General features: G+C 42.1%; 4 protein-coding genes and 1 long non-coding RNA gene across 7 annotated transcripts; 1 reads left to right on the forward strand and 4 right to left on the reverse strand.

Moving 5' to 3' along the window:
* Positions 1-52346: 52346 nt before the first annotated feature.
* Positions 52347-57016, reverse strand: TRIB1 (tribbles pseudokinase 1). Its single transcript, XM_042808936.1, has 3 exons — positions 56660-57016; positions 56075-56367; positions 52347-54562 (listed from the first exon to the last, which is right to left on the reverse strand). The coding sequence occupies exons 1-3, from the start codon at positions 57014-57016 to the stop codon at positions 54094-54096; spliced, it is 1119 nt and encodes a 372-aa protein (XP_042664870.1). The 3' UTR covers positions 52347-54093.
* Positions 57017-64880: 7864 nt separating this feature from the next.
* On the reverse strand, positions 64881-192921 carry NSMCE2 (NSE2 (MMS21) homolog, SMC5-SMC6 complex SUMO ligase). Of its 2 annotated transcripts, none has more exons than XM_042834077.1 (7): positions 192838-192921; positions 189070-189217; positions 164234-164340; positions 132418-132571; positions 69593-69696; positions 69179-69285; positions 64881-65251 (listed from the first exon to the last, which is right to left on the reverse strand). In XM_042834077.1, exons 2-7 carry the CDS (start codon positions 189200-189202, stop codon positions 65137-65139), a joined length of 720 nt encoding a protein of 239 aa, XP_042690011.1. In that variant the 5' UTR covers positions 189203-189217; positions 192838-192921; the 3' UTR covers positions 64881-65136. The 2 variants fall into 2 exon arrangements, with proteins under 2 accessions (XP_042690011.1, XP_042690020.1); XM_042834086.1 differs by lacking the exon at positions 192838-192921 and adding an exon at positions 190946-191712.
* Positions 192922-192980: 59 nt separating this feature from the next.
* WASHC5 (WASH complex subunit 5) lies at positions 192981-216686 on the forward strand. Its single transcript, XM_042840093.1, has 29 exons — positions 192981-193052; positions 193542-193844; positions 195815-195960; positions 196769-196853; positions 197106-197206; positions 197547-197739; positions 198033-198185; positions 199316-199429; positions 199977-200148; positions 200676-200803; positions 201472-201601; positions 202610-202722; positions 203251-203417; positions 204029-204104; positions 204752-204862; positions 204964-205104; positions 206451-206531; positions 207180-207281; positions 207882-208061; positions 208729-208853; positions 209190-209352; positions 210028-210130; positions 210230-210309; positions 210849-210952; positions 212177-212306; positions 213331-213427; positions 214370-214523; positions 214816-214903; positions 216288-216686. The coding sequence occupies exons 2-29, from the start codon at positions 193659-193661 to the stop codon at positions 216342-216344; spliced, it is 3480 nt and encodes a 1159-aa protein (XP_042696027.1). The 5' UTR covers positions 192981-193052; positions 193542-193658; the 3' UTR covers positions 216345-216686.
* Positions 216687-221188: 4502 nt separating this feature from the next.
* On the reverse strand, positions 221189-235106 carry SQLE (squalene epoxidase). 2 transcript variants are annotated; one of them, XM_042839770.1, is made up of 11 exons: positions 234591-235106; positions 232328-232580; positions 231634-231814; positions 229267-229363; positions 227277-227390; positions 224635-224806; positions 224320-224415; positions 223658-223800; positions 223197-223293; positions 222644-222731; positions 221189-221724 (listed from the first exon to the last, which is right to left on the reverse strand). In XM_042839770.1, exons 1-11 carry the CDS (start codon positions 234876-234878, stop codon positions 221532-221534), a joined length of 1722 nt encoding a protein of 573 aa, XP_042695704.1. In that variant the 5' UTR covers positions 234879-235106; the 3' UTR covers positions 221189-221531. The 2 variants fall into 2 exon arrangements, with proteins under 2 accessions (XP_042695704.1, XP_042695705.1); XM_042839771.1 differs by lacking the exon at positions 234591-235106 and adding an exon at positions 232852-232933.
* Positions 235107-267926: 32820 nt separating this feature from the next.
* LOC122155293 lies at positions 267927-269556 on the reverse strand. The gene is made up of 3 exons (XR_006167224.1): positions 269399-269556; positions 268245-268488; positions 267927-268152 (listed from the first exon to the last, which is right to left on the reverse strand). It is a non-coding gene; the product is annotated as an uncharacterized LOC122155293 (long non-coding RNA).
* Between the last annotated feature and the right edge of the window lie 18802 nt (positions 269557-288358).

A 288358-nucleotide genomic window follows, 5' to 3' on the forward strand; every position in this document is an offset into this window, starting at 1 on the left:
GTTTGAGGAACTTTAGTCAGGTGTGTATTCGTCTGATTAAAAATAATAATAACACTCCCACAACCCCCGGGTTCCTTACTGCTTTTCTTTGCTTTTCCAGCTTTACCAGGTGTAAGTTATTTGCATTTTATTATTATTTTTAAGAGTAATAATTAGGGAGGGTGTGAACACAGAAGTACACTGCATCTGGCTACAACCTTTGCCAAACTTTGAGTCTTCCTTGCATTCCAGGACTAGGATCAGGGAATTAAGGACTCTTGTGGTACCACGGAATGTGGTACCACGGAAATACATATTTCTCAACCAGAGCCTGATTCTTTACTCATTCATATGGATGTAAATCAGGACTAACTGCATCAAATCAGCTGAATGCTGCAGTTAGCATTGCAAGAAGCAGAAACTTTCTTTTTTTAGGAAAAATAAAAAGGAAACAGAATGAGAGATTTTTGTGGACAGTTTGAATTTGCATATTCATTCCCACAAGCGTGGAGTTTTCTTTGTGTGGTTAAAGGAAAAGGTATATCCATTGGACAAGAATATAGGCATGAAATGATGACCAGCAGTTTCCCCAGCATATCCTAGTGCTTCCTGCAGTAAAAGGGCTTGGGTAATCAAACACAATTTTGGTTAAGTTTTATTCTGTCAGATTAAAAATGGCTGGACTCCTTGCTGGAAAAACATTTCCAGCTTCTCCATGACCCCAGCCTCCGTGGGCCAGATTAGAGCAGACATCACCAGGTTGTCTCTCAGAAGTATCGGCTCTGAGTACTATAAATCTTAATTAGTGAAAAGTCCTAAACAATACCTAGCTCAGCAGCATTTCTGCATGTATAGTCTCAGAGGCTGTGCTCTTACTGCTTTTTGACTAACATCACACCTAGTGGGACAGGAGCTCCTTCCATAAAGGGACTGCCTCCACTATGTTTGCAAACCCCTTGTTGTATCTCAGCAGTTTGACATTTCTATTTATTGAATCAGTAGAGACACTGGTTTCTAGGCTCTTGAATTCACACAGGACCATAAACTAATATTATTCTACAATAGCAGAGGCATGAGACAACACCTTGGCTAGAACATCACTCCACTTTGCAGAACTGTTCACCTGTAGGGTACATGGGTCATTAACCTCTTCAAAGACTGCATTCCTCTACTCGCTCCCTTTCTATTACACCCTACATTTTATTAGTAACTCTCTATGGAGGGTAATCACTTCTTCAACTTCATTTCACTCCACATGGGTTGTGGAGTGAACTTGCCAGTGCCCTGGACCAGGTTCTACTGTTTATAACATGGAACCACAGAGCTAAGGTATTGTGTAAATCCCTTCTGCTACAACTGCAAAGAACTGTGCAAAGCAGAGAGCAATGGAAAGACAACTGCCTGCCTGTGCCCCTGAAGGGCAACTGCACACATTATATTTCTATACACACATCAGCTTTCTTGCCCTAAAAGGAAGAAGACAGTGCTCATGCATTTTACTGATCTCTGTAGCGCATAGACATACATTACACTTCTGAAGCAAACAAAGTTAAGGGAACTTCTCAGTCCAGCCTATTTCTGTGATGTGAAAAGAAATAGATCTCAATGCAGAGAACACAGCTGTCCTGCCATATGCACGACTACTTTTCTCTATTAGAAGAGCATTGTGATATAACTAGCAAGTCAGGCTTTGAAATACGGTTTTAGCTTTCAGCTAACATCATAGAAAAAAGAAAAAGTTAGAGAAAAAATCTAGCTTTTTAAACTTCCTATTATGACATTAACGTTCTGTCTCTCAGGGTGTGCTAGTACTGAAAGAGACCTTTACCACCATTTAGTAATGTAAAGGTGAACTAAAACAGTGGCAGTACTAGACAAGGAGAGTGTGACTCAAAAGAAGACCAACTTTCAGAAGAACTTAAGCATCTTAATATTGCTAAGACTGTCAAAATCCCTGCTCAGATGACATTTAAAGCTGAAGACATCAAAGTTCATGCCTGTACAACCTGATCTAGTAGATCACAACTCTGCCCACAGCAGAGTTGGAACTAAATGAAGTAGGTGATCTTTGAAGGTCCCTTCCAAACCAAGCCATTCTATGAATCTCTGATTCAGAAGCAATCTCTTGCTTCTGACACTTTCAAACATTTTGATACCATCTTAATTAACACCAAAATCCTGTATGGGCAGCATTGAACCTAGATATTCTCCCCTTTGTCTCCAAGGTCCCAAACCAATAAATATATTCTAAGTATACTCTACACATGCCCATCTGTATGTGGTTTCATGGCCAGGCCTCACACAGAAGAGCACTGGTGAGAACTGATTTATGCTTACGCTTATCCCATTTTAAGCTACGCTAAGATCATCGCCCCAGCAAGGGGAATATCTACATTCAGTCCTTTTTTCCAGCAACTCAGGAGGTGGAGGAATCTGAAAACAGATGTTTGACTCCCAAATGATACACCTAACTATGCTACCAGTGAGATGACATGTTCCTCTCTACAGTGGGAAAGAACTGTGCTGACATGTCCTATCAATAGAAGTGATTGCCATCACTTACAGTCTACATCAGAACTATCTGGAGAAAGATATCCGTTTAAGGGATCTCACTGTCATGTTTCCCTACCAGACAAATGAGAGCACCCTGCTCAGTTTGTGGGTTTCTATAAATCCTGTGTTAGTTAGCACTCCTGAGCTTTCCCTGAGAAGGAAGTCTGGGTGCATAATGCAGGGCTGAGGATGACACGAGACATCAGGGTGCCTGAAAGTTGGGTAATATGATGTCCAAGATCACACAAGGAGTTAGCCCAAAGGACCTCAGAGGTATTTCACAGAGAAATGAAACAGCCTCGGACCATTGCAACACTTTTGCCATCAGAAACTGCGAAGTCTGCTGATTTTCAGAGCAAATAGCTGGTGAGCAGAAGCATTGCCATCTTCTGCTCTTCTGCTGATTTACACATACTTTGAAACTGTAATATTCTCAACACCACGCTAAAAAAATTGTAAATGCTTTGTTTTTCCTTTTTTCCTTACAAATGAAGGAAGTACTTTACTATTTAGAGAAAAACTCTCAAGAATCACTGCTGGTGGCTTTAGTGAAAGAGATGAGTGCTCTTTTCTTCATTTCATGGACTTTTTTGAACTCTCCTTTCCATCCTGCTATTTGCCACAAAAAGCCGAGAGTGGTCTGGTCCAGCACACCAAGCAGTTTGATTCTGGTCCTGGCTCAGAAACTGATTCACTGCATGACCTTTATCTTCATGGGGCTCCATTTTTTCTCCAGCCCTGTCATCTCTTGCTCTTGTTAGATTTAATTCAAATGAAAGACTGCTTCTTATTAGCATGAACTCTTTTGCTTAGTACAGAAGAAGCCTGATATAAACTGGAGAGTTTAAATGCTTCAATGATGCAACTGTTCACTTAGTGGAGTTTAAAGGAGCCAGCTACCTATGGTAGGCTAAAACATGATCCTCAGGCTGAAGCTTCTTTCTGCTTCAATATCAAGAGACTGAAAATCATTCCTATCATTTTGTTTGCATGTCTTGATTCTGTGATTCTTTTATGAATGCAGCTGGCAGGAGCTGGATTTCAAGAAGCAGTCCTGCATACTGCCAAGACAGATCAATTTGTGAAGTCCCCATCATTCATTTACATGAGATGCCAAGAAGTCAAGAAATTACTGAGCCTTCTAACATTCACTGGGCTACAAGAGAGGCTTCCTGGGTGCATGGGAAGTCTGCACTGTCTCAACTTTGAATGCATTTTCTGTTAGAAGTGGATTGCACAAGGTCACATTTCCTCAGAAAACAGCAGTTTGTTACTGTAGGCTGCAATAAGTTACTACAGCTCCGAGAAACATTCCAGATAAGCAAAATGCTCAGAATTCATTACAGCATCTTTGCTTTCAGCATATGTGACATTACTGGTCACCTTGCTACATTTCTGGGTCAAGTCTGCATGACGGGCAGCCAGCCCTCATGGGTGGGACTCCTTCACCTTCACTTCCACCTCACTACTCAAAAGTCAAATGCTGAGGACTTCTCTAATCACCTCAGGTTCATTCTGTGGAGAGTTAAAAACAATTTCACCCCAAGTCCTTCTTCTCATAGATCTAATACAAAAAATTCACTGTTGATTAGATGTCTACCCTATGTTACATTTATGCATTTTCAATCACACAAGCAGCAATGGCTTAGTCACAAATCCCCAAGACTAAATCCTGCAATTGGAATCAAGGACATCTCATGCTTGTGCTTATATTCCTCAGCTTAAGTGCTTTCATGCAGGGTCATCAGCCTGCATACACTGAGGTGCCTCCCTTCGTACACAGCATGGATGATGCTCTCAAGAGCTAAGCTTCAATGAGAGATTCAGATTAATACTGAACAATGTTTGTAAATGATAACAGTAGTCCTGAAATGTCCACACAGGCAAAGAGAAAACAAACAAACAACAAAACAAAGCAAAAAAAGTTCCCTTTGTGTGTCTCTCCTGGAGTAGCTACACTGCAGTGCAATATGCACAACTGAAAAATAATAAACAAATTTAATGTAGAACCTAGAGTTTTGTGACCAGTAAGCAAAGCAGTGACAAGGCAGACCACCACTCTGTGAATCTAATCTCAGTAGCAATGAATGTGTCTTAGTTACAGGACCTGTATACTGCAAAATAGATTGCTGGTGATATCTCTTTTTTTTACTGGTAAGTCTTGATTTTTAAACATGCAGCAGAAGATGGGGCAACTTGCTGTGAATTTCAAGCATTCAAAAAATAGATCACCAAAAATGCTGAGACATACATCTGTTTGTGTGCATTGCTTGTACCAATAAAGTCTGAGCTGGCATCAAATTCAGGTACATATTGAAATCTCTGGTGTGCACACTAAAATATTTGTTATACTGAATTTCTGAGCCATGGATCATCAAAGACACACAGATTTTTCAATGGGGAGGAATAAATCTCACAATGTGGCATGATACTTTTCTTTGGTCATCACTATGGACTGTACTTTCATTTTCATGGCAAAAGTTCTTTTGATTCAAGCAGCAGATCTGTTAGAAAATTAAGTGGAGTTTACATACAAAACCATAGTTCAGTTTGGAAAAAACCTCTAGAATCATCAACTCCAACCATCTACCCATCCTCACCATGCCCATTAACCACGTCCCTATGTGCCACATCCACACATTTCTTAACACCTCAATGGATAATGACTCCACAACCTCTCTAGGCAGCCTCTGCCAACGCCTCACCTCTATTTCTGAGTGCCAAATACAGAGGGACAATCATTCCCCAGTGATGCTGACTACACTGCTTCTGATACAAGCCAGGATGCTGATGGCCTTCTTGGACACCTGGGCACACTGCTGGCTCGTGTTCAGCAGAGCATCCACAAACACCCCCAGATCCTCTGCACAGTCTTCCAGCTTCTCCAGGAGAATACTGCGGGAGACAGAATCAATGCTTTACTAAAGTCTAGGTAGATTACATCCATTGCCTTTCCCTCATCCACCAGGCGAGTCATTCAATCATAGAAGGAGATCAGGTTGGTCAAGTAGGATCTGCCTTTTATAAACTCATGCTGGCTGGGCCTGATCCTCTGGTTGTCCCATGCATGTTGTGTGATCACACTCGAGATGATCTACTCCACATGTGAATAACATGCAAGTAATTTTGGAACTATAGTATGAGATACACAAGGGAAACACTTAGAAGCAATAGTAGTCAGATCAACAAATGAGATTGCTGCTCATTTGAACATGGGTAGAAAAAAAAATCTATATTTAAATGTATTTATAAATGATTTGTGGTTTTGAAGGATGAATTAATTAGCACGATTTATCTATAAACAGTAGAAAATAGGCATATAATCCACCAAGTCTTTGTCCTGACCAAAAACAGTAACCTTCTCAGCAAACAATGACTGAAATCTTTGTGGTCATCTACTCCAAGTTACCCTTCCATTCCAAATTCACCTGTTTCCTGCAAATACTTCCTGATATGCTTTCTTCTGGATTCAGTTAAGGCAAAGTCCAGTGATAACTGGAGTGTTTCATTTGCTTTCTGTGGGCTTTACAGTAAGGATGGGGCACAGAGACCTGGGCAGAGAAGCCATAGAAAGTAAAGAACAATTGAAAGAGTTTATTTAAAGGACTTAGGTTAGAAAATGAAAAAGTATCTTCCTTGTTTTTTCTCTTACCAAGAGAGTCAGTCCTGTTGACTGTAGGCATTAAGGAACTGAAAAGACATTCACATACAGTTGAGCACGGCCATGTCGGATTACACAAAGGAGAATTCTTCAGCCGAATTAATTAGTAAGTTAAACAACGTGACCCATTTCAAGAAGCCAGATGAGATCTTCTGTGTGACCTTTCTTACCCTAAATAATATAAAACATGCCCTACCTTCCAGAAAAAAAAGAAAAAAAAAAACCCAAAACATTAGGATCAGCATCTCTGAAAGCCAAGGAACTTGTAACATTTCAAAATTTAGGCAACATCTCTTAAAATACATTCTTAAGCTTCTTAGGCCAAATATCTGCTTCTTTATAACCTCACTGTGAGTGTAGGGAGAGAATATACCACTGACATTCTTATCTGGCTCTTCATTCCCTACCGATGTCAGGATTTTTCAGACTATAGCATGGTTTCCTGCTTTATAATTTTGCAAAGCTTGATACTGGCTACTAATATTCATTATAAGACACATTCTTATTTAGAACTGTTTGAATAAAGTTTTTCTTCCCTTAACATTTTTAATCTGTACATTTTTAAACTTCAGGGATTGGTAGAGGAAGCAGCAGAAACCTCCTAGCTTTGACCCTGGGCTGTATGTGCTGGTGGTAATCCTGCAAGGCACTTAAACACATGCTCAACTCAGCACGAAGGTATGTCTTCACTGACCTTGCTAGGACAGGTATGCTGGGTATGCAATATCTTACAGGACAAAGCCCTTCACACAGCAGTTCTTGAGCACTTCCCTGTTATAAAGCAGGGAAGTGACATTCTCCTGTTCTAAATATTAAACCAAACAGTTCAGTATCTACTGAGTCATGATGCTACTCATAACTGACTTGGGGCATGATTTCTAAGCCTAGAAGAACAGTCTAAGAGTCCTGCAAGCACATGGCGAGTTTCTGTTGTGATTATATGTCAGTATGTGACCACTACACAAGCAAGGAAAACTTCCCCTCTCTCATTAAGAAGGCTTGTTTAGGCACTGGTCCAGCCCAGCCAAGTCCTTTATCTTCCCATGTAGTCAGTAATCAGTTCGTTTTTACCTCACCCATATTTACTCTGGTAGTTGAGCACCATCTCAATAAGCTGAGCAGCTCATTTTGTATTCCCCTTCCTAATTAGAGCCTTTAGGCATCAGATCACGTTTGTGATCTGATCACCGTAAAACAGCTTAAAAAATTCAAGTTCTAGTTGATTCAGACAGTAGAGAGCCTTCATATCATCTGCTACATCTAAGATAAATTTGTTACTGCAAACCTGACATGTTCCCCAGCATTTCAGATGATTTTTCAGTACCATTTTAGCTAACTGGGCCACAACCTCTAAGTACCTCATACAGTTCCAGTTCAGTCTGTGACTCTGTATGATCATAATACTAACAAAGATGTTGGGTGCTTTTCAATTTTTGTCATTCTTTGTCTCTTGTGTTATGTTTACTAGACCTTTGCAATAGAGTCTGTACAGCACTTATCAGCTTTTTGTTGTGTTTGTACATCTTCTGGTCTGAAACTACAGTTTTCTCTGTAATGGAAATACTTATACCTGCTGTGAGTGAGTGAGCCAATAATCAGACATCTCATACTAGGAGGCTAATAGCAGGAAATTAACACAATGGAAAAAGTCATCTTAAGTAGCTATATAGTGATAGAAGAAGGCTGCTGAAATCAGCAAAGAATGATGCTCAAACATTATAAATTAGTCCACAAAGGAAATTTTGACCCTGCATTCATGAAACTAGCAGCTGGAAAAAGAAATCTTAATGATTTCAAACATGTTCCATCTCTTATTTTTACCCTCATTTTCCATTTGAATAAGTACTGCTTTAAAAAAAAAAAAAAAAAAAAAAAAGAAAAGTAAAAAAATGAGGGATTCAATTGCATAAGTGCCTAGAAGCTGCACCCTCCTCAGCGCAGTCCTTGAGGCTCCCTCCACACTGGGTGGTGAGACAGATTGCTCAAATGCTACTCAATCCTAACCTAAGCAAAGTGGGTTTTGTCACCTGATACTTTTTGCTTCCCCTTTAATTGAATGTTGCCTTGTTCTTTTATAGCTCAAGAGGGTAAACAGGAACACCCCCCTGACTTTCCCTATCCCATTCATTAATTTGTATAGCTCTTAGTCATCTGCTCTCTAACAAAGTAATCCTATTCTTTTCAGTTTCTTCCTGAGGGAAGTCTGTCCTTGCTTAATTATTTGTGTTGCCTGTTCTCAGCCTCCCCTGTGTTTCTGCTGTCTCCTTTGTCAGGGCAAACTGCAGTTGGTAGTTCTGATTGTAGGGCTGACAATTCACACTGACATTTCACACTATGCTGACTAGTTACGCAAGACAGTCAAGTTGAGGGAAGAGAAACTCCACATATCTTGTGTAACTAACCAAAACCATGCAAATTACTACTGAATATGCAACTAGGACTGCTCTGCTTCCTGCAGCAAAAATAAATAAATAAATTGATGGCAGTTTCTGGTAGGGTTTTGCATGTGTCCTGCTTCCAAGCCAAGAAGTGCAAAGGAGCAGAGAAGAGTGCCTTCTCCTCTAAGTCTATGATCAGCATCCTGGTTGTCACCGCCCTCAGCAACAACCTGAGAAAAAGTCCACTGCCAGACACCCCTCTCTCCTTGCACATCCCACCTCAAAGCATCCCAATGGCTTGGGCTGGAGGGCTCAGAGATGGATGCTGCACATCCATGGGAGGATGCTGCCCAAAGTCACACATACCCTGGGGTGGGCAGTAACCAGGGCCAACAGGGCTGGTTGCCAGCAATGAACATGAGCCTGGCCTCCTCAAGTTTCTGTTCTTGACCCGAAAGGCATAATTAGGACATCAGTCACACTTCTCAAAAAATCACCCTCAATGGCATGTGAAAATAGATGGAGAGGATGTCTGATGAAAAACAAGAGCTCCTTTTCTAAAAGTAGCCTTGAGTTATTGTCTGACGGAAGGCAATTGCTCCATCCTGCTGTTGAGGCCAAATGCACGTGGAAAGTACAAGTTGTTCACAAAAGATCATCAGCCTGTGAGTGACTTGTGGGGAAAAAATGCAAGAGATTTTCAGCAGTGAGGCAGTCTTGGGTGTTGGTTCTTGGCACCCGCAGGAAGATGACCATGGGAGGAGAGGCTTTCCCGTGAACCAGCAACACTCTGGTGTGTCCCATGTAAGCTGTTTAAATAACACAGCATTGACTCTGCTGCTTGACTGGGCACCTTAGGTAAGAGTGACTTGTGAAATCCCCAACCCAGTATTACTGTCCGACATTTGCTTTTGAAGAAGTTACCACAGAAACCTCAAAAGCAAGTTTCAACGATACATACGTAGGGCTCTGGTTCTGCACCAGTGCATTTCATCCCTCTTAGGGCTCCAGCATACTATGTGGTCCTTGTCCCCAAAGGCAGAAGTGCCTCGTCCCCCAAAAAATCCTGACGGGATGCAAAAAGACCACAGAATCCTTGTGGGACACAGTGGGAAGTCCGCCTGAGAAAAGAGTTGGCTGAATGCAGGCAGGCACTGCCATGCAGATTTACAAACCTCAGCTGTGGGTATCTGGCTGATGAATAGGAATGGTTGGGGATGGCCGTAGGGGTTCCCATCTTCACCTCGGAGCCCTGCCCCTGCTTCGAGACACCTCAGCTGCTTGTGTGGCAGGAATTGAATCATTGCAAATTACAGCTGGGTGTATGAAAGAGAGCCAAAGCCGGTGCCAGCTTTTCTATTAATATTGCTGGTGTGCAAACCGTGCTGTCTCAACAGCTGCCTCCCAAGCAGCTGAGCCACCTTTGTAGCACGAATGAAAACTTCCGAGAGAGAGGTGGGGCAGACAGCCGGCAGCAGGAATCACAGAGCCAGCTCCGGGTAAGTCATCCTTGCCCGTGAATCAGAGGCCTCACAAAGTGGATCTGAGGCGGGATGTAAAATATTACACGTAACTCTAATAGCTCTGGTTGTTGGGTTTATTTGAGCTCATGATGTATGGCATTCCCCCATGGCACTGACTAAATCCATGACTGCATGCTTTCTAAGAAGCTTAGGAAGTGTTTGTATAAAATTAGTATTAACTAGTTTCACTATTATTAAATGGAAAATTAAAGCTTTCAACACTAAGCTATTCAAGGTGGCTGCTACACGAATGGTCTGTAATGCCCTCATCAACAATAACCATCATTAAGGCTGTTCCTTAAAAGCTGGGGAAAAAATGCATAATCTCTTGCATTATAATCCACTTTCCTAGAGCAGCCATGAATTTAAAAATCTATTAAGAACAGTGTGCACAGGAAGCAATTTCCTGCAAGATCACTGAGCTGCTCAGCCATAAATAGAGAAAACCCTATCAGTTGTGTTGCAAAAGATAATCAGACGTATCCTGTGCTAGATTCAAAGCATCAATTTATCCATTTGGCTAACCATGCTTCACTTTCCTTGTTATAATTTGTGGTTCCAATGGTCCAGGATGCTTAAGGAAACCAAAAACCATGAAGGATGTTGCCCTTGCACCACTTGTCATTCATTTTAAAAATAATGCATCCTGTTGTCCCTTTGTCCCTCATTTTTTGAGGCTCCTAACATTTGCAGGCTTCAGATATATTGTATTACCTTTAGCCAGGCAAATGAACACAAATTCCATCCCCTCCCCCCCAGGCCTGCTATGACAAACCAAAGGAAAAAGCTAACACCATTGCCAGCCAAGCAAAATGCTGCCACTGGAATTAGAAGCAGTAGCTGCTGCTGTGTCAGTCTTCCAAGAGCTGTCCATGTGCAAGATGAGATAAAGGGGAAAACAGTACCCCAGGGTTGTACTGAGACAGCAAACTGCCAGCCGGACCACAGTGCTTTATCTGAATAAAGCACACTGGAGAGGGTCATCTTGCATCAGGCTCACAGGCTGGTAAATAATTAGTTTCCCTATTTTGCAGATGGCAAAGTGGGGGCCAAACTACTTCAGGCCATCCAGGACTGCTTTTCTCACTGCCACTGGGCAATATGCACAGCTTTCTAGAAATTCTATTATACTCATAACATTCAAAATAAGGCTCAAGAGCAAAGAACAATACAATGGGTCCATGATTGCTTCCTTTGCTAGTATCCCCCAGAAAGCAAGACTGGTAAAAACAGGGAAGGGGAGGTCTTAAATGCCCTCCAGGTTCGGATACCATAACTATTTACTTGAGAAAAAAATTTAGGTGGACAACCCACTGTTCACTCACTGATCACAGAGGCAGAAAGATCTCAAAAGCAAGGCAGTCTGCCAGGGAACTAGGCAAGGTTTTACTGGGTGAGGTTCTATGTTCAGCAGAAATTAATTGAATATGAGATGTTTTAAATGAGACATTTCAGTCTGATTCCATGTCGGAAGGACACACCTAACCAACTCCCAGGATTGCCAGTCAGGAGTTGTTCTTGAAGTGAAGCTCCCAAACCAGCCTTTTCTCACTGAAACAAGAAAGCAAAACAGAAAATTAATAAAGAAATGTAAGAAAAGAGAAGGGGAAGGGGAAGGGGAAGGGGAAAGGACCACTAAATCATGTAGTTATGATTCTTGGATTCACACTTCTGATTCAAGAGATTCTCATGTACCAGAACTGCACGACCTGTGTGTGCAATATTCACTTGTCACCTTCCAGACAACACCAACAAGTTTTCTCTAAATGCATTTTATAGAAGGTCTGGTCTTAGCTGTCTGGTAAGGATGTCCTTGAATCCATCTGTGCATCTAAATATACACAAATATGAGAATCATGTTGAGTACTGCTGCAAGCAGAGGCTGTGACACACCCCATACATCAGCCCTTGGGCACTTCTGCATAAATTTAGCTGCAGAAATTGAAGAATTCAGACTTTTCCACATCCACTGCATTTCCCTCTTCCCCTACTTAGTACAAAGTATTTCCCATGGCCTATATTTTACCATCAAACATCTTAGTGTCAACTGGTGATGGAACACGGTCTGTTCTTTCATAAAAAGAGATTTATGTAAATCTCCTGTGTGAACACACTGAGCTCAGCAAGAAGAAAAATGAGATTTTCAAGAGCCCTCAGAGCCCTCACTGTTGTTTTCATGAAAACTAGCAGCAAATCTCCCATTAAACTTAGGGGGAACACTGCAGCCAGTGCTAAACTACTTTTAAAACCCTGTTTCTATTGACTAGAATCTTACTCCAAACAAAAATCAGTTCCATGCAAGAGGCTTAAAAGTATTAGTCTGTGAAAAATCCATAAATTAGCTCATAGGCTAATCAGCTCTTCAAATTCATTCTTATTTGTTTCCTTGGAAATGAAAAATGGCCAGAATAGTCATCAAGCTTATGAAAGTGTTCTCTCTATAGCTACATGAAAAAGATCTGAGGATTTAAGCAATGATGAGTGCTCAGTAATAACCTCTTCAAAGTATGCCCTCTATGCAAATGTCCCTGATTGCGATAGTCAAAGGAATAATAAAATTATACAGGCTAAAATTCACCCCTGGGTAGAAGGATTCAGGTGTGCCTGCATTAAGCTAATTCTCTGCCTGGAGTTCAAATTCAAACCACAGTAAAAGTGATAACTGGGTAGTGCTAAGGTTGGTAGCAACCCTTGCCAAAGTGTTTAAAATATACTGTTGCTGCTTCTCTTTTATGCTCACAGATTTCTTTTTCTCCTTTTCAAACTGTAAAATGGAGAGGATTAGGCAGTTAGGAAGACTGGAGCTCTAGTCTGCTAGATTTAAACCAGGATAAAGTCTCATTTTCCTGAGGACTTATGACCTGATCTCTGTATAGGAATCCCCAAGAAATTAGTTGGTGGGAGCATTTTGGGGAGGTTTCATAGAAGAGCATTGTTTCACACTGCAGGATTTGAAAGGGTTAGAGAGATATTCCGCCCTAGAGACATCATTGAGATTAATGTATTCTGGTTCAGAACTGTACTTCTCTTCACATCTCCACATCTTACAGAATTGATACCATGACATCCCATCTTAGGCACACTGGCACAAAAGCTTTCACTAAACTATTTTTGTCTGGATTTTTTCTGTATGACAGGCATAAACTGAGTCTGTTTTAAAAAAGCAACCCACCTTCTGTTATCCTACTAATTGGCTACTTTCTTAGATTCCCTGATGATTAAAGAATCTGGTGCTTTTACAAGCACCAGAAGTACAAGCTCTTTTAACTCGATTGGCAAAAAAGAAGGTTTTAAATATACTTAATTTTTAATATTTTCTGCCATGTTTAGTGTAGGGAAAAAAAAAACAAAAAACAACAACAACAAAAAAAACCCTCCATTCTTCCGTCCCACAGAGGATAAGCTGTTCCCAAAATAAATCTTCTATTCATAAATTTTTAAGTGGCTATCTCCTGACATCTGTAACCAAAACCTGAGCCAACAATTGAAGCAACCTACCACTCTACCTGGTGTAATTTCAAGTCATTCTCAAGATGCTTCTTCAGCAAATGTTTTTGTTTATCTCTTTCATAGTCCTACATATGTCTTTCCAGAAGTTCTAGCAGAAGCTGTATGTCCTAACTTCCTTCTGGCAACTATGGATCCCAAGTGTCCTTAATGTGAAAAGGTCAAGCACCACAACAGAAAGCCCAACGTCATTTGCTCTCAAAAGGGTCATTTATTGCTCACATCACAGAAGAGCTTCCATAGTGCATTTACCAGAGAAACTTTAGCACTTTGGATGCCTTTGCTCAGTCCCTGGAGGTCCTGGGGCTCATTAAGCAAGACTGCATTATCAACTGCCACCCAAGAGTGGCTCCAGAAAAGTAAAATTTCTGTCCAGTCACCTCTGTCATCCATTGGTGGATAACAAGCTGGATGTGAGCCAGCAAGGCATCCTCACAGCCCAGAAAGCCAAACATCTTGCTGGGCTGCATAAAAAGAAGCATGACCAGCAAATCAAGGGAGGTGATCCTGCCCTTTTACACTGCACTGGTGAGGCCTCACCTGGAGTACTGAGTCCAGATGTGGAGTCCTCAGTACAAGAGAGATGTAGACCTTTGGAGCACATCCAGAGGAGGGTCACAAAAGTGGTCTGAGGGATGGAACACCTCTCTTAGAAAGACAGGCTGAGAGAGCTGGGGCTGTTCAGCCTGGAGAAGAGAAGGCTCTGGGCACACCTTTTCACAGCCTTTCAGTATCTATAGGGGGGATATAAAAATAAGGGCACAGACTCTCTAGCAGGGTCTGTTGTGATAGGACAAGGGGAAATGGTTTCAAACCAAAAGAGGGAAGATTTAGACTGGAAGGAAGAAGATTCTTACCATAAGGGTGATGTGGCAGTGGCACAGGTTGCCCAGAGAGGTGGTGGTGGATGCCCTGACCTTAGAGACATTCAAGGTCAGTCTGCACCAGGCTTTGAGCAGCTCCTCTAGCTGTAGGTGACCCTGTTCGTGGCAGGGAGTTGGGCCAGACGCCCTACTTTTGAGTCCCTTCCAACTCAGATGATTCCATTCTATGGTCAGGCTGGCAGTTAGCTCAAATAAGCTGTTAGGAATACAGAGTCACCAGCACCTTTATGTTTGACAGGAGGGCAGTACACCTGATAGTCCTCTGTATGTTTAGGAAGGTAAACAAGCCTAATCTGTACATCAGGAATTCAGTTCATCCGCTTAATCCAGCCTTTCTTACTAAAGCCTCGACTTGAGGGAGCCTGGTCATGGCCAGGGCACTTGGGCTTTTCCTCTGGCTTCCCTGAGAGTCCAAACGGGAGCGCTGCTCTCCACCTGCCCTCCTGCAGCCTGAGGGCCAGCACGCCCAGCTGCTGTGCTGAGGCCCCCCGCGGCCTGCCCTGGGGCTCCGCGCCGCCGAGCCAGCTCCGCACTGCCACCATGTGTCAGGCACCGCTCTGCACTGACTTCGGGCCCGGGCAGTGCGTTTGCATCGGCTCCGAACAGGGCGGTTTCGTGCTGGAAGCTCAGCACCCTGTCAGGGAACGCTATGATCCCTGCCTGCAGGATGAGATTTGCTCCCTAGCCCTGTGGTCACCCACCCCCATGTTGCACGGACCAGATGCAGCAGCAAGGTGGAGAGCATCCCGCCTCGAGACACCCTGTAGTCTGCTGTTTGGGATAACCAGAGTAGAGATGCAGGTTCAGGCCTCTTCTGGTAGAGAAAGGACTAGAGCTCATATGTACCATGGTCTGGATGAGTGTTTTAACTACAGGAGAGGCTGAACTTTCAAGGGGAAGGCCTTTCGGCTCGAGCCCTAGGTGACAAGAATGGGCAGGAGGGACTGTGGATCATGTAGGGACGCAGGTATGCCTACCTTATGAACCTCATTAACAAAGGAACAAATCACAGTCTGTTTTCTCCACAGAGATGCCCAGAAATGCCTGAGTAGAATTAATGAAGCAATTGAGACATTCCTAGCCGAAATGCCAATGCCCACAAGCAACTGTCTATACCCTTCTTTCAAGCATATGTCCATCCTTCTCCTTCCCATGTGGGCCTTGAGTGAACTGCTTACATCAGCTCAGCACATTTCTGCACTCCTTGTGTTTGTGTAAGTAGAAGCAACATTGATCTTGCTGCCATTCTTGCAAGCAGTGGAGTGGCTACAGATGCGGTCATTAGAGAAAGGTAAATAAAGTATTACATTCATTAAATGTGTTGATATAAATGCAAGTATTCACTCAACACAATTAGGTTAATGGCATCATTATATTCTATACGTCACACACAAACTTGAGTGTTGGATTCTGCCTGGAAAAGGTAACAAAAATAAAATGGAGAGTGGTTATTGGATTGAGGGTACTATTCCTTAACATATTACACAGTTATCTTATTTCCTGAGGCACTGTAATTAACACCACAGTCTTATTTACCCTCATATGTAAATAACTTCAGGACAGAGCTGGGGGCCATCACCAGAGCAGCATAAAAATCACAACTAGTGCTATACTCCCTGGTGACCTTGAGGGTATCTTTTTTCTAAGTGTTAGGTATTGGCCTGTGCTCCTTGTCAACATCCTGTGAGTTTAGAGAAACAATACTGGGACCAGCAGTGCTTTCAGAAATGCCCAAGAAAATGTTCAGAGGTAATAGTGTGCTTCTGTCCTTGTTAAAGCAACACAGATGTTGGAGGGTGGAAGTCTTTCTACTTCTCCAGAGTTGCTGTTCATCCATGGCAAATAAGCTCTAGAGACACAAACCTAATGGATGGGAAGACCAACAAGAGAATGTGTGACATCTGGATGAAGAACTTCTTGCACCATGGGATGGTAAAGAGCAGGCTATGTTTTGAAAGCAGACCTCTGACACAGGGTCTTGCGTTTTGTCTTGCTGTCACACTGTGTTACCACACCACATCACACTGTGTGACATAACCGACAAACCCTGTTGTAACCTGTATGTGTCATGGGAAGGCAGCCTGCTGCCTGATTCTTGTAAGGATGCTTCAGGAAAAAGGCAATCCTACTACTTCCCCACGCCCAGAAGTGTATCAGGAGAAAAGGTAAACATAAAGAGCTGCTTGCTCTATTTAAAATCTAAAACCCATCTAAAATCAGCTGCAGGCAGTCATCACTTGTCACCCTGAACATTTCTGAAATTCTAGAGTACATGGTGATATAAAGCCACTGAAATGGAGTAATGTCCCATGAAGAAAGAGGCTGTCTGTTGAAACCTATTTTTTCACATTCAAGTAGGAGGTGGTGTGATAGGACACACCACAGCAGAGTCCTGACAGTATACGTCAGTGAGGACAGATGAACTTTTCAGTGCTGGTCCAAGGTATTTCAGTTTTTTCTCTAGTCCTCTCTGTTCCCTGCTGTCTTCATGGTGGTGATACCAGTTTGGAACTGATACCAAGGAACTACTCAGAATATGAGAACTTCAGGTTTTTCTTTTGCTATGTTCCTCAGGAATTACCACTCACATCAATTTGTGGATGTCCCCCTCAGGTTATTTTAATTAAGAGCTCACCTGATTTATCTTTTCCACAGAGGATTTCTAACTTATGTGAACTATGACTGGTGATAATGAAATATATTGTCATGCCACAAATTAAATACATTAAAATAAGTGATGGTCTCTCATGCTTTTTCTCATTTTGTGAACTTCTAGGCTTGTATCATCATCCCTAATACATTCAGTATCACAGACCTACCTTAAATTCAGAGATGTAAATTCTTTCATGAAAGTCAATAGGCAGCATTTTAGAAAGCCGTTTTTAATATTCATCAAGCAGGTCATTCAACCTTGGGTGCCAGCTTAGCAAAACGGTGAGACGCTCCCCTGCACCTTGATGTAGAGATGGATTTCATCCAGCATGAGAAATTTGCTTCTCCAGCAAATAGAATTTAACAATGAGCTGTGCAAGCAAAGAAACAAGACACTTCTCAGCATCCTAAGAACAGTTTGCTTTATCAACAAGAGAAATGAGAGAGAAAATATCCCCCCGAGCACTACTATGTAAAGGCCTCTGTGATGCTCCGCTGTCCCACTAAAGACTTTACAGTAGACAGGCAGAGATATAACCTACAAGTCAAATTCCCCCACCCATTGCAATTACATTGCAATGCACTGGGCTCCACCTTGAGAGGTTGCATGTGTTCTCCAGCCTTTGTGCTCTTGCACTCCTGCTCTCTCACTGAATTTCTTCAGCAAACCATCCAGCACAACCACCTCAGAGAGCCTGCAGCCTCCCTGAGGCTCTGCCCCAAGCATCACGTGGGGATCCACACAAAGCCAGTAAATGCCTGGGTACTCTTGTCAGGTGGTGAGAGCCCATGGACACACCACAGGAGGCATTTCATGGTGTGCAGGAGCAGCCCACCGTGACATCAGTGTGAGTGGTAGGGGGAGGAGAACCATTTACCTACCATGTACACAGCAGCCACCGTGGTGAATGGCTGCGGGCAGTATGATTAATGAAAGCAGGGATGTGCTACTATCTTGATAAGAGAAGCAGCCTTGATTGACGCACAGGTTACTGGGCGCATATTTTCAGGGAGAAAGGACAGTGGTAAAGATTTTCAAGGACAGACTGATGTGGCTGCAGTCCATCAGCATGGCAAGGCACCATAGCTGTGGGGCAGGCAATAGAGAAGTGAGCCAAGTGCTGCAGCTGAGATGAAGCACTGTCAGGCATGGGACGGTGACACAGCTGCCAGCGTCAAGTGGCCATCTGCCCTCAGGAGAGGGCCTGCGACCAGCATCTGCAGAGCGAGATCTCCAGCTCCTGGCAGGCAGCCTGCCCTCCTTGCACCATGATCTTGTCAAATCACCTCAGAGAAAATGGCTGAATGTCCCAGCTGGCTGCTGAGCGGGACAACAAAGGACAAGCAGGGTGATTCACTGGAGCTGCCAGACAACCCTCCCTCCCCACCGGCGCCCACCCGCTCCCCGCTCTCCCAGGCATGGGTCCACTCCCCAGTGACCCTCTGACACCATTTTTAAGGACATGAGTTTTAATCCCAGCTCCGGCTTAAATCCTTTCCGGCTGACTCAGTCCGGGTGGCTGATTCCCCAGCCTGTACCTTTCTTTGACAGGCTGTTTTGGAGGAGGAACAGGAGCAGATGGCTTTTAATTGCACTGCTAAGTCTTTGGTTTCCACTGATTTGTCCTTGCATAGTTCCTACCACAAAATCCCTAGTCCCAACAAAGACCAGGCTGCTATAATTAGCATTGGAGAAGATTAAGATAAGGAGTAGCTAACTAGCTAATTTATCAGGGATCCAAGAAGGAATATACTGTGAATGTTGATGTATGTTGCAGTTAAGGTTTATTGTTCCTTACAGCTTCACTGTTGTTAATATTTTGGGGATTCATTAACGCAGCAATTTCAAGAAACTTGCAGTGACCAGCAAAGGAACCAAACTCATGCAGGTTCCACAAGGGGGATTTTTTCAAACCCTCATCGATCTCCCTGCTGCAGCAACGCCTCACTGGGTTTTTGAGACACTCATTTCTGACAGCACTGAAACAGCACTTGTATTTTTCCATTCTATTCCTCAGCATCACACATCCATTTGTGTGACATCTTTACCCAGCTTTCAGGGACAACAAGCCATGGAGGAAAGAGTGAAAGAGATCTGCAGCTTCTCTTTGAATGGAATTTAAAAACCTGAGCTTCTTTCAAAACTACCAAGATGTAAATGTTTCAAGCAGATGTATAGACTGTCAGAGGAGAGCAGAAGGTTCGTGGCTGGAGAAATATTACTGAATGTATGTATCATATCAGATGCTGCCTCAATACACATCAATGAACAAGTAGTCCCAGAGCCCTAGCTCTCTAATCCAGAAGTTGATGTTTTATTCACTGTATGTCATATGCTTTGAGACCAGGACAGTTACACATTACAGTACATATATATGCACATCTATATTGCACTGTCGTTATCATATTTCTACTTCATACATAGATATAAAATATTTTCTGTCCCTTCTGGCTATGCAAGCACTTCTTAGAAGCAGAATATTTTACAACGTTGTTGTACAGTATTTTCACAAGTAGATGTACATTAGTAATAAAACATCCTCCTTCAATTTATATTCAAGCGTCTCTTGCTTCTGGCTGGGGAAGCATGCTCACAGAGCCTGTATAGCCTCTTAAACTCCATAAACACAGCTATATATCTTCTGTAGAAAAAATAACAATGTCATGATTTATGGGTAACTCTCTCTGTTAATCCTAATAACAGGGTTAGGAGAAGCAATTTGCAACATGGTTTAACCTTCAAATTTAAGGATCTTCAGAGACTTTCCTTCTTCTGCTCTTCAACAGAAAAGCAATCAGGCAGCAGAAGAGCAGCACGCCTGGCCATGCAGAGACAGAGCTGCCAGATGAAAAACAGGAAACCAATCCAGTTTAAGAGCAACAGCAATCTGTAAATATGCATCTCAATGGAAACACGTTCTCCATCTGCAATGTTCTTAGCATACACCCTTTATGCTTCACAAATGCCTGGAGGAGGACAGCAACATTGTAAAACTGACCCGGAGCAATCTCATCTTCTGAGCTGCATTCTGGCAGCCGTATAAATGGCGCAAGAATGACATTCCTCCATCCCTCACCACTGAGTCACTGATTCCCACCTTTTGACTGGAGAATGGACACATGGTCTCTTCTCACCCTGTATTTTCTGAGTCCTGACCCCATTAATGCCTACACAACACTTAGGGTAATGTGGTAAGTACCAAGTGTGGTCTTTGTATGAAAGTGAATCTCCATGCCTATCTGTCTTGGTCAATGTCATTTCTGTTTCCCAGTCCCCATCATTTACTAGCCCCACATATGCTTCCTGCTGCATGAGCTAGACTCCCTGGCTGGAGTCCGTCTCCGTAATGCACTGCAGTCATCAAATTGCCATGATGCATCCTGGCAGTGCAGACAGCATGGAGACTAAGATGTGGTAAGTAAGGGTCATGTAATGTGGCCATAGGGCCAAGAGGCCCAAGAGGACCTGAGACTGGAAGCGCAGGAAGCCTTCTCCATGAGGCATTAGAGATACTCATGCAGCCACACTGCTTAGTACTGCCTCTCCCAAAATGAAATATGCCATCTCAAGGTCAATGTGAATGAAAACTCACACCAGGATGAAACTCCCATCTTGTTCAGACTGAAAGAAGGAAAGGACTGCAGAGCAGAGGAAAGCAAGCACACATAGCAGTAGAGATTACAAAGAAATTTAATAAGGGTTACTGCTTGCCACAATGCAGTAAGAGGATGACTTTTCCTCTCTCTTTTACTGTTTCCATTCTTTCTGAAGGAATAGCCAAGGTTGATAACTCTGCAGATGGGCAGTGAACAATGAGCTGATGTCAGCTCAGGAAGAAGTTCCCGTTACAGACGGCAGCCAGAAGAAAGTTGAATGCCTCCGCAGGAAAATCAGACAAGTAGTACATGGACTACAGCAATTGCCTCAAATAGGGGCCTCAGAGAGTTGTAGCTGGCCTGTAGAAGGCAAGAGGTAGACAAATAATGTACTGACAAAGGAAGGAAAGGACTAGTATAGCAGGTGAGGATTTGGATTTTTTTTGCCTCTAGAATTCTGCCAGTGACATTCTTTATGGTCTGTGGGGGTGAGGTATTTTGCAGGAAGTCCAAGTAATTGCCTGCAGGAGATTTGTTTCTCCAAGTGCTGTGGTTTCACTACACCTCCGTAGATCAGGCCCCATCATGTTTTTGAGTGACACCAGCTCACGGCGCTGTCTAAACTCAGCTGTTATTATTAGCACCCATGCACTGTGGATGCACAAGCTTTAACCACTCAGGCCCAGCCTTTGGGAAGAAACAGCCTGTGTTTTGCTGTGTACATTTGCAATGATTCATGAGATTGTCTGCAATCGCTGTAAAAATAGTACTTACGCAATTCAGGAGCTACTACTGAAATCCTGACATTATTGGGTCTTCCCCTCTTAGTCACACTCATTTCAATTAATTTCCATGCCACCAAGAGAACATCATACAGAAAAGGCATAAACCTGAAAGAGGAACTGGGGGAGTTAGGAAATGCAGCAAAAGAGGATGATCATTTCTTTGCAATTGTGATGAGGAAAGATTGCAGCTGTTATTCCTCCTGTAGAAGCGAAATGTGCAAACTCAACGAAAAAGGGGAGACAAATCTGTAAGAGCCGTGGTTTTTTTTCTTTTGTATTTTGCTGAGCTGTTTTCTTTACTTTTAAAGTGAACAGCCATGACATGCCTGGAAGGTATGAAGGAACATATAATTTTCCATTCATTTTCTACCAAGGTCGCCTCATTCTTTCTCCATTTTTATCTGGACTCAGTTCTGCAGTTTTTACTGCACCTGCATTCTAGCGTGTGTCATCTCTGCAGCACCCTGAGGAGGACCATCTGAGGGGTGTCTCACAGTGCACATAAGAACATGGGGTTTAACCCACCTAAGCAGCCTCACAGAGCTGTGCTTCAGACATAGAGCTCTTTTTCCCCACACCTAGGGAGCTTTCCTGGCCCAGGCCCTAAGGATCCACCACACAACCTCGAATGCAGACAGAGGAGACCTGTGGGTGTCTATCCAGGGACAAGGGCATCTTTCAGTATTCCCAGCTACCCTAAAAAACCCTTTCAAGTAGAATCTGCAGAGCCAAGTGATGGGCCCCATTCCTATTTTGGCAAAGAAGCCACCACTGCTGCTAGATCTGTTGAACCCATGGGGTTGTTTGGTCCATGCTGTTCCTTCCGTGTATGAGGAACACGTGGTGTAACCCACAGACTTTCCCTGGGCCATCAGAACAGGGGCACCATTGTCAGAAGAACTGTGTGGGTTCCTGTTCCTTCTCATGTTATGTTGTAGTTACGCTGTTACATTCTTCTGGAGTTGAGCCTCAGCACTGCAAAATGGACCAGATTTGTTCCTGGTTTCTTTCAAGTCACTTGAAATCCAGATGAAATTAGTAGGGCTTTGTGTATTTGGCACACTGTTAAACAAGACTTTTGAACTGCATTCTCTGAAAGTGTCTATTCCTTGGGAAAGAAGTATCAACATTTGAGTGTAAAAGAACACCAGAAAAAGGCCTTCAAAAAGCTCTCTCCACAAAGCTTCCATGCACTGCAAAAATGAAAATAAAAAATATTAATGAATAAGACAAAATTATTTATAGAAATTAGGCCTGAAGGAATACTGCTCAAATTGGTATTCACAGCAAAGCAGATGTGGAAAATGGAACTAAAACCAATGTAGCTGGGCCAACTTGTACAATACTATGTGGTACATAAGCTGAATTTTGATCCTCCATAGTACACCTCTATATATAGGTGACAGTAATCTAACATCTGCTTGAATCTCACCGCACTCCTTCTGAGACTACAAATCTCTTCTTTGCTTTCAGACTGTGGGATCATAGAATCACTAAGGTTGGAAGAGACCTCTAAGATCATCCAGTCCAACCATCCACCTATCTATCACTAGTAGTTCTCACTAAACCGTGTTTCTCAGTACAACATCTAAGCATTTATCGAACACCTCCAGGGTCGGTGACTCCACCACCTCCCTGGGCAGCCTTTTCCAGTGTCTGACCACTCTCTCAGAAAATTTTTTTCGAATGCGAGGTACTCAATGCAAATAAAAGCAATGTTGGCTTCCCATTTGGTTAAAAAGAACTTGTATCTCACTGGGCCAACAGTTTGCCTTTTTGAGGCTGCATGGTAGAGGAACGCAAAGAGACTCAAAGGCTTTATAGAATACCTAGATCCAAGCATGTTTTCTTAGCACACTGGGAGTTTTTCACTGGTAACCCTGAGATACCTGTTCTTCCTCCAGGTATTCTGAAAAGGAGCACTCAAATTGCAGAGAGCTGCAGTCCATCAAAGCGTGGAGCTGAAATGCATGCAATGAAAAGAGACTATTAGGGCCATCACATCACCTTTTACATGAGCAGTGTTTCAAAACACTTTACAAGATTAGATGATAGTCTCTGTGTGAGATCAGGCAGTGTAAAAAGACTAGCCCATGGATCTCAGGAACCTGTCTAAAACAGTGAGCAACATCAGAGAGAATTCAAGTGTGAAAGAGGTAGGCAGGATGTGGGAAAATCCTCTTTTCTACCATTTCCCATCCTTTCCAGCAATGTGATGCAACGCAGTGGGCACTGGTGTAAAATAGCTCCAAAACACGTATTTGCTTATTCTCTGCAGAACAGGGACAAGAGATGTAGCGGGTCAGCGCTCTTCGTAGTCAGCTCTGTGTCTTCTGATACTGAAACAGAGAAACGTCCTTCAGAGGGATGTCCCCTATACCCATTTAATCTGGTCTCTAAGACAACAGAAGTAGTGATTTGCATATAGACAGCTTTCCACTGGAAAACTGCCATTTCTCTTAGAGCAGAGAGCAGCCTTCAGATGGTAATTAGTGATACATGTTTTCTGTGGCCAGCCAATGCTCAATGCAATGGAGCTGTATAGGCACATCTATTCAGTCACATCTTTCTGTCCTACAGCTGGAATTCTGCAAGCAACCTCTCCAGTCTGAGTAATTCTTTCAAAATAAAAAGCCTCAGGATTGAAGAAGATAGAAGAGGAAAAAGAACAGAAAGGATGACAGACAGAGATACAGATTAAGAAACAACTAGACACTTTATAGTGAAAATGCTGTCACTTCTGAGACAGAGTGAGAAAGCAAAATATAAATCTCACTTATGCCCCAGCTGATTCCCAAAATAACAGCCTGGCTGAGCTCTCTCTTTTCCAGAGTGCAACCATGGCATTCAAAAGAGACCAAAAAGTATTCAGAAGTTATCAAAACTTGAAGTGGCTGAAGTAGAAGATACTGGGTTTTCTCTGCAAGAAGAGGAGCATAGGTAAGGAGTACATATTTCCTGAGGCATCCATTTCCCAAGATGTGGGGTCTCCTCTGAATGTCAAGTGCTTCATTTTCACTCTCTTCCCAGCAAGAGTTTCTGCTGATTTGAAATTCAGAAACAAATCAGGAATTTCCCTGTGGTTTGAGTCCCTATTGCATGAACTTCTTGCTCCAAATCTCACTGTCAGAAAGCTTTCTCCTGAAATCCAACCTCATATTCCCTTTCTCTAATTGCCTGCTGTCCTCCAATGCTGCACACTTTCCTTTGGTGAGGAGAACCTACAACTGTGCTTGTCCACTGTATTAGCTTTCCTTTCAGGCTGGAGTTATCACTCTCAGCAAGTAATGCAGACATGAGCAGCTCAGGATACTGGGAAAGCACTGAGGTGTTCATGGCACAGCAGTGAGCCATGCCACTGGGAATGACACAGTACTGGAGGGCCCTATAATGAAATGCATTGGCACCAGTATAAACCATTGTCTCTCTGATTACAAAATGGCTGTGTTGAAATGACTACCAGGCCCTGCTAAAACACCAAGCTCTTATATACCACTTGTCAGCCATCATTTTCAAAGCACTTTCAGAGGGTGGGAAATGATTTATGTAAGGTCACTGAATAGAAACAAAATTAAACCCCTCTGTGCCTGAACCATCTGCCAGCATCCTGACCACTGAGATACTCCAGGAAACCCTGGCTTCTTTGTCATGTTAGCCATTCACAGGGCAGAGTATAGCAGCAGAAGCAATGACTATTCAGCTGTAATTTCTTAGGCAGTGTTATCAGGATGATTTTAAGTGGGGCAGTTCTGAAGCACTATGTGAGAGAAATCTCTCTTTTCACATGCAGCGAAGTGATGCAAATTATGGCATTTTTTTCCTCCTCTGGAATCTATGGGACAAAGAGGACCAGAAAGGCCACACTAACATTACGTTTATGCTTAAAGTCATCAAAGCAGGAAATTAATAATTTGTGGGGTAGAGGAAAAAACTGCAGACTCCACACTTCTGCATGTTTAAAGATCTTTCCATGACCTTACAGTTTCGTTGCTCATCTTTTATTTAAACTATCTATTTAGAGCCATAGAGATGGATATGAAGCGTATGCCAGAATCCGTATTCTTACAGCATTTCAAAATTAAAGTGCAAGTTTTCATTAAGGAATTTGGAGGGAGCAAAGCTTGATATTTGTCTCTCAGCAGTTTTATGGAGCTGAGCAGAGAATCTGCACAGTAGGTTTTTAAGGACCACTAAGGATAAGACTTTGGTCTTTGTCTTGTCAAGTAGCATCAGGTCAGGCACTTCACTGCTCAGATTTTGGTACTTCACTAAACTGGAAAAATGGTTACCTTGTCTTCCTGTACTGTCAATGAGAAGAGGTGAGAGTACTGAATTACTGCTTAAATGCAGGAGCTATGAAGAACATAGAGCAGTGTATCCATAGGCTGTAGGAACACTCTCTAGCTGAAGGTGGGTACCTGGCCTCATTCCCTCTGTGCCTAAGGTCACTCACCTCTAATCCCCCAAATTGTTTGACAGGAGGATTGAAAACCTTAAAATAACTCTCAGAAATATTCCCTTAGAGGAATACAGTGAAAGACTGATTTGGCCAGGATTTCAAAAGACAGCCACCTAAACTTTGAGTCAATGCACAGTTCTCATAAGTGGGGAGCACTGAAAAGATCTCATTAATCTGTGGACTATTTGCACAACATTTCGCTTAGAAAGAGCCAGAAACCCAGGCTGAAGACATCACTTTGAACATCTCCTTTAGAAAAGGCTTGGCCCAGCATCCAGCATGCTCACTCCCACTGCCCAGCCAGCACTGAAGTGCTGTGTGTCACTTTGTTTGCTGGGGCCATAAACTCTTCCCATTCAGTCTTCTGGGAACTATTTTTGCATTAAAAATGTAAATAATAGTAGCTAAAAAACTAACTCATAAAAAGCTTTGAAGTTTGCTTACAAACAAAATACCATCATAAAGTCTCTCGATCCTGTTTGTGCTAAAATATTGACTTTTCGGGGAGGTAAATATTTCTCCATTGCTCATGGCATAGAAACTTGTTCCTGCTGTTTATTCACATGCCAAGGCCAGTAAGTACTGTTGCAGTTTGTATAATCCCAGTTTAGAGGCTGCAGTGCAGTTCCCAGCCTGCTCCCCAGGAAATTAGCCAGTGGCAATACTTTCATTAACTTCAGGGCAAGCCAAGTTTTATTTGCCTGCCTCCAGAGATACTCCATACCCAAAAAATGTGCTTCAGAGGCTTCTGTGGTCTTCAGAGAGTTTCTCTCTGCAAGCAGACTGTTGATCTCTTCTTTGTTTTGTTACTGGTTTCCAGTGCCTTGCACATGCCCTTCTGCAAAGATTGTGTCATTTGTTTTTCCGGGGTAACAATCAATTGCAGGTGATATTTGCAGCTGATTCACTTCCAGCAAGGGCAAAAGGTAATGCTCCTTTGTTTAAGTGTAAGCCATATCCCTTCTTGGGGCTTTGCCATTTGACTACGGCAGGTGATAACTTTGCCTGTCCTCTTCTCCCTTACATTTCACATAGGTTTTATTTTGCATGTTTTGTTTGCAGAACAAGGGGGTTCTGTCAATTTTTTTTTTTATTCCTGTGATTATAGCTCAGAACAACCTGACAAATGCTGGATGAGCTCATGTGAAGTGCCCCTATCTATGTGGAAGAATAATCTATCCTAAAAGAAAAGAAAATATTTCTCTGGAAACAGGAAAAATAAACCAATCTATTGTATTTCCCTATCAAAGTAACCTCCATATCTTCCAGCTCACCCCATTCATTTCCAGTCTCACAAACATCCTCCCTTTCACTGAGTCAGAAAAGAAGAGCCACCACAGCACTGAACTCATGGCCATTGCCAGGCATGGGGAAGATGGACCAAACCTGTTCCTCTGCAGTGGAAATCCACTGTTCAGTCTGATTATCTCTGGGTCCTAAGGTCACAACGTTATTACAAGAATGAGGAAAAGTTCCTGCACCACAGAAGCTTACATATCTCTTTGAGGCAGACAAGGAAGAGAGCTGCACAGCCACATAACAGCTGGTCTCACGTGATAGGTGCAGGCTTGGCAGCATGGAAGCAGAGGTAGATCTTCCTTGGGTAAGCCCTTCCTCTTACCTATGCTGTCCTCAGTATATCTGCAGCTGGAGGAGGAAAGAACAATCCAAAGAAAAGGCAGGAGTTAAGGTACATCTAAAGCTGTATTTCAGATCAGTAGTAAAAGAATGATTTGAATCAGCCTTTCTGGCTCCCGTAGTGATGTTTTATGTACAGATTTTCTTGCCGTGCATATTTTTTTTTATTTTCCATTCTTTTTTTTTTTTCTTTCTCCCTCATACACCCCATCCCTACCATTTCTCCAGATATTTTACCATCTCTTGTAGCCCCAGAAGACGTTTCTGATAATTCTTTTTGCTTACTCCATCAAGAGGATTTGGGGAAATGTGGTTCAGATTGGCTGTAGTGAGCTAGTTTAACACAGATACCTGCCCAGCCCTGCCTGCATTCCTGAAAGCAAAATGAATCCAGAAGTAAGTCCTGTCTAGATGCAGTAGAAGATGAGCAGAGCAGACTGATGGGATGAAAATAAGGAGATCTATACCCTAGTTCCATTATTCTTCAGACCAGAGTTGGGAAACAATTTTGTTTCCTGAACATGTCCACATGGCAGTTTCCCCCCACTGACACACCTTTATGTGGTGAAAGACCTCATGCTTACAAACAAGGAGACCGGTCCAGCATGTCAAGGGACAGGGAAGTCCTGGCTGCCATGACCATGAGATGATGGAGCATAGGATCCTGAAAAGTGGGAGCAAGACAAAAAGCTGGATCACAATCTGGACTACAAACCTGGACTGGTTTCTGAAGGTACATCATCAGCAAAAGGAAGACTGTGGATGCATCCAAAAAAAATGCACACACACCCATGTGTGGGCTAACGTACCTAACAAAAAGGAAGTGCAAAAGGCCAAGAAACTTGATGTTTTCTTCACCTTGGTCCTCACTAGTTAGACCTACCTTCAGGAACCCTATGGCCAAAGGAAATTTAAACAACTTATGCGAGTCCATGGGACATGGTATGGTGCACCCATCAGTACTGTAGGAGCTGGCCAATATCTGTGTGAGGTCAGTCTAGATTATCTCTGAAAGATTGTGGCAACTGGGGAGGTTCCTGACAACTACAAGAAAGCAAATGCTGATACTATCTTCAGGAAGGGCAAGAAGGAGCTGAGAAACCGCAAGCTAGTGAGATTCACCTCAGTCTCAGGGAAGTCACCTCTCTCCCTGAGAAACAAACAGAACAAACAGCCTTGGAAACCATTTCCAAATATCTGAATGGCAAGAAGATGACTGGGAGCAGACAGCATAGATCTGTGAAGGATAAGTTGTGCTTAATTAGTGTAGCAGTCTTCTACAATATGGTGAGTGACCTGGTGGGTGAACAGAGAGCAGAGGATGTTGTTTATCTTGACATTAGCAAGTTCTCAATGTTGTCTCCCACAACATCCTTGTAGGCAAACTGATGAAATACAGACTAGATAACTGGATAGTGAGCTGAAAGTTGACTGAATTACTAGGCTTGACTGGTTGCAGTTAGTAGCACAAACCTAGCTGCAGGACAGTCACTAGTGGTGTTCCTCAGCAGTTGGTAATGGGCACCAGTAAGATTTTCATTGATGATCTGTATGACGGAATGTCATCACAAGTTGATCCTTCCCCTCTGCTCAGCCCTAGTGAAACACATCTGGAATGCTGTGTCCAGTGCCAGGTACATTTACCATGCAGGAATGAATCCAGTGAAAGGTCACATGTGAAAAGGATGGTCAGTTTCCAATGTGAGGATGCTCAAACACTGGAATAGATTTCTCAGAGCAAAGTAAAACTGGTTGTGGCCCAGAGTAACCTTCTCTGGATGTATCCATTTTGAATAGCAGAGTGGGCTGGACCATTTCAAGAGGTCCCTTCCAACCTCAGCTGCAGCTGTGTGATAATGCTGAGTTACCTAAAACATGCTGTCCCATACTCTGGGAAAAAAAAAATGGATCTCTAAAGATGATCTTTCTTGTTTAAAAACAAGAGTCTTTAAAAAGATAAAATAAAATAAAATAAAAACGTTGTATCTGTGTAATTCCTAGCGCACTTGCACTACTTTTCCTTCAAGCTTTACCATATCAATTGATTCCAGTGCTTCATTGTCTTTCATCATCAGATTTTTTTTTCCCAATGAATAATCTGGATTTTCCTGATAAAATGTAAGCCGAGATTTTTTTTTTCCGTGGCACATTCTAAATTTAAAAAATAATAAGTAGCCCTTCTGTGTTTAGAGAATGCTCCTGTGTTCTCCCTTAGTCTTGTCTAAGCTGACTGCAATTTCTCCAGTATCAGCATGACAAAGTAGTGCTTTTCACATCACTGATCTTTCCCACTGCCCCCTTCTGGTTTCTCCTCAGTTGGCTCATATCTTTACTGAACTGCCCCAGACTCAACATAATGCACCAACCATGGCCTCACCAATGATAAGTGGAGAAGGATGACTTCATCTGTCTTGCAAGATGCATTCCTCTTACCAGAACCCAATACAATGTTTGTCTCTTTCACAATCCCATGACACAGCTGATTCATGTTCAGCATGTGATCTACTATAAACCTAGAGTCTTCTCGAAAGAGAACTGCTGGCTAAACAACTGTTCCCTGTCCCAGATCTGTCTAGTTACTCTATTTCTGCACACACATAGCATTTTGCACCTGCATCACTGTACCCTTCCTTTTTCAGCCCATTTCTATAATTCTCAATCATTTTGAATTCTGACCATGACTAATAGCATATGTGCAGCTTTGTCACTACTCAAGTCATTCTAGAAGAGTGTGACCCAGGACAAACCCTGGCAGAACTCCACTAGCTACAGTTTTCCATACTGGGAGTGATTAACTCACAGTTAAACTAATACTTTCCAAGTACAAGTTCTTTTGCTAACTACTATATCAGTAACTAATCTGGACAATATTTGGCTGTCAGAGGGACTTTATCAAGATAAAAGCTGAGATGGAACTTCATCCCCTAAATCTTTTACCATACTGTAAAATGAAAGTTTGATTCCACATTAGTTGCTTTGAAGTATTACATGTTGTCTGCTGCCCATCCTTTGGGCTTTCAAATATTTATTTGATATTTGTTCCAGATATATTCCAAGATTTAGAAAGTGGTCATGATTCTATCTCTTCCTTCTTCTCACTTTAAACTTATAAATAAACTTTAAAATTCCTCATTTTAAACATTTAGTTGATCTTAATGTTGCCCAAAGGAAGGTTACTTTGTCAAGGAGTCTAGAGGGAAAATGATGCAGGAGAATATGTCAAAGCTTCCTGGCCTTGAATGATTCAAGGGAGGGGGCATCTACAACCTCACTGGGCAATCTGTTCCAGCGTCTCGCTACCCTCACAGTAAAGAACTTCTTCCTAATATCTAGTCTAAATTTACCCTCTTCCAGTTTAAAAACATTTCTCCTTGTTCTGTCGCTAACATGTCCTTCTAAAAAATTCCCTCCCCACCTTTCTATAGTTCAGTTCTAGTACCCCGTTCAGGTACCAGAAGGCTGCTATAGGGCTGAAGAGCCCCAGCTCTCTCAGCCTGTCCTCACAGAGGAGGTACTCTAGCCCTCTGATCATCTTTGTGGCCTCCTCAGGACCTGCTCCAAAAGCTCCACGTCCTTCTTGTGTTGGGGGCCCCAGAACAGGATGCAGTGCTCCAGATGGGGTCTCACAGGAGCAGAGCAGAGGGGCAACAGTCCCAGCACCAATCCCTGAGGACTGCCACTCATCACTGGTCTTGGGGTATAATGTCTGACTAACAGAAACTGATAGCTCCTGTGCCAAAACCTGGAAAGACAGAGAACTGAAATATGCAGGTTTTTTAGATTTCCAGTACTGAAGAGTAATCGTTTTCAGAATAATAATAGTATACGAACCTCCTCCTGATTACTGTTCACCTTTATGCAGTTTTTTTTTTCTGAGATAAAATGGTACGTTTCATTGTGGGTCTCGTTTATCAGATGTAGCTTTAAAAGCAAATGGTGTGTGCTCTTGCAGAGCACATGAACTTCCAGGGAACATTGCCTCAAGCAGTCAAATCAAATCAAATTGCTCCAGGCTGTGTGCTGTGAAGCATCTCAGAAGAGGACAAAATCTCCCACTAAACCTTTCCCCTCTCTCACTTTTCCCCTGACTGGCAGGTTTCCCCTCCAGCATTACACTTGCTGGCTCCCTGACAGGCTTTATTTTCCAGCAGCCCGACTGTCACCAGCTCCTGTTTTCCCAGAGATAACATTTCTGTACGTCAATGCTCACTATCAGTGTCACATTTAGCTTTAATCCTTTCTTAGACTTTTGTGTGAGGTCTTTGCAGTCAGTACCTGTTGCAATGGGGGTCTTGTAAAATTTGCTTGCAAACTTAGTTAGGCAACCTGATTGTGTTTGATGGAAGTATCTTGAGTAAACAGCTTGTTATGTACATGGCCACTTGCTCAAGAGTTGAATGTTGCATTACTCATTTACACATGGGATGTTTTGAAAATAAAACCCAAGACACTGCCTTCTTATCAGATATTGTTTAACTCATTCATGTTTGTGAAGGATGATTTTGAAATTCCCTTTCTATAGTTTTCCTTTCCTCTTATGACTGTTTATAAAAGGTGACCAAGCTTATGACTACCTCAGAGTAATTAATCGAAACACAATTTAGGTATTTACATCCTGCCTATCTGAAATCTCCCTCTAGTTTCAATTGAACAAGGCTTTCCTTTCCACTTCCTAGCCTAAATTGTCTCTCTGGAATGTTAAATATTTGCCACAGATCACTCCAGCACTGGCTGCAGTTCAGGAGGAGATAAAGTGACCTCTGGGAACTATTTGTTACATTTTCAAGAGGTTTGGAGATCCTACAAGGAGGGGGAATGTCTCTATCTGTATACTGTACATATATTCTTTTTTTGCATGACTAATTAGCATGCAGTTTTAGCGTGCATTCATTTTGCAAACAGATAACCTGAATCAGAAAGCTCTCGACTTTTTCCGCCCACTTACAATAGAACCAACTGCAACTGAAGAACAGTGTCAAAAATTTGACACAAACACCACAACTCCCAATAAAAGGGGCCAAAAGCCCAGCTAGAGTGGCTGCAGCTGTAAGCAGGGTCATGAGTCTGACAGAATCTCACTGTAATCCAGGATTTATCCCAGTCCGGGGGCTGTGCTGAATGATCAGCACGGCAGGAAAGAGTTTGAGGAATGTGGTCTCAGTAATAAGGCTGATGAAGGGAAAACATTAAATCACATCAAGTTGTATTTGAAATTTCCCTTGCTATTAATCTAATGTGGGTTAAAAGAACATGAGGTAATTTAATAAGCTAAAGAAATATGAAAAAGCCTTATTTTTTCTCATAGAAATAAATCCTATTATGATCCTCAATGGAAAAAAAAAGAAAAAAAAAAAAGCTTTTTCATTTTTTTTCATTTTTATAGAGCTAATTAACACTATTTAAATAATTACGTTAAAAACACCTTCTTCCATGGTTGTAATTTGGTGGACCAGGCCTCCAGAAGCCAGAACTGATGATGTTCCAATAGCCGCAGGACTTTGTTTTTGACCATTCCTGTTCTTTTTCCCTCCTGGACTTACACAGACTTCACATTCCAGCTCGGCAGTTTTCTCTGTGAAAATGTTGAGTAGACAGTCTTCTTTACTCTTACATTCATCTGGCCATCCACAATAAGCCACAAATTTCAAAACCTGTCATAAAGATAAAACAAACAAAAACTCAACCCAAACCACCATGGAAATAGCCAAGTCAACTACTCCTCTTGAATTCTGCCAGCCTTCTATATAGACCCCTGGGGCCAGGTTTTCAAGTGCTTATTACACACAATTACTGCTGCTTTCTTAAAAGATGTTGCATATTGGGTGCTGAGCACCCACTCTCTTGTAAAGATCTGGCATACTAAATTATTTCAAGCAACAATTGTGCAATCCTAATTACCTGTTTACACACACTTAAATGAGTGGTCACAACCAAAGGCTATGTCTATACTGGTAAGAAATAAATTTGCCCGGGACCATTTCTGGCCCTGAGGTGAGCTGGTGCGGAACACCACGTCCATACAGTTAATTCCCTTATCCATCATAACAAAGCTGTACCCAACCTGCCCACTGTGAGCTGAACAGCCTTTGTAGACTGCAAGACAGCCTTGCCTGGGAGCTGCAGGCTGCTGGGAGCCTGCTAGTTAGTGCCAGCCAGAACTGCACAGTGGAACATTTGCACTATTAAATAGCATGGATGACTGTGTACCAGGGCCCAGGAATGTGTGTTGCTTCATATACTAATACAACCGTATGATGTTATTTTTTTTTAATTATTCTGAACAAAAATAAATGTCCCACTGTAAAATCGATGAAAGCTGTCCATGGACTTCATCCACTTTTGGCTCAACTGATAGAAAACATATATATTTATAGTGCAAATTGTTAGTATTTATTTTGCAGTATCTCCAAGGAACTCCAGTCAAGGACAGAGACCCTTGCACGAGCTGCAAATACAAAACAAGATGTGTCAAAGAGTTTGGGAGATAAGTGTTCTAGCAAATCCAACTGCTTTGGCTGCTGCAGATAGATGGGAGCTCTCTCTGCCCATGCTAATCCCAAGATTGGACATGTGGGAAGCACAGTGTTGAGAGATTCGTTTGTGCTGGCCAGGAGCCAGCTTGAGTTCAGATGTAGTCTAGACAAATCAGGCTGTAGCTGCCAAGAACTGGGGCTTGGGAGCTCGTAGGCAGCATCACGTAAATACAGTCTGACTTCTGCAGCCTGGAGCCAGCCAGCCCCATTCTGCATCCCTTTCCATGCCGTAGATATGTGCCCTTGCTCCACATTGGTGTTCTCCAGGCATGCAGCTTCCATGGCTGGGACAGTGTGACCCATAGGCTGCGTCCAGGTGCCAGAGCTCCGCACAGGATGCACAACTCACCCCAGCTCCTCAACTCACTCCTGCAGCTATTTCCGTGCAATGGGCAGCCCGTGACACTGACTGAGCCATGAAGATGTGTTGGTGCCTGGAGGAACTTGTGGTTAATGCAGGCCAAAGCAGAGAGCACCAAACGTTCAGCAGCACAAACCTAAATTAATGTTGAATCTGTTGGGATCAACCAGACTCAACTATGCCTGACTCATGGCTGTATAAGAATGGTATTTTTCTATAAGCATTAGATATATATTCAGATTGCAAAATATATTTCATACCAAAAAAAAAAAAAAAAAGGTGTTTATTTCTTTTTGTCATGCTCTTTGAAAATTATTGAAATTTTTCTTTGTGACCAAAAAAAAAAAAAAAGAGAAGAAAAAGAAAAAGCAGCACCAAGCAATTTGGAAAAACTACACAGCCTGTTTGTAGCACCTCCTGCACTGATGTGCTCACAGCTCAGCACCGCTGTCACCACTGTCATCCTGTACATGGTCTCACAAGAGCATCACAACATCCTCCACACTGATGCATGATTCTTCTGCAAAATTCCTGATCCCAGCTGCAGAGCTCACATCCCTGTGAGCTTTCTGCTGCAGCTGTGATGCTGTCGGCCCTAATCTCATCTTTTGTCTCCCCACAAGGCTCTGAATCCTGCTGCTTCTTCACCAGGAGAAGTTTCCTCTCATCTGAGTTCTGCTCTGGTGCTCTCGAAACTTTGCGTCAGCTCTTCCTAGAATCTGAATGAGTCAGGACCTGCTTCAATGATCTCCATCAGCAACCACCACTGAGAGATACACTTTGATTCTGTTGAACTTTCAGTTCCAGGTGCAGCGCGATGCCAATGACTGCAGTGGGGTGCTTCTAGGAAATGGTGAAATAGGCACCTGAGGGTAGGGAGGCAGATTTGCAATCAGTCTGTATAGTGGAGGCATATCCACTGGAACTCCAAAGAGGTAAAGCAGTGCTCATCTCAACAAGGAGCTGCAATCTTCTCCCATTAAATATCTTCTGGGAAAATGGGTAAATTCTTCTCTCTTAGGGGATGTCCAGGGGCAGGTGAATTCCGAAGCTATGCAGATACACCAGAAAGGCAAGTGGTGTTTCCTGGGTGCTCCGGAGCAGTAAAAAGCATGGCAGCACTGTCACCTTCTCACTGAGCATCAAGGTGACATGTGCAGCTTTGTCCCAGCACAAGCAGGTAGAGCAGAGGGATCTCCTCCCCTATCCTTCTGAACTGAGTCCAGGGTAATTTTTTTCCTTTGTGCATAATGCTTTTGTCTGCCCCTCATGTCATGCTGGTTGGCATTGATCTCAAGATAACCAGGAACAATACAGTTTTCCTCACCCACGGGTGTGGCAAATAAACAAATGAGGTATTGGTACACCTCAGCAAGCGCCTTGGTCCTTGGCATGGGGCCAGTAAGGCCTTCTCACCCTGTCCACCCCACCTGGGGTTTCCTGGTGACTGGGGGAAGCCTCACACTGCTCCAGGATGCTACAGCTACATGCATGGCCCGACCTGCAGGATCTTCTGCAGGCAATCCCAGCCCAACACCATCTCCTCTCACCCTGGTTGTGCATACGATGGTGGGACCTAGGTTTTCAAGAAACATGTGGGTATGACACTGAGGGACATGGTTTAGTGGCCATTGTGGTGATGGGTTGGACTAGATGATCTTAGAGGTCTTTTCCAGTCTTACTGATTCTATGACTCTATAATTCAATGATTCTATGATTGTGTGGCTGCATGCTGAGGTCTCCAAAAAGGAGCTAGCCATAGGAGATGATTGGGGGCTCAGTGCTTGCAGTGCGGTGTGCTTGCAGGATTGGCAGCAGCGGTGTGTACTGGCTGTGTGCCTGTTTTCATTGTACTCACACAGCTAAAAGAATTAGAGTTTCTGCTGATTTTCTGGGGTGACAGTGTAATTATAGCTCAGAAAGGGTTGTTCCAGATGAAAACAGTCCCGGAACAAATTATTACAGCTCTGCAGCCAGACTGGGCTCTTGCCTACCCTGCCTGCCCCATACAACTGTAGGTTTAGCTCCCTGCCCAGGGACCCCTGCGCAGAGAGGAGATCAGTTTCCTTCCACACTCCTGTTCCTTTTCTGTCTCCAGTGCACCACTACAGCAGTGGGGAACAACTTCGATTCCCCACATGGGTGGGGAATGGCCAAAGGGACAGGCATAGGAGCCCAGCCTTTTCCTGGAGCACCCCCAAAGCCTTGCTTTCTGCCCTCTGCTTTGCTCATTAATCACAGTGTAATTTGTTTCCTGAAAGGAAGGCCCAAATGAGTCCAGCTGTCGGTTATCCCTGGTCTCTGTGTTGTTGATCCTAGGGGAGATGTCATAGTTGGCAGCAATCCCACATCAAGCAGAGGCACTGCAGAGGAAATGAAATGAATCTTATTGGTTTCCAGAGGATATAAAATGTTTTCCAACCAGTTAGTTTACCTTGTTTCACTCTTCCCTTTCCTGTAAAGATCATTTTGCCCTCTTCTCAGGTCAAGGCTCTACCAGCAGCCCCAGCACTGAAGCAGCTTCAAGACACCAGCTCTTTCCTGTGCCAAGTGTAGGAACAAATAAGAATGCACATAAAGAAGTTTTCCTTACCTGTCTTCTTCCTACTGTGCAGTACCTACAATTTGACCTACCTGTGAATCATAGATTATCCCAAGTTGGATGGAACCCATAAGCACTGAGTCCAATTCCTGAAGAGTGAAGTTGTCAGAAGGGACCATGAAGTGATAAAGTAGGAGCAAATGTATCATACATGCATACAATCGTTTCTATATGCAAAAATGAGCATGCAAGAACTTACGTCTTCCACCTTCTATCAGAGTTCTATTCAGCGTCTGTTTGCTTGCTTTATGAGGTGCTGCTCCAGCGCTGTGACGGTGGAAGTCAGAGCTTTGGCTGGGAAGAAAGAGCCCATGCTGGCCAGCGGGAGGAGTTCTGGGCTCTGCTGATGTCAGTGCCTGCTCCTTGCATGGAAAAGATGCAACATGTGTAAGATAAGTGAGTCAGCCTGGGTCAGGCCCAGAGCCAGTGACTGCTGAGCTCTCTTCCCAGCTCTGCTACTGATTTGCTTGCTGGCCTCAGTGGGTTTGTCAGGCCAGAAGTATGGCATTGCGTGTGGAGGCTGCCCCTGAGGACAGCAGTTGATTTCTCATCGTCCATCATTTCTCACAGCTTCCTGAAATATCAGCCCATCTTCGTCGCCTCCCTGCTTTTCCACCTGATTAGTGGAAGTAACTGTGCAGATACATCCCAGTACTTTGCAAACAGATGAGACAGACCTTGCCAAGGCACACGTGCAATGCTGGGCTCTCAAACCCTCTACTGTAGAACAGAGAAGGGTGAGCTATTGAGACTGCAGCTACAGAAGCACTGAGCTCCATGTGGCTGGCTTTACCCTGTTGAACATTTTTGGCCTGTTGCTGTTTCCCCATCAATAGCTACAATTTTCACATCTGTCACTCAGCCAAGCCTTAATCCAGGTGGTTGTGCCCTATTCATCCTGCATAATGTGAGCTCATTAATCAAGCTGTCATGTGGTGGAGAAAGCCAAGAGTACTGTGTCAACCAGATCTCTAATCTTGTCTGAAAAAATAGACAACAGGTTTATCTAATGAGACTTACCTTCCACGAAACCCAGCTGATTAGTGCTGCTTTTATTTTTAGCCTCTAATTCCTTATTGTTGGAGGCCTGACTTAACGTCTGGTCTGTCAAGGGATGCTGCCCTGCTAAGCAGCTGATTGCTCCCTGGAGTGTCCCACTGAGGCTTTTGAAGTCCCAGATCAGCCCTGGCACTCTCCCATGTCTTTGGAATTTCCCCAGATTTGTAAATACAAAACTTCACCAAGTGCTTTAGCTAGTTCCTTTAAGACACAAAGATAGCCAGGCCAGATGATGTGAAAAACATTTAATTTTAGCAGATGCTGCCTCACATCCTCCTTTGCTCCAGATGGTAAACGCTTCACTCCATCCGCAACATCATATGGGATGAATATCCTGCTCACTTCCAAATGCAGAGGAGAAATAGCTATTGAACATTTCTGCCTTTTTGCACCACTGTTTATGATTTTACCATCTGCATTTAGCAATTGGCCTATGCTGCCATGGGGATGTGTTTGGGACAGCAGGCAGCATTGTTCCTAACAGGATTTTTGGAATGCTTTCTACATTTCTTTAACTCAACTGGCAGTTGATAGTCTATTAATCCTTTGGCTTCCTTTTATCAATCCCTTGCATTGTTTTAGCTTGTAGTTTATAATCATTGCCATTCCGTTTCCTCTTGTCTTCCCTGCTTTATACATTGCTTCTTTGAGTTATATTCTTCTTTCTACATCTTTTTCTAAACAGGCTGTTTCTTACCCTACAGATCTATTTTCCATCTCCATCTACATCCAGCAGAGTATTCTCGGCTAAGCTCCAGTTTTCATTTACACTTCTTATTTTACATTTATGTTTCCAGCCAACTGTGCCAGCTTTAAATTTGTGCATGTAGACACACACATACACATATATACACAAAACTGAGAAGCAAGGAGATCACAAAAAAAAACCAACCAAACAGTTGTGGTACCATTAATTTGTATGAAGTGTGAACGCCAAAGAACAGCATTGGCAATGCGTTGTAATGACCCTGACATGGGAGAGTGCATTTAGCCCACCCTCGGTATGGTGAGCACGCCTTCAGTCACGTCATAACTAAAAAAAGTCAGTGATCTGTGTCCCCAGGATGGTGCTCTCTGCTGCTCCGCAGAGGTCTCAGTTCCATCAGTCACAGTGAAGTAATGTGATGCACCAGCCTCTGTCTCCAAGAAGTGACGAAGTTTGTCAGCCTGTGCTTGGGATTCTGACAATGATACATGTTTCTCAGGTCTGCTGACTTCAGCAAGGGCACCACTTGGATTCTCTCTTGCAGAAGCTGTGGCTAGAAATTTGACCACAAGGTCACAAGGATTTAGCTTGCCCCTCGGCTACTAAAGTTTCACTGGCAGGAACCCAATCTCCAGCGCAATCTCTTCCACTCCTACCAGGCCATGCACTTGTCTATGGCTTAACTGTTGTTCCTCCACCACAAGCTCTGCCCAATCCTCCACCTCCAAGATACCATCTTTATGGACAAACCCAGATGTCTGAAGCAGTCAAAGATGGTGATGAAGCAGTGTTTGTCCAGCACTGCAACCGTGGAGACCCTCCTCTCCACACCAGGTAGCAACATCCTCTCCATTTGGAGTTTGGGTTCAACCTTGTGTGCACTCCTGAATACAGAGATGTGTGTTTATGTTCACAGATGTGTGTGCGCACTGCATGCATAGGCTGACAATTAGTGTTCTAATCTATATGATGAGATAAATCTAATTTGATTATGATCTGTGGTACAACAGCAACTCCTAATTTTCAGAGATTAGTCCTTCCAATTCAGCAAAAAGGAGGCTCTCTTTTGGGTTACCCAGAGCTGTGCACAGTCTAAGGAACAAGCCTCTATTTTGTTTTTTCAGCTCCAGGGAGCTGCTGTTGGCTGGGTGAAGTGACCAAACTGACAGTGCACTGATTAAAAATCCTGGTGGGGTTTCCTCCTCTGAGCCATGAAGAGGTGACTGGAGGACTGAATGCACTGTTCTCTTGTGCAGCGAGGTGGTCTTTTCACAGCTGCCCATCAGTATCTCATTTCCAGTTTTATTAATTAGAACTTCACTCCATAAATCACATCTTGTGGCTTACAGTACCAGAAGGAGGACATTTCCTGCTGGTATGGGGCACTAATGCAGTACAGGCTTGCAGAGCTTGGCGGACATACAGTTCCCAGTCCTGGTGCAGAAGCACAGAGATCCCAGGGGCTGACCCTGCACCTCTACAACCAGCATTAACAGGCGGCCCAAACTGGTGGTCATGCTGTTAGAGGTGTTCAAATCAAGAAGACAAGATGAGTTAAGAGCAGCAGGAGAGGAGGAATTCAGGCAGTCTCTCTGGTGAGCCTGTTACACTCTTGTCTCATTGCCCAGGACAGCTAGGTAGAGTTGAGGTTGAGTTTCTGTATGCTTTTTGGGTTGAACATTTACCTGTGCTTAACATCCGTTTGACACTAGCTGCTGTGTTCCCCAGTGCACTGTCCCACACAGCCTTCTCAGTAGTACAGTAAACAGTTGCTTTGTCTTTTGTCTTTATTAGTCCCCTAGGAGATAATATTGCCTTTGCTTATGACCCTGTGCTCTTGCTGGTACAGCTGTCTTCCTGCCAGAGCACGTATTAGTTCCTGAGCTCAGGGTACGCACAATGTGTTTTGTTATGTGTTGACACAGACACACACGCTGCTTCACCCTCGTGACGTGGCTCTCTGAGAGCTGAGGGCTGGGTGCCAGGTGGCTGTGGAGGTTTCACGGGATCCAGAATATTTCAGAAGGTCTCCCTGCAAGTCAGAGCTGAGTTTGGAGGGACAGTGGGGTCAGAGCAAGAAAAAAAATAAAAAGAAAAGAAAAGCAATTTACAAAGTTAAATGTAGCGATCTGAGTGATTGTGAGCTTTCCCAGGGCAGAGGACAGACCTTGCCCAACCCCAGGGCCCATTCTGAGAGCAGAGAGTACCTGAGCTGCTCTGAGTCCTGGGCAGCAGGTACAGAGAGCAGAGACGAGCGTTCTCAGGGGATCAACGCTGACTTTGTCCGGGGAGCTTGGCTGCCTGCAAAGTAGCTTAAAAGGTTATCCTAGGTAAAAAGAAGCAAACAAAGCAAACTTGTGGGCTTGTTTCCGTGGATACTTGCCTGGAAGTGGAGGCATCCTTTAGAAGTCTTCGTAGCCTCAGTGCCACAGATTGTTATGAATCACTTGGGACAAATATATCCTCAAAGCAACAATGACTTTTTAGTCCATTGTAAGTAGCTCATGTGTTGATGTTTTAGAGAATAACATTGCTTAATGTGTTTATACTTTCTGCAGGATGACGCAATGAGCTCTCTGTATAAGGTAAGCAGCTCTTGTGGAAAGGCCCAGATGGCAGGTATGGCACAGCCTCCTGAGCATCCTGTTCTCTGCAGGGCTCTCCTCACAGCTCTCTAGATGTGTACTTTTCTCTCTTTATTCCAGCACATACACACAAAGCGCCCGTTTGTAGCCCGTTCCAATTTTGCCTGCCTCAGGGGCAACACTCGAACCTCCCAAAAATTTAGTAAACTCCCTTCTGTGTGTTTATGTAGCCTTTCATCAAAGACTATAGAAAGAGGCCATGTGGTCTTGTGGCTAGATCAAAGCTAGAAAGCTCCTGAGATCTAATCTAGGCTGCACCAGTGACTCACTGGGTGGTTTTGGCAAGTCACATGATCTCCATTTGCTTAAGTCTATCCAGCTGAAAAAAGCAGGCAAGAAATGCATGCTGGTCCCAACCTGAAGCCAGCATAGATGCATTGAAGGAAAGAATCTAAACTGATCTATCACACATTTGGGCTAGAGGTAATTCTCTGTAACAAAGATGCCAATAGCACACATTGCCATTGGACCTGTGGCTCATCCTGTGCCTCAGCAAACGCTGGATTATGTCAACAAAAGGCTGCACAGATGCATCAATCCTGTGGATGCCTCACTGCTTTTCATTCCATTCTATAACTCGTCCTCCAGCTGTGAGTGCCCTATTTTGCCTGCTTCTCCTGCAAAAGACAGGGGCAGCTCTTTTCCCATTCCTTTGTTATTTGCCATTTAACCAGGATCTCCCAGGACGCAGCATGTGAGTGCATGGGCAATTACCACAGCGCACGCATGCAACGGCGTTATTGCTTTGCATGGGCCTGCATCCCATAACACAGGTCCCAAGCTGCCTCCAGTGGGAAAAGCCCAGCTCGGCAGCTGCTGATCCCAATCTCCAGCTAGTATTTATCCAACAATTCCTCCCGGAGAGGTTCTCCAGTGGCAAATAATTTCCCTCACGTGTTTTCGCCTTACACCTGTTTTGAGGCTGAGAATATTTAGGAAGGCAATCCTGATCCTAATCTACATTGTAATCCATTCAGCTGCACATGGGGAGCAGTGAGCAATCTGTTTGCCCAACAGTTGTAATATTTGGAGAGAGGTGGTGCGCCAAGAGTTACGCTGCTGCGTTGTGACTGAGTCACAGGCAGAGCAGGAGCGGGGAAGTAAAAGGCTAAAAGTAAAGGATTTCCAGCATCTGGAAAATGCTGAGATTTTTGCTGTTGCTGAAATCACCATTTGCTCTCATTTTTGCAGTTCTTTGTGAAGGAAGGGAGAGCCTGGAAGGGTGTTACATAGCTGGAAGGGCTGAAAGTCTGGAGCCAAACCTTGAGGATAATGTTTGTGGGGAAAGAAATTGAGACCCTATGTCTAAATCTCAAAAACTGCTTTTTTTCATATTCATCTTCCATGACAGAATAAAGTTTGTAATCACAACTGAGCAAAAGAACTTTTAAGTATTTATTAAAACCCACTCCAGGTTAACAACCTGCGAGTGGCCATTCTGCCAAATCTATTCTAAACCCAAAAGAAATGATGCGCTTATTTGCCCTAGAGGTAATAAAACCAGTTTTTCCCCTCCCTAGAAATACACTTAGATTAGCCCAACAGGCACAGCAGGATCAGCAGTGACTTCTGATGCTTATCCTCCCATTGTAGCAGCAGCCACCAGAGCCAGACCTTGGTTTGTGGCAGTGCTGCTGGGCTGGGTCCAAAGCCATGGGGCTGCTCAGTGCAGGATTACTAGTGAGCATCGGGGTGAAATGAGATGTCAGGCTTGGAAGGTGCTGGCATCCCCTGTGCTCTATTAAATGTATTAACAAGTAATGGAATAGTGAACTCCTAAATAAAGTGGAGTAATTAAAACAATAAAATTTTTAAGGTTGAGATGATGCCTTTTGTTGTGGGTGGAAGGCAAGGGGAATAAAAGCTTTTCATCTGCATCAGCCCTGTGAAGGAGCCAATTGGAAGGAGCTGGAGAAGCAGGACCTTGCTCACTGCATGGAAACCAGAAGGGGCAGAGAGAGGTAAGTCCTTGGGCCAAGATCAACCCTATGCAAGATTGTAATGACCACCTACATCTTCTTGTCTTCCATTTCCCCCCAGAGCCTTACTGTTAAAGCTTTGCCACCAGGATCCATGGATGTGAGCAGCGAGCAAGGCTTGCATTTTGCACGTGGCTGAGTTTTGCTGCAGTGAGTGAAAAAACCCAAATCCTGATGGCTGAATTTGATAACAGGAACTACCATGCCTGGGTACTGAATATGGGAAGAGTCAGACTTCTGCCCTGGGCTCAAACAGCTCTGCCCTCAATGGAGAGCCCAGGGCGGCACTTTACTTACACAAAGTGCTGATGCCAACAAATACCATAATAGTGGAAGTAACTTTAACAAAGCATTGCTGGCTAGCACAGCACTTCTGAACTCAAGCCTTTTTTTTTTCTTTAAAGCTGTTTTGAAAGTTAATTGTTGAGCTTCAAAAAAAAAAAAAAAAAAAAAAAAAATTGAGTTGGGCAACTATTTATGCCAAGGTTAAATTGGGTCAAATCCTGAAATCCTGACTTCGGGCCAGACTCTGCAGTTCCCATTGATTTACACAGGAATGTTGCATGCACTGGGAAAATTCTCCCTGAGTTGATGCTCTGTGTCCACAGAGAGAAAAGAGTTTGAATCTCTAGGTTTGACCCAGCAGGCAGCAAGCAGGATGGTAGTGCAGCTGGTTGGCAGGAGGAGACTGGGTTTGCTCCAGGTGACAATGGTTGTGTTATAATTTATGTCAGAGAAGAACCCCTGAATGCATTCTTAGTATGGTTGCGCTATAGTTCATGCCAGAGTAATTTCCTCATGTACCCCAAAGATCTGTCATGGCATCTGCAGGACCAGATGCCCTATGAATGGGTCCTGGCTTGTATATACAGAGGACATGGACAGGCTGCCAGGGCTTCATGGCAGCTCCCTGCTATTCAGCAACATCTGGTTTGAGTGAAGCCTTTCTAACTTGCACCAGTGGGGTAGGACCCACAGGAGTGCTTTTTGACACTCTCCTAGCAAAGGAGGGGCAACTGGGATAAAAAGAGAGGTGATGCATTGGCACAGGCTGCCCAGGGAGGTGGTGGAGTCATCGTCCCTGAAGGTGTTCAAGAAAAGTGGAGATGTGGCACTGAGGGACATGGTTTAGTGGGCATGGTGGGAGTGGGTTGATGGTTGGACTAGATGACCTTGAAGGTCATTTCCAGTCCTAATGATTCTATGATTCTATGATATGAGATTGCTTCAGAGGGCTTGCGCTGCATGTCTGTGTTGCAAGGAGCATCCTCATCTGGCCTATAAAGGGAAAATCCAGCTCCTTGGAGAAGGGTGCTCTTGTGTCTTTCTAGAACATTCACTCAGAATGATATTTATTTAGCCTTACTTTGAACTGCTGCAGCAGCCTGGATCATTAGTTGCATACTTTATTTTGTTTTGTTTGATTGCTTCCCGAACTTAACCCCTCCCTATGAGGGCTTTAACTGAAGGATTTCTCCCTTTGTTTTTGAGGGCTGCACATTTGGAGCCTGCAGACATACCTAAGGAAGGAGCACTGCTGCACTGTCTTGCTGGCTGTATGATGTGGTGGGCACTGGAAAAATCTCACTGCCCTACTGTACTTTGGCATGTGAGGAGACTAAGTTCTCCTGCCTATTATGAAGCCACACGTGCTAGTTATTTCCAAATGAATCAATTGCCCTTTTAAAGCCACAGCTGCGAGGCTGCAGTCTGTCTACCACTGGCTGCAGTCCTACCCAGCATTACTCCCTGTGTGTCATCCCATTGACTCTGAGAAGCGCAGTGGACATTTGGGGCTTTCTGATTACTTGCCAAGCCACAGACACGCTTCCACTCACATGGCACTGGAGCCCCTTGCAGCTGGAGCGCTTTCCAAAACTATTCAGCTTGACCTTTGCTTGAGACATATGACAGCTTCCTAGCAAAGATGAATCTTGTTTCTGGAGAAATTGCACTAAGGCCACCGTGGTATATTTCCAGAAATAATCAAACACAAACATTCACAGGGGTCAAAATATCTGTACACCTGTTTCCTGGGAAGGCAGCGGGCGGCTGTCGGGGCCATCTCAGCTGTTCCAGTGCCCCAGCAAGATTAGCACCTGGGTAAAGAGCAGCTGATGGTTGCAGAAAATAGCAAGACGGAGGCCAAGCCAAAGGGAAGAAGAGAAGACTGCATCACTTTTCCAGAGGTTTCTACCTGTTATGGGTGGGGACCAGCACACACTAGTGCTGCAGGAGGAAGCCTGAGATGTTTATGAGTGGTCATAAATGGTGTTCCCCACTACTGGGATCACCACTGGGGCCCATCCTGTTTAATATCTTTATTGATGACCTGGATGAGCAAATTGAGTGCTCCCTCAGTACATTTGCAGGTAACACCAAGGTGGGAGGAAATGTTGCTCTGCCTCGGGTCAGGAAGGCCCGACAGATGGATCTGGATATGTTGGACTGCTGGGCTGAGGCCAGTGGGATGAAATTCAACAAGATCAAGTTCTGGGTCCTGCACTTTAGGCACAACAACTTTAACCTGGAGTAGAAGAGTCTCAGGGGGGAACTTATCACTCTCTGCAACTCCCATGAAAGGAGGTTGTGGTGAGGTGGGGGTTGACCTCTTCTCCCACGTAACAGCAATAGAATGAGAGGTAATGGTCTTAAGTTATGCCGGGTAGGTTCAGGTTGGATATTAGGAGAAATTTCTTCTCAGAAAGTGTAGTGAGGCTTTGGAACAGGCTGCCCAGGGAGATGCTGAAGTCACTGTCCCTGGAGGTGTTCAAGAAACGTGGAGATGTGGTACTTAGGGTAATGTTAGCGGGCAATATTGGTGGTAGGTGGACAGTTTAACCAGATGATCTCAGTGGTCTTTTAAACCTTTATGGTTCTACGAATGACTCTGAGAGCCCTGAGCAGCACCACCAACTCCAAGGCATGCATCCCTAAAACATCTCTACAAACCTATCCCGTAGCACATGTGTTAAAACCCTGACTCCGAACCCCGTCCCCATGCTGCAGGTGCAGTGCTGCCAGCAGTGACAGGTGGCCACCTCTGTCAGCACCTCACCCAGTGCCTGGCACCGCTCTGCGCTGGGCGAGGCCTCTTCCTCTCAGGCTCTGACTCATGCCCACATGCGTGAGCAGGATGTGCATCACGGGCCGGCCCGGTCCCTGCTCGCCCACTGAGCCCCATGAGGACAGCCCTGCCCAAGGGCAGCAGCTGAAGGACTCCAAACCACACGCAGTACTGAACTGAAGTGAGATGTACCTTCAGCACGGCCCCCTCTAGCATAGAAGTCCTGGCTCCAAGACGACCCAGTGTGGACCATACTATCAACACACCTGCAAGCACATCCACGCAACCATCCCACAGCACAGGGAGGGGTTCCCTCACGGTCAGGGGCCCATCCTTGATGTGCTGAGACCCTCTCCCTGTGGTGCAGTGGCACAGTCCTTGCTCCACAATGGGGAGAGGCCTTCCAGGGCCATGGCTGCGGTCAGCACACGGTCACAAGCCGGCTGGGCCACATCGTGGTGTGGCGAGGTCCTCCCCTCCGGCCGAGACACACGTCCTGCTTTTCCTCACACACCCGAAGAAAAAGAAGAAGAGAAGATTGAGAAAAATGTTACTAAGTCAGGAAATCATTCTGGAGGAGGGGGAGCAGTTCCTCTAACCTCGTGTATGTGGAAAGAAAGCTATTTGCTGACTTGGCCTTATTTTTTAATTTATTGTTTTGCCAGCTGCTCAGATAAAAGGACAAAGCTCTGCCTGCTGTAATGAGGCAGCCGCTCAAGCATGCCTGTACAGCACAGAGCATCTGGCCGGGACACTGGTGACATGTGGAGAACAGTCCAAAGGGTGCACAGGACACATCCTTTTAAATCCCTCAACAACGAGGACTGAGCACTGGCTCTTTCTTCCTCCCATGAGAACTGGAAATCTCCTGGAGATCATTAACTTTGGCAGACAGGGCTCTCACATATTAAGGATCACAAGACCTGTGATACAAAATCCCACGAGCTTGCTGATTAAGCCTTTCTGCCAGGCGTCCACCACCCCACGCTCCACAGCCATCTCCCAGGGAGACCTCCCATGAACACAGGCCAGCTGGTTCTCTGCAGGAGTTCCTGTCATTTTCTTGTGTTTTTGAGAACATTCTCTTTCCAAGAAAAGGCCTGTAGTGGCATTCTGCTCTGGAGCTCATCACTGCAGGATCTTGAGACCTGAAAGAACAGACAGTCAAAGACCCTTTATCAAAGGAAGGTCCTTGGAAGATGGCTAACCGCCATGTTGGACATAAGTGAGCCATGCTGTCCCAGTGCCACAGCAAGGACATCACAGGGGGAGCTTAAAAGGCATCTGCCAGTGCTTCCAGGGGACAAGTGGGCCTTCTGGCCTTACAGACACAGGCAGTTTGTGCACACATATTGGTGTGGAGAGGAAAGGATTCATCACCATGCTGCTCAGGTAACAGCCCACACACGGACCAGGGTGGGTTTCACCCTTTCACCTGGAGCTTGGGTGCTGTTGTGCCTCTGCTTTGTCACTAAGGATCAGGGGTGAACATGGCGAGCTTTACCCTGCTGTATTTACTCACTGGGGGAAGCACTTACTCACACCAGGCCTCTCACAGCAAAGTCATTGTGACTGGGCTAGAGAGCAGTGTGCAGGCTTCTGTCCCAAATTATGCCAGTGCTTCTGCCCCACTTTATTCTATGATTCCATGATTATGTCAGTACTTTGCCCCCAGTTGATGGCATGGCAAAGAAACCTTGCAGTATATAAAGCTCTGTAAGAATACAACTCTGACAAGTTGAGACTGGATGGGGATATCATCACAAGGCCCAACAATGGCTTTACACTCAATTACATTTATGGTTTCTGTGATTCATCTAAATGTTTGTGGCTTTGTCACTACCTGGAAGTTAAGAAAAGAAAAAGAAAAAGAAAAAGAAAAAGAAAAAGAAAGCCCCGGAATGAACAGTTTTCTGCTGCAAGACACTGGGTGACACAACAGAAACTGAGCAACTACCTTTGGTAGTAGGGAAGAGTCATTTTCTGTGCTGACCAGAGCTATATTTGATTTCTTAGGCAATGTCAGCTTTTGCATGCTACATTCTCTGGCTAATAGCCAGGGCGATGTGTAATACTTTAGCCACACTGTTGTTACTTAATGCTTTCCTAATCTGCAATTTGCGCAAGAGGAGTAAAATCTAAGCAAAGCCACTGAGAACATCTCCTCTAATAATTTATCAAACGCGACTTTTGTTGTTGGCTGGAGGCTGCAGTGGCTGGAGGTGAATGTTTTCCCACCGCAGCGCCGTGAGATAAACAAGGGGCAGCTGATTCACGCCGCACTTATTTTCTGCCATCCACCCTTTGTGTCACCCTGATATTTCTCCAAACGATAAGCCTGCGTGAGCGCTCATGGTGCGCCACCGAGGTCCGAGTTTCATCTCTTTCTGCAAATTGCATGTTAATTAACCATTAATAACAGCGGGAGTTGCATGCAGAAATCCACACCCACAGTGACGAGGCTGTGCCCTGGCTGAGCTGCTGATAGCTGCATTATGGGGCCAGGTTGGCCCCGGCAGCCACACAGGCTCTGCTCCTCATCCCCGGAGAGGAAAACAAACCAACGCTGGCCAGCTCTAATCTCGCCATAAAGAAAAGCGTTACCTCTTGCTCTATGAATTTTATTTATTTTGGTCCTCTGGGCAGCGCTTGCTGTTGTTAGAAACATGATTGCTTCATACAGTTATGTTAATGTTTGCATTTGAACAGAATGTAATTGATACTTCTGCTGCGACGGCTTCAAAGCCAAATTAGGAAATGAAGTGCTGCACATTAGCTTGTTTAGCTGGTTAAATGCATACAGTGCAATGAAAACTAATGAGTTCTCTTTAAGGCATTTTCTAAATAGCCAGGTTCATAATAGAAAAAAAAAAAAAAAAAGTTCCAGCTGGGAACTCATATCCTAAAGGATTTGTAGTTTTGTTGTAACAAAAATGGATCCTGGCTGCAATATGGATCCCGGGTTTCACTCAGAGAGTGGGATTTTGCAAGTTACAGAGGAATATAGCGTAAGAACTGTTGCAAATTTCACGGTACTTTCACCAACAATAGTTCTGAGAGATGTTGCATTTAACAAAGACATTTTTGCAAGGGATTAATTCAGAACATGGTTGTATGTCAGGCTATTCTTCTCAGTGCTCTGTAGGGAAACACTGTGTTCGTAAGAAGCATTTGCACGGGATATTTCTTCATGCTGCCAAACCTGTGCAGTGCCAGAACCCTAGAATCACAGAATGATTTGGGTTAGAAGGGATCTTAGAGCCATGCAGCCCCAGTCCCAGCTGTGGGCAGGGCTGCCACCCACCAGCTCAGACTGCCCAGGGCCCATCCAGTTTGGCCTTGAGCTCCTCCAGGGATGGGGGACCCACAGCTCTTTGTGCAGCTGTGCCAGTGCCTCACCACCTTCTGAGTAAAGAATTTATTCTCAACATCTAACCTACATCTCCCCTCTTTTGGTTTAAAGAGAACTAAAGCTAAATGGCTTTTTTCATCCGGACAGAATGCAGTAGCACGAAAAAAAAATGAACAAAAAATCTGCTTTTGTATAAAGAGATAATCTGAAGAGATTTGCTTGACAGAGTGCACTCAGCGCTGATTGAATAATTTGTGTGTTTAAAGCTATCTCTGGGGCCTGCCCTCAATCCATTAACACAGAGCTGAGAGTAGCACTGCTCAGCCTTTGTGATTCAGCCAACTGCAATGAATCTCTCTACGTATCTTTGTAAGAGTGTTTGCCTTTTTTTTTTTCCTTTTCTTCATAAATAACTGATGGAGAAGTGTCTTAGACCGATTTCAAGGGTCGTTGTTTACATCGGTGGAACTGGAACTCAAGCAGTGCTTCATAACGAACTGCCCATACGCTCGGCAGCGTCACCCATTTGGCAAGGAGATGCTGACCTTCAGTCTGAGCACGCTGAGCTGGCTGCTTCACCTGGCGCTCCAGGAGGAAGCTGGCTTACACTCTGCTCTATTGCTTGAAAAATTATCAAACGGAGGGATAAAAAGCAGCTGAAGTATCAATTCAGTGTTGATAAAAATATGTATCTGGGAGATAAGGGAGGCAGCTGGAGGAGCCCAGGATGTCGTGGAAAAACCACAACTTTCAGTTGTTTCCAGCAGCAGATGGATGACTACTCATCCCAGCACCTTCCGGAGAGGGCAGCAACTTCTTTCAACTTCAGTACAAAATGGTGAGCAGTGCTGAGAAATAAACAAGAGATTCCTGCAGCCCTTGTCAAAAGGGACCATTTAAAAATAGACAAATTATGACTCGGGAAGAAATGTATGCATTGCATAAATCAAAGTTCTCACACCCACCACCGGAGTTTAATCACTTAATATGCTAGTCTTTCAACATGCTCAGAAACTTTGTATACAATGATACAAACGACGAGGTTACGAAGCAATAGCAATTTATTCTGCTATACAAACGGATGTTGCATTATAATCCCTAAAGCAACACAGAGGTTGTTTGCAGATGTTACTACCATTTGCCATTTATTTTAATTGCTCTACAGTGTCACTCCTGTGAAATAAAGTCATGGGGTGACCTATTCATTCACCTACTGAGGGTGACTTCACTGCAGGCAAAAGAAAGTACATATATATTTATACGTATGCTTTAGACATTGTCAAAGCTTCACTGAAGCATGAACCTATGAACCTCCTGCTGTTGTTCTAAGCAGATGCATCAGGGCTCAGATCCAAGGCTGAAGGTATGGCAGGGCAGCGGTAATTCAATCAGCTGGGCGATGCTGTGCATGTATTTTTACAACTTTTGCAAGAATAACATCAGTCAAGTAACTTGAGATATTTTGGTGTCTGACATTCACTCAGAGAGCTCCAAGAAAATATGCTTACTGCACAGATTGCTGGTTTGTCAGAGTGGGAGGCAAGGCACCTAATTACAGCCATCGCACCGCTCTTCGTTCACTGACCAGCTCCCATCCCCTCACCTTGCTCTCAGCTCACTTTCTAAGAGCAGAGCCTTTCTCAAAGCCACCCTGGTTCCAAGACCTGCCAGGAAGCAGTTGCTCTGGTGAACAGATTTCAAGAAAAAGGACAAAGTTAAGCATGAGGCAAAGTATAAATAAAAACCGAGCTTCTCTTCCTCCTCCTCTGTACTTGCAAGCGATGATCTCACTGCTCAGGGTGGATTACAAGAGTGGCTCGAGCTCTTTCAGGAAAGCACATTCTCTAACCTTGATAGTGCTGCTATTTATATGCCTCGCTCCCAGCCACAAAGCACAGCAGCTCTGTCAGCTTTCAGCTCATTTTTAACAAGAGCACAGGGCAGCTTCTGTGCTTCCGCCGGCAGCAGCAGAGCCCACCTCCAGCCTTCCAGCAGCTCTCAGAGCTGCTCCCTTGGAGACACCTGAGACCCAATTTTCCACTGGTTTGCACATCCCATAGCCAGGCAGGCAAGTGTAGGAGGACAACCTTTTGCTGCCATCTGCACCCAGTTATAAAAGAATGCATAGGCTGAAAGGCAGCAGGGTGACTTAAGTTGGGCAGCAGAAATCCAACAGCTAAATCAGGCTGACTCTTCCGAAGCAGTCACTTATCTTCCCCATCCTTACCAAACAGGAAGCCCTGTCCCATATAGCTCTTGGGGGAGCCATGCCCTTTCCACCTCCCCAGTCCCCTCTCACCTCCAGCCAGGGGGTGATGGGCCACCTGCAGGCAATGGCCACGAGCTGATGTGCTTTGAGGCCAAACCCCATCGTTTGAGGCAAAGCCCAACGTTCACCCTGAGACACCACCAGGAATGGGAGCAAATATTATGAAACCAAGTTTATTAAAACTTTCTACAAGTCAGACTTTATCATCCAGGTTTCCACAGATATCTACATATTTACAAGTTGGACATAGTGTTTCCAGCTTTTCTAGCAGATTTTTCTACCAATATATACAAATTCACCGTTCTTTTTCATAGAAGGGTTAAACTGTATCACAGATACAAACGTCAAGCAATCATGAGAAGTTTAGTGCAATGGAGAGCTGTAGTGCCCTGCTCTTAATGCTCATGATTCTGTCAAGTTAGTATTGCCAACAATAATTCACATTAAATTGCTCTTTGACACCTCTTATTAGGACAAAGAACAATGGAACGAAACATAAAAAAGCCCAACGACAACAAAACAACCCCCCACATGTAAGGTATGCACAAAGCACACAGTCCATGAGGTATACATGGTATTCCTGCAGTGCACCGGGGGCTCAACGCCGGACCACCCCAGGGATGACCCCATCGCCCACCTCACATCCACTGGGCACTGCGCTCTCCCTAACGCAAATGGCCACTTCTGTGTGAGCCACTGGGCACAGAGGTGTGGAACAGAGGAATCTGAGGCAGGGCTAAGCTTTGCTTACCCCCAACCTGGGAAGCTAATGATTTAGGTCTATTTGTTATCCACACACATTGGAAAGACTATGAATAATCATGCAAAACAAAAGAACAAAATTCAAGGGGGGGGAGAGGGGTGGAAAAAAAAAACAACAAACACATAGCCACAGGCCAACAACATACCTGAATAATCAACTTAAGGGCGTACGGAGATTTTATTCTTAAGACTGACTTTCTAGGAGCAAGGGGGGGGGAAGAAGAATTGAGCCTGTAGGAAGACATGAACATGTTTACATATACTGTACAAGATGCCCCTTATCGCTGTCCAAGGCAAGGTGCCCTCCTGATAGTGTTACGTTTGGGAAAACAGATACATTTTGGCACTGGGAGCTGAGACTTGCTGCCTGACCAGCCTGCTGAGGGCATGAAGTCGCACAGGACACGCTGCAGTAACTCGAGGCTGAAGGCTATTTAAAACGATTTTGCATTCAGCGAATGGCATCAGAGGGGATCCAGCTGGAGATCAGCTACTCCCCCTTCCCCCCGTGTCAGAAAGGTCCTCACAGCAATTGCAGCAGGGACCTCTCTTATGGGAGGATCTTACAGCTTCATCCCTATGGAAATACAACTGACTGGAGCAACGAGCAGGCAGCTGATGTGCTGATGAAGACCTCCTTCCCTCTCTAAAGTGCACTTACAGTCAGAAAACTGCTTTGCAAGACACCAAGTCAACTCCCCCAACTTTAAAAATGAACAAAGAAAATAAAAAAAACCCTAATTTGTCAGATTTGCTCAGTTAGAGATATGTCCTGTGCCCCTCACCCGCTGCAAATCACTGTCCATACAACCTGGGGCAAATGGGGAAGCCGAGGGCTGGCTCTGCCTCTCTCCACATTGCCAGCAATAAGGCTCTGCAGCCAAAATGCAGTGGGAAAGGGCAGAGGGCACAGGAGGCAGGAGCAGAGCCATGTGGTTCCTCCGGGCAGCAGGACTGAGCTGCCGGCAGGGAGATCACGCAGAGATCTGTGGGTCGACGTTTATCTGAAACAAGGTCACTTTTCTGACCATACTGGCACTTTAAGATGCTTTGAGTCTATAACGTGGAAAAATAAAAATAAAATAATGAAACCCTACGGAGATGCCAGAGGTGAGAATGACGAGGTTCATGAGATTTCAGGGTTAGCAGAAGAAGGAACTGATATCGTCATTGTCTCCATGGTATTCTGGAACGATTTGATCGGAAGTCCCTGTCTCCTGGTCTGTATAACCTGGCTCCAGGACCGCCTCAAACCAGGGATGGAGCAGGATCTCTGGGGCTGTGAGTCTTTCAGAGGGCTCCCGCCGCAGGAGGCTGCGGATGAGGCATCGGGCTTTGGGGGAGACGTGGTCAGGAATACAGAACTGTCCGCGGCGGATTTTGGAAAACAGAGTGCTAGGGTCCGAGTCGTGGAAGGGATAGCGTCCCACCAGCAGGGTGTAGAGCATCACTCCCAAGCTCCACACGTCGGCTGACTTCCCCGAGTACGTCCCCGTTGTGTTGAGGATCTCAGGGCTGACGTAGGCGGGACAGCCATGTTTATCCGACAGCGCGTCGTCCTCGCCCTTGATGATGTGCGTGTCCTCCAGGCTCTCCAGCCTCAGCTGCGTCCTGCGGGGGGCAACGGGTGGAAGCCTTGGGTTAGAGACACAGGGCAGCAAGACCAACAGCTCCGTGCAGCAATCACCACTCCATTCCACGCATTAGCAAAGGAGAGGCAACAACTTCCTAATTTGCACCGGGGATGCTTACCCCAGACCCAAGTGTAGCTACGTGCATATTGTTGTTGTTTGCTGGGACGTCAGCAAGTGCCGGGCTCTCGAGGAATGGCAGCGAGGTTCCTGCTGCCATCCCAGCATTCATTTTCACAACACAAAGCTCGGTTGTTCTGCACTCTCCGTGCTCTCCAGCTTCCTCAATCCCTATTTTCTCCCTTTTGCCTTTCCAAGTGGTGCCCCGGTCCCCGTGGTGGCGAACCGGGAGCTTCCCACCAGCAGCCACCGCTCACGTGCCGCAGGGATGTGCTAACTGCAGCCTGTCCTCGGCGTGACCTCCCGCTGCAATGCAAAATACCCATCGGTTCTGTAAACGGAAAATGTGACTCAATGCGAACCGTGGGCCCGGGATTGGCCGCGGGAGCACTGAAACTGCACCTGTGCTGGTGAGCCCCAGCGCCCGCCTGCCATTGCTTAACCCTCTTCTTGCCAAACGCAATGCACATGACACTCGCCTGTGCAACACCAATTTCCAAACGAGCCAGGCTATGTGCAATGTAACATTTCAACAAATGTTTCATCTCACTAGGGGCGGGAAAAGCTGCAATAGTTTCCTTCAAAGGAATTACTTTCTTTGCATGTCAACATACGGCTGTTTCTGTTTAAGAGGCGCAGTACTGGTTCGTTGTCTTATCACCTTCATAACCAATATCCCACAGAAGCAGTTAAAAAAGAAAGCCAGACAGCGGTTTCTTCTGTTTCATCACATTAAGCACGACCCCGCTGCAGCCTGTACCCATTTTTTGAGCTTCCTACAGCACAGCGGCCACTCAGGGTCAGTTCCTGGGGCTGACACCACACTCCAAGCTCTGCCACGTGCAGCACGGGGCGCAGAGCAGCCAGCTCTCCAGGGAGACACTGAATGCTTTCCCTGGTCTAAATTTAGAAGCTCATCCCAACAGCGTGCCAGCAGATGGGGGAAGCTGGAAGCACCTTGCTATAACTCAGGCTTTAGGTCAAGTTCTACCACTTTTCCCCCCCGCGGGACATTTAACCATGTGCCGCCCTCCATGCCATGCATGCCCACATCCACAGAGCAGCAGAAGCACCACCACCAGCACGGAGATGCCGAGCAGCACTGTGCTGTCCTTGTTCCCTCCACATCCCATCCCTTCATCCGTTTGGCCCTATAACTCATCCATCACCACCAAGACCCAAGATCTCACTCAACTTGTGCTGGAGGAGTGGAGGCTGATGGAGAGCTCCCTCTGTTCCCTCAGCCAACACCCAACCGCAGCCCCTGGGTGCTCCACTGCACACATGGGGCACGGACCCACCCCACCCTTAGGATGCTCTTTGCCCTTCTGAATGAGGCTTCCCCACTCCCCGCCCGGTGACAGCCGCTCACCTCTCTTCATTGGAGAAGACAAATTTCCTGAGCTTGAGGTCTCCAAGCACGATGGCCGACTGGTGGCAGTGAGCGACGGCTGCCACGATCTGCCGGAAAAGCCGGGCGGCCTCCTCCTCCCTCAGCCTCTTACAGCTCCGCACGTAGGAGTGCATGTCCCCAAAGTCCTTCTCGAAGAAGACGTAGGCCTTGGTGTCTCCGAGGATCACCTCCACCACACCGGTGATGTTGCGGTGCGAGGGCAGCTGGACGTAGGGCCGGATCTTGTCCTGGTAGTGTTTGAGAGGGAACACCTGTGCAGAGGAAATGAGCACAACGTTCGTCCTCGAGGCCGTCGGGAGCGGAATCGCGTCCAGCGACTCTTTCCAAACAATGCCGGGGATGGAGCAGCGCCAGGGCTCCGTGCTCCACTCGGAGCGGCACCGAGACCCTCCCCGCGGCTCCGCCGCTCGTTCCGCACGGACGATGGGGAACAAAAGCCAAACCAATGGAACCCACAAACCGCCCCAAAGCCTTTCGTCCCATTTCGGAGCCCCTCCGAGCCCCAGCCGCCCTCCGACCCGCCCCGGGACGCCCAGCGCTCACCTTGCAGCGGAGCTCCCTGCCGGAGCTGACGCTCAGCGCTCGGGACACCTGCTCGCGCTCGGCCAGCGGCAGCAGCAGATAGGAGGCGATCAGGCTGGGCCCCGCCGTGCCCACATTCCCCGCCGCCCCTCCGCCGGCTGAGGGCGAGGCGGGCGCGCAGGGCGATCCGGGGGCGCTCAGGCAGTCCGGGGTTCCGCCGGGGCACTCGGCCAGGCGCGGGCACTTGGCGGCCGGAGCCTCCTCGGCGGGGCCGTCGTGCAGCGGCGGGAGCCGCTTGGCCGGGGCGCTGCGGCAGCGGGCTGCCGGCAGGAGGAGCGCGGCGGCGCGGCGGGGCGGCGGCGGCGCGGGGCGGCTCATGGGGGGCGCGGAGCGGAGCGGCGCGGAGAGAGGAAGAAGAGGAGGAGCAGGAGGAGAAGAAGAAGAAGAAGAAGAAGAAGAAGAAGAAGAAGCGGGGCCGGGGGCTAAGGGCGGGCGGAGCGCGGCTGGCGCATCCCCTCGCTGTCCCCGCCGCAGCCCCGGGCCGTATCCACCATCTGCTGCCGACTCCGCGCTAAAGTAGTTGGAGGCTTTAAAAAAAAAAAAAAAAAAAAAAAAAGATGGTTTCTCCTCCTCCTCCCGGCCCCTGACGCACGGGGAAGTGGGAGGAGGGAGCTCGGCCCGGCCCCGCTCCGCCCCGCCCCGCTGTCCGCCCGCCCCGCCGTGCCCCCGAGCCTCTCGGTGCGATGCTCCCGCAGCGCCCGCCGCACCCGGTCGACCCCGACCCCGCGCGGTGCTCCGACGCATAAAAGCGAAACGCGGAGCCCGGTTCCGTCGCCACGAGGCTCCTTGGCTCGCTCAGCCCCGCGTGAAACTCGGCAGCCAGCGAGGGGCCGCTCCCGGAGCGGCTGTGGGGGGGAGCCGCCGAGTGGGAGGAAAGCGACAGAGAAACGGGCAGCAAACAGAAAAACGCGCGGGGAGCTGCAGCTTTAGCGCTTCAGGAGGAAGCACGGCCGGCTTTTGTGTTCACACCGGCGCCCGCTTCCAGGAGGTCGGCGCTGAGGCTTCCCTGTGCCGCGGGTTGCCCTCCCGTCCCCCCCAGCCCCGGCTCCGCCGTCAGCTTTCGCCGTGTATTTTAAGAAACGCATGAAACCGTGCTGCTGGCTGAGTCACGGCATAGCAGAGCCATTAATGCGTTTAAACATAAAATGCATATGCCATAAAGGGATATCCCAGGGGCTGCATTTTCCGTTCTTCGCCTTTTCTTTTTTTTTTTTCCCCCTTTAACAAACAATTCGGAGAACGTGTGCAGATTTTTTCTGAGCGATTCACCGCAGCTCGGAACGCGCCGTTGTATTTTGTTCCCCTTATAGGCAAAGAACGCACGGACCCGTCAGCCTTTCTGCTTCGTGTTGCTCCTCCTGGAAGGCTGCGTCCCGTCGGTACTTCTGTACAGGTGTCCCGAGATGGGCGCCCAGCTGTGCCCCGCTGTCCCTTTCTTTTGGTCATGCAGTGGCACAGACTGCCGGGGGGCGGGGACTCCCGTCCCTGCAGGTGTTGAAGAAGCGTGTGGATGTGGCAGAGCAACATGGTTAGTGGGCATGGTGGGGGTGGGCCGATGGTTGGACTGGAACCCTTTGGCTTGCCTGGGCCGCATTGAGTGAGGAGGAATTGCCTTTGGCTGCATACACGTAAGTTGCTACAGAATTCATGCCTCCTATTTATTTCCACGGAAACTACAACACCTACGAAGAGCACAATAACACTGTTTGATAGAGCAAATTCTCAGCTACAGAGCACATTTTTTCAGCACAATCACCACCACTAGCTGTGCATCCTCACCAGCAGTAAACAAGAGCCTCCATGCCCAATCTGCACCAGCAAAGTGACCTGTTGTCACCACTGCTGAACCACCACTCACTGCCCCACTGTGCTCACACCCAGTGTTTGCTCTCCAGAAACATTCAGCAAGTGTCAGCGTACATCAGTAGGTGCCATTTTTTGTGCATGGAGTTGTTCAGTGACACTTTTGGTTCATATGCACTTCCATGTCAGATGCCATTCTGCCCCTCTGCTGCAATCTGCCGCACAGCAACAACATGGAACCGAGTATTGGTGGGAAGGATCCACCTCTACTGCTGTACCACCAACATCCGCCTCTCATGTTATGGCCCAACACTGTAAAACAGAAGGCATTACTTTCAGAACATCCCTTGTAAAACATACAATATCATTAATATATAACTAAAAAACATTTTAGTTTTTAATATTTGTCTTACAGCATTTTGAAAGAAAGAGAGGAACAAAAGCATAAAACTAGTGGGATATGTGACCCTGCTTTTGTGAAGCTAACACACCAGGCTGGTTTGATGGCAGTGGCTGCAGTTCTCAGTGAGCTCTCAAGGTGTTCATCAGAGATTCTGGATGAAATTTTGCTCTTTGTGTACTTCACAAAGTACATCTTCACAAAGTGCTACCCATCCTTAATAACCATTCACAAATGTGCCAAACAGCGGTTACATAAATAAGGTGTGATTGAGAAGCAACAGATATTTCTCTCTGGTAGCAGGGATTCTGAAACTGAGCAGATCTTTTAGCTCAATCTTTGATTGCAACTCTATGCATTCCATTTGAACACTTGCAGGCCATGTGTTTTTATCAGCTGAAAATGGTGTCACAAACATAAATTGATTCTCTTGGCAATCTTGAAACCTATTCTCAAAGCCCTTTACGGAGCCAGAAAGCACAGTTGCATATTCTTTGCTGTCCAGAGCCCCGTGTTGAGCCAACATACTGACAAGCACACAGGGATGTGCCTTCACTTGAGCCAGCACTGTGCTCCCCATGCCCCGGCTCCAGCCCGCACAGCACTGATGGCGCACTGACGGTCCGGCTGTTGCTGTGATGGGCCGTGCCCGGTTCTGCTCCGCGGGCTGCAGCCGCCATCTTTGTAGCACGGGGCAAGGGGCTTGTGGGCTTTTCTGACCTTGGTGGTTCCATGATTTTCATTTGACGCCATTCCCCCTTGTCCTATCACTACCTGACCTTGTAAGAGGTCAGCCTCCCTCCCGCTTTTAAGCTCCCCTCAAGTACCAGAAGGCCGCAAGATCTTCCTGGATCTTTCTCTTCTCAAGGCTGAACCAGCCCAGCTCCCTCCTCCTTCAAAATGCTTTTGTGTACTCATGGCATTAATGTAATGAATAAACATGTAGTAGCAAAGTTAGTTGTGACCAAATAATGTTCTGTACCCTATTGTCATTCTTATTGTTTAGGTATGGATCACAATGAAAGGTCCACATATGGACTCACCATCACCAAATTCCTTCCAACATGCTGCAGAGTGCAACAAGAATCAGAATCATAGAATGGTTGGGTAGGAAGTGACCTTTGAGATCATTTCGTTGCAACTCCCTGCTACAGGCATTGTCACCTCCCTCTAGACCAGGTTGCTCACAGCCCAATCCAGCCTGGCCTTGAATGCTTCTAGGGAGAGGGCATTCACAACTTCTCTGGGCAACCTGTTCCAGTGTCTCACCGCTACCACAGTAAAGAATTTCTTCCCGATATCTAGTCTAAAGGGAGAAGTGATTCCCTGCTTGGGGCTTCTGTCTTTTCTAATTTTATCTGATCCCCAGAATGAAAAATAACAAAGCAGGGGATAGCGGGGCCGGCTGGTTGCTGAGTGCACATTGGTACTTCTCAGAGGGCTGAAACTCATCTCCCCTTGGCCACTTCTGCCAGTGCTGGTGCACGAGCCGAATTTTGTTGTGAACCCATGCAGAAAACAGGAGAGGTTTGTGAAGAGCACCTCCCAGGTCCTATAGCAATTTGAAGTGCTCCCTAAGGGAACTTTGGGCATTGCCATTTCATTCCCGTGTTATTTAAGGAAATCTTCTCCCATGGCATTCCAACATCTGTCTCAGGCTCAGCAGTGCTTCCACTGCGAGTTCAGCTGCTCGCCCTGTGATGCTCACAGAGTTATCTGTCTGCACTGCTCCACTTCTCTGACCCTTTATCTCTGTAACTGGAGCAGCCAGTGGCAATGGGAATTGTGTAACCATCTCCCCACTTCCTCAGTGCCTGGGACAGGTCCAGTTACTCTGACAGTGTGTCTCGTGGGATATGCAGAGTGACTCTGTTGGATTGGGCCAGTTATAAATAAACTGGCTGCTTGCTATGGGAAGAAATTAATAAGTCATTGTTTTAGATATTGGAAGATGCATAGCACACCAGTACTTGAGAAAATATTAAGCCATCAGGCAAATATTAAACTATCAGAAAAATAAATACCATTACATTACGAGCTATTTCAAGACCTCTAATGACATTTACACAACTGCTGGATTTAACGCCAGCAGTGCAAACCCAGCAGCCAACATATGGTCTGCTGCAGAGTTGCTGTATAGAATCCCCCAGCACAGAAAAGGCTCCAAAACCTGTGCTCAGGTGATAGAGAACTAAAGCTCCCGTTCTGTGGCAGGAATCACACCCATAGTAATGCTACAATCAGCCTTATGCTCTGTGACATTCAGTGCTGGATTCAGTGCTGAGATATCAAACACATGACATGAGCGCAGTGACATCAAAGGGACTGCAGTGTGCTGGTGTTCAGATGTTTCCCCTCGAGCCCTCCCAGAAGCCTGTCTGAGGGCTGCTGTTGCTGGGATAGCTACGTAATTCCCTTTTGACAAGCCCATTGTTATCAAACCCAAGGAGTCTCATGAGCAGCACCTCCTGACTTTGTCCCTTTTCAGACCAAAGAGTATGAAAGCTGCTTCTGTTGCTTGGAGATGTGTGGAGGTTCAGGTCTTAAACCTCAAACCCTGTTCTTACTTCAGAAGCCGATTGCACAAGCGGGCAGTGAATGAGCTGCTCTCCGCTTCCCCTGCGGTCAGAGAGGATCCTATTCATGCCGAGTTTACAAGCAAACACTTCCTTTGGTAAGCTTCCCATGCAATTCAATTCATGTGCGTGCTTTCAAGCTCTGTCCTCGGGTCTGGACTAAATGCAGAAGAAGCGAGCGAGGCACAGCCTCCTCCACCCCACTGCTACCTTGTGTGCAGTGTTTAGAAACAGTAAAACGCATGCCTTTGTACATAAGTTGGTGCAGTCCTGTTATACTGCTGAGCTTACTCGAGCAGGAGAAGGCTGAGCACATCCATGGGTACCACTGCCCAACTTGCACGCATCCCAGCACTTCACACCTGCTCAGCAATCAATGGGATATTCTTCCTTCTCTCAGTTGCTGGCCAGCAGCCTACAACCCACTGGCATACACACACAGAATTTCCCTCTGGACACTGCTGTGAGCGTGCCACGTGTTTAAATGACATGTATGAGCAGTGAGACCTCTGGGACCAGAAAATAGAATGTTATTTATGGAAGATTTGGAAGCACTGTTTGCAGTCAGAACTGTGTCAAAAAAACTCCTGGATGACCGACGTTTCGCTGTAGCTGTGATGAGGTGCCCTTGATTTAATGCTTTGGCTGCAGCAAGGAAAAGGAGGAATTTCCCATTCCAGGAAACATGTTTCCCAGGTGCATCTTTACTATGTAACAGAGCCCTGTCAGTAGGGCCTCCGATCCATACAGGGAGATTTCTAGGGAAGCTGGAGATTAACGCTCACTTGAAGCCACAGTGAAAGTTAATCTTGTTCCACGGTGAATTCTGCACTGGTTTCAGCCACAGTGCTGGAGCTATTCTTGAGAAAAACGTCATGAGGTGCTTGTGACCACAGGTAGGTAAGACCTTTGTCAGCAGCCACTCATGAGGAAACATGAGTATATCCAAGGGGACATTGTCTAAAATAAGGCAGTGTGTTGGCCTTGGTGTTGAGTCATCGATCTCACTTCCTCCAGCCCCTGCTCTTGCTCGGGGTGTTTCTCAAGGGAGCACTGACTTAGCCCAGTCTTTGTGATTCTTCTAGAATGAATAAGATCACAGCTCAGGAGCAGTAATGATGAATGTACCCTTGATTCAGAGCAGTGCATGCTCCTTTTAGCACAAGTGTGCTAAATCTTCCATGAGATGCCTGCCTGATTAGTTCTTCTTTTACTCTTTGTGGCTCCACTGATTGGAAGACAGAGGGAGTGTCTGCTTTTAAGATCTGTTCCAGTGAGAGCTGTGCTAATGTCTCATGCCCCAGGGCACCGCTGAGCACTGTTGTATATGGATCCCTACTGCCTTTTATTTGTTTGATTAGACGTTTCTTTAATCAAAATACTATATGGAACTTCTCTTCTCTGGCAGAGACAGATTCTCACCAGGTTTCAGTGTCACATCTTCACCAACTTCACCTAGGTTTGCTGCATCTGTAAAAGACTCCTCATGGAACAGAAAAAAGCCTCACCTATGAGTTTCTTTCCTTAAATATTGCAAAATTTCTGACGTCAAGCAATGAGACACAAATTACTCTGTGAACTGTTAACATATGCCTGTTTACATACGATATCTTATAGCCAAAACAGATTAAGATTCGAGCTTCAACTGCTGTTGTTTCCACTTCTGTGAGTCACACTGATCAGCCTATTCATCACAGACACTTATTTTTATTCTTTAACCCTTGCAAGCTACTTCTATCCAGAGCAGAGTTTAGGCAGGACATAGGACATGTGGGAACAGCGAGGTCACAGCTGTGACACAAAACCCAATGAAGCAGCAATGAGCTGTCAGTAAGAACAGCCACACCAACGAGGCAGCAGCAAAGGAGGAAAGAAAGATCAGGTATTTTGCCATCATCATGGCACCAGCTTAATGGTATGAATTGCTCTGGCATAATTTAGCATTTATAATGTTATATATTATCTGAAACATCCAGACACCCACGTGAACCACATTTGAGGTGAGAAACTGCAGCCATTGAATGTGTAGCTACATCTCTGCATCTGAAGACTTGGTAGCCTGATTACTGGTAAGGACTGATTTAGATCCACGAGGACAACACTACTGCACCCCTGCAGAGATTGTTGAACCAACATGAGTTTCACACAGGTTTCTGTTTCTGAGTGTTCTGCCTATAAATGATGACAGAGAAAACTTAACCACAAACTTAGAGATGAAAGACAAAGCTACAACACAGGGATCCCTCCACCACCACCATTACCGCTTTTGAGACAAACAGTAGTTAACCTCCTCTCTTGTGGTATTTAACTCTATCACTTCTCTGAAAATCAATAACCTCTCTCCTGAACAGTCTTTGATCTGAGATGTCTTAAAAGAGAATTATTTTCACACCTAAGTGGACAAAAAAGTGCGTAGTGCTCAACTGCTCTCAAATCTCTTTCCAGTATTTCAATTGGGCTTACAGGCAGAAGCACTCCTGATCACTACGGAGTTTTGAGAAGATAGACCTTTGGGGTTAGATCACATTATGAAAATTACCCAGCTAATTCTCATGAAGTGTTTTGAATACAAAAACTCAGTGCAAGTAATAATGCCCCAGTTCCCTTTTTTAGCTACGAAATCAGCTTGCAGATTAATATTCTTCAATTACAAAATAATAATTTCAGCTTGAAGTGGTTTGCACACAAGTGCAATTGGGGTTAATAATAGTCTAATAAAGGAAAGCTGTTAGCAAACAGCAACCCAGAATGAAAAGCTTAGCATTTGGGTATCCTGGCTACATTTTGTACTGAACATCAGCTTGTACGTTAAGAAAAATGACTTAGGAGAAACCTAACTCACTAAGGCTCCCAAAGCTCAAGGAATCCTGTATTTTGAATTTCAGATATAAGAAAATTGCCACCTGACCACCAGGGCAGCTCTTTTTACCAGCAGTTATTTGTGATGCATAGAGCCAGTGTATTACCTGCTAGACACCCGCAGATGGATCCAGGGAGTAACTACGGAGTGTTACAAAGCTTACATCCTTTCTTGGATTTGTACCCAAATGTACAGGAAAATGAAGTTTATATAACATGAGAAAAGCCTAAGTTAGTGCAGAGCATTGGATAACTTTAAGAACAAGGCGAAGATCCTTTAAGGCGCGTGGTCACGTGGTGTGTCCATATACAAGGTACAGATGCGTAGCAATTATTGTTCCTATGAAGTTTCCTGTGGTTTGCACTGAAGCAGGGAAGCACTGCTAAGCAACGTGCATCCTGGTGGGAGTGCCCTACTCAGTGTTCCCAGCAGTTAGAGACAGTAACAACTGTCTGCAATACTGAGCAAAGCACTCACAATTTAGTGCTGGCGGAATCCGCACCTCTAATAGGCTGAAAAAATTAACAGGCTGACTAGGGAAGCTAAAGGCTGAAAGCCACATTTTATTTAACAAATGCAACATTTAGAATTTCAAGAAAGAGAAAAAAAAACACCAAGAATTCCTCATATTTGGTGGATGAAAAAGTGTTTCCAGTTACAGCAGAGACCTTCAACTTTGCTTACAAATGAAACACTTTAAATAACAATCCGTTACACAACCTGCTTACAATCAGCAGCTTATCTCATGAGACCTCTAATAACAAATTTTCTTTGTGGCAATGGCACTTCCAGCCGATTCCTACAGCGCTGACCAGCTTTGTTTATTCTGACTGTCAATCGCTCTTTTAAGTGCTTCATCTGGCACGAGATCTGATCCTTTTACATCATCATGGCTACAGCCAATTTTAGGGCAGCTGTTAAAAAAAAGAGAGAGACTCCAGTAAGTGAGAAGAATTGTATTAGTCAGACACAGGTTTTTACGTTACATCTGCTGCTTTATTCCATTTATCTGGGATTCACACTCAGTCAGCTCCCCATTACCTCTTTTCCTCTTCACCAGCTCTCTGTGGTGAAAAATAAATCCATTTATCTAAATGGGTGGGAATCAACAGCTGAAGGAAGGAACGCAGAGACGGAGCCTCTCACCTGTAGATTGCTCCCTTGTTCCCTGCACACAGCATTAGCAATGATTGTAACGCTGCACCCAAGTCTTGCTATGTTGCTTTCTCTCTTTGAAGTCCTCTGTAAACTGCAGGTAATTACCTCTTACCCCATTACTCTGCAGTGGAGTGGTATAATCTTCACTGATAGATAAATAGGGAAATTAACTTACAGGGAAATAAATAGATTATATGAGGCTTGCAGAGGCTGACTAGTGAATCACTGGAACATCCAGTTGGTGTGAAAATTTACCTGTCCTGTTATGAACTAAGGAAGCAGAGAAAGAAGAGATGGGGTCAAATGAACAGCCTCTAAACGAAGATCCGATACAAAATGGCTTACAACTACTTGAAACAATCAGAGAAAGACAACAGGGTGAAAAATATTCAGGGTCCAGAGGTCATTCCCATTAGGCAGTGGCCCAAACATTCACAGATGGCACCTGTCATCAGAAATGACATTTTTTCTGATTTTTTTTTCTTCTTTAGGAATAACTTTTGTCTCAGGTGCTGAACCTATTTGCATTCAGTACTCATAGCTTTTATTCCAGACTTGCCAGCTGCCTGCTGTGTGTGTCATAGGTAAGTCACTTAATTGCTCTGTGCCTCATTTTTCCCATTTATCACAATTTATTGTAAGAGCAATAACTTAACAGATTAATGAATAACTAGTGCTTAGAAAGCTTCCAACATTATCTGTAAGCATGAAGAGTTAGTGTGTCTTTCCAGGCAATGGAAAATAGTGAGCAAACTGAGATATATCAGAATTGCCACAAGTCTTCTGTGGCTGAGTCCAGCAGCACAAAGCTAGTGGCTGTGTGTGTGTGTGTCAGCTGAAGGACTGGCAAATGCACCAAGGACATCCAGTGGTTTCAAACACTGCATACAGTATGTGTGAGAAGACAGCTGCTTCTATAGCTCTGCAATGAGCAATGGCCTTGATTGATGAGTAAAGACAGAAAGGACTCCCCTAGCCAGCACTGTGCTCTTTCAGGATACCTATACTCCTACTTGAATAAAGCTGGGTAATGTTGAGTAACACAAACAGGATGGTTCCAGAATGAGGAACTTGGTGCTTGACGTCTGTCTTCCCACGATGCAGACTACGGTTTTTCAAAGATTGACAGCATTTTCTTGAGAAAGGTTAAAATTACAGCAGATCGGTGAGACTGGGCAGAGAAAACCAGGCAACCTTTCTCAATCTAGTTACAGTGAAACCTGGTTAGTGCTGTGTTCTTACTTTTCTGGCATGTTGCAATAACTGCTGTCCAAGTGGTAAGGGTGCAAGCTCAAAACTCGGGATTAAGATCCACCAGGATTCAGACTGCACAAATAACTTCAGTTTGAGCATAAAGTTGCTTTTAAAGCTGGGCATTTTACAGCTTCGATAATATTTTTTATTCTCTACTTCCTCTAAGGCATTAATTTCTTAAAATGGAAAATAAAAATTCAGCTCTACAACCCCATCAGTTTTATCAGCAGTGATGAAATTTCTCAGATCCACCAGAGCTGTCTCTACTACAACATTTTTCCATTTGTTGCAGATGGAAATTTCTCTTTGCTTGGAAGAGAGAAGCAGCAATGTGGCTTATTGGGATAAAGCAGTGATTTGACAAAGCTTATGTGATGTAATAAAGATTCAACGACGGTGGGGTTCTCTGGGCTATTTACTGCACAGAGGACAGTGTAAGTCAGAGGAATCAGTGAGCCTCCTGTTGAGTCAGGAGGTATTTTGTGTAGTGGTTCAGGCTGCTGAGCACTTTCCTGCCCTGTTCTTACCCTCCAGAACTCTTACTCTCCACTCTTCAACTTGTGAGCTGTTTCCCAACTCTTCTTCATTCTTCTAGCCACATTCCTGTCTCTTCTGTTGCTGGCTTCTGTTGCTATGCTGTTGCTGTCATCCACAGCATATTGCATGCTCTCTATCTTTTTTCTATATCCCTCCTAAGGTGCTCAGACAAGGTGCTTCTTCCTTGTTCTTCAAGGTGGTGTCCAGAGTACAGAAAGCCACTGAGAGCCATCACAATGGATGACTGATTTTGTAGTGGTGCTTTCCTGCAGTCAGGAAGTAGAAGTTCTGCCCCACTTTGTATCCATGTGGCAGTGTGTACAGTCTGACAGAAATGCAAGAGCTACAGATAGAGGAAGTAAGCTAACTGTGGCTTTATCTGTGGAGAAATCAGGTTGCTAGTCTCTACAGATCTTCCTGAGCAACTGCACATTTATTTAAAAGTCCACAACTTGTAAGTTTCCATGAGGTCATCAACACAAAAGCATGAAACTCTGGTTATCTGGCATGAAAACACATCAGTAACGATGGGTAAGGATGACAAAATATGTCCTCTAAATTTTCTCTGAAGAGCTTTTGAGCTCCTCTTCCTCTTGTTTGGTTTTCCAAAAAATCAAAACAATTCAAAATTTGAAACACATCAGGAAGAATTTCAGGTTTAATAATTCAACTTTTACATGTTTTCATTCAACAAAATGCAAATGGTGTCCTGGGCTCCATCAGAAGAGGAGTGGCCAGCAGGGACAGGGAGGTGACTGTCCCCCTCTACTCTGCTCTTGTGAGGCCCCACCTGGAGTACTGAGTCCAGGTCTGGAGCCCCCAATACAAGAAGGACAGGGAGCTGTTGGAGAGGGTCCAGAGGAGAGCCACAAAGATGATCAGGGGACTGGAGCACCTCCCCTACGAAGACAGGCTAAGGGAGCTGGGCTTGTTCAGCCCGGAGAAAAGAAGGCTGCGGGGTGACCTCATTGCTGCCTTTCAGTACCTAAAGGGAGCCTACAAACAGGAGGGGAATCAACTCTTTGAAAGGATAGGATAGATAACTGCAGGACAAGGGGAAATGGTTTTAAGTTGAGGGAGGGGAGATTTAGGTTGGATGTGAGGGGGAAGTTCTTTACAGAGAGAGTGGTGAGGTGCTGGAACAGGCTGCCCAGAGAGGTTGTGGATGCCCCGTCCCTGGAGGTGTTCAAGGCCAGGTGGGATGGGGCCCTGGGCAGCCTGGTCTAGTATTGAATGGGGAGGTTGGTGGCCCTGCCTGTGGCAGGGGGGTTGGAGCTTCATGATCCTTGAGGTCCCTTCCAACCCTGGCCATTCTGTGATTCTGTGAAGATGTATCCTACATGGAAAGCAGCAAGCTGCTTTGGTGTTGTAGAGTAAAAATCAATTCACTGCATTGTAGTACAAAGTATACAGTACTTTCTGGTCATTCTTAAATTCTGTGCTACCTAGAAGGTTGAATTTTGATACTTCTCGTTGTTAATTGTATTGGAACCTAACTGCAGAAGAGGGTGCACAGCAGAGACATTTAATTTTTCATTAACCTTAAGGCTTCCTAAATAAGCAATGGGAATGCAATGAGCAACCAAACCTTATGAAGCTGAAATTTCTCTTTACTGTTCACAGCTATACAAAATCTCTTTTATTCTGTTGTGCAGGTTCCATGAGTAACTGTAACTTCCCCACAAATTTCCTGAATATTTCCTTGCACATTGTTTTCATTAAAGAAAAAAATCCTTCATGCACTGTACTAACGAGGAGACTGACTTGGGCAGACGCTGAGGTATTACTTCCTGTAGCCTTGCCAATCCAAACACATTTCCTAGAACAAGTGGAGTAAAATTCCACTTACACAGCAAAGCAAATAGCTTTTCCACACATTCCTGATAGCTTACCAGACTTTCTTCTTCTGCTGCTTTCGAGTCTGGATGAATTTTAGAATGGCATCTTCTTCATAGGAATGTCCACAGACTTTGTTTCGAACTGGCTTCTTCATTTCCGCCTGTAATCAATCAGGTTTGATGTAAAGGAACTGAGAACGTCCACTGAAAGTGCTTCTTACAAAACCCATGTAAAACAGCAGGAAGTCTTCTTGCCACTCATGCATGACATTGCACTGAAGTTATGGAGTCAGATCCTGCATAGGAAACTGCCTTGCTACTTGTGTGATTGTTTTTTTCCCTAAGCAATGCTGTTCCTCTCTGATAATGCTTGCCTGCTTTTTAACAAGTACTAGGGATTTGCAATAAACATCCCAATGAAGAACATGAAATAGCTCTTTCCCAATCTCTGATAGCGTGATAGCATACCTGTGTAATGGGACAAATGAAGTTCATCTGACTCTGAGTCACAGCTATATCTTCATCGATTTGTTCGATGTCGTCATTATCGTTGCTATCTGATTGAAGACGAACTATAATGGGAAACAAGACAATTTCCATTCAGTATTTAGATAGCCAATACCTAAAATAAGCAAATAAGATCTAGTATTTGCCCTGCGTTATCTCACAGTGATATCTAAGATGCCACAACCTGTTTCTGTATCCACCCCCTGAACAAGATAAAGCAAAAATACTCTACTACAGCATCTGTTACAAAATGTGTAGCTTTTTACCTTTTTTAAATGGCAACCACCTATTTTTTTTTTAGTAGCTATTTATAGCCATTGCTAGAAAGGAGAGCTGGAAAGGAAACCAAGCTGGCCTGAATATACTCAAAGTCTTTTGTTCTCCCTGTTCAAGTTCACAGAAAACCAACAGCCTGCAGACATGCACCCAAAATCTAACACAGGGTGAGGGGGAGCTTTTCTAGACATGGCAGTCCAAGCACTCAAGATCAGTTTGTGCTTGAATGTCATAACTGGGCAATTACATGCAATTCGTGCTATTTATCATAAAACATAATTTGTAAAGTGATGCCACTGTATTTTAACGAGACTACAATTGAAAAACAAAAGCCAGGGATTTGTTATTTAAGATAGGCAGCAGAAAAGTTACTGAAATAAGCTGGTGGATCAGTACCTGCCAGTGAAGGGCAGACAGATGGGGAAATACCCCAGAGCCACGAGGAGCTGCAGGTTCCCCTGTGTCAGAGCACCGAGGTGAGCTGTGACCACACACTCAGGACACAGCAGCCAAGTGTCGTGCGGACACCCATCAGTCAGAACCAAGAGTGAGACACAGAGCAGGTGAGGAGGATTCCTTACTGCTAAATGTAGCCTTAATAAACGTCTAGCACTGTTTTATCTTTCCCTAACTTCGTTCAGTTATTATGAACTTAGTTATTATGAACTTAGGATTTTAGTCCAATATACTTGGCTATCTTCAACCTGCTAATAAAAGCAAACTGAACACCTGCCATAATTTTCCAATCTTTTGTGGTGAGCCTGCAGTATTTTGCAGCAGTTCCCTGGAGCATCCTCCCAAGGTGGCCAGCTTGAACAGAACGTTTTTCTCTTGACTGCATTAGCTAGTTTGCAATTACAGAATCATTTGAATTGGAAGGGACCCTTAAAGGCCATCTAGTCCAAATCTCCTGCAACGAACAGGGACATCTACAGCTAAAGCAGGTTGCTCAGAGCCCTGGCTAGCCTGATGTTGGGTGTCTCCATGGACAGGATGTCCATCACCTCTCTGGGCAACCCATTCCAGTGCTACATTACTCTTAATAAAAAATATGGGAGCAATGCAGGAGCAGTGTTTGCAGGGGATGACTTCATTCAGGGCCCTGTGTTGGCTTTGCCTGCCAGTGGGGCACTGAGAAACACAACAGCACAGAGAGGGTCTTAGTTATGATTTGCCTTCTACAAAGCCTCAGCTCTGGTTCCCTTTGCTGCAGCTGCTACCACATGCTATCAGCTGATCTTTGCATCCCTGGTATTCAGCCCTCCACATCTGTTAAGGACTGGTGTTTCCTAACTTATGGTCAGCCCTGCATGCCTGTGTAGTACCATCACCTTCCGCATGATAACAGAAGACATCACCCTGGAAGCAAATGCAGTCTCTCACACCCAGTCTAAACAGAGCAGGCTGCCAGGCAAGCAGGCCCAGCTTTGCTCTGAATGCTTTGACATCAACGCTGCAACCATCATTCCCCACAGCCTGCACATTTCTCCTTCCTTCCTCCCCAGCAGAACTCGCCCCACTCTGCATTTCATGACAGGAGTTTGTCAAGCATTCAGGTAAGAGGGGAGATTTAGATCAGATGTTAGGAGGAAATCCTTTACTGAGAGGGAGGTGAGGCACTGGCACAGCTGCCCAAAGGGGCTTGGTTGTCCCATCCCTGGAAGTACTCAAGGCCAAGTTGGATGGGACCTTGGCAGCCTGAGCTGGTGGGGGCAACCAGCCCAGGGCGGAGGGTTGGGACTGTGTGGGCTTTGAGGTCCCTTCCAACCCAGCCCATTCTGTGATCCTATGATTTTATGAAATCTCGGTTAGTAAGGCTAAAGAATATGCCAGATTATCAGTAGGTGTGAGCTTCTGCAGGGGCTGGTTTCTGTAAATACCACACTGATTATTTTCCCGTGACTCACACTAACAAAGAATAGGAGCTTCAGAATTTCCTTAAATTCATGCATTTGCAAATTTTGACATCCTGCAGCTCCAATCTTTCCTGCTAAAAACATCTGGAAGCATGCATTTCAGTATGTTGTACTTGGCTTCAACTCAGGAACTTAGCACACAGCAGACCAGCACAGTGCCAGCCAATGAAGCTAGAATGCAGCAGTGCAGCAAGATCTAGGGCAGGTGATTGATTACAAGGGGTGACTGACTTTTTACATCAATAATATTTAGATACCAAGCTTCACTCTACACGGAATGTCTCAAGTCTTCCAATTATATGGGATAAATCACAGTGTGAGTTTACTTCTCTCTCTTACTGGCTTCGGAGGTGATTTAGAAGCCTCATAGTTAATGGCTGAGATTGGGTCAGCCAAGACCCATTTCTGGTAGGTGGGATATATGAGCCGTCATGGATTCTGTCCTCTTGCTTCGAGCTGGTCCTGAACACTTCTTGTTGACTGTGAACTGTCTACCAGAGCAGGGTCCTGCCTTCAAAAGGTTATCACAGCACAAAGGAATTATTAAGGCATTTCCTTTTCATAAACCGCTAATATTTTTAATAATAAATATGTAAGACTGGGATTATGTAAGCCATACCTCAAACATGTCAATTGCAAATTAGGATAAGTCAGATAAAACACCCACAGATTAGTTGTTATTGCTTGGTGTTTGAGATTACAGAAGGAGAGAGGAAAATAACTTTTTCAGTTCCAGTAAAATCTGCAGAGATTACACAAAAAGAACGGACATACATACATCCCAAACCGGATGGCAGGATGTTATCAACCACAGATCTATGCCCATAAACTCATTCTGGAATTTTTTTTCTGAAGGTCAAAGGGAATTTTACCAAATGAAATTACAAAAGTTTCAATGTAGGGCTTCTCTATGGAAAGAAGAAATAGTAACAGAACACCAGGTCGTACATATTTCAGCTAAGTCAGGTTATATTTTTCTAAAACCGGGTATTCCTTGCAAATTAACACCAGATGCAGAAAACACTAAGTTATTGTTCCTGAAATTCAAATGTTGCCTTAAGCAACAGAACTCCAATGGATCTGTTTTGATGCTCTAACACATTGCATTTTAAGACTTAAGAGTTTCCAGTCTTCTTTTCCAGCCAATTGACATCTATTGCAAGTGTTAGTAACACGTTTTCTATCTGGCTATCTCAGCAATTATGTTCACTGCTAATTAGTGCCCACTGTTGTAACAAAACTGCATTCTCATGAAGACATCTATTTTTGGTAACACATCATAATGAATTTTGCAACTGCCAACTGTTTTTGACTTATTCCGTTTTAATTAAAAGCGGGTAGTACTTTATATCTCTATCACTTTCATCTCTTGATAAAAACGTGACTAATATGCCCTAGCTCACTTCTTACCGAGTCTGCTGAGAGACTGGGAATGTTTAAGACAACTTTTAAGAATGAGAAAGCTACAGGGCAGAGATCTTAGCTGCTGTACTGAGGGTTATATTTAGCATGGGGAGTATACATACTAAAACCAAAGAGAGGAAAACGTCTCTCTGCTGTCATTTCCACTTCTGTGACAGACACACCACTGCCTGCTCAGTGCTTCCCGGGCCAACAATGTCTTCTACCCAATTCCCGTTTCTCTAAGGCGAGGAAGATTGCCATAACCTGGACACGAGAAAGCACATGTTGCAATGTCAACTTAATTGATTTCTCTCCTTTTGCGCTGCAGTGTTCTGCCTTCTCACCTGCCATCAGTCAGACGCCAATCCTGGGAATCAAAGAGCAATGTTAAGCACGCAGGACTGAGGCTTTGTGAGGCTGAGCCAGTAGCCAGACATGGTCCTGGCTCCCAAGAGGGTCTATTGTACTGCTGACTCTATAGAAATAACAGCAGCTCATCCAGGCTGGGAAAAGTCCTATCTCTGAGTGCTCCAAAAAAAACATGAATGTTGTGCGGGTAAATCAAGAGCCAAGTGTTCCTGCCAGCAGGACAAAGAAAATACTGAGAGGGAGAAAGGTGAAGGACGTCACACCCAAGGGTGAAAAGGGACAGTGATTGGACCTGGGCCACTGCTAGCACAATGTTAAAGGGGCCAGGGACAAGTCAAAAGGAGGGAAAAGAGCACACTGCTGAGATCACTCGGGGCTGTGCTGAAGAGTGGGATGGTGCCTGCCAGTGCTGAGAGCCTGAGCTGCCTTCAGAGCCAGAACCAGAGCAGCTGCCCAGTGTTCGAAGTCCCGGACAGAACCACAGTAAATGCTGCAGGAAGAATGAAAGAAGAGGGGAAACACAGAGTAATGCATTCCTGATAAAATTTCCCAGCCTCTAGCTATTTGTGCCCAAGGACTTCCTGAGTCAGAGGTAATAACTTTGCACTTAATAGCCCCTGGAGTTTTCCTCCAATGAATTTGTCTGAACTTGGAGCGGGGAATTTGGGACTGGACTTTTCAGCTTGATTAGAGACAGTTATCTTTGCTAGAAAGGTTAGCAACAATTTAATTTTCCTTGAAACTTACCACAGAGGCTGCAGGTTATAGTTTAATTTGATTTTTAAAAGGGAAAATAAGGTGTGCAAGCTACAGCTGCAGTCAAAAAGTTCAAAGGCTGCCTGCTTTAGCTAGAGGCAAGAGATAGTTTAATTTGCCAACCAAGGCAAACTAGGCTTTGCATTAAAGTACATTACAATTTGATTACTTGCTGGTGTTGCAATACATGTGTTGATCTAAGGAAGGTGGCCTCTAACATATTGCTCCAGCTTGCAACTGCAAATCTACTTGTTCCTGCCCAGGCCAAGCAATTTGCTGTAAATTTACTCACAGTTCCTTTATGTATATGCCCTGTTTTAACATCCTTGTGCAAGAATTATATAGACACAGACTTGGTAAATCCGATATAAAGTGACAATCCTGTGAATATAAGCCATTCCAATTTTCCTGGGGTGTGAGGAGCAAATTAGATGAATGAAGTAGCAAATTGTTAGTTCCTCTACATAATAAGAGTGGGGAAGGAAAGGACAATATCCTGTGCAAAGCACCTATCCTCTAAAAACTCCTTTTAAACACCATCAAATTCACAGCACATGCATATTTTACAATATTTTGTCCCCCTAAGCTACACTCCTTTTAAAATACACTATTCCTTATGGAAATACTGTTCCCATTTCATCCTTTCACTGCAGGGTAGAGCTGGTTGATGTCAGTTTTCCAGAACAGCCTTATAATGAGGACAGACTGATTTGATGGAAGTATTTTGGGACACTCGGTTACAGAAATTGAGTGAAGGAGATGTAACAACACTTCAAGTCAGACAAAAATTACTGTGTAACCCATTAATGAATAGAATGTGACTACAAAACCCACCTAGGAAAAACACAACAGCAACACCAGAGAGTTGTCTTGTGAAACCTTCAACTCATATATTACTCAGGGAGAGAAGTAAGACATCAAGTTTGCCTTCATATTTTGGGAAATTCAGACTGCACGCAGCGGGAGCTGCATACCTAGAAATGTGAACAGAAAGTGCATCTTTGTAAATTGTGCAACTGGAACAGTTTGGTAGGCAAACAGAGAGAGGAAGCTTTCTTGCTTACTTTGTTATTGCATACTAACATGAGAAATCCACACTTCAAAGTCCGTGGCTGACATTTCAAACAGCAGTTTCCTCATCCCTACAGTGCGGACTAGATCTGAAGGAGCTCCTGGGAGAGATGAAGCTTACCTAAAAAGATGTCATGAGGGCTCATCAGTAAGCTCAGAGGAGCCACTATTTCTGGAAAATCTAAGAAGGCCATATTCTTCCATCTTAACTATCATCACCCACAATGACGTGCAAACTTAATAAGCAAGTTAAACACCAAAGGCTTGCTGAAAATAAACCCAACCAATAAACAAATTCCTCAAATGACCAGGAAACTCTAAGTCTGAACGAAATTATGCCAGGCATATGACTACAGAGCACAAGTTTGGAGATGCCACAGTAAGAGCATAGCAAGAGAAACACTGGGATATCTTATAGGAGAAAATAAACAGACACAAACTTCTAAATTACAAATAAATGAAATGGACATATTTATTGTTTTGGGTTTTCACCTACTCTTTGGAATATAAAAGGCTTAACAATCACTGCTTCATCCAGAATCTGTAAAAAGGTAATTTCCATGCTTAGAGAGCATCATTTGGCATATCAGAGATTAGAAGGAGAATATCATGCTCATTTAAAAAATGAAGAAATTCACCCCAGACACATGAAAGAAAAAGTTGCAAAAGCTGCAACCAGAAAAAAAAAAAAAAAGAAAAAGACCATTTCATTAGAAGATGAACCACTTTCCATTACTAACATTGTGGTCAGAATCTGGAATGTCACTGATGCAATGCTAACCATCAAATGAAATGAACATGTAGGGCTTGCCTACACAGGGAAGCTGTTGCAAAATAAGCTAGGGTGTGAATTTAGAATGCATTAGCTACTTGGCAGTAATTCCCTGCTCCTATCCTGCACAAGGAGTGCCTTTTGGCTGTTTACCTTAATCCACTTCCACAGTGGACTCAAGAAAGGCACTGTTAAGGCTGGACAAGAGAGCTGAGAGGATACTATCAGCTATTAACAGCAGCTTAGAGCTACATCTATTTACATACAAGTCCTTAGACAGTCTGTTCTATCAGTTTAATTCAGTTTAATTCAAATCCTCTCAAAAAACTCCATGACAAATATACCCCATGTATAAGCTCACAAGCAGAAACTGATCTTTGAGCCTCTCCTGCACCTGTCCATTGCACCTTCATCCATCACTGTTCTTAGGATCACAGAATGGCTTGGGTTGGAAGGGACCTCAAAGCCCACCCAGTCCCCCACCCAGTCCCCCCTACCATGGACTGGCTGCCCCTAGCCAGATCAGGATGCTCAGGAGTCCATCCACACTGGCCTTGAGTACCTCTAGGGATGGGGCATCCACAACAGCTGTGCCAGTGCTCCACCTCCCCCTGAGTGAAAAATTCCCTCCTAATACTGAACTTCAATCTCCTAATTTTTAGTTTAAGACTGTTTTCCCTTATCCCATCACTATCTGCCCATGTAAGTTGATCCTCCTCCTACTTACAAGCTTCCTTCCTCCAACGAGGTCTCCCTGGAGCTTTCTCTTCTCCAGGCTGAAGTAACCCAGCCTTCCCCTTCATAGGAGAGGTGCTCCAGCCCTCTAATCATCTCCACGGCCTCCTCTGGACCCGCTCCAACAGCTCCATGTCCTTCCCTCACAAGGGCACATAGCAGAGGGGGACAATCTTGTAACCTATATGATTGAAGACCACTTTGCTCCTGCTATTGCATCATTTGTGCATTCTTGCAGTCATTCACATCTGAAAAGCTGCACTGGTGAGAGCTTTCCTGACAGAACATGCTACTGCTAGAAGATGTTCCTGTGAACAGAAACATTGGATCATACCAGAGAGGTTGAAACGAAGTGAGGAGCCACTGGGCAGAGAAACCCAAATGATGAGCAGAAATTCCCCTATAAAATTATCTTTCTGATTATCAGTCTGTCTCTTCAAGTCCTCCTCCTGATGATTTTGGGGTGGGTTACAATGGCACCGACCCTAGAGCTGCCTGAGACTGCAGGGAGGGCAGGGGGAGGAGCAGCCCCTCACTGACAGGCAATGGGGAGGCTGCAGGTCAGGCAACCCACTCTGTGGCCCCTTTCACCCTATGGAAGCTGGAGAGCCAGAGCTGCCTCTTTCAAGGACAGACAGTTGGCTCATGAAGAAAGATGTGAGTGCACAAGGAAGAAAAAGTGAATATTCGTTTTCCTATCCCCTAAAGCCGGATGTCAAGATATTCAAAAGAAACTGTTAGGCAAGATATGTTATTTCAGAATGAGTATTAATGAATGCTTAGAGCAACATTTGCAATTCTGTTATTAGTGATGCATCTCAGTTCTTCAGAGTGTTTTCTAAAACTCTTAGCCACTTCAAAATGTATTTAATTCATTTGCAAATATATAACTTCAAGAGATTACAATTCAATGTGCAGTGAAGCACTGTATATATCTCACATAACTTACTGGAGTTACATTATGAAGAAATGAATTTCTTCTCTATTTTATGTATCACCATGAGCAAGCACTAGTTATTCTGCAGCCTTGTGCTGTCTGGAATGCCCCTGCTGAAATGACCTCTGGGATGGGCAAGAAGGTACAGCTGCCTGCTCAATTTCTGGCTTTTTTTTTGCTTGTTTGTTTGTTTTTTGTATTTTCTTTCTTTCTTTTTTCTTTTTTTTTTTAACATGACGCAACTGAGATACATGAGAAAAGGGGAAAAAAGTCATCAATTAACATCATATTGAAACAAGTTAAGAAATAAAGTCCACTTCTTAAGAGGAACTTACAGATCTGACATTGCTCAACCATAATATGGTGAGGTTTTCATTGAGGTTAAGGCAAAGACATTGCATGTGTTGTACTAAGACATCCTGCATAAACCATGCTGTGCACACTGAGCAGGTCTTCACAATAATAATACTCAGTAAGCTGTTTCCTAGAAGAAAATAAAAAATGTTGCTAATCCCAATTTATACAGAATCTTTCAAAACAATGTCAGAGGGGCTAAACATAACACTATCATCAGTTAGGAACAGCTGATCAGCTACTTTTCACAACCTGTCCTGTGATGTAAGATTAGGCTTCTTTGAATGGCAGTCAGTAGAAGAAATCCAATGCGAAAGTGCAGAGCTGTAAATATTTATGGATTATAACTGCAGCAGCCTAGTGCTTTCTGATGGCAATTAGTAGTTAACTTTAAATCTGATCGTTATTTCAAATTTCTTTCTGCAGATTCTTATTTGACAGGAGAGTAGCTGGAAGAGTGCACCTTCATTAATGCTACATGATCAGAAAAGCATTACCATGCTATAGGAGTCATTTATATAGCAACACACATGTTTCAGACTTCACCTCAACATTTTTGCATGGTGCAGAAAATACAGAATCTGGAAATAGCTGTGCTTTATGGCAGGTGTGCTGGGAACACTGTGATGGGCTCAGCTAAGAACAAGCAAGAGGCCAAGTCTTTTAAGGCTTCAAGGTCTCTTCATGTCAACACTCCCCATCCAGATCAGGTTTAATAGGGTCATGAAATGGAAGAGAGAAAGGACTTGAGCACAGATGTACAGCAGCAGCAGCAAGAACAGCTAAGCAGAGCAGACGGAGTAGGGGAAGCAGGTGTTGAGCTGATGGGACAGCAGCTATGGGTGTCACTTGCACTCCACAGCAACAATGAAAAGATGAGCACATAACTAAATCACATGGTACTCTGTGCAGTTCTCATCTTTCTAGCAAAGCAGTTTACATTACGCTCACCTTTTCAATCTTATATTTATTACCAGGATGGAGTGACATTGTAGTTGCTCTTCTAATGAACTATTAACTTCCCTTGCTACTCTTTGGTTGGCACATCAGTGCTGGCAGGAGCACGCACAGCCTCTGCACGTATGCCGAGAAAGATCAAGATTTTGTATCTCAAAATGCTAAGGAACAAAAATGAAAAGGAATGAAAGAGTCACTCTAAGGGGTCACCATTTCAAAGCTGTGAAGATAAGGCGTGGTCTGTTTTTTTCAATGCTTCTTTTACATCAGAAATTAAGCACAGCCCTGCAACCCAGAATCAGTGTTAGAGACTCTTGTTTGTATAAGTAATTCAAATTCCTCTTTTCCTACAAGCTTGGCTACAGCTAGTGAAAATGCATGGAAATAGGGCAGGAAGGAGCGGAAAGCCAGTAAGGACAGAAGCACTGTTTCCCCAGTTCTGAACTCTGCTCTGCTGGCTGCTCTTCAGGATCGAGTACTGCCTTGATATGCCTTGCATGCCAACAGTATAACACGTAACACGATTTAGGAAACCTTTCATTAGATTAAGAAGATGAAAAGGATTTTTAGTACAGACCATAATAGAACAACATACTTCAAAAAAATGCAACAGAAGATACTAGTCAGAGATGAAAAACACAAGGAAGCTCTCCCATGACCAAACACAACCTTAAACTGAAGAACTGCCACAACCATCGATTTTCTAGGGGTGTCCTGCCAGGTTTCTCACTGCAAGGCTGATGATGCTCCAGCATCCTGTTTCATGTAAAGGAAAACATACAAGTGCCAAAAGGGCACTCTAGAAGGTACAGAGTTGGATCAACAAGTAACTAACAAGAGGGTACAGGGCAGTCTGGAAAACAGCAGTGAGTCGCATGCCCATTTTATCAGCACAGGAAATGATCACTTCAAAACTTTCAGCTGCTTGAGGTGCTGTCCTCCCTTATATGACAAACACAGCAGGAAAGAGTCACTGTGTTAGTGACACCCAAAGGCATGCGGACAGGGCAGTCATTCAGCAGCAAGCAGAGTTCCTTGGGAAGTGACAGTCTTTGCAATCATGCATTCCTGGGTTACTACATTCGGCCTCTGGCTTGCACAGCACACGGCTTGCAACCAGGAGCTCGATTATCACTGACAGTGCTGATCTGGAATTTCAGGAATGGGTTGTAGTGGGTCCCGGGAAGCAAACAGTATTTATGAAGTGAAGAAGCACTCTATACCTTTGCCAACAGAGAATGTTATATTGCTCAGACATGTTGCAAGAGCACGCATGCGGTGTGGGAAATGTGCAGAGTTGGTGCAGCAGTAACAACGAGGGGGGTGACGGTGTTTGGCCTGGGGGTAGGAAGGCACAAGGAATTCCACCTGAAAATATTCTTCAGTGAATTATGAAACAATTCAATTGTAAGCAACAAAAGAATAACAAGGTAGTCAGAGGCCGTCAATATGTTTCTTTGCAGATCAAATCATGCCAAACTAATCTAACCTGCCTCTCTGATAAGTTGTCTGTCCTTCATGGACAAGAGAAGTCAGCTAGCATATACATGCTAATGTTAAATACAGCTCTCCAGACAACGTTCTGCCAAAGCAAACTAAATAAATTAGTACATCTCTTCACTGAGAAACAAGAGAATAATTATGCTTTTTTCTGATTGCAATTTCTTCTTTTCTGAAGCAGAGCACAGGTGTAACAATCATTACAGTAATGCCTAAAAACCATAACAGAGATCAAACAAGATTGTACAACACACCATACACATTCATGAAAAGACAATTTCTTGCATTGAGGAGCTACAGCCCAAACAATCAGGACAGACAAGGAAAATATTTTGCCGGCACTGTCAGAGATGGGAAACTGAGGCAGAAAAAGATTAAGGGCTCAATTTACAAATGAGCTCAGCATATTTGTTGCTGAGCTCGCTCGAAATTCTGGCCGTAATCAACATCATGGAAATCACTAGATATTGAGCTTCTTTGAAAATCAAACTTCAATATGAAAATTTGGCCCAGAGGTCTTTTGAAAATCTACATCAAGAGGCTTACCCAAGGTCACCCAGGAAGTCGGTAGCAGGGCTGGGAACTGAGCTTACATCTTCTGACTCCCACTCTAGTGCATAACTAATGTCGCTCTGCTTTCTGTTTTAATTAGCTACAGGCAGATCTCGAGCCAGAGTGCTTTAAACTGAAATAAATGAAAGCCCTCACGAGTGCATGCAGCTTCCTCTCAGAAGTAGCAGTGCGATAGACCTCCAGCACCTCACAAGCATCAGGGCTTTCAAACTTCTTTTTACAAGCTTCTGTTTCCCTTCAAGAAGATAAACTGCTTGTTGTTTACTTCTTGTAAAGGGATTCATTGGAGCACTGTTCATTTTTTCTTTAATAATGTTTTCCGTCTACATGCACTATGCCTCTGACCCATACAAATTCTTTTCCAGTGACAAATGAGGGTAGAAAAAGGAAGCCTGCAGAGTGCAAAGGCTCCTAAGGATTAGTAGACACCCTCTGGGGCAAGGAGTGGAGACTTACACTATTGCTTATTATTACTACATTTTCCCTAGGTAGAGAGAGTTGTTTGAAGTGGTTTACTTGCTAATGCAGTGGCAGAGCAAACTATTTACTTTGCATGTATATGTGGTTGCTTCAGTACCTCTCTTGCTGGTCCTGTGGAACACCTAAGATGCACTGTTTTCAGCAGTCCACAAGTTCCTTCTGGAACATCCAATTCTCCACATTTTCCTTGGATTCAGCAGCATCCATAGGTTTGCAGTCTCTAACCATCTTCCCTGACACATCTTTCCTCAAAGAACCACTCAGACATCTCAAGAACGTTAGAATATAGGAAATTAGAAGAACCATGGAAAACAAATCACTCAGTCATAGAATGGCTTGGGTTGGAAGGAATCTTAAAGACTATCCAGTTCCAACCTCCTACCATGGGCAGGGCTGTCACCCATCAGCTCAGGCTGCCCAGGGCCCATCCAACCTGGCTGTGAGTGCCTCCCGGGATGGGCCTCCCACAGCTCTTTGGGCAGCCAGAGGCCAGTGCCTCACCACCCTCTGGGTCAAGAAAAGCTAAAGCAGGTGTCTGCAGCAGCTTCTGTCAGAGTAACACACTTTGCTAAAACCTGACATTATTTTTTTCAAAGGCAAAATAGTAGGTTAGTATTTCTATTCATATTTTTTACCATCAAAGACCATAGCCTACTTTCCTGTAATAGACTGCACAGGTTGATGTTGGAAGAGCTCTTCAAAAGGAGGAGAGGGTCATTTCCTCAGCTCTCTCTGACCCCGCAATGCTGTCTACAATCACAGAAGACTTCTGAATTCCCTTTAATTGTTGTACACTGGGAATCTTACTGATAAGACACAGGAAAATTTTGCCCAGTGCTCCTCAGACAGAAAGCAACATGATGGATAGAAATGGAAACTCTGGCTAGTGCTGATGGCTGGAGCTTCATAAAAGAGGAGCTGCTGGGTTCATTATTCCTCAGATTTCAGTCGGAAGTAGAAAAGTAGCTTGCTTTTTTCCTTCCAACTTTCAGTTTTCCTGTACCTCTTTAGTGCTATTTTCAATTCTGTGACCAGTTTGGGGTACGCTTCTTTTGGGCTGAGAACACATCTCACTTCTCTGTCAAATGCACCATCCACTCTTCTTCTTCACAGGTTTTATTGCCACAACGTTACGTGCCCAGCTGCCAAGCTGCTTAAGTTTAAAAACAGCTTTGTCTAGAAAAGCCAAGAAACACTTCACTAAAGACAAAACATAATGGATGTGTGAAGCTAACAGATGGCGGAGCGATAGAGATGGAGTACATGCAGCATGTTTGTTTCTAAAGATTAGCTGTGCACACAGCTTGTACTTACAGAGCATTTCAGTAGTTTCTTTTAATCGGTAAAAGTACATTATTAGCTTTAGTTTAGCACTGGGTCAGGGATTACTGGTGTTTCCACAACAGAAGTCGTTACAGGGGGTGCCGAGGGAAAGCCAGTTTGTTTTACAGGGCTCCCTTCCCTTTAAGGGATGGCACATACAGACACACAGAGCAAAGAGACACTTTGTGGGAAGCAAGGATGCCCACTGAGTTAGCCAGCACTGCCCAAGCAGAAGGGAAGTGGGTGATTTTTATCCATAAAATCACACAGTGTATCAGCGGGTGTGGCAGCTCTCTGAAGGTCCCCAAGGGTAAAGCACACTCACAACCTCCTGCTGCAGGAGTCTATCTGTCAGGTTCTTTTTTTGTATCTTATCTGCTTCATGTTTCACACCACACCCTCCTTTTCCTTTATGGCTTTCTCACTGTCTTGCCTCACTTCTCTTCGACTGCAAGCATTCTGGGGCAGAGAACATGTCTTTATAGAGTGAAGAGGTAGTGATTTTATGGCACTACACACACAGTTAATAATAACCTGTTCAGTATAAAAAGTGAAGCTTCTCAGAGCAGCACTAGCAATAAGCTGTCTGGAGAAGGGGATCTCTGCACTAAATGGAAAGCACTACTGAAAATCTCAGCATTAACCTTCAAGTGTATGCCTACAGCAAACCACGACCACTATTAAACACCTGGGTTGCACATGTTCTGGAATGCTGATCGAGCATGACTTATGTGGCATCATCCAACACCTTTGCATGCTGATGAATCTGAATAATTAAGTTTTCCCTCATTACAGGTCTCCAGCACACGCTAATCAGGTCTCCACAAGAGCTGAGTTCATTCTGGAGACAAGAAAATACCTTTGACTAATTGCAGATTTCTATCACCTGGAATTGGTAAACTCAGGCTGCATTTGGAAATCTGTACAGACCGTATACAACAAATCATGCTGCCACATAATTCTGCACTCTGTTGTCTGCATAATGACAGCAACTGACCCTGCAATATCTATCTGTCTCTCTTTTCAATTTTGTAAGTCTGAATTTTTAAGCACAACTTTTTTTCTCCTCTTGTTTTTATTAAATAGGGAATCTTACTGCACATTATGATCCTGATGATGAAATAAGGTCCACGAGGGCTATCTTGTAGACTGTGCTCAAAAGACATCTTGTTATCCCAATGCTGCTGCTGTCATGGCTCATGTCCTGAGAAGACTTTTGTCTAGTCTGTTGGGCACATGAAGTTTACAATTTAAGTAACCCTTAGACAAAGCACATCCAAGCATGAAAAATCAAATAAGGCAATTACAAATATGAAATAACACCAAAAATGCTGATGAAGATGCAAGGGAACTTTATTTGGAGGATACGATTTGAATCCTGCAGGTAAGCGTGTCCACACTGACCTAAAACCCTGAAAAAGGTACAGAAATTGAGCAGCTGACACACTGAAACTGGTACAAACCAGCAGCACAAGCACCACCCCACTGCACTTCTGCTTTCATCCTGCAAACCTGTCTGGCACAGGCAGCCACAGGCATCTTTTCTAACGTGCAGCATCACAGAGATTTAGTTACTGGATACTTGAACGCTCAGAGTGGGTTGAGCGTTATAATGTAAAAATGAGTCTCTAACTGCAATCTTAGGAAGCAGTACAACATCACACATTTCTTTCCAAAAGAAAATGAACTATCTGCAGACAGTGCACAGGTCTAATGTCATCTGTCAAATTGTTTGAGATAGAGTACTTAAAAATATTAGCAACTTATGCTCAAATATGACTCAAAATGATGAAAACTTCCTTATCAGGGGCCAACATCAGATTTAATACGTTGAGCAATACTAGCGATTATTACACAAATAGATGGGTGGAAAGGCAGAAAGTTATTAACATTTCAGAAATTAGGAAACCTTATAATCAAAACATTATTTTACAAATTGAATTAAATACCGAAGAGGAATATGTTCAGGCAGGTCTTGCATTTCAGACATCTTATTTCCCTTTGAAACTTAAAAAAAAGAAGAAGTAAAAGAAGAAAACAGACATGTCAATGGCTAAATGGGTGGGTGGGTCTTCTGTGAGATGAATCATACTTTTCATTCAGTTTTATGAAAGTCTTGCTTCAAGCATGCCTATAATTACTATTTGTTGCAATCAGATGTACGGCACACCGGTTTGCCATGCAGTACCATTTATAAGGCTTTGCTAAATTACTGAGTGAGAGTCACTTCTGGGGGCACAAATTGCAGCGTGGGTCTCTACCTCACCATGTACACACGGACTGGGAGAGGCAATGCCACTGAAGGATTCTGGTGCCGGAGCTTCCTAGCAAAGCAGCTGCTACCAACCATGACTTGCTGAGGTTATCACACAGCACATGCTGTTGACAGCATTTCAAATCTCTCATATTTGGGAGCTTGGAGCCTTATTCGGGAAAAGTTTCCTGTCACCACAGACTGAGACTTCGGAGGCTCCTCTGGAGTTCAAAGCTCCTTCCTTAAAAACAACAGCAGAAAACATTCTTTCAAAATGTGGCAGGAAGAGAAGAAAGCAGTAGTGCTGCTATTTCTTTCAATAACAAAGACAAATAAACTAATCTTGGGTAGCTTGCAGCCCTACTAAGGGAAATGAAAGGGGACACTGATGTCTTTGACTGACACTGCACCACAGTGCAGCTGGAGTTGAAAATGACAGCCAAAAGTCCAGAGCATAATCTTCAGCTCCAAGAGTGGGGCATTTAACTGGGAAATGGGTTATTCCTAGTGTGCATGCACATTGTCTCATGTAAAAAGCTGTCTTCGATATCCTGAGAGCAGTACCAGTGGCAACACTCAGCTTGCATGCCCCAACATTGCCTTTTGCTTGGTCTCCTCCTGTCACCCCTGCTCTTTTGAAGAGGAAGGCAGGGACCCACACCCAAACTAACAAATGAAGGTCTCCAGGAACAACACTCCCACTGCACCCCAAACAAGGTACCCCCATCTGAGGCAGTTAAACCTCCATTTAGTGCTCCAGGTGACAGAGGTGTTTCAATAATCCTACTGCTTGAGCTTGCTATGTGCTGTAAATCCTGTCCTTAAAGGTGCTTTCATTTGTTGCACAAAATGGGTAGGTGCCTTACTCAGCATAAGGCATTCTACAACATGATGCAGTCTTCTGATGTTTCTAAGGAACGTATTTCAAAATCTACAAATGTCTCCCAAAACTCTGCTTTCAGTCTGACCCAATCAAGCCCTAAATCCTGAATGGACTTCACAGAGTCCATGGAACACCCCTCTTTTATCATAAATCTCAAATAAAGTGCAGATTTTGTGTTCTCATTGCAATGAAGAAAAGAATGAAGAAGAACAAAAAAAAGCTCACTGTCTTAAACTATACTTGCTTAGAAGCTGACTGTGGAAAATGCTCAGCAGCCAAGCTTTTCAACATTTTTACCATGTTGATAAATTTATTCAGTTATTTCCTTTCTGTAACTCCCTTTTCTGCATTCTACATATTCAATATGTATTAGCTATTTAAGCTATTTATTCCAAAGCTTAAATCATTTTTTCCTTTTAGGCTGCTTCATTTGATAGACCTTTTAGACCTATTTTCTTTTAAAACCACAGATTATATTTACAAAACACTGCTAGTACAATATTTCTGCGTCAGAGACAATTCATGTCTTTGTCACTACACCTTTTTCAGTGAGTGATCTCAACTATTCACATGACTTCAACTGCTATTTGCAGTTCCTACATCTCCCATTTCTAGCTTCCCTCTTTTCATTTGCTTCTGCACCTCAACCCGTCTCTGCCACCTCATTTCACATACCACAATGCTAAGATAAGCACAAGAAGGGCTCAGTCCCGAATCTACCGTTCTGATTTGGACAACTACCTACAGAACGAGGAATAACAAAGGAAAAACATAAAGAAAAGTGTACAAATAGGGAGCCTATAAGGAAATGAAAAGCATATGTATAAATAGGAAATCTATAGAAGAAAGACATCTCAAAATCAGCTTAGCATTTAACTGGCAAACAGAAATACCCTAATTCTCAAGGTGGTCATTACAAATAATTCCTTTGGCTTGGGCCTCATTGTTTCTAGGAAATCAGGACACCTCACACATGTAACCACTGGCTGAATTTGTGCCAGTGCTTGCCCTAGCAGTGAACCACCATCACGTCTAAGAAGCAGCATTGCTTGTTACCTCATGCAATAAATGAAACTGAATGTTAAACTGGCCATCAGACAAGGACATCAGTAATCTATATGCTCTGAGGTAACCCTCTGTTATTTTTCCTGTCTTCAAACAAACCCTTCCAACAAAACTCTTTATCCACATACAAATACAATTATTTACACAGAAGGAACACAGTGTCTGCTACCAAAATACCTTTACTTTCCAGAAGTCCACATTTTCTAATGTACAAAACAAATCCTTTGTGCTTATTTTTAGGCAAGAAATAAACACAAAGGATATAAAATTGTTGGAAAGGTTGGAGTGGGTGATCCTGTGGGTCTTTTCCAACCTTGGTGATCCTATGATTCTATGAAAATAGCCGTATTCTTTGAGGATGTAATGAAGTCTTACACGCCATTTAAGTTTAGTCAATCTGTTCAAAATCCTCTAAGGCAAATGCATTCAAGGTTTACACAGTCAGCTTTGCTCTTCTACTGATTAGATCTTGATTTCTTCTGAGAAACATAGACCTGACCTTCACATTCTGCATGTAACTACAAATTTCAAATGAAGCATACGTAAGTAGCTTTTGACATCAAGAAATCTTTTCAGTAAAGCAGTTGGATAGAATGAAATAGACTTGCTTTTGTGTTTTTCCAATAACAATTTTAAGCACCTTTTAAAGCACCTTTCCTCAGTACATCTACCTTTCTCCCAGAAGACAGAAGCTGCTGACCTAATAAATCTGGCTTCTTAGTATTTTGGGGCTAGAAATATACCAAACTATATTGTACACTTTACTCCTCACACTCACCCAAATTTGTCTAGACTTTAAGGAGCAGACTGCAGCAGCTGGCAAGTAAAAAAATCAGATTAATTTCCATAGTTCAATTTTCAAAATAAGAGGAGAAAAAAAAAAAGGCTAGATATGACAGCTCTAAACCTAGTGGAGATGTCCGAAAACACATTCACATAACATACACAGTTTTGATTTCACCCAATCACTGAAGCCACATTTCATGCTTCCAAAAAGAGCTTTTGGTTGAATAGTGGACTCTGTGATTCAGGCTACTATGGCTTCCATTCCTAACCATACTGCAGAGTGTTTTTGTCTTATTCAGTAATCAGTCTCTCTGAGACATTATTTCCCCAAAGTAAAACAGGAATCATAAAAAGTTCCAACCTTGTGATAGTGCTGAAAAAAGGTTTGGGGCATTAATACAGAGTTTGGCTCAAAAGCAGAAAGGTAGGCTGTTCCCAATTACAAAGAGAAGTAAAGAGTAAGGCTTAACAGCTAGATCTTCTGGAATAGGTTACAAATTCTAGTGTTCCTGACAATGAAACAGAATTTTGAAAGGAAACAGTTACAGTTAACAAAGTATTTTTGCAATGCAAGAGAAGATTAAAAGAAACTACCGATCTCAGAGGGCTTAAGATCATTCCTAAAGTTCAAGGGAAAACTGCAAAGAAGTTAAATATTCTTGCCATATTTCTAAAAGCACAGTTCAAAATGTTTGAAGCACTTCCTAGCTTTCAAATACTTTGGTTCCCAACACGTCTTAGCATTGTTTGCTCTTAATGGTTTTCTCTCCAAGGATCTGCTCTCTGCATCCTGCCAGTTGTTTCTGGCGAAGCTCAGCAAGGCCACGGAGTGATCTCGCTTTGCCGTTCATGGAGAGCTGCCAGCAGAGGCCAAACAGGAGTTAAGACTTGATTTAAACAAGGCTCAGTCTCCGTGCAGCTCCCCAGTGAGCTCTCTTGGCTGCATACCGTCATAAATCACCTTGGAGAATGACGTGCTGGGGTGGGTGAAGCGGGTGGAGAGGGAGAGGGAAGCTTGGCTGTGCATTTTACCCTGTAGGTACACGAGGAGGGGGTTTAAATGCAGTATTAGAAGTGTATTCTATTTGTATTGACAGAACCGTGGAAGGCCACTTTTCTGAAATTCAAACACAAAGGTCTGCCATTCTAAAACTCTGAATTCAAGCAATAGATGGCTTTGCAGGTATTTCTGGGCCTCCCTTAGACCAGCACCATTTTTGAGAATGATGCCTTATCTAAATTAACCAAACCTCACTCTATCTCTGTAACTTGATTCACAAATTACATTCTCAAAACTGTGTACCTTTCCTCCTTTGTATCACTTCCCAGCAGAAGGCAGCCTCTCCCGCAGAACAAACTTAAACAGAAACTGTGGGCAGAATGACTGCAAATTTCAGATGCTATAATGCTGTTAAATTTTAGGGGTTCAAACAGAAATTGCCTGAACCAGATGCCTGACTTTGGCTTTGTTTGTGTTGATAACAAATCCAGCAAACGTGGTACAACTGTGTTCAGAGATGAAATTAGGCCAAGCCACACAGTGAGAATTTCGAAGATTAGCAGAACTGTGTTGCAACTGATGAATTCAAGAATCCCCAGTAACAGATACTTGGCAATGCAAGGGACACATTAACATCATGGATTTGACACCTGACATCCCTACACAAAATGAAGCATGTTAAAAGCTTTGGAAAAAAATCATTTTGCTCATATTTTAATGAAGTGAGGCATCCACAACTTCTCTGGGCAGCCTGTGCCAGCACCTCACCACCCTCTGCATAAAGAATGTCTTCCTTACAACTACTCTAAATCTACTCTCTTCTAGTTTAAAATCATCCACCCTTGTCATTAGATCACTATCAGACCATGTGAATAGCTGTTTCCCATGCTCTCTTTAACTTTTGGAAGGCCACCATGAGGTCTCTTCGATGCCTTTTCTTCTGCAGGCTGAATCAGCCCAGCTCCCTCAGCTTCTGAATGGCCAAATGCTGCCTTGGTGATGAGGAACTCTATCACAACTTCAGAGAAGTGGTCAAAGAGGGAACAGGAAAGCTTAAGTGCAGGTAAGTGTAATATGACTAATCCAGGCAAAAATAGACCCAACCGCAACCGCATGGTACTGACCTCAGAACTCACGGCTCCAAACCAGAAGAGAGACCTTGGACTTGCCACTAGCAATCATGAAACAGCATCAGTGAAACAGGCAACAAGCTGCTGGTCACAAAAGGAATGGTGCCTTTCTGCCTCTGTGTAAAACACAGTGCACCCACACAGACTACTGCGAGCAGTTCTGGTTTTTGCACCTTGACAACAAAGTCAAGTTAGAAAAGGGCAACTCAAATGAAGAAGAGGTACTAAACTTTACATGAGGCACTAAAAGGGGTACTTTACATGAGGTACTAAAAGTCTGAAAGTTCTCCTGTGAAGGAGAAGGGAGGAAGCTTTGGGTAACAGATCGGATAAGTGGTAGGAATGCACAAGGAGGATGAGTTGGGCAAGAATTAGGATGGGAAGATAAAAAAAATATGGCAACAGTCAGGTTGAAGGAGAAGGGGTGGGAGTGACAGGCAGAGAGGCAGGGATGAAGAATGACAGGAAAGTCTGGAAAGAGAAGCAAAGAAAAATATCTGAGGCTGCAAAAGGAGAGTTTCTACAAATTCCTTTCTTCCTTCTGTCTGAGATTAAACTTGAAATTCCAGAACCTCAGCACTGGGAAAGCCTCTCAGTAGTGGCTAGCCAAAACAGAGAACAATAAACTGCTGCTTTTGCTGATATTTCTCCTATTTCTCCCCCTTTGTTGTAGGGGACACCATATACTTACACGTTCCAAAGCAGCTAATAACCATATGGGCTAAGTACAATTTTAGCTTTTCAATCCTTTTGTTTCATTCTACTTGAATTCAATGGCCAGTAGTAACACACTAAAAGGAAATCCTTTTCTTCTATTCCTCACAGCAGGTCTGGGGGTGTCTTCTCAAGAGGTGTGGACAAACTAGCTGCTTCACTGTGCTTTACTGCTTACAGTGGAACAAAATTGTTCAAATCTATATCTGATTTGAGATCAAAAGCAATGCATAAAACAAAGACCCCAAAAATGACAAAACCAGTGACAGCTCTAGCACTGCCCAACAATAAGTGCTAGAATTTTCATCTTGTGAGTCTGGTGAGGCTTTTGGTGCTTTCTGATATGACAATATCTACGAAGTGAGGTAGTGGGCTGGCAGAAGGTTGGTAGGTGGACAAGAAGGGAGGAGTAAGGCATAGCAATGAGACATATTTCTGCAGTTTTATAAGGCTATTTCTGTGACATTTCAATGAATCATTTTCCAACATCAATAAAACTTACAAAATACTTACAGCCTGTTTATAAACTGTTGCAATAGTGGATAATAAACTAACAAGGGATCCCTCACATCCCTAGGAGGGAGTTGTCTAAATCCACATATGCTACTCAGCTTACTGCCTTCATGGAAATACAATGGCTTTTGTCCCATTAAAAAAATAATAATAATAATTAAAAAAATTAAGACATAAAAAACCAAAACCTCTTTTTCAAAGTATCTCCTTTTTCCAGTTAAAATACCAGCGTGGTAAATACTTCTTAGCACCTATAGAGAACTGGGAACCTCTGAATAATTCTGATAAGATCAGTTTTACAAAAGAGTATGTCTACACAGTGCTTACATGAAAGATTTCAGTTTACAGGAAAGAAAGGGAAATCCCCTCCGAAAGGATTGCACAAGATCCACCAATTACAAGGTATAACGTTATGACATAAGGATGTGTTTTTATTTTTGTTTCTGATGACCATATAACCACAACGACAAGACTTCAACCAGTTGCATGCTGCTCGTGTATCTGATGGCAGGAGGCAGTAAATGCACTACAGCCACCTTGAATAGACAGATGCTTTTAGCATGGTAGGAAAAGAAAACGGTATTGTACAAGAGAAGCATTGCAAACATGAAACTCAAAGCACCAGGCACAACGTTACAGAGTCCAACACTTTCTTTCTCATCAGAAGAACAGAAAACAAACTTTGAAGAAAACTGTGACAAATCTAATTCTATTTGCTGTTTACTCTTTAATAGAGAATATTCTTAAATAATAACATTTTTAATGTAACCTTAAAATTTTACTGAAGGTGAAAGCAAAAAGCTGGGAAATTTTAAAATGTTGAGCTTTATAAATGTATCTGTGGTTTCTGCAGGCATTTAGAATTTACTCTTTTGACCTCACGGATTAAGCAAATAAGCATCTTTATTCAAGATATTATCAAACTAAAAAACAATCTCTTATTAGCCACATCCAAATATAATTCCACTCATATTCATTCAAATGCACAGTTTTGACTTGAATAACAGAATATTTCATAACAGCAAGTGTGATTAAATACTTCCACCTTGAAGGGCAGGAATTGTGCAATATTCTTCCAAAACATCTTGCTAAAAAACTCCTTGACACCACTTGTACCTTGTCCTTCTTTTGAAAAACATGCAATTAAAAAAGTATTCATATAAATCTTCTTCCAAACAGTATTAAGTGCTTTTGTATGTTCACTTAGAAAGACACCCACCCCAAGGAGCCAACATGAAGTCCTTTCCATATGTTTCTTCCCAAACGATGATTCGTTATACTACCTAGCATTTATTACATTTTCATAAATCTTGGAATTCAAAGGAGTGGGAAATATCATATCAAGAATATTCATTAACAAGATATTAACTGTTTAAAGTATTTCATTTTTCTCTTAGCATATTTCTACATGTCACAGAACTCTAAGGCATCAAGAGAAATCTATTCTGTTGCTGCAAAGAGAACTACAAATATGCTCAAGTTCTCCCTTCTTCCTGTGCCTTTAAAACTCATCTAAAACTCAGTGATGTATAACATCAAATAAATCTTACTAACAGTTGCGCTGTATTCTCTACATAGGAGTCCTCCAGTGCTCAGTTCCCGTTACTGTCCAAGTATTTCACAATCGTATTGAATAGATGAATGTGAAGAGCTATCTAACTTCGACAAGGCTATCATTTCTTAAGAGGATAGCTTAGGATCCATTTAATGGTTTTGATGTTCTAAATGCCTTGGACATAACTTCATCACCAGCTGTTTCACAACTATGTCTCAGGTTTTGTTTGGAGCTTTTCATATTAAAAGCTTCTGTGTAAGCTTACATGCTTTTATTAAGCCAATAATTTAAGTTCTAGCCCTATTTTCTGCCCTGCTTTAGTTTATTCAGCTTCTTTTAGCTTTGTTCTACTCTTCTTTTTTTTTTCCCCCCAGGAAAAATATTTGCGTTTTCTTTCTGTAATGTATTTTTGTCTTGCTTTTCTGCAATAAAAAATACAAAAACCTGAAGCACTGTAATATTAGATCACTTTAAATGATGAAAAATGATTTTACTATTTTACTTGCAGAATGTGAATTTGTCAAGATTAGTTCTTGTATACTGGACTAGAAACAAAATTAATTTTTAGGTTTTGTTTTACAAATTTTGAAATGCTTTACTTCCATCTTGTGAAGAATCATAGTGCAGTTACAAGTCTACCTTTCTTACATATTGAAACAAATATCACTCTTTCCTGAAGCTAAGTTCATGTATGCCTAACAGAACAGTTTTATAGATACATATTTTTATTCCTACAAAAAAAAAAAAAAAAAAAGAAAGAAAGAAAGAAAAAAGAGGAGGGAGGGGATACCATTGGCAGCACAAGATTGTCAAGAGTGCAGTAACAGATCACTGTTAATGATTCTGTCATCATGACTCAAGAGTGTGGCTCAGTGTCTCATTCACTGCAGTCATCAAAACCAGAAGTATGGAAAGATCCATTTCCTTACGGGCCTTCCATGATACTCGGCTGTATTCCTGAGGCTGCAGGAACTGCTGGGGTGACCTCTGACAAACAAGGCTCTCTTCCAGTGTCTGACTTTGAGATGGTTTTCTTGGTAGCACACTTCAAAATCTACTGATTCAAAGCAAGGTATATATGGAGTGATAATAAAATAAAAACCAGTCACTGTGTATTTATGGTGCAGAGACTTGTAAAGTCATCAGCAAGTCACCATCCAAACACAGCAGAACCCATGATAATGACCATTGTTCTTTTTTAAGAGTAGCAGATGAACTATTTTCTGCATAGATAGTAAAAAATATGAGACAAAGGTGAGGAAATTCAACAACATGTAAACACGGATGCTACGAGCAATGGACTTCTTTAAGAACCTTCATCATCTGCTATAAGCTCTGAATGAATCTGCTGAGGAATTAAATTTACTTTATTGTTTTCCTGTTTCCAACTCCAGAGAAGCTGTTTCTCTGCCCAGAGAAGCTGCGGATGCCCATCCATGGAGGTGCCCAAGTGCAGGTTGGATGGACCCTAGGCAGCCTGAGCTGGTAGTAGGAGTTGGGACTGGCTGGGCTGCGAGGTCCCTTCCAACCCAAGCCATTCTGTGATCCAATCAATAGTGTTGGATGAAGGTAGAAAAGCAGAGACTTGTCTAGAAGAGCAGTAACTTGCTCAGCTTCACCCATGTAAAATTTTACAGATATCCTCCATTATGCTTCCATAGAAGATCATCTTTCTGATTCAAAACATAATTCCTAATTCAAATAGCTTTTGTACACTAAAATGACAAAAGTGCTGCTAGAAAAAAAAAGGGTCTACTAGATAATAATAATATAAAAAGGAGCCCACATTACAAAAGTCTCAGAAAGGATGTGAAACCTCACTTCCAAGTAATTATGAAATAAAGTCTGCTTAATGAAACTTCTGCTAAAAATGAGTAAATAGCACATGATCACACTTTCCTTCTCTATTTTAATAAAAACTCTTCAATGTAATGAGTTGACTTTAATTGAAAAATTACTTCTGTGATCCTCAGTGCTCACTACTCATCTCTTTCAGGATGTTTTCACTTGGTTAATTCAGAGTTGGGTCTTCCGTTCACCACCTACCTTGTTTTAAAAATATTATTTTAATGTAGGACTCAGAGTGTGTAATACCAATTACTTACAAAAACAAACAGGAGCCCTTCTCACCACCCTCTCCCACCTCCAAGCATCACACAGTTACAGTAATAATAATAATAGTAATTAAAACCACAATGAGCAGAGGCCATCAATATTTCTCTCAAGAAGCACACCAAGCATGCATCAGTCTTGTGGTATAGGACTAGTTCAGTACTCAGGAGATCAGGCTATTATCACAGTTTTTGTGTAATCTTTGGGATTTTCCTATTCAGAAATGAGGAATAGTGCTGAACTTCTCATTGTATCTTCTGCATCTACACAGTATGTTATTCTGAGCAGGTGCTATTTCTCATTACATGCATATGCAGTACTCATTTTGATGGCATACCCCTTTTAATTGAATCCTACAAAGAGCATAAATGCATACATAAAGCTGAACAGTACAGCTATGGGAACAGATTGGTAGGTGGGGAAAAACTCGAAAATAAACACAATAGGAACAACAAAGCAATCACTCAAGAAAAATGTCCAGACAATACAAGATGTGCTTAATAAGAAAGCAGATTGCAAAATACAGGTAGGAGGCCTGCGTTTCAACAAAGGGAAATATGAATATAAACAGTTCTGGTTCTTTTTTTCAACAGCACATTGCTTGTGTACACTATGGACCTCGTTTGCAGAATTTCTACACCACAGATGTATGCAGCACTTGCAGGTTTCATAGCAGAAATCCAAACACCGAATTAATTCCCCTTATTTATAACTTGTAAGTCACATACTAGTTTAAAAAAGCACAAAGTTATTTTTCTCTTTTTAATCCTCCAACAGTGCTCTTAATCCAGCAAACACCTACAGCGTCAGTTAAAGGTTCATTTATTTCCTTGCTGATTTCCTGTAAAACTTGTGACTCAGCGTGTCACCTGAGCCTGTTGCTCTGTGGACTGAAAGGACATCGAACGCTTTTGTAACCGTGTCCAGCTGCACACTTGTCAGCAGTGTAGAAATCATCGCTGAATTGGAGGTGATCATTACCCTGTTACCGAGCTCACCCCATGTATGACTGCATGCATACACACCTTGCTGAGCAAGATCTATTTCTGTCATCTTTATTCGCTGTCAATGGCTACAGTTTTTTCTCTATTCACTACAGAAGAATTTTTTTCCCAACAGTACTGTCGTTAACAATAGTCATGAGTAATTTCCTTGCAGTATGGTCTCCCAATAATTCTTTTTGAATATTATCTGCTTTCAATAAAGTGGATGCTTTCTTAAACGCAATCCAGACTCACGCATGTGTTGATTTCTGAATCAACAAAACTTGCTAGAATTACTTCAGAACTCTTCTTTTCACTTATAAATGTTGAAGTTTTTCAGTCTGAATATTTGGCTACTTAGCACGGTAGACTTATGACTGAAGTCCTTATGTGTTTAAAAAAAAAAAACGTCCTTTTTATAAGACTCCTTTGCTGTTTTGCTTCTGGGTTTTCAGAATACCTTTTGCTTTTATTTGAGGTGATATTCAAACATTATTTTTTTATATGCAATTGCTTTAAGCTGCTGCATTGTTGGACTCAATTGATCCTTATGGGTCCCTCCAAACTTGGGATATTATATGATTTAAAATGAGGAAGAGTTTTCTACTCTGCAGGTTCAAAAACACTTTATAAAAAGTATTTATTTCAATACTGTAGAGTCTAATGTAGAGTCGATGTAGAGACTATCTCTACCTGAAATAAGGGGTAAGAATAAATAGTAATCTCTAATCATTTTTCTTGGCACAATTCATTATTTTACAGGCCTCTCCTCAGTCACTTCAGTCTAGATTTCATCTTACAAAAAAGTTTTCTGTGCCTTTAATAATTTTTCTGCCTCCCTCTGAACTTCAACTACTTTCCCTTTGAAGATAAGATCCCCAAGGATGAATACAGCATTCATGGAGAGGATACCTAATTCGTCTATCATCTCTTCACCTTCTCTGCTCATTTGTAAAATGATCCTTTTTCTACTGCTGTACAAGTTACTATGTTACACCCATTTTTCTGAATGGATCCCTAAATCACCTCAAATTCATTCTCCTTTATGATGGAATTTGTCACTCCTGTTCTTTATTTTATCTTCTCCTCATTTGTGTTGTTTTTTGAAATAAAAGACTTCTCGTACAGCACAGAAAAAGACTCAGTTTTTCAAAATCTGATGAAGTCTTTACCACCCACAACAATTTCAGATTTTGTGCCATGGGTCAGGAGACCACGCTAATTCTGTGGTTGTACAGTATGTCTGTTGAACTCATTCTCATACTTAGGAAATTCAACAATGTCAGCTTGTTCACTACCTGAGCAGAAATACTTTAAAGGCTTTCTGAAAGCCTTCTGGGGTCAGGCACTCTAATTCTGAAAATTACATCCCTGATCATTAGGGCTAAGTTTCATCTGCACGGCTTTACTCCTTTAGCCATGGTGCACCAGGGCTGCTTGCAAAAGGGTTTACTGAAACAAGCACAAGTTCTGATGTAAGGTGTGTATAGAGACAGACTGATCAGGGAAAATAGGGAAAGATGTTGTTTAGAAGAATTAGCCTCTGATAGAAGAGAACTAAGTTCATTTCTGACACAGTTTCTGAAAGATCCTGTGCAAATCACTTAAATCTAGACTCACAAAGACAACGACATGAGCAACTTCCACTGACACCTGTGAGAGTTGAGCCCCCAGAAATACTTCTGTGGAATTAAGTCTTGGTTTTCTGTGTCTCCCCATCTGTGGAATAGGTATTCAAGCAGAAGAGAGTTTCATCAGAGGCAGTTCATGCATTCTCCATTAGTATCCACAGTACAGAAGGATTTAAATGTGTTGGCTGTGTGGAATATTACACAAATAGAAGAAAAAAGAGACATAGAAAACACATTTCAGCCCAAAGCTACATTGTCTTTAAAACAAGCAGCCTCAGCATGTCAGCCATCCGAGTGCCACTGATCTCTGCCACGTGGCTCTGCTAGGAAGATGCCAGCACAACACAGCTCTGAGAAGCATCACTTCACAGGCAAAAGAAAGACAACCAGCATGGGTGTAGCAAGCTTCTCTTTCTTTCAAGGCTTAATAGAGAAAAGAAATGTTTCTACATTTGAAAGAGAATCAAAGGTTTTCTGCCAAAACTTTGTTGTCATTAAGTTTCACGCATTTGATTTATTACCACTTCCTGCTGTTCTCATTTAAAGCCTCCTTTCCAGCAGGCACATAATCAAAATCACATTAAGTGTTCCAGCAGCTTGATTCTAGTGGCTATTTATAGTAAATAATTACTGATAGATACTTTAAGAGAAAAATAAAATCCTACACATGACAATAGTTTGGAAGATGCCTGTCAGTTTCAGTTGGACATTTTAGTATAGAATCTGAGGCTAAAGACAGAACGGAGTCACAGTTATTATTTTTAGATCCTGCTACATATTGCCTCACTTAGAAACCATAGTGCAGCTGCCTCCTAGCATGTCATAGAGATGTGAAGCCAAGTGAGACATTTTTGCTGCATCCAGTTATCACGCTGCATGAGTTATCTCATTAGATATGAAAAGAGTTTTCTCCATATGAACGCTTGGGGAGAGCGCTTGCTGTACGCTCAACTCATCAGCGTTCTTATCTAACAAAGAGTTTAAAATGGGCCTTAGGTTTGATGAAAGCAGTTTTTGAAAAGTCATACTTTGGAGTTCAGAGAGTTTGGAAATTCCACATTCCGCTAGAAAATAAAATGTGTGTTATGCAAAAGTTCAGTAACATACAATGGAAAGTACCCTGTGTGGGGTCAAACAGTTTGCGAGAACAGTTGGAATTTTAAGGCTGCAAGATTGTAAATTAAAGAGAAACCAATCCAGTTTTCAAAGAAACACATTAATACAGCATGCTTAGGGCAGTGCCAAAGTCTTTTATTTTAGGGCTTTTTAGGACTTGAGCCTCTCATTTCATGATTAAATTGTCAACTGAATGCATTTGATGCTAACTGTCTCAAGGCACTGAAACTGTGAACAAGCTGATGATTTAAGAAGACATCACAAAAGGCTGCCTAAGTGGCAGGCAGCATGAGCACATATGCCTCCAAGGACAAAGCTAAAGAAGGTTTTGTGTGTTAGCTATACTAATGTGAGAGTAATAGATAGCAGTATGAAGAGCGGAAAAGGAGATCTCAAGCTAGAATCAGCTTCACTGTAAACTTTCAAAAAGTAATGATGCAACTAAGGTTAAGCTGTTACTCCAGCAGAAGCCAGCATAAAGAATCCAAAAAGAAACCAGACATTTAAAGGTGTGTGCAAACTGGTGAGCAGCTGCGTTGTTGAATCAAAACAAATTACAGGCAACAGAAAAGCCCATCTGTGAGCACTGATACGTAAAGTACATGCTGCTGTTCCAACATAAATACAGGCAAAATAAACCATCAGCAGCACAAACTGGGTAGTGAGAAAACTGTCCTAACAATCCAACATGGGGATTTCTGTGAAAAGGGCACAGTCCTGGGAGATTCTGAGATCTTTAGCTCTGCTTTGTTACTGGTGAGCACACTGCCTGGATAAACAGGGAGACAAAGGCAGAATGAACCTCCTTATAAACCTCCTTATATCAATGACCTTTAATGAGAAGTAGCACTTGAGTTTTCCCAAGGCTGAAAAGAAGGTAGCTCGAACCCAGCCAGCTGGCAGCATCATCCAAGCATTACTTCACAGGAGATGCTGAACTTTCAGGTTCTTCTGAGGAAAGAGAGACACATCTGAATTTCACCAGCATACTGATGAGTCTCCTTTCTAAATTCTGAAGCAGTGGCTCTACAAGGCATCCTATTAAACTACCTGGGAAGCAGAATACGGCCTTAAGGGATGCTGCATTTCAAAACAGTTGATGATGACATACAGTTGTCTGCCAGTACCTGTTGCACTCTCTCTCAGAAGCGTGGTGAGGTGCACAAAGAATAGCCTCCGACGTATCAGCAATGTCCTTCATTCACCAAAGCAATAAACCACAATCAAATGTTCTTTTAGACGTTCGGCATAAAAGTGATGACTGGGCAACCTACATCTAGGGGTGAAGAAATGAAGGCACAACCAACACACCTCACACACAACACCGAGGGAAGCCAAACTTGGCCTGGAACTTCTCCAAATGCCATCAACAAGCAAACTTGGGGAAAAAAAACAAACTTCTATTATTTTTTTCTTGAAATGGATGAAATCTTGGTCTTACTGAAATGCAAAGCAAAATTCTCCATTTAACAGTGCTTGCATTTACTCTGCAGGAAATTAACTGTCAAGCTTTTGAGCATTTTGTCTTTTGGGTAACACTTAAAACATTCATCAGAAGTGCAGCAGGACACCAGCATCTCTGTTTAGTTTTCCTCTTTGTAGATAAAGATTGACAAATCTTCCACATTACTGCATTTATCTACATTTTAAGTAATGGAATAATAATCTTTTTGCTTTCCTTTTATTTTTTAGAAAAGAAATTTGCTACTGGGACGTCCTTTTTCCAGGCTGGGCATTTCATATTTCCTCATCTGCAGCTATTAGTAAGTGAGGAGTGGCTTCAGATTGTTCAAGTACTCCATCACTTTCTGTTTAAGAACCAGGATTCTAGAAACAGACAAGTCAGCTGTCAAAAGACTGTTTCACAGATGTACTTGGCAAGACGCAAAGCCATTTTCAGCTGGCAATAGCTTGAATAAACATGTAATTCTACCAGAGAAAAAAGCAGGATTAGGATAAAGCTGTGATGAAATCAGGACTAAGCAGCATGCATTATTTAACTGGTTTTTGATGTTCAGCACTCTCTTCCAGAACTCAGAGCTCAACTCACTTCTGTTTGCTCTACAAGCTTGCACTCCTATAACGAGGCATCCAGTACGGAGACAAGAAAAGACTGAAGAAACCAGGGCAGAGTACAAAGTAAGGGACCTACAGTCTGAGCAAGTGGCACAGCGAGGAATGCTGGTTTAGTGCCTTGCTTCACTTATCATACTCTACAGTTTATAGGGCAACAAAAACATTTCCCCGATTGTGCAACAGCTGGACATTCAGTTTTGCTATTCGTGTCAGGAATATGCTTATACTCCTATTTTGGGAGCATTAACAAGGAAGAGACTAATAAGACTAGCAAGTGTGGAGTACACAGTGTGTGATGTTGAACAGCCAATTACCTAGCCAGCCACAGTCTATGCTACGGGTTGAGTTTGATTACGAGCAGGTAACGCTTCTCACAAGGACATTCAATGAGATGAAATCTTCTCTGATCATTCTGTGCAGCTGGAAAGGAATAAGCAAGTTTACTATCTGTTACTTTCTGGATTTATTTGGAGCACACAAAATATGCAAGGTGTTCTATGTGGAATTTTTTGCTCATGCAGTCCCAGATGAGCTCCTGATCAAAGGAAACAAAAGAGAAGAAAAATTCAGCTTATAGAAAATTCAATTAAGCAGCTTTCCTTCAAATAAGAGGCTTATTCACAGTGCTGTAAGAAGAAGCTGAAAATGCACACTACAGTGTGGATACAGAATCCATAGCTAATCCTATATAAATGCACCAAAGCAAATACTCCAGAATTAACAAACAATGTGCATTTTCTCTTGCACATCACATTCCACCAAGTATTTGTACTGTAAGCTGCTTGGAGCGGGGACCTGTCACTGTTAATTAGACCCTAAGAGTTATATACATTTAGGTACTGCATTTACAGATTTTTCTTCTTCTCAAGGTTCAAAGAGCAGATTTGAGTTTCCAGTTCTTCTATTAAATAAGGGTTACAGAATAGAAAATGAAATCACATTTTAATATCTGATACCTTTGGTTTGATTATTATCTCATTTTCTTTTTTAATTTATTTGTTATTTACATGAATGTAAATGACAGGCAGCATATTTCAGCGTTTCACATGGCAAGATCTCCAACCTGCTACAGCTGGACGACCTGCATAATACCTAACAGAGTTTTCAGGATCACATGTTCTGGACATATTCTCAGCTATAACCTACACTCACAGCCATCAAGGGGTGAAAATATCTCTTTGATCAAAATATTTTGCAGAATCACAAACTGTGTTGTGGACTGACTTACTGCCAGACTGAAGGAAGAATCCCTTGAGAGCAGCCCTGTGGAGAAGGACTTGGGGGTGCTGGTGGACGAGAAGCTGGACATGAGGCAGCAGTGTGAGCTTGTAGCCAAGAAGGCCAACTGTGTTCTGGGCTGCACTAAAAAAGGGGTGGCCAGCAGGGAGAGGGAGGTGATCGTCCCCCTCTACTCGGCTCTTGTGAGGCCCCATCTGCAGTACTGCGACCAGACCTGGGGCCCCCAGTGCAGGAAGGACGTGGAGCCCTTGGAGCGGGTCCAGAGGAGGGCACTGAGATGATCTGAGGGCTGGAGCACCTCTCCTATGAGGAAAGGTTGAATGGGCTTGTTTAGCTTGGAGAAGAGAAGGCTGAGGGGAGACCTCATTGTGGCCTTCCAGTACCTGAAGGGAGCGTATGAAAAGGAGGGGGAATGACAAAGGGCACCGGTTTTAAACTGAGACAGGGGAGGTTTAGGTTAGATATTAGGAGGAAGTTTTTCACACAGAGGGTGGTGAGGCACTGGAACAGGTTGCCCAAGGAGGCTGTGGATGCCCCATCCCTGGAGGCATTCAAGGCCAGGCTGGATGTGGCTCTGGGCAGCCTGGTCTGCTGGTTGGCGACCCTGCACACAGCAGGGGGTTGAAACTAGATGATCACTGGTCCATTTCAACCAAAGCCATTCTATGATTCTATGACTACAGAATCAAAAATTAACAGAAGGCAACATTTTGGGTGAACTTTGGGTTACATTTATTTTTTTCTTAGAAAGACATGGCAACATAAATACAAACTTCCTTAAAACTCAAGAAGAGAAAGTTAAAATCTTCCAGATGTCCAAATTCACAGCTAACTTGAAAACCAATTTTTTGAGGACAAAGAAAATGACTAAAACATGAACAAAATCATTTGTGCTCTTATTGTTCCCCCCATGCTGTTCACCACATTGAATCTTTCAATATCCAACTCTGAAGGAGTCAATCCAAAAGGAAAATATTTTTGAAATGCAATTTAAAATAAGAAAAGAGGAACTAAAGTGCAAACAAATCTCAGAAAAATGTAACCGTGAATGCAAGTTTTTCAATGAAAATTTTTTATTAGGCACTTCCACACATTACCTCCATATCCAGAGCAAAAAAAAACATCTGATGTGATCAGACTTTCCCTAGATATTTTCCTTTGAGGTTCCTAAGAGGATAAAACAGCAAGTACCAAACACAAGGCTCTTTGATGTACGAGTAAATCCATGATTGTTTATCTCGTGAAATCAACTTCTCATATAAATACGAGTCTTCACGGGGACGCAGCAAAGTGAGACTCTGTTCTAATTTATGTAAACAAAGGGTTTCCACTCCTGCAGCTCTTATCACCCTCCCATTCCACCTGCAAATCCATCACTTCTCAAGCAACTGCAGCACTCAGCTCTCACCACAGTTGCAGTATTCAAGTCAAGATCCAAACACAAACACTCCCCAGGGGAACTGAATACTCTTGAGCGTATAAATATATAACCTTCATTTTGGGCTAATACAGTCACGAGCAAAAGCATCTTTATGAGAATGATCTCAACTGTGAATGCTCTTTCAGAAGTAAACACTTTGACCAATAGTGGTCTGCCCAGCAAGGAAGTCAGCAGCCAAGCCTCAGGTTATTAGCAAATACAGGACATAACTTTCCATTAAAAATCGCACAGTAATAATTGGACAACTAGACTCAATGTTGGTCTTTTTTATATATTATGATTATGTTGTAAAAAACATCTATGACTTTTTCAATTCTGAAAGTTCCTCTATAGCTTAATACTATTTATAATAACTCAAATGCTGTTTATTTTTGCAGTGCCTTGTACACCTCTGCCATTCAAGAAATGTTTTTATGTTGCCATTTCTGGCTTCTAGGATTTGAAAGCTTAGTTCCCATTCATTAAAGAGCCTAGAGTCAAAGGTTTTCAGGCTCTGGTCTGGGAGACTAAGCTCTAATAGCAGCAAGCTAACCTTCATGAGCTTTAGGCTTGTTTTCTAAGGACCTCACCTTCACTGCTTGAAGCCTGCAATCCAAATTGGTAACTACTGCATTAGCAACAGAGAAATCACACAGACACAGTTAGGGCTGGATTCAGAGAACAGCTCCCCTGCAAGCAGGAAGCTCTGTATGAGGTTCCAAGTGTTCTGAGTTCCCCCTAATGCACTTCTCATTACTGAGCCCATACCACCTACTGGATTTACTGGCTCACCAAGCTCTCCTTGGAGACAGGTTGAGACTTCTGTTTGTCACAAAAATTTCACTACTTCCTCTTTTCTGCTTCCAAAAATAGAAAAAGATCTCTGTACTTGAAGATACCGGTCGCTTCCCTGGACTCCCCTTATACCTACACGTACGTCCCTTTTCAGTTTGGTTTCAGTTATAAAAATGAAAGACTACTTTTCTATTAAACCCTGCTCATTTCATCCTTTTTCTCATCCAGCAAAAACAAAACCCAAGACAGCAATTCAGCCTCTGAGTTCAGAAGCCAAGAACTGCTGACAAGTAAGATTTCAGTTTTCATTACTATGAAACATATGTGCCATTCATTACAGATGGAGCTTGCTTTCTACTTCTGGCCGGACCAATGCCCAAGGACACCAGCTCTGTCACTTAGGAAGTTCCATACAAACACAAGGAAGAACTTCTTTACTGTGTGGGTGACAGAGCACTGGAACAAGCTGCCCAGAGGGGTTGTGGAGTCTCTACGGACATACTCAAAACCCACCTGCATGCTTTCCTGTGTAACTACTGTAAGGAACCTGCTTCAGCAGGGGATTGGACTCAATCTCCACAGGTCCCTTCCAACACCTAAGATTTTGTGATTCTGTGATTACTACAGAAAAAGAGATCTATAATTTTCCTTCAAGCCCTAATTTAAAGCTGCCTGACAAAGCTAGTAGCAAATAAGGTAAATTATTGATATTTTGTGCTCCTTGTTCTTTGTATGACACACAAACAGGCGAAATTCAGAAGATGTTAGAAATTGTAGTGTTAGTAATATAGTAATATTAGGCTTATAATTTTGCTAAATGCTACTCACGTGGACTAAAACAGATGGATTGACTGAATTTCAGTCAAAAAAAAGTGCATCCAGTGCATTAACATAAAGAAGCTAAGGAAAATCATGCAGTTTTATCTCCGTCATTCTAATAGTTTGTTCTTTGGACAGCTCCAACGTCTCTTTGTGCTGAAATGGGGACCTGAAGTGAAGCTCAAATCATCTCTGTGTTGGGTAAGCATTCTTTCTTTCTTATAAGAATCTGTCCACTTGACAGATCAATAACTATTTGAAAACCTAACATCTGCTTATCTCTCCAAAAAAACTGTCCTTAGTAATACTGAGGTTTCATCTGGACTAGATGTGAGTCCAGAAGGAAGAAAGAAAGATGATCATTCTTTTGCCTAAACTAAGGCAACTACGTGGAGGAAGTGCCCTTCTGATCCAAATGGAGGAAGAAACAAGCCTTGGGAATGAAAGAGGAAGATTGGTAAAAGCAGCCTGACAGCGATGGCATACACAGAAGACTGGAAGGGAAAGGGAAAGGAAAGTTAGAAAGGGAGTTTCCTTATTCCAAATTTAGAAAAGGAGAGAATTGAGATGACCTATGAAACCTGACGTAAGACTGCACCCTGCTAGCATAAATGCTGAAGGCAGTGGGAACTGCACACCATTTAACAGCTCTGATAAACCAAGCCCTGGACTTCTCTAAAGATACCAAAAACATTTACGCTTATCTCTCTGGATTTCAGTTTTCCATCTGTTAAGTGGGAATAATAATAATCCTCTCATATGGGAAATGTAAAAACAATTTCATTAATGCTTGCAGATACTGCAGTAATGATTGCCACTAAATAAAGCACAATAGAACAGAGCAGCAACTCTGCATTAAGAAGAAGGTCGATTGGTCTTTGATAAACAACAAGCTAGCTTTTTGTTCTTTGTTTCTGTCTTGAGTTTAACACAAGGAAATCATTATATTTAATAACGTATAGACAGAAAGCAATGCCCACAGCAGCAGTAAGGAAAAGGCACTAACCTATTCCCAACAAGGTAAAGAATACAAAATTCTGATTAAGAATCAAGGCATAAAATTAAACCATGACTATGTAATGTAAAGACAATCTGATTGCTTAGGATGGGAGGCTGGGGGGAGCTAAAGTAATCAACTTCTAATTCAGACATTTTTTAGTTTTTCAGCTTGCCTGTGCAGCCTTCACGATAGTCTCTGAACTCTGTGTTATGTGCACATCTGTGTTCATGCTATTACTCAAAGCTTCTATACTAACACTGTGTGTACAGCTATATCCATACAGTAAATGATTTTCACTTAAACCAACAAAATATCTCCAGAACAAATCTACCCAATGTTACTGCATAAAAGCATCAAAAATTCTCGTACAGCATAAATTAGTCATGCACAACAGCAGCTTGAAAATATATTTTTCAATTCTTTTGAACTTAAACTAATCTTAAGACAACAGATGATGAAAGTACAAACAAAAGCTAATTTGTTTAATGAACTAACCGAGGAGGTATTGTGAAAGTATTGTGCAACCAAATGCTAAGCTAATTACTGTGAGATCAAATAACTGTTACCATAGTTACTGGACAGTGTTTTCCATAACCACTTTTATCTCTTCAATAAATCTTTGTGACGCAACAAATATAACAAGTTGACTGTAAAATGACTATTATGTTTCAAACAGCATTTAGTTATGACTGACCTGTCACTGTGATTGTGTTCCCTTATTTCTCAGAGGACAATAAAACACAAGTATCTGTTCAAGTTAATACTGAAACAGCGACAGCTCCAGCTTGGCTTTGGGACTGTGATTCATGTTGTTGATTCTAGCACGAGTCCTTCTGTGTATCAAACACATTTGTGTTGATCTGTTTGTCTTTCGAATATGAAGAACCAAAAAAGCCAGTCTGCTGTCTCATTTTCCCCCATTAATGTAACAGTTATTCCTTTATGTTGGTTCGTCTTAGATGATGCAGTGAACTCTACAGAAACTGAAAGCTGAAAACAAAATCTGGGTCATCAACAACTGCGCATGAAAGTCAACATCAAAAGCACACATTACTGCATAATAAAATGGAACACTGCTGCTCTGATTTAATGCCCCTATCAAAGACCAAGCAGTTGGCTTTTGTAAAAATTGTCCAGAATGAGTAAATATTTTATAATATCTACATTTTTATACATACAGTTACACCAGGGGTAAAACGTAATGTCAGGGTTAAACGTAATGATTGCAATTAATCTAAATTTGAAGGATCTTGAGAAAAACCTGCTTTCAACCGGTGAATTACAGAAACCAAAGACAAAGGTGGAGCAGCTTAACTCTCTGTGGTACTTTCTAAATTCAGTTTTGAGTACAGACTTTGAAATAAAATCACCAACAGCAGAAAAATATGTCTTCTAGCCCTTTCCATTAAACAGCAGTTAGCTGCCTCTCTGGTATTCTGCACTTTCATGTAGATCTTGCCAGCTCATGCAGGATGCTAACACAAAAGTTCTGCAAAGCAGATGCGGCTCTGAACATGCTTGTATTAAATTCATTAGAAAGTGACTATCAACTAAAGCTAAAAGTAAGGTAAGAGAGTTTTGGTGAAAAAAGTAGAAGTCTCCAATTTCACAATTTGAGAAAACTGTCTGGGATCTGTACATCTTTCTCCATTATTTTGTGATGAGTTGCTGTGGGAAAGGAACTTCTGTGAGCACAAAATAGTCTCACTGCAGTAGATTCCCCAGATTTCAGAAGGAGTGGTGAAGGTGAGGCTCCATCACCACCAGTTTCTCTTACTGCACCAACAAGGGACTGCAGGTGTTCAGGACTTGTAATACTGCAGGTTAGGGAGGCAGGAGATAGGCCTCACAGGAAGGGAATGCCTTATAGCTGACTCAGTGTTCTTGAAGCTGGAAGTGCCATTCTACCAGCTTCATGTGGTTAGGCAAACAGGAACACACTGCAAGTCAATTGTTGGATGTCAATTCAGACCAACCAGGTGCCAGTGCTCTCTCAATTATTTTCAAAATTTTCCATACATAGAAAATTCTTTTTAATATGTTCAACAAACAAAAGCCCTACTTTTGGCTATTTTTGGTATTTCTGTCGAGCACACTGACAAAAGATGACATTTAAGGCACAAAGAAATTCCAGTTATCAAATTAATCATAAAATAAAGAAACGCTACACACTATAAAGCTTGGATCTGTGCAGACTCCACAGTTTTCCAAAAATTGCAATAAGTCTCAAAACAAAGCCATTCCTCACAAAGGCACAAGCATCCAGCTCTTGTGCTGGCAGCATGGCTCATGGAGGAGTTGAGCAACCAGTGCCACCTTTGCCTTCCACTTGTTTTGCTGCTCATTGGACCCTCAGACAACCACAAGGCAGCTGGATAGTCGTGCTTCTCATCTGAGTCAGAAATTCATGTACTCTGTTGAATAATAAAATAGATGTATACAGAAACGTCTGATCAGGTGGTTAACACAGAATGAGGTAACCAAGAAGCAGAGCATAGAAGATAATAGCTTCTAAATTGAGATTTGAGAACAGCAGGGAACAAAGAGGAAATAACTTCTACAGAACCAAAGAAGATAATGACTTCCATTGGGTTGTAAGGGACACTGACGCTGAGCTTTGGATCACAAGTGAAATATTCATGCATTGCTGGGGTTTTTTTTCTCCTTTTTTCTGTTCCTGGGCCAGCCAGGATCTTCCATGATTAATTTACCTAATTTGAAAGTTCAGCATAACCACAAGCATGTTTTTCAATGCTTCTGTAACAAAGCTGCCATCTGGATATTAAATGCCTGCAATATAAACCGTCATTTACCAAAACTCTTTTTCAGGTATAAAATAAAGCACGTGTTCCCAGAATGAGTTTTTTAAGGAAGAGTCAAATTATTTAGTTACATTCATATCACCTCAAAACTGAGAAATTTTAGAAAGCTAAAAAAATGAAATAAATAATAACACACCCCGCCAGTAGCCTAAGCCTCCCCAGTCCTTACTCAGGGCAAATGTATGAGAACATACACTAGAGAAAAGACAAAGTAGCAGAAATTGCATTCAAATGAACTACACAATATCTGATAATTTTGCAGAAACTCTATAATGGCTGAGAAAGCTCTTTTTTCATGTGGATATTTTGGAGACAGAGACACTGCAGCCAAGATAAAATGCTTTGTTTGCTTGTTTTAACAAAATTCTTCAGTAGCGCAGATTGAGCACCATGCTGGATTTTAGCTTTGCTGATGTTAAGCTGAAAAGCATTCAGAGTATTACAGAGGTGAAAAAATGTACTCTGCAATTTCTGTTAATGGGAACAAACACATTTCGTGTTGTCCATGCTGCAGTTCTGAAGATACTTTTGTGGTTTTTGCTTCTTGTTACAATGAAATGTAAAAATTTACACAGTTACACAGTGCAATGAGAGACAGCTCCTCTTTCTCTGTGCATCGAAACAGTGAGCCTTTCAGCTATCATGTGTTTGTATGTTTTTGGAATTTAGTTTTCCAATAGTCCGAGAGCACAAAACCCTTAGAAACCCAGACATGGAGACTGCATAACCTCAGCAATACAAGCCATTCTGTGATGCCAGGCAGCCCTAGGAAGCAGATGGTCTTTTTCAGAGGGCAAAGGAGGTGAAGTGAGGAAGTTGAATGAATAGTAGTTGAAAGAGTTCAGACTTCAGCCGGTCCTAATACGGGCATTCCTAAGCTTTTCCTACCATAATCCCACTTCTAGGATTACAACCCCATTTTCACTGCAACTTCTGATATCATTTCAGAATCATAGCTTTTGATAGTGATCCTGAGGTTTTTATAAAGTTATATAAAGTTCATTAGTAACTCCAAAACGCCACACAAATACGAAATGAAAAACGTATCTCCTCACCCAGCTCCCACTTGCACCAATTGTTTAGTGAAGTTTCCCTTGAATTCTACCAGTGTAAACAAAGTGGGTGACAAGGCTTTGCATCTCTTACATAAATAGAGAATATTCTTTGTACCGTTACATAAAATTCATTTTGCAAAAGACTTTTTCTAAACCTTTGATACTACTTTACTTATTTCCTTGCCTAATTAGCTTTTAATCAAATGTAGATGTTTTCCCTGACCTGTTTTCAAAGCTATCTAATCCCTAAATCCCCCAGTTATGCAATCTTGAAGGATTAAACATTTGTCATGAAGGAGTCTGGATTTGTTTAGACTGAATAAATTTCAGTGGTCTAAATACAGTTCATTGATTAAATTGCATTCATAGAAAGCTGGCTCTTGTCACAGGGAGTCTGCCAAAATAGCTCTATTTAGATGTATGTGATATAAGCTTCTGCTCATCGTTAAGCCTACAAATCGTTTAAATGTGGTGCATCTTGGAAGAGAATTAGCTTCTTTTTATATAAACTTTCTTCATCCCTGCAAAAGTTTAACAATTATATAATGCATATATTGCAGAACCTGAATGCCAACCTGGTCCAAGCAGCATGGTATTAGGCAAAATGACAATCTCTTCTCCAAAGCACAGTCTAAAAGGCAAGACAAACCAGGTGGAGGAGACAAACAAGTGGGTTGGTCTGGGGGTGGCAGCAAAGACGGGGTAACAAATAATAGGATGCACAGGTTTTGCAGCCAATGGGGAAGAACAATCCCAACACACCATCTGCCCACCCGTAATTAGATTAGAGTTCTCTCCATGCAGTACAGCAGAGCAGTTTTGAAGAGACACGTGGAGGAGGACAGGACTTTGTCCTGAAGCTTCTCCTAGCCTTAATAAGGTGTCACGAGGGCAAGGATGAAGATGCTTAAGAAGTGGAAGATTGAGACCAGCAAAAAGGCAGCTGTTAAGCATGTGATGAGATAACATTTAGTCCACAGAAAGGACTAAATGGTCATAAAAGTGTATTCAGTTTGACTAACATAGTCAAAGTCTTAAAAGGTGGTCTTCAGAGTAGTTTAAGCTAACCAGTTTTCTTTCTCATTTACAACAGACTGAGAACTGCTATTTCCATTTTCAGTGTCTTAGCTGACAGGGCATAACCTCAACCTGTTGGCATGGAAGAGTCGCTTCGTACTTCTTAGAATGCACTGAGATCATCTGCAGTGAAATGAAGACATCTTTATTGGAAGTGTGAACACTAAGCGAGTGATGTAAAAAGAACTGAAAATGCATAATTGAAGTGCCTAAATATATCGCTCACATTCTTTGTGAGGCAACCAGAAGGACTTCAGGGTTATACAGGAACCTCTAAATGAGGAAGTTGAGATTATTTTTTTTTTCCCAGAGGTACAATGATCCTCGCTTGGGGTTCTGTCCTTCCAAAATAGCACTTCTGTCTGTGAGGACAGGAAACCGGAATACATAACTGCTGCTTTCACCTGCTCCAGAGACTTCTGGTTTAAACAGCTGAAGTGAGGTAGACATTTACGATTTACTTTCAACCTTTCTATGCCTGCAGATCTATAACTCACTCTATGGATTTAGATTCATGCCCTTAAATTCTGAAATGAAAATCTTGAAATTTCACTTCCAATTGATTCTGGTAAGTCACACTATTGTACAAGCAGGGTTAAAGAGTCATGAAATTCAGGTTTAGCAAAAAGAGTTATAGCACTGCAAAGTATCTACTAAATATAAAGATGCAAAAATTCTGACTTCTATTATGACATTTTCTGTAAATACAAGATTCTACAAGATTACATGGTCCTTTCTGGAAATGTAACTAATTTTCAGTTTCTGCTAAGACAGGAAAAACAGCTCGCTGAAATTCAGACTTCAGGATTGCAAAATCATGTAAGGATAAGCCAGATTTTATGAAGAAATTCAGGCTGTACTTGCTCATGGTCTGGGTGGATATCTCTAGTGGCAGCACTGAATGGCTGCAACCATTATCCTGTAGTATGTAACAGATAACACTACTTCAGGACAGGTACAGATAGCAGGAGATTTGCTGTATTTAAGACCGAATCTGTGGGAGACAGCTGTGTGCTTACATCTGCAGCACCACAAAGCCAAATACTGATCAAGGATTAAAAATATCCTAAGGAAAAGGAATGTAGAAAAATAAGAATACTCTTGAAAATAATGAAAACTAAGAAAAAGAAAATAAGGGGTGCCTTAGGTAAAGAGAAGCACTTCTGAGGCCATCTGAAACCTTAGAAACAAAAGGAACTCTGTTAGCACACGGGCCTTGTGCTGGGCAGCCTCCCCATGCCACCTCTAAACAGCTGCTGATCAGAACACAGCTTAATCAAAATGAATTACAAAGAAAAGCATACAAACATAACTGATGCTGAACAGGAAGTTAAACACAAAACCTAATTCAAGGAAAACTAGTTCATAGAAGTAAATCAACAACATGAGTTTAATAAAAGTAGCAGCAAAGGTTTTGTGTTTCATTTTCTTAACTTTTCTGAATCCATTGTTTTCCTTCCTAAACAAGTGTAGTCACTGTCCACAACCAAAGCAGTTTGATTTATTTACTGTGCAGATTAGACAGCATTTACTGTAGGCTTTCTACAGCAGTTAAAAGACTTGCTGGATTAACAGCTGAATTAGCAGAAACCACCCACAACACACCTTGTAGAATCACAGAATAAGAAACACCTCCTGTTGTTTCTACTTCAACAGCAGGCAAGGTTTAAAAGCCAGGCTTTAGGACTTGTCTTTGGTTACCTCCCCATGTACTCCCCACAGATGTGTGACCCTGCATGTATCTGGTGATACAGCACAGGGACAGTGGGCATCCAGACCCTCAGGGGGTCAAACCAGAGTGCACATCTGGAGGGGGCTCTGGTACCAAGCTGTTCTTCAAACAGAGAATCTTCTTTGCATGGGATCTGGTTAGATGGCACTGCCACACTACAGCAGAACTGCAGAACGCCATCCATCAGCCACTGACCAGAAAAGAAAAGACTGCAAGGCTGTCAATGAGGAAGTGAGCTATAGGCACTGTAAGGAGACAGGGCTCAAACCAGAAAATCCTATGGTGGGAATGCAGCTTGACACAAGTGGGTTGTGCAGAGTTACAGAAATGAATGCACACAGACCATGTAACAGGGTCTAATAAACAGGGTACCCCAAAAACATTTCTAAAAGAGAAAAATTCCTGCTTACATTCACCACACTGATAAATAAAAAAGACACACATTGTAAGAATAACAGTGCTGAGCCAAATCCAGCAGTGGCACTGAATTGAAGCCTATATCATATATTTTGCATGCACAAATGTTTATGTACAAACTTTGATTAGTTGACAATATGTTCAAATTCAATAACAGCACTTCAAGTGCTCTCTGGTAGTTCCTATGAAGAGAACTTAAAATACTTATTTCTGAAAATAAACTTTCATGTACCTCATCTGGAAGTAGCAAGCCATTTGTATATTTACTGCTGCATCAGCATTCTGTACTTCTGGTACCTTTCGGAGAGAGAGCAACCCCACAGCTTCCAGCTCAGCTCTTGAAGAGAAGCTAAGAAGTTCAAAGACTGTCAATGTCAATGGCTACAACAGGATCTGGGGAAAAAGAAACTCCCTTCACTCAAAATGTAGTCATTTAAAAGATGCAACTTCTTCATGTATTTAAAAAAAAAGCGTTCTAGCATTTTTGCCACGTTTACAGTCATTTGTTTCCATGTAAATATTCAATGTCACCCGAAATAATGTTGAAATGAAAAACCAAATCAAACATTTACAGAACTTTTGGGAAAGTTTAATGTACATCAGGAATGGCATTTGCCTCAAAACCGAGGATCTGCATAAAATCTTGGCATATTTTATGTTAGTGTGAAGGGCTTGCTGTGGCACATATTTCCCGTAATGTCTCATACAACCAAGTCCAAGCAGTATGCAAGGTTTTCCAGATTAAATTGTAGTGCTACATGTATGAAACATCCATTATTAAATAATTATTGTTTATGAATTAATTTCCATAAGGCAATTGCATTACAGTGTTACAACACTACCATCAATTTGAATAGAACTGTCTAGAAAATAAGCGGAACAGAATGCATCATTCCAAGCTAGATTGTTTTTCAAGTCTTTGGTTGTTTATTTTATAAGAGAATAACTTTAAACCACTTTCCTCCTGAAGACTGCTTTTTCTATTTTAAGCCTTAAATAATCAGTTTCATGAACCACCTGAAAAAAACGCATTGAGAAATAGTGCAAAAACATCCTTTTATTATAATTCCTGGAAAATATGTGACAGTCATTACCCATGACGAAACTTCTGTATTTACAAAGATCTAACTTAAATACTGTGTTGATCTCTGCTTCTGCCTCCAATGCTGAACAATCGGAATTCACTATGTTGCCTATTATAGATCAAATGCCATTATTTCAAGTTATAATGAAGATGGCATATAAAACAAATTAGAATCAAAAACATCACCTGTTAAAATTGAGATGTTATTTTTCACTAAGAACTTTTATACCTTTTATATCTGGATGAGATCTGCATTACCAAACACTGACTACATGCTGCACCACAGTGTTGATGATCCACTCTCAGAGGTTCACTGACCCAAAGAGACACTATCAGGGGTTATATTACTCAGCCACATGTCTTAATGAGAAACTTTCTCATTCCTGTACCCACAACCTCTGATGGTTCGGCTTACAGGCACACCTTTCTATGCATCATCCAGGCTGGTCAATGGATCGTGCAGATGGTCCAAGCACACCACTGCAGAGAAGGCGGGGAATGCTGTAGTGCCTTACATTTCAACATGGAGATGTTGTGCGCTTTTATGCAACTTCTTCTAAGGAGGGTAAGGAGCTGTAATTAGCATACATCATCTCTGTCAGTGGAGCTAATCAGGCTGAAAAATCCCAAGCGTTTCTACTCAGCAGCCTTGCTTCTTGCTTAGGAATTTTGAAGCTCTTTCTTGCTTATTGCTTACTCTGCTCTCAGACTTACTGGCACCATGGGAAGCTTCCTTCTTGGGTGGAAATGGGGGAGATGTTCTGTCTGGATGAGACTTTTCCTCCCAGCTAGGAATTTCATTTCAGCTACGGACTCTTGAGAAGACATCTGTTGATACTAACAATACAGACCACTGACAAGCTTGTGCTATATATTCAATTTAATTCTCACTGGATCTGGGGGAAAATTCTTGACCTTCATCTGTAATGAAAGATGAAAAGCAGTTTGGAAGCAAAGTATTCTAGGTGTCACAGCTGCCAGCACAGCCACAGCTCAGGATTATGGCATCCAAATTATGATTACAAACAGCAGAGGTTATGTGATCTGCTGGGGAGCTGCGGTCGTTCTGCGTTCAGATCTACTCACATCTGATCGGCTCAGACCACACGACTCGCAGCCTGGGATCAGCGCTGGCAGCCTCAAGCTTCTTCATTGAGAGCATCTCCCAGTCAGCCCCAAGTCTCTGAGCATACACTCAACACAAACAATGCAGACAATGGGCAAGGCTGCAACTGAGGATGGACTTACTATTCAGTTATTTTGAAAAAGCTTTAAGCAAACTTCAGAATCTATACTCCATTTGCTTTTACCTGCTCAGATCTGAATGTAATGTTCACAGTCCACTGAGCCACAGACAATCAAGAGTCAACTTTTTAAAGAAACCATCTACCTGGTCCTTTATACATTTGATACAGCAAGTTTCTTTCAGGTTTCTCTCTAAGTGGCCTTCCTAGGACCAACAGTAAAACATTCTTAATTGCAGCCCTAGCCTTTTCAGCTTGCTCCCTTTGATTATTGGATACTGTCTTCATCAATTTATCACCGAAGTTATTTTGAAGAATATATAACTGTTTCACATTAAGAAGAGGGTATTTCTAGCAGACTGCTTCATGTTATTAAAATTCAACCCCCAAAGTAAGTCTGTGTGTAGTGAATGAGAACAAAATCAATTGTAAAAGCCAAGAATTAAGTAATTACATTACTTTTCATATTTGTTCCCATATTAATACGATCTAACTTTTGCCTTGTAGTTATTTGTTCCAACAAATTATTTTAGAAATCGGGGATCCATGAGCTTATCTCACGTAGATTTAAAAACAGTAGCAACAAAATGAAACAATAAATGATTTTGTTGTATTGATGTCAGAATTGTATTGTATGATGTCAGATTGTATTGATTGTCAGAAATGTAATTAGATACCAGAAAATGCATACTTTTAAGGTCTGCCTCTTTATACCAAAACATACTGATTTTTTTAATAGTTGACTGTATTGCCACTGTAAATGCAAACCCTAAGCAGATTTAGACATCATAAGACTAAATAAAATACAGAAAACCTAAAAAGCTTCTGAACTAGAAAACAGTTTAAAATGTCCAGGACGAGATTTGCTATGTAGAAGTAGGGCACTGCACTATATCCCATTCAGTTTTTAAGTGAAAAACAAGAAAACAAACCAGCAATCTCTCTTCTTTATTGAAAGGTCATTGTAATGCAATAGGACACTGTAAGCAGTTGTGAAATTAAGCCCTCCAGAACCTGGTTGCAACTTTGGAATGTGACCATTGTTGTGCAATGGAGTTTGTCACCATCATATGAAAAAGCCATTGGGAAATAAATCTTTTGTTTACCTGCTCATCACAGATAACCATCAACTGATTCACATTCTGCAGTGTTTTACTAAGGTCTAAGACAATACCTGAACTGAAAACATCATGACCTTTTTCTTTAAACAACATTGTTCAAACAATTTTGGTTTAATTTTCACGCATCCTACATACAGAATGTTCTCCTCTTTTTTTCTTTTGTTCCTCTTTGAAGAGAAGGTATGTCAAGAGGTTCACTTCTCAGATCCTGCTACCTATTTTTATCAGCTTAAAAATACAGTAATGATGCTGTGTTAGATACCCAGTATCACATTAATCATGCTGACGTCTCAAGCAGGGGCTTGACCTCTGCTCAGAAGAAACAAGCAGTAAAAGCAAATGAACCCACATGTAGAGACATCTTTAAAATGTATTAGCACATTGTTCTAATTATGCTTGTCATTCTCCAGAATTTTGAAGAATCTGAGGGCATATGTACATAGGTAGGTGTAAACAGAGCTCCTTCGCCCATTCCCTTGGGTGAACAGATGGAGACTGCTGCTGATTCAGAATTTGTACAGCCACATTTGCATGGCACTGTGCTGGCTAGATGTAAAGACAAGGCAGGCAGAGGAACTCAATGTGTCTGTACACGCTTGCAGACACTCACACTGAGCTGCATGCAGACTTTCCCTGATATACCGAGGGCAACTTAATAAAGATGATAACCAAGCTTCCCAGTCAAGGAACCAGAGCAAAATGGGGTTGGCCTCTTTTCCCAGGTAACTAGAGATAGGATGAGAGGTAATGGCCTCGAGTTGTGTCAGGGGAGGTTCAGGTTGGATTTTAGGAAAAATTTCTTCTTCAAAAGAGTGAGGCATTGGCACAGGCTGCCACCAGGGACGTGATGAAGTCACTGTGCCTGGAGGTGTTCAAGAAACACTGAGATGTAGCACTGAGGGACATGGATTAGTGAGCATGGTGGGGATTAGTTGACAGCTGCACTAGATGATGCTTTAGTGGTCTTTTCCAACTTCAATGATTCTATGATTCTGTGATACTCCGAGTTTATATAGAAACCAAAGACATGGCTCCTAAATGATTCCTTAGATTCCTAAACGGGGATTTCTGGACTTCAATGCTGATGCAAGAACCCAATTTTTAGAATCTTGAATTTTTCAACTGACACAGTTAGCTAACTAGATCTGAATCCGAAATACAAAAGCTAGGTACATCTTAAAATAGGAGCTTCTAATGTGCATAATGAATTGCGTTTCTCCTTGCTCCCATTTCCTTCGGTGGCTTAATTTCTCTAAGGGTAAGGAATTTCATGACTGGAAGATCTCTTCAATTGCAAGTATCTGTGAACAGTCACTCATCTTCAGTTAATTTCAGGGAATTTTGTCCACTCATAACTGCCACCATTAATACAAAAGTCTTGCCATAAATTTTAAGAAATGTGGAAGAACAAAAAACAGAAGCGGTGACATCTGCTTTTAGACTAATGGCTTTTGAAAAAGAATTGGGCAGCTGTTTAGAAATGTGCAGCCGAACATACAGCCTGTTCTTCTCAAATGTGACAGTGATTAACAGTCAGTCCAATGATGCTGCTGGATCCTGTATGACTATGCATGTGAGTCAGCTTCAGACACAGCACAGTAATAAGTGCTATATTTTAGATTAAAGGTTCTTAGGACAACCTCAGTCACTAAGGTTGATTCTACAGAGGTACAGTTACAAAAAACCGTGGAACAAAGAACATTTTTTTCTTGTCATCTACATCTCATGCAAATACTACGTTTTATGTCAAATTTTCCTAAAAATAATTAATAATATTCACAAAGCAATAAGGAATTATATTCTAGGCATCCATGTCCTATATGTGAGTAAGAGTTCTTCAGGTTAGATACACCTGAAAAAATCAGTTGGAAGGGTAGGGAAAAAAGCCTTCATTCTGCCATTGAAGGAAATGCTGGAACTTAATATTTCCATCAAACGCAATTTGTTAGCGCTTTGTTACTCACTTTTCCATTGACATCTCACAGTCATATTGGTTCCTGTACTGTACTTCAAACACCCCTGAATACCCAGGATAATGGAGTAAGGCGGGCATACTCACAGCCTGTAGAGGCTGAGTGGGTATGATTTTTTTCAGCACTGTATATATGACTTGTAGTTTAAATAACATGTTTTATTTGTTCTATCACTTGAAAATGTGAAAGAAAATCACCTTGAATTCATCACTTCTACAAAAAGTTACTGGAGAACCAAAAGTATTCACCTGTCACTTTAAGATCCACATGTAACAGGACACTGGTTTCATTTCAGTACTCTCCTTCTTACGTATTTATGGAAAACAGTTAATGCTCTATAATAAAGTTCACATTCAGTGATAGACTATCCTGCTCCTGTGAGCCTAATCTTGAGCTCTACACATCATCTTCTGTTACGTCCTAAAGACAAAGACTCCACGTCACTGCCCTGCCCATACTCTGTGTTGACAATTGTGAACGCATGCACAGAAACACACACACGTTAGGGGAACAAATTGCTCAGCTTAATAGAGACATCACTTACACAGTGTGTGCAGAGATGCCCAAGAGATATCATGCCTTAGGCAGCTTCAATCTTTCTGATGATCCTCAGAGCAGAAAAGCCTCCTACACAGAGCTGTCTTTTAAAAGGCACAGTCTTACTGCTAACATAAAGTCTCGTGTCTATATTCTGCATAGCATGTCTGGAGGTGTGGCTGAGGCACTGCCTGTTCGGTTGCTTTGAAGAGATTGCTAAAGAGCATATATCATGAGTAACTACTGAAACCATTTTAATAACAGTCATTTGGGGGTCACTGTCAAAAAGGTAACAGAAGAAAAACCCAAAAGGATGTCCCTCTTTACACTGATACATAACACAATCTTATTTTGTACTCTAGGAAAACAGCATGGTATGACTGTTAGTCAAGAAAAATTACAGAAAAACATCTTTAATCTTATTCTACTTAAATTTTCTGAACAATTTAAACTCTTAAAGAATTCTCTTCAGTGCAGTTTACTCACAAATCCGCATTAAAATAATGCAGAACTGTGCTTATCAGAACAAAGCCACTGCTAAGCTTAATTAGTCATTATTACTTCTCTTTTGAGTCATTGTAATGATAATTTTTTATAGGGAAATCACTGCGAGACATTTTTGAAGATGTTCTAACAGATTAGATAGAGAAAAGGCTTAAAGATCCTGTAGCAGCATGCATTATTAAATGTACAAACGTACTGAACAGTCTCCATTTTCATCATCTGTGGCTCAAGGAAGAGGTAGATAGCAAGCTTTTAAACCATGCCCACATGTTTTCAACTTACTTTATTGATATTTTAATTTGCTTTCTGGTAACTCCTCCGAACACGAGCAGAGTGTTACATGCTGAAAGCATTACATTTCTCTACAACGAATTTCTTCCTCTTCAAAAGCCATGCAAATAATTTTGAAATGTAAAAAAGAAATATGGAAAATATTAAAGGATGCTTAGTTTTTTTAATCTGTTGTCCTAAGAAGTGACTTGCAGTTAGAAATGACATTCAGCTGGAGACAAAATGTTAGCATACTGAGGAGTGATACTCAGCCCTGCCAGTGTATTTCAGGATATCATCACATGGTTGCCTCAGCAAATTGCTTTTGGTTTCAGCCCTCTCTCATTACCCCTTCCCATCTGACTGAAATCAGGTGATCTTTCCAAGGCATTCCCACAGGCAGCCAGCAAGCTACTCGCTGGCAGACACCAAGCACCATATTTAGGGTGTGCCTTTTAAATACAGAGGCCAATAGGAGCACAGTTGCCTCGTTTTGTCTGCCCTGTATTGCCGACTGACTTCCCATCGTAAAGCCTCTGCCAACCAAAGGGAACACGTTCTCAAGCACTTTCTATACCGATCTCACATATGTCTCTGCTGAGAATGTAAATAAATAAATTTTAAAAAATATTAACATGTTTAAAATCCACGTTACATAATTGGATAAAGTGTAATTAACTTTTAGCATCCATGCAATCACTTCGTTATTGCAGCTAAAAAATAATTCTCAGAACCCAGCTCTTCCAGAATCTCCAAGAAAAATACTCTCTGTTTCACCATTTTCTGATTCATTCGACTTTGGAAGCAAAATAAACACACTGCTGTGTTTAATATCGTTGCACAAGAGAATTCACAAGAATGAAATGTGTTCAAAGTTCCTAGAAAAAAATGTAGCAACGCAGGCTGCCAACTTGTTCAATGTCAAGCTCTAGGCAGTATAGCAGGACTAGCAGTAAATGACTCATAGTGAGTCACACTTTAGCTATTTTTGCTTTTAAAGTAATGCCAGGCGCTGTGTTAATATTCAACCCAGAGTAAATTTAGCAATGCAAGAAAACAAGTGTTTCCATGGCTGCTCCTTCACAATGTTTATGGTATATACACAGCCATTAGGCACAGGAATTAATCCAAATGAAGAGTATGGAAATGTTCCTCTTTCATTTATGACTAAATTTTGCTACACTGGGCTTCATGACTCACCCAACTTTAAGGAAAATGTAAAGCAACAGCAAGCAAACCATCAGTGGTACGAATAGCGGTCAGCAGCCACTGCTTTCCCCTGAATGACCGCCTGTACCATGCACACAGCTGACCTGAAGCATGCCGGCCTATCAGCAGCCCTGTAATCAAACACTAATGCAAATGAACCACTTTGAAGACAATTACGCTGCAGATGGTTTTTTAGGGCAAAACAAGACTGGTCTCACTAGTGAAACTGAATCCAACAGTTGTGGGTAACGAGTGACATGGCACTGAGGAGGAGCGAGCATGCAGGAAGCTACAGGGGAGATGGAGCCTTTGTGGCATCATGTGGAAAGGGAAAGCACTGCTGAAAAACCAGGAAGGATGCAGATTCAGGCTGGGGAGCAGATGGGTAAAATGAGGGAAGTGGTAACGATAGTACAACAGAGCTGGAATGTAACTGCCCGCGACTCAGCCGCGATGTGACAAGAGCCACAAGGCACACATGCTGCAGCTATCTGCACAGCGGTGTTGTTTAGATGGGCAGGTATTTGTGGAATTGTGGAGTGTGAGCCCAGCTATGCAGACAGCTGACGTGCCATAACAAAACTGAGCTGAAGAGCAGGAAGGGAGAACTTATCTGTGTTGCAGGTGAGCGAATAATGGTGCTGCAGCAAAGGTTAGGTGAATACCGCTGCCCACACTAATAACAGAGCTGCCAAATGATTACGTATGATTGCTTGTTAAACTTTTTTGTTCCCATTTTAATACAGTGATTTATTCATTAGTCTTAAATTGCAGTAATTACTATTTTTACTGTAGAGGCTGATAAAGCAATCAGGAAGCTTTTACAGTTTTCGTCTCAAAGAAAACTCTCATCAGCTTTTCTGTATAAAGCCTTTCATGCTACTATATACAAGATTTTATTTTTCCTGTTTTCCTATCTGACTGTAAACTAGTTACTTAGTTTGGGCTAGAAGTTTATAGATAGATCCTGACAAATTGTCTTCCTGGAAAGATTTCTTTCAATTCCATGAAGTCTTGAGTTGACCCATAAACATTCAATTAGAGAGGCGGGAGAATACTTAAGGCTGGACCAAATCCAAAGAAGTGAAGCAAACTACCGACACCGAAGTTCAAAATGATGAAAAATCCTGTTCAGTGGCCCCCTAGGTCCAAAAGCATCTAAATCTGCTACATCTCTTTCAGATTCTCCAGGGATCTAATGTTCAAACTACTGCTCTTGCCCAGAGCTACCCCAGTAATGAGGAATACAGCTTTGCTCTGTAAATCCCTTAGCTCTTGAAAGCAGGCACAGCTCCACCCAGGTGGATAAAGAGAAGGTGATAATGGAGATGTAGTAAGCCCAACCTCCTGCTCCTTGCTGAGTGAGCCAAACATGGGAGAGTCATATGCTTTCCTTCTCTTGGTTTTCCTTGCCCCCTTACTCTCCCAGCTACACACTGTGCAAGCCAAAGGGTTGAAGAGTGCCCTCTGCAGACTAGCCTAAATCCAAGGGGTGGCTTAAAAGCATTTGAGCAACTCTATGATGTCAGATGTAAGGCCCATCCCATCCAGCAGTCGTACTCTGATGAATAATAGCAAATACCTATAGAAGGCACGAGGCTGGGAAAGCCTACAGCAATGTTTTCCTGGTATCCTTGCCAAGCCGCCTGTAATTTCATCAGGGGATCCTGGAGGATCCAGAGGAGCCAAAAGTGACATCTTCGCATTTAACAGCCCATGAGTGAATTTTCTAATTATTTGCTTTACTTCCTGGCAACAGCTGCAGACAAAATGCTATTAGATAAAACAAGCACTCCCACCACCGCACCACTGACTGCTTTGTCGTTGGGTGACTCTTCTCTCCCTCATGAGGTATTTTTGGTGACTGCTAGAACACCTGTTAAGCAACTTGCCTTTAATCCTGCAATCATTCACAGCAAGTCCAGTAACACAACAAATCTGCATCCATATTTGAGATGCTAAGACATGATAAACCTATCCACACGTGTAAAGTCTGATGGTGTGTTTCAAATGAGCGCTCATAACAGCTGAAAGGTGACGAGCCTCTCCTCAGTTGTGAGTGAATGTCTGAACACTCTAAGCCTGCTACAGAGTAAGTACAAATGCCACCAAAGACGTTTGTCTTCTCTGACTTTGTGTTAATGGTGACTGAAAGCAGTGTATCATAGGTTACCCTACACAACTACCACCTGAGCTCACAGACAACGTCAGTAAGTGTTTGAGCACCTGCAATTCCCCAAACCGCAGATCAGAGTCACGGTTCACTTCCCCTCCATCTACACTGTATATCCACTCAGTCTTACGGTTAAAGCCCTTAATTCACTCCCTTTGTTTTACTTGATACTTGGCACACTTTTAGCTATCATGTGCAATACTATGATTGACATAGAGATGTAAAGTGCATTATGCTGACAGAATAGATTCCTCACTGAACAAAGTTTTCACATAGATGTACTCTCCTCGTGGGAGTCGAGGCACCTCGCTCAGGGCTCTGGCAGTCAGCCTGAGGTCCTCAAGCCTAGAAGATGGGTTTTGCAATCCTTTTGTGCTTCCCCAGTTCTCTTCAGCTAAATTTGTTTAGCACATTTAGGGTAGCGTAAAGAAGATTTCCAATAAACTCAATGGAATAAAATTCAAGATGGAAAGAAATTGTGCTTTTCATGATTTCACTGATGTCTAAGCCTAAGGAAATAAAACAATAAGGTTACAAAAAATTACAGTAGGCAGCCAATGCACGCGAACTTCTGATAAAGAATTAAAGGATGTTTATTCATCTTCCTGCACGTTACGAGTTCACATGTTACTGTATGTTTCAAGTATAAATCAGGGAAATTCCATTGACTTCAGAAGCTACACAGATGCTTAAGAAACAAAGATCTAGTTTAACCTGCAGCTCTTCTGAAGAAGACTCCGAAGAGCTACTTGGCAAATAGTTTCACAAACCATAACAACACCAAGTGTTTTGTTTTCTCTGAACTGGAGTACTCTGAAGTTACTATGCATGTGATATGAAATGATGAATTATTATTTAGTCAGCATTATCTCAGATCTACTTCCCTGTTCTTCCTCAAATGCTTTTTCTGCTGGCACTCAATCCAAATGCTTTATTTGAGAGAATTCTTGTAGAATTTCTTTTGATCTCTGTGCATACTGATTAAAATGAACACATAGGAAAGGCAAAGGAAACTACTATCTCTTTGTGAGTAAGACAAATAATAAGTATCATAAATGAGTGATTAATACAATGTTCCGTAAGTTTAAATCTCTACTGGCCACGATTTGCCTCCTCAATATCCTCCTCAATATCCTCATGACCAAAAGAGAACCTTTCAACTCAAAAATCTTTAAGATGCTTTTTTCCCTTTCTGTTTGCCTCCATCTCCTTGGGTTGTTATTCACTTTCTTTTCCATGATCACACTTGAAGTTTAAGCTGTAAGCTCATGGCACAAGCATGTAAGTCCTCCATTCTCTGTCCTTGAAATTTGTATGAATGACATACAAAAGACAAAACAGCGAGAAAAATTGTGGTGAGATGACAGAGGCAGTTTTGCATTTTCATTGCCCAGATTTTTACAATAAAAATAATATGTGCTATTAGACCATGAAAGAAGTGAAATTGATTATGTTTTATTACGGGAAATCAGATTTTCCATACAGTATAATTCATTTATTGAAGTTTTATTGAAGTTTTCAGAATTCTATGGGCAAACTTTGAGATCAATTTCTATGCTTCTTACTCATCTGTAATTTATAAAATATTTCTGATGAACTCATTTATGGTCACAAGACATAAGCTTTTAAAAGTTTCCATGCTGCAGGAACGGATTATGATGCGGTCAAGAAATACAGGAACTGACTGAATTAAGCTGGACACCACCAAGGGAAAAGATCTATATAAGCTGTGCAGTGCTGGCAGAAGAACAAATACGCATAAGTTTCACCAGAGATTTGCCTTCCCTAAATATTTCTCACCACCTGAGTGAAGTTCAAAGGTTCTTTATTGCTTTTCCACTAGAATTTAGAAAAATTTAGATGATGTGATCGATTGCATTTTGTTAGATGATGTGATTGACTGCAACATCAAGGGAACTGAATCAACATCCAGAAGCTCCCTCCCTTCCTGACCTGTGTTCTTACAAACGGTAAAAATGCCATGCTGGTAGCCATCAACGTGCTCACTTAAAAGAGAATTATCTGATGACAGTAACAATAAATTACTCAAACATGGTATTATCCCTAAGAGTATAATAATAATAAAAATCATTTCTATGCAACACTCCATTTCCTTTCTAGATTTTATATACTTTGGCGCTGATCTGAAAGCAAGAGTTACATCTTGCAGAACTTTTGCAATGCAGTGAAACATAGATCTTTTAAAAATATGTTTACAGATCAGATGAGAGACACAGAGATAAAAAGAGTTTACCCTTAAGCGTTCACTGATTGGAAAGGCAGATATTTATAATAAGAAAAGCCTACATCTGATCCTCCTCCTGATTTAGATAGCCCTCTCTGCTGCATGCTTTTACCATAGGGCTAAAGGGGCGATGTTTTGACACTAGTTCCTTCTGCAGTAGTTTCCATCTTTACATATATTTAAATGCACACTGAACACAGAGAGGAGGAGTCTGATGCCAGAGACAATTGGTCAATCACATACTTTGGTCAGTCACTCTAGAAATGGTCCCTTTTTGCATGCTGTCAAGGATACCAACATTTGATGGTAATTCTGAAGTCTGGATATTCATCTTAGGTACTCCATAACTGCTAATGCTGTAGTATCTTGTTTTTCCAGCTTGTTTCTCTCTCCAATAGCTCAGTGAAACAGAAGGTTTGTATGTCAGATGTAATCATCATCACTCTAACTCATTCCATTTCTTTCCCGGGCGCTGTACTCCCGGTCCTTCCTGAATGAGCCACCTCGTTCCTTCCAGAAAAATATCTTGACAGGAGAGTCCCTGCTAGTTTCTCTCTCTTCACTCAGGGTGCTCCTCTAACCCTATCCAAAAGTCAGGTCTCGTTCACACAAATGCCTCTAAACATCTTCATATCACTCCTCAAGGGCTGCAATTTGCTCCCTCAGCATCACGCCACGAAAAATTTACTCTGGCAGGCTAAAACACAGTTATGTTATTACTTCCAGCTCTTTGAACTGAAAAATCAGAAAAAATAATAATGATAATCTAGTGCTACAGGAGAGCCACATTACAAAAGATGGCAACTGAACATTTTGCAGAGTGGCTACTTTGCTCCATGGGGCACCAGCCCTGAGCAGCATAGATCCGAGCCAATCCACACTCATGACTCTCTCCTTAAACAATCCACAAACACAATATATACGTAGCTGAATTTAGACACAGATGTAATGTTCAGACTCACAAAGATTCTAGACACAAAACTCCCAGTGAAATCTATGCTGCTTTGAACTTATATGACCTGAACTCATACAAAGACTGTAAGAAAGCAAAGAAATGAACCGAGGTCTCCTAAACTGCAAGCTACCTTCTGAAGTCCTACATCAGCTCTCATTTCTTTACTAGTTAAAAGGCTGTCTACAAGGAACTTTACATAAATGACAAGTGCATATCCCACACACAGCACTGAACTGTCATAACACCAATCCCACCTTCAGTCAGCATTTTCAACTTGGGTGCTGCAGTTGCTCAACTATAATTAGTAAAGGGATCTTAAATGATTATTTTCTATTAACAACACAAATAAAAAAATAAATTAACCTTATTATTTAGCTGATCTTCTGCCAATACATGTAAGAATAAAAATGAAAAGCAAAGTATAGAGATGTACAAGTAACAACTCTGTACAAGTAACTTTTACTCAAGTTTCTATTTACTTATTCATTTACACAACTGACTATTTACTCAAGTTTCACCTCTGTTACATGGTAAGGAAAAAAATTAACCTGCCTACCTCACTGTGATGTTGTGAGGATTATTTGAATGAAATTATCATGCATTATACCACACAGTGTCATGCTGCAGCTTTTCTTCTTATCCTACTAAAAGTATATAGAGGACTTTCAGTTTTACCTAAAGTCTCTAAGAAGACTGCTTTAGGAATTTAAAGAGAATATCTTTCACAATGTTGTCTTTCTGTAACCCAAACTGAATCAAAAGTAACATTTTTCACATAATTTTCACTCAGCAAATTCATGGTTTTAAAATACATGCATCAATGGCGTATAACGGTGTCTACTTGAACATTAAATACTGAAATCTTCTCCTCTGGAAATATCTGCTGAACCCATCTTATGAACCCATCCTAGAAGAATGTTAAATCATGACACACACATTTTCTTTGCAAAATCTGCCTCGAGAATCTGTTTCCTTAGTAGAAAGGGCACAGAAGAGCACTACAACCACACTGTTGCTACCTTCTAAAGTATATTACTGGTTTCCTACGACAAAATAGCTGCCAAAACCAATATTGTGTCTCAGAGTGATTTGTTCCCTTAAAAAAAGTATCCTTGCACTTGACAAATTCTCTCCTTAAATTGCTTGGCATAGCCAGCAATACTGTCACTCACCCAAATCTTAGCACTTTCTACAAAATGACTGCTAACAAAGTATGCATCTGTTGGGCATTTGTGCAGGAGGTGGTTAGCAGGGGTTCCAAAGTGCATGTTGCCAGCTACTATAACAGGGCTATGAAACCTGTCCCACTTTGTGCACTGAATGTGAAACTAAATAACCTTCAGTAAATACTACAGTGGCAGCCGGGGTCACAGGAGTAAAGATTATAGCTTCTGATTAGTTCTTTTCACAGGGTATCAGAAACTTAAACTGATACATACAGATTAAAGACAGCACTTACTTTCATTTTGTGAAGGCAAAATTCTCATACTCTGTGCCAGAAGATGCCTTTGATATGTATACTGGCATGAAATAAAAAGACTTGCTAATGCAACATTAAACACAAGGGGGGATTTTAAATTTACAAAAGATACTAATGCAAAGTTACAATTCCTACAGTAATCATGACTTAGTTCCTATAAGTTCAGTCCTGTAAAGTTCTGCTCTGTGGTTACATGCTCCAAGAAGGAAGTGAAACACGCCAGCAATTTCACCCTTTCACCCATTTCAAAGGATATACTTATGCAATTTAGCTTAAGGAATTTGCTTAAATGTTTCACTTAATGAAAAGTAGATCACTAAGCACATTGCAGACCTGGGACCCTTACATTAAGGAGAGCATCAGTCATGTAAGGTTAAGGTCAGAAAAAAAAGTTTGTAGAACCCATGCATGCCATCATTTTGAATTTTTCTCCTATTACCAGATTGAGCAAATATGCTTACAAATGCTATATTATTTGGAAAAGACAACGTAATCACAAGAAATGGTTAAAAAACAAATAAACAAATAATAAACAAAACCTCAACAAATACAAAACTTGTATTTTTTTGCTTACAGTCTACTCAGCTTTGAGCAGAAGAATGAAACTGTTTTCCCTTAAAAATAAGAAGTGGGCATTTAGGCATGTAACACAACTCTGGAAAGAGACTTCAGAGAAATCACTTGTTCACATAAACATGTCTGACAGTGTTTTGACACATACCATCAGAGGTGGGGGTTTTGCATCATTTTGCACAAATTCCAGCTAAAGCAGCTGTACAATAAAGGCTCACAGATTGCCTGCAAACTGTCTGAAAGTTGAAGAGAACAGAAACTGCTCTAAGGCATGGTATCACCTGCTGCTGCCAGAGTTTAAAGTGGAGGTCTCCTTCCTGCAGAACTGCCTAGAGATGAGGACAGTCTGAAGGTGATGCAGTGCCTTTTCCCTTCCTGAGACTTAGAGCTGCCTCCAAAGCAAAGGTCACTGCTCAGGTGGCAGGTAACAACCAGGCAGCTCACTTCCCCTTTCATTTACTGTGGCAGCAAATCTCAAGAACAAGATGGAAAATGCATTAGCTCTCTTTTCTGTTAAAGCAAGGTTATATTTAACTGCTTCACACTCCACATTGTACCTAAAATCCTTATGCCAAGTTAATTTCCAAGTAACAAGACGATGTGAGAACACAACATGTCCCTGTTCAGCTATTCCAGAATACAAATGTTAAACCCTGCATAAAAGACATGCAGGGATTACAGGTAACTCACCACGGGAGGTAAATTATTTTCGTACCTACCCCTCTGCCCCTTCGAGGTGGAAAAGGCTGGGACAAAGGAAAACTCCACAAAAGTTCATCTGAGAAAACTTGATTGCTGTTCTGATATTTCATCTGAGCTGGCAATAAAACCAAATCCCAGGAAAGAGTAAAAACTGGACTGTACTGCATTTGTGCCCATAGTGCTTTAAATGGGTCAGGGATTATGCATGAAATTGAGCCCAGATCTGAAAAACTTCAAGTTGAAATGAAAATATTAAACAGGTAGCTGTTGGTGAAGATATTGACATACATAATTCACAAAAAGTAGCTTTAAAGTGTGTCCCAGAGTTTGCAGACACATTATAATAAACTTCATGATGAGATCTGTATTGATGAACCCTTATGAAGACATGGATCATGTTAAAAATTCAGCAGGGTGACCTTCATGTTCTCTTTAGAAAAAGCAAAACAAAAAGCACCACGTAACAGAGGTGCTATAAGGTAAATCAGCAGTTTATTGAAACTAGCCAACATTACAGATTTCAAGGCCCTTCAGCTCAATTGGTATTGCAACGCAGACATTTCTGCCTCTGAGCTCACTCTGTACAGAAACACTGCCTTCTATTTGGCATAGGTGGTATCTTAGATAACACTGACAGTGTTCTATTGCACATATCAGTATACTGATTTACTATGTAAAGGCCAACTGAGGCTTTTTACTCTAGATGGAAATCGCAAGTCAGTTTAGCCTCTCACAGAGGTGTTAAGATCAGTGGCCATGATCCTATAAGATGTGAATATCTGTAATTTTTACGTTTGTGAATAGTCAATTCTGTGTTTAGAATTTGAGGCCTTTTTAAAGGCTAGCCATGAGTGGGGAAAACTCACAGAAGGAAGGAGAAAGGATGAGGGTAATCATAAGAAGATCGCATTACTACATGAAATAGAGAAACCAAGCAGTCCTCCTGCTTCCAGGACACTACCTCATATGGAAGCAAATTTATATGTGTAAACATAAGCAGACTCCATTGATCTTCAGTTACCCATTATTACTCAAGAATGTCTGTTAGCTTTCCTGGAGCATTTTTGAAGAAAGTAACTTTACAGAGGATGAAGAGATTATTCAGGCAAAGGAGACAGCACTGAATGCATGTTTAAGGCAGTACAATTGGGCTTACTTTGAGAAATTTAACTCATCTCTCTTTGCAGACAGAGGTAGTATTTAGTTTACCATTTCAAGAGAGGGTGGGCTGAACCAGATTATTTACTTGAATCCAAGATTATTATTTTGAATACAAGAATACTGTACCACATTCAAGACTTTGTGAAAATCAATGAACTCTTTCCCATTCAACCTTCTGAATCCCGTTAAAGACTGCAACAGAAGAAAATCTGATGGTTTTACCTTATCAGAACCAATACAAATCCTACTAACCCTAAGCTGACCAAGCTGATGAGCAGTCTGTGTATCTAACACAGTTCACGAAACACAGAACATCAGTCCATGCAATATCTTCAGGCATATCCTGATGGCCACTGTTTGATCTCTATGCACAATCAAAACAGAAGTCCAAGTTGCTAATAAGACAGATTTGGATTTCAGGCGGTAGTAGTTTGATGATATCCTTGTTTCTTTTATTTTTTAAAAAAGAATAATTCTTACCGTGCTTATTTAATTTGAGGATTTTTCATTGGGTCTGCCAGTTACAGCTCAGTCACACAGCCTGAACTGACTGTATCACTAGGGCACACACCCCCTCCTCAGGCAATTACAGACTGGAAAGTAAATCCAAAGTCAGTTATCAAGATTTTATCTTCCCAGTTACAAACACCTGGAAATTAGGAATTACAACATGATGGCAGGGCAGTAATAATTGCATGGTTATGTAGGGAGTGAAAATTACACTTTTTTTGTGGTCTGCGACTTGCTATGTTCATTCTTAAAGTAGTGCCCAGAGTTCTATTAAACTCAGACATCAGTGCTAATACTCAAATTCAAAATCTGGAAAAACATAAAGGTGGGAAATAAATGTATTAAGCCCTCAAGCACTACTTCTAGTGAGTGTTGAGATATCAGATCTAAAATTCACCTTGTCAAGCATGTCCTCAGACTGCATAAATCTCTATAGGGAAGTAATCGAAAGTCCAGTGAAGTCAGCAGGAAAATTGTTTCCGCTAGTTTCAGTGGGTTTTCAGTGGCCTCCAAAAAAAAAAAATGCAAAGGAGAGCTACAGGAGAGAACCCAGAATATCGGTTTCCAATGCTATAAATCATTAATCTATGGCTCCTGAAGTTCCTGAGATACCAGTTTATGTTGAAATCAAAATGTGGTGTGGGAGGGAATAGGTACAGGGGTCAAGGGACAGTAAGCAGAATAATATGATTTCAAAACATAACCACGATTGGTGAAGAACAGCACAAGTAGTGTTAGAGCTCGTGAACTTTCCCAGTAACAGTAATCTGAGTGATTTTTTAATAGCTGCTATTTGTGCAGGGCAATAAAAGTATACTACTTGGTTGTATTGCATAAATACTAGAGCTGTTAAGTCTCCAACACTTCCTGTAACTCAAGCACAAATAACTTAGAATTTTTACACTTGATGAAGCTATGGAAATTAAGAAAAACATATTTTAATACACTGCAGTATTACACAGTGCGTGCATAGAAGTTGTAAACCTGAGAAAACACACAGTAAGCATTTTCCAACAATATAGTTCTTCTGATTAAAGCAAAGGTCTTCTTAGAGTTGCAACACATCCGAGTTGTGAAACAGGAGCAATTTGTTTAAGTGACAAAAGAAAACAGCTTACCTAATCCTTTTAGAAGATCCCATCAATTAAAGAAAAAGCCCTGTCTTCAGATGAAAAAGCCCACCTTACAAAAGGGGATGTGAAACGAGATTCCCATGGTACTTGTATCCAAGCAAGGCAGGAATTGCAACTCTAACTAAAACTTCCTAGGTAGCTACATCAGCTTTCTGCTACACAGATACCAGTTTAAGTAAGTTTTCAATTCAGAACAGTCACCTCAGCTCCAGCCACAACTGGCAGATCTATACGTTAAGACATTTAGTACATACGTCACCATTTAACAATAATCTTTAAAAAAAATAAGACTTACATTGTTTTTTCATGTCTTTAAGTTGATCCTTAAAATACATATATTTTTCATTTTTTTCCAAATCCGAGTCACTGTTCATGCTCTCCAATGCAGTAAATTTTTCTTTTACTAGTGATTTCAGATCTGGTATCTTTTCTGGTTTGTCTTGTTTTATCTGTAAGGAACAAGAGACAGAACACTGTTATTCGCTGTGACACACATGGCAATATACAAATGTTTGCCAACAAATTCGTGAGCATAATCTCCCTTTGACGCCAGTTAGGGTTCTGCTATGAAACCATGAACTGCTGGTAATTATTTATCCAAGAAAAACTAACTATGAAATGTATAGACTGTCTTCCAGTGTCATTTAACTCAGATGCTGTATGCAGAGCATATCTTACTTTAACAATAAGGACAATTGAACCTCTGTGGTCAAAGTTACCTCTGTGGGTGGCAAAGGTCAACAACAACCAGCACAGCATTGCATGTGAATGTAACAAAGAATCTAACTCTGTCCTAGAGGGTAAAAAGATGGCTGAAAAATAGAAATTAAAAAGAAAGGAAGAAAGGAGGAAAGAAGGAAAGAAGAAGGAAGGAAAGAAGGAAAGAGAGAGAGAGAGAGAGAGAGAGAAGAAGGAAGAGAGGAAGGGAGGAGGGATGGAGGGATGGAGGGAGAGAAGAAGGAAGGGAAGGAAGGGAGGAAGGGAGGAAGAGAGGAAGGGAGGAAGGGATGAAGGAAGGAAGGAAGGGAGGAGGGGAGGAAGAGAAGAAGGGAGGAAGGGAGGAAGAGAGGAAGGGAGGAAGGGATGCAGGAAGGAAGGAAGGAAGGAAGGAAGGAAGGAAGGAAGGAAGGAAGGAAGCAAGCAAGCAAGCAAGCAAGCAGGCAAGCAAATTCTCTAGTTTTGCTTGCTTTAATTCCCTTCTCATCATTTTTTTCAATCAACTCTTCAGAGGCTTATAACCTATATGGTGACTGATGTAAAAACAGCAGAATATGCAGTACAGATAGCTAATACAAAATGAAACCACCTCAATTTATTTGTGCCATGTGAACAACAAGCATTAAGCCATACAGTTAGGCAAAAAGATCGCTACTTTAAAAGCACTTCCTTACAGTAATTGCCTCTGGAATAAATGAAAAATTTGACTGCAAATAACAATGGAAGTCATGACAGAGGCAACGAAAAGCTACTCTAAGAATGTAAAAGTATTCTGGGAATTCCTTAAAAAACAATACGAGTTTTCCCTTCTGCTTCTCAAGCCAATGTTAAATTTGAGGGCACTGTACCTTTGCTAGGTCTTCATATGAATTATAGTGGTGGCCTGGGGACAATGTTATGCACTGGCGGCCAGCAGAAGCACAGCCTCTGAAAGAAGGCAGCATCTATCAAATCTGTAATCATAAACATTTTCTGAACCAAAGATTATTTCTACTCCAGCCTATACAAAGCATAGGGCAAAATACATCCGTCTGAAACAAAGAGGTAATACCATCTATGCTCTTCTCCAGCTGCACACCTTAAATCCTGCCCCTCACCAGACAGACAGCATAGAGCCCACTGAGGAGCCTTTAATTAAATTGATTATGTGTTCCACCATTCACAGAGAGGCAGGGAACCCTATGGGATACATTTTATAATAGGAATTCCACGAACTATTAGTATTCTTTCAAGAGCAAAGACAGTTTGTGCATTTATATCAGGTAGGTGCAAGTTATGGCAAGGATAAGAATAAGAAAAAAACACAAACAGCCAGGTGACAGTTTGCAGTTTTCAAAGGTGCCTGGAGACAAAAGATCACCAACCACAACACCCATCTGCAAATGGGACAGACACTGTACAATAAGCGCTAAGAAAGACCAGCAGCAGCATCACAGGTGCTCAGACCGCTGCATAAAACCAGGCAGCCTCATCCTCTGACACTTGGCAAAGACAGCAAAGAAAAAAAGCCAACCTATGCCTCGGGCAATGGGGCAATCATATGCACTCGAATGATTTGTCTGTCTCAGCACTGCTGCAAAAGAGAACCCACCGTAATCAAAACTAACATTGTTCTGCACTCAGCTGCAGAAGAAACTTGGCTGTCAGCTGTATTCAAACACAGAAAGCATTTACTACATCAGAATACATTTTAAATCCAACACACGATAAAATAAATGATTTGATTTGGACAGCACACAGTGCAGATACACTCCTTCCTGCCACAGCTCCTTCAGGCTGTTGGTACAGATGTTCTCTCCCTACCACCATGTCTGAACAAATAATACCCAGTCACTACTCTCATCAAGAATGAGAGCACTATGACCAGATAACATGTACAAGATCCAGCTGTGCATACTGAAAAAAAAACAAGTTTCCAAGTTGCCAATACTCACACAAAGAAAAAAAGAAACAATCTGGATGTTCATTACAGATGTCTATTTATCACAATGTCAATTAACTATTCTCCATAGGGATTAACTTTTCACATCAAGACAGTTAGATCAGGCTCTTTATATCTAGTTCTTGACTCGTGAAAGATTTCAGTATAGAAGCTCATCAAGCAGTGTCTCCAGTAATACCCTTGAGTCCAATTTCCAGAATTAAAGGACTCAACACACATGAGCAGAACAGGAAGCAGGAACCGTAACTTACACCATTATGTTAGCAAAAAGGACAGATGTTTGAGAAGCCGCACTGTATGTATGCAAAGAAACTTTGGCCCTGCCACTGTGGGACTAAAAAAAGGTTCATGCAGGCATCTACACTAACCTCAAGGGACCCACTGCCTGCAAATTAGAGTCACACAACTCGCTGCCAGATCCTAGAAGGTAAATGCATGTCATGTTCTTAAAGGCAACATGAACAGATCCCCAGTTGCCAAGGAAAAACTGTCATTCATACCAGTTATTTTCCCATCAGCAGTATGTGAAGCAGTAAAGACAGTCCAGCAATGCAGCACGCATGACACAGGCTCAGACAACCACGTAATGTAGAAATCTGTAGTCAGATGAGAGAGATGGTTGAAGAACACTCCTTCCTGTAGTTTAACTTATTTCATGTGTTTACAAGATTGAATTCAGTTTCTGTTCACCTCCAGATGATTGCTTTCATTAACATGATTAACAGGGACACCATCCCTGACCGCACTCAATACTGCATTGTCACATGCTATTACTGAAATGCCAGGTAGACCTTCTGGAAGGTCTGCATGTCGTAGGTGAATAATAAAGCATGTCCACCCACTGTAATAACAAGTAAATACGTTTGCTGTGCATGAGCAATTTCTCTCTGGTGCCGCATGTCCTACTCCATGAATAGGTTTAAGAACAGTCTCATGCAACAACACATGACAACAAAAGGAAAAAAAAAAAACATGACATCAAACCTAGCTCCTCAGAGTGGGGCAGAATTGCAACATCTTACACTGCATCAGCACACCACACTTACAGGTACATTCCAGTTTTCTTTAGTTCTCACCACCCACTGCCTAATGTACAGATTCATGACAGAGGTAGTGATGAGATCAGCAAAACAAAATGAAGGAGGCCAATATAAACACAGGATATGGCAAAGGGATGGAACAGAACTGTCAGTACTCAAGGTAACAAGCTGGGGTCATATTTTTTTTATTTCAGGAGCCTATCAGAGAGATGCTCACTAGCAAACCTGAAGCCATCAGTATGTTCAATTTGTCAGTAAAAATTACTTCACATGGGAACCATGAAAAGACATGTTAAGCAAACGGCTGTTCATTTAGCAGCACTGTCAGCCAAAACCAGCATGCTAAGCAACACCTTGCAGTCATTAGTCAATCCATTGAGAGTTACATTGATTTTGAAATGGGGTGGAGGCATACACACCCTATAAAACATCCTGGAAATGACATATAACTATGAACTGGGAGTGTTAAGGACATATGGTGAAAAGAAGTATCAGTCACAACAGCTTGTTTACAGCAAAAGAAAAAGCAGAAGGATCTGCTGTGACAGTCCCAAAGCAGCAATGAACCACATGAGTACTTACATGGAAGCTCAGCAATAAGAAGAACAGACATGTTATATAAGATCATTAATGGTACACCATACATGATCTAACAGCATTTCTGACAGGAAAACATATTGAGAAATACAGCCCCAAAAATACACTGTTCAAGGAAACACAGCCATGATTTACTTATCAAAAGAAACATTTGCTCATGGAAATAGCTTATTGTGTTTTAACGGGCAATGCTTATGAAATGAGCCAGCCCACAGCAGTTCTCTGACTTCTGTCAACATACATCCACAGGAATGAGCCTTGTTTTTGTAGATTCGTTCACTGGCACAACGTGTGTGTTAAATACATAAACAGTTAGACTGCCTCCAAAAATCCATTAGTCAATCTTGCACAATCTTAGGCTTGCACAAGCCTAAGAAATTTGTAAACTCCAGGTATTCTAAGAGCCAGTCTGGAGAATTTTCAGTTCATCAATTAGATCAGTCCCAGAGCCAGTTAGGTCACCGAATCACAGAATGGCCAGGGTTGGAAGGGACCTCAAGGATCATAAATCTCCAACCCCCCTGCCACATGCAGGGCCACCAACCTCCACATTTAATACTAGACCAGGCTGCCCAGGGCCCCATCCAACCTGGCCTTGAACACCTCCAGGGACGGGGCATCCACAGCCTCTCTGGGCAGCCTGTTCCAGCACCTCACCACTCTCATAGTAAAGAACTTAAATGTCAAACATACCACTGACTAAAACTGGACCAGTTTTCAGCATTAATCTACAAACAATAAGGGATCGGTGCCTAAAAAGGCACTAATTAGCATAACTGCATGCATGCAGCATTACAGTGTTAAGTAATTTGTTCTTCCCAGTGTTAGATCTCAAAGCATTTTGCAACTATTAAAGAATTTAGCCTCAAACATCCATTGTGACATACATACTATCAATTCTATTTTACAAATAGTAAGACTGTGGCACAAAGAGATCAATAGCTTAGCCTAAGGATGCACAAGAAGACTGTGGCAGAACTAAGAATGAATAATTCCCAGCCCTCTACTTTGAGCACAAAGCCATCCTTCTACCTTCCCTTTTAATTGAGGGAAAGTTTGAAATAATACATGCATATAAATAACGTTACAACAGCTTGTGGCTGCTTGGCAAACTTTGTGACAAAAGGGTGGCATTCTGTGTGCCACAAAAATGCCCCATTGGATTTGCACTACAGTGTCTCAGCATGTGATGCTCCATGGTTATTCCCTAGCATTTTCGTCTCTCTTGAACCCTTCTCTCTAAGTTCTTTAGCTGCATGTCTTATATCTCATCGCTGCTCTTATGTACTCTTTCTCAGGGTCATTTTTAGGTCCCTTAGTACTGAGGAATTTGCCATTTCATTGAAATTTCTTGCCACGCCTGAACCACGGTGGCATTTCCTGTACAGTGATGCTATCTTTTCAAAGAATTCCAATTTTTCTCCTTAATCATTCAAGCCACATATTAGTTGTTCCCTGTAATTTAATCCCGTTAAGCTATGGACTTTTAAAGTTTAATTTACGGATATTATTGGCACTAGGTATTTCTGAGGCTAAGAAACAATCCTGTTTGCCAATGACCTTTTTAATGATCAAGTCAGCTGACATGGCAGAATTTCTTCATTTTCCAGATTCTTTGTTGTTTCACTTATGAAAGGGAGGGTGATTACTCACACAGTGCTAAGAGCTCTGAGGTTACCTAGATGCTTATATCCTCTTGAGACAACCCAAAAAAGTATAGGCTGACAGCCTCCAACTAACTCTAAACCCAAAACTCATAGTACTTTAGACTGCATTTACACTTCATCCATGTGTTTGTGCATATGCTTATGGAACACTGATAGCAGTTGTGACTTCTGAATAGAAAACAAGTGTCTCATTGCTTCTGCTGGGAGAGAATGTCTTACCTCTGCAGATTTGATATTGTACTGAAACACCATCAGCATTTTTCATACAGGTGACGTCAGGTAGTTCAGGACTTTGTGCGACCAGCCAATGAAACCTTTCTAAGATTCAGTTTGGATAGCTTGAGTAACTCGCACTTTCTGAATTGGTATAGCTTCAAAAATGTCTGGATTCAGACATACATTATTTACTTCAGAGAACTAATGCCAAGAATTCGTTGGCTATGTAAGTATGGACATGGACAGAAAAGCCTTGGTGGACACTGTCATTAGATAAGAATAACCATTCTTCCTTTACTTAGACCTGCTATGCAAGAGAATCAAACAAAAACGCACTGTACATTTCTTGTTTAACGATCCATGTGTCCTATTATTTCATCCCTACCTCAGTAAATAATTTCTTATTACAAATATGCAGGCTTTCAACACACACACTTATTTCACCTCGGGGCAAGTCAAAGTTTGCTGTGATTATTTATTACAACCAATTTTTTTTCACTGAGAGGGAAAATAACATGGGAGCTAAGTAAATTTGTGGGTTGAGTCACCCCTACTCTTTGTGAATCATGTGAGAACCAACTCGAAGTGAGTCACCACTGTAACTGAATCAGGCTGCAAAATTTCAGCTTAACCTAAACAGTCATTTATTATTCTTCAATGGCTGGATTCAAATCCTTAGCAAACATCAGATCATTTGTTGATGCACAAATAAAACGCAGCTCTTGGAAACATCTGCAAAGGCAGTCAAAAAGGACATCATCATTCAGCAGCAGGATCAGCACTTGTTTGAACACGGCTGCTGCAGTCAGGATCGCCTCAGGGCCCACATCTGATCCAGGAGATTCAACACCTCTGCACACCATGGCTGCAGGGCCGGGACTCTGGTTGAGCAACACCTTCGCAGACAGTTGTGAAATGCCAAGAGAGGCATATTTATGAGGGTTGACCCATACTTATGACACATAGTGCCTATTAAACAGGGCCAGCACAACAGAAAATGGCTGTCAGCACGTTTCAAATAGCCCCAAACTGCCAAAATAACAGTCTAAAGGGGAAGTAGAGTTGCCGGGGTTCAAAAGCAGCATGCCAATACGGTGGCTGCAGCTAAGGTACATTCTCAACACAGTTCCTTTTCCCTACTACAAACACAGCTGGAGATGTTTAACCTTTATAAAGAAAGCAAGCATAAATTCTGTAGGCTTATGCTGTACATACAGGGGTATATCGAACCCTAGCTCCTCAGAAGTCATCACATGTGGGAGCCATTTTGGTAAGCCTAGAAATGGCCTTCGGCCCACTCTGTTTGCTTTCTTTCTCCTGTCTGGAAAGGAACTGAATATACAGAATGGAATTAAAGTGAGCACCCGATAAAGGTACAAAATTACCCTGTTACTTACTATGGCAGAGACAGGACTCTGAACATCTTTCCGTTTCTCTCCAAGACCCCCAGTGTCTTGCTTTGCAAGAAAAGGGAATTGCATTTAAATACCAGTACTGGAACCATTTGTTACCAATACTGTAAAACTGGCTTGTAAAGACAGCAATAATTGTGTTACAAATGAGATTTTCCCAAGATACTAAAGTGAAGAAAGTTAGTAGATATTTATCACAAAGAATAGAATTCTGTCTTCACCTTGTTTCTCTCTGCTCTTTCAATACGTGATGTATAAATACACAAAATATTCCAGAGTATTTAGGAAATATTTATGAACACATCTAAGAATTACGGCTTAAGACAGTTGAACACTAGTGTAATTGTACTGACTTCCTCCCTACCTAATGCTCTGCCACAAAAAGAGTGTACATGCAAGGTGTAATAGAGATACAAAACATCTTGTTCTAAGCAATTTTGCCTGAGCAAAGATTAGGGCCTTTAATAACAAAAATAACTATATTTATAAAAATGCTGCCTTTCCAGCAGCATGGTAGAGACTGTGAGGCAGATGGTGCATCTCTCTTAGCAAGGCTGATTCAGCAAGTGCATTGGGCTGTTGAACCAGTTTACCAAGTTGCTGATTAATTCATATATTTAGAAAATACATTAACATGGATATTACCTTTTTTTGTGTGTGTGCGTTTAATGTCCTACTCAAACTGATGAGAATTTAGACATTGATTTCAGTGGGAGAAGAAAAAGGCCCTAAGGTGATTTCAGATTAACAACTTGTTTACTCTTGCATGGTGCTGCCTGGTTGAGATCATTAAAATCCATGTTTTCCATAGTGTGAAAAGGACTAAATCCTAAAACAAGCACAATTCAGTGTTATCTTCATCAGCTCCTACAAAATCCTGTTGATTTATATCACCTGTGAAGCTGATCCTTGATTAAATACAAAGTGTGACTTATCCTTTGGAGAACTGCATACATTATGTTCATTAAAATCAGTTGATTTTCTAGAGGTGTTTCCCACATTCCCCAAGTATGCCTTCAGTGAAAGTCAAGCTGAATTTTTTCAGTTTTTATTCCTTTTGAATCTTTTTTGTTCCAAGGATTAAATTCTTGTCCCTCAGAAATTTTTTAGTGACGGCATTTCTTCTTCACACTCGACAAAACAGCAACGTTAGTCTTGCTGTCATTTTTCATTAAGATTGAACATAACCTTTAAACCTGTGGGAACCAGCAGCAAGATTTCTAAGTACAGACTCATGCTTTACTTGAATTCACATAAGTTGAAAAACATATATCCTGTTTGACACTTACAGCTTAGACTCACTGAATTAATATATCCATATAACTATCAGGATCGAGATTGGCAGTAAGTCCAACAGATTCAGCTCTACCTTTAACACTGATTTCAGCAATGGTGCAGAGCCACACTAACCAGAAAGAAAAAGATCGCTGAGTGTGAACTAGAGTCTGTACCTAGATTTACTTATAAGCAGATAGCACCTACCCTGTACCTGCAATGGGTGCAAAAGTGGGTGTACCTCGCTTACATGACAGTCTTAGTTTGTGCCCTCGAGCCAAATTGCCTTTATTTGCCTTTTATTGTGAATGCCTTAGAGATGAATCTCTCCCTTGAGCCTTTCCACATATCACATTCTTCAATCATTAATAATGTTTTCCTATCTGGTTTCCTATTGGGACAGCCCTCCGTACAGTAATTAGCCACTAAATCCCAGGTCTTATTTCCATTATTATCCTTCTTGATTTACCAGTTCCAGCTGACAGCTTGCTTCTCTTTCCTTGTCTTAGCAAACACCATGGGCTTTCCTAGTACACACAGGAGTGACAGGTTGCACAGGACACTCTGGAATGCTAAGATACTCTTCACTATACAGGTCTCCCCAGTTCTTACAGGCTTCCTGAAGGCCATATAACATCAGACAGATAATGATGTTTTTAACTGCAATTCTTCTACTTCTCTCTGCTTACAGATCACAGAATCACAGAATTGTAGGGGTTGGAAGGGACCTCAAGAGATCATTGAGTCCAACCCCCCCCTGCTAAAGCAGGTTCCCTACAATAAGTCACAAAGGAAGGCGTCCAGCAAAGTTGTGAATATCTCCAAAGAGAAGCGTTATGAAACCTGAACAGCTATTTTATTACAAATTATTACATGGAGTTCCTTATCTTAGCTCAATACCAGCTTGCTGAAATACCTTACTACTCTCTGCAGTAAAGGGAACTTCAAATTTTGCAAATACAGTAATAAGTTCTAATTAAATAAATATTACTGACAGCAATACCTAAGTGTAAGATGGATAGGAGATGCAATCTGATAGCTGAGCATAGAACAGAGAGCACAGAAGAGTTTTTACAAATTCACAAATTTCCTTTCTGTTATCTTCAAACTCAATAGATGTATTTTTTAATCTTTCACAGCTTCTGCAATGCTATCAAATTTGTCTCCCCAGAGGCCAAAGACCTCTCCTGATCACGCCTCTCCTGTCATTCCAAATTCTTCCTCGAATTTACAGTCCAAACTCTTGTATATAATACTGGGTTTTGAACTCATCCTTCTTGCCTTATTACAACGCTTTTCCTTTTTTTTTTTTACCATGCCTTTTGAAGATCTCATCACTACTCACCACAATTTATCAGTATTGCACTTTCCCATTTATATCTATCAAACTCACTTTTCCTTCGTTTCTCTGATTCATTCACTGTATATCACACACTAAACTGATTCCTCTCTTATTACTAATTACGGGATGCCTCCATCCTTCCTTTCTACATTAGATTCTCACCAAATTCCTGTGTCACTGGCAAAGCAGCTGGGAAGCAGAGGGAGTGAGTTTGTGCCTTCTGCCATGCAGGGCTCACCTGTGTCACCAATAGTTTATGCTGAACCTGGAACGTATTACATTATGTGCTCTCCAAGTGCAGCCTCCAATTGTGCAGTTATCTGAGAGTGTTTTGTCTTGGGAGTGCTATTGCTGCACACTTCCACCAGTGGAAGTCACAGAATCACAGAATCACAGAATCACAGAATGGCCAGGGTTGGAAGGGACCTCAAGGATCATGAATCTCCAACCCCCCTGCCACAGGCAGGGCCTCCAACCTCCCCATTTAATACTAGACCAGGCTGCCCAGGGCCCCATCCAACCTGGCCTTGAACACCTTCAGGGACGGGGCATCCACAGCCTCTCTGGGCAGCCTGCTCCAGCACCATCATCTCAAGTCGTCTCACTACACATAGAAAGTGAAACAGTATGACTTATCTTAAAGAACTAACCTTACATAATTGCATCTCACTTTTCAATGGGGGCTTGAAAACACTTAGAATTCAACTTAAAAATAATTATTCACTATAAATCAGATTTCATCCACAACTCAGCCAACCACTTGCAATTTTGGACAGAGTAACTTGACATTTACTCTTATCAATTTGCATCATGATTGTGCCTCTTTGTTTCTGCCTTCTGCCATGCAATAAACAGTCTTATGATAATACTACCTCCTCCTTCATGAGTTTCTCATCTCCACTAACCTTTCCAGTATATTGTCTTGTCCAAGGAATCTTAGTTTTGACAGCAGACACCATCTCTACGAAATAAAGGGCAGCTGATACCTACCATTGTTTTTAAGATCTTGACAGACTCCAGTGATGAGGAATGAGGAATGTTATGTAAGATACTATTTACAAAAGAGCCCAAGAACAGGACATACAACTCCCTGAGGAAGTTATGGATTACAATCAGTAAACAGATAGATCATTAGCTGGTCAGTCATTTCATTGTTCACATGGAAGAGAGAATGAGACGTCTACTGAGACATAACAAACGTGACAAAACTGAGAAGAATACTCAACTCACCAGCAGAAGAAAAAAAAAAGTCTTCTGCAGTCACTAACTCAGAATGGAATAATTAAAAATCCCACTTCAGAAGCTACTGCTTTGAAGTGGAACTGCAGATCTCTATTTGCATATTAGGAACGCTTGTGTAGATTTCCATGCTCAATCTGGGTATGAGATTGCAGATGGGGATGACAAGACTCTGAATTAGGACAAATCAAATGGATGCAGACTCATGAAATCCTGCAGAGATAATTATAAGTCTTTCAAGATGATGTAATTAGTACATTAGCATGGTTTCCTCCTTTAGCTGTAAATAGATTTTTAACAATGTGTAAAGCCTTTATGTCTAATATATCAGTTCTGTTAAAAGCCTTCTTTGCCCTTCTGTTTGGTCTGTCAGCATCATAATAAACTCCTACTTTATGGCAAATCATTAGATTCACAAAAAGACTAAGTTGTAGCAGAAATGTGAATTTGCCGCACTTAAACTTCAGACAAAATGATATCTCATGCAATCCCCTCCCTAAATTAAACACTAGGACTTTTTATAAAATAGATGAAGAAAAGTAAGTGTCAAAAAGCAGCAACTGAAAAAGTCATCTGTCTAAGCAAAAAGATGTCTGAGCAACTCAGTAGGACAGGGAGTCCTGTTCCTTTAATGGGGATGGGTGCCTCCACCGCAAACCCTCTCCTTGAGTCAGATGCCTAAGCCAGCCAAATCCTTCCTCACAAACAACGATGAGAAAGACCCACATGCTATCAGATTTAATATCTAAGTGGTTAAAACAGTCATCAGTAAGGTAAGTGACCCGTTTTCAAATCTTTGCTCATCCCATGTGAGTTGTCCCAGCCCATAGGCTATTAGGTATTCAGGGGTAAGACATCTCGGTCTCTCCTGTTTGAAGTCGTTCCACTTTGTATAACTAATTAAAAGGTAATTGGAGCAAGTACTTGAACCTGACTCTCCCACATCCCAGGTTATTGCCTAACTATTCAGCTGAAGAATCACTCTCTCATTTTGCCTCTTAAAGATTCTTAAATCACGTAAGCACTTCTGAAAACCCTATTCTCAATATTTCACATACAAGGATTCACAGAACACAATCACATTCATTTCAGAGTTCCTACAGCACAGACCTCCAATTCTTCTAACACACAGTACCAGCTCACTTGTTCAATGGCAAAAGCTAGGCAGTTTTTGTTTGGTTGTTGTTGGGGGACAGATGGATGCTACTTCAAATATTTTATCATAAGGTAACCCATTTTTGCAAGTACAAAACCAACTCTTCCTGTGGGTGTTGATTTCTTGCTTGGAGAAGGCAATGAGAAGCCTCCAACAGTATTCATAGATAGCAGAATAAAGGAGCCTTGGTCTTTCACAATGATTGATAATCACTCTTTGGATTCTAAAAATACAGTATGGGCTTCAGACAGAGCTGATGTGATGAACAGATCTCTGCTCTAAAGTGCTCACAAAGTAAATGACGGACCTGGCAGACAAGCAACAATGCAATATAAACCACACATCAGGAAAAGCACAGATTACAAATCCAGGATAACCAAACACAAGTGAAAGCTTGTAAGGTATTTCAAAATAATGCCAGGCTGGCGTAACAGGTGTTTGTTCAAGGACTGAAAGGGCATAAAGAGCTGATATAAGAAAGATTGCTGACTAGGGAAGAAATATTTCAAGAAGTGCACATGACAAAGGAATTCAAGGAAGGCTGTTCAACTGAGCGACACATGCAATAAATGCAAGCAGTTATCCAGCACAAATCTTTTTTTTTCATTGTTACTCTGGGTTACATGTCCTATATGAGAGTTCAACAAAATAAAACACAGAAAAAAAAAACAAACAGAAAAAAACATATCACTCAACTCACAGCAAGAAAGCGGGGAACACTGATGTAACTATTCTGCTTACGATGTTGGTAAAACCTTCCCCATGAACAAAATTCCAGTTTCAAAATGTGAATTAATGGCAGCCTGAGAGGAGAGAAGGAAAAATTTTAGAAGTGTTGGGTGAGCAGTGGCCTAGGAAAACTAAGAGTCCAACAGTGAATTGTGAAATGTTACATGTGACAACATCACACAGCAAGAGGGGAAGATCTGATTCAAGAAAACAAAATTTTGGCTGTGTAAAAACATACTGGTTCATTTATGGCTTACAGAAATGTTTTTGTGATACACCACTCCCAGAGCCTTCAGCTTACAGGAGCTCTTTGCCATAGCAGAGGCTAGTGGTGACATCATGCCAGCACAAACCAATGCTCAGAACAAAAGGTTAAAGTCTTTTACAATACTTAATTTCTGAAGAGATCTTAACATTTAAATGCACCATTACAAAACAAAATGACTCAGTATAGATGTAATACAGATGTACCAAAACTCATTAGTCATTCAATAAAACAGGCACCGAGGATTTACTAAAAATACTTCATAGAAGAAAAATAACATATATTTACTTCACTGCATGGTTGTTGTGGAAAGCACAGAAAATAAATGCTACATAAATCAACAATCATAAATAATTTGTCTGCCCCTAAACTAGAACTGCTAATTCCATTCGTAAAGCAGCAGAATTAACTCATCCCCAGATCCCAGCTCTGGCTTTGAACAGCAGTGCAATAAGCAGCAATGCATGACAGTACCAGCAATCACAAGGCCCTACACAGCAGGAACAAAAGAACTAACCGGCAGTGCGAGCAGCTTGCTGCCAGGTGACAGTCTCAGGAGGGGCAAAGCTCTCCTGCATCAGTTTCCTGCCCACCAGGGGAGCCCCAGCAGCAAGGAGCCTACCATCGGGACGTGAATACAGAAGCAAAGCAGTAAACTTGGCAGACAGACTGCGGGGAGAATAAGAAATCACAGAGATAACACTGCCACATCAGGGCTGACGCGAGGGAGAACAACGGATTTGAAGAAGTTTCTCCAAGGCACCAGGTTGAGGCCAGTAGGATAAGAAGGAAAGCATGACTGAAGGAAGAGAACAGGAACAAGCAGAGTGTAGAAGCTGGATGCCAGTGACTTCGGGTAACAGGAATAAAGCTGTTTCCTTCTCCAGCTGCGCCTCACAGTTTAGAAAAGCAGTGGGTGTTTTGGGAGCAAATATTGAGTGGGTATCTCAAGCCTTTGGATTATTCTGAGCACTGAAATGCAGCTGTGTTAGTGACTGTTGATTATCCCCCACGTGAGACAGATGAATTCAGCCCTGCTATCCAGGCAGGTGTGCTCCTCATCCAGAGCCAAGGTCACCGACAGTGCAGAGAGACTGTCATCATTTATCCAGTCTCCCAGATTTTGCCACTTGCTGTTAATCCTTGTAGAACAGAAGTAACACAGCCAAGGGAAATCCCAAGAAGCTCAAATGCAGCACAGAGATCTGAGCAAACATGGGATGGCGGAAATCCCAGTCCTGCTTTCTTCAACTCTTCTAGTCAAGGGAGAAGTTCGGCTAGCAGATGTAGCCAGGAGACTGATGCCATGAAGGACGGCTATGAAGATAGGGAAGCCACCTGACAAAAAATCCTCTGTGAAGAAATCTGCTCACTTAGTGGGGATGGCTTTAAATTAAATTCGCTGAGGGATGGGTACTTATGCCCAGAGGTAAGGAGACAGTGCATATGGAGCAGAAAGAATGTGTGAGAAAAGCCTAGAAGGGAAAATTACACATTCCTACTCGGAAGGGAGGGCTTGCAGAGCCTTACCTCCAGAATCTGAATACAAATGCACAGAGCTTGGGCAAGGTTTGGAAACTAATGCATCAAGCTTGGGCAATGAACAAGAAGAACTGGAAGTCCGTGCAGAGTCAGAGTTGCGATTGTGATCAGGATCACAAAGATGAAATGGGAAACCATGCATGACTGGAAAAGTGTCATAAAGACTGGTCAAGAAGAACAAGTTGTGAGAAGGGCAGCTGCACTTTCTTACAGAGTATCTCATTGTCCATGCGGAGTTCCAGTGTAAAACAGATCCACCAGGAATCTTACCATCAAAAGCAAAGGCAAGAGCAGTACTGGTCACATGGCATTGTGGACCTTTCACAGACCACATGAACAATGGGAAGAAGTGGATAATCTAAAATAACCCACTTATTGGAGTTGATACTCCTTGGAGATTTCAACCATGTGAGCACCATGGCATTGTGCCAGCATTCCAGAATGTTTCCAGACTGCACTGATGATAACTTTTCAATACAGATGCTAAAGAGACCAAACAAGGTCAATACTCAACCAGTAAGCATAAACGGAAGAACAAGTGGCAAATGCGGCCACCAATATTAGCTTGGGAGCAGTGACCACACACTGATTGCACTGAGGATCCAGAAAAAGACTGAGAAGGCAAGCAGAAGGTGTAGGATTCAGGACTTTAAGCAACTGAACCTACCAACTGTTAGGAATCGTTTAGCTGAAACTCCTGGGAAACTGACACAAAAGATGCCAACAGTAGGTGCTGAATTGTAACAGAAAACTTACTGACAAATCAGGAATAAATCATCCTGTTGTAAAAGAAGACTAGGCATTTCAGTAGAAGGCTCACAGTCAAGGAGCTCCTTAATGAACTGAAATGCAAAAGAACAGGCAACAAAAGGAAATACAAAAGCAGTGCTTTGATGCTTGAAGACAAAGCCAGGAAACCCTAAAGTATTTTTTACAGTTAAAACGAGTGATGGCAGCAAGAAGAAATCCTGTAAGATCAGAAGAAATGTGGGGAAATTAAAGAATGAGGTACACAGAGTAGTGATCGATGTGTTGGAAAAGGCTGAAGTACTCATCATATTTTTGCCTAAATCGTCAGAGGCAATGATTCCTCCTAGATTTCCAGTTCTACCAGGACTGGTTGGGAAGGAGCAGTCTATGGAAGAAAAGTTAGGAATGAGTTGAAGAAGAACACTAAATGTATTCAAATCCATACTGCTAGACAAGAATCATCAGAAAGTGACAAAAGAATCTTAGAATAACCGAAGTTGGAAAAAACTTCCAAGAAGATCTAAGTCCAACCATTCACCTATCACCTATGTTCCTTAGCACAACTTCTAAACAATTTGTGAACACCTCCAGGGATGATGACTCAACCATCTCCCTAGAAAGTCCATTCAAGTGCCTAATCACATTTTCAGAAAAGAAATTTTTCCTAACATCTCACCTGAATGTCCCCTGGTGCAACTTGAGGCCATTCCTGCTAGTCCTATTGCAAGAGAAGAAGCCAACATCTACCTCACCACAACCTCCTTTCAGGGAGTTGCAGACAGCAATAAGGCCCCTCAACAGCTTCGCTGTCAGTACTTGAAGCATGGCCTCACCAGTGCTGAATACGGAGGAATAATCACCTCCCTACTCCTGCTGACAACACTTTCTGATACGAGCCAGGATGTCATTGGCCTTCTTGGCCACCTGGGCACACTGCTGGCTCATATTTAGCCAACAGCTGATGAACATCTCCAGGCCATTTCTCCACACAAACTTCAAGCCAATCTGACCAAAGCCTGTAGTGTTGCCTGGGGTTGTTGTGGCCAAAGTGCAGGACCAGGCACTTTGTCTTGTTGAACTTCATTCCACTGGCCTCAGCCCAATGATCCAGCTGGTCCAGGTCCCTCTGTAGGGCCATCCTACCCTCACACAGATCAAAACAGTTTGGTGACATGTGCAAACTTACGGAGGGTGCACTCAATCCCCTCATCCAAGTTACCATTAAAGATATTAAACAAGTCAGACCCCAGAACCAACCCCTGGCGAACACCACTTGTGCTCAGTCGACAGCTGGATTTAACTCCATTTACCACCACTTTATGGGCCCAGCCCTCCAGCCAGCTTTTCACCCAGCAAAGAGTGTAGCTGTCCAAGCCATGGGTTGCCACCTTCTCTAGAATACTGTGGGAGAACTGGCTGATGTGACTCCAAGATGCCTTGTCAGTTACCTACAAAAAACATAACTATCAGGACAGTTCCATGACATAAGGAAAAACTTTTTTTCTCAGAGAGTGGTCAGGCACTGGAATGGCTGCTCAGGGAGGTGGTGGAGTAGCCATCGCTGGCAGTGTTCAAGAGGAGTCTGGATGAGGAGCTACGAGACATGGTTTAGTGCTTGTGGTAGCAGTGGTAATGGGAGGATGGTTAGACTAGATGATCTTGTAGGTCCTTTACAACCTTGTGATTCTATGATTCTATGACAACAGGAGAAAAGCAAGTGCTATCTCTGCCTTTAAAAAAGGCATGAGAAAGGACTGGGGCAACTATAAGCTGATTAGCCTCACCTCAGTCCCTGAAATGATTATGTACCACATCCTTTTGGAATGCGCTTCCAAACATGCAGAGAACAAAAAGTCAGTCAGCATTAATCAAGATGGACTTACAATTAGTAGATAGTGCTTGATCAACCTGATTGCTCTACGTGATGAAATGACCTGCTAGGCAGACATAGGGAAAGTGGTGAATACAATCAAATGGTCTAGTCAGTAGATTGAAAATCAGTGGGATTGCTCTGTTGAGAGGATAACACCTACGGTAAATCTTAGTTTGACATCTAACTGGCAGACAGTACCTAGCAAAACACTTTACTGCAGAATCAAAGAATAGAATCACAGAATCACCAAGGTTGGAAAAAACCTCCAAAATCATCCAGTCCAACCACCCACCTACTACCAATATTCCCCACTAAACCCTGTTCCTCAGTAGAACATCTAAATGTTTCATGAATACTTTCAGTTACGGTGACTCAACGGCCTCCCTGGGCAGCCTGTTCCAGCGCATGACCACTCTTTCAGAGAAGAAACTTTTCTTAACATCCAACCTGAACTTCCCCTGGCACAACTTAAAGCCATTCTCACTAGTCCTGTTGCTAGTTATGTGAGAGAAGAAGCTGATTCTCACCTTGCCTTTGCTGGAGTCTAGGTAGACCACATCAACAGCCTTTCCCTCATCCACCTGGATGGTCACTCAATCATAGAAGGAGATGAGGTTGGTCAAACAGGATCTGCTTTTCGTTACCTATACTGGCTGAGCTTGATTCCCTGGTCGTCCTGCACATGCTGTGTGATGTCACTCAAGATGATCTGTTCCAGAACCTTCCCTGGCACTGAGGTCAGGCTGACACGGAGAAACTGGAGTTTGCAGGGAGGCAAAAGCTACTTGCAAAACAGTCACAAAATGGTGGACCCAAGCTTTTCTCAGCAAATGAAAAGGTATAAAAACACATTTTTTTCTGAAAGTCAACTTAATACTTTCTTTTAAGAAAACAAACAAACAAACAAACAAATAAATAACATGCTTTGTGGGCTCCCAGTTTTCTTCTGTAAAATGCCACCATGCCAGAACTTTGTTGATCACATTTATAGTCCTGGTTGGACCACCTTTCTAGTGTATAACACTGCTAATAAGTATATAAAAGGCATTTTTATGTTCACTGATCCAAGAATATCAAAGAGTGTTCTTAAAACTTTCAGATTGTCATCTATTAAAATACGTAGAAAACCTACACTGTATGGATCCTAACTGCTCAGGAAAACATTTCATCCCATGTGGTGTGCCTGAGATCAGAGCAGGTACTGAAGTTGGAATTCCATCACGTCTAAGCGGCCCCGTAAGACACTCACCCAGGGCTGTAGTTCATCTTCTCTCATCAGTGCTGCATACCTGATTCAATACTTTGAACAAGTTATTAAGTTTTTCTTGGGCATTAAGGGAGAAAACTGGCTACATGACAAGGATCTAGCTGAAGGCTTCTCTTTCCTTTGGTCCAAGTGGGTGTAGCTATGCTAACTTCAAGGAGGATTTTATCTGCTGTTACCTAATTATTAAATGGTTTGTGTAGTTTTATATGACACGGATTTGCAGTGAGCTTTCAGATTAAGAAATTTTCAATTATGTAACAATGCCCTGAGCAGGAGATGTTCATTTACTCATTTTTTAAATCATCAAATGTAAGAGCAAGAACACAAAGATAAATTACTAGATACCCTGAAAATGTTCTATTTATTACAATTTTGGAGGCGAAAGGTAGTTTTTAGATAGAACTATGTTCCCAAATAGGCTTGAAATAGTGCAAATGTTATTCCTCTAAAACCAAGCAGCCAGCCAGCCAACATCAATTTCAGAATGTGGTAGTGCATGTATGTTCTGTATTTTTTACATAGTTTGATTTTTATTGCTGAAAGATGTGAGTAGTGCATCAGACCAAAGATCTACCTAGCACATTCTCATCATTAACACAGGCAGCTGCAAAAACCTGGAGAAGGAGTATAACAAGAGTGATGAATAAAAAGATATCCAGCTGTTCCCCAACATATATTTCCCCTACTCCTTGCAACCTGCACATTAGGGGTTTCCCAGGTCTGTGACTGTATTTGTATCTAATGGCTGTGAGTGGTTCTTTCTTCCATGAATTTGCCCAGTGGATTTTTGAACCCTTTGATGCTTCTGGTCTCCATAACATCCTGTGGTAATTAATTCCACAATTTAATTATTCACTATGTAAAATGTTACTTCCTCTTCTGGTTTAAAAGCTGCTGCTAGATAATTTCATTAAAGGGCCCTTTGTTTTTATATGACACATAATGAATAAGCATTTCTGTTCCATCCGTGGCTGTACATAATGCTATTATAGTCATCTCTTATCTGAAATAATTGACAGTTTCTCTTCGAACAGAAGTAAAGCCACACCTGTGATCCTCTGGGTGCTTTTTACTTTATCTGGATTTTCTACTTACCATAAGAAATTGTTCTTCTATTAACAAATTAACGGACTTAAAAGCACTGAAAAGAACGCTTTAAAGTACTTATGAGTACTGTGGCTCATTTGGGGCACTAATACACTTTAAAACTATAATTTTCTATGCTGTGTGTAGAAAGCTGGTTGATGGCATCTGTCTGTATATATCTTTTTAAGACTGACTGATGAAGGAGGCTAGGCATATGCAAACTTAACTGGTAGATTAAAGAGGATGACTAGTTACCTTCAGGACTAATTAACTCACACAGCGTTAGCAGAGGAATACATCGCTATAACTGACTAGGACAGTACTGTGCAAATCTGACTAGTAGGTCAGATTCTTGTAAGACGTTGCTCAACAGGATCTCTACTGTTCTGTTGGATTTTGTCTGCCAGGCGATATCATGCATTGCTGTGGGTGGGGAAGAGCCAGTGCTTCTGTAAGCCTTCTCCAAGCGCATGCCATCTGATTAGTAACAGCCAGCTCCAGTTTTGGCTGAAAGAAGAGGACAAGAAAAGGATTCTAAATCCTCAGGCTGTATGGGGGGAAGCAGGGAGAGAGGAAGTGCAGTTGCCCAACAGAACAAATACAATCAATATGCCACATCCAATCACGTAACATTCAACAAGTCTTTATATTGGGTACTGCACTTGGGACATAACAGCACACACGTGGGGCAGAGTGGCTGGAAAGTTGCCCAGCAGAAAAAGACCTGGGGTACAGCTCGACAGCTGGCTGAACATGAGCCAGCAGTGTGCACAGGTGGCCAAGAAGGTCGGTAGCATCTTGGCCTGCATCAGAAATAGCATGGAAGCAGGACGTGGGAAGGGTTTGTTCATCTGTACTCACGGAGACCACACCTCCAATACTGCGTTCAGTTTTGGGTTCCTCACTATAAGAATGATGACGAGTTGCTTGAGTCCAAACTCAAGCTGCTTGTGCAGACAGCAGTAGTAAAGCTGGTGAAGGGATCAGGAAGCAAAAATTATGAGAAGCAGCTGAGGAAACTGAGGCTTTTCAGTACAGAGGAGGCTGAGGGGAGAGGTCAGCAATCTACAACTACCTGAAAGGATGTTGCTGCAAGAAGGGTGTTGGACTCTTTTCTCAGGTGTCAAGGGACAGGACGTAATGCTGTAATGCTCTCAAGTTGCACCAGAGCAGGTTTAGCTTGGGCACTGTTAAGGATTTTTTCACCAAGGTGTTCTAGCATTGGAATGGGATACCCGGGGAAGTGGTGGAGTCTGTGTCCCTGGAGGTACTTAGAGATATATGGGAGATGGCACTAAGGGTCATGGTTTACACATGGTTTAGTGATGGGATGATGGCTGCACTTGGTGATACTGAAGGTCTGTTCTAACCTAGGTGATTCTATGACTCCTGGGTAAAGAGGCGGTGAGGAGGAGGGCTGTGACTCCTTTAGTAGAGTTTAACAGTGATGGCAAAGGTGGGTTTTTTTTAGGGAGCATAAAGGTGGTGCAGCAGGGATTTTAATAGCTGAGTCCAGAAACCCTCTGTTTCAATACCGTTTTACTGAACTGGACCAAACTGCCCCTAGCACAGGCTGGCCTTTACCTGTATCCCTTAATCACCTTCAAGTAAGCATAAAAATATCTATGGAGAAATATTTCATTCACAGCCCACACATCACCATTACAACAATTACCACACACCACAAAACCACACCCTGTGAGATTGCCCTGCGAGAGCTGCCATCAATCCAGAAACCCTTGTAAACTCACCTTGCCCTACACAGAACGCACACAACAGACTGCTGGGGAAAAAACAGCGTAGTAACAGCTTTGAACAAAGGATGAGCATCTAGTTGAACGAACGCTGTGAAATATTCATACTGAAGCAGTGGCAGTGCAGTAAGGCACAAACATATGGAGAAAAAATAGTCAGAATTAACAGTAATATCACATTCCTGTGTGTTTCTGGAATTTATCAGATGCAATGTGTGTTAGCATTAATGTGAACATTACACTTTACATGGAAGTTTCAAGCACAGTGCCTTTTAAAACATCCTTTAGCATTAATGCACAAATCTAAGGATAAAATAAATGCTTCAGCTCAGGTTATGTACTTAGTTAAATAAGATGAGAGCCCAGAAATTAGTTCAGCTTGCCAACCTTTATTATCAAGCGCAGTGTTTGTAACCCACAGTAGGTCATCAACAGCAGGGCCACACTTGGGAGATACTGTGCCATCTGGTATTGATTTCTGGCAGGATTTGGGTCTTCCCTAAAACCTATCTATCTCAAGCTGGAAAGATAATTACATGTATACACACTTTTAAGCAGTATATATTTCTAATTTTAATAGGCATTAAAGTAGGCAGAGTTGCATACTGCAGCAAACCACAAAGAAGTCATGCTCTTTCTTTTTTTCCTTTCCAAGCACTAACTCTCATCGACAGGAGTAAAGAGAAAGGTGAGAAAGAAAGACAGTTCAACATTTGCAGAACAGGCTGAGCGCAAGCGCTGAAAATCCTGAGAAAGTCATCATTTAGTGAAATAAAAGCAACCACACAAAGCTGCTTTTAACCTCCCAACACTAAAGAGAACAACAAAATGCTCCACAAACCTTCCATTCTTCCCACTGTAGCAAAGGCGTTAAATATGCAGTTCTCTAAGGGATAAACATTCAATACAATGCATATTACGAAGTCACAGGAGTACAGTACATTCTGAACCATTTCTCTGAAAGAGTGGTCAGGCACTGCAATGGGCTGCCCAGGGAGGTGGCGGAGTCACCAACCCTGGAGGTGTTCAAGGAACGTTTGGATTTTGTGATGAGGGACATGGTTTAGTGAGAGCTATTGGTGATGGGTGGATGGTTGGACTGGGTGATCTTGTAGGTGTTTTCCAACCTTGGTGATTCTGTGAACTACATGTAGTATCTTACATGCACACTCCTGCTGATATGCGGCATTGGATAACTCACCAAACTCCCTAATAACATAAGCTATGAGGAAGCTACAAACGAGAGTAACAAATTCTAACAGATCTAAGTGACATTCTTTAACAAAAACAAAACCATTCACGGTAGTATCAGCACCAAAAAAAAGTGTGATTTATTAATGCTGTAAGCAACGCTTCATCTGTGATTTATCATAAAGCTGCTAAGAATTTAGCAGAGGGAAGATCTGTGAAACTTAATACTTCTATTGATAAGGTCAGGAAAACATACGAGGAGAGAGCACATGTTTTTAAATGAGTCGTCTAACATTTAAACTTCGGAGGAGGAATATTAAAATACGCACAAACTATCTGGAAACAATTATACTAATTAAAACAATACTGAACATTTGGAGAGAGACATTTTATGGAAAACATTCCAAACTTGTCTCCCCAAAGACACTGATCAAATTGGGTGTGTTCAATTAACAGGAGAAATTAATTTCAAGTCAAAACCCCCCACTGCTGGGAATCATTCAGCCCTTAGCATTCCCCTCAACGGTGGCCCCAGCATTTAAATCCTTGTGCTGTCAGCAGGAGCTTTCTAGATGAGGTGGTTAATTTGAAAGACTGTTTTCACTGCTGATCAACCGAAGCTACGGCTCCACTGTTTCCAGCAATAGGTTTCATCAACAACAAAAAATAATAATCCCTGATGGGAGATGAAGATGGCCTTTTAATTTGCACTGGCTGTCTACCTCAACACCTACCCAATAGAACATTTCATAATTTTATCTCCCTCCACTAGAGTAAGCTCAGCCAGACAGCATTAACTCATGTTACCTCTGAAACACAGACATTGCCTAGAAAAGCAGGGATTCAAACCACAGGGACTTTCAGTTGTTCTCTGTTCTGACCCTCTGGAATCCCAGAAACAGTTCAGACTGCCAATTATAATCCCTAGCGTTAAAATAAAATCATAACAAAGCAAAACACAAATTGCTTTGAAATCTTCAGATAGAAAAAAAAAAAAAAAAAGCCCTCTTTACAGACTGAGATACCGTTCACATTTCACAGATGTGGAAACAGAGATCGTGGTTGGGCTAGATAGTAAATCCAGTTTCAGTATGTGTAGAACAAGATCAAAAACACCACAGCTGCTTGATGTACTGATGAAGCACAACTCACTCTGCCAATTCTAATTTTGCACTGAATTATGCCCACCAGGTAGCGTCCGTCCTTCTGCAAGGAACACGCAGCCAGCAGAGCGTGGTATCTTGTGATCTGCCTTACTTGATGAAAAGTCACTACCAGGTAGTTTGGTACTGCACAAAAGTGGCATTAATGAACACAGGACCGTAGCCCATGGCACAGAGCAAAGCAATTTGTCATGGTCAACCACATAAGCTCTCAGCAGACCTGAAAACAGTATCCAGTCTTCCTTCATCCCAGGCTAGTTTGCTACCTACAGGACAAAACCACTGCCCATCATGGCAAATATAGATTTCAAATTAAGATGGAGTCCTGAGGATTTCTTTTGCAGATTTGTTCTAATCACTCTCGCTGCTGCTACCCCATCTACAGAGGTCCCAACTTTACATGAGGAGCACTTCTTTTCACCCAAATCCTCACTCTGCAACCAGCTTTGGCCCTGCTTCTTCACCCCTACCCACGAAGCCAAGACACATTTCAGCAATACAGAGTTGACACTGCAAATATTTAAGAACATGTTTAGCTTGACAAATGTCACCACAGAGAAGTCAAACATACAGATGTTCATGCACAAGGGCTTCCAGGGTTAAGACTCCAAAAAGCAGGGCATGTTTTTATGCTTGTTACGAGACACTACTGAAGATGTGCTGTATAACCCACATAAATCAAAGAACTCTACTCCTACTGCTTTATATACTGCTTACTAGACAAGTATTTCTACTGCGGCTTATTAAATGTGGACTCTCAGTGTAATATTGTAATGAACTATACACATGAATTACCAACTCTTGGGAAATAAAAAATCGGCTTCTATCAAATGCTTAGCCCAACACATAGAGAGAGACACAAAAGGTAAAGCAAATATTAAAAAGTAAACACTAGGAATGTGTTGAAATGCATGTTTGTCCCAGTTTCTGCAGGAATTAAGTACACAGCTACAATAGGGCAATACTGTCTGAACCGCTGTTTGGAGACTACAAGCACTGCGCTATTGATTATAAAACTACATCAAAGGAATTGCAAAGAATAAACTTAAAAATGATAAAGAATTCCAAAGCCATGAAGTGCCAGGATTAAGCGTGTCTGCAAAAGATTTATTAAGCCTTACGGCATTATACCTATGAGGAGGCACAACTACAGTCACATACTGTTTCCTTCTTGTTGGCCTGTCCGAGACATGAGAAGGATTTGGCACAATGCTCTTAGTTTCTTCTATAAACGTCTATAAACTTCCATAAGATAGACTGAAATGGCTTCCTTAGTAGATAGCAAGTCAACAAGCAGCAGCAAAGAACAATTTTAATTAGCGTCCAGTGTACCAAAATAACAGCCATCCAGTGTTATAAAAGATTTCGTAAGAAATTTGAAAGAAATTCCCCAGAAATCTATTTGCTTGATGGGAGAAAAGCATTTTTCACCAAAGGATTGACCTGTTGCTGCCGATGGTGCAGTTCAGTATACTACAAGTGAACTTCAAGACAGACTCATTGGCTTCTACAATGACAGTCAGAATAAACATAGAGAAGGACTGCAAGAGCTCTTTTTACTTTTTCTACCAGCTCAAAGAAGATTTCTCCATTTCAGTAAAGCTTTTTGCATGGGATCAGACTTCAGAGACATCTTTCTCAGCAGCATCTGTGCAGCAGAGGACTTTTTGGAGGAAATGCGCAACTCAAAATTGTCAGGACAAGCATATAATATTTGTGAATTAAGAAACATTGATGCACTGCACGTTTCAAACAGCACAAATGCTCTGAAGTCAGCTGGAATAGTAAAGGTCACAGATACAGATACAGACATCACCTGTGGCGTTTGCCCTAAAGTGTGCTGTCATCATGACAGTGCAGCAAGAAGAAAAAGAAAAGCAAGGTGCTCATTAAGAAAGCATCGGTGTCAAACCAGGCTGCTTCTTGAGCCTCTGTCAAATCCAGAGAGGCCCTAGGAAGTTTAGTGTCAAAAACAGTCTCAGTGGCAGCACTTCAGTGGCTATCACATGGCTGAGCACTGTGCAGTGCATTAGAGTCCTGAATTAACTTATATATATCTATATCTATATATATGAGGGTTTCATAGTCATCCTCTTACTTAGCCCTACAGAAGACAAAGCAACAATGTGATGCCCAGCCTGTTAATAGGCAGCTGGTGTCGCTGATGATACTTTCAAATCTCTATCATTTTGCTCAGACTAGAGAGGACTGCCCTAGTCATTAGAAAATTATGTCCTAAGAGTCCTAATCAGAATTCTTCTGAACAGTTTCTGTGTCAAACAAAGCCCATGGACTTTCCCACACAGTATAGTTTTACGTAAGATTCTTTCCTTTTCTACACATGTACTTAAATCAATTAGAAGCTGCTTCTCGGAACGAAGACAGCCTGCATCACTGAAGGCAATTAAAGCTCTGCAGGATTAAAACCCATACGCTCTGGGCCATATAGACCACAGATCCCTATACAAAGTGATCTGCTCTACAATACGGACAAAGCGAGCAAGCATCTCCTCCATTCACTGCAATGAAGTTACTGCTCTAAAAGGGAACTATTACCAAAAATGCAAAACAAATGTTAAGAGTTGAGAGTACTTCCTGCCTATTTCGTAGAGACAAAACACTGCTTGTCTTTGTCAAGGGAAGACTGAACACTTGAAAAAACATAACATCACACAGGGCTGAATGGAGCACCCAGACTTCAACTCTTGTGCAAGATTCACACCTATGCAAGCTGTATGCTCCCTTACAGACAAAAGCCAAGAAAACAAAAACACAAAAAAACAACATGTTTAATTCAGTTCCTATGTTCAAACCATAGCCATCCTTGATTAACAAACTGAGCTCAAGTGCTCACATTGTTTTCCATGAAGGGCAATCAAAGCAAAGATGACATACATCAGCAGTCGCTGACAGGCTGATATATATGTCACTGACCTAAAACAGCATGGGAAAGCTGTGAAAGAAGGGATAAAACCAAAGCATCAACAAAGCTTCTAATATCCTCCTCCTTTTTTTCCCCTAACTTAATACCACAGCTTTCTGAGTGTTCTTTCAGTCAGCCACTTAGTGATCCCTCTACACGAATTCGAGACTTCCCAAGCCCACACCCTCTACCCTTCTATCTTTCTCTTCCTGTTCTCAGCCATTCCTTAAGTATGACCCTTAAAACTTTTCTTAAACACATCTCTTATGTTTTCCTTCCACATCACTCAGGTTTAGATTTCAAATGTGCACTGAGATTTAGCAAAAAGAAAATACAATACAAGCAAGACAAATGCTTGTTTGGCAAAGCAGAAACTTATAATAAGAAGAACTAAGTCAACCTGATAGGAATGGGAAGGTGGTTGGACTAGATGATCTTGCAGGTCGTTTCCAACCTTGTGATTCTGTGATTCTGTGAACCTTGCTAGCAATGCCACCACCAAACTCAATGCTCCTCTCCTTTGCAGAAGGCAAAAAAATGCCAGATTCTCTTTTCCTGCCAAATTTAATGATGACGATGATGATGATGAGAGATGGGAGCGTAGAAGAAAAGAGAGGCAGGAATAATGCTACATTAGGAGAACTAGTTAAGTCTTCCCTGTTTTCTAGACAGATCTAGAATATCTTGTGATTTGCTTAGAGAAATCGGGGAAGTTCAGAAAATTTACCCCAGCTCTTGCAGCCCCTCAAAGAGTCAAATGCTTGAAAAGAAGAGTGAGCAGTGGGAGCCCGCAGCCAACACCCTTTCTAACCTAGAAAGCAACGAGGGAGCAGGCACAATATGCTGGCACTGAGCACCTGGGAGCTCTCCCAGGGTAGGGAACACTTGAGATGGCTAAGTCACCCTGGGTCCCAATCACTCTGGTGCACTCCCACACATAAAGCAGTCAGCAAGACATACTCCAGCCCCATCCGTCTTTCTCTTGCTGCTGTTGCTACATGAAAAATATGAGTACTGTCCTGACTATGCTTGGAAAGGACCCAAACCTTAGGTAACTTTTTAAAAATATATTTGTTAAAACTCAAAAAGGCAGCAGCAGTAGGAGTCCAATCATTCCACAGGTACAAGAAAATCCAGTGGCACAGGGAGTTTCCACAGACCAAGGGTTTCCCACAGCCTATTGTTGGAAACACTGCGATTCAATTGCTCATTTCTTACTCAGCGGGCTGCTGATTCAACCAGAAGATGCTGATATGTTTCACCTTCTGCATTCTACCGACTGCAGTACAAACCAACAAAAACTCAGCTTTCAAGAACATGCAGCCATATCCCCATTTGTCATTTACATGACATACTTCTTTTGTGCAGTATCTGCTTGACAGTCATTTAAACGTATGCATAATGAAATAATAAATCTGGGATTTTAACTGATGCTGTCTCCTTACCTTTCTAACTTCCAGTTGGACATGAACTACAAGCAGGTGATTAGAAGGTAAAACACTTCCAGATTCACAGCTGCCTGAAGAAACTACAGATCTGATAAAATGACAGTAGACAAACTCACAGAGTAATTAGATAAAGCACGTTTTCCAGTTTGAGACAAATACTGTTAAGACAGTATACAAAAAGCAGTCAGGTTATGAAACCCAATGACCTGCTGCAGCTTCCCGCAGAATGCCCTCAGGCAAGGAGTTCAGATGGCACCAGGGAGCAAGCCAGCAGAGGCTATTTTAAACCCAACCCTTTCTACACTACCTTCAGGTGCTGCCCTAAATTCAGCAACAGTATCTTTGTTTCCCAAAAGTAAATTTGAAATTGGTTTCTGACAGCTAACTGGAAATAACTGTACAGTTCTGAAGGCATTGCATACAGCTGTCCTCCAGCACAAAGCACAGGCTTTTACTATTTAGAGAACAATTCCTATATTTGTTCTACTTCATATATATTGTTTTACATTATACACACTTGTTTCTCTTTACACTCAAAAGGTTTGCTCAGTGTACTGCCAGTGGAAAGCACAGAAAATTCCCAGTGAAGTAGCGCCCAGAGATAGGAGAAGTGTGGCTAGAGGCTGAGATCAACCCTCACTGGCTTTATAATCCACACAGACCCTTACATGTGCTAAATGTCTTGGAGCTGCACATTTAAAGTCTTAGGAATGAACAAACAGAACAGGAGCTTGTTTTAGCAAGCAAGGATCTATGACACAATATGAATGAACTAAATGAGGGAGGAAAAAAAGAAAAAAGAAAAAAGAAGATCAACCTTCCAGGATTTTTATTTATTTATTTTTACAAGAGTGCAATTTGATGCATGACATAAAAGTCATGCGTGTATCATTGACCTACATGGCCCATGTTACTGCTGCTGCAGCAAGCATTTCAGCCCATGGATAACTTGAAGACTGTGAGCAAATGCGTGTCAAGTAAGCAGGGTTTGAGCGCTTTGCTAGTTAAGGGACAGGTCTTTATACTCCTCATCTTTATAATCCTAACATGAGATTACTGAAAATTCTTACTAAAGTGTTTCAACAACACATCAATTAGTTAACAGTTTACAATTAAAATATAAACCTACCATGTTTCAGTTATACACCATTAATCTCTAACGATGTGAGGACTATGCTATGTTTTATTAGGAAAGCTTTAAGAATCATTGATACTTCCAATAAAAGGGAACAATTCTTAACTGTCCCATTCTTAAGAAATATAAGCTAGGAGGACTGCAGCTAAGGTGATGCACGTTGAAATACATATTTAAAGGCTACATGAGTAAAGGCATACAGTGAGTATGCTGTTCAACATTTGCTGATGTAGACACACTTTCCAGCTCCTTTTGAACATGTAATATTTGATTATTTGAATGGTTATTTTTCAGCCAAGCATCTGACTCAGGATGCTTAAAACTTAAAAGAAAACCTTCCTACAAAAGAAAATATTCAGCCATTTCTCAGAACAGAACTAGTGCAAGGCTGCATAGCTTTTCTCTCCTCCTTTCGTTTTAAAAAGAGCAAGAAAACTAACAAACAAACAACATGACATGCTCCAATGCCTTAATGCTTTGAAGCACAGATTTCTTGAAGGGAAATTAGGGACATGCTTCTGCTTCCTCCAGAAGTCCCTGTAGAATTGATACCCGAGCGTCTATTAGCAGAATCAAAATGGGTTACTTTGAAAGATGAGTTCTCTAAGCATTGAGATAGGATAGGGTATGGTAGGGGTAGATTAGAACAGTTCAGTTGGAAGGGTCTTTCAGAGCTCCTCCAACACAACAATGTGACCACTTCAGAGCTAACCAAAACTCAAAGCACACTACTGTGGGCAGTATCCCAATGCCTCCTGAACACTGACAGCCACAGGGGATCAACCACTGTGCTAGGAAGCCCATTCTGGTACCCGACTGTACACACAGCACAAAAACTTTTCCTAATGTCCAGCTTAAACTTCCCCTCATGAATCACAGAATCATTAAGGTTGGAAAAGACCACTAACATCACCTAGTACAACTATCAGCCCATCATTACCATGCCACTAAACCACGTCCCTCAGTGCTACATCTACACGGTTGTTGAACACCCCCAGAGACTTCCCTGGGCAGTACATTTCAATGCTTCACCACTCCTTCTGAGAAGAAACATTCAACATGAACATCCTCTGGTGCAACTTGAGGCCTTTCCTGCTTGTCCCACCACTGTCACCTGGGAGAAGAGGCTGAGACTCACCTCGCCACAGCCTGCTTTCATGGAGTTGTAGAGAGTAATAAGGTCTCCCACGAGCCTCCTCTTCTATGACTGAACAATCCCAGTTCCCTCAGCCACTCCCCATAAGATTGTGCTCCAGATCCCTCGCAGCTTCGCTGCCCTTCTCTGGACACATTGCAAGGCCTTCGTGTCTGTCTTGTAGTGGGGGAACCAAAGCTGAACACTCCAGGTGCAGCTCACCAGCACAGAGTACACGAGGACAATCACCTCCCTGCTCCTGCTGGCCACACTATCGCTGATACAAGCCAGGGATGCTGTTGGCCACCCAGGCACACTGCTGGCCCACGTGCAGCCAGCTGTCAACCAGCGCTCTCAAATCCTTTCCAGCCACTCTGCCACAGGACCATGGCATTGCCTGGGGTTGTAGTGACCGAAGCGCAGGACCTGGCACTAGAGCTTGCTGAACTTCATCCAGTTGGCCTGGTCCCTCCCATCGATCCAGCCTATGCAGGTCCCTCTGGGGGGCCTTCCTGCCCTCAGGCATCAGGCAGAAGTGAAACACGCTCTCTGCATGCGTGGATCTGCCTCTGTACCTGCGCTGCCGTGGCCATGGCGCCCCCTTGCGGCTGTGGCGAGCGGAGGCGGCGGGCCCGGGCCTCCTCTGGGCCGCGGCATCCGCTGATGAGCGCAGCTCGCTGGAGAGGAGCTTGCGCAAGCACCCCTGGGTTCATAGCACCTCTTGTGCAACTGCCGTGCACTGAGCTGGAAACCACTGAAAATACTGACATGCTTCGGCTCTTGCAAAAACGAGGGTTCAGGCGGCAAACTGGGAGAACAATTAACAAGCTCACCCTTACTAAGCATCTGCAAACCCACGTGGGCCAAAAGACTGTGGAAACCAGGCATCGTCAGTCCCTCTGCTGCCACAGCCGCTTAGTAGTCCCTGAAATGGGCCACCTCCCTCACTGTGCCACCTCCATCTTCCTCACAGCACGGAGCTGCCACCACTAGAGCCATGGCAGCACCCACAGCCACGCTGAGTGCCGCAGCGCTGCTCCCCCTGTGCTGTCCTTGCTGCAGTAGTGTGGAAAGCAGCAGCACACAGATGTGTCATTAGGGGTGAACAGCTAGACTGCTGACCTCAGTATTTTATACTGCTCAAGGGCCTATTTTTCCCGCTATAGCACTTTGATGTAGAATTTGTATCAGGACAATACTTAAATAAGGACATAGTTTAGTAACCTTTACAGAAGTTGATAGTTTACCTGATCTACCGTTTCTTCAAACGCTCTCATGTAATGATTAAGCTCTCTGTCCAATGCAGCATACTCTAACATGACATTTTCCATACTTCTAACATCCTCTTCATCATCTGCAAAACAAAGCATGTTGCACATGGATGATCAGCTGTACACATTTCAGGAGGCATTTTTTCTTTACAGATGGTGCTGTTAATGCCACAAGGCACAGCAGGTGTTTCTAAGCTCCTCCAACACATACTTCTTTCCTATTTTGCAACCATAAACCTTGACATTTCTTGGGTAACTTGAACAAACAGCTTACTCAGAAGGACACTTCCCTGGTTTCATGTGAACCAGAGAGAGTGTGTGTAATTTCAGCTACCAACACCTAGTCATTAGGCAATCAGGATATTTTCTGCAAAAGCTGTATTTCATGACTCATCACATTGCTTCAGAAAAATTCACAAGAAACTTAGATGCCCTTTCAGTGTGGTATAGTCCACAGCTATAGCTAGACCCTATTGTCCCCAATAAACACAGCTAACATGAAATCAAAATTGAGACAGCATTTTATAAGCCAAGCCATAAGGGAAAACTGAGTAACACCGGTGAATCAGACAGTAACATTTTAATTGCCAGGGAAAAATCAATGAACACACAGAACATGTGCTTAGCAATTCTCATCCACTTCTATTCTCTTCTTTATTGTCCCTACTGTCACTCCTTTCATCTCGAACTACACCGCTGCTTTCCCATTCTGACGCTGCTGTGCATCTCCTCAGCTGGACAAAGACTCACTGCAGGTGCCACGGGCACAGCACTGCCTTCTGACACAGGTGATGCCAGCAGCAGAGGACAAACAGCCACAAGCCCCTAACCTGTTCAGGAAATTAACTACATTTCTGCCTTCAGGAATTAGGATATATAAATTTCTAATTCTCCTGCCCCCATTTATTCCTATCTGCACTTTCCAGGTACAAAGAAAACCATGAGATGCAGCTGGAAGCTGCAATAGAGCCCACAGTCCTCATGCAGCATTAGGAAAAGCCATTTAGTGGAGAATTCTCCTTTACGAGCAGCTTAAGAGCCAATCAGCACTGTTATTTTTAGGAAGAAAATCACAGTATAGCTCTTTAAATTTTGTGCATGTGTGTGCAAATAAAGGAAGATCATTTCCTATTTGGCAAGCTAGTGCCTTTCTCAAGTTGCTAACTGCATTTGCATGTTGGAGCACAAAAATCTCTCAGAGCACAAAGCTAAGACAAAGCACTGTCCATGGCCATCCCAGCTTAGCTGCAACACTCAGGGCTAGGAACTGCATGCACACTTTATGAAACAGTGATGGATCCCAGAGATGGCAGGAAGAGTGTTAAGATACACTTACCCAAAAAAGTTATATAATAAGCTGTACTATTTTGTGAACATGGCAATTACAGTTACGATGTTTCCCTTAATTATACATAAACTTGGTACATATCCATTTTCCATCAAGTAGGTAAATGGATAACACAGACAGAATTTTGGCATCCGTGCAACATTTCCCTCTCCCCTCTCCCTTCCCTCCCACTCAACTTCCATATCCTATCTCGTAACTGTGTTCAGGCTCTTTTTCCTTCCTGCTAGGATGCATATGAAGTGTCTCCTTCAAGGCTGACATAAATGGCACTCCATGAATCACAGGAAAGGTCTGTGCAGCAAGTAACTGTCATTCTCCTCCCATGGCCAAAATGAATCATATCCATGACATAAAGAAACTACAGTGGCCTAAATCATTTTCTTAGGGGAAGAAAAGTGCATTGTTAAACACCAAGAGTATAATAAAGCCTAAGCTCAGATAGTTTTAGACAAAGAATAATAACACTTCAATTGATCTTAATGCACTCGAGAAATGCATTAAAATAAGGCACAAAGAGATGGAACACAGCTCAGGCAAGAGGGACGTTATCTGCAAAGACATTCTACCCTACATTCTTTATGTCCTGACGGTTCTGCCCATCTGCCAGCCTGCTTTAAGTCTCAGTGATGTTCACAGTCATCTCTATGCTCTTGATCTTTCATGCATATGAAGGTACATATGTTATATGTACTGTTAAAACTCTGAATGTTTCTGTCAGTAACACATGCTGACAGCTTGCCCTGGAAGGTACTACATATGGACAGGTGAGTCTGATGAACCGTATATACGTCAGTGATGTCCATCCCCTACTTCTGATCTTTGACAGATACTGGAGAACGTTTTCTACCTGCAGATCAAGCAATAGCTCTAGTTATTGAGAGCTAGGAGGAAGTCTCCCACCTTGTTGCCAGCTACTCATGTGCCCAGCTCCCGAAGGAGATTTAAAAGAAAACTTACATTACAGGTTGTTCTGTTTGACTTTAGAAAACAGCTGCAACCCTATACTGGACACTGCAGTTACCCTATGCACACAGCTCCTCTGCTCCTAGCTCACTCCCCTGGTGAGCTAAGATCTCTTTGGCATCCTGGTAAGAAGCTAACGCAGAACAGACCTTACATATATCTGATGAGAAGCTGTGGGTTTCTTTATGAGGATGCAAGGTTTTACAGTTCACCATGGCAGGAATCCCAGCACGTTCAATGTTTCTTTATGACAGATACTGCCATAGATCAGTCAGAACACCCCAGCTGACTTGGCCTTAACAGGAAATAAGAAATTAGGAAACATTTCACTATCTATCCTGATTACCACCCCCACAACTCACTGTCCTGAATTCCACCAATCCGTTAACACAACTAATGCACTATAAGCACTACAAGAAGAATCAAACTTTAGTGTTGATATTAGGTTCTGAAAGATTCAGATGGCATTGCCCACTGCTCACTCTGCAAGCCCCCCCTGCTACTTTTGTTTCAGTTGTCAGGAGGGCAGTGGAGATTCCTGGCGAAGAGACTCAAGGCACGTTCCTTCTTCCATCAGACAGGGACAGCGTTATCTGCTGAGCACCCTCCAGCCAGACTCCAGCTGCAAAGCCAGCTAGCTCTCCAAAGCACTCAGACCTCTCACTCCACAAGCCAGCCCAGCTCAACATCAAAATCAAATGCTCTGCAAGTGCTGGAACAGGGCCACTGTGTTATCTAATCAAACTTTATTCTAATCTTGTTTCTAATTTATATCTAAGGAATGCATTCTAAACTCTCTGCATATACTTATAGCTACTGCCACAACATACCATCAAAGTTGCATACTGTAGTTAAATCTCCTTGCTATCTAGGCTAAACACGTTGAGTTCAGTAAGCATTTCTCTACAAGTGCTTACCCTCACCGCCCAGAGATTACACATTTTGCAATATTACATCTTTTACTCAGAAAGCCCAGTTCAAAGCTGTAATTTTTATTTTTCAAAGGCCCATATGCATCACATTAAAATTAGCTGGCTGAATATCCACATCTCACAATTATGAATTTAAGTGCATGTGACTTCATGAACTCTTCTTATAATGGAAAGAGGGCTATTAAGCTGAAAAGTCTCCCTGAAAATTGGGTAACAAAACGTAAAGACCAGCAAGAGTTCCATTTCTCTTTCCAAGTAAGAGATCAAACTGGTTATGCTCAGGTGCCTCACTGCTGATTCAAACTGTAATCAATCAGGGCAGTTACACACCATGAACTCAAGGTGCTGAAACAGAAGTTACAATAACAGGGTAGTCAAATCAGGACTATTTTTACACTTCCTATATTAACACTTGCCTAAAATGACAATATTTCACCCCAAACTTACACCTGAATTCATATTTATTGTTCATTTTATTTCCAGGTATGCATCCACAACTTAGCAAAATTGCTAAAGATTTTTCACAGCTATCAATTTTTTGTGCAAATGCTACTAACAACATAATTATTTGCTGGTTTATGGTACAAGAGCTGTCCTACAGCCAACGCATACCAATTCAAATAATCATTCTTTTCCAAGCAGACTATACAAAATGCAAAACCATGAAATTATAGGACGGCTCCAAGCCTCAAAATATAGCAGTACTTAAAATGAATAGCTAGGGACACATAGAATGAATTAATGGCAGAATCAACATTAATCTCTTTATGCTGTTGGCTAACAAAAACCAAAGCTGTCAATTTTAAACAAAACAGATGGAACAGAATTGCCAGGTCACAGCCTGGGCCAATGACTGAGCACCAGGTGAGAAGGTGTAGCTAAGCCAGGCAGCAGGTGCAAACAAAGCACCTGAGTAACCAGAAGGGTTGGTGCCTGGATCCAAATCTCCTCACCTTCATTAGAGGGTTAGCAGCTGAGGAAGCAGCACTCTCTGGGTAGAGATCATGCTCCTCTTGAGCTATCACTGGAAGGGGTTTTCCTTCTTTGTGACTTGCTATTGCTCCATAGTGCCTGTATTCCATTAGAAGGCACCATCATTGCCTTTTTTTTTGCCATATAGCAAGACACTGTGAATTCTATCTCTTGCACTTCATATTAGGCTCTTTTTAATTTTAAGGCTATGCAATGTTTTTACCATCAGGCTCTGCCACTGTACAAGGCAAAGGAAGAATGGTAAACCACTGCCTGTAGATTTCAGACTTTTAAAACATACATAACACAGACATCTGTCACTTGAGCCAACAATGATAGCAATAGTCTTCATGTGCACCAGCAGCAAGAAAAAGCACACGCTTTGCCAGTAGGCTTCAAGTAACTGCTGACAGCAGAGGAATACAGGCTCTAGAGCTTCGTGATTTAGTTCCATCTTCTGGAGGAGAATGTGCATGCTCAATTCAGGATACAGCTAAGCATTTTTGTTGTTTTTTTAGCAACTATTTCATTTTCAAAACAGAAAAGTGCAAAGACACTCCCTGCCCCTGCTCCCCTCACTCTTGTATCTAGTTGATAACTCAATTTGGATAATACATCTGGAAAAAAAGAAATCAACCAACCTACACTTTGTGAACCTTTCTAAACAGATGCACAAAATGCTTGGAGAAGACAGTAGACAGATGTGCCCCTACTTTCTAGATCCTATGCAGGACACCACAGTCATAATTCTCTCCTCTGTCTGTACGTTCTCGAATCCTGCCTTGGTATTCCAGACCACATAGACCAACAGGAACTTAAACAAGAGGCTGTTTCTACAGCACTGTGGGTGATTCTCCAATTTTTCCCCTCCAGGTACACAGACTTCAGAAAACTCTCACTGAAGATTTCTACTCTAAGCCTCACCCCTCTAACCTGTAACACCTTTTATTTATTAATACAGAAAAATGGTACCGAAAATGGAAAAAACAACAACAACAAAACCAACACAGAATTTAGAAGCAAGACACAAGAACAGCAAAAGGCCAGAGAAAACTAATTTAATCTCCTGAATGTAGGTGTCCTCATGTGAAAACCAAATAAACAGTTGAAACTGGAAAGTCCAGGCAGTGTCAGTGAAGACCTTTGGATAGGGAACTAACCACTGCTTTTAGTAAGAGAAGAACAAAATACTGCTGATCACAATGCCAACAACCAGAGAAGGAATGACAACTGGTGAAGTAAAGGGAACTCAAGCCAGTAATTGCAAAATTTCCTGTCATTGAACAGTCAGAAGCTACTTACAGCTGAAATCAGTCCTAAAGACAGCTCCAGATTCTCAGGAAATGCCTTAACTGGGCTGCAGTGTATTTCGAGCTGCATTTCCCTCACTGCTCTCCGATGAAGCCTTTCCACTTGCATAGAAAGCTGTCACACACAGCTACAAACTGATGGTGTAAGAGTGATCTTACAGACTTATACCTTCACCTGTCAGCACTCCAGTGAAAAGCTGGTACGTCTTCCAAAATGAAATATCCATGATGGAAAGAGAAATTAGCTCTTGGTGGCCCTGCTTGAGCAAGCGGTTGGAGATGATCTGCAGAAGTCCCTTCCTGCCTCAACTGTTCTGTGATACTCCTTGATATCCAGCAACCTTTATCTCTAAACCATTCTTCTGGAAGATAAATGAAAGTGAGTTCAAAGCTACAAATACCAGTTCAAGTCTTCTCAAGCAAAGAAGGAATGTGAATCCAAGTTCCCTACATTCTATCAAAGAAAAAAATCTGAATAGCGAGAAGAAAAGTGAGAGGTGCATGGGAGACAAGACTACTTGTAACTGCAAAGGAGAGACCAGCAAAAGAAAACCATCAGACAGTGCCCATGGTTCCAGCTGAACTATCAGCTGTGAATGGTTCCTAAAACTTCACATTTTCTATTTGGCTTTTGTTGTAGACTTCAAATCAAATTACAGTACTTGGCTTCAGATCATCAAGCAATCAAGCATTTTGCTTTTACCTAAATCAAGTCTTCAGAGGTTTTATTTTGCAGAGGAAAGGGCACTGGTTTCCAGTCTGGATTGAAACATTTATTTTATTTAGCAAATGACTGGAGGGAAAAAGAAAAAACAACCTCTTCAATTAGCCAGTATTCCAGTATTCTCTGATTAATTTTCTTTTCTTTATAATCTGTAAGATGAGCCAATAGGATCTGTTAAATTACAAACTGCTCCTGACAGGAAAACTCATCCTGTGTTACAAGTCATTTCCCTGTAGGCTGTGACTGTCTGAAATGGGAAGTGACAAGATTCAGTGACCCAGGAGTTTCCTGCTAGTCCCATGGAAGTGACACCCAAACACATCACACTGCAGAGTCAGAATTTTCACGGAAATGGACCACGCATGATGTCTCCTTTCTGAATGCCCAGTTTGAAGCACCTCAAGAGGCCAGCATTTTCAGGGAGTGGGTGTTGCACGTTCTGAAAACAGTCATTTCGGAATGGGCACAGAGAAGCTGAGGCACCCAGTATCACTAAGCACTTTTAAGAAGAACTTGCTACACTATTCTGCAATAAAGTAATCACGAAACTTGTGTTCAACATGAAACTCCTTAAACCCCATTGCCAGTAGAACTAGGCCAGCAGTCCTTCTGAAAGTTACTTCCTTACAGTGCTTACTTTTCTTAAAGATTATGAGGGGAAGGCCAAAAAGTCATAATGATGCAGTTCAGACTTGAGAGCAGTAATGAAGATTTATCTTACTGAATATTTCTGCCACAGTATCCACACAGATAAGAAAGGACAACACCTCCTAACTCCTATTGACACTGTGGTAATACCTAATGAAACAAACAGGGTTCTCACAGAGAGTTTGATTTAGCAAACACTCCAACATGAGCTGACATACTTTACTGTATAAAATCCAATTTAAACTAACTATATAGTTAAACTATAAAATAGAGTTTAACTTAGACTGAGAGACACAAATAATAAAAAGACATCTTCCACAAGGTAAACATAGTTTGCTGTGGGAGAGAAACAGAAGACCTTGTATCATATGTACATATTTTGTACTATTGTAACCTCTACACTGGATGCCACACATATGGTACCAAGACACAAAGGCAGGCAGTACAAGAACACTTACTCAAATGAAAATGGATGCTTGCTCGACAATATACTAAAGCCCATGAAGTCAGCAGGCTATTTTGGTCCTGACCAGCACCTCTTTAGGACCCAAAGGAACGGGCGGAAAGGTTGGGCGTTAGGAAAAGGTCACCCACCAGAGGGTGGTCAGGCACTGCAACAGCTCCCCAGGGCAGTGGTGACAGCACCAAGCCTATGGAGCTCAAGAAGCATTTGGACCATGCGCTCAGACATAGGACTTAAATGCTGAGTGGTCCTATGTGTAGGCAGGAGTTGGACTCAAATGATCCTTGTGGGTCCCTTCCAACTCAGGATCTTCTTTGAATTCTATGATACACTCCCTACTAAATTCCACAGACATGGTGACATTAATCTTTATTTTACCAACTAGCATCTATGTGGTTTGGCAGAAAGCCAATTTAAAGTTAACAAAGACAGTCTAGCTAGTAGATAGGAGCACTGAAAGGAGGATAAAGCATTTATGAGACACAGGAGTTTGGAGATGCATCTCAAGCTCTTTCATAGTCTTGTATCAGTTTTCTGGTATCAGAATGGCTGAGGTTGGCAGGGATCTCTGAAGGAGATCCAGGTTTCTCTCGGCTGGGACAATATAACTTTTCACACAGTCATACAATAAATTCAGTCAACAAAGCAATTCAAGACAAAAATAGTATTATGTCCTCCCCAGAACAAAAGATCAACAACAAAAGCAAGCCCTCCCCAAAACAACAGTATTCCTGTAACTGAATTTAAATTGCAGATATGCAAACAGCTCTACCAGCACACTTGAGAAGTGGCAAACTGTGGCACAGTGGAGCTTGGAGAGGGGATAAACTCCTATGCCACTTGTTTGCCAAGAAATACATAAAGGAACCACACCTGTTTTTTTCTAAGCAAATACAATGTGTACTTATTTGTTATCTTCACACAGAAATCTCAGCCCAAACCATCACAAAATAAAGTTTTCTAAAATCTTCTATTTTCCTAACTATATATATACACCCTTCTGTTCTCAGTGGATTTCAACATACGTCGAAATTGAGGCTGAAAACAACATTCACTAATAATTAGAGTGGGAAAGGATTTTCCTATGACTAACCAGCTGCTTGCCTGTGGAGGCGTGGGCACGTCTGCATCAGACCACAGAGCTCAAAGCCCAGAGCTGCTTACTGCTGACCCAGCCTTCCTGAGAACCAGAGATGGGACACCTGAGAAGACTGAAAACCAGAGTCCACTGCTGTCCTTCTACCCAATTTCTCCATTCTAAATTTGATATTGGCAAGATAAAAACTGGGACAAAAATTTCGCTTCTGGAAATAGGAGTCGGACTCCATGATCCTTATGGGTCCCTTCCAACTCTTGTTATTCTACGATCCCCCTTAACTGCTCTTTTTTGATCCCTCAGAACACTTTCTGAAACTGCTACTTAAAAATAGACAATTTTATTTCAAGACTTGTAAGAGTATTTTCAATTTCCAGAAAAAGTTCACAAGCTGCTGCATCCAACACTCCCCCTGTAAAGGAATATCAGCAAGATCATTTTCTTCATTTCCAACATATTGGATTTTTCTTTTAAGAAGCACAATTTCCTCTATATTAACACAGGATTTCTGCTTGCCAGTCCCACTGATAGAATCCCCCCTTTTTTCTTTACCAGTCAACAGTTAATGCTTTTTGTTGTGAATAACTGATTCTTCTCTTAAATTGCACAAGTGAAAGTACTTTAGGGTGAAGTGCAGATCTGTCTCTAAAAAGTATATTTCTTATTATCCAACTGTAAACAATACCATAAGGATCTTCAAAAAATAAACTTGGCTTCTGTTAATTAATATTATAGCTCTCAACTCAGAGAAGCTCATTCAAGCTGTATCTTCCATTAAACTAAATGTAATAGTTTCTTAGACTTCCATCCTAAACTGACTTTTGTGGAAATGGGAGGAAATGAGAAACAACAAGCAGCAAAGATAGGAAAACAAACCTTTTTCACCCACGCCTTTCCAAATTCTCAGATACACTGCATTCTGTCCAGAACTGGAGGCACTTTAGCTCTGAGCATAAACTAGCAAGCCCTCATCAGAGCTTATTAAATCAAACATGTTTCAGTAAATGCCACTATCTTAGTTCTGGGCTCAACAACCGTAACATTCGAGTCCGGTGCAGATACATCAGTTTCAAAATCTAATTGCACAGATGCGACACGCTCCTTGTGGCACCACAAGAAATTGTAGTCACACGATGCAACGTCAATGGCTTGGCTAGAAAATAGGGCTGGGACACAGAAAGAAGTATGAGAGAGTCAACAAACTGGTTCTGCTAAATCTCAGAGCTGTGCTTTCTAATACAGGCAAAGCTCTAATAGCAGTGGGCAGGAATAAAAGTTACAGAAGATATCATACAGGAAAGTAAAACAAAGAAAATCCTTCATTTCAGGGGAACTCTTCACTTCAAGACAGACAATCCAGCACTGCCTTACTTCAGCTTGGTTTGTGCCCATAGTTACCATACAAAAGGAACTCAAAATTCAAGCTAAGTGTCCACAACCAACTGCAACAGCATCATGCAGACACAAATGAATGCTCTTCCAGCACTAAAATTTTAACATTATTGACCTAAAGTGAAACAGCTGGAGGAGGAGAAATGCCAAAATGTCTGCCTTTTAAATGTCAAATATTTTGATTAGAGACTTTCAAACATGACTATTTTTTTCCCCTGAGCCCACACAGTCTCCCATTCTAAGTTCTTCTGCTTCAACAACCTCTGGCACTACTGAGTTGAGAAGCCAAATAAGTTTATCAGTGGTCCCAGACACTGCAAGAGTGAACACTGCAGTTACCCAGCAGGGACCAGCCTTACCCTAGCAGCAAGTGGTGCAAGGTGGAAAAACAACGAAGTTGTATGCTCAAAATATTTAGAAAAATCTGGCTGGCGTTATGGACAGTGTGCTAATACATCTTACCACAGAGCTGATGCTGGTCTGCACACACACTGGAACAAACAAGAGATGAATCAGTTTCATAATCAGTTGTAAGTAGAAGGGTTTGTTTTTAATATCAGAAACACCGATCTGTTAGAATTTCAGAAACTACTATTTCTTGGGAAGGTTGATAGAAATAGAAACCAGTACCCTCTCCAAAGCTAGCTGTTACATCGATAGATTCACATGCTTTGGGTATTTTCTTGTTTCTGTTGATAGTAGGACACCAAGGAGGTTGAACTACAGAAGCCTAGAACAGCAGCCTCACATAAGCAAAGGTCAAGAGATGTTCCCAACACCATCCAATTCAGCATGCGTCACACATGATACGGTACCCTTGAAGCACCATGTGGCAACATCAAAGCTAGGGCTTTGAGAGTCTCAACATGACTTGAACAAGAAAGAAAAACAAACCACCTAAAAAACAACCCACAACCTAATCTTCTTACATAGAAAAGGCAAAGGCAAAGTATGGTCACAAATGCTATGCATAACGAAAACCAGCGATTCATTTTGCCTCTTAGCAGGCTTCCTTTGCTTTAAACCTCTTCTGTGAATCTCTTCTGGCAGATCTCCCTTTTCTGGCATGAATCACAGGTATGTGGCATTCATTCTGTTGCTTGCATACTGGTAAGTGACAAAGCAAAATCCTTCCACTGCTAGAAATTCATTTTTCACCAACTTCATACAAGAATTTCTCCTGCTATGAGGACCTGCTGCTTTGTTAACAGAAGGAAAGCACACACCTCTGTGCAAAAAAGAGCAACGCAATTCTGTATCCGCAGGTCTCTAACACAGGCACAATGATCTTGAGCAAGAATTTGTTTTGTGGCTTAAAGTACACTGCAGATCATGATCTCTCAGTATTTTCTTTAAGTAACCCAGTTAGTTGATAGAGAAATGACTCTGTAGAGCCTAGTGGCATTTAAGGGGGTGTGGTTTGGGTGTTTGTTTTTTTTTTTTTTCTTTTGTTTTGTTTTTAATAAGAATATAAATTGAGACTGACTGTGGAAATGTTCAGTAATCAGATACAGGAAGGCTCCCTCTGTTCGGTACTTAAACAGAATTGGAGAACTATCACATAGCTATGAGAGATTGTGCTTACAAAATAATTAAATCCAGAACAGTATCACTATCCTTGAGATTTGTGTGGCTGAAATGTATTAGTTCTGAGAAGTTCCACTTGCCCTTATATTAATAAACTTTTGAATTTGAATTCTAATTTGGTCTTCTATGAAAGTGACTGGGCCAAACCTGTGCACTGAAGTAGGTATGTTCAGTGAAAGAGAAGTTTTCATTTTTAAATAACAGATTACCTTGAGACACTGGGGCAGACCGTACAGCTCCCATAAATAACAGATAAAAGATGACTCTAAAACTACTGAAGAAATACAGAATTTCAATGAGTGATGGCATACCTAACTCACTCAAAAAGCAGCTGTGAATTAGATTCACACCCACAAGTAATAAACTTTAAAGAAAAAGTCTTGTGGAAATGTCACATTAATCTACCCATATAGAAAAAGTCTACTCACCCACTGCTTACTAAGATGATTAGTAAGGAAATCACAAGTTAAACTTTATTCATCTGCTTAAAAAAATAGGAAAGAGTTTACAAGGTTGATTTAACTCACAAGATATTATTGTCACTTGACATTTACATGCAATGTATAATTCCATTCCCACTTACAGTCTGGGGAAAGCCTGTTAAAATACTTCCTTAATGTGTGAACACTTCTTTGAGTTGTGTTCTTTTTATCTGCCACCTTCTCCTTAAGCCAGCTGGCTCCTTTTGTTAAGCCTTTTTTAATAAGAAAGTTCATTACATGTAATTTATGGAGCGGTTTGAGATTGTCATTTCCTATTGAATGCTATAGCACATGCTATTGCAGAACACTATAGCATTTGTTGATAGTGTCAGAAAATCAATGTGATTTACACATGTATATATCCTCAGTGAGTCCAATTCAGACTGATAAAAAGACAAATGTGTCTTCTAATTCAAGAGCTGAATGGACATGGTCCTGGGCACCCTGCTCTGGGTGTCTCTGCTTGAGCAGGGGTTGACCCAGAGGACCTCCAGAAGCCCTTTCCAACTCAGCCATTCTGTGATTCATTTTAGCTATATGAACCTGTTCTCCTACAGTTTATATGCCAGACTACTCTTCCTATTTTGCAAAATTGTAAGAGCTTTGTGGAAACTACAGAAGTTGCTTACATGAGAAACTTCACGAGGAAAGCATTTCAAAATCTTTTGTCATTTCAAGTGCAATCAGTGTACTGTCCTGCTTAAACCTTCTGCTGTGGCTTTCTTATTTCTTACCTCTCTTCTCCTTCATGATACATTTATTTACTGCTTGCTCCTCTGCAACCCGTTTCCCCATTTCTGCTCTTTTTTACTAGCCTGCTTCAGATTCCTTCACTAGCTAGAGATATCTTTCTGGTCATCGCAATCCTTGGGGTCACCTCCTACTTTCTCACGTCCTCCTGTATAATGGTTTATGGCCTCTTTCTTACTGGCATTATTGGAATAAAGGTCCGTTAATACACACAAAAACCTGAACCAACAACAAAAGTAAGACATAAGCTCACTTGTCATGAATACTAACTGCTGTGTACTGCACAATTTGGGAACTAACATAAACGCTGGCTAAAATAACATCTGGTCAACAGCGTGAATGCCAGCAGACTGTCTGGCTACTGCTGTGTGTCCTGCACAGAAAGTTGTGCTTCACAATGCCCATGATGAATGACATCAGAAGAGGTACAGGGATTGTTCCCTGTACAAATTTGCTGACAACTTTGCAAATGTGTTCTTATCTTTATATGGCACATGCTGTATAATTTAGGGTCTTTCTAGATCAACAAGACTAAATCCTGCTAATTGCATTTTTCTTCAATAAGCTCTTTTGGTATTTAAAAGAAAGAGCAACACAGATTACTCAGAGGCTGGAAAGCATAACTTAAATCAAGACCGACAAAAACAGCTTAACGTGGCTAGTTTCAGTAAGTGATGCTAAAGGTGTCTTGCTCGTGACCTCCCACAACCATCCTGCAGATTTCTTAACATAATGGGCTCTGGTAAGCAAACAAAAGCATAGTTCAGTGGCTGAAAACTGAAACAAAGATAACGTAGAATTAGAAGTTTCTCTATCAACTAGAGTACAACAACATACGCAGAGATAAGATAGATTGTCTTTCACTTCAACTGACTTTTTCCTAGACCATGGGCTTCAGTGGTTGTTTTTTTGTTGCTGCTGTTTGTTTTTCTTTTCCCTTAGCAGCAGTGTATTTTTGAATCAGTAAATCATTTTGTCTCTTCACATTGTATTATTTATTGACCCACTAATAAAAAGTCAGGCTATCCACCCACAGACATGTCTGAAGGATCCACTCAAAAAACTAATCTAAGTGCAGATCTTCACTTAATCTCATATGCATGCTTCAGAGATGCAAAAGTGTTTTTTTTTTGTTGTTTTTTTTTTTGTTTTGGTTTGGTTTGGGTTTTTTTTGGTGAGAACTATTGGTGATACGTGGATGGTTGGACTGGATGATCTTGTAGGTTTTTACCAACATTGGTGTTTCTGTGATTCTGTGAATATTGAAAATATGGTACTTCTTATTTGCTAGGCTGTTGGCTTCTGCTTCCTTTTTCTCCTTGCAAACATAATTTTTTGGTGGCTACTTAGCTCTCACCTTTCCCAACCACCTACTCCCATCACACACAACTGAAATTCTAGATTCTTGCAACATTATTTTCGCAAGCATACAAGACATAAGAAACAACAGAAGGGAATATCTACACAGGAATATGCTATATTCAAACATTAATACATCTCAAAACACTCCTGACATCTCTCTTTAAAAAGATAAACTGATGCCTGGTGAACCTGAATGACACGCCCAAGGCCACACAGTGGCAGCACCAGTCTAGAGAGCACAGCTGTTCCTAGCTTTAAGGCCCCAGCAAAATCACACCTGCATCACAGTTGTTTTGCCTCTTTCATATAATGCTACTACGAGCTCCTTGTTCTTCTTGAGAGAAATGAAAGCACAAGAAGGGAAACAAAAATCTATCACAATTACAATTAAAAATATTCTAAACCTACAGTTCAGGCAAACAATTTCTGCCCGTCCTACAAAGGCTGACATTTTTCAGATGGGCATTCACTGACAACAATTGTAAGAAAAATGTAAGTCTTGTGTGTGATTCTGACTGGATGAAGCACACATTCCCATTTAAATTCTTCAAATTAGTGCATATTGTAATCATTCTTCACTAGAATGTCAGTATGCTGTATAACACTGGTGTAATTGGAAATATGTCATAGAACTTGGATTTGAGTCAGAGTTAAATTTTACGTTTTCTTTTATAAATTATTTTTAGATGAAAGTATTAGAAAACCTCCTAATTAATTCTACCTGCACTGATAGAAAAATTATTTCTGAACATCAGAAGAGTAAGGCTGTAAAGTACAGCCACAAGTCCTTGAATTCTTGAAAAGATGAGCAAAAAGGAAATAAAAGAAAGGAAAACAAAAAAAGAAAAACAGAGGCTAGTGCCCACGGACTCTTGGTAGGGGATCAGGATGATGGTTTCAGAATGCTCATGTCTATGGCAGGGCTTCCTTAGCGCCCTGACCGAACACTAAGAACACATCAGCACCTCTTAAGTAAAAGTAAGCACATCAGCTTGCTTTTAACTTAGATAAACCTTTCCCCTAATAAAAGAATTAAGAACAAAAATATATAATTTATTTATTTACTTAATCCTGAATGTTGAATGTTGACAACCACACATGTATTATATGTTTAAACCTTCATGATTTCTTCCTCCCTGCCTAGTTAATTAGGCAGACAATTAGATCACTGAAAATAAAATTCTGATCTATTCAAACTGATAAAAATTTAAGCTTTCAGAGTGGGTTTTTCAAAGCCCACACTTTTTTCTGTATATGCGTATGCCTCTACATTTAATCAGAATGTAGCTGTATTTTCTTATTGCCATTTTTCTGTGGCAGAAATATGACGATAAGAAAATGACAGATTAATATACTACAGAGAATATTTTCATACAGTAAATTATTCAGATAAAATATTCCTCTCTGGCTTTTGTTCAAAGAGGTTGATTTATCTTTGTGCTAAGGAGCCCACACAAGACCTCTGCAGTATTTCATAGTATCTTGAAGCTGAAAAAGACCATTAGGATCATCTATTCTGATCTCATGCATAGTAGAGGCCAAAGAGCCTCACCCAGCAATTTCAAGCATATAACTTACAGCCGTAAGCTTGCTCATTCTCTCAAGGTTAACATCACTGGTGGGCAGCAGGTCTGCAAAAAGGTCTATACAGCATTTAAATCCTACTTATGATCTATCTTGCAAACTCCTGAAAATTTACGGGGTCTAAGACACAGAAATTTATAGTGACGACGGGTACATGAGGTAACCAAGCAGGTAACTCCAAACTCATTGTGACCTTTGGGGGAGAAAACTACTCACTTTGTTAGGAAATTCATATGAAAAAGATACAAACACACACATACATATATGTATGTACCTGAAAACGGACCCCATGGGAAAACCACCTGCTGAAACCTGAGAATTAAAAATTGTGGTTTTCTGACAAAAACAAGACTGTCCCAAGCAAGACCTTCTGCTCAAGTGCAAGCTGCCAGTGTTACACAGCTCCACGGGAAAGCATTGAGGACAGATGCTTTAAATTGAGATTGGATTTCACTCTGAACAATGCTCACCAGTTCAGCCACAGCATACCAGCTTTGGGCAAGAATAACTGGATGAAGTGTACAGATCTATGCTGTGTAGGAAATCAGACTGGTAATACATGTTGGTCTCAAACAGCTTCAGCTTTAAAAAGTCTATGATCTGATAGTAGTAATTCTCTCTCCCCACTGTTGACCTTCATCCTCCATTTATATTTTAGTATTACCAAACGCAAGAGCATGATGATACAGCACCAACACCTCTAAACCCATTGAAGGAATGAGGTTCTGCAGAGCTGCTGCTGACTACAGCAGGTGAATGAGTAACGGGAAGGGCTTGGGAAAGCCTTTGCTGCCACCTAATGGGTTTCTTTTTCCTTCGAGAAAAAGTTGAGAGACAAAGATAGGTGGATGCATTCAGCTTCTAGAGTACAGAATAGGCAAAAAGAGGTAATGAGACAGGAGCACACTGCTTAACACAACCACCTTCCCCTCACTGCACGGCGTTCTTTTTACAGTCAAAATTTCAGCCAGGAAATAACAACAAGCCTGTATATTTCTTCCCACCCTGTAAGATGGTCAGGGTGGTTTTACGGTAAATACAAAATAGCTCAAATCTCCCATTACAAGTCATATTTTTCCAGATTTTGGAACAAGGTGTATTTCCAAATTCACAATTTTTACACAGCTTCTCTGAAGGTCAGCCGTCAGAACAAAACTGTATTCTAGCAATGGGCTCATCAGCCTGCTCAGCACCTTCTGCTAGAAGTCATTTTTCCATTGCAATTACTGAGGCACAAAAGTAAGTTAAAAAGAAAAAAAAAAAAACAAACCCAAATTCTCTTCTCAGAGCATTGATTGAAGAGCACAATGCATAAAAATGTATTTTTTTATCTTACTGTACAAAAACCCAGCCATCCCTTCAGTTTCCAAATAATAAAATTGCTTGAAGAAGAAATACTTCAATATGTGATGCCATTTAACTTCAAGAAAACACATGCATCTTCCTTACTGCTAGTTGAAAGGTTATATACAGATAAAACAATCCGCAAAGCACAATGTAACATGGGACACATATTTCCTAAAGGATGAATTTCAGGAGGAAGATTTGAAGGAAAGAAAAACTGCACAGTATTCTTGAGAAAGGGAATCTGAAGCATTTTATCTCAAATACCCCAAAAATACAATTATACCTTAAACAACAAGGGAAAAAAACCTTCCCAAGACGAAAAAAGTCTATTCAGTGCCCACACTATTCTTGCTCCCAATTAGTACCACAGACACAGGTGTAACAATCAAGCAGACCCATTAATAAACAGCTTCTGGAAGATAAATGTGCAGGGTCAGAAACTTCCCCAAGGAACGGCTTTCTACACTGGGGGAACTCTTACAGCTTCCAACAAAGCCTCTGGTAGTGGCTCGCACTGAAGGTTGCTCAAGTTAATGGATCACGAGTCTCCATTTCCTACCACACTTTTTCACAGAGCTAGAAAAGTTTTTTTGTAAGCAACTGCCAGTGAAAAGCCATTAATCTCCAGCATGGACTTTGACAGACTGCAGCTGCGATCTCCACAAAGAAAAAAACATCCCACAGCCCTTCCTCGGAATTTACTCTAGCCTAAAGACAAAGTAAATTCTGACAGACTGAGGCGCACTCTTGGGGATTTCAAATCCAGGTAAGATTGCTGCTCCGCATCCATAAAGATGTAATGGACTATTACTGCAGAGTATATAGAACTGTTTGCTATTTCCTTCCCAGGAGTATCTCAACAGATGTATGTGCATGTATGGCAGTTTGCAAGAGAAAAACAAGACCCGATTCCTCATGCGCAGTCCCTAGAACTCAGATCAAAGTTTTGTCCATTGTAAGGCCACAGGAAGACAGCAGTCTGACAAAAGCACCGTTCACATGCAATGGTAGCATGTAGGAGAAAACACCATATCACAGCTTATCTCCCAGGCCAAGGACAGGTAGGGTAACAAGTCAAAGTTTAGTCTTGCTCATTTCCTCACTCAGCAGACCTTCATGTAGCCTTCTAATCAAGCAGATTGCAAAGTGCCATTCTAGCCAATAAACTGTAGCCTTTTCTAAGGCCACGTACTTTGGTTTGCTTATTTTTATGAATTATCTCTATCACTGTGGAAACTAACAGAGCATGAGAATTTTAGGAGCACAAATTTCAGTGGGATCACTTCTGGATCCCAGCACAATCACATCACGGTCACTTCGTACATAAGAACTTCTCCTGTGTTAAGACTCGTGTTATGACACTGCAGGAGTCACTGCATGTGAATTTTCAATGGAAAACAAGCTAGAAAATAAAAAGGACAAAGGAAACAGCTGAACCAAACTGTTATCTAATTAAACACAGGCAGGCATTCCATCTTTATTACGGAATTTGCACTATTCCAAGCAGAAGTTTCAGGTCTAAGACAGAAATCTCCACAGAAATGATCCCTGCTCTCAGTGATGAACGAACTTCTGATCTTCAGGTCATTCTGTTATAGGTTGCTGCAACATCTTTAGCAAGACACTGCATGTAAAAATAGAGAATGTTCTATAGAACTTTGTGAATCAACTACCTATTAAAAGGCTGCCAATAATTTTACAATGCTAGGCTGACCTGTACATCTGTATTCTCTACACTTCTTCCTGCTCCAACAAGAGTCTGCAATGTTTGGAGTGATTCCTGTTTAACTCCACTTGAAGACAGCAGCAAGAGAAGTGCTGTAGGAAATCTCACAGACCTAAACCTACATTTAAAAGATCCTACTTTACCAACTACTTTCAGACTAGTATTTAACGGGAATCAAGACACAAGCAGATCCCAAGCCATTTGGTGAATAGAAAGCAGTCAGTAAAAGGAGGCCATCACCCACAGGGTGTACAGAGACAGCAAAGGGAAACAGAGAAATGGGATGAGCAGCCAGGACTGAGGGAAGCTGTTCTGGCAGAAGGAGCAGGTTATGCAATAGGAAACAGAGCAGACAAGCAGGAAGGAAGAGCCAGAGCTGCAAAGAGCTAACTTAATCCAGGGCACATGCCACAGCGTACTATCAGTAACACTCTGGAAGTCCCACGGGGCTGCCCTGTACAGAGCAGCAAGCAGAAAAATCCTTCAGAGTGTGGAGAAAGAGAGCAGAGAGGATGCGGGTGAGGAGCTCTCACGTAGATGCTGACGTTGTGACAGGAAGATCACTGCTGTGTTAGACAGATGGCAGGCAGCCATATGAGCAGCTGGCCATGACATTTTAAAGCAGGTTTTTGAGTGAAAAAAAAGAAGTAGCTCATTTTTTTCCTGTTAAGTAAATCAGAGTTGAGGTGGAATAACTGCTTTGCACTCACTTATTCTACAGTCCAGGGCCTCAGTACTTTCCAGTGGGAATGCAATGTGTAGTTGGAAGAAAGTTCTAGACATTAAGGAACTACTTTGCTGTCTACTTGAAAACCCATTCATATAATTAGGCAAAGCCCTATGTGCTAATGCTTTAAAATGCTTTTTAGACACTTCATGCTTATCTATATTTATCATCTTGTCCATAGTTAGCATACTCTCCTGTCCCTCCAATTATCTCCCAATTTGTTTTGGCCATTCCTTTCAGCTCCACATGGCTTTGGCTCCAGACCAGAGACAAAAGCAATTACCCCTCAATTATCCGTTTAAATAGCCAAGTGCTGGGCAGGAAGCCAGGAGATGATGATGAATTAGTCCTCTTTCTTCTGATACCTACAACTCTGTGTACTTCATAGTCCCACATTATTGAGAAAGTTCTCCTGCTTTCAAAGAGACAAATAAAACACCATCCTCAGCAAACTGGCAGAATTCCCACCCAAATCCTCCGAGCAGAACTGGGAATGGATGTCTGTCTTTGTCACGCACTTATCATTCATTTGTCATGCACAGCATTCATATCATGATCAGCACATCAGACAATATGTATGGCATGTTATACCATTTAAAAAAAAAAAAAAAAAAAAAACAGAGAAAAAGACTTCTACTTATATCCTTATATTTGCTTATATCCAGTGTTTCACATGGATGCCCTTTCTACCTCTAGAGAAGATTTCGAGTTTAGGTAAAGACAGTTCAGCCATTTACAGAAGTGCATCAAGCAGTGCAAATAGCTGTTGTGTGCAGAGGTGTTAAGAGGGGGCTTTTTTCAATCACAATCACATACAGACAGCTCAAACAACAGATTGAGGTTAAATTTTAAAATATGTAAATTACAGAGCTTAGATGATTTTGTCAGAAATCAGTTGCAAATGCAAATAATGCTACCTTCAAATTCCCAAAGGTGTGAGAATGTGCTTAAGCTTTAAAATGCGCAGATCCCTCTGAAATTTGAAGGAAATTTCTTTCCTTTGGTCTTGTGCTGGACCGGACCACAGAAAAACCAAAAGTATTTTGAGTACAGAAAGGACACACTTAAACCGAGTCTGTGCAGCTTGTTTCACTGCTTACATGGCCTTTTATGTAGCAACATTTTAAAACACTTGCATAACACAAGGCTATTTTTGAAAAAAGGAGAAAACTATGATTTTTAGACAATATAAATGATTAAATGGACAGAAATCAGCTTCAACTTACAACTGCGGACTGCAAGCAAATGTCAAAACAATCACACAAATGAGATGACTGAAACTGCTTAGAAATTTGGGATATTAAATCCTTCCAATATTCCTGTGGAACGGGTAAACATTGTTTTTATTAGGGTTATTATTTTGCAGAAAGAAGGAAAATTAACACATCCCAGTATGCAGAGGATTAGATTAACTGGCACATGCTGTCTCACAGTTCAAAATGTAGAAACATGATGAAATGCTACAAATCTTTATATCTTCAAAGTCATTTCAGCTGTTATTTCTATCAGTTAAACTGATTCCCTCTTTTTCTAGATTTCTCACACTGATATTTATTGCAGCTTTTATTACATCTTTGAGACTAAGTTCAACTACAGCAACATAGCATCAGTATGTACACTGGCTTGCAGCCATGCCACCTTCATCCAGTAACAGATAAAATCCATTTCAGAAGGACTGAAGTGAGTCAGTAGGAAGGAAGATGGCAGCTTCCTTAAGGGAAATATGATGCTAAGAAAAAAGCTAAGTTCATTTCAATAGGTGGAATTCTCCAAAGGAAATTTCTATTCAAATGTAAACCCAGTGCCTGATTTTGTTCTGAAACTTTCAAAGCACATGTCAACATAAAGGCATTAAAATCCTATTGTCTTTATCCACGAGTAAGCAATTTTAATCTGATGTCCCTGACATCCAACTCAAAACTCCTCTATATTTTCCAGTTGTTTTTTCCTGCTCTTTTAAATTAGCTAGAGGAAAACTTTCTCCCTTCTGGATTATTAAGCAGTCTACACAGCAGTCTTTATTCACCCAAAAGATTTTCGTTTCAACAATTGCAGACTAATCCCTGGGACTACAGTTTACCTCCCGAATAGCTGAGAGGCTTTGCCTGTGCTTGCAAAACATCTGAGGTCCTCTGAAGAAAGGTTACTGTAGGTTACAAGGCTACTATAAATCTTGGAATATCCTGAGTCAATTCTTGCCCCCAAGTTGGCATCTCTTCCTATCAGCAACCCTGTGGGCTTCATGAGCTAAGAAGCAGATTTACTCCTTTGTTCCACCTAACACTACCACCATCTGTTTCAATAGCTTAAGTTCACAATTGTTCTGAGGGGGTTTATAGCTTCCATAGCCACTGTAAGAAGGGTTCTTTGTTCTCTGGATGGTTTAACTGGAGAGGGCTTGAGGCTGCTCAAGGATCATGGCCAAATCAACAGAGAGGGAAAGAAGAGAATTTCTTTTCAGTGCTTTTTGAAATGTTAATGGCAGTGCTGCTTACTTCCTATCTTCGCCTGCCCCCTAGTGAGCTTTGATTTTCACTCCACCTGAGCAGTCGTGGCTGCTTTGTAACTCACGCGCATACAGATGTTCTGAAACACCAAGTTTTTCTTTCTACATTCTTCAGAAGAATTCTCGTTATGCTTTCTCAATAAGCATGTCAGGAAGTAAATAGCATTCTCCAGCCCGACAGGGTTAAAATGCAGAAAGATATTTTTACTTAACAGGGAAACACTCTTCAAATTGGCATAAGATGTAAACACTTAAAATATGTCCAAGAAAATTTGTGCTCGTTAATTTATATTTCTTCTTTATATTATTTTTTCTTCTAGAGCTCTGAAGGCTCATGAATCATCCTTCAATTTTTATTTTTTTTTAGGGGGGGGGGGGGGAAGATTTGTTGTGTTTGCTCCCTACAGATCATCTCAAATACAACGCCAAAGCAAATCCACTACTATAATCTAGGAGAGAAAAGAGATTCCAGATCCTGAAAAAACAAAACAAATCAAAACAACCTAATTTACTAGCTGGTGCACTTATGGGAGGCCCCTTCATTAAACACAGGCCAGTCCAGCAAACATTACTGTGTTTTATTTAGTAAGTATGCTTACCAGTAAATGATTTCAGAATCAGGCTCTTGGATAGTAGCAGTTAAGAGAAGAAACAGGCAGCACTTACTGCACAAACTCTGCATGCCTTCACATGTAAATCCAACTTCTCTCATGTCCTTCCTAAGACAATTTTAGCCCAGCGCTACTCCCAGAAAGTAGCCGTGTAAGGTGAAGTTCCAAAGGAACAAGATACCTTTGCAGCAGCAATGCTTCTAAAATAAAACAATAATCACAACAGAATTCTTTGCTACTACGGAGCCTAGCAATGAACGTGTCAGAAGCTGGAAATTGAACTGCAAACAGGAGAGGAACAAGAATGCAGAAATATATTATCAAAAGCTGTTTCAAAATTAAATGAATACTTTGCCTCAAAATAAGAAGGCTAAGCAGGGTAGGAGGGTTACAGTTTTATGGAGATAGAGCTTGTCCCATGTTAATCAGCTGAACACAAGAGCTTAACAGCAAGTTTAGCAGACCAGATGATGCTAACTTAAAACCACCAAAAAAAAAAACCACAACCAAAAAATATCCGAAATACCACAGTGTGTATTTACTAAAAGTATGTCATACCATAGCAACTTTGTGTATTTCCTGATGGCACTGTATAAACAAAAGGAAATGAAGCCCAAGAGGAGGAGATGAAGATGACTTCCCAAAGTCAAGGGAGTAAAAATCAAACATTGTAAAAGAGAAGCGAGGGAGCTTTGCTTATTTGCTTGTTCCATGTTCACATGCACATAAATTAGCTAAGAAAAGGAGTGAAGACCACAATCACTGTAAGTGAAAAATTAACATCATAACACCAGGCCATATTCAAACTATACAGTCTTTAAACTTCAAAAACAAGTCTGTAGTAGCTTTACTGTAGAGAATGGGATGGACTATGTTCAACAACATCAAAACGTTAGGAGGACTTATTTTATAACCCTATAACCTCGCAATCCTAGATTCTACAGGATGCTTCCCCTGCTAAAATAAAATCAATGTTACAATCTAGAAGCTGTTTTCCAGTCGCACGATCTAATTCAACAGTAACAATGACCATACTACTTGCATCAAGAATAATTTTACCTCTAGACAATGTATTAAGTAAAGCCCTTCTGGTTCCTGAATGAAGTGGGCAACATAACTTCAAGGCTGTAACTGAGGACTCACACGTGGGAAATGCATGACAGACAATTGAAATTTACTAGGAGTGTAATGCACAGACCTTCAGAGCAAAGGTGCACTGTGAAGCTTAAGTTGCCCTTCACCCCTCCAAATGTGAATGCAATGGATACTGAAGCTTAAGGCAAAGTAGGAGAGAAGGTGGCTGCACAAGCAAAGAGAGACAGAACTGGCTATACCCGTTTTACTGCAAAGGGAATCCCCAGCTGACTGTTAAGCCAAGTTCCCATTTGGAAACAGCACATCAATTGCCTCTGATAGCAATATGGATAAAAAGGCAAGAGGAGAGAGAACTCTCACACTAGACAAAGAAGCATTCATTCTGACTGTACGTAAACCTTGGCTCAGTTGAATGAAAGATTTTAATGAATAACTATTATTTTCTTTGAGGACTCTCACACTACAATCATGATTAAAGGTTTTTGAGATTGGGAGCTTTAAGGTTTTACCTTTTTTTTCTCCTCTTTCTCCCCAGTGAAGACATTATCATAAATCTAACGAGAGAAACAGGAGGTATTCAAAGACAATATTGGTCGTTGAAAAGTAGCTTTGCACTGCATCTGCTACTGTGAAATAGCAATGACCAGACCGTTAGAAGAGATGAGAGATTTAAGGTACTCCTCTTGGTATATGTCCAAATTGAAGCACCCTTGAAGAGCCTGTTTCTCAGCAGGGAAACAAACAGCATTTTAAAAAATTGCATCCTTTAACAAGTGTCTCAAGCTCTGCACTCAGAATTATTAGCATTTTTAAAGTCTTGCCCTGAACGTTAAATAAAACACACACAAAGAGGTTGTATTAGAAAGAAAGTTCATTTTATTCACCCTAAGAGGTCTTCTACATCTTGTTCAGCAATATTGAAGTTTTTACAAAGTAGTAAGATAAGGAGCATTGGAATGTAATTAGTCTTGGGTGTTACAAAAGCTGAAACAATGTTTGCTTGGTATTTCTATTTTCATCAAATTTGTTATTGAAGACAATTAGGTGACTGGAATGAAAACACTGTAAAACCAGAAGAGCAACAGATCCCACAGTGAAGACAGATGATTATAAATAAATCAAAGTATGCGGGCCCGGGATTAATTCAGGATGCAATACAAAAGAATATACTCAGGGGAATTACTTACTGAAATTTTCCACCAGGTCAAGGGCAACGTGGGTAGCAATATCCATTCCAGTATTTATGTAAGACTGACAGTTTCTCAGAGATGAGAGAGAGGAATTCACAGAGCTGAATGAGATTCTTGTACCCCTCTGCATCTTGGACTTGTTACTCTAGAAATAAGAGACAAAACATTTTGAATACAGTTTACACCCAAAGAATTTGTGGGAGAAAACCAAATTGCAGATAGCTAACCATTAAGCACTGTTAAAAGGACCACTGAAACACCAGAGAGCAGGGATGAATCACAGAATGGCCTGGCTTGAAAAGGACCACAATGGCCATCTAGTTTCAACCCCCCTGCTGTGTGCAGGGTCACCAACCAGCAGACCAGGCTGCCCAGAGCCACATCCAGCCTGGCCTTGAATGCCTCCAGGGATGGGGCATCCACAGCCTCCTTGGGCAACCTGTTCCAGTGCCCCACCACCCTCTGGGTGAAAAACTTCCTCCTAATATCTAACCTAAACCTCCCCTGCCTCAGTTTAAAACCATTCCCCTTGTCCTAAGTGTAAGTGGTACTTCAATTCACCAGAAGTTTTTTATTTCCTTCTTATTCAATGTTAAGCTCAGCTACACCACAAAAAGCAACTTGCAGTTGTCAGCTGCTTATTTCTATACCTCAAAACCTCATAGATGACGTTAGCTTGAAAGTTACTGCTCAATTTCAGATCCAAAAAAAGTCCATGTGCCCAAAAGTTTGCCTGTATTCTAGACACATTATCAGCTAGGCTAACAAGAACTGTGACTTCTCACATCAAATTCAGCCTCTCCAACTACAAGCTTGTTACAACAGCTATTGCTTGGAAAAAATAAAAAAACGGGCACCTGCTCTAACAATGTGTTTAACAGTAAATCATCTTGCCTAATTTTGAAATAAACTAACTAAACCACCTAACTAGTGGTGCCTCTTTCCCCAAAGTTGTCACAAACTTTGTTGTTAGAAGCAATGTTCCACTGGCACAGCGCTGGGTCACAGAAGAATCATGTTTGTCTTTCTTACCACTGTCCTCTCTGGTACAGACCCATAACCTGAGATTAACTGCTTCTCCTCTGCTGTGAGCACAACTTTCAAGTGGGTTTGCTTACTCTATCCTTGCCTGCAATGTTTACATCAGCTGGCGGTTTCATCCCAAACATTTCAGCTTCTGCTCTTTCTTCTCTGTGCTTTACCATAACTTGCTTGGATAATATGTAGGTTTTCTAAGAAACAAGGATTTTGTGTATAGAGTTTTATACTTTATGTTCCAGGAGATAAGAAATTCTGCTAAGCTTCAAACACTGAATTATTTATAAAAGAAAGTCTTGTACAGACAGAAATACTCCATTAGTTTATATAAATAATAACTAGGATTTTCAACAATTACTCTGAGATCATATTGGGGAGTAGGGAGAGAAAAGAATCCATAACCAAAATTGATTTATAGTAGAAATTTTATCAAAATGGTACACAAAATGACAAGAGGATGAGCTGCTGTATCAACAATAGCCTTTGAAAGGCCAAAATCCAACAGAACTATCCAAAATGTCAAAATAGAAAGGACAAAGCTTTGCCCAAGCTTTTTATACTTGCATCTCCCTCTACTACTTACTCTGAGATTCCATAACTAACTCTTGCACTCATCCTAACGTGAACAACATTGCCATCTTCCTCATGATCATGCAGATTATAAGACCTGAACACCCGCTGTCACTTTGTCTTCTCTTCCAACGTTTTCTTCCACATCTTTTTCTCTGCTTCAAAAATGTGCTTGGCTACTCAAGACTGTCATTTATGACCCCGTTTTTAGGTCATGGGTATACAATAACTTTTAATTAATACTGATAGATCACATTCAGCATACCTTGAACTTTACATTACATATGACTGATTTCCCCTCTCTCCTTTCTAAACAAGCATCTTGCCAGACAGGAGGCAGAAGGCTTCAACACTTGCTCCAGCTGGCTCAGCTCATGCTCTCCCTGTCAAAAGACAGCAATTGTTGTCTTCAGAGATCTTTAGAGACTGTCAAATTGACAGCAGGTGACATGCAAAAAGTCCCTTACAGACCTCTTTGAAAGTTAAATCAGAAATGCTCTTAATATTTAATAATGAATGCTTTAAGCTGTTACGGTTAACTTTTTTAAGTAGTTGTTTGCCATCATATTGAAACTGTAAGAATCCCTATGATCCAAACTTTATACGCAGTTAAATTGCTCCACAAAATCATGTTAGCAGCTTTATCCTTCTGGGCACATTTAGTGCATCACAGCTAATGGCAAGAATCAAATTCACTTCCCAAACATGGTAAATCTCACTAATTGAGCAAACTTGCTGTTCTCTTGGGAAATTTCACAGGTAAGCCCTGAAATACAAGAATCTGAAAAAAAAAAGAAGAAAAAAAAAACCAAACAAACAAAAAAACAACAAAGAAGTGAAAAATTAAACAGGCCTCTTCATTCTCTTCATATTTATGGAAGCACTGACCAAACTATATGGGAGCTGCAGCTGTCATTCACATTGCTATATCAAACCACTGCGTAGACATCTCAAATCGACTTTTGGAAGGCAATTTAAGTACACTCAGACAACTCTGTTGTTGCTGTTTACACCTCACTTCTGGAAAATATAATGAGGCAAACTTATCTGAAAAAGAGACCAAGTGAGAGTAGAAAGGCAGTTGTTTTTTGTTTTTTTTTTTTTTTGACAAAAAAAAAAAAAAACATCCAATAGTCATAGAATCACAGAATCATAGAATGGCTTGGGAAGGAAGAGACACTAAGGATCATCAAGTCCAACCCCCTGCCACAGGCAGGGCAACCAACCTCCATCTTCCATATCTGGCACTAGATCCGGCTGCTGAGGGCCCGACCCAACCTGGTCTTGAAGACCTCCAGGGCTGGAGCATCCACAGCCTCTCTGAGCAGCCTGTGCCAACACCTCACCACTCCTACTGCAAACACCTTCTCTGACATCCAATCTAAACCTTCCTTCCTTGAGCTTAATACCGTTCCCCCTCGTCCTATCTCTGTCTACCAGAGTAAGAAGTTGATTCCCCTCCTGTTTAATCACCTTTTAAATACAGGAAGGCTGTAACGAGGTCTCCTTGCAGCCTTCTGTTCTCCAGGCTGAACAAGCCCAGCTCCCTCAGCCTGTCTTCACAGGGTAGGTATAGTCCAGATTGGATTGCTAAGCAGAACCTGAAGTTACAGCTCATATTCTGTGACTTGACACGTGAGCAAATGACCCAATTTCCCTGTGTTTCAACCTCCAAAACCAGCAGCAGAGACGAAGGCGAATATCCCAGGTGCTTTTCAACAGTGCCCACTGACAGGGCACGGGGCAACAGGCACAAACTGGAACACAGCGAGTTTCATAGAACACACATGCACAAAAACTCTGTTACTGTGAGGGTGACAGAGCACTGGCGCGGGCTGCCCAAAGGGGTTGTAGAATCTCTTTTTGTGGACACACTGAAAACCCATCAGGAGGTTTCGTTGTGCAAACTACTGTATGAGCCTGCTTTAGCAGGGGGCTGGACCGGATGGTCTCCAGAGCTCCCTTCCAACCGTACGACCCCGTGAGCGCCGACCTCCGGCAGCAGCGCTGCTCCGGACGCACGGCTGACCGCGTACCACAGGGTGCCTCACACAGCGCCCGAGAGAAGCGGCAGCCAGCCTCGCTTCCCAGCCCTTCCCTTCACCCCCCCGGCCCCAAACCGGGCGCCGGGCCCCCCGCGCCGCCCCGGCAGCTCACCTCGTCCCCGCCGCCGAGGCCCGACAGAGGCAGCGGGGCGGGGCGACCGGCGGAACCGCCTCATCAACCCGCGCCTTTGCTGACGGCGCCGTCACGTGATGGGGCAGAGCCGTACCGCAGAGCCGTACCGCCGCCCGCCCGCGCTCACCTGCTGCCGCCGCCGCTCCCTTCGGGCGGCCCTCCGAGCTCTCCTCGCTGCCTCGCGGCGGGGCGCGGTGAGCAGGCGCGTCGCTGGGGCTCGCGGTTGGGTTGAGGCGGCGAGAGAGAGCTGGGCCTCGGGCGGCGGCGGAGCTCAGGGCCTGGCGGCACGGCTGGGCGTGTGGGGCTGCGGCTCAGAGCGCCCCGCGCTGCGTTCGTAGCGGCGGCCGGCGCGGGCGAGCGCGTCGAGCACCGTGTGCGTGCTGGGGAGGAACGCGGTGCTTTTGGTTTTACCGAGCGCTTTAAATGCTGCATTTGCAGTTTATTGGCCTGCTTTGCAGGGACCGGACTCGATGTTCTCTGGAAGTCCTTTCCAGAACCTACAGTTCTGTGGCTCTGTGAAAGATGTAGGTGTGCGCTTAAAAATCTGCGTAGTGTCAGAAGTATTGTAGAGTCATTCAGGTTGGAAAAGACTGCTGAGAACATTTAATCCCATCGCTGACCCTTCACACGCCCCCTAGGCAGTGTCCCTCGGGAGTTGAATGTGCCTGCTTCTGTTTCTGCAGGTGCTGTTGATGGAGCAGCCCGTTTTCTCATTAGGATTTCTTCGTCAAACGACCTAAAAGCGGGTGGTCAAAAACAGGCAGCAGGACTTGTGCTGCGTGTTCACATCCAGCTCCACGATGGTGGATTTTCTTGCTGAAAATAACCTCTGTGGTCAGGCAATTCTTCGGATTGTCTCTTGTGGAAATGCTATCATTGCAGAGCTCTTAAGACTTTCCGAATTTATCCCTGGGGTTTTCAGGCTGAAGGACAAGGCTGATCAACAGAAGTATGGAGATATCATCTTTGATTTCAGTTACTTTAAGGTAAACCCCTTTCTTCTGTTGTTAGACTTCTCTGTAAAGCATTGTTGTCCTGAACGTAAGGCTTACCAAACCGATTCCTGACTATTGTGTTTATTACTAATGTGCTTCAGAAGTGACTGCAGTGACTTGTTATTGCTACAGTTCCTCTGTACTCAGCACTGGTGAGGCCTCACCTTGAGTACTGTGCTCAGTCCCTGCAGGAAAGACATTGAGGTCCTGGACTGCATCCAGAGAAGGGCAGTGAAGCTATGAAAGGGTCTGGAGCACAAATCTAGTAGAGAGCAGTGGGGGGAACTGAGTTTCTTCAATCATAGAAGAGGAGGATCAGGAGAGACCTTATTGTTCTCTAAAGGTGCCTGAAAGGAGACTGTGGTGAGGTGGGAGTCATCCTCCCAGGTAACAGTGATAGACTGAGTGGTTTTTGATAGGCTGATGTTGCAGCAATGAAGGTTTGAGTTGAATACTAGGAGAGAATTTATCCCAGAAAGAATGGTCAGGTATTGTACAGGGCAGTAGTGGGATTGCTGTCCCTCGAGGTTTTGAAGAACAGGGTAGATGTGGTACCTAGAGATGTGATTTAGTGGGCGCAGTGGTGATGGGTTGATGGTTGAAGTAGATAACCTTTGTGGTCTTATCTAACCTTACTGCTTCTGTGACTTGCTGTTTGCTTTATGCTTACCAAAAATTTACCAAACTGAGATAGTAACTGGGATATGCTTGCATACAAACACAAAAACAGTTTTGGACCGTCCTGCATTTTGTATAGTTTTGATCATACTTAGCCTCATCTTACTCAATTTCATTGAGCAGAAGGAGTCTGGTGCGTGCTCTGTTCACAGGCACCTGGGCAGAATAGAAGTAATAACCAGTAGCCATGCTGCATAGAGTTTTAGTACTAGAAGGGAATTTTATGTTTGTATGTAGAAGAACAGTCTTTCAGAATGTATGATGAGTCATCTGGCCTGTGAGTTTTGGCAAACACTGGTCATATAAGACTTGAGTTGTGGGTTTTCTTCTTGGGTGTTATTCCTGCAGTAACTTCAAATGTTGTTTTCACTACCAGGTTCTGAGCCTGTGCAGTGGGTCGGGTTTCTGGAACAGTACTGTGGGCAGTATGCCCATGTTCCTTTGGTTATCTGTAGCTTGTTCTCTGCAGCTGTGAAAGCTGCTTCGTGCTTTCCTGTTGGACAGTACTGTGATTGTTCGCTCACTGAAATTGTCACGTGTGCTGAATCAACAAATAAAGAGTAGTGAGCATGCAAAGTCCTTGTTTTCCTTACATCTTGCAAAGAGCTTAATCCCTCTATCATTCTCCGGTATGATTTAGAAGGAGCTGCAGATGCAGTGTAGTTTGATTTTAGCCGGTTTGTACATTTGAAATTCATATTAGTAGTACAGCAGTATTGGGGAGGAGGAGAACTGATAGGAGCTGTAAACTTTGGGCACTGACTGGGAGCCTCAGGTGCTGGAAACTTGAAGCACAAATGATTTCACAGATACCTTTAGATGTGTTTGTTAGATTTTTTTTTTTCTTAATTATTTTTATTTACACAAATTACTCGGAAACTGAAAAGCAGATAGGTATGATTGGTAAGAAATACAACTGTTGTGGAAACCAGAAGATTTTTGAATGTTAAAGAAGCAAAGCAGCACTGCTGCTTTTCAAAGTGGTTGCACTATGGCTTCAGATGCATCAGTTTTACCCAAAGTGTTAATCGTCTTTTTCCATTGCCTGCATAGAAGAAATCATATCTAAATTGATTGTGTTTAAAAAAAAAAAAAAAGTAAAATTCCTCATGGAATACATTTTCAATCATGAAGTAGTTTGGAAAACTGCAAGTTCTTGTTTTAATAGGAAAGGTTAGTTTTCTTGTAACTGTCCTTCTGGTAGTTGTGTATTTTGTGTCCTAGTGAAGAGCATTATGGGCACAGTCAAACGTTGTCTCTAAATGTAATTGTCTTTTTTGTAGGGGCCTGAGGCATGTGAAGGCAAACTGGAAGCAAAACCAGAGCTACTGGATTTAGATGAAGAATTTCGTGAAAACAACATTGAAATTTTGACAAGATTTTATCTAGCTTTTCAGAGTGTACATAAATACATCGTAGATTTAAACAGGTACAGTATCATGAATGCATGCAGAGTTTCTTAAAGACTGGATTTCTGTGGTCTTGCAAAACAATATGCCAGATCCTGGTGGGTTTGTTGTTTGGTTTTTTTTTGTTGTGTTTTTTTTTTTGTTTGTTTGTTTGTTTAGATTTCATTGTCATTATTTTCCTAAACTCAATTCTTCAGTGGGGTTGCCTTAAATTTGCTATGCCTGCCTGCAAATGCAATAGGAAAAGTTCATGTAAAAAGAAAAAAATCCAGAGAACCTTAAATCTAAGATTTGCTGTTTTTATTGGTTTTGTATGGGAGCATTGGTCTTATGGTAACATGTAATTTTACTGGAAAGCCCTTTACTAAGCAGAAATACTCTTCATCCAGATGAACAGTCTCTGTTTCTAGCTCCACCTTTTAAATTGCAGTTGACATAAATTTAACATGTTTCTAGGGGGTATTTTTGTGATAACTTGAAAGTATGATATTTCTGCTATATTTTGCACTTGGGGAGGTGCTTTTCCTTCTCAGTACATGGTTCTCAAGCTGTTACCCTTCCATATGATAATTAAGAGGATGTGAGCTGTAAGTTATGGAGTCTAGTTCACTGAGAGCATCTAGAAATGAGAGGAGTGTTTTGCCAACTGGTTGGCTCTAGCTAAGAGTTCCATCCAGACTCTCATTTTGTCCTTTGCTGCTGCTTGTGCTGCTGCAAGGTGTTCTGTTGTCTCTGTTGACTTTCAGAGGAATTTGGTCAATTGAGTTCTGAGGAGATGTATTTTGAGACTAAAGTAGTCTATTACCAACTCTTTGTCATGGTTCTTAGATATTTAGATGACCTCAATGAAGGAATTTACATCCAGCAAACATTAGAAACTGTGCTCCTTAATGAAGATGGAAAACAACTTTTAGTAAGTATTCAAAAATGTTGTAATAGTAGAAAATGAACTGATAAAAGCAAAACTAGAGAAAGATTAAAATTCTCCAAGAATACTGTAATGCTGTGGCTTGCTTTGAGGGGATCAACAACCAAAAGTCCACAGCCTGCTGTTTCTCACGTTGTATTGACTGAATAGTTGACATTCTGTTAGTTTTGTCAGCACTTGTTTGTCTTTTAATGACCCTTCAAATCGTATGTCCTTCATTCTGCTTTTCCCAATCAGTGTGAAGCACTCTATCTGTATGGAGTCATGCTGCTGGTCATTGACCAGAAAATTGAAGGAGAAGTCAGAGAAAGAATGTTGGTTTCCTATTACAGATACAGGTAACTTAGTTTGGTGTTCAGAAGTACTCACAGCAGAAAGAATGTAATATGGTTTACTCAGTTCACTGAGTCATTGCATTAAGATAAATGGAAGTGTTTGCACTTGTTTGATCATTCAGCTAGACTGATAATTCTGCAGAGCTCACTGGTTATCAGCAGAGCTCATAGCATGAGCTATTGCTATTGGGTCTCACTGCAAAACTAGAGCAAGAGATTTGAAGTCCACTGGCAGACTTTCAGATTAAGTTGTAAGATTAAGATTGGCAGCTACAAGGGAAGTGAAAGGGGGAAACTATGAGGTCACACAGCTCAGTTTTCGTTTGTTCCTGTTGTAAAACAGTGCTGCCCGATCCTCTGCTGACTCCAATTTAGATGATATCTGTAAGTTGCTTCGGAGCACTGGGTACTCAAGCCAACCTGGAGCTAAAAGACCTCCAAACTACCCTGAGAGTTACTTCAGCAGGGTACCCGTAAGTGAAACGTTCATCAGCATGGTTGTTGGCCGCTTGCGGTCAGACGACGTCTACAATCAGGTAAGTTTCTGTGAGATAAGAGGGATCTAAAACTGAATGCCAAATACTGGCTTATTATTGTAACCTGTAAAAGTTAGCAGACATCTCCACAGTCAAATTCTATATTCTGTAAAATATGTCTGCTAAATACACTGCATGTATAAACACATCCAGCTTACCTGCATATCCCCCTGATCTTGTAGTATGCTATATGTTGTATGTGTATTGATGGATAGGCAGTACTTTTTAAACCACTGCAAGTGGTTTTTGTTGCATTATATTATGTGCTGTTTTGTTTTGGTCTCCATTCCCAGGTTTCTGCATATCCATTACCAGAACACCGCAGCACTGCTCTGGCTACTCAGGCTGCTATGCTCTATGTGATACTGTATTTTGATGCTTCTATTCTTCACACACAACAAGCAAAAATGAGAGAGATAGTGGATAAATACTTCCCTGATAATTGGGTAAAATTTAATTTTGTTTTAATTTTTTTTCTCTGGGTTTCATGTTATAGAAGCAGTGTACTTAATTTGTACAGTATGCTTTCTGAAAAAAGAAAGAACAAAGCACCAAACGAGTGTTCTCTGTGCATCTGTTCCAATTCTTTTCTGAAGCAATCTTACTTTGAATGAGGCACTCTGAGTCAGTCCTTCTGGATAAGCAAGGACAGCTGCTCTTTAAATATAACAGTAATTGTTGTAAATGCTTAAACCAGCTGTATCTGATACCATTGTGGTAGAGTGCTTCGTAGGAAAATGTAGACTGGAAGGTGCATGAGGGCATCTTCTAGTCCAGCCTTCTTCTCAAAGCAGGGCTAACTTCAGATTTAAATCAGGTTATTCCTGGACTTGTCCAGTAGCATTTTGAATGTATCTAAATAGAAGGTTCTGCAGCGTCTGCAAGCACCTGTGGCTGTGCCTAATCACTCTCCTTGTGAGGAATTTCTTCATTTTGTTCAACTGGAATTTCTCTTTCAGCTTGTGATGTTTGCCTCTTGACTTTTTCCTTTGTACCTCTGATCAGAATCTGGCTCTGTCTTACACATAACTTCCATTTAAGCTGTGAAAGCTTGCAGTCAGAGAAAAGAAGGTTTAAGAGGTGTAACTCAAATAAACCCAGCTCCCTCAGCCTCTCCTTCCATAGTGAGTCCCATCCTAGTGGCCTTCCACTGAATTCATTCTAGTTTGTCCATGCCTATCATGTACTGAGGGGCTCAAATACAGACACATTACTCTAAATGGAACCTCATGGGGCTGGCAAGAGAGGAATGGTCACTTCCCTCAATCCACTGGCCACAATCTGAATGGCGTAGTCTAGTGTACAGTTAGTCTTTATTTTCATAAGGCTGCATGTCTGATTCATGTTCAGTATGTCCGCCAGTTTGCTTAGGTCGTTTTCTGAAGAATTCTTACAGGGTTTATACATAATGATAGAAGGAACCATCATATTGCTTTCTGAACTGACTAAGCCTCCAGTACACTCTGCTTCATGTCATTTCTTCTTACTTTGCAGCAAAGAACATGGCTATCGAAAGACCAGCTGCTGTTCATGCCTATAACATATCACTTTCTAACACTTCTTGTTTTCTGCTTAGGTTATTAGCATTTATATGGGAATCACTGTAAATCTAGCAGAAGCATGGGAGCCATACAAAGCTGCTAAAACTGCCCTCAACTACACACTGGATATTGCAAATGTAAAAGAGCAGGTACATAAACCAGGTTTCAGTATTTTTAGCAAGTTTTCAATCTGTGTAATCATTTCTAATATCTGTGGGTTTTTTTTCTCATGTATAGAGTTGTTTGAATTTTATTCCAATAGAATACTTACTCAAAAGTTACTCAAAAGTAACTTTTTATATATAACAAAGTAAAGAATACTTCAGTCTCAAGCTCTGGTCCTCCTAGCATTGCTTGTTTCACCTCCTTTTGTGGTTGTTTCCCCTGAGAGTTTCAAGGTTGTGACTTGACAGAATAGTTGCTGGTGCTCATCAAGGTGTTGTTCAGTATTAGCATATCTTAAGCTAACTATAATGTTTGGTTTTTCTTTAGTAACTGTTTTAGAATCTGTGTTTCTGTTGGTAATGTGGCACACAGCAAGATAGTTTTAGATGATGCTTCCTAAGCTTGTATTAGGAATGAGAACACTTTTCTGGTCTCATCCCCATTAAGTTCTTAGAAGCCCCAGCCTTGATGTACATAGTGCATTCCCTTAGAAACCAGGATTACATTGATGCAAACACTTTATGTTCTAAGGCAAACAGGTATGCTGCAGTCACTGAGCGAGTGCACACTCAGGTGCAGCAGTTTCTCAAAGAGGGCTGTCTGAGGGAAGAGCTGGTGCTGGACAATATCCCCAAACTGCTGAATTGCCTGCGAGACTGCAATGTAGCAATCCGTTGGTTGATGCTTCACACTGCAGACACAGGTAAGACCTCATTACCAGGTAATGCCAGACTGTTATTTCAGAGTTGTCTGCCCTGCTATTCCGGTGCTTCATCTTCCATCCTGAGAGCAGTTTGCTGTGTGCAGTCAGTAAAATGTCACCTGCTGTTTTTAGTGCTGTGTTGAGCTGTTATTTTGCTGTTGTGCTCCCAAAATCATTAAGTGAAGTAAATGTGCATATATTACGATGTGAGAGGTGTTGTATCTCCGTGCATTTTCTATAACAGTCTTAAGAAATGCTGATCTATGGGCTTCTGAATAAGGAGTGCTAAATTCACACTTGGTTTACAGAAGCCAGCAGAAGAGTTAATGAAGCTGAAGCACTCCAGCAACCTTTACTGTTCAAATGCAGGCTGTACAAAGCTGATGAAATCCATGTAAATGCAGGATGAGTGGGGACAAGCCTATGAGACCAAAATGGTTTTGCTTTCAAACAATTAAATACAAATTTACTTACAAAGACTGAAAAGTTTGGCCAGATTCTTTACTCTGCTGTCCTTCCTTTTTTAGCTTGTGATCCAAATAACAAACGTCTCCGCCAGATAAAGGATCAGATTCTAACAGACTCAAGGTACAATCCCAAGGTCCTATTCCAGCTTCTTCTGGATACAGCTCAGTTTGAATTCATTCTGAAAGAGGTAATGTGCTACTGCCTTCTTCACTGCTTTCCCTTTAACAGCACAACAGAAGTGAAGAGTCGAGCAGAGTTGTACATTTATTACACAGAAGAGTTAGAAGGAATGGATTCTCTTCATTTAATTGTGGGCTTTCTGTAGAGACCTGCAAATGACTGATGACTTCTTCAGTCTCCTCAGTAATTGGCAGTTTTCATTGTTTCCCAGCATCTCAGTATTTACTGAGAACTTTGCACGAACATCCGGACGTTAAGCAGTGCTAATTCTTTGAACAGGTTAAATAGCAAAGGGTGTGCTGAGCTTTAATTACGTGCTGTTTGGAATAGAGTGCCTCTTTGTAGGCTGATGACTATGTGAGGTATAAGTCTACGTTAGGTCAGAGTCTTGTAATATCTGTAAATATTAAAAAAAAAGGTGCAGGGTGTTCTATAACTGGCTGAATGCCAACAATATCTGTGTGTGTGCATATGCAATTTATTTCTATCACACTACGTTCATCTCACTGGCTGTACTTCTCAGTGCTTTTAATTTCGTATTTAATATTCTGGTAAGGTCCTGAAGTTATGCAGCACTCCCTGTAAGTCAGTTCCATCTGACCTCACTATCTTATTTTGTTTTCTTTAGTGTGTCATCTTGCCAATTTCATAAAGCAAATGCTTTGTTTTCAATAGATGTTCAAGCAAATGTTGTCAGAAAAACAGACAAAATGGGAGAATTACAAAAAAGAGGGATCTGAAAGGATGACTGAGCTTGCTGATGTCTTTTCAGGAGTCAAGCCTCTCACAAGAGTAGAGAAAAATGGTAATGACTGGAAACTGAACTGATGGGAGAGGGGAAAAAAATGCTTTTTATTTCTAAGTTGATACTGAAAGAAAATAGATGAGGTTAATATTGATAATACAAAAATATTTGACATGCCTTAGATTCCACTGAGGTCTCTTACATGCTGTGTTGCTTAGGTTTACTGTGTATACACCATATGTAAGCCTCGTTTAGCTTCCTAATATTTACATGGCTGTGTTTTTCAGTCCAGTTTGTATCGGTTTGTTTAGAGGTGGCAGGTAAGGTTATGAAATACCATTTCACTTTTCCACGTGTAAAAGAGTTCATGTTATTGTATTCTACGTAAAAAGGAGTGGAAAGATCATATCCATTAAACGTGGGGATGCTTCAAGGTTTCCTTGCATTCTTTTCCTAGCTGTAACCTGGATTTTTATTGTATCAATATTCTTTTTTCAAACCCACTTTTCTACCAAATTTCTGAGCTTCTCCAACTCTTCGAAAGCATGGATCTGTTTTTCTGAATTTCTTGCTCTGTGTTTTTGAAATATCTCTTTTTTTGATTCTGGTGATGTAAAAATGTTAGATTGCTGTCTAGTCTGATCACAAAAACTGCATAAAGCATCAGTGTAAGGGCTGCTTGTAGCCAGAACACACAAATTGCAACTGACAAGACAATTGCCTTTATAAAGCCATTTATAAAATGTGAATTTGTGATTTAAAGGGCTTCTTTGTACAGATGTTTGTAATGCCAGTTTGTTTCTATAATTGTTTTGTAATATTCACCTGAGCATTTGCTCCTTTAAAAGTCTATGCATTGAAAGGCTAGTAATGTAAAAAGTGAGATGAAGACTTTGTAAATAATCTCCCTTATGTATAGCAATTAGAGTTTCTTGGTTTTGTTTTATTGGGGTATCTTGGTGGATTGTTTGGGAGTTTTTTTGGTACTGTCCAGCAAGTTGCCTGCATCATTACTTCTTTACCACCCATGGAAAGATTTGATTATTTTTTTTTCTTGTTCTTGCATAGAAAATCTTCAGGCTTGGTTCAGAGAAATCTCCAAGCAAATAATGTCTCTTAACTATGATGATTCCACTGCAGCGGGCAGGAAAACTGTGCAGCTAATACAGGCACTGGAGGAGGTATGGCAAAGACATACAAACAATGATTTACAAAGCAGATTTTCATTTTAACAATAGGTTAAGTGTGTGTATCTTTGCAGTTTTGTACATACAGAACTTCCCTTATGATTGTAAAATAAGGGATACAGCATGAAAAATTGTGCTAACTGCAGCTGAGTACTAGTGGGGATATCTGGATGAAATGGAGAAATGAATTCAGTCCCAAATGTTATTTGTCAACATTGCTTATTAGTTTATGAGAAATTCTGAAATTCACTTGAACCTAGAGAGGGTAATTTTGAAGGCAAAATAAAAATACCATATTTTGTTACGGCGTCGTGTTTCTCTTTCTGGGTTATAACAGAATCCCAGTACATTTGCTGCACTAACTTCACAAAATATCTTACTGAACACCCTCTAAAATAGGCCAGTGTAGTGCAGTATCACTATCTGAAGAGATGTCAGGTTAATCATTTGTTTCTGTGGCTGCCTGTGAAGGTGAATGGACCGAAAAGGGAATTTTTGTTGCTGTTTTATTTGTAAATACAGGTCCAAGAATTTCACCAGCTGGAAACTAATCTACAAGTTTGCCAGTTTCTGGCTGACACCCGCAAATTTCTACATCAGATGATCCGAACTATCAACATTAAAGAAGAGGTCTTGATCACCATGCAGATAGTGGGCGATCTTTCTTACGCTTGGCAACTGATTGACAGGTATCCCAGCAGGAGCCATTGCTTCCAAGTCATCAGTGGTGGAACTTCAAAGGAGTAACGTGTGTGAATGTTTTTACCATTATGGCACAGTGAGACTCAGTGATCTTCATAGGTCCCATCCAACTGATACTATTCTGTGCTAAGCTCTCCAGTTTAAAAAATACGTGAGTTGTTGAATATATTCAACTCTCATCAACTTGACAGGCATGGCTGTTAACTCTTATCCATGTTCTGAGCTGCAGGTGAAGCTTCTACCCTGGTCTAACTGTAACAGTCGTGTTAAGTTTCTATCTGCACCCTTTAGTCTGACTAGGTTTCCCCTTTTCAACCAAAAACAGACACAGAAAGAAAAAACGTACAGAACTTCTCCATAGTGTGCTTTTGCTAAGCTGCTGCTTCATTTTCCATCCCCAATGCCATTGGCTTTACCTCCACCACCCCCACCTTACATTTTTTTTTTCTAGCCAGTAGCTCTTCTGACCAAAATCTTTTTTTAGTGAAGTTTCCCAGATCTCCTATGCCATTTCTGGATTACACTGTTGCTAATGGCAAATGAGTTGAAAATAGTTTCGGGGGAAGGAGCTGATTTGTTTTCTTTATTTTCTACTCAGCTTTACATCTATAATGCAGGAAAGCATAAGAGTCAGTCCATCTATGGTAACTAAACTCAGAGCTACTTTTCTAAAGGTAAGTATGAGGGTATGTGAAGGTATTTTAACAGTGTGAGTCAATCAAAGTGTTTGTTAAACAGGCCTTAAGTCTATAAAGTCACAAATAGTTTAAATCACTTTTACCACTATTTTCTGTATCCAGCTTTGTTAGAGTAAAATTACTGAATTAACTCAAGTTTAGTTTTACTGGAGATGAAACAGAGTTATTTACGTTATTCTATAAAGCCAGTAACATTGCTGCTAGACAAAATGGCCTCATCATCCAGCCTCAATACATTACAGCTACTTGCTGCAGACATCACTTCCAAAGATTGAATTTCCTGCATGTGTATCAGAGGAGACTGAAGATAGATTGGTTATGCCATTTTTCTGTCATAATGAAGATCTGGCATCAAATAAAAATATTGTTTGTGGAGTTAAGAATGGGAAATAGCATGGGAAGGGGAGAGAGGAGAGTAAAGTCACAGGAAAAAATAGCTTCTGCAATGATAAAGTGAGGAATGTGGCATAATACTGAACTTTGTGACATTGTAATAAAACACTGCTGCTTAGGAAGAATGTAGTACTTAGAGTTGTAGCTGAAGAGCCCGGGCAAAAGAGTTGAGTCATTTAATTCTTATTAGGAAAGCAGATGTGAAGTTAAAATGTTCATTTTGTTTCTAGCTTGCCTCTGCTCTTGACCTGCCGCTTCTCCGTATCAATCAAGCAAACAGTCCTGATCTTCTCAGTGTATCACAGTATTACTCTGGTGAGCTGGTTTCCTACGTAAGAAAGGTAGGCGTTTGGACAGACGTCGTCTCATTCTGTAATCATTTTTACACCGTTTCTGATTATTTATAATGACTGTTTGTCTCAACACTCTTTTTTTTATGAAGGTTCTACAGATAATTCCTGAGAGCATGTTTACTTCCCTTCTCAAAATAATAAAGCTTCAGACCCACGACATCATTGAAGTGCCAACTCGCCTTGATAAGGACAAGCTACGAGATTATGCTCAGCTGGGGCCACGATACGAGGTGCAGTTACAGTAGGGAACTCCTACAAATCGTACCCCGTGGGTAGCTGACTTCAGCCTAAATTTGAATAGATACTGCTCCCATAGGGTTATGCTTTTAAAAGTGGAATTGAGTGTGGCAGCGGAGTAAGAATTAAAATGGATATGTGTTATTAAATGTGAATACCATAATTTTCCTGAGGACAAATGAGTAACTTCTGTTTGCAAAAGTCTAATTTTTGGTCTTGTGGAAGAAGAGAGGAAAGTTAAATCTGTTTGTAAACAAGGATCAAGATTTTGGGCCTGGGGGCAGGGAGCACTGAACAGACCAACAGCACAAGTCTGAAATGGAGCTTTCACAGTTTGCAATGTGTGCTCCAGGAGAAGGAGAAGGTTAGACTGAATAAAGCACAGGGCTAAGCTTTTTCAAATATGAATAGAGACTGAGGGTGTGTTGGTTTGATCAGATGAAGAAGTTGCTGTTGTTCAGTGCTGGCTGTGGCTGTGTGATGTCTTCTGCACCGTTACTGGTCTGGGAGGGTGAGCAAACGTAGGCATCTTTGATAGAAGATTATGAGGAGCAGGAAAATCTGAATAGGTCCCTAATTCTCCCAAATAATATATCCTTTAGTTCTCCAAGTGTCAGTTAGAATGCCATCTTTTTCCAGCAGTTTTTCTCAAAATACTCACTTGTTAGTTAAACAGATTGTGGTCTCTAATTAAGCTGATATTCAGATCCAAGCACTTAGACTTGCACATTAAACTCAGTGAAAGCTTACTGGGGGAAGGGAGAGCGGGGATGGAGGAGGCAGTGTTCCATAATATTCTTTTAATTTTAAGGAAGCTTCTCACTTGTGGCTTCTGTGGAACTGCATTGCCTCTATATTACGTTGCAAATGTCTTAAAGGCAAAAGACTGGCTTTTCTGAACTCTGAGCATAAACATGCCTACCTAATAATTTAAAACTGAGTGTGCTGCAGTATTTTGTCAGTGGAAATATTGAAATGGATTCATTACTGGCAACAGGTTTTACCTCTGCTTCAAACTGTGTCCATAGGCTGCTCGGAGACACTTGATGTTTATAGACATGCAATAATACAGCAAGTCACATCTCCCATAATCTTTGTAAAGCTTCTGAGTAGCACCTGTTCTCTCCTACTGGTTACATAGCTATATCAGTCTAATTAAAAGAAAAATTATTACTGTACTATAAGACTAGAACAAGATGAACAGTTGGAAGTATGTCAGTGCAAGTCACATTAATCTGCAGCTGGAAGCTACAACTGGAAAATGTGTGTATCTTTCTGGAGTCATTGTCTAAATCTGTTAAATCACTTCAGTAACTTGTATCCTCTTTTTCTATTAAAGGTTGCCAAGCTAACCCACGCAATTTCAATTTTCACTGAAGGCATCCTCATGATGAAAACTACGTTAGTTGGAATCATCAAGGTAATGTTCTGTTATTTCAGTAAGAAAAAGTCACTTGGTGACTGTTAGCACTGTAGCACAAATAGACTTCTGCGAATTAGGCAAGGCTTAGAAGATATAAAGAAACAGAAACTGGAATAAAAATGGGCTTGCATTTTCAAGCAGATATTTGACATGGCATCCAGATTAGAGCTGTGTTATTTAAGATCATTAAGAAGCTACAGTTCTCCTTGTAAATAAGTTCTTCAACCTTACTTGATTTTTTATTTTCCTATTGGAAAAATGACTGCAGGCTTTTCTGAATAGCTGCTTCTTCCATTGGCAACAACTGCTCTTCCTATATCTTTCAGGACTCCAAAAGCAACCATTCTTGAAGCAATGCACAGTGCTTAATACATTCTGGTTTTTATAATTGTGCAGCATTCTTAATGGATCACTAACAAACCTTGCATATGGGAACAACAAACATTTGTTATTCAACTTAAAGGAACTGTTTATTACACCTGAAGTAGTTATCCTCTGGACATGCAGCTGGTGGGAAAGTGTGTCTGTGAGCACTGCTTCCCTATTACAAAATCAATATTTAATGTATGTCTTGGTAAACCAAATATCCCTTCATATTTTTGATACCTTTCTGATTTTCAGAAAAAAAATGTTTCTTCTACTTAGGTGGACCCAAAACAGTTACTAGAGGATGGAATAAGGAAGGAGCTAGTAAAACGGGTGGCTCTGGCTCTTCACAGGGGACTCATCTTCAATCCTAGAGCCAAGGTGTGTAACAGCTTGATTTGATTTGATTTTTGCCTGTATCCCAGCTTTCCTGGCTGGGAAAATAATTTTTCCTTCTAGGAAATAAGTTTCTATATAGAATTCCTTCATGCAAAAAGGTGAATTTCTGAACTTCTTAATGCCTCATTTGATGTTAAAATTAGTGATAGACCAGTAGGAGTACACAGAATTCAAAGACCTATTTTTGTTCTGCTCTGAGGGTCTTATGAATTGTGAGTTCACAGTTCTGTCCTTGTGGTAATTCATGGCAACATGCCAGGTATAGAATACAAAAAGAAAAAAGTAAAATAAGGATTATGGCTCCTTGTTTTGTTCCTGTCCAGATTGCTAAATCTCTATCCTAGATCAATCAATAGTGTCCTGCAAGGAAAGTTATAAAATATTTTTCCTCCTGTTTCTAAGAAGAACGATTTGAAATGTCAGACGACGTGTGACACATCTCCCAGTGCTTTTTTAGTTCTGGCTGGAGCGTAGTGAAACATGGAGAGATTGTGGTTCAAAAAGGCATTTAGAAGTCTTGTATATTTTCTTTGTATTCTACTTGTTCACCATTTTACTTTTATCATCTTCTTCCCTTCCTAGCCGAGTGAACTGATGCCTAAACTGAAAGAAATGGCAGCAACAATGGATGGATTCCATCGATCGTTTGAATACATCCAGGATTATGTCAATATATATGGCTTAAAAATTTGGCAAGAGGAAGTGTCTCGTATTATTAACTACAATGTGGAACAGGAGTGCAACAACTTCCTAAGAACAAAGGTGCTGGTCAAGAACAAAAAGTCAATAAATGCTCTTACATTGAACTTTGAGTGATAGAACACTTGTAGTCAGTCCATCATGCACAGTCCTTTCAATTGTCTTTAAATATGTTACCTGTCATGAAAAAAGAGCTGCCTCTGGCTTTTTCTGAATTATTTCAGCATCCTTTACTCTCATACAGAAGAGTAAAGTGCCCCAAAAAGAGTGCTTTGGTATCTTTGATATCACTCACTGACAACAGATATCCTTCCTTTCTTCCTGAAAGGAAACAGAAAATAACTACAGAATTGCAGTGGTGTTCTTTATATCTATAGTTAGCCATCTGCACACAGGCTCAGGTAGATGCAGTAGTTGCCAGGTCTTAGGACATTTCACATCTAGAGGAGTGAAGAGATTTTCACTTAACTACCAAAACAGTGGACAGTTTACCATTAAAAAAAAAAAGCAGATTAAATTTTTGCTAGGAGTGGAAGTAGTTTTCTCAGCCTTCACACCTACAACTTGCTTACCCTTCATCATAAGACTCCTTCTTCTCTTCATAGAGTTCTGCTGTGTGTGACCTACAGCGTTGTTCTGTGTTGTACTACTTGAAGTTAAAACAGTTTTGAGAGTGAAGGAAAAATGTGCAATGGTAACACTGTAAAATGCACTAAAACTTATTTTTCAGATTCAGGACTGGCAAAGCATATACCAGTCTACTCATATTCCTATACCAAAATTCACACCTGTAGATGAATCTGTAACATTTATTGGTCGTCTTTGTAGAGAAATCCTGAGGATCACAGACCCAAAGTAAGTACTGTGCATCACAAGCTGTATTAAAGCTGTTTGCATTGAATTGGTCCAATTCCACTGTATTCAAAGGAAATATACAGCAAATGGTTTTTGATTGACGTGTCATCATATTTATCTAAAATTTATCTAAAATTTACCTGATCTGCCTTGTGCATTTAAATAGTAGAATAGAAAAGTTGTGATTTTAGTAAAAGGAGCAAAACAATGTAAGAACCCTGGCAGAGACAGAGAGCTCTGAGTGCCTGCCTGAATAAGATAACGCGTTACTCAGATCATCACAAAAACTGTCTGCAGCTCATTCTGAAACATGCTATTTCTTCACCTCTTCCTTAGAACCACGTGTTACATTGACCAAATGAACACCTGGTACGATGTCAAAACTCATCAGGAAGTAACCAGCAGCCGTCTCTTCTCAGAGATACAGGATACTTTGGGGACCTTTGGTCTCAACGGTTTAGACAGGCTGCTGTGCTTTATGATTGTGAAGGAGCTGCAGGTAATCCTTGAACTTTAATTTCTCAAGATCGCGTTGCTTTTACTGCGTAGTGACTTTGCTGGTGAAGTATACGTTCTATTGACTTCTGAAAGTCAACTTGCCTTCAGTGATTTCCAACCCAAAGGTAGAATATCAGTTGCAGATAGACTTGTTGCTCTAGAGTAAATGGAGTTAGTAGAGGTTATGCGTTACATAATGCCCCTCAAGCATCAGTTTTGGCCTCTGTGTGCTCAGAAGTTGACCTTTTAAGGACAGGTTTTATTTTTCTATCTAGATATCAACGAGAAGATCAGACTGTTTGAGTCCACTATGATAGAAATACAGTGTCAGTTCTATGCAGTGGCCCATAGTGCCCACGAGCATAAGCAAGTCTTCCTTTGAAAAATCTAGTCCTAACCTGGTTAAAGATTTTAAGTATGTAAATAAAGCATTGATGAAGAGTTTCTACTTGACAGTTGAACTGGTTGTATTGAGGAGGTGAATGTGTAATTGTCCTAACACTGATGAGTGTAATTCAGAAAAGCAAGTGGTCTGACTACAGGATTCCAGAACTCTTCATCTGTGGAAGTTCTTGCTTCTCCTCTAGCAGCGAAAGACTGATGTTGAAAATGTGGTTGTACCATTGAGCATAGCACATGGGTGAGATTTTACCTGTCTTTCTTTTCTTTTATTTAGAATTTCCTCAGTATGTTTCAGAAAAATGTATTACGAGACCGAACAGTCCAGGATACATTAAAAGCACTTATGAATGCTGTCAGTCCTCTCAAAGGAATTATAGGTAAGTGCTGTCTAGTTAAGATGGAAGAAAGCTGGTGTTTCTGTAAACTTTCATTTATTTCTTTTCCCTTTTTTTTTCTTTTTTTTTTTTTTTTGTTAGCAAATTCAAACAAGGTTTATTCTGCAGCAATTGCAAAAACTCAGAAGATCTGGACAGCATATTTAGACTCCATAATGAAGGTAGGCTGACACTATTGATGCATAGGATCCACTCAGAAGCTTTTGGTTATGTACCTTAGACTGCTTATTTTACAGTGTTGTTTTTATGTTGGTAGAAGTCTGTAACTTTACAGATGAAGCAGGACTGGATTCATGAGAGCTCCTGAGCTCCCATTATATACACAGCTTAAATCCCATAAACTCCCTACAGTGTGGAGTGAATGTGCTAAGGCTGAAGTTTTGGGCAGTAGTGTGTCCTGAGCATGCCATGTTCACACAGAAGGCAGTCTAACATGCTGAGGGTTTAAACAAGCTGTCTCACTAACTTGTTTGTTAATCTTGCCTTTGTTACGATGCTTTTTCAAAGTGCTATGAATATTTGTGCTATTGATGAGAAAAGATGAGGGGAACAAGAATGAGGTGTAATGAGGACTTCATGTAATGTATTTTACTGTAAACTCTATTTCCTTACTCCTTAAGATTTCCTTTATTTTAATTTCTTCTTCCCCACTGCATTCATTATGACACACCACTTATTTGTTTCTTGTTTGCACAAACAGGTTGGTCAGATGCAGATCTTAAGACGGCAGATTACCAATGAATTAAATTACTCCTGCAGGTTTGACTCCAAGCATTTGGCTGCTGCGTTGGAAAACCTCAATAAGTAAGAACTAAAATGTATTGAAGGGCTGCATGTTTTACTGCAGTGTAGTTATTCAGACTGTTGTCAGTTAAACAGGTCTTGAAATCTGTATGGTGGCAAAACATGGAGCCTGACTGGATTTGGTGGATTTGAATTTGAACCCCCAAAAAACTTTTTTTTTTTAAGAATAGAAGTTTGAGTTGGGCTGGAAGAAACCCCCAAGGGTCATCAAGTTCCAACCCACTCTGCCCCAGGCAGCAGCACCTTCCACCAGACCAAGCTGCACGGATCCCCATCTAACCTGGCTATGAATACCTCCAGGGTTGGGACATAAACAACTTCTCTGGGCAGGCTGTTTCAGTACTTCACCACCCCCTATGTAAAGAACTTTGTCCTAATTTCTAATCTAAATCTACCTTTTTTTAACTTGATGCTCTGTACCTCTTAAGGTACTAGAAAGCTGCTGTAGGATTGGACAAGAAAAGGCTCTAGGGAGATAAGATCTCCCTCAGCCTCTTCTCATAGACAGGAGAGGTGCTCCAGCTCTGATCATCCTCTTGGCCTTCCTCTGGGCTGCTTCCAGCAGGTCTGTGTCCATCCAGAGCTGGATGCAGTGCTACAAATGGTGCTCACAAGAGCAGAGCAGAGGGGCAGTCACCTCTCTTGCTCTGATGGCCATGCTTTTGATGCAGCTCAGAATACAATTGGCCTCTTGGGCTGCCAACACCCCTAAATCCTTCTCGATAGGGCTGCTCTCAGTCTGTTCTTCACCCAGTCTGTATTTGTGCTTAGAATTGCCCCAACCCAAGTGCAGGACTTGCATGTGGCTGTGTTGAACTTCATGAGGTTTGTGCATCTTGCCTCCGAAGCCTGTCCAGGTCCCTCAAGCATGTCCTGCACAACGTACAGCTGCTGTAACTAACTCAGTTAATGTAAGCAACTCAGCTAGAAATCATATGAGCATGTTAGTGGACAGCAGGTTTCAATTGTGCTTGGTTTTACCTAGACTTGAGGTCATTTTTGCATGATAAATAGGAACGATGAAAGTGGTGTTAATTTTTAAACAAAAATGTATTTATAGAAAGATCTAAAAAAAAAATGAGAAGTGGTTTACTCTTACTTGTAACCATTTACAGATTTTGTGTGCATGAAGGGTTCTGTATTAATGAGATGTGCCATCATGTGAAGTTTACTTCTGGATAGTTCAAATAAAGATTTAATGCAATCAATTTCCTTCTCTTTCAGAGCCATACTGGCCGATATAGAAGCACACTATCAGAATCCATCACTGCCTTATCCTAAAGAAGACAACACTCTTCTGTATGAAATCACAGCTTATCTGGAAGCAGCTGGCATTCACAATCCATTAAATAAGGTCAGGCTGACGTTTGAGTGCTTGATATAGTAGTTTGCAGATGACACCAAGCTGGGAGGTGGTGTCGATCTGCCTGAGGGCAGGGAGGCCCTTCAGAGGGATCTAGATAAGCTGGATCACTGGGCTGAGGTGAATGGGATGAGGTTCAACAAGGCCAAGTGTCGGGTCCTGCACTTTGGCCACAACAACCCCATGCAGCGTTACAGGCTTGCGGATGAGTGGCTGGATGAGTGTGAAGAAGAGAAGGAGCTGGGGGTGTTGGTTGATGCCCGGCTGAACGTGAGCCAGCAGTGTGCCCAGGTGGCCAAGAGGGCCAACAGCATCCTGGCCTGCAATAGAAATAGTGTGGCCAGCAGGAGCAGGGAGGTGATCATCCCCCTCTACTCAGCACTGGTGAGGCCACACCTTGAGTACTGTGTTCAGTTTTGGGCTCCTCACTACAGGAAAGATGTTGAGGTCCTGGAGCGTGTTCAGAGAAGGGCAACAAAATTGGTGAGGGGTCTGGAGCACAAACCTTATGAGGAGCGGCTGAGGGAGCTGGGATTGTTCAGTGTGGAGAAGAGGAGCTCAGGGGAGACCTCATTGCACTGTACAGCTTCCTGAAGGGAGGTTGTGGTGTAAAAGGGTCTGGCCTCTTCTCCCAGGCAAATAGTAGGACCCGAGGAAACGGCCAGAAGTTGTACCAGAGGAGGTTTAGGTTGGACAATTAGGAGAAACTTTTTCTCTCAGAGGGTGGTCAGGCACTGGAATGGCTGCCCAGGGAGGTGGTGGAGGCGCCGTCCCTGGCAGTGTTCAAGAGGCACCTGGATGAGGAGCTACGAGATATGGTTTAGTGCTTGTGGTACAATAGGAATGGGAGGGTGGTTGGATTAGATGATCTTCAGGTCGTTTCCAACCTTGCGATTCTATGATTCTGTGATTCTGTGATGTAACTTGCTTTTTTCTGTTTCACATGTTATTAATTGGAGGGGAGCATGTTATGGAAAACCTATGCCTTTTTTTTTTTTTTTTCCTCTCTCCTCAGATCTACATCACAACAAAACGTCTGCCATATTTTCCCACTGTCAACTTCCTGTTTCTGATTTCACAGTTTCCCAAACTTCAGTACAGCAAAAATTTAGGTATTGTACAAGTTGCTTACTGTTTGTCTAAATCTAATGAAAGCCTATGTGAAATCACTTGCCAGCTCACCCCTAGCTTATTTGTTCAGCATGCTGTCATATGGTGTGGGATGTCCCTTTGGCCCATGTGGGTCACTGCTCTGGCTCTGTCCTGTCTCAGCCCTTTGTGCCTCCCAGCTCCTTGCTGCAGGGCAGCATGAGAAGCTGAGACCTCCTTGCCTCAGTATAAGCACTGCTCTGCAGCGAAGAAACATTGGAGCTATTAATATTATTCTCATCCTAAATACATAACAGCACCATGGCAGCTGCTAGGAGGAAAATTGACTCCTTCTGAAAGGTGCTTACAGCAAGAGCAGGGTTGGTCTCTTCTCAATGGTGACAGTGGCAGGACGAGGGGAAATGGCCTCATGTTGTGCCAGGGGAGGTTTAGGTTGGATATCAGGAAAAACTTCATTACAGAAAAGGTTGTTAAGCACTGGAATAGGCTCCCCAGGGAGGTGGTTGAGTCACCATCCCTGGATGTGTTTAAAAACTTGGATGTGGTGCTCAGGGACGTGATGTAGCAGGGGGTTGTTAGGGTTAGGGTAGTATGGTCAGGTTGCAGTCGGGCTTGATGATCTTGAAGGTCTTTTCCAACCTGAGCAATTCTGCGATTCTATCCTAGCTGAAACCAGGACTTACTGAAGCAAAACAAAGTGGTGTAGGAAACAACATCCAAACTGCTGACTTTGCCATTCCATCCTTGCCTTAATGAATGTCACTAAGCCATTTACTGTGAGAGAAACACAGTTGCTCTGTTGGCTTTTGATTTTTGCGTGGACAAGCAGAACAGGTGGCACAGAAGAAAATCTCACAATAATACATAACATACGTTTGCCTCTGCCACCAACAATAGGTTGTTCTATAAACATGCAGATTTGGATTGTTTTTTTTTCTGTGCAGGAGTGGTGTGCAGGCGGCCAGCTGATCAGATCGACTGGCTTCCCTTAGTTCTGGGGCTCCTCACCTTGTTGAAACAGTTCCACTCCAGGTACACAGAACAGTTTCTGATTCTGATCGGTCAGTTCATTCGTTCAACGATGGAGCAGTGCACCAGGTATCCACGTTCACTTTTCCTTATGTATCACCTCCATTAAGGGTTCCCATAGCTTTTTCAGAGTGTGTTTGTTTTTTGTTGGTTTTTTTTTTTTTTTTTTTTTAGTAAAGTACACTTGAAATAATAATATTGTTTGACTTGAGTGTAAGATTGAAGTGTGTCTCTTCTTGTAATGAAATCACACAGTACACCATGGAGGAAGTATTATTTGAAGCTTGGCATTCTTGTAGAGCGTTACACAGGTAACTGACCTGTTGATAAGATGGTGGTCTTCATGTTTGTTTAACACTAGCCAGAAGATGCCAGAGATGCCTGCTGAGGTGGTGGCTGCCCTCATGTTCCTGGAGGATTACGTTCGCTACACAAAACTACCGAGAAAGGTAAGAACAAATTCCCTGTTGTGTCATACAGCACTGGCTCTGCTGTCCCCCCTGAACTGCAGTGTGTCTACATCTGAAGGCAGCAGCTGAAAGGGACTTCAGGATGCTGGGGAATGTCCGTGTGACAGCCAATGGTACAGCAGTTTCTACAGCAGCTTGAATCTGCCTTTTCAGACTATTCAACTGCTATTCACTGCTAATTATTTTTCTCTCCCTTCATTCCTGTAGTTATATTTTTAGATGGGGGGGGGAAAAAAAGGCTCTGATCAGACATTCTAATCTGCTGGAAAGAGACTTGTACACATTCTAAATGTAGCCTTGTTCAGGGAAACTATCATGCTGCAGCTGCATACCATACTCATGCCTACTCTAGAACGTGGCATCATCTGTAAGTAAATATCCAAAATGATGGGCTTGGTAGGAATGTCCAAGGAGCAGTCTTTACCCTTTTTAGATGTTCTGTAAAAGAACACCCAGCTAAAGTAGAGGTGAGAAATCTGTTACCTAACAGGAGTGGGGCAGAATGGATTTTTTTGAGTCTGTGTAACCTAGAGCTCTGTACAACTTGTGTTACTTCTGTACTTGGTGAACTATCTTCGTATTAGTCCTTGTGTCTTTATGGTAAATGTATTTTTCTAGAAAAGTCAGAGAGGGTGAAAAATACAGGAAGGATTTCTGTTTTGAACGGACTGGAGGAATAGCTTGTTTCTGTTTAATCTTCAGGTCTGTTGCTGGGGGGCTTTCAGGAAAGGGAGAGATAAAACTGAAGTTGTGAGATGTTGCAGAATGAAATAATAACAAGCTTAGCAATATTCTAAGGGCTGAGAGCTGTTCAGAAAGTCTGAGTCTCTGGCCCTTCATTTCCTTCCCTTGCCTGCCTTCTAAAGAAGCAGGGCTTCCTGGGCAGCTTCTCTGTTTCACACGCAAGGAAAGTCTGTGCTTGTAGAGAGATTTTCTGTTAGGATTAAGTGCAACTTAGCAGCATTTGAAGATGAAATAGTTGTAATCTCATATGTAAATAAGAAGTCATAACCCTATCTGATCTAGTCTGTACCTTAGTTAAGAAAACTTGCTGATTCCTAGATGTACTTTGGGCTCAAAGGGAGGCTTTCCAGTGTTACCCTCATACCCCACCCAGTATCCATCTGCCAGCTGCTGGCTGGAGAAACAGCAGAGTATGTCAGCATTCCTCCACTCTTACACTGTACCTCCGGGCCCAACAACTTCCCCCAGCCCTGGGCTTGCTTTACGTTCTGTGCGTGGCCCATGGCTCCTTCCTTGTTCAGGTCACTGGGGTTGGGTGCTCGGTGGTGGATGAAGCTGTGTTAATGGGAGAGCAGAACACATAAATGAACAATGAACCTGACCAGTTCCTTTTCTTTAGGTCGTTGAAGCACACGTGCCTAGCTTCATATTTGATGAATTCAGAACTGTTCTGTGAATATGGAAAAGGACCAAGGCTAAAACAAGGGACTGAGGATGAGAAAGGCACAGCTGCTAAGAATTGTCATTCTTCTGTGCTTTGAGACAGCTGCAGGTACTGCCTCACCAAACTGTAACCATCAGCTAGCCTCTGTTTTCATGCTTGTTTACGTCTTGGCATGATCTGCGCTGAATCTCATCCCCACACTGCACATCTTGTACTGCACATTATAAATGTGTCATTGCTTATGTATAAATCATTCAGGTTTTTTGTTCTAAGTAACTACTTGTGGAAACTAGACTTTTGTATCACAGATGAGCAATGCAATTGGAAATAAAGAGATTGAAATGCTTGAAATAATTCCAGTTTCCTTATTGAAAGGAGCTGGAGGGAGAAGGAGTGTACAGAGAAGAGAGGTTTGGTGTCTGTATCACTGCCATAGCACTAAGTGGTCCTGCAGTGCTCACCAGGAGCTCTCAGAACTGAGAACATCCTCTCATTGCAGCAGCTCAAAAGGCCTCATATGCAGCCAGCTGGGTAACCACTCCTCAGCTTGGGTCTCCTCTGCTGAGGCACTGAGTGCCAGCCTGTGGAGCTCAGTGCTGCTGAAGTGGGTTGTTTCACCTGCTGCCAGAAGGAGGTGCAGAGCAGGAGAGAGAGACATGCACAGAGAAATTAATAACCTCAAGTCTTTCATCTTGCCCCCATGAGTTCCTCTTTGAACTCGGGAACAAAAGAAATGTATCAAAGTATTTCTCCCCATTTTTAACAGTAAAAGCTTTTCCTTGAGAAAGCTCTAACTTTTCCCCAAATGCATATAAATATCCTGTCCCCACCACAGAAGTAGTTTCACAAAGTTGGTTCTGGACAAGCTAATAGAGAGAGAAAAGATTAAAACATGACAGAGCCTTTGTTACTAAGGCAGTTGTGACTAATTTCATGTTTCAGGTCATGTTTGAGTAACCTCAGGGAAAAATCTGGTAGCAGCTTAACAGTGATGTGAATTACTGCTGTAACTCAGTGAGCAGAAAAACCAATTGTGATGAAATCATTAAGGAAAATGGGGGTTCACAGTTCAAATATTCCTCCCTGGAAATGATCATTTCCTCTGGGCAGCCTGAGCCAATAAGGGGCAACCAGTCTCTGGCAGGAGTTGGGGCTGGGTGGGCTTTAAGGCCCATTGTGACCCAACTGTAATTTCATGAAATACATTACCAGGAGACAGAGAAGTGCTGTGCATAAGCAAATGCAATCTGGGTACAAAGAAAACCACAGTAAATCAACATTCTGTTTCCACTGTCACACCATTACCTGCAGTTCCTGGGTTACGGCATGGCCACAGAGCAGGCACAGCTGTCAGCTTACAGCTCACCCTTCAACACAAATACAAGAACTTGAATGAGCGACGGGGAGAGCAGTGAGCCCAGACACCCTGAGGCAGCAAATCATCCCTGTGCCCACTGGGAGGGATGCACACTGCAGTCAGATCATTGCCAATGAGTGGCATTTCAGTCCAGAACCAGATGATGACAGAGCTTCACACACCAAAAAGCAAAGCAAGAGTTGCTTGAGGGCAAAGCACACCCAGCACCTCCTCAAACAAGCAATCCAGCTCTTGCTGGGTCCTGCTCTGCAAGAGGACCTACACCTGGGAAGCCCCATGGACATTCAGGCTCTCAGTACTCAATCAAGGCCATACACTATGAAGTTCATAAAACCCCACACAGGGCAGCCCGATCCACCCAATGCTGGCACCCATCCCTACTCCCCATTAAGCCCTTTTCCCTCCAAACGACACCCAGCAGGACTTCAGTGCAGCTGAAGAAAATCCAAGTGCTCCCCTGGAGAAACAACCATTGAGATAGAATAGGCGAGACCATTTCCAAGTCACCTATGAGAACACAGTAAACCCCACGAAGCTGCCTGGGTGCTGCTCATGGCCTTGCCTTTAACGAGCATCGTATTTCAGTGCATGGATTACAGATGTGCTTGAAGCCTGGTTCACATGCTCTCTTCACATCTCTTGAGCCTCTGAAAACACCCCCAGCAAAGCCTGGAGCATCTCATGCTCCTGCTGTAGCACACAGCTGCTGGTGCAAAGGCTCATTCCATGCTTAGTTGTGTTTCCCATGATTTTTTCTCCTTTATTCCTTCACTGACAACTCCCAGCCTCCCATTCCCTTATTGGCTGCTGCTGCAAACTGAGCAGCTCAGGAAGGGCCTTGGAGACTGCAGGGTCTCATTCCTGAGCACTTACAGCTGGACACCTGGGCATCTGTTTCTGCTTTATGCTACTTTGCTTACAGTTAGCAATGGTGTTCAGTTACTTCTTAAAACACCCCATCAACTTTTCCTTTTAGTACCTTGGATAACTTAAACGCTGCTGTTCATTGCACAAAATGGAGCAATCCATTTTAACTCTTCCTCTGCTCCTTTATTTTCCTCCCAGATTTCCACAGATGTTTGGAAACCCCCCCCAACACTGCTGCTGTTGCACACACATTGTCACGACCCGATGGTAAGCCAACTCAAGAGTACCTGTTCAAAACCAAATCAGTATTCAGCAGAGCTTGGGCAATACAGATCAGGAACAGCAATTGCTGCCTGCTGGTACTTGCTCCCTCCCCAAACACACCGCAGGTAGCAGTGTGACAGCTCTAAGTGTAAAGCTTCCAGTGCTCCTCAGGTGTTAACACTTCATTCACATCTACAGGAAATGATGCACTTCTCTTTCCTGAAGCTGCAGAACACAATATTTAAGGCTCTGTTCATGCACCACCCCAGAGAGGCACTATAATATCTGAGACTTCTAACATCTCATTGTACTACTGCTGTCAGAAAGGCAATCAAGGTATGAACTCCAAACTCAGCAGCTGGTCCAAAGCTAATCAAGCACTCTGTATCAGGTGATAAGAGGGAATGGGGGGGAAAGAAAACTACCACTGTTGAAGCAGGCATCAAACATGAACCCAGAACAGAGGAATCACTCCTCGCATGGAACCCAACACCGCACACCCGCATAGCAGCTGATTCTTTTTAAAAGATGAAACTAAGAAGCCTCTTCACCCCCATTTTCTGGTGAAGTGCACACTTAAAGCAAATAAAAAGAAAAATCAAGGACAAAAAAGCAAAACAAAAGACCCAAAACACTTCACCATCACCAAACAAGTTTCTCCCATTACCTCCAAAAAATGCAACGCTGTCATGCCTGAATCAACTCCACCTACAAATGAGCTTCTGTAGCACTTCTGGGCAGAGAGGGCACCTTACCTTGCTCCTACCTGTGGACGTTGCTCCCTAACCAGCAGCTTTACTTCTTTTGCCCACATTTGGCTCAGGAACTCTTTCTGAAACCACGATACTTTGCTCTTGCACAGACATGCAGTCAAGATCTTTCTCTCCTCTGCAGTTTTCAACCAGTGATATTTAGCCTGATCAGCAGGACACTGAGCCAGGCATTGGCTTCAGGAAAAAAAATTGTGTATGCATTTAAGCACTTTTAAGCACACTGGTATTTCCTGGTAAGTCAAGACCCAATTGAAGTCATCATCCAGAGATACACAAGAAATCTACAGGTATAACATTTTATTTAAGTTAGCTGAGGGTGTGTATTTGGCTCAAGATTGTTTATCTTTGAACTGAAAGAGACTGACCGTAAATAATATTAGAAATAGGAAATGTAAGAGCAGCCAATCTTCCCAAAGTTGTCACAAGCTCTGGAAACACTTGTATAAGTGCCAAAAATTTTGCCTCCCCTCACCAGGGGCATCATTGAGTTACCATAAATAACGGTACCTGAAATCTGAAGTCTGCATGCTCAGTGAACATGCCTATAGGTATCAAAGTGACACAGATATCAAAAGTGATCATGGTTAGAAAAATATACACATTTTTGTCTCATCTGGAGAAGTCTTGGTCATTTGAAATCTCCATTGAATAAAACACTAAAAAAAAAAAAAAAAAAAAATCTTTTCCACAGATTTCTTCCCCCCATCCAACACAGAATGTGTATTTATATACAGCTTATGCAATCTGTCATTTCCAAAACATACAGTCCAAGTTTTTAAGTACAAAAGAACACAATGTGTTGCTGCTCTCTAGACCATACTGACACACTGCTGGTTTGGCAAGCCAGAATATGACAGCCACGTGGTGATACACAAAGCAACCGCACAAAAGGGAAAATGGAAGAACACAAGAACAAAGAAAAGCAAAGTGGTGAAGGAGGAATATTGCCCAGTAGTAAAACACAAACTCTCAAGTAGCCTGCTGTAGTATCTACAGGAAAAGATATATTTCAAGTATTAAAAGGACACTTGAATTGTACTTCTCACAACCTTCCAAGGTAATGTTAAAGAGTGCCTACTGGAAACAGCCCGCATTCCAGTTGTTCCAGTAGATGGCTGGTTGCTGTGCTTAAGTCAGTGGCAGTATTAACCTTCACTTGCACACAAACCAAGTAAAACAAAACTCAGTTTTTAAAACAAAGTGAGATGGGAAGAAATTTCCAACAAAACGCGTGCTTTCAGTACCTGGGTGCAGCAACCACCACGAGCATGCTTTGGTTATTACTTGCTTCAAATGGTTCTGGTGTAAAGAACACTTTCAGGAGAGCCCTACACATGGCATTTGCAAAAGCACGTAATGCTGCAGACATGGTGACATTGCAGCATCTGCAGTCATTTGCAGTGTCCTTCAAAGCATTGGTATAACAGTACCTCAGCTGCAACTGAAAGAGAACAGAGGCAAATCCTCATGAAATGGCCCAAATCAGGAATTTTCTTACAGTATTTCACAGAAACAAAGGAAGCCTATGGAGCTACTGAGCAGAAAGAAGCATGAAGGATAATAGCAGCATGCGGTTTACAGTTTTCACTTTTCAGTTTATTAATATTAGTGGTGCACTCTGCAATGGATGAAGCGAGGAATGAAAATTCTGACAGACCTGGCAATATGCAAACACCTCCTTACGGTCCTTGTAAACAGCTAACTCCTCTTTGAGCTTTAATTGCAAAGAAAAGAATATTTACATATAATATATATGTATATAACCACAAAACCAAAACTAAGTCAAATCCCGATCAAGGACATCGCATTTCGAAGAGAAGAAAACATGACACAATATTATTAAGCAGTACACGTCCAAAGATTTTCAAGGCGTCGTGATCTTCACGTTTTCTTTGTCCAGTCATATCCCCTTGGACTTCAATAGATGAGGGACTTCATTTCAGAGTAAATAAGTGGAAATATGATAGAGCAACTCCTGTAAAGGACAGCTGCGCTACTGAAGAAGGCTCGAGGCATGGTGATCCACGGCTCTGACTTAAAGCAGAAGTAAACGGCGTACAACGCCACGGCAAAGAAGTGGCCGATCAGCACCATTGGTTTAGGAGATAGCCTGTTTAAAAACAAGACATAGCACATGTAAATTAACAGGATTTAAAAAAGCACAGACAAGCCTTCAGTTCCCAGGTTGGGCTCTTTGCACAGCACAACCGCTCTGATTAAGGCAGCTGCGGTCCTGCTGTCTCAGCTGTGAACAAGCCCTGCCTGTCTTGGAGCTGCTGCACACCTGCATTCCATTCTGCACTGTGGTCAACAGACACCTCTGCTTTCTCTTCAATGCCAGTAGACTGAATCTGTCCTTATCAACTCCCAGGTAAGCCTGCACCGACCCCAGCAGCTTTAGCTCTCTTTCCAAAGAGACAAACGGACACATCCTTACATGTTCAAAGAGCAATTTACTGAGCATTCTCCAGCTTGAAGGGAGCATTCAGAAGATCTTGACAGGTACTTGCTTCTCTGTTCCTTTTGCTCATCTGTGGGAGACCTCATCCATCATTACTCTCATCTTGTCAAGCACGAAACATCTCCACCAGCTCCTCTGTTTGAATGAGCAGAAGGGCCCACACTAACTCCCACCCATTTGTCATAGAATCACAGGCCTGGGTTGAAAAGGACCTTAAAGATCATCTAGTTCCAACCCTCTGCCATGGGCAGGATTGCCAACGGCTAGAGCAGGTTGCCCAAAGTCCCAACCAGCCTGGCCTTGAATGCTTCCATGGAAGGGGCATCCACAGCCTCACTGGGCAACCCATTCCAGTGTCTCTCCAGTTTGCAGAGGCATTTTTAAACAGCTAAAAAAAAGAAAGCATTCAAAGCTCCTAACAGAGCTTCAAAGTTCAGTATAATCCTAAAAACACTGCCTCACATGGAGCATTCTCCCCACAGAACTGACAGACTGGCTGTAAAGAATCTAACAGAGGTTCACAACTTGATCTGGTTCACACCAGCTATTACAGATATGCTGAACTTACACAGATAGCAATCCAACAGGACCTGAGACACATTCTCCACCAAGTCTGAAGTAGTGGAAACAGGCTCTCTTTAGCTGGTGCAAGGAATCTACAAAACAAAATTGAAATCACTCACAAATACAGTCAACAGATACTGAAAAATTTTGAGCATATATAACAGTGATATAAAAATCAAAGACTTCAGCATTTTGGCAGCTGCTGCTGTGAAATTCAGTTAGATTTCAACCTGATTTTACAGGATTTTATAGAGAAGCCACAGATTCCCGAATGCTGACACAAGAACAATTGATTTAAGTTACCCAGTGTTTTGTGTATTAAATAGTAACTCCAGATGCCCTTTGGGTTGCTATAGCTTGGTTTACACAACGCTAGAACTAACTGGGAAGACAACTCAAGCTAACTCATTAAAATCCTTTGATCAGGGCATTTTAGATACATGAATGTACATGAATATATGTGTGTATGCTTACATACCAACACACATGCCCTCCAGAGATTTTTAATTCAACAAATATTAATTCATCAGAAGTTATTTAAAAATACACATATTTACCATCTGTAGCAGCAAAAAGTTCATACAGTGCCTGGGCAAGAATATTCACTACGAAAGAATGAGACTTCTTTCTTGACCAGTAAAATGCTTTTTTGGCCTGCAAAAGGAACAAAATTAGGAAACACAGAACATCATTGAGAAGATTTCATTACTCCAAATTCAACTCGCACGAGGTGATGGTTCAAATCCAGTCTGCTTGAGCAAATCATATGCTAAAAACCACAATACCAGTGTGGGAACAGATCAGATACCATCCTAGCAGTCTGCCCCACAGCCACAGCACTCACAAATCACAGCTCTGCTCAGTGAAAATGCCTGATGTGATTTTTTTATCTGAAGAGTTGAGAACAGCTGTGCCTCAGAAATAACTTCCACATCCCTCAGGTGTATCCAACTTAGACTGCATCATCTGAAGTGGAACCAAGTTTGTCTAAGCTAAGTCAAAATAAATAAAGTTTCACCTTAAGAATGTCAGAATCTTCATAAAGATCTGGAATATCCTGAAGCAAGCTTCTCCATATTTTGACATCGTTTAAAACAACACTCATTCCTCCACCAGTAAGAGGGTGCCTTATATTATACGCATCTCCTAACAGAAGAACTCCTAGATAGAAGAAAAGATGAGTGAACTACTGCACAACTACCATATCATCTTAGCACTCAAACCCTGTACTTTGTTTCTCAGCTTATTGAGAATTCATTGCCACCAGGAACAACAACTAGAAACTGAAGAGAAAGAACAAGAAATAGAAGGGAGCACGGCTTTAACAGATTTAAAAATCTCAATTCCCTTATGCATACACACGCGTGTCAAAGAACGGACACAAAATTCAAGGCCATTTTTATTTTTCTCCATTTTCCTCCCATCATAAAGAGACCAAACACCTAAAAGCACGACCCACTGAGTTATTTAAAATTAAAAACAAAGCAGAGAGTGATTTGAAGTCTTGCAGCAATATAAACATTACTGTTGAATTGTGCCAACATGCATTTTCAAATGTATTTTCAATAACAGAATAAGGTAACTGTACTCAGCAACAAACACACATCTATGAGAACACAGCCTTAAGTCCAACAAGTTTCGAATGCCTTCCCTCCATCTGCTTTACTTCATAATACACACCTTTCTTGTTAACAGCTGAAGGAGGTAAGAAGCTGGCTGGCATAGTCCTTAAACGATCATTCTGAACTGCTATTAGAAATGGTTCCTTAAGGTGATCTGCAAAAACCAAGGTTCTTTGGTTACACTTACTTGGTAGAGCCTTAAATAATTTGCTCACAACTCATTGGAGCCTCTTCTCAGAGGCATAATCCTTCCAAACTCCTAACTCATAAGGCCAGCCAAATAATCTGCTCTGTGACGTGTCATCCAAGAAGGGAGAACAGTTATTGAGACAGTGAACTCTGAAGATAAAGCAAACCAACAGACCAGACTCACCAGGCAGTTGGGGATGAATGCTCTCAAGCATATATTCTTTCAGGTTCTTTGGCATTTCTCCTCGAATATCAACAAGGACTCGAGTCTCAGTTGAAGAAATCTGATAGATTAACACTGGACTAGTTTTAGCCAGAACAAGTTCGGCATAGTTAGTTTTAAACTGTGGTGCATCCTTCAAAAGAAGTGGGAGAAGGATTGAAATCAAATAATGAAGAGATATTAAACTTCAGATACACAAAACCATTCTCTGGCACTTCAAATAAAATCCTGTTTCATAGTAAGGTTGTATCATTTTTTTCCCCTTTCAAAACAGCATGTTTTCAAGAAAAAAAAAAAAAAAAAAAAAAGAATGCAGAAGCTTTCCATGAGATCATTTTTACTTCCATAAAGAAAATTACGGAAAGGAATGAAGTACAGTAGTCTGTAGTGTAGAGAACCCCAAGGGAAAAAAATCACAGGCTCCCAGCACCTTACAGCTGCTCCTCAGGCTTATCAAGTTTCCAGAAGAAGAGAAAGAGGAGGCACTCAAGTAGCGATAGATAATTGTAGGGCTAAGGACACAGAAAGTGCTGAAGCTCCTCCAACTCAGACTGTGCCTGGTAGAAGTTCTGCAGGGTTTTGTTCATTCTCCCTTATTTCTGCTGTTAATCCAACAGTTACTGCAGCAGCCGTGGAAGGCAAGGCAAAGCCAACCTGAGTTGGCTACAGCAGACCAGCTACCAACGTACATTCATGCTTTCTCACTTAACCTTACAGATCCTGAAGGCATTCAGGCAGCTGGTTACAAAGTACCCCATCTGCTGGGAGGGACACAGCGTGAGTATGCTTTTTGAGTATAAACAATTGGTTTTACCCAGAGCTGCTAGCTTGCACCTAAAACTCATGATTTTCACCCTCTGAACAAGTGCCTTAGCAACAAGAAAACTGTGGGGAAAAAATGAATGTCACTGTCTTAACACAAGCTAGTGAAAGCACCTATACCCAGAGTAACATAGAATCACCAAGGTTGGAACAGACCTACAAGATCACCCAGTCCAACCATCCACCTATCACCAATAGCTCTCACTAAACCACCTCCCTCAACACAAAATCCAAACATTCCTTGAGCACCTCCAGGGTCGGTGACTCCACCACCTCCCTGCAGCCCATTGCAGCACCTGACCGCTCTTTTGGATAAGTAGTATTTCTTAACATGCAGCCTGAACCTCCCCTGGTGCAGTTCGAGGCCATTCCCTCTAGTCCTACCACTCTCTCTAGTCTTACAGAGACATCTTCTAATGCAAACATTAGGGCTATATAAAATAGAGCACTAAGAGCAAAAACAGGCTTATGCAAGGTGTTGAAACTATTTTTTTTTCCCCTTCAGTATTCCCACCAACAAGCCTAGTTGGGCTGGTGCACAGTTTCAAGTAGCTATGCTGAAAGTTAATCACAAAGTTATAGAATGGTTTGGGTTGGAAGGGACCTTTAGGGTCATCCAGCTCCAACCCCTGCTATAGGCACAGGCACCTCCCTCTAGATCAGGTTGCTCAAAGCCTTGTCCAGCCTGGCCTTGAATGCTTCCAGAGAGGGAGCATCCGCAGTCTCACTGGACCCTTCAGGTACTGGAAGGCCCCCCAGAGCCTTTTCTCCTCCAGTCTGAACAGCCCCAGCTTTTTCAGTCTGTTCTCACACAGGAGGTGCTCCAGCTCTCTGACCATCTTCATGGTCCTCCTCTGGATCTGCTCCAACAGCTCCAGGTCCTTCTTGTGTTGTGGGCTCCAGAACCAGACACAATAATCCAGGTTATCCAGCTGGTTTAACCCTCTCTTGCTCAACTACAGAGAAATTATACACTTACATGCTGGCTTTAAGAGTAGATTTTGGTATTAATCTAACTTCTAACCACAATATCCTCTTAGAAAAAATGATCTGGTAATATAAATATTTGAAGAGCTGAAAGCAACTCTATCACATATGCTAAATCTGAGACAGTAAGTTCAGCTAGAGGTGGGACAGAGCAGACACCAATAACTTCAAAGTTAAAAAACCACAGATGCAAATTCCCAAGCATTTCTCAGTGCAACACAGAAATGGACAGAACAGCTGATTCTATGGGAAAACATCTCAGACTGGAGCTCAGGACAGTCCTTATAACAAAGCATCAATAGTTGTCTTTAACAAGACTACTTAAATCTTTCATAGACACATTCCCCACGTAAACTTCTACAATGCTACCTGCAGTTGTATTTGATTAAAGTATTTCTTGTTCCAAAGTCTGCAAAAGGCCATGTATGCAACTTTTATTAATTTATAAAGCCCTACCATACGCCCCTTCTGTGTGAGTCCACATAAATAGGCTCTACAGGAGGTGGGTGGAACCACAGGTGTGGATGGAAGGAGCAGCCAAGCAGAAAACAGGCCACAAAGAGAAGAAATTGTGTGGAAGGTTTCCAAAAAGTGTGGAGTCCAGTGACCCCAGCAGAGCCAACACACTCAGGTCACCAACAGTGTGCTGAGCCACCACAGGGCCACTGGCTCACAGCAGCACCAACAGCTGTGGGCCACCACCAAGAGGGCAGAGGCTGCTGCATGCAAACAGATAACACAGCATTACAGACGTATGAAGAAATACAGATCCTCAAGTTACACACAAAAGTTACCTTCAGAATGCAACCAACGAAATGGGATGAAACAGTGACTTTTTGGGAGACCAGGTTTTTTCTGAATTTGGAGAAAAGTCCATCAGCTACAACTGTCAGCGGTGCATGAAGTTCCTGCAGTGTAAGACAAAGAAGAAGATAGGGCATTTTCCTTCTCTTTTCCACAACAGTTGGAAATAACTCACAAGCCCTCCTTTCCAATTGCACATCAGATGTTCTTCAAAGCAATAATCAGCTTCTCCTAGACATGCAGTCACGTAACATAGCTACAGGGTCTGTGCCAGAATTGGATAAAACAGACCAGAAAAGCAGAGTGATTGCTATGTTCAGCCCATAATGCTCTGCAGGAATAAACAAAAGAATCACACATAAGCAACAAGTCTAGAACGTTTTAGTGTAAAAAGTGTACCAAAAGTGCCCAGATCTTTCTTAAAAGAACAAGCAGCAAATTGAGAGCAGTTCTCACCATCCTTAGGTGCTATAAACAGAAATAACAGGTACAGAGAGAAAAAAATAAGATAAATGGATTAGGTTCAGCTTGAAGATATGCACAAATTCCTAATGTTTAATACATACACTGTTTACAAACACGGAAAAAATTCTTCAGATTATTAATAAGCATTTTATTTGTATGATACTGTGAGAAAAGAACTAGAAAGCATTTAGAGATGGATGATTCCTTCTACAGCTTTCTTGTTGTCGTTTGCAGATAAATCAGAGTACATAATGACTGCAGATTTATGATGAGCATTAGTCTTTGGCCTTGGCAGGAGCAGAAAACAAAATCAATTTTCCTTTGAAGCTTTCAGGAAAAAGCATGCCATGTTTCATTGGCACCTCTGGAAAATAGTTCATTGTTGGACAGAAGCATTTGGTGAGCCAGCAATGCTAGTGTACATCCATGCCTGGAACAGGTTCCTCTTGGTGCTACACTGCTATAAAAGAGGCTCTCTAGGCTGGCAAATAATTCAACTCTTTCCAGACACAGAACTCCAGCACTCAGTGAATTTGCTTATCATCTCTGTACAGACAGGAGCCTCAAGGCCCTAAGAACAACACCCATGCTCTCAGAAATAGCACAGGTTAGAACACTGTCAGTCTAATCTAGCCAAACAAGCTGTACTTACAATTATTGCAATGAAATCCATGGATGCATAAAGCTCCCAGCTACCTCACAAGGAGTTAAGGATGGTGTTCCTCCTCAGCTGTCTTACAGCTCCCCACTCCTAGCACATCCTGGGGACTGCAATGCCTTTTGCCTGAGCAGCCTTATTACTCCTCCTCCCTCTTGGAGGAGTAATTTTAAAGTGTTTTTTTTTTTTTTTTTTTTGTTTTGTTTTGTTTTTGTTTGGCTTTTTTAGAGAGTGTATCCACAACTCCAGTACATATGTCCTACCTGCATAGGTTTCTCCTAAAGCTATTATAAGTTCACTCAATTTCTCAGAATTTAGCCAGCATTTTGCCTTAGCTGAGGCAAAGAACAATCAAACCAGTGATGCAATTAAAACAGGTCAGAACTCTCCTTGTGTGACCCAAGAGATGACTGGGCAGAGCATCTCTATGAGCAGGCACCTACCTCCTGACTTTCAGACACCTTACCCAACAGAGGCAGCATATGTTGAAACATGATTGTTTTTACACAGCCAAAGCACAACTCTGAACGTATTATTTCTTCCATTGGTTACTTGGAAATACTTTAAGCTCCAAACATATGGATTATTTAGGGGAAAAAAAAAACCACACCAAAAACAATAGTGCCTCTGGAGAACTGAACTGTTATCAAAACAACAGTAGGAGTTACAACAAGAATTTCCATACGATAGGACTGCACCCACAAGGAAGCAATCTCCCTTCATTAAAGCTTCACCTCTCTGGCAGTTACAGATTTCTGCACCAGAGCTCTGAAGTAGCATTGCTTTTCAAATGCTATACACACTTAACTCTATTTTCACAGTAGTTAAACAAAGATCAGAACTGAAAACTGTCTCACCTTAGTATCCCCAGTTTCTTTGTCCTTGTACTGAACACCCACTATGCAATCATCTTCTTCAAGCAGCTGTGTCACAGTTCCTTCAATGAATTTTGCACTGAAATAAAGCAGGATTTAGAAGAGGAGGTAGGAGGATTAAGGATGCCAACATTTCATTGTATCAGGCACAGAAGGAAAATGTCATTTTCAATAACCTTGTCTCTGCCACGATATTCTCTCTAAATGCAACACAAAGATCCTTCAGCTCTTTTTGGAGCCACATTAAATATCAAACACTGCTTGCCATTAGCTTCTGTTCCACGCTGCCATTTGGCTTGACGTTTGAGACTATTCTAAAGCTATAATGCTTAACATAAACACCCTGCCACCAAGCAGAACCCCTGCTTTTGCTTTAGGCATTCCCTGGCCAAAGGAGATGAGCAGAGAGGAGTCTGACACGTACAAGCAGCCAGCAATCAGCCCCCTGAGCACTTCCCTCTGTCCAGCAGAGCAGACTGAGGGAACACAAAGGCTGAAACCCCACGCAGAGGGCAGAAGCAAGATCCAAAGTAGCACTTCAATACTTCACATGTAAGCGCGAGGTCCCTAACTGACACAGAATAGTCCTCAATAACCCGTCCTGTTTAGGACAAAGCTCTGACAGTACTTATGATCAGACTCCAAACTGAGCATCCCTTGCATCTATCTCCAATTTTGGCTGTTTGGGTTTCACAGATCGTATCTCTTTCCACTTCAACCTCTTGTTGGATCTGAGCTGTTAGACACAATCCCAGCAGTTCAGACCCTGCAGCTCAGAACGAACACGCCTCTCTACTTCACAAATGTTTTCACATCCACATGGAATACAAAAACTTAGAGAAATCAGATGAAGTTCCATATGAGAATAAGACAGCCTGAGAGTTCAGGCCCTCAAAGGTAACAAAGCAATTGAAAACATGCCTAACAGGAAGTTCAACAGCAAGGGTATGTACCAACCTACCAGGTTAATAGCAGTTGAATCAGCATTCTGCAGGTCTTACTGGCTTCTATATTTCTTTTATAGCCATAATTTAACTAAGTGCTTATTTCCTATTCTGGTTCTAACCCACTATAAAAATCACTAACTAATGACACCCCACCTTTTTCCTCTGCAGAATTAATTTTACTCATCTGAAAGAAGTTCATGTTATCTAAAACAGATGAAGAGAAAGCATTCAGCAGTCATTACTCCCTATATTTTCACAAGTTCTGAGATGAAAAACAAAGCTTCACAGCATTACGAAGAGTATTTCATCTCTCTTGGGCCTTGACATAACATGCAGTTTCCTTTGCTATCATTACAATGGGAAGAAAACATACAAGAAATGAATAAAGAGTGGAAGAAAGGTAAGGGCTGAACTCAAGACTCAAACATCAGCTTTTGTAAATTTCTGCTGCAGGATTTCTGTATTGCTCATGGAGTTCTCCATGTGCTGAGGTGCCCAAATTTCACTGAAGTTGAAGCCGTAACCAAGAAAGCTTTAGCTTTTATAGCTATTAAATGCAGTCAGCATTGATTTTAACTGTGCTGCACAGTTGCTGTCTTCTAGTGCTACTGATTCATAGGATATAAGATATGATAAAATAAAGAATTTTCCACTTCAGAATACATGCGTAAAGTAAGAAGACAGTACCTTCTGTATTTCCCTTATAAGCATTACTGATGGGAAAAAACACAAAACACCCTTCAGAAGCAGCATCTAGAATCTATTTGTTTTTTGAAATGTTTCCTCCTCCTCTCTTTTAATAGAAGGAAATATCAACCATTCTTTATTTCATTAAGAATAGGATGCATCTTTAGGATTGTACAACTGTTGGGAGTAGCTCTCTCCCATTATTTAGTGTCCCTTCCTAGCTATTTTGCTCTTGTTAGCCATAAAAAAAAATTACAGAACATGCAAACGTAGAAGATTCCTGGCACTGCAGACAACATATCTGATAGAAACGACACCAAGTTATATCACACATTTCTTGGCAAAAGAAGTTCTGTGCACTGCACCCTGAGGTCAGTGCTTCTGGTAAAATATCAAACCCAATAACAGGCCTAAGAGAATCAGCTTTGTAGGCTCAAGGCTGCTCTCTCATAGGGACAAGCCAGTACCTCTTCTAGTTAAAGCCTTTGCTCCCATGAATTTAAAAATTAACTTGCCTCGAAGGCTAACGTAAGAAGTATATTCCATTCATAAATGTGTCTACAAAAACAGAACAAGCAACTTCAGCTGTTGCTTTCTCTCAGCCTTGCCCACTGGAGCTGCTGTGCTGGGGCACAAAGAAACAGCCAAGGAATCTCACACAGGGAACAACACTCCAGCACCCAGGCTGTGACACTGAGCAGCACACAGAACTCACTTGGGCTCTGCCATGGCTGCCCTTCGGAGCCCCATGATGAACTGGCCGTGATGGAAGGACCTTCCGCTCACCACACGGCCATCTTCAGATGTTGGAAAAGGAATTTCTACCTCCGACTTGCTCTCTAGGTCATGAATGATGTAACCATTCACCGTTTGTGCGTCGATACCTTGTACTGTATCTGCAAAAACAAACAAAAAAAAGCCAGCAGATGAGTTAAAGAAAGCTTTTAAAAGACTTATTTAAAATATTTCTTCACATGAAATCCAATTATCCTAATCAAAATACGTTGAGGAAAGAATATCATAGAATCTTCATAGAATGGCCTGGGTTGAAAAGCTCCACCATGGCCATCTAGTTTCAACCCCCTGCTGTGTGCAGGGTCGCCAACCAGCAGACCAGGCTGCCCAGAGCCACATCCAGCCTGGCCTTGAATGCCTCCAGGGATGGGGCATCCACAGCCTCCTTGGGCAACCTGTTCCAGTGCCTCACCACCCTTTGTGTGAAAAACACACTCTTAAAAATAGATTGGAAACACACGAGCAATTATTCCTTTTACTCATTGTAGATACTGCATTTCTTCATTTTTCCTGCATTTTAGATATGGCTTGCCTTATCTAAAAGCATAACTGAGAGCAGTAACTGTTGTTTTATATTTATCTATATATACATACACAGTTTGAAATGCACTCACCTTCAAGACCCAAGTCTTTAAGTGCATTGAAACCGCCAGGCTGCAACAATTCTCCAACTATCCTGTCAGGCTCCTTCAGATCCCTCTCTATTACAGTCACTTTTCTTCCATCTCTGGCAAGCACCGTGGCCAAGGAAGACCCAAGGACACCTGAACCCACAATGATAACTTCTGGATCATTCTGGGGCAATGATGTTGTAACTGAAGCAGCCTCTGTCAGGTGCATATCTGAGACATTTACTTCTATTTTACCCTGTAAAAAGAAAAATCCAAAGTTAGATGTATTGATGTATGTGTACCATAACTTTTGCATGGGTTTGACTTTGGACTAGTTCTACTTTCATCCAGCAGACCGAGAGCCTACTGATGGATGGATGGCATCTTCCAGGTTAGCTTTGTTTAAAATAAAATCAGTTGTACTCTATAATTGTATAATCAATGAATATACAGCTGTTGTAATTAAGAAATATACAAGAGAGTTTAGCTAAGCAGATTACCCCAAAAAGAACAGATGCAGGGCTCACCCTTGTCCTTGGCTTGCTGGAAAACTCCAAAAGAAGGGATCTCCAGCAGAGATCCTTCCCCACTGGCAGTCAGCTCTTAAATGGGTCTAGGAGAGGTGCAGACAGGCTTCACCCCTTCCAGCAGCACAGGTGAATTGCCTTCACCTGTGCTCCCATGGCTGACTCATTGCCGGCCTCAGGTGATCAGTCAGAGAGGTTCAGGCCACAATTCAGCAGTTCCCATACAGTAATGCAACAAAAATCAGGTAGGGAAAAGAAACAAGCAGACACACTTGATTAAAACTTCCCTCCTGATCTCAGCCAAACATCAATACAACGTTAGTATCACATATGCTGGAAGCTGAGTTCCTAGGAAAGGCAGTAAAACAACTGCCACATGTTCTTATCTATGAAGTAACAAATCAAAGCTTACATATCCATCCCTACTGCACAGAGAACTCAGCAATTAAAGAAACTGTTACATCAACTGGAAAATGTATTCTTCTAACCTTATTAAGCTGATTGAATTGAATCCAATTCACTCTTCCACAAATGCTTCAGCACTGCAGTGCTGACAGCAGTAAAAACATGTTCGCGTCAGTGAAATGAATACTCCGAAAAATACGAAAGCCAGGATTTCTGGCGGCATGGTGTAATGTTTTTAGCTACAATGTAACAAGGGATTGTAAAAGTAGCTGCAGGACATTGAAAAAAAGCGAGAAACTGGGGGAAAGGCAGGCTTTTACCATTAAAACCCACAGGGCATGCATCCGAAAATAGTTTCAAGTTGTTCTGTGCAAGCAGTCCGCACCCAGCTGAAAAGGCCCAGAAGTGCCCAGGCAGGGAGCCAAACAGTGTGACCTAGAGATGGACTGAATATGCATATCCACCTACTGGTGGTAGATTGCAGGGCTCCTGCCAAACTCCAGCTGAAAGCCTGGTGCTCTCTGCTATCACTGTAGAACAGGCTGGCTAACCGAAGCCAGGTTCTGTAACTGGTTATACAAGCAGCACTTTAAGATAATTCCCATATTGCTGTGTCTCCTGCTATCGAAATGGATACATTTTATCCAGAAACAAGAGGAAGATGATCACAGAATAGCAAAATGGCTGAGGCTGGCAGAGACATCAGGGTCTGTCTGGCTTTGCCTTTGCTCCCGCAGGGTCACCCAGAGCAGAGGGCCCAGGGTCGCATCCAGGCAACTTTTGGAGATCTCCAAGAAGATCTCCAGTAGGCTTCCCCTGGACAACCTGGACTTGCATGGCACAGAAGTGCTCCTGGTGTTCAGGTGGGACATGCTATGCTCCAGTTGTGCTCACTGCCTCTGGTCCTTGCACTGGGCACTGCTGAGAGCAGCCTGGCTCCATCCTCTTTGTACCTTCAGAACTCTGTGTGCATGGATGAGAATCTGCTGAGCCTTCTCTTCTCTTGGACAAAAAGTCCCAGCTCTCTGTGGTTCCTCACAAGTGATGTTCTTCTAACGTCTAGAGCAGGCTGGCAATTGAAGATACCCTTCTGCTAGCATAATAACCCATTACCTTGTTATTTTCTTTGAATACTCACGTTGCATTCACCTTCATAAAATCTCACTGTTTCTTCCATCATCAAAAACCAATGCAAAACATGACACATCCGTCACACAGGATGCAAGCACAACCCTCCCTGCCCTTCCTTCTCTGCCCTCACCGAGGCCAACTCCAAAGGGCCAACAGGCAGGCAATGCCTCCCAACTCAGGCACCACGTCCAACCTGAACATACCTTTCTGGATCTGGGTTGCTCGACTCGCTGAGACCCCGCAGCAGGTTTGGCCCAGAAGAAGCCCACCAGTGGCAGAGCAGAGAGAGCGTGGGCGAGCATCCCCAGGTGGGGCTTCTGCTGCTGCTGCTGCTGCCGGGGCGCACGGAAGTGGTAGCGATAGGAGAGCAGCAGGCCCAGGGAGAAGAAGAGCGCGGCGGAGAGCAGCACCTCCTTGTTGGCGTAGCTCATGAGGTCTCCACACTTCTTGTACACGTAGATGAAGGAGGCGATGCCCAGGAAAGTCCACATGGTGAGGGCGCTTCCCAGAGTTCTGACGTCAGCTGACGCTCCGAAAATGGCTTTTCACGTAATATACGAATAACAGAAACAGAGAAACACAGAGGCTTCCCCGCGACGGCAGCAACGGCAGTCACACGCAACTCCGCGCGACACCGCGGAGCTCACCGAGCCCTACAGGCACAGGCACCACCGGCGCAGCCAGCAGTCTCCATAAGGCCCGGAGCTCAGCGCAGCACCGCAGCCCCACGCGATGCCCACGCGACGCTCACGAAGCCGCTCCCCGCGCGGCTCGGAGGCTTCCCCTCGCCGCCGCCTCCCTGGGCGGCTCCTCAGCGCCGTGCCCGGCCCTCTCCGCGGCTCCGGGGGCGGCTGCGCTCCGGGCGGTGCCGCCGCGGCCTTCGCGCCCCGCAGCTGAGGTGAGGGAGCCGCCCCGCAGAGCCGGACCGGGCGGGGATCGCCCCTCACGGGAAAGCGAGATGAGGGGACCGGCGGCGAGGGGGCGTGGCTATGCTAATGAGCGCCTGCCTCCGCCTCCTGGTAGGTACCGCGCGCCCCGTGCCTCAGCCTCGTCCGACCAATCGGCGGTGCTATGCCGAGATGGCGCTATGGCCGGGCGACCAATCCGAGCGTGGGAAAGGCGGGGCTTGCGCGCGCCGGGATCCTAGGGCGATGTGACGCCGTTGGGCGGGGCGGGAGATCGAAGTTGCCGTGGTGACGGATGAGCGGGGCCGCCCCGAATCCCGCGCACCCCGCCGCTGCCTTGCGGAGCTGCGCATGCGCGCTGGCGGGACGTGGGACCCTGAGTGGTGAAGCGTTGGAAAGCACTGCAAAGGGAGGTGGTGGAGTTAGCATCCACTGAGGTATTCCAAGAAGGTGTAGGTGCTGTACGGAGCGACGTGGTTTAGTGGGCACAGTGCTGATTGGTTAACAGACAAGATGATCTTGGAGGTCTCCTTCAACCTTAATGACTCCATTATTCCATGACTTGTAAGAATTAAATCAAAAATAGGAGCTGGTAAAAGAATAGAGTTTGGTTCATTCATCACATCAGTCAGTTTAGGCTAGAGATAAAGAAGTGTGAGCTAAAGAGATCAAACACAGGCTCTTATCTATAGTAGAGACACCGGTTTTCCCCAGTTTGAACTAGATTTATTGTAGCTGTCGACAATTTTTGTATTTAACCCACTTGAGACTGAGCCGTTTAAGTACATCTGCGCTTGATTTCTTACGTTCGATTCAGTAACGTTCCTTAAGCTCTAAAATTTCTTTATTATGAACTGAGCTCCACAACTCAGCACTTTGGAAGACCAAACCAAGCCTTCTGGATGTGCCATGGCAGGCACCAAACATGAGCTGAAGCACAGTCCTTAAGCTGGAACATTTACTGGAACCAACACAAATCTTATGAGGACTAAGAAAGATAAATGAATTGGCAAACATGAGCCAAAAACTACTAAAAATAAAAGCAGGGTAATGCAGATGCACAGTAGGAGTCATGCTGAGGACCAGCGAAGTCTTAAGGAGTAACAGAAAGGAGGACGGTGTCTAAGAAAACAGTGCAGCGGGGTGATGTGAATGAAGATGGTGAGCTGATTTAAAGACTAGAGGCAAGTGTCATGTTTCATGTTACTGCAAACTACCAAAAATTGCTTTTCACCCCCATCCCCAGCCCTGGATCCTGATGGCTGCAGCTGGAAGGTTCCTTGCTTCAGCTCACTGACAACAAAACGTGACCCATGGAAGAAGAACTTTGTCTTCTCCGAGTCACCCAGGACAACGTGAACACTGTGTTAGAGATAGAGGACAATTGCGTATGGCTGGTAGAGAACAGGGAGCTTGGGTGTCACTGCTGCTGCAGGTTGTAATTAGATTTAATTAGAACAAAAAATAACACATTTGTCCTACTTCCAACACAATAAATCACCCTCTGTTAATGAGATGCTTGTGCAAAACATCTGTTAGGATTATGTAATTCCAGAGTAATTTTTTTTATACTTCCATACAGAGTGGATTAAAGCAATTATAAGATTCTGGTTTTGAATGAGACACTCACAGTTTCATCTGTCAGAGTCTCAGATATGTTCCAAACATTTCCACCCAAGACATCAGAAGACATCCCTCCTGTCTCCTAATTTATTCTCAGTGTCCTGGCTACGGTGAAGAGCTTGACATAATTAGATTTCTGTTTACAGTAAAAGCTATCTTTTGCTGCTTACAGTACTGTAAATAAGATGGTATTTCTGTGGATTTCTTTTCCAAAGAAAAAGAAACACCTTTTTTGTTTGTTTTTTTATTTCTGTGTTCTTGAACTTCAGTAGGATTTTTGTTTCTGGAATAAACTGTTCTTCTCTCACTTGTGAAACACTGTCAAGATGATGACTATGAAATATCATTTAATGATTCAAAGCTCAGGGTGGCAAATACGAACAGGCTGAAACAAGAATTTCTAAAATTACAAAACGATTCTGCAGGCAGTAAATAAGGGCATCTGAGCAGAGATTGGAGCTGACTTTTTGCTCTTTCCTACAAGCAGTTTCCCACAATCCAGTTTTTCAACGCAGACAACCAGCATTTGGCAGCAGTGTGAAATCGCAACAACCAGAGACGATGGGCTGAACTCTGGGGTAGATAAACAGTTCAGTTAAGATAGATTTTTCCAGTTTTGCAGAAGCAAGGTTCATAAGAATGCCACCTTAAGATGCTAACCCATAAAATACGGGACAGACCTCTAGTATGCAATCACAGCTGCTCTGGCAGCACTGCTTTAGGACAAATATCCAAAGTGTCAGACCTGTTTATAGGCTGCACAACTGACCAACGTGTGCTGCTTGAGACTGAACCTTGCCTTCCTTGGGCATGGTGTGATGGACAGCCTGGTCTCACTGCTCACACAAATGGTGGTCATCTACCCATGCTAGTAGATAGATGGGGAGGTCTGGTGTGTACTTTAACAGAAGAAAAATATCGATCTTTATGTTTCAGTAATCATCATAAGAAGAAGCAGAGCCTTCTCAGTGTTTGAAAGAGGAAGGTAGGAGAATTCCTGAAAAATTAGGAGGGTGACTATTGAAACTGCAATTATTCCAAATTACAGATTATTTGAACTTTGAAGCGAGAGGCCATTTCCAGAAAAAACAATAATTGTTATTGCATGTATGTCAATGGGTGTGTGAATGGATATAAAACTGTTCTGTTTTCTGTGGGCATTTAATTATACTGAGAAGCCAGGTGATTTCGTATCAAACTAGTACTGTGTAGTCGAATGTTCTCTAGAACTGATCAGAAGAACTCTGCAGATGTTTTCAGTAAACTTTCGCTAATGTCAAAAAAATAATGAGATACAGCAAAAAATTTGCAACAACTTTGTCAAATGTAAACAAATACACAGAAAACCCACAAAGAAGTTAAAAATATTATGAAGCACATCATAAAATTTCATCCCCGTGACATATTTTATTTTTCAGACAGCCAAACAGATGGTCAGCAATATTTTCTCGCACTCCCATCAGGAAGACAGTAAAATATTTTGTCTCTTATTTATTCATAAGTAAGGAAAAAAATTCAGTAGCTATAGTGTTCTTTGCACAATCTTTAAGACAACACCTCTTTTGAGGGAAAGCTGTAATGCCTCAGGAGTTCAGATTATAATTTAAAGTTACTGGGGCTTGAGGAATACAGGCAGCCTGCAGGTTGTGGTGTAGGAGTCATCACCTGACCCACTGGCCCCAGCAACTCATCTACCCACGTGTTCCCTCCTCTGTTCTGCCTACCCTGAGCCGTTGGAACTGTGCTGCCCATCACTTCATTGGATTACACATCATGATTTTTCAAGATATTTCCAATCTGTTGAACTTTTCTTCTTATGATGCAGAGTGGGCAAGTTCAGTCAATTATACCTGTAATGAAAAGTCAGTTGAATGAGCTGGAAGGAAAAGAAAGGAGAAAGCTAACCAGTTTTCAAAATCACAGTCCTCACACCAGCAACAACAAAGTTTTGTGTTTTCTCTTGACTTTGCTGTTGTTTTCCATTGATGTCTCCTAGTCTTGCTTTGCTAAAAACAGCATGATGTTCTCACAAGTTGCTACAGGCACATGCAGTCCTCATGATGCAGTATAGGAATAGGATTAACAGCAGACAGACTGCAGATACTGAGAACATAAAAAAGTGTTGAAGACTCAGGAAGCAGACACAGGGTAGAGCAGCATATTAATGTCAAAATATTGTTTAAAAAAAACAAAAAAATGTTTCCCGTTGAGCAGTTACACAGCATTTAACAGAAACGCAACCTCTGCAGTCTGTCTCCACATGCAATCCAATGATTTGTTCTCTTTACAGCAGACCCAGAGCTGGATCCCAGAGGCCATTTCTCTCCCTCGTGTGCTCAGACAGCAGTTTGTTTCTGCATAGCTGGAGATCATATCATCCCGAAGACAATTAAGTCCTCAACTTAGGAATGGTGCTGAAGCAAGAAGTGCACTGGATATATAAACAGGAAAGCATCTCATATTTGTGAATTCCCACAAGGTGGAATTGCAAATTACACATCAACAATAAAAAGGCATTCATTATACTTTCAGAACAGGTGAGCTCTAGAGGGCAGATGGAAAAGTGAAATAAGCAGAACGGAGCAGTAGATACAGCTTAGCAAATAGGAAAAAAATCTTAAGGAGCAGGACTTAATCTCCACTGACTCTTCGCTGTGATTGAACTTCTTCAGGTGAGCAGACTTACTTCCCAAGAGGGTTTATTGCCACATGCTGAATTGTTTGCTAGTGAACCTTTTTTACATATAATTCATTTAACATAAAGGTATAGGATGGGCAAAGTTTATGACTGAAAATTCCGGGTTGGAAATATCAATAAAAATGGGAATAGCCTACAGTTATAGTGTCTGGAGGGACACGTTAGAGCAGGATGCCTGACCTATAAAATTAGGTGGAGAGAATCCATACAGCTGGCAATTCCATCTGGCAGATTATTAATCTTCATTTTTTAATGAACTAAGAGTATCTCTAGACTTTAGGTGTATGTGATAAAAACTTCTGAAAATTCATAATCTCTTGGGCCAATAACTTCCACTCAATTCTGTATCTTTCACTACTATCCATCTTTACCATTTCTTTTTAGTCTTTTCTGAATCTACTCTTCTTTTTTTTTTTTTTTAATTAGGGACTGCAATTACTTCTTAATCCATAAATAAGTGTAAAAAAGTACTCCTAAGCAAAATACTCTCTTGGAACTGAACATTTTCCTCTGAAGTTCCAAGTTTAATTTGCTGCTATGTGTTATACTATTTCATCCCCTTGAAGATACTGAGATTTAGACTGCCCAGATTAGGGTATCAGACATTGTTTTGTTTCAGTAGCTTTTGCTATCAAAGTAGAATCTCTTCAGGCATGATAAACTCAACGTAAGAGCAAAACCCAATTATTTATTGGCTAATATGTGACAAATATATAGCCAGGATTAACGAGGTATAAAGGTAAGCATAATACTCACTGCCCTAATGAGATACTCCATGACTCTCTGCTTTTTGGGAAATCATCAGTCATATGGGGAGAGGCTGACTTCCACTGATGAGTGGAACAGAGGGATCTTGTGTTGCTGAGCTGCTATCTTCTGATCTTTTTTAAAAGGATTTTTTAACTTTCATATCAGAATTCTCCTCTGATCTTTATTATAGAATCATACAATCATAGAATGGCCTGGGTTGAAAAGGACCACCATGGCCATTTAGTTTCAACCCCCTGCTGTGTGCAGGGTTGCCAAACAGCAGACCAGGCTGCCCAGAGCCACATCCAGCCTGGCCCTGAATGCCTCCAAGGATGGGGCATCCACAGCCTCCTTGGGCAACCTGTTCCACCTCACCACCCTGTGTGAAAAAATTCCTCCTAATATCTAACCTAAACCTCCCCTGTCTCAGTTTATATTTTCTTAAAAGCTGAAGTGCCCGATGCTATTTTCAACAGTTGTTTACTTCAGTACAACTGAAGGCCAATTCTCTTTAATGTTTTCATAAACGACTTGGATGTAGGATTAGATGGTGTTTTGAGCAAGTTTGCTGATGATACTAAACTGGGAGGAGCTGTTGACTCCATCAAGGGTGGAGAGGCCTTGCAGAGAGATCTAGACAAATTAGAGAGCTGAGCAATCACCAAGCACATGAAGTTTAGCAAGAGCATGTGCTGGATCCTGCACCAGGGAAGAAGCAAGCCTGGCCAGATTAGAGACTGGGGGATGAGACACTGGAGAGCTGCCCCGTAAAAAAGAGGTCCGGGGGTCTTGGTTGACAGCAAGTGGAACATAAGTCAGCAGTGTGCCCAGGCAGCCAGGAAGGCCAACCATTCCCTGAGTGCATCAGGGCCAGCACTGCCCCTGCGTGAGGAGAGATCGTCCTGCTCTGCTCTGTGCTGTGTGGCCTCACATCAAGCAGTGTGCTGCTTGGGGCACCACAGTACGAAAGAGACATATAACTGTTAGAGAGCGTCCAAAAGAGTGCTATAAAGATGGCAAGGGTCCGGAGGACAAGACATATGAAGAGCATCTGAGGTTCGTGGGTTGCTCAGCACAGAGCAGAGGAGCTGAGGGGAGGCCTGATGGCAGCTGCAGCTCCTCACAGGCAGCGGAGAGCAGCGCTGAGCTCTGCTCTGTGTGACAGCAACAGGGCCCAGGGAACGGCATGGAGCTGCGTTCAGGTGGGGGTCAGGGACAGGGTCTGCACCAGGGGGTGGTGGGCATGGAACGGGATCTCTGGGGAGGTGGTCATAGCACTGAGTTTGCTGGAATTCCAGAACCATCTGGACAACGTTCTCAGTTATATATTGTGATTATTGGATGGCCCTGCGTGGAGCCAGGAGCTGGACTCCAATGATCCTTGTGTGTCTCTTCCAACTCAGGATGTTCTAAGATTCTATTACTCTATAATTCACACATATTCACATACTTTGGAATGTAGCTGCGGTAGGGCTTTCATCTAAGGAGCAAGCACACTGGTGTTGAATTGCCGTCTGAAAAGAAAGCCCAGGCATGCTGCCACATCAATGGGCCTTACTGCAAAACGCACTGCGGAGCGCTGGGGTCAGCTCTCACCTACCTTTTGGAAGCAAACCCTGCTTCTAGCCAGCAGCACCCTCTTGTGGCTTTCTGCTAAAGTACAGGCCCAAACTGTCCCATCCCTCTTCCTAAATCTGGACCCGATTCACAGCTGCGCTGCTGCCTGTGTGAGCTAAGCGGCTCACAAATGAACCGCTGCTAGATGAGAGATTCCAGTAGAGAATTTTATATTTTTTTCAATTTAATCCTTATTTTGTGTTGTTTTGGAATTAACGAGCTGCATTTATGCTTTTTCTGCTTTGTAGTTTTAACTGATTAATGTAGATTTAGAAAAAAAATAACAGAACTAATGAGTACTGAAAGCTAAGATCACACTTACTGTAACAGTGATGTCCTTGAAACTCTCTTTACCTTTCAGTCTGTGTACAGTAGGGGCTGTGTGAGGGGCTGTGTGTGAAAATCAGCAAACGTGCATATCCATGACAGTGCTGCAGCAAGTGGTGTAACGTAATCTTTGGGTGCATAAATGTGTATAGCAAGCAGGAAAAGTGAAATGATTTTATTGTGGTATATAGCACTGGTGATATTGATAGCAGATTTCCCTTTGGGAATTCCGGCAAAAATCAACCTGAAACTGAACTGGAAAAGAAAATAAAAATAAAGGTGAGCAAAAGAGCAGCACAGCTGATTTTTTGGACTGGAGAAAATGTATTTCAACAGGACACATGAAAAATTCAGTGTGTTGAATTTGTCAAATAGATGACTGAGAAGTGACTAGATTATAGCAGAGAAATACTTTTAGGAAAAGAAAAATCCCATATGCCAACAGATTCCTTAATCAGGCGCATTGGCTGAAAAGCAGTGGCTGCCAACTGACTGAGAACCACTCTACTGACAGATAAGACCCAAATGTTTAACTCTGATTGTGATTAATGCCTGGCACAGACTCTTTGGAGAGATGGTAGAGCTATCTCTTTATAGCTGTAAATCAGTTGTCACATTGTACATATTTTACCCTACCATAAGCTATGCTTTTATTCAGCAAAAATAAGTGGGTTAAATATGGGGGTAACTGGTTGACACAAGATGACCTGTATTATATGTGACAGATTAAATGGCTGGTCCTGTCCTCTTTGTCCCACATCCCTGCTTCCTCCCCCCCCCCCAGAACTTAATTATATGAATTTGAATTCTCTAATGATTTCAAAACCAGCTGCTCACTAGTGTGAGAGGAAAATAAAGTTAATGATGAAAGGACTTATCCTCACATTACTGAGACACTCTCTGATCATCTATAAAATGCCAAGAGGTAGTAATTAAATGAAAGATAAGGAAATACAAGATCTAAGTACTTCAAGTAGGGAAGATGTACCATTAGTAGAAGAGGATGAGTTCAGGGAATACTTGAGCAAGCTGAACATACGTAGTGCATTGGCCCTGATGGGCTTTACTTGTGAATGCTGAGGTAGCTGTCATTGGGAGGCTACTCTCCATAATCTTCAATCAGTGATGATCAAAGGTTATGAGAGAAGCACCCAAAAACTGGAGGAAAGCAAATATTACTTCTGTCTCCAAACCAGGTAAGAGGATCCAGGGAACAATTCTGAACTAATACAAGCTGGAGGTCCTCAACTGGAAAGCAGACTGACAGAAAAGGAGCTGGGGTTTCTGGTGGACACCAAGTTGAACATGAGACAGCAATGTGCCCTTGCACCAAAGGCAGCTAATGGTTTCCTGGGTTGCATTAGGCAAAGGATTGCCAGCAGTTACAGGAACGTGATCCTTCCACTCTGCTCAGCACTGGTGAGGCCACACTTGGAGTGCTGAGTATAGTCTGGGGCTCACTAGTACAAGACATGAACTATTGGAGAAAGTTCAGCGAAGGGCCATAAAGATGAGCAAAGATCTGGAGCATCTCTCCTAGGAAGAAAGGCTGAGCTGGGACTCCTCAGCAGATAGAAGGCTCAGCAGTGGGAATATCATCCATGTGTACAGATTTCTAAGGGAGGGTGCAAAGAAAATGGAGTCATGCTCTTTACAGTGGTGGCCAGTACCCAGGGACAAGAGACAATGGACACAAACTAAAACATGTGAAGTTTGCCCTGAACATCAGGAAGAACTCGTGTGCCATGAGGGTGGATGAGCACTGGCACAGGTTGTTCAGAGGCTGCTGGGTTTCCTCAGTCACTTGGACATGATCCTGAACACCCTGCTCTGGGCATCCCTGCTGGAGCAAGGCTTGGGCCAGATGAACCAAAATGGAACAGGCTCCCCAGGGAGGTGGTTGAGTCACATACCTGAGTGTGTTCAAAAACCATCTGGATTTGGTGCTCAGGGACATGATTTAGCGGAGGGTTGTTAGAGTCTGGGTAGTATGGTCAGGTTACGGATGGACTTGATGATCTTGAAGGTCTTTTCCAATCTAAGCAATTCTGCGATTCTATGATTCTATGACCCAGAATTACCTTTCATCCTAAGCCATTCTGGGATTCTGTGATGTAGTGGAGACACTTTACAGACACAGAATGATAGAATCACAGGGAGGGACCTCAAGAGATCATCAAGTCCAACCCCACAGCTAAAGCAGGCTCCTACAATAGGTAGGTGTCCAGCCAGATCTTGAATATCTCCATAGAAGAAGACTCCACACCCTCTCTGGGCGACCTGTTCCAGTGCTCCATCATCCCTACTGTATAGAAGTTCTTCCACATGTTAGTACAGACTTTCCTATGCTCAAGTTTTAGGCCATTACTCCTTGTCCTATTGCTACACAATGTCGAGAAGAGCCTCATCTAATTGCCTTTTACCTCCCTGTAGACATTTATCAGATTCCCTCTCAGTCTTCTTTTTTTCCAGACTGAACAGATACAGCCTACTAGCCATTCTTCATATGGGAAATGCTTCAGGCCCTTTACCATCTTTGTGGCCCTCTGCTGGACTCCTTCTTGGAGATGTCTTTTTGGAACTGGGGAGCCCAGAACTGGACACAGTAGTCTAAATGTGGCCATACCAGGGCAAAGTAGAGGCAAAGGATCATCTCCTTCGATCTGCTGGCCACGCTCTTTTTAATACACTCCAGCATATCATTGGCCTTCTTGGCCACAAGAACACACTGCTGGCTCATGGCCAACCTGTTGTCCACCCGAATATCCAGGTCCTTCTCCGTAGAGATCCTCTCCAGCAGGTCATCCTCTAATCTGTACTGATGTATGCAGTTATTCCTCCCCAGGTGCAAGACTCTACACTTGCTCTTGATAAACCTCATCAGGTTCTTCCCAGCCAAATTATCCAGTCTGTTCAGGTCACAGCCTTTAGGTGCATTTCAGCCAATTCTCCCAGCTTTATATCATCAGCAAACTTGCTGAGTGTGCGCAGCAATCCTTATCCCTTCACCCAGGTCATTGATAAAGATGTTGAACAAGACTGGACCTGGCATCAACCCCCAGGGAACACCATTAGGTGCATACCTCCAAACAGACTCTATGCTGCTGATGACAACCCTCTGAGCTCTGCTGGGCAGCCAGTTCTCAATCCACCTCACCATCCATTCATCTATCCCACATTTTCTATGTTTCTTAAGAAGAATTTTGTGGGAGATGGTCAAATGCCTTGCTGAAGTCAAGGTGCACAACATCCACTGCTCTCTCCCATCTACCCAGCCAGTTACAACATCATAGAAGGCTATCAGGTTGTCAAGCATGATTTCCTCTTGCTGAATCCATGTTGACTACTCCTGATAACCTTCTTCTCTTCCAGTTGCTTGGAGATGACATCCAGAACAGATTGTTTCATCACCTTTCCAGGAACAGAAGTGAGTCTGACTGGCCTGTAGTTTCCCAGATAGCCCTTCTTGCCCTTTTTGAAGACTGGAGTGACACTGGCTATCCTCCAGTCTTCAGGCACCTCTCCCATTTGCCATGATTTTTCAAAGATGATAGAGAGTGGTTCAGCAATCACCTCTGCCAGTTCTCTCAGAACATGTGTGTGCATCCCCTCAGGGCCGATGCATTTCATAGGGGACCCACATTTTCCCTAATCTTCCTTTTACTGCTGATATGCTTAAAGAAACCTTCCTTATTATCCTTTACCTCCTTTGCGAGGAGGTAATTCCAAGAGGAATTCCTAATTGCATCCCTCCAGGCCCTGGCAACATTCCTATATTCTTCCCAGGTGGGCAGGCTCTTTTTCCACATTTCATGGACCTTTTTCTTTCCTTTCAGTTTATCCATGAGTTCCTTGCTCATCCATGCAGGCCTCTTGGCATCTGTCCCCAGTTTCTTGTAAATGTCAGATTTGCTGGCACAAGCAGAGCAGTAGATGAATGTTACAACACACTATTTGAAAACACTACTTTAAAGCAAAATGCAGCTTTTCCATTCAGAGGGGAAAAGAAGTTGGTTACTTCTTGATAACCGAACGAAATTAAATGAAGCTGATTGTAATTCTCCAGTGAATGACTGGGAAGAGAAGACTCCTTCCTTCACAAGTAAATATCTGAACTGAGATTATAAAGAGAACTCCAAAGAATATAGCAACAATTATACAGAAGTCAAGAAAGCTAATGCATCAGAGGGACAGAGAAAAGCTTTGGAAAAGTGGACTGCTTCTGCTTTATTGTCTGCAACAGTTTCCTTTCACTGGCACCTGTCTTCCATCTACTTGCTCTTGCTACAGGCTGGGCTTGAATGTAAAGATATTCAGCCTCTGCTATCCAGGCTGCCTCTAGCTCTGCTGCCTGGCATGCTTCAGAAGTGAAAGAAAGCAATGTATTGCTGGACAACAGCTTCTGAAGCACTTCTAAAAGTGGGTGTTAGAGAGACAAGTTGTATCCTTAGCTATTTGCCAAAGGCCAGAATGCCACATTAGGAGGCACTAAGAGGCTCTGGGTACTTTGAGAGGAGGGCCAGTAGTTGTGGGAAAGAACAAGCAGGGGTCTGTCATGGTTCTATGTTTTTGTTTTTTTGTTTTTTGGATTTCAGTATTCCACATCAAAACATCATGTAGTGCACAGGGCATTAAAGTGTCACTGCCCCAATCCCAGTTCCTATCCCTGTACATTACAGCAGTCACGGGATCTGGCCCTTCCGGGTGGGGGGGCGCTCTCTTGCTGCCTGGCAGTGGGTGCTGGAGGTGCTTTCCTGGCCGTTCCAAGCTTTTCAGGTTTGAATCGGTCCCGGGAACTCTCTCTCTCTTATCTTGTCTGATTTATTCATCTCAATTTCAATTAAATTGTATATATTGTGTTATCTTGTATTCCAATATTATAGTAAAATAAGTTTTCCTCCATAGATTGTTGCCGCTACTTTTTTTCCTCCTTTCCTTCCTTCCCATTTCTGTGGGACTGGGGTGGGGGGGAGGGCAGAGGCCTGTTGCCCCTGTCACGGACATAGATTGATCTGGTCAACTCCGTGACAGGGTCACAGTGCCTGATCCCAGGGAAGTGGGGCAACACTTTCTGTGCAGATTGGATACTCCTGCTGCCCAAGAATCCTGTTCTTCTCTGTATGATTCCTCCTCTGCTGACTGAGCTTTTGTGTGGTTTTGGTTGCTCAGCCTTGCCAGTCCTTGCTAAGCTGATTTACTCATGCTCTGAACACAGGCCATGTTTTGACATTTGAGGAATCCTGATCTATATCTACTGAATGGACTGTGGCAATGCAAAATTCCCTGAGAGATGTGGTCTGTGAAAACAGTGCTGGAATATTATTAAGAGTAGCAGAGACAGAACAAGGTCATTAGATTCAAATAAGGGGATCTGGGCACTGGGATACCAGCAGATATTATTGCTATTTAGAGCCAAAGTCAAAGAGGAAGTCCTGAAGAAGTCTGGATTTCACATTCAAAACCACACAGGTCACTGTGATGACAGGCAGACCACACAAGCAGCAGACCAAACCCTGTGAAAGATGTCATTAGCTAAGGGCTAAATTCTTTATGCCAGTTTCTGCTACTGTGTTATCAAGAAAAAGTCAACTTCAAGAATAATGGTATTTCTTGCTTTTCATACATTCTATTCCCAGATGTGGATGATGGACTAAATAGTTGAAGATAAATCAATACCTTTTGCAGAACTGACTGCACCCACAAACTACAGCTTCCCTGGCTTGCGCTTTCAGTGTGTTTTTCCTCACAGATCAGACTGAACATTTTTTCCCAAGTTTGTCTTGCCCAGTGACATTTCTTGGCTGACGTTTCATCTTCCTTGGCAGCCACAGAACTGTGCTTAATGCTTGAATATAATGGGATGGCAGATTCAAATTGATGCAGATCCAACCCACCCCACATATGTGCCTTACGCTGCCGTGGGATAAGTAAATGACAATCAAAGCAGCTTTTGGACCACTGTATTTTCAGGCCGCTATGATAAGGCAAATTGTGTAATTGTGTTTAGGGTTAGCACACTTCTGGATTTTAGATTTAAGATGCTGTGGCTAGCTCTGTCATAAACGTTTGGCAGACAGTCAGTAGCACAACAATCTCAGTGAACCAGATTTAATGTGTCACTGCATATGGCAGAGCCCTAAAGCTGAATCTGCAGCTGCAAGAAAATCCTGTTTTAATCTGATTCATTCTCATCTACACAAAATTCGTATCAGTTCTTTTTTTTTTCTGAAGTCAATAGATGTTTAATTCTATCCGTTTCCCATTGTTTGAAATTTTCCATCTATAAATGCATCATATGTGTGTACACACACAAGTATACATTTGCCTTAAAAAAAACAACCAGACATATCATTATCTGACAAGTGTCAAGTGCTCATAGACGTCTATTTCAGAAAGTTGTTTTCCTAAAACTTCCTTTTGCAGCTCCAATCAGCTTGGCAGACATTCTCACTATGCAAAGCCCTGCCTTTGCTATCATAATACTAAGCATATTTGAGATTTCTGGTCCATTTTCAAACTTTCTGCTGACCCTCATTTATTTCTTTCCCAAACCTTTTGAATTTCTTTTCCAGTCTGCCACGTCCAGATTTCCCTGCTTTGAAGATCAGTTCAAGCAATTTTTCTTTCAGTGCTCTGTTATCACACATAATCACACACACTGTTCTTCAGCATTTGTGAAACAACAGAATTTGATGTTTTAGTTTACTTTGTGACTATTCTAGAGTAAAATGCTATACAAAAGCCAACTCCTCAAAGCATTTCAGTTTTCTTTTTGAGATGCTATTGAATCGTACTGCTGTTTTTGCTCAAATGGATCATAAAATTTAAAGGCCTTGCAAGGATTATTTTTTTCCACTTGAATAAAAATTACTAATGAAAATTAGATATGTTCATAATATAATCTTATTTGACAAAAATGTGCATTAGTCCTGTTTATGCAGAACAAGCCAACATTGCCAGGAAGTTTCCATGCCCACAAAAGTGGGAGCGTGTGTCTCCAAGTGCTCAGACCCCAGTGACTTTTATAGTTCAGCTTCTTCTCAAGATCACACCAGCAATTCTTTCTCTGCCTTTCTATTGAGAATGCCCATTATTTACAAGCAATATCCCTTCTCTTTCTTTTTCACCTGCTGAAAACGTTCTTAATTTATTCTCCTTAGATCTGGTTTTGCACATTTCTCTTTAATTGAAAGTAGAGCTGGGCTGAGGTGTTCTTCTAGTTGACATTCTCAATGATACAGTCTGGAACTTCTAATGCTTTAAATTTAAAACAACCCTGATAAGATGCTATTTGAGATTAACTTAGTAGTTATGGATATAATTCAGACTCTTAGTGGATATAATTCAGACTCTTTCCTGTGTACCCACAGTAGCCTTTTGGGAAAAAGTGTTGGATAGGTAAGTTTACAAAAGCAACTACTGTATATTTTGGTAAACCGTTCAGAAAGAACAACAAATTCAGCCTATGTTTCATAAAAATCCAAAAGCTTTCACTGGAAAGGCAACCTTTTAATCAGAATTTCATATGCTTTTCTGATAGACACTCCTTTTATTTGCACATTGCAAAATTAAAGCAAGCATTACAATACTTCACAGGATAATAGAACAGCTGGCAGATTCCAAACATTTCATCACAAATCTATTGGACTTGTGTAAGGGAACATACATAGTAATACTGTACTAGCATGGGTGGTTCAAAAGAGAGAGCAAACCAATGGGAATTAAGAAGGAGAAGCTAAGCATTCACAACACTTACTCTGTTAATAAGCTTCCTGATCTTTTAATCTGGGGACTTCAAAAAATTATAGATGCTATAGGAAGAAATCCAAGTTGTTTCGTAAGAATCTTTATCTTTTTTTTTTTCCCCAGTTGTGAGATCAGCTCAATCTCAGCTACAAAAATGGCAACATTCTCACTGTGTGGAAACAACATAAAATCCAATTCCCAAAGATCCAGGAAGGTGCTGAGCACCTTTCTTTCATGCATCACAGCACCAGATGTGTCAGCCCTTTCCCACTGCGCATAGGCAGCCTGCAAACTGGCTGAAGATGGCAGAGCCCTGCTGAATGAGGTCAGCTCTCCCAGGAACTTCACTTGCCTTTGATTCTCACTCTCACTGTGAGTCAGAGAAGGACTGACTCAGCAAGCAGAGCTGTAACAAAGGTGAATGCATCCTGGACACAATCTCATTGTGATGACCTCTCCCAGAAAGGGGAATAAACATACTCCCTGGCTTTCATATAAGTGTTAGAGAGCAGTGTCAGTATGTTCCGCACTACAGGGTGATGATTGTGTGTAGGGATGCTGCTCATCACACAGCAGCTCTCAGGAAGTCATTGGCACTGCTTGGCCATTCCCTACACACCTGTGCTGTGAAGCTCTTCTCTCAGCCCCAGAGATGTGAGACAGGTGTCTTTTGTGAGCAACTTCTGCAGTGGTCCTTCAGCAAGTGAGGCAGTTTTTGAGATGCTGACTTTCAGATTAAAATGATGTTAGATAAGGTACAGCTGCTACAAACCATTCATGGCTGTCCCAAGTCATCATCATTTTTACAGGAAGTCTGAAATGTGTTTTACCAAAAATTTGGAGACTTTCCTTTATGATCAATTGTTGTAAATGAGGCTTCAGTCTTTTATCTCAATTACTTTTAATGCTGCCTGGCCAAACATGACTTCTTGGTGGCAACAAAGAACATTTTTTTTCCTGGATGGAACTCAAAAGAGCCACCCTAAAGCAGCAGCTCTTAAGTTTTAGGCCTCTTAGACCTAATTATATCCACCTGCTTTTCTCAAGCATTTCCTGTTCCACACTTTATTAACACTTCAGCGTGTTCCACAGCTGTTGAGGAATGTGATGTTGAGTTTGGCCCAGCTTTGATGGAGGAATTGGACCAACCTACCCCCAGAGGTCCTTCCAAACTAAATTATCTCATGATTCTGTGATTCTTACCTGCTGAAAGATTGACTGCATTTTCAGCAGTCACCTCACTGGCATGTATCCCATTTCATCTTAACCCTGCATTTGCTTATTGACACAAATTGTAGATAACAAGGTGAATTTAAGAAAAATCATGCCAGTGTTTTCTTTTCTAATCAGCAAATAGATCACTGTGACTTTCCCACATAATTGGGTCCCTTATGAATATTAATATGCATACAATAATTAATTTATGTCAAGCAGTGTTCTCAGACTGAAACTCCAGTTTTTATTTCTAGGCCGCTTTTAAAGCACCATGAGAAAAGAAATTTCCAGCTGAGCAGCAGATTCAACAGCAGTTTCCACCACATTTAACAGGTTTGGGGCTACGTTGTGAACAAAAAAAATGTGTAAGAAAAGGATATGATACAGCTATAACCAAAAGAGACCATAGATAACTTCACAGCTAAATACTTTTCTTGAGCTGTTACAGTGAAAGCCAGTAAATTTTTATATATGCCTAATTTACCACAAAAATTAATTTAACTTGCATTTAAATATCCCCTGTAAAAGTTCTTGCTGGGTATTTTTAAGGATCTACAACAGAGCATATCTCTTGTACAGCTTAATGATAAGGCTTTCATGAACAAAAAGGAGCCAGGGGGCAAGAGAAAAGGTAGACCTTTTTTGCAATCCTTCATAAAAGATTAATTTTCTAGTTAGAAAATTCTCCATGAATGTGAGTTTACTGTAACTCCTGTTTGCTAAGCATTTGCATGTGAGGTTCTGACTCTGCCGGTACTGAGTCTTGTTTCCTCATGGGAAGAACTCCTCTGAAATTGGTTCATGAAGGAGGCTGGGATCAGCGCTAAGTTTTGCAGACCTCGCTGTTCCTGCACCTGAAATATCTACTTGCTGGTGCAATTAGGAATCTGTTTCTACTTTTAAAAAATGAAGGTTGTTGGTCCTTTTAATAGATAGCCAACAACTGACCATTTACCTCAGGGTGGTTACCTGTGTGCCTAGATAAGGCACCCAGAATGTGGGACACCAGAGCACAGCAGCCTTTTTTCTGGAGAAGGTTTAAATCCAGAGCTCACATTTCCTTCTGGCCTTTTACCCATCTGCTGCAGGATGTGCTGGTCATCTATGGAAGCTCTTCTGCATTGCATGGCATGAATATTCAGCAAGACGAGGAAAGAGAATGAGTATGATACTGCAATATGATCACTGGAATACTGAAGAGTATTGGGTAATGTGCCCAGCAGCTGTTAAGCATTTTACTGACAGCAGATATTAGAATATCTCTCATGAATTCCTGATGATTATAGCATTTACATCAATGCTTCCAGCGTCCTGGAATGAAAACTAGAAAAGCATTTAGGTCTAGATGAACACCTCACATTCAAGCAATTATGGGAAAAAAGGCAGACTCTTTCAGTCAGGATTTTTTGGAACTACACGCTGGCATCTATATTGCATTGAATACTGCAGATGAAACAGGAGAGGCAAAAATCTGTCCCCTAGGTCTCAGTGGTGTTTCCATCTGAAATAAATTCATAGTACTTGGGCTGTACTGTACTGTACTGTAATGACTTAGATGTTGGTATCGAGGCATAACAAACATCTTTAGGTTTTGGCAGCATCTGAATAGCTGCCAGTGTGTTTATGTACATATTTATACCAGAGCATCTTTATTTTAGTCAAATGTACCTATAGTGGCATGGCAGAGAATCACCTGAAACACAGTTGTGTAATTTCAACATTCTATAATTTCTTAAAACTTTCAAAAATCAAGTCCTAGTAAGCCAAGAGTAACAACTTTTCTGATCCTTCTCAAAATTGAAACCAGGAACCTCAGTGAAAATCATTGAGATTCATAAGTTAACAAATACATGAGGAAATACTTGCAAACTCTGAAGCACTGAAATTTTCAAGATATAAAAAAAATCTGAGGAGTCTTAATGAGACTAGTTGTCAGGTTACTCTTGGGCTTTTTTCTTTTCTTCTGAAACTGAGACATTCAACAAGTGAGAAGCTTTAGCGTGGCCCGCAGTATCTTGCACAACTAGTGTCAAAACTGGGACACAGAAGTATGATATTTTCAGACAAATAATTCATCTGCCTCTAATACCAGGTATCAGTGTTGCAGTTTTGTAGTCACGCTGTCCTGTTACTAAAATAATTATTTTCTTCCTTGGAATTGTGTGAAAGAACCCCAAAGACACGCACTGAAATATGTTAGATGCGTTATGAACAGTTGAAGATAGCCCTTGGCTGGAAGGCAATTTTTGATATGGCATATGAACATACAAAGAGTAGAAACACGAATGAATAATAATAAAATTATCCCTTTAGCCAGTTGGGATAGCACTAATAGTTTGTTCATACCGGTATTATTTCTTATAAGCAGAAGTGAATTCCTGGGAAGGTTTGAGCGTAGCAGAGATGAGCAGAGATGCCTGGCAAATAGCTTTGGGAATAATATTGTAAGTACACCTTCTGCCAAATGGTATCAGCGGTAAGAGAAAGCTAAATTTAAATATCAAAGACATTAAAATTGACAAACATGCTGGCTGCCAGCCAGACAGCCAGGGAAAGCTGAGTTGTTGGGTTTGGTTTTTAATGAGATTGTTTTTGTATCCCAATGAGCTTGGCAGCAAGCTGTCTGTCAGGATGTAGCACTATGGAGGCAGCAAGATGCAAAGCCAACATGCAGAAGAAAAATCAGCATTAGATAAATGTTTTAAAGGCAGTTGACACAGAGGTAATAGTTTGATCCATGTCAGCAGGAGAGGTCACCCGAGAATGGAAAAGAGAAGGTGGGAAGGAAGGCACAGCAGGAAGCTTACGTGGAATTCTCCACTTGGAGATTGGAGAGAAAGCTTTGGAAAGATTCTAAACAGAGAAAGAGAGAATAGAAAATGTCATAAACTCCAACTCTAAGGATTAATAGAAGCGTCAAGGGCAACAAGTACCTCAGAGAGGATAAGGATGGTGAGCCTACCTCAGTTTAAAAGATGTGACTAAGAGGATAGCTGTGGAGGAGACTTGAACTGGAGGTCTGAGAGTCTAGATCATAGCTATTTTCTGTATTTCCTGATTGCCATCACAGTCAGTTAATTAATCCAGCTCTTTTCTGTAATTGTTTCAGACAGCAAAGGCTCAAGGACATGGCATTTCCACTTTATTTATTTGGACAGCACCAGAGGCCAGAGATCTGAAGAGACACATAGTGGGAGGGCAAGATGCTTTTTCTAGGAAAAATTAAATCAACACTGTAACTGAACAAATGCACTGAATGAAGGGTGGGGAATAGGGAAGAAATGGCACAGTCAGCAGCAAAGGAAGGGAAAAACAAAAGATGATGATCATCATATTAAATTGAGATTAGCGGGGCCAATTAACATTTGTTATCTTTGCCAAGTTTGCTTATGAAACCTGTAACATTACTACAGAAAGCTACATGTTAATTTAAAAGAAATCAAGAAGCACAGATAATATCTTCAATTGCTAAAATCAAAGCAGCTTCTCACCTGCTCATCCTGATAAGGCATCTCAGGGGCAGGATGGCAGATTACTCCCAACAGCAAGGTGAAAACATCTCTCCAGAACCACTCCCTTAAGCATGCTTTCCTATTTGGTTTGCATATTTGGTTTGCACACCTCTTCATTGATTAGCATCTTCATTAATACATTAGGATTTAACTAATACTGGCTATGTAAATTCACTTAATCCAAGTACAAGCTGCAGCTCACGTGCGATACACTGAATTTGCATCAGATTTTACAAGTAACTTTTCTCTATCTGCACTCCTACAAAGCTAAATTCAGCAGTAGGGAAGGAGAGTGTGAACAGATTTTCAAGGACTCCTCAGATATTTCTTAATGGGGTGCAGCACATCATATCTCACAGTCTCTCCTTCACTGAGGCCAGAATCTCAAGAAACGGCAGCAAGTAGCAAACTGTGTGAGCAAGAACTGCCAGATATGCCCCATGCCAATAAGGCTGCTGAGCTCTTGAACTCTCCCACCTGACTTATTTCTCGGTAGACTAATTTTGCCCTGCTGCAAAATGGGCCTACTAGCAGCCTACTTTGCAAAACTGCAGTGTTCTCATTAGCTAATATGTGCTAAGTGTCTGGAAGTAACTCTTGGCTCATAAAAGAGGAATCTCAAAATATCTGTTCAAAATGAGAGCACATTCTCAAATGAAATAGCTGAAGTTTGTTTATGGAGGTAACGAGGCCAGCAGATGAGCTCCCATGCTGTGCTGGCCTAGCGGGGAGGCGGCTACCAGTAGGTGGCTGCAGATGCCAGCAGTGGGGCTGGCTCCAGGCTGGAGGTGAACACTAGTGCCTCTGCCAGCAGCCCTACGGCAGAGCCCATCCATAGTTACCCATGCCCTAGATAGGCTCAGCCTCAGTACATCAATACTGCGTAAATAGTTGCTTCGCATGGAGCAAAAGACAGTGAGTGATGAGTCATATGGAATAATAGAATCATTATGGTTGGAAAGATCTCTAAGATCATGCAGTCCAACCATCACCCCAGATCACTCTAGACCGTATCACTTGGTACAACATCCAGCCTTCTCTTGAAAACCTCCAGGGTGACTCCACCACCTCCCTGGGCAGCCTCTGCCAATCGCTCACCACTCTTTCTGAGAAAAAAATAATTCCGAACATCCGACCTGAACCTCCCCTGGCCCAACCTGAGGCCATTCCCCCTCATCCTATCACTGTTACCTGGAAGAAGCATCTTGCTACAACCTCCTTTCATGGAGTTGTAGAGAGCAATAAGGTCTCCCCTGAGCCTCCTCTTCTATGACTGAACAATCCCAGTTCCCTCAGCCTCTCCCCATAAGTAAGATCTGTGCTCCAGACCCTGCACAGTTGTGTTGCCATCCTCTGGACACACTCCAGGGCCTCGATGTCTTTCTTGTAGTGAGAGGCCCATAACTGAACACAGTATTTGAGGTGTGTGGTATGTTTATGAAGGCCCTTTCTAACTTGATGAGCTAATATATCTCAATCCATAACTGACCACAACTCATTTGCTTATACTACACTTTAACACTGCTCCTGTATTCTAGTTTTGGCAAGCTCTGAATCAGAAACTTGCAGTCCACCAAACTTGCAGGTGACTCACTTGTTACAGTGAGGGGGATTTCAGGAGTCTGATGAATTTTCCTTAGAAAGTGATTGAATAAGATTTTTTTTTTTTCTTTTCAATTTTCTTTAGGAAGTGATTGGATAAGATTTTTTTTTTTTTTAATGGTCTTCCCCAGCACTGGTCTGCCCATTGGACTCTTGTGCCTTGGGATTTCACAACAAGGTGGTGCTTCTGGGGTTTTGTGTGTCAGAGCAATTCTGCGTGGAAGGATGAGGAAATCACCAGCACTGGTGAAAGCATTAAAGGAAACAGACCAGAGCCTTCTGTAGCTGCACAAGCCAGCACTAAAACCAGAGAATTACACAAGTATTGCACAAGGGAGACCTGACTGGAAGTGTTGCCTCTGGCTCACATTCCTTTTAAGCTGCTATAAAACTTTAAATATAATTAATAAATAACCAGGCCTCTCAAGCAGAGATGAGCCCAAAGCTCTGCCCCTTGCATGAACCGAGTTTGTTATTCCAGCTCTTGATATAAAAGTACAGCATATCACTGTGTGCTATAATGAGGCTTTCATCTGTGTACTTGCTACTGGAGGTGAGCCAGGCAGGATTGGCTGTGTTGCTGCTACAGAAGAAATATAAACCTAGGCAGCTAAAGAAGACAGTTGGCTAAAGCCTAATCCTGAGGTAGGATGGGTGTACCTCCTGCGAGCAGCTACATGGATATGGGATGAAGACAGCTTCTTCCCCTTGCTGTTACCCCACCCAACATGGGGTGCTTTCCTCTTCCCATCATTTTCTTTGCAGCACCACCAGAGTTGTGTGCTTGTAGGGCTGTGGGACAGAGCGGTGCTTGTGGCTGTAGTGTCCTGCAGTGACAGTGGAAAGGCTGTGACAGCCAGGAGGCAAGGAGTCACTGCAAGAAAGGAAAAAGCTTCTACCTCTTGGCTGTGTGATGGAAGGAATCTTCACCTCCCCTACTGTGTCCTTCAGGTGGTACTGCATGGGAGAACTGACAGTTTGCTTTCCCCTCTTTCTTCAGAATGTATTCCTCAGCCTTTACATAGCTGTTTGTTGGCTCTAAAATTAAAATATTCTCAAATTTTTTAAGTATGTCAAAAAAGCAAAACAGTAAAACCATGTTACAGTCTATCATTTTTAACCACTTGCCTTCATGCCTCAACCACCAGTCTTCAGTTCTCTGAGGTACTGGTTGCAATTCCTCCACAGGTCTGACCTGGACAGAGGTGTCCCTTTGGCTGCGACTGTGGAATGTTAATCCCAAACTTAAGAACTGCTCTGCTAATGTAGCAAACTGTGTGGTGGAATGTCTGGCCCAAATGGTCCTAGTGGAGGTGGTGTGACCAGAAACAAAGCACAGCACACTCAACATAGACTATTATTCCTACGTGCTAATTATGAGTGCTTATAATTACTCTTCATTGATTTTAATCAAAAAATTTACCTTTTCTTTTAAAATGTTTTTAAAAATCAGATCACTTTTTTCTAAGAGTGTAAATAGTGGATTTAAGAGTGCGGCTTAAGTCAGCTTTGAAACATTAGCTATAGTTGATGGTTTTTAGCTAAGACAACATTGACTTAACAATTCCCAGGGCTGGGAAAATCTCCGTGGATGTCAAATACCACACAGAAGGTTAAAGAATGACTGTCATAAACGCATGCTTTTAATTTTTCAGATTGAGACTAACAGATTCAAACTGTGAGAAGAAATGAGCCCTAAGTACCAAATATTCAGCAGGCAGATGCTTCCGGAGATGAACACTATCACTAGAGCTTTATAAAATATCTGGCTGCTGTGAAGTAATAATTAATATCAAGACTTGTTTAGACTTAAAAATTAATAGTGCATGACAAATTGCGGCTCAAAACTTACCTAGGAAGTGCATTAAAATATAAAATATTTTCTAGGATTAACACAGAAGATAAAGCCCAAAGACTCCATTAGATAGCTAATTTGTGACTTCTGGCTGATGATCCTTGACTTCAACATAATAAAAAGCAATAATAGCAATATATTCTTCGTATAAATTGATATTATACTGTGCTTAAAATTGTGGAATGTTCCTTCAGTTCTACAAAGGACCCTCATACTTGCCAATTCGGCTTTGAATTTGGAAACCATTGTACACGTGCGTATACTATACTAATCCATTAAATTTTACCTAAGAATAAGAGACAGTCAAAGTTAGGAAGAATAGACAAAAAAAGAGTCAGAAACACTAAGAAATTTTATACCAAGGATGATGGTGGAGTTACTCAGCTAAAGCATTTGCATATCAGACAACAATAGAATCGTTTGTTGGTGCAGTTCTCCCTGTCTTCAGTACAGATATGATTCAAATGCCAGTGGTGACTCATACCCTGGAGGATCTAAGAAAAACTGAAGCTTAGGTTGGAATAGGAACAGAGGACACTGGCTTAGAAACTTTTTGTACTTCCTAAAACAACAGTCCCATTAAAAAAAAAATAGCTGCATAGCTATGCCCTATAGGTGGTATGGAATTGCCTCCCCTGCTGATCTCTCTGTTTAATAAGAAGCTCTTGAAGCTTAGGTGATAACAGACATTTCAGAAACCCTTTATAACAAGTTTTGTAATGACACTGATATCCCCTATTGCATCAGGGAAACATGGAAATAATTAAAAGATAAATATTGCTCTGTTTTGTCTAAAAATAAATGAAAAATGACTAATTATGCAACCAAGGTAAAAGAAATAGAGACCTTAAGGCCATATACAGCAACAGTCTTTGTGGAAATACCCCAAGACAAGTTGCATGGGCTCTGGAAGGTTTCTGCAACCAGAATCCTGAACAAAAGTGGCATTTGCCATAGGAAGAGAAGGATCTGTTCAGCTTGCAGAAGAGGAGGCTGAGGGGAATCTTATCACTGCTTTTAAATATCGACTGGGCAGGAGTCAAATGGGTGCGGCCAGCCTCTTTCCAATGCTGACCAGTGACAGAACTGGGGGCAATGGGCAAAGGCTGGAGCACAAGAAGTTCCATACAAACATGAGGAAAAAATTACTTTGGGGGTGACGGAGCACTCGAACAGAGTGCCCAGAGAGGCTATGAAATCCCCTTCTATGCAGATACTCAAAACCCACCCGAATGCTTGCCTGTGTGACGTACTGTAAGGAACCTGCTTTAGCAGGGGGTTGGACAAACGGCCTCCAGAAGTACCTTCCAACCCCTACGATTCTGTTGTGTTTTACATGTTCATTAAGTGAGCACAGCAATTGGATGGGGACCTTCAGGAGACACAGACTGGGGGATGACCTGACTGTAGAGGATAACTGGTGTTTCTGAACAGGCACAAAAGCAGAACTTAAGACTGTTGTGAAATGTTATGAGTGTTTGTATGACTACAAACTTCATACATCTGTAGCACAAAGTAAAACCTTTGAAGTTTTCTTATTTTGAAGTTGATACCTAAGTCTATTTTCAGGCATTTTTGTTTCTTTGCAAATCCAACCCCATGGGCTCAACCAGAGATTTATAGAGTGAAGATCATAAACTGAGTAAACATCAGTATAGATCTGTAATACAAGATACTACATATGCCAAAAATATTTGAGAGGCCAAATCTTTTCAAATCTAGTTCATTTACTCTGACAACTTCTATTTTTATTTTTTGTTGTCTGTCTGCAAAGGGCAGGAAACAGTATGTTTCTGTAGGTTTCTTTACATTTTGATCTGACAGGCTATTACCTTCAGCTTAAATGATCCACTATAAATAAAGGAGAAAGGGGCTGTAAATCGTTACATTCAGTTTCACAGAGAGACAAAAAACAAATGAAAACACAGTAACCATGTTCTTCCAGCATTTCTTACAAGTGACTTGGCTAGAAGAGGACAATATCTACTCCACTCTTCTCAAAAATATCAGAAAAGAATCTTTACAGTTATTTCTAAAGGTGATTATATCGTGAACAGTGGCTATAGAAATGTTTACGATACGTGTTTCTTTTCATGCATTATTTAAGTATCATTAAATTTTTTCCCATGTGCTACTGTAAGCTCTAGTGAGTCGTGGAGAAATCTGAGTTTCAGCGGACAAATTCCCATTTTAACACTGACATTATTTGAAAGGATTGTCTGCAATGGCTATTTTTCTCTTGGTCTTTTTGCACCTGTCTACTGCTTCCTTACAAGAGGAGCAGAAGGGCAGGCACTCATTTCTGCTCCCTGGTGACAGCGACAGGACCCGAGGTAAAAGCATGGAGCTGCAATTGTCAGAGCAATGTCAGATGAGGGCTAGAAAAAGATTTTTTGCCGAGGTGTTGGTTGAGAGCCAAACAGGCTACCCAGGGTTGTGGCCACAGCACCAAACCTGCTGAAGTTCAGGAAGAACATAGCAACACTCTCAGACATAGGGTTCGTATTTTGGGCAGTCCTGTGTGGAGCCAGGAGTTGGACTCAGGAAAGGAGTCTTGTGGGTCCTTTCCAACTTAGGTTATTCTATGATTAAAAAAATTGACATGATAGTCGCCAACAGTACTATAACTGTTATATATGAAAATAGATCAGGCAACTAAGAGAAAAACATTTCCTTCCTATCAGTCTCCTGGCTGGCAGAATATGTGCCTTCCCTTCTCTATCTGCCATCCTCACAGTTGTTTTCCTGTAGTATTTCTTTCCATTCAAATGTGCTTTGAGACCTGAGCGTACTCATGGAAAGCACTTCCTAAGACGCAATACACGTGTTTCACTTTTGGTATCTATCCTAGTAGGTGCTTTATCTTTCTTATGAACAGGTTTAATGACACAAATCCGTTCACTATTGGCTTGTCACTGATCACACAGAAGCCTCCTCTTCTGTTTAGCAACTGGATTTCATTCACTTCAAAAATCAGTAAGTCCTTTTATTTCTTTGTTTTAAATTGCATCTATCCAAGCTGAGTTGCAGCACTACAGGACTGCAGGTAGTCTGGTAGCTAAACACTTATAAGACATAGAGATTGAATGAGAATGCATTTTTCCACTTCAAAAGAAGAAGAAATAAGTAATATAATAAAATGGGAAGAAATTAAGTTGATCTACCTGGCATTGAGTAACATGAGGATGTAATCTAGAGCATTTGTACTCACATCTTAGCTGTTGATCATTACTAGATACGGAAGATTGGTTTTGATGCACTGAGGAGCTAAGCCAATGCTGCCAGCTTTTAAGAGAGCACCTGATCTCACTGGCTAATGGGCCCCTCACTACAAGAAAGACATTGAGGCCCTGGAACGTGTCCAGAGAAGGGCAACGAAATTGGTGAGGGGTCTGGAGGACAAGTCTTATGAGGAGCAGCTGAGGGAGCTGGGATTGTTCAGCCTGGAGAAGAGGAGGCTCAGGGGAGACCTCATTGCACTTTACAACTTCCTGAAGGGAGGTTGTGGTGTAAAAGGGTCTGGCCTCTTCTCCCAGGCAAATAGTAGGACCCGAGGAAACGGCCAGAAGTTGTACCAGAGGAGGTTTAGGTTGGACATTAGGAGAAACTTTTTCTCTCAGAGGGTGGTCAGGCACTGGAATGGCTGCCCAGGGAGGTGGTGGAGGCGCCGTCCCTGGCAGTGTTCAAGAGGCACCTGGATGAGGAGCTACAAGATATGGTTTAGTGCTTGTGGTACTGATAGGAATGGGAGGGTGGTTGGATTAGATGATCTTCAGGTCATTTCCAACCTTGCGATTCTATGATTCTATGATTCTATAATTACAGAAACTTGAAATTGATTCTGTGTGAAGACAAGCAACAGCTGGTACATTCAAACCTGCATGAAGCAACCCTTGTGTATACAATTGCTACAACTGAAAACTAACAGAACCTCTAGAAAAATGAGTCTGTAAGGGAGTAGTGGGAATAATTCAAACACAGTAATAGTAATTTATGTAAAAACAAACACAAACAAATGACAGGCTTAGAGAGAAGCCTGGAGAAGGGTACAAGCAGACCTCATAGCGGCCTTCTGGTACCTGAAGGAGGCCTACAGAAAAGCTGGGGAGGGACTTTTTATAAGGGTATGTAGTGACAGGATGAGGGGAAATGGTTTCAAACTTGAAGAAGGTAGATTTAGACTAGATATAAAAAAGAAATTCTTTACTGAGGGGTGGTGAGACACTGGAACAAGTTGCCTGGTAAGCTGTGGATGCCCCCTCCCTGGAAGCATTCAAGGCCAGGCTGGATGGGGCTGTCAGCAACTAGGTCTAGAGGGAGGTGTCCCTGCCTATAGCAGGGGGTTGGAACGAAATGATCTTTGTGGTCACTTTGATCCCAAATCATTCTATGATTCTATGAAATTCAGACACTCTGATCATACTTTGCTGCCCAGAAGTACATGTTTTGCTGTACAGCAAGCCTGCTTCCCTTCTGTATTGCCTTGCATCTTTACAGTTGAAACTGCCTCTTCTATGAGGATGTCCTTGAAAAATAAAAGGGGAGACAAAATTCCCTCCCCTCTGTCTCCTTCACTCTTTTGTACTTCTTATGCTGTGTTATGTAGTATTCTTGACTCTTGCTGTTTATCCTGGTAATATAGGTTTTTACAGTCATTACAGGGGTGTGAGAATATGAAATGTTAAGTATTTTTAGTATCTTAGGTTATCAAACAGTGACTGATAGTAGCACAATTTTTTTCTGCTGCATATTAGCCTCTGAAGAGATCTTGTAGCAGCATTGGCTTTTGTAGCCTTTGCCTTTATGCCTTTGCTCTGAGATTAACCCACGTTGTTCAGAGCAGAATTAGTCCAGTTATTTATTAGCTTTTCGTACACTGTAGCTTCTCATGTCTTCAAGCAGAAAGAACCAGCAAAAGAAGTTGTGAGATTTCTAAATAATTGTAATTGCTCAAAGGCATGTAAAATCCTTTTAGTTTTGGCTTTATTACTACTTGCTTTTGATGTTTGCATCAACCCACAATACTGATTACTCCTGTAATGCCATGTTTCTGTAACTGAAAAGGCTAAAAATCCACCAGCATTAATTGGGCTTCTGGTTAAATGCAGGAATAGAGTCATTTATTTAAGAGTATCTTTAGCCATTTTTTATTTGTATCTATCTTAGAGTGAAGCTGTTGTAACTATAAAGATGCACGTGTGAGTTCATAGTGAAGAACTAAATGAAAAGTATAATTATGTGTTCAGTGTTAACCCAGATCTTAACCCTAAGGAAAAAAGATTCCTTATATAAGAAATAAAGGAACAAAAAAGACTATTGGCTCTATTCTATTAAAGCTCAATCCATTCAGAAAACATTTCCCTGCGGTCAGAATCTAATTGCTTTCTGAATAACCATTATGTCTTTGCCTTTGCCCATTGGGCCATTCCAAACGTGACATTCCTTAGAGGGGAAAAAATGACATCCAGCTGTCGTTTGAGTTTCTTTTTCGCTGCTTTATACTGATATTTCATTGAAAAGGCTGTATTAGAAAAAAACTGAGTTACAAATATTAATACAAAAATATTAGAATTAACATTTACTGTGTAACCTTACCTTATGCCCTTTCTATGTTTTGCGGTACTGGTTTTCACAGCATGATTACATGCTGCATTATCAGTATGATGCTTGCTTTGTTTAGTGCAAAAGTTGGATAATATCTGCTGAATGACCGGCTTTAAGAGATTTGCTGTGCAGTTTTTGGATCATATTCCAGTGGTTTCTATTTAAAATTCCTCATGGGCCCTTTTGTGGTTCTTAGAACTAACATTAAAATTAGTGAGTTAATTTTCCAACCTTCCTGGAGATTAGTATGATTCTTTGTTCTACTGAGAGAAAAGAAGAGGTAAGAGAGCTGAAGCCCAGATAAGCCCAGATAAGCAAATATCAAGGATAAACAGTTGTTTTGGATTTTCTTTTTGTGGCCACAGGAAGGCTAAGTTTCTTTGGACTACTTTAGGTGTGCTATAAATACCCATGGAGAGGAACAAGAGAGTGGATGAAATGTGGCAAACTGTCTTTCTATCACAGTGCCATCACAATTGTTTTTCCTTTTGTAGTCTCATTCTGTCTAAACCCTTCCATCTACTGTCATAGTTACCTAAATAATATTTTCTTTGATTATCAATGTCAAGTCACCACACCGGTGTTCTGGTTTCCGTTCTGCTCAGTCTCCTCTAATTTGGCATTGTCTGAAGCTATTGCTGGGGAATGGTATGGTGCTAGCAGTGCAGGGAAAGGAAGTATCCAAGTATCAAGAGTGCAGATGTGGCAGTCTTTGAAGACACTGATATCCTCCAAATGGTAGCTAAAACATCAGCAGAAATAGCAAGTAAAAAATGAAGAGATGATTGGTGGATGACTCAGGCCAGTCAGGAAAAAAGCAAAGTACAGCAGAGTATGGTTTTATTTGCCTTCACATTAATAGTCTGAGCCTTAATGAAAAAGCATAGAGGGGAGTAGGTAGGCAGACGATAACAGCAGCAATCCCAATACCAAGCAGATAAGGCTAAGATAGTGGTAACCATGTTGTGACCCTTGAGCCTCCCATGGCTTCTCCATGGATCCTGTGGAACTCCTGTAATGTCACAGTGGCTAGGGGACAGCCTTGCAGCTGATCATTGTCCTCAATCTGTGGGAGGAATCAAGTTGTCAGCTACTGAGACCTTCCACAACCCAGTTTGGGGTACCTACAGAATCAAGAATCACAGAATGGCCAGGGTTGGAAGGGACCTCAAGGATCATGAATCTCCAACCCCCCTGCCACAGGCAGGGCCACCAACCTCCCCATTTAATACTAGACCAGGCTGCCCAGGGCCCCATCCAACCTGGCCTTGAACACCTCCAGGGACGGGGCATCCACAACCTCTGTGGGCAGCCTGTTCCAGCACCTCACCACTCTCTCTGTAAAGAACTTCCCCCTGACATCCAACCTAAATCTTCCCTCCCTCAACTTAAAACCATTTCCCCTTGTCCTGCAGTTATCTACCCTTTCAAAGAGTTTCCTTCCTGTTTGTAGGCTCCCTTTAGGTACTGAAAGACAGCAATGTGGTCACCCTGCAGCCTTCTTTTCTCCAGGCTGAACAAGCCCAGCTCCTTCAGTCTTCGCAGGGGAGGTGCTCCAGCCCCCTGATCATCTTCATAGTTCTCCTCTGGACCCTCTCCAACAGCTCCCTGTCTTTCTTGTACTGGGGGCTCCAGACCTGGACTCAGTACTCCAGGTGGGGCCTCACAAGAGCAGAGTAGAGGGGGACAGTCACCTCCCTGTCCCTGCTGGCCACCCCTCTTCTGATGGAGCCCAGGACACCATTTGCCTTCTGAGCTGCAAGGGCACACTGCTGGCTCATATTAAGCTTTTCATCCATCAGGACCCCAGGTCCTTCTCTGCAGGGCTGCTCTCAAGGACCGCTCCTTGCAGTCTGTATGGATGCCTGGGATTCCTCTGGCCCAAGTGCAAAACTCTGCACTTTGCCGTGCTGAACCTCATCAGGTTCACCCAGGCCCACCATTCAAGCCTGTCGAGGTCCCTCTGAATGGCAGTACCTAAGGTGGATACACTTTGTATGAAGACTTTGGGAAACCACTGTTCCCTTCTCAATGGAGAATGCCTTGGAGTTCCCCATCCTTCATCTTTATGTAGTGTCTTCATGGGGCTGATGGCAACAATTTCTTAATGGGTATCTCAGTAAACTCAGAAAGGTTGGATTTGCTGGGACCAGAGAGCAAACTGTAGTGGAGATAGCTGGAGATCTCACTCATCTGTGTGTCAAGGACTATTTCTATCTCCCAGTGACTGCTGCAGTCTGGAATGAGACATGCTTGTGAGATGAGAGGTTGTGTGCTTTAGCATTTTTATTCCTAAATATCCAATCATTCTGATAGCTGCTGAGATCATTTGAATTTCTTCTCAAAGTATCTTTGAAAGCTGTGGTTCCAAGCTTGTAAGTAGAACCTGTGCCCTATTGGATCAAACTAGAATCTGGACACATGAATGTGCTTTTGTTCAGCTAGCAGACTCTCTTAGTGAGGTTTATCCTGCTTTTTGGCCAGCATGTAAAGCAGCACACTTCTTCCTCCTGCTGTTATCCTACAGAAATGTTTTTGGTAAGTGAGAACTAGCAAATGAGTATATTTTTATTGGTTCTGTTGTCATTGCAAGGTGTGGGTGATGTTTGAGAAGCTCAAACATAAACCTTTTCATCTCTTCAAATCATAGCTTGGGCTCTACCCAGGCAGTCCCAGTGAATTTAACCTGAGAAGTGGAGGTAAATAAACAAACTCTATTATTTTATTCATTTGGTAGCCTCTTTTTCTTTTTAAACACATAACATGTTCCTCTATAAAGTGCACGTTTTTTTGTTGGAAATATAAGCAGCTACAAAACTAAAGTATGTAAAAATATCAGCAGGAGATTGACCTTTGTGAAACTTCTAAATAAGCAGCCTGACTTTAAACCTTTTTTTTCGCCCTGAAAATATAGGTCTAAGTTTAAATGCTGGCTCCAGGCAAACTGTTTGAATTGTTCAGCTATCTAAAAATACAGTTAAAAAGCTGCTTGTAAAGAGACAAGAAGCTGAAGTAGGAGCAAAGGAAGAGACAGAATGTCAGGGCCTTTGGGAAGGCATAGCACAAAGACTTCACAGATGTTCCCTTCAAAGAATCCCTCATCTCCTGCCTCTTGGTGCTGATATTTGATGGAGAGAGCATGCTGAACGCTTCCATGAAAGTTAAACAAAGAAAAATAAGCCAAAAATAAAACTTTGTGGCCAGGAGATCTGGAGGCAATGAAGGCTAGAAAGATAGAAAATACTAGAGTTAGATATTTTGCTTTAGACAAATTTGCTAGGAAATGTGGGGTTTAGAACTGTGCAGTTTGAAATAGCCCCTAAACACAGAAGATCTTGCAAGCACCTTAGATTTTTCCTTGCAAACATGAGATGGCAGACATTAACAAGACTCATTTTCTTGGGCACTGGGCCTTTCTGATCAGGAACTGAGGAAGACAAAAGCCAAAGATTGCAGCAGTGACCCAAGGGGCAAAGCTGATAAAATGGTCTCTTGAATTATGTTCTCTGAGGCGAAGAAGATTTTGCAAGGCAGATCACCTGATTCCCTGCTCCATGTGTAATCTCTTTTCATTCAGTCTCAGGAAGACAGAGATGGTTTATGCGACTTTATAAATGGCTTTGAAAGATTTTTGATCTGCCTTTAATTGGGTTACCATCCAGTCTTTCCTGGCTGTTCTGCATGAAATGTTGCTTTGTGACATACATTTCCTCTTCCTTTCTATAGAAAAGGAAAAGATGAAGATCAAGTTATTTCTGAGTAACAATGTCTAGACTCTATCACTGGACTCCTTCCAAAAATGTCTAAACAGGTCATAGCTTAAGCGAGTGTAAACTGGCACAGCTGCATTGGCTTTGTTCTAGTTATTCTGACTGAGGCAGGTGAGGATGTAGCACACATTAACCCACACCCTTCTCAGTCCCTGTGTTCTGACTAGGGTTTTTATGAGCTCTGCTCAGGCTTACTCATTTTGGGGTACACAGAGCGATGTTTAAAGTGAGAAATTATGAATGGGCTTTAAGTACATGACTTGACGTCTAGACTATTATTTGCACTTAATCTTCAGCCTTCCACATAGCTATTGTTTATGTGCTTCTTGATGCTTTCCTTCCATTCTTGCCTCTGTGTATCCATATCTGTATCTATATCTTCAAGGGATGCACACAGGGGTGATTTAGGATTGCAGAGATTGCTAAAGTGCACCACATTACTTGTGCTTTGTGCCTTCTCTTTCTTCCTTCTTCCTCCTCTCATGATCTTCAACATCCTTTGGTTTGAAGACAACACCATCAGCAAGGACTAATGAATCATCTAATTTGGGAAGAAAGACTTCAATTGCTTTCCATAATCATGTGTTCTGTCATCTCTAACTACAGAAGAAACAAAACAGTGTCAAGATTTACCTGCATGCTCCTATAAACATTCTGTTCTGTTTGTCTGCTGTTGAAATAACGATGTATACATCAGGCAGTAGAGAGATGGGGCCAATCTTTTTGCCCAGAGTTTTATGAATCTTCTCATCTTAATACACATTCATCGCTGACATTGTACAGGTCTCGGCATGCAGTGCTTCATCACAACCTTGCTAACTCCACTTCAGTTGGAGGAAGAAATCCTTTCCTTGTTAGCTTTGGAAAGGTTTGGGTTCTGTATGAAAGCGTTTGATATTGAAACAAAACAAAACAAAACAAAACAAAACAAAACAAAAAAAAAAAAAAAAAGGAGGGGAGGCGAGATAAAATTGCAGCTGACAGAGCTGAAAATAAGTGTTTTTTCTCAAGACACCTAAAGGCATTTTGCTTAGAAAGACACAGAATGCAGACTTCCCAATCTTAATTTTGCTCCAGATGATATCCCTCATTAAGCAATTGAATATATTTTAACTATGCAAACTGCTGAAAATGCAGGGAATAGAAAAAATTGCACGGACCAGTAGTTGCCTTGCTGCATGGGAGAGGGAGAGATGCAGTGACTAAGATCCATCTGTGGCCTTCTTGCTCAGCATTGAGAAGTGTGACACTGCAAGGAGGCACACGCACACCGTGCAGGACTGCACAAGTGGTCATGTTATCATTATGTCAGTGATGTGCTGCTGATGGTCAGCATAGACAAAGAGCAGAGAGGATGTGACAAGGTTATGATTTCCTGACTAGTTTCAGTTCTGTGGGACTCTCTCTCTTTTTGAATGTCTGATTTAGCATAACGACTTCTGAGGGATAAGACACCCCAGAAAAGCTTGCCTGAATATTAGTGGAGTTGGAGTTTTTGCCATTTGACTACTGCTTTAGTGGAAGTCAGCATGGCTTGGAGAGTCAGTGGTCATTTAGCTTTTCTTAATACGTCTGGTCACAGCCCTGAGCAGGCAGGGAAGCAGTGGATTCCCCTCTCTTTGCTTCCTTATAGCTCAATAAATAGTGTGATGAAACACGAGGGTGTATTCTCTTAGATGTCGGTAAACGATAACGCCTGAAATCTGAGATGTGATCTGTAGTTCAGGTGCTGATACTTTCACAACGTTTAACCCCTACCGTTGCCAGATCCCCCTCAGAGCACTCACCTTTAGAAGATGTTTGCTCAGAAGCTGCTTTGGCTTTTCTCTGCTGCGTCCGGGTATCTCAGGAGGCCTTCCCAGAGCCACGCTGCAGCCCGTACAGGGGGCTGGAAGCTGCGCCCAGCTGCACGTTCCATCTTTGAACTTCCTACCCTTACTGCAGCTGGGCCTGCCCTGTCTTGCTCCTGCCTACTCACCTCGCCTATGTCCCAGTCCTCCCCTATCTCTGAGCTGCCTCCTCCTGTCACGCATTACGCCTACTTAGGCATGCCAGGTGTTTTATAGTTAGGAGGCCAAGACCTGTGTTTCTGCAGGGCTTTCCAGCCTCACACAGGGAACAGAAGGAAAGGATTGCACAGGACTTCCCAGTGATCTCAGGGAAGCAGGAAGTGCCCAGACCTTCACCAGAAGGCAGAAGTCCTCTGCGCCCTGGATTCCAGGGCAGTGCAACCCATGATGCAGGGTGGACATCATGAGAAGCTCAGGAAGGGAAAGCTGCTTTGATCCTGATGTGCAAATGTACACATGGATCTGATTCTTCCCACTTGCCCTGGACCAAATTTTTTCTTCCTTGCAGCTTTCCCAGTCCCTGATCACCCAAAGGTCCCTGAACTGAATCAACAAGGCCTTTCCTCTTTTCCCGACTGATAGTCCCACTCTATTCTGCACAAGTGCAGCCTCACTTCAACTACTGCGTGCATTTTTGGGAACCACAATATTTGAGAGACATAAAATTATTATTAGGGAATGTCCAAAAGAGACGCAAAGATGGTGAAGGGTTTAGAGAACAAGAAGTATGAAGAGCAGCTGAAGTCCCTCGGGTTGTGCAGCCCTGAGCAGAAGAGCTGCAGCTCCTCACAGGGAGCGGAGGGCAGCGCTGAGCTCTGCTCTGTGTGACGGCGACAGGGCCCAGGGAACGGCATGGAGCTGCGCAGGGGAGGGGGGTGGGGGTCAGGGACAGGGTGTGCAGCAGGGGGCGGTGTGATGGAACGGGCTGCCCGGGGCGGTGGGCACAGCCCTGAGCTGCTGGAGTTCAAGGAGCGTTTGGGCAACACTGTCTAACATTGAGTTTGGATTTTGGGTGGTCCTGTGTGGAACCTTGAGCTGGACTCCATGATCCTTGTGGGTCCATTCCAACTCCAGGTATTCTGTGATTCTGTTATTCCTTCACTACAGTCCCAAGTCCAACCAGTACGCCTTCCTTGCAAGAATTTGCATGTTTGCTTAACTTCTGATGATCTCAAGCACCTCTGAGTGTCCTGTTGTACCGAAGTGTCCCAAATATCCACTATTGCTGACAAATTACAGCAAGGAGCCTTTTATTTTCCTCTTTCCCCTCAGTAGGTTTGAGTCCAGAGTGAAGCTGAGAGGCTGCTGTCAGTTCCTTTGAGCCCACCAGCCAGCAAATGGACAGCAAAAAAAAAAAAAAAAAAAAAAGAAGGAAACCTTTGAACTGCTCTGCGTGCCCCTGCAGGCTATAATTTTCCATGACAGTATAGCTTGCTTCTATCTACACAGCACCCCCTTGTCTTCTAGTATTAAAAGACCAGAAGGTGTTTTGCTCTAAATGGGATAAAAATCAGGAGTTTGAGGGTATCTGTGTCATAGTTCAAGCTGTGACTTTTGTCAGTGTTTTTACGGAATAACTTTATTACTCCGAAGTTGTTCATTACACTTATTTTCTCTTTGGTTTCTGGTGTTTGTTTTTACTTTTACATATATTTTTTTTAATATTATTAAATATTTTCTACAAGTTCTCTCATCGATTTCGTGGAAAAATTGATTACAAGCATTCAGTGGTCAACACTTGAGCACTTCCTATTGAATATATCAAGTTGCATTAGGCTTAAATTTCACCTAGTCATGCCTTAACGCACTTAATTTGAGGCTTTATTGGAGCTATTCATGTGCCCTCAAAATTTAAGTGAAACTTAAAATCAATTGATGGTTGAAAATGTAGACATCAAATCACCTGGGAGCCAAAAGAAGTGCTCCCATTAATTCCCAGAGGCACTGATAGGAAGCCAAATATGTTCAAATCTATGTCAGATGCACCTGGACAGCAGTGTGGTTGGAGGGAAAGGAGGACTCTCACTGTTAGCCTAGTGGTCAATGGAGAGAGTAGCTCCATAGTTTCTTAAAGAGTGTCCTAAGTACCCTCCTTTATTCACAGAGACCACTATTTTTCTGGCGTTTGCTTTGGGAGGATGTTGGCTTTTGGTTTTGTAGTACTCTGCAGTATGTGCAGAAAACTTTGTGGATGTTCCTGACAAACAAATCCATGTGCAAGAATACTCTCAGCTATTTAAAACATTTTCTGGTGAAGAGTCAGGGTGAAAAATATGTGGTCAGAAATGCCAGCATTTATGCTGAAATAGTTTTGAGTAATCTTGTATATGGTCTTGTGTCTTGTATATGGCTAAGAATGAGTTTCAAAGTGTTTTGTAAATATTTGACAATATTTGCGATTGAAGATCTACTGCTGGATTTGCTTTGGAAAGCAGAGCCCTTTTTCATATGTTTTGTCTATTAACTCTGCAGGCATTACTTCACAATATTTTTTTCATAATTAAACATTATTTTTGTAAGCAGGAATTAGCATGAATACTCTAACTGGTCACCACACATTTAAATCCTGAGGAAGATACCTGATTTGTATGCACAGTAGCTATTTATGTGATTACACTGGGTTATGTGAGTGTGTTTAACATGGAAAAGCTATCTTTAGAGAAGGACCATTACCATTGGTTAGTTAATATTGAGGAGAGTGGGTATGAAGAAGGTTTCACAACTGCATTTTTCTCCTCCCAGGACTGGAGAGGGATCACCATGTACTTAAGAGCACAGCAACCATAAATACACTATCCACTCTGTTTCTCACCCTACTCTTGCAAGTCGCTCCCTGGTTACCATCCATTTCTTTGTACTCTTTCTGTGGCTCCAGCGTAGTGGAATGTGGCTTTGTAGTCAGTACTCCAGGTCATAATGACATTTAGTATGTGCTTTAGATATATCTGCTCATCATCACACAGCAAGACTGGCTACTGCGCTGACATATTGTGTGTGTAGTTGCCAGAGAGGTTGTGGATGCCCCATCCCTGGAGGCATTCAAGGCCAGGCTGGCTGTGGCTCTGGGCAGCCTGGTCTGGTGGTTGGCGACCCTGCACATAGCAGGGAGCTTGAAACTAGATTATCATTTCATCTAGTTTCAACCCAGGCCATTCCATGATTCTATGATTCTATGATCCTTTAGCTGGTGTTCTTCAGTGAGCCGACCTACACCACAACAGGCAAAGGCTGGAAACGACCCCATATCCTCTTGCTTGTGTTTCCACTCCTGCTAGAGTGCAAATTCCTTTTGCTCTGGCACAGGATAAACACACCTGTGTTCTATCCTTGCCTTAGCATTTCATTTTGCCCCAGTGAATAACAGCAGAACAAGAGAGAGAGCTTTGTGGTTTAGGAAGCTGACATTAAAAGTAAAGTTTACAAAAAGGCAAGATGGAAGAAGGGGAATTCTGACTAATCCCTGATATGCATGGAATGCTGTCTTATATGGGAAAAGAACAGAGCTCAGTGTTTCTTTAATTACAATTTAGGAGTTTTGTTATTTGAAAATAATTGTTTGTAGTTGCTTTACTTTTCTTACTGGGGCAGTTTGGATTGACAGGCCTGGAACAAACAGAGTTACATAAATGTGCAGAGGTTTCCTGGTACGCTGGCCAGCTACAGACTTTGTACTGATTTTTGTTGTAACTGAAATTCTCACCTGACATCTGTACTAGCACATCATGTAGTCTGCAGTAATGCAAACATAATGCATTCCTACCAAATGTTCTCTGGTACATCACTTTGGATGGAGAACCTGCAGTCATCCTGAGCCCATGGACACAGCAACAAGAAAAATAACACCTCTGATTTAGTGAAATATCACAAATGCCAGGTCAGCTTTGAGTCCACTGAATGTTGTTCAGCTTACATGGAATTTCTATTAGATTACTTTTGAATTTAATTCTACAGTCTTTTCATTTTCATATGAAAACCATGTTGGCAGAAGGGAGCAAGTTAAAATGCCATCTCCGTTCATCTTTCACAGAATCACAGAATCAGAGGTGTTGGAAAGAACCTCTGGACATTGTCAAGTCCAGCCCCTTGCTAAAGCAGGTTCCCAGCTTTCGTAGCATCGTAGAATCATTGTGATTGGAAAGACCACTAAGATCGTCCAGTCCAACCATCAACCTGTCAACGCCATGCCTGCTGAACCATGTTCCTCAGCGCCACATCCACCCTTTCCTTAAACACTGCCAGGGACAACGACTCCACCACCTCCCTGGGCAGCCTGTGCCAACACCTCACTGCTCTTCCTGAGAATAAATTTTACCTAATATCCAATCTGAACCTCCTGTGGCACAACTTAAAGCCATTGCCTTTTGTCCTATCATGTCTTTACTAATTGTTTGGCTTTTTTTGGTTTTGTTTGTTTGTTTGTTTGTTTGTTGTTGTTGTTTTTTAAATATTAATCATCACTTGTATTTAAATATAAGTAAAACTTCTATCTTATTCACTGCTTTTTGATCACTGTTAGGTTTTGTATCAGAAGAACTCTTTGCAGGACTAAAAAGCAATACTCCACTGGAAGCAAGTTTAGTGTTTGAAATGCTGTAAATTTGAATAGCCGTGAAATTGCAAGGACTGCTTTGGTGCTACTGATGTGTTTCACAATGCCATATTTGAACAGTTAAATACTCACAAACCATAGTTCTTTTGAGCCGTTGTTTCATTGCTTACTAGTGAAGCCTAAGCTCTTGGCCCACATTCTCAGTATTTGGGCAGGTTGTATACTATGGATCCTTGTGATCAGGTAATTCAGTTGCAGCTGCTTTAGAGACTGGGGCTCAAGGGCTTCCTGTTGCTTTTGAGAATGTACACTTGCACTTTTAAGGATTTTATGCATTGTTTATAGAAACAAAGTGTTTCATTCCTTAGCACACAGCCAACCTTGCTGTTGCTCCCCAGGGTGAGGGCTGCTCCCACTCTGCTGAGTGGGGCTCATTCCCAGCTGACCTGCAGCAACCCCAACCCCACATCAGACCCTGGCACTTGAGTAACCCCGTGGTAGGAGATACCTGCCCCAGGTAACAGCTGATGTTTATGTTCCTCATTCTTTCCTATTTAAAGAGCAAGCAAGTCATCATAAGCTTTAAAACAATAAAACAATTCCAGCAATTTGCAAGCAAGCTGTAGGAACTCTGATTTCAAATCCAATTTTCTTTCTTTCTTTTTTTTTTTTTTTTTTTTTTTTTTTTCCAGAACACATGGCTGTATGCACTAAGGAATTAATGCACATGTTATAAATAACCATCAGAATTTTTTTCCAGGTTTTGAGTGGCAGTTTGTAACTTCACAGTCGCTGGGTTCATTCCTGCTCCTTCCTGTGTGAATCTGAGAAAAAGGGGCTCTGAAAGTTAGAGCTGTGTCTTTACATTTGGACTTTCAGTGCTTTCTATTTTATTGCTTGCTATAAGCTTGATATAGGACTCTTTCTAAGCCTGCTAACGACCTTTAATGAGGGACAGATAAGCAATAATAGCTTGTCTGGTACCAAAACAAGTGCTGAATGACTGGCCTGAACCGCACCTTCTAGCATTCCTGAGATACTCAGGAATGGGACACAATGTATATAACCTAATGAGCAATACTGCATGCTTTCTGTGAGCACAGCATCCTTACATCCATACCTTATTTTGAGCTGTAAGTTGCTCAAAATTCTCATGGAAGGCATAGGTAATGACTGCTAATAGAACACCTGAGTGATCTAGACTCTTGATATGTAAGGAACAGCTCACATTCTTTCTTAAGTTTCCTTGAGATGTACTGTGATGTAGGTATTTTTTCTTCTAAAAATAACATTCAGTGTGTATTTCAGACATTCCAAAGCTTCATAGTGTTTGTATGAAAAACAAGAACTGCTTTGTAAGTTGTAGAAATAATGGAATCTGATTTTCCCCTCATCCTTTTTTGGGTCATATAACTGGATTTCCAGTAACTAAGAAGGATGATGGAGTAAATAAGCCCAAGTAATTGAGAGTAATCAGCATAGATTTACAAAAGTGAGATCATGTTCAACTGGTCTAATAGTTTTCTACAATAAGAAGACCATCTCAGTGGACTAGGGAAAGCAGTGGGTGCTGTTTTGCAAGGCTCCTGACATTTCCCCCCTTGACATCCTCACAGACAGACCAATGAGTTACAGGTCAGATAAGTGGACAGTGGGGTGGACTGAAAACTATCATGTTGGACTCAAAGGATTGTGATGAACAGCATCTTGTCTAGATGGAAGCTAGTCCCTATCGATGTACACACCAAGGAGTAAGTTCTGGAAACAGTGCTGTTCAATCTCTTCATTACTGACCTGGACAGTGAGGCCAAGTGCACCTTCATCTAATTTGCACATAGAATTTTTAAGGTTGGAAAAGACCACTAAGATCATCTAGTCCAACCATCAGCACTTCACCACCATGACCATGTCCCTAAGTGCCACATCTACCCTATTACTGAAGACCTCTAGGGACAGCGACTCCATCGCTCCTGGGCTGCCTCTTCCAATTCATCACCACCCTTTCAGAGAAGAAAGTTTTCCCAATTTCCAACCTGAATCTCCCCTGAGATGGCAACTTGAGGCCATTACCACTGATCCATGATACAATGCTGGGAGGAGTGACATGTGGGACAGCAGTGTGCCCTTGTGGCAGGTTGCTTAGAGATGTTGTGGGGTCACCATCCGTGGAGATATTGGAAACCCAACTGGACAGTGTCCTGAGCAACCTCTTTTAATTGCCTCAGCTTTTACCAGGGATTATACTAAATGGTTTCCAAAAGTGGATTCCCAACCTCAACTGTTCTGTGATTCTGCAAGAGGAGCACATCTGTGCATACACACATTTGGAGACGCAGCTTCACTGAATGTTTAGAAAATCAGTCTTCCAGAGCTAACACATAACTTAGTATCTATCCAGTACTATAACAATAATAATAATATCCACCTTTGCTCTTTCCTCTGGTGATTAGGCACCGGCATCTTACAGGCTTCTATTGTTTCTTCCCCCCTCTGATACTCCTTAAGCCATTTTGAACCTCAGCTAATGGAAAGGGAAGGCAGGTGGACGGATTGTCTATTAAAGTGGATAAGTCATTTACTGTGCAAAAAGAATTAAGCACAAATCAGAATGCTTAGCTCCTCTGCTGCTTTGAATCTGTTTTTAAACCTACATGCGGTCTTTTTTCAAGAACAAGATCAAAAGCTGCGTATTTTCACTGTGTAAGTCTGTAATGGAGGCACAAAGGAAAACAAATTTTCCTTCAGTCTATCATATCATCTTATGTCAAGGATGGTAAATGAAGGCTCCTCCCTGCTGCTGAGTAAAATCTTTAACGGGAAACACATGAGCTGAGGATAAGAAAGAGCTGGCAGATGGATTTCTCATTCTGGGGAAGTGCTTTTGATTTCCATCACCTTCCAGCTGCCAAAGACCAGGAGGAGCTGGGATTCTGCATTCAGTCTTGTTAGTGCAGCTGAGTCAGATAAGCTTGGACAGCCATGGGAAACATGGATGTTATAATTGTTTTTTTGGGGAGTTCCCATGACTAAGTTTCATTATCTGCATTATGCAAAAAAACATTTGACTATGAGCTTAAATTCACTCCTATTCAGAGCGGCATTTTAGAACACTGTTCCCTTAAACATTTTCATGGAGATTGATGGATTTACAAATAATGTCTGAAGATATCTGTAGCCTGCTGGAGTCAATGGAGAAAGATTCTCTTGACTCTTGGAGGCTTGAGTTCAACTTTCTCTTCAGTAATGTCAACAAAGCTGAAAAAAACACAGGGGTCCTCTAGCAGGCATCACAGTTGGTAACAGGAGGAGGTAAAAGTTTCTTTTTGCTCTCTGGCAGAGAGCAAACTAGGACAAAAGATTGGCGCCTTCATGGAGGGGTGGAGGAAGAGGAGTGCTGCTGTTGTATAAGGCCCACTTAGGCAGTGTTGTTCCAGCACTGGACTAGAGCACAGCATGGAGTGAGAGGCTCACTGACACCAGAGCAACTCAGACCCAAAGTACTGCTCCTTTATTTAGAGCTTTGTTATCACAGATAGAGCTTCCCATCAGCTCTGGGTGACACTTCTGCAGCCCTGGAACCTACCCAATGGTGGCAGTGCCTGCCATCACACTGTTTGCAGAAATACTGTCCCTGCTGCCAAGATGTCCCATTTCTCAGAAATCACTTTTATAGATGGTCCACACCAGTCCAACCCTGGGAACACAGCTTTTCAATATCCCTTGATACCACCCTGTCCTCCAGTGTGAAGTTGTGGGGTGAGCTGAGAATATCTCCTGCATGCATATCAGTGCTCCAATGAGAAACCCGGGGAGCAGCATGCAGCCAGGACCCTCCATGGCAACAGTGGATGTACAGTGACCTACTTTTAACACAGCTTATGTAGCCTTTCTTGCTGCTTTATGCTTGAATGGCAGATTTTGCAACAAAAGGTCAATTTATGGCAGCCTTTTATTGCAAGGTTCTTTTGCTATATAGTCCAAAGTTATGATGACAAAACGCTCCCCAAGTACAATGAGGACTGCAAAAACCAGCCTCACTTTTTATGTAATGCTTTAAACTTTATCTGTTTCAAACAGCTTTTGGTGCTAAGCTTTTTTTGTTTTGTTTTGTTTTGTTTTGTTTTGTTTTGTTTGCTTGCTTATGAAGAGAGCTTTATTACTTCCATGAAGAGCAATAGGTGAACATCTGAATATGAATAGAAAGACTTGGCAATGAGTGATTTAACTAAAACCATTTTTAAAAAATTTCAAAGGCTCAGCAAACCCCCATTTATGGAGGGAGAAGCATCTAAACGATAGCAGCCCAGAAAAGTGAAAATGGCATAGCAAAAATGAAATGAGAACCCAGTCTCTGCTAAGAGAAGGCACAAAGTAAATCTGATGTGACCCAGCCCCACACGGTCACAGACAAGCTGAGACAAATGCAGGAGGAAGGACAGCATGACAATAGCTAGCCCAGAGGGCTGGGACACACGGTTGAGTTCCTACATGTTGGCTGCACTGCAAAAGCTGACTGATTCATACACAGCCTACGGCAGCCATGAGATAAAACACATTATGTTAAGCTCCGGTGGAAGAGGGTGAGATGAATGCGCTTTCCTCGCTATTGGCAAAGAGGTAGGAGTGTGGATATGAGCAGTTACCACAGCCCAGCTAGCATGCCTGCATTTCCTTCTTGCTGAGCTTTTCCATTCAGAAATGACCCCAACCTCTTTCTTATGAGGTTTAACCTTCCCTGGCTGCCTGTGAGCGCACAAGGAGACAGTACTCAGGTGGCACATGGCTCCTCCTTAGGCTTTGGTATTCCAACCCCCAATAACTCCTGCCATTGGAAAACACTGTGCATAGGGAAATGTCCCAAGCCTGTAAAGAGCTATGATTGAGCCAGAAGGATGGGTTGCCATCAGCCCTGGTGATGGACACCTCTGTCAAGCTCTCCTAGTGGTATGCCAAGAGCTGAGCACCCAGAAAGGGCAGAGCCTTGTTTCTCTCTCTGCTCCGCTTTCTGCCAGACAGCAGGACAGCCTTGCCAAAGTTGCTCTGCAGTTCTACCGTTGCCAGTAATCTGGGTGATCTCTTATCTCTCCTTATTTCCCTGTTTGTATCCATGACAGCCGAACCCTAGACAATGTGTAATGGGTGAGTTATGTTAGAAGTCGTCGAGCCAGTGATGATTCTGGAGCAAGGGCATTGCTGGCTGAATGCTAGAGCTCAAAGCACCTCTTTTAGAAATCAGTAGTGGCAAGGGATTTGAGAAATCGTTGTGTCCCACCTTCAGTTTACTCATTCATTGCACTGTCTGCTCTGTGAGGCTGATGGAGGATTTTGCCTGAAGGAAGTTGTGTTACTGATTATGAGACAGCAACAATTTCAAGTGAAAGGCTTGTTAGTCATTTTTCCTTCTATCTCATGTATCACTGTGGCTAACAGACACCTCCCAGCTGTCTTCCAGGATGCTGCAAAGTTACATGCTCTTCAGTTGGAGCCTTCTGGATCTGTGTGCTCCCTGTGCTTTCTGTGGGTTTGCATTGGTTGTGACTCTGGCTGCAATGACTCTAGCAGCAGTTGGAAAAGATACAAAAAAAATCACATCTTTCTCAGCTGGATTGGCTCCTAAGCTTTGGTACATCTAAGGAACATTTCAGTTACTCTGCAAAGAACATCCATTTTTTGCATGCAAACATAATTCATACAGTACTTTCTCATTATTGAATTGTTCTAAAGATAAAGGTGATTAAAAAAAATCCTCACCATAAACTGACAGCACTGTGGGCATTAAGGAAGTGGGTCCATACTGCTCTAACATCAGGACATGTTAACTCAGGCTGTCACTGTAGAACTGGTTAAGCTGATGTCTTTTGGTTTTATTTTTTTTTTTTTAAAAAAAAGGTGGACTCTGAACTTGGGATGAGTACCTCATGAGTCCTTCTCTGGAAAGTGCTCAGTACACTTCAGAACAGACTGGTTGAAAGGATGATGAGCTATGAAGACATGGCCAAGATGTTAGAGTTTTATCAGCTCTAGTCATAACCACATAGTGACTTAGGGTGCCATGTTTGCAGTCATCTCATGAAGCAGCATTTGCTGCTATTGGCCTGTCAGAGACAGCAAGGCATGTGCATTGAAGCAGGGAGAGAAGGGAAAGGGAAAATCATAGAATCACAGAATAGTTTGAGTTGGAAGGGACAGTTAAAGGCCATATAGTCCTGCAATGAACAGGGACGCCTACAGCTAGAGCAGGGTGCTCCGAGCCTCATCCAGCCTGACCTTGGATGTCTCTATGGACAGGGCATCCACAGCCTTTCTGAACAACCTGTTCCAGTCTGGGCTCTGGAAGGTCTTTATGAACATACCTTCCCTGCAAGATACTGCTGTTATCTTGCTAATGTTCTTAATTGCTCAATTAAAGCTGGTCATGATATGTTAATGATAAGCCTTATCCTGATTTCTGAGGAGAACAGAAAATAAGGTTAGTTTTCCTAGCTCTGGTCTCATTAAAGCTTCATGTCATTCTCATTATAATGCTATTTTCCTGACTTAATCCATTATTTACTGCAGGGGAAGTCTGAAGAGGGTAGAATATATTTGCAGTTTGGAAAGGCTACTTGGATACTAATCCTGTGAATCAATGATTTTTTACAAGAGTAAAAAAAAAAAAAGTTTTAGAGTCTGTCTCATTGCTACTTTTAAAATAATACTGTTTGAAATAGATGTTTAAGGGATGTGTAAGAAGATGTGGTTTGCAAATACAGACATTAGATAACAGTGACCCTCTGCCTCCTGGGGACAACAGCTTCCCTCTCCCTTCCAAGCCATTAGATAATGTGTGCTGGTAAAAACAGCTTAGGTAAGAGAGCTGTTCACATACACTGCTAATTGGTGAGCTCCTCAATTGGTGTTATAAGGGATCTGACACCAGGTAAGGTTTTAGCCATACTCCCCATAGTGACCCACTGGAGTTCTTTCTTCTCTCGTTCAGAATGTGGTATCTTGATGGACACTGTGCTTCCTGATCTCCATCAATAGACTCAGTTCTGACTCAGAGTGAGCCATGCAGATCAGTCAGCTCTGCTCCCAGCAATGTCTGCCCATTTGCAGAGCTCCCTTACCACTGATACATCTCTGTGGTTTGAGAGGCCTGACAAGACTGCCGTCAAAAATGGAAAATTTGGTGAAGTCCAACTGTAGATTGATATCAGCCTTTGGTTTAAAATGCCAAAGCTGAGAGAACAAAAAGCCACAAAATACAGGAGCTGTGATGCAACTGTTATCAATGCACATGTAAATGCACATGACTCAGATGTGAGAGGCAGGGTGTTTTGTAAGCTGTTAGATATATCCCAGTTTTTCCTCATGTGTACACAGTGGATGGCCCAAGAGATGTAGCTCCATGTGACCTGCTGTGCCCAAGGAAGATGGGAGTTATATGAAGAATGGGAACCTCTGAAACTTCTGTAAACATCTCCATAGGATGATTTCTTGGTGAACAGAGGAGCTGTCTCTAAGTTTTTTCATGGTGTTAATGAACAGTTTCCTTAGAGCCTCTATACTCGCCTGTGACCTGGCATCTACAGTTAGATCTGTGGATGTTGGATGTGCTCAGCACAGAATAGGAATAGGCTCATTCCTACAACGAAAAATGGTCCTATAAGGTCACATATTTTCCAGTATCTCCACATTTGAATATTCAACTTCAAGCCTTTGGGGTCTGGCATTTAGTGTCCCTGACATGCAGTTCTAAATGGTGTGATAAAGCACTGTGGTTATTCATGTTTTGGGAAGAGTAGAAGCCTGGAGTTGAAACATCTAAATTGGAACACTCCTTTGAAAAATGGTGAAAGTGCAGTTAGTTGTTGTCCTTAAAAAAAAAGGGAAGAGGACAGAACAGGCTAACTCATATCTGGTCTTTGCCTTCAAACCTGGCCATTCATGACACCATCTTTTCACTTGATAGCAGCACAATTAGATTTTGCCACCTACTCTCTTTTCCCTTGAGGAAAAGTCGACTTCATTTTACCTTTGCAAAGATTAACATTATAAAGAAGAAAGCACTTGTCTGTATTGGTTTGCAGTGTGTCATGAGGCAAAATGACCCACAAATCCATGTCCTTAACAAAATTTACCTCTGCCTTGATGGCTATGTGCTTATAAAATCTAAACGGCACCCAAACTAGGTAATATGCAGCTAACTACAGCTGCAGTGTCATAAAGCCATATCTGTGTGCCAAAATGCTGTCTTTCTGGAGGGAGTTGGTACTGTAGGCCTTTTAGTGTGGGAACTTTAATAACCGCACCTTGCTAAATCTCACATCATTGCCTGTACTCCAGGTTCATGTTGTTTTAGCTTTCTGAAGGAGTGTTGCAAGCCTCTGTATCCTGGCCAGCTCCAACACAAACATTGATATTCTGCCCACCCAACCTGCTGTGTTGTTGTAGGAGTTGCCCTTTTCAGACTCTGCTAATGTGTTCCTTTCCTGAAGGATACAGCCTCCATGACCGCAGGCCCACACCTTACTGACCTAAAGCTCTGGCAATCCACAGAGACTGCTATCACAGAGAAATGCTCCTCCTTCCTCCAAGCAGCCCTGGGTGATCACCTGTGTTGGGTATCCTGAAACTGTTGCCTGTCTGGTGGAAGAGGAGCATCCACCCATGAAATACTACTCCTGGAGTAACACTGCAAGCAAAAAGTCCCCAATTACATGCTGAATGCCAGGAAGTCCTAATCCTTGCCACAGGCCTGCCAGAGGAAATTTTTGAAGTCCAGCATTATCTGGGATGGGACGTAGGCTGGAAAGACAATAATCACACCCATCTGGCTGAGGATGCCTTGAAATGAAGCACGGCAGCTATGGGAAAGAGGAAGGAAAATGTTGATGTGGAGACTGCCCTTCAACACCTCCTTCCTCTGCCAAAATGCAACAGCAACGTGATTTCTGGGTAAGTTCATAGTGTAGGAGTTCTCCAACAGCAGAAAACAAGTTACCTGCACAGAGGTGGCTGCAAAAGCAAACTAAAGTAGGGGTTGATGAGGGAAAATAGGAAGTCACAGTTATCATCAGACAGCAAGCTGGGGTCAAGTTCAATAAAAGGTAATCCAATGTTAATCCAAACGGAACTTGATTCTTTTTGTAGGGCCCAATCTGGTACCTCTTTGATATTAAAAAAGAAAAAGAAAAAAAAGTGTGTGTTTTGCAGATTTAAACAGAGCTCCTTTTGTTTCAGATGAAATTTTCATCTGCGCTATGATGACTCACAGGCTGCAAACCAAGAAAAAAAGGAGAAGAAATAATCACCAGGGAAGGGTAACACTCAAACAAACAAACAAAGAAATGGAAGTGCTGCAGCTCCACGAGGCTGAAAGAATGAGTGTATATCCTGTGATGCTCTTGGCTATGTGACAGTGGTTTCCTTCTGTGTTTCTGTCTCAGTAAAATTAGAGGCGTATGTTTGAAGCTTGGAGGATGTGAGCTCAGCTTCTGATTCTGCACAGCCTCCTGTGAGGCATGGGACAAATTCTTAGATCTCTCTGGATCTCACCTGTAAAACAGTGATAACATTCTTTGTCTATTTAAATTACTGGTTCTTCCTATGGGTTTCTACTGGGCCCAGAGGAGCAGAGTCCTCATCTATCATCACACTCTCTAGCTGCCGCTGCGCTATGAATAATAGTGTTTATTAATCATAATAAACACGTCAGCACTGTCAGAGAGCGCACACAGAGCAAGTAGAACAGTGTCTGACAACCACATCCTGCCGTGTAAGTCGGGAGGTGGAAAATGAGAATTCTGCTGCAGATAATATAAAATCCAGAGATTGGCCCGGCTCTTCCTGTAGGCAATGTTGGAGAAAAAAAAAGAAAAGGTCAATTTTATTCTAAAAAATAGGACAATAGTAGCCTATGTGGTGTGTCCCTCACTAATGTGCCAAGACAGCTCCTGACATTTACAGGCTGAAATAGTGAGGGAATCTGGATAGTGTGTGTCCAGTTCAAAATGAATATAATAGGAACAGCAAACCCTAATTTTAATGTATAAACTGAAATCAGCTAAATTTGCCGGTTAAGTCTTCCCCAGGTTGCTCTCCTCTTCTGCCTCCATCACACAGGTCACCATTTTGGTTGAGAGATGATGAAGGGCAGAATGCAGGTCTTCTGAGCTGCTGGCCTCAGTTACCAACCCCTTCACCTGGCCCATGTCCAGCGTGTGGATCACTACTGAGAGAGGTGGAAAGCAGCCCACCTCAGGGAGCCTCGTGCTTTGAACATGCAATGAGCTGGCACACAGTGGTAAAACACAACTCAAAGTGGGTCCAGTTGCCTCAAATTAGCCATTGTTTTCCAGAGTGGTGCACAAAATGGAGGTCATTCCAGAAGCAATCTGTGATAGAATCCACTCTTGTCCACATGAAATCATGGCTGCAGTACAGAGCAGGGAAGTAAGTTCTGGATTTTGGACTGTTTGTACTAATAGGAGACTGAGAGAAATCCTTTGAAACTCTTGGGGTTATCTGAGACTTTAGCTGATGTAATCAGGTCAGAACCTGCTTCTAGGTCCTCCAGATGAATCTTAACGCTTGGTCTATGCTGGAGATACTTGCTATGGAGTTAATCATCTTTGTGTCCTGACAAGACCTCATGGCACCTGTATTCATCAGTTATCTGCTGGGAGGAATGGGCTTCTGATGTATGCGCTGGATTTGGAAAGAAATAACAAGTGATATTCTGTAAACTGAGAAAGGATCTAATTGAACCAAAAACTGAGATGTAAATGGTTTGCTGCGGAATCAGGAAGTAGTTTCTCCTTCCCTGACTGCCTATGGGTGTTTGATCTATTTTCCACTGGAGTATGCCTGGTCCTTGCTCTGCTTTTGTCCTGCAATTTCAGCTCCATAGCCAGGAAGCTGCCAAGCCTTTGATGCCAGCTGCTGTGTGGCACACTGTGACCACCACCAGCAGCCTCTGCCCAGCTGTGACACCTCCTCAGCCCTGCAGCCCATGCCAAGGATCGTTGGCATAAACTTGCAGAAGAAATTGCATGGATGCTCATTTTTGTATTAAATTCATACCACCATTTTTTAAAATGCTTCAGCATTTTAGGTGAGCACTCAAAACCCGCTGAATAGATCTGATTGATTCTCTTCTGTTCTTTCACAAATCCCAGCTTCAGAGATGTCCCAGTATGTGAACTCAGTCAACAGGTCATGTGTGAGTGGCTGTATAATTTTCTCATTGTGGCACTGCCAATACCTTTGTGCATTTAAATCACTCCCTGTTTGTTTCGAAACAAAGCAAGCACTATTTGCAAAGCATGTCTGCTGAAAGCAATTCTCCAAACTGTTCACAACATGTGCATCACCTGTGCCAGGAAAATGTGTGTATTTCCATGTAAAAACCATTTGTGCACCTGCCTTCATAAATCTTCTGTACTTAACCTGTGACCCAACCCTTTAGTTATGTCAGAGGATGGTGATGAGGTTGTGTTCCTGTTGCTGCTGACAGACAACAGCCACAACAAAAAAAGGCATACTTACTTAACACATGTCCAGACCCTGGCATGTCAAGCCACGGCTGTGCTTGACCTTATTAATCTCCTGGCGTGATCACTTCTTTCAGGTGGAAACTGTTTATTGCAAGCACAGGAACAGCCAGGTGGAGAAACAAAGACTTACCTTAAGCCACCATTTCAAATTCATGCTGGAGACAGCAACAAATGTCAGGGGAGTGCCAGTCTATCATTCCAACCACAAGGCAATTCCTGTTTCCCAGTGACTTCAATAGCTGGCCAAGACCAAGTGTGGCACTGCAGTTTGCTGGAGATCCCAGAGTGGGAAGGGATTTTCATTTTAATCTATTTTAAGCTGCAGATATTAAGCATTCAGGTGGATTGAAATAAGCCCACCTCTTCTATCACGTGGCACATATGACTCTTCTACACCTTTTGCATCGCCTTTGATGTAGGAGCTGGACCGATGTGTCCTCACTGTCAGCACATCATCTGATACATTTTTTAAGAGTTTCCGTAACATCAATACTAAAGAGCAAAAACGTCATCTTATGTCTCATCAAGATGAAGAGCAAAACTGCTTACCCTGCACTGCCTTCAGGAGAAATGGCTGTGCATAGCAACAGAGCCATGGTGCCAGCCAAACCACATCTGATTCTGAGAAGTCACCCTTGAAGATATTATCTCTGAAGCACAAATGTTAGAATGGTGGCACCTGTCCAAAGTGCTTGAAATACATTTGTGTGTATTTCTTCAGTATATTTATAACTCTAGAACAGGTGACTTTAAAACAGAAAAGTCAGGGTAGGGAGGAAAGAATTTAGGAAGGGCAGAGAATCATAGAATCATTTTAAGTTGGAAGGGATCCTTGGAGGTAATCTAGTTCAACTCTCATGTCATGTACAGGGACAGATACAGCAGGAGACCTAGCATGTCTCCAGGGATGGCGCATCCACCACCTCTCTGGACAACCTGCTTCTGTGCTCGAAGAACCTGTTTGTGTGACTCAAGAGAAGGTGTGAAACCACCCTGCTGACTGCACTGGTGGTTGTGTGTTGTTATGGTACCACCATAAGAACTCCCTTTCTATGACAGCTTTTTCTGGAAATTTGTGCTGTAGCAATGCCTTCTGCTCCTGAGCCTCTCCAACCCTGCCTGACTGCCATTTGGCTCCCACTACCCCTATGATAAGGGCCATGTAAATGGAGTGGGAATGTTTGCACCAGTGCCTCATTACAGACCACATTACCAGGGGCAATTAGTGCCCAACAGCACATATAACCCGCCTTTCAGCAATGTGATCCCTCTTCCTTTCAGTTCTTCACCACAGCATATCACACCAAACATCCATGCCATCCTTTTACATATCATGGAGGGAAGATTTGTTCATAAATACCTTCCAGAGCCCAGCTTCCCACTGAAATGAATGATGGGCATGAGGAGAGACTGAGGTTGGTTCACCTCTTCTTTGGCATCAGAATGGAAGGGCAAAATAAGATCCATTTTGGATCATCTGCATGATAATGTGGCATTTTTTTTCTTTTGATGCTGGAAGAATTTGCTTCTGGGATTCTTCCATAGCTTGTGGCTTTGCTAATTATGAAGAGAACTCCCAATTGCAGGAATCAAAGGATCTTCCCCATGATGATGCTCTCATTCAGTTGTGAATGGAAAATTATGTGATTCTGTAAATCTCCGAATTATAAAGAGCATATGTTATGTGCAGAACTCCCAGATACTCACGAGGGTGGGTTGGGTCAGTGCTAGCCAAGAAATCTGAATGCTGAATTATGTTCATTATGTGCTTTACTTTGCTCTAATACTGATCATAAGTGGAGAGGGGAAGAGAAAAGACACAAATATAAGAATATGACAAGAATAATGAAAAAAATGTGTGTTCCAGGCTCAGAGAAATTGTTTTGACATCAGCTTTCACATTTTTTTATCATCACCCCTTTGGGCAAAGTCATGCAAAAGGACTAACAGAAAATCATACCACAGATGAAGATATAGGACCTGCATCTCTTAGCAGACTGAATGTGACAGATAAAATAAGACCTCAGGACTCAAACATGGTAGAAAATAGAAACGCTTGTTTAAAATATTGCAGTTTTACTAAGTGGGGAGGTTGATGAACATGGTGTTTCTAAGAGAATTTGCCTGACCCTAATTTTTTTCCTAATGTTAACATAGGCAGATTGAACATTGATATCCTGTGATAGCACTGCCAACAACTGCTCCAGGACACAGCTGAGCTCTCCTCATTGAGACCTGCTGTACCACTCAGAGTGAGCCCCTCGGATACTGGAGGGTCACCTGCAGCCTGTGTGGCAGGGTCTTGCATTGGAAGAGCTTTGCGCAACTTTGCATCTCTCTCCTATCTTCCTTAACAAGGAAGCTTATCTTGAGCTTGCCATGGAGAGGAGATACATTCCCATTTTTGCCTACTCTGCTTTATTCACTCTTCCTCTTTTCCGGGATTATGTTTTTTCTAAGGTGTATCATTGTCAAAGAAGTAATATATGAAAACATATACAATCAAGGCCTTTGGACGATTGAAAGAACATTTCCCCTGTACTCAGCTCTGGTGAGGCCGCACCTCGAGTACTGTATCCAGTTTTGGGCCCCTCACTGCAAGAAAGATATTGAGGCCCTGGAGCCGATTCAGAGAAGGGCACAAAGCTGGTGAGGGGTCTGAAGCACAGGACTTATGAGGAGCAGCTGAAGGAGCTGGGATTGTTCATTCTGCAGAAGAGGAGGCTCAGGGCAGACCTTATTGCTCTCTGTAACTACCTGAAGGGAGGTTGTAGTGAGCTGGGGGTCGGCCTCTTCTTTCGTGTACCA

The sequence above is a fragment of the Centrocercus urophasianus genome, unplaced genomic scaffold (assembly GCF_019232065.1).
Source record: "Centrocercus urophasianus isolate 14NV4802_14NV808 unplaced genomic scaffold, USGS_Curo_1.0 seq_11, whole genome shotgun sequence".
Classification (NCBI taxonomy): Eukaryota; Metazoa; Chordata; class Aves; order Galliformes; family Phasianidae; genus Centrocercus; species Centrocercus urophasianus.

Bases quoted from the DNA above. Each gene is read 5' to 3' on its own strand.
- SQLE (XM_042839770.1), bottom strand. From the start codon at position 234,878: ATGTGGACTTTCCTGGGCATCGCCTCCTTCATCTACGTGTACAAGAAG. The intron at 223,801-224,319 runs GTGTGTATTATG...TCTTCTATCTAG, and splicing joins TTCAGCTGTTAACAAGAAAG to GAGTTCTTCTGTTAGGAGAT. The intron at 221,725-222,643 runs GTAAGTTCAGCA...GTTTTTAAACAG, and splicing joins CCTGTTGGATTGCTATCTGT to GCTATCTCCTAAACCAATGG.
- WASHC5 (XM_042840093.1), top strand. From the start codon at position 193,659: ATGGTGGATTTTCTTGCTGAAAATAACCTCTGTGGTCAGGCAATTCTT. The intron at 203,418-204,028 runs GTATCCCAGCAG...TTTTCTACTCAG, and splicing joins GCTTGGCAACTGATTGACAG to CTTTACATCTATAATGCAGG. The intron at 210,131-210,229 runs GTAAGTGCTGTC...TTTTTTTGTTAG, and splicing joins TCCTCTCAAAGGAATTATAG to CAAATTCAAACAAGGTTTAT.
- TRIB1 (XM_042808936.1), bottom strand. From the start codon at position 57,016: ATGAGCCGCCCCGCGCCGCCGCCGCCCCGCCGCGCCGCCGCGCTCCTC. The intron at 56,368-56,659 runs GTGAGCGCTGGG...TCCTCTGCACAG, and splicing joins GCAGGGAGCTCCGCTGCAAG to GTGTTCCCTCTCAAACACTA. The intron at 54,563-56,074 runs GTGAGCGGCTGT...TGCCCCCCGCAG, and splicing joins GTCTTCTCCAATGAAGAGAG to GACGCAGCTGAGGCTGGAGA.
- NSMCE2 (XM_042834077.1), bottom strand. From the start codon at position 189,202: ATGCAGAGGGGTACAAGAATCTCATTCAGCTCTGTGAATTCCTCTCTC. The intron at 132,572-164,233 runs GTAAACTATCAA...TGTTCCTTACAG, and splicing joins TTGAAGAAACGGTAGATCAG to ATAAAACAAGACAAACCAGA. The intron at 65,252-69,178 runs GTAAGCTATCAG...TTTTTTTAACAG, and splicing joins CAGCAGAAGAAGAAAGTCTG to CTGCCCTAAAATTGGCTGTA.